Raw genomic sequence first — 286,248 nt, 5'->3', positions numbered from 1 at the left:
TTGTAAGTTGGAAAACCTGCAAAATCGGCAGTGTATCAAATACTTGTTCTCCCCACTGTATATATTTTTTCAACCTATACTACACATTCCTTTGTCGCATGCCCACCTACACACTTCTCACATCTCGGAATCTCCGTCCTACACACTGTTGCAACATGACCATAGGCTTGAAATCTAAAACACCTTAGTGGGTTCGGGCACAAAAGCTTTCGCAGGATAACTGACAAATACTAACATGACTTTGTGGGGTAAAGAATCTGCTTCAAAACTCAAAAGGACTGACAGTGTCTTCTCAGTGTCACCACTCTTGCCACTGGGTCTACATCACAAGCATGCCCATTAGACATTATCAGTGTCATTAAAAGGGAAAGTGATAAATATTTATGTTTATACATTTATAATGGGAAAACAATTGAAAATATAGCTTCGAGCAGCAATGAACATGGTTCACAGGATGATACAAAGAACACAAGATCAGTTTGATAACAAAGAAAGCACTCTATCACTTAGGAACTACCCTAATTCTATTCACTAATGTTTCCCTATTGGACAAAGGAACATTTTTGGAAGTTTAGTGTATTTAGGCCTATTCCTCTGGAGTTAGTTCCACTATTTGTATAAAATATTATTTAACAGCTGGCTATAATTCTGTGTTCATAACAAGTGGGGAACTCTGAAAATACTACTTGTAAACTGGTAGAAACAAGTTGTGTGCATTCACATGATTTTAACTCGTTGAGAAGGACGATTGGCTAATAGAAAACAAGCTGCATTTACCATTAACTAAAAGTACAACTATCATGCTCATAAACACACTATAGTTTTCAAAAACCATATTAATAGATTGTTTATAAATAATATTTTGTTGTTTTATTTACCTGCAGAAAATGTTGTTATCAAGTTAATTTCCTTAGAATGTCACTTCAGTTCAGCTGCAGCATGTAGGAGAAGTCTGAGCTCAGAGATGATAGACAAGTTTCCCACAGGTAATTACCAATTGGCTGGGTGTTCAAGTGGAATTTTCCCACTCTTATGCTTTTTGAAAACAAATATACAAGATGTTATGAACATGTAATGAGGCACAACCCTTTAGGTGTAATCACAGATGATCTATTATATTGACCAGATACTCTAGTGGCCGCTCTAACAATGAAAAAAAATGGTTTAAAACTGGAAGGCAGTCAGGGGGAGGCAAGATCAGGTGGGAACATTCTAGCCAATGAGAGGGCAGATACGCATGCAGACAACAAGCACAACGGTTTCCACTAGTTACCACTGCCACAAAGTCAAAATTGGCAATATTGTAAAAATGTATGGACTTTTTTCGTTGCTTTCTAGTCTTAATTTAAGGTAAGGGTTGGGTATAAGGTTATCTGTGGGGTTAAAGTTGGGATTAAAATCACATTTTAAGAAGAGAAAATGTAGAAATAGGCAGGTTTATGACTTTGTGGCTGTGATAACTAGTGACGACTAGGCACAACTCCGATATAAAGTGTTTTTTCATCAAGTTGCCGGGATGTCACGTATCCTACTTATACCAATACACTCGTAACAACCTAACTATTACGAAACGTTTATTTGATCAAATAATCCACACGTAGCAAATAAGCCATTCCATTTTTGTTAACCAAATTCAACACTCCTTCATTGCTCTCTATACAACAACTCCTCACTTGGTGAATGGAAAAAATGACACCTGCTGGGCCCAGTTTATCCCTCTCGCTTCAACTCTTCCTCTCGGGTGTAATCAGTGTTCCCGATAGATATACAATGTCAAATCAAATCAAATTTATTTGTCACATACACATGGTTAGTAGGTGTTAATGCATGTGTAGCGAAATGCTTGTGCTTCTAGTTCTGACCAGGCAGTAACATCTAACAAGTAATCTAACCATTTCACAACAACTACCTTATACACACAAGTGTAAAGGAAGAATACGAATATATACATAAAAATATATAAATGAGTGATGGCCGAAAGGCATAGGCAAGATGCAGTAGATGATAATAGAGTACAGTATATACATATACATATGAGATGAGTAATATAGGGTATGTAAACATTATATTAAGTGGCATTGTTTAAAGTGGCTAGTGATATATTTTACATCAATTTCCAAAAATTCCCATTATTAAAGTGGCTGGAGTTGAGTCAGTGTGTTGGCAGCAGCCACTCAATGTTAGTGGTGGCTGTTTAACTGTCGGATGGCCTTGAGATAGAAGCTGTTTTTCAGTCTCTCGGTCCTTGCTTTGATGCACCTGTACTAACCTCGCCTTCTGGATGATAGCGGGGTGAACAGGCAGTGGCTCGGGTGGTTGATGTCCTTGATCAGCGCATACATATGAGATGAGTAATGTAGGGTATGAAAACATTATATGAAGTGGCATTGTTTAAAGTCGCTAGTGATACATTACATCAAGATGGCAAGATGCAATAGATGGTATAGCGTACGGTATGTACATATGAGATGAGTAATGTAGGGTAAGTAAACATTATATAATATAAAGTGACTAGTGATAAATTGATTACATACATTTTTCCATTGTTAAAGTGGCTGGAGTTGAGTCAGTATGTTGGCAGCAGCCACTCGATGTTAGTGATGGCTGTTTAACAGTCTGATGGCCTTGAGATAGAAGCTGTTTTTCAGTCTCTTGGTCCTTGCTTTGATGCACCTATACTGACCTCGCCTTCCGGATGATAGCGGGGTGAACAGGCAGTGGCTCGGGTGGTTGTTGTCCTTGATGATCTTTTTGGCCTTCCTGTGACATCGGGTGGTGTAGGTGTCTTGGAGGGCAGGTAGTTTGCACCCGGTGATGCATTATGCAGACCTCACTACCCCCTGGAGAGCCTTCCGGTTATGGGTGGAGCAGCTGCCGTACCAGGCGGTGATATAGCCCGACAGGATGCTCTCGATTGTGCATCTGTAAAAGTTTGTGAGTGTTTTTGGTGACAAGACAAATTTCTTCAGTCTCCTGAGGTTGAAGAGGCTCTGCTGCACCTTCTTCACCACGCTGTCTGTGTAGGTGGACCATTTCAGTTTGTCTGTGATGTGTACGCCGAGGAACTTAAAACTCTCCACCCTCTCCACTACTGTCCCGTCAGTGTAGATAGGGACTGCTGTTTCCTGAAGTCCACGGTTGTCTGCTTTGTTTTGTTGACATTGAGTGTGAAGTTCTTTTCCTGATACCACACTCCGAGTGCCCTCACCTCCTCCCTGTCGGCCGTCTCGTCATTGTTGGTAATCAAGCCTACCACTGTTGTGTCATCTGCAAACTTGATGATTGAGTTGGAGGCGTGCATGGCCACGCAGTCGTGGGTGAACAGGGAGTACAGGAGAGGGCTGAGAACGCACCCTTGTGGGACCCCCGTGTTGAGGATCAGCGGGGTGGAAATGTTGTTATCTACCCTCACCACCTGGGGGCGGCCTGTCAGGAAGTCCAGGATCCAGTTGCACAGGGCGGGGTCGAGACCCAGGGTCTCGAGCTTAATGACGAGTTTGGAGGGTACTATGGTGTTAAATGCTGAGTTGTAATAAATGAACAGCATTCATACATAGGTATTCCTCTTGTCCAGATGGGTTAGGGCAGTGTGCAGTGTGATGGTGATTGCGTCGTCTGTTGACCTATTGGGGCGTTAAGCAAATTGGAGTGGGTCTAGGGTGTCAGGTAGGGTGGAGGTGATATGGTCCTTGACTAGTCTCTCAAAGCACTTCATGATGACGGAATTGAGTGCTACGGGGCGGTAGTCGTTTAGCTCAGTTACCTTAGCTTTCTTGGGAACAGGAACAATGGTGGCCCTCTTGAAGCATGTAGGGAAAGCAGACTGGGATAAGGATTGATTGAATATGTCTGTAAACACACCAGCCAGTTGGTCTGCGCATGCTCTGAGGACGCGGCTGGGGATGCCGTCTGGGCCTGCAGCCTTGCCAGGGTTAACATGTTTAAATGTTTCACTCACGTTGGCAGTGAAGGAGAGCCCACATGTTTTAGTAGCGGGCCGTGTCAGTGGCACTGTATTTCCTCAAAGCGAGCAAAAAAGTTGTTTAGGCTGTCTGGGAGCAAGGCATCGTGATCCGCAATGGGACTGGTTTTTCTTTTGTAGTCCGTGATTGACTGTAGACCCTGCCACATACAGTACCTCTCGTGTCTGAGCTGTTGAACTGCGACTCCACTTTGTCTCTGTACTGACGCTTAGCTTGTTTGATTGCCTTGCGGAGGGAATAGCTACACTGTTTGTATTCCGTCATGTTTCCGGTCACCTTGCCCTGATTAAAAGCAGTGGTTTGTGTGTTCAGTTTTGCGCAAATGCTACCATCAATCCACAGTTTTAATAGACGCTGTGGGTACAACATCACCGATGCCCTTGTTAATAAACTAGCACACCGAATCAGCGTATTCGTCAATGTTGTTGTTCGCCGCAATGCGGAACATATCCCAGTCCACGTGATCAAAGCGTGGAACCCGATTGGTCGGACCAGCGTTGAACAGACCTGAGTGCGGGTGCTTCCTGTTTTAGTTTTTGTCTATAGGCTGGGAGCAACAAAATGGAGTCGTGGTCAGCTTTTACAAAGGGATGGCGGGGGAGGGCCTTATATGCGCCGCGGAAGATAGAATAACAGTGGTCTAGGGTTTTGCCAGCCCTGGTAGCACAATCGATATGCTGATAGAATTTGGGTAGCTTTTTTTTCAGATTAGCCTTGTTAAAATCCCCGGCAATAAATGCAGCCTCAGGATATGTGGTTTCCAGTTTACATAGAGTTCAATGAAGTTCTTTCAGGGCCGTCGATGTGTCTGCTTGGGGGGGAATATATACGACTGTGATAATGATCGAAGAGAATTCTCTTGGTAGATAATGCGTCGGCATTTGATTGTGAGGAATTCTAAGTCAGGTGAACGAAAGGACTTGAGTTCCTGTATGTTGTTATGATCACACCACGTCTCATTAATCATAAGGCATACACCCCCGCCCTTCTTCTTACCAGAGAGATGCTTGTTTCTGTCTGCGCGATGCGTGAAGAAACCAGGTGGCTGTACAGACTCCGATAGCATGTCTCGAGTGAGCCATGTTTCCGTGAAACGAAGAATGTTACAGTCTCGGGTGTCTCTCTGGAATGCTACACTTGCTCGGATTTCGTCTACCTTGTTGTCAAGAGACTGGACATTGGCGAGTAGTATGCTCGGGAGCGGTGCATGATGTGCCCCTCTACGGAGCCTGACCAGAAGACCGCTCCATCTGCCCCTTCCACAGTGTTGTTGTTTTGGTTTGCCGGCTGGGATCCGATCCATTGTCCTGGGTGGTAGGCCAAACAGAGGATCCCCTTCGGGAAAGTCGTATTCCTGGTCGTAATGTTGGTGAGTTGACGTTGCTCTTATATCCAATAGTTTCTCCCGACTGTATGTAATAAATCCTAAGATTACCTGGGGTAACAATGTAAGATAACACATAAAAAACAAAATACTGCATAGTTTCCTAGGATCGCGAAGCGAGGCGGCCATCTCTGTCGGCGCTGGAAGCCCCAATGTATGGAGCTGACAAGATTCTGTAGTCTACCTCAATGTTTCTTAAAGGAAAACTCCACCATTAGTCCATTGTTGACATAGTCCCACAATGTTTTGCTTGTCAGCAATCAAGTTCTCAATATATGTAACTTTCTAAATACAGAAATCACCCCCTTATGATGTAAAATGCAGCATCATATAATGCAAAATACATCATACAGGGATGATTATCAATAATATTCTCATAATGTAGGTAGCCTACCTGCACTGTATCTGTGAGCTGTTGGCTAGAGCACAAGTGCCAAGACCAAAGTGGGCACATTTGCTATATAATGCAAATATTTTTGTGCCAAAACCATCAGCAGAGTCGAAAATGCGATGGAAACACATTTAACTTGTATTTTCATTCGGTACATGGGAATTAAACAGCAAAAGCTTTTATCCCCAAAAAGTCTGTTTGATGGAAACACGTCTCTGGTGGGTAAATGTGCATATTGTTGAATACAGATTTTAGAATATTTGCATTAAAATCTGTTGCAAATTGGATGGAAATTTAGCTTATGAAACAGATTTATGACAAATGGCTTTATTTGACCGGACAGACCAACTACATCACGGATGACATGAGCTCTACAGTGTTTCCTTTATTTTGGCAGTTACATGTTACCACAGTGCAGGTATCGCAACCGTATGCCATTTATGCCTAAACAGACATTGTTAACACTGAGAAGAGACAGACATATCCATATATTTAAAGGATAGTATGATTATTATGCGTTATTTAAATTTTACAATCAAATTGTGCTACTAGTATTAGGCCATGAATTTACCACTTGTTATTCACACCATCACACTTCCATTGAAAAAGCTGATCCAAGAATAATGGGCTCAATTAAAAATATTTTATTTGGCACTGTGATTTCTGATCGTCATGGCAATGAAATTTCATTACAACCAGACCAACCAGCATTTTCTTTTTACCATCAGAATGTCAATATTTTACCATTTACTAATGATGATGATGATGATGATGAAAACTGTATGAAAGTGACTCCATAGACGACAGATGTGGCATAAGCGTCAGTCTTCTATACTGAACACAAATATAAACGCAACATGCAACAATTTCAAAGATTTTACTGAGTTACAGTTCATGTAAGGACATTCATAAAAATGTATTCATTAGGTCCTAATCTATGGAATTCGCATGACTGGGCAGGGGCAACCATAGGTGGGCCTGGGAGGGCATAAGCTCACCCACTTGGGAGCAAGGCCTACCCACTGGGGAGCCAGGCCCAGCCAATTGGTTTTTCCCAATAAAAGGGCTTTATTGCAGACAGAAATACTCCTCAGTTTCATCAGCTGTCCGGGTGGCTGGTCTCAGACGATCCCGCAGGTGAAGAACCTGGATGGGGAGGTCCAGGGCTGGTGTGGTTACACGTGATCTGTGGTTGTGAGGCCGGTTGCACGTACTGTCAAATTCTCTAAAATGGCTTATGGTAGAGAAATGAATATTCAATTTTCTGGCAAAAACTCTGGTGGCATTCACCAATCCAATGTTATTTCTGGTCACAACTTGTAGACTTGTAAACTTGTTTACGTGCTGCTGTGAGTTTTTTTGCTAACCTTACTTTGCTACCTGCCAATTTGGCGTTTTTTACTTTTTAATTACCGTTTATATTTTTTAGTTTTTCCCTCACGCGACTTTTTTCATTCAACTTTTTCACTCCGGATGCTTTATCTGGACGTTGTTGTCAGGACCTCCACCAGCTGAAGCTAAGTAGTAACATTAACATGATGCCTTCTAATTGCAGTCGCTGTACTCATAATATACAGGAGAATGATCGCCTTACGGCGAGGATAGTAGCTGTGCTGCAAGCCCAGTTTCAGACGCAATCGTTAGGCAAGGGTAATTTCAGTGTAGGAAAGGATGAAACAGTGTGCAGCCAGTAAGTACAGATAGTAGTATAAATCCCCTCGCACAGTCCCCGTAGCCGACAACTTTCTCATGGCTTCTGGAAGGAAATGCTGTAGGAATGCTCAACCTGTGTCGCTCATTCACCCAACAGAAACTTTCAACCGGTTCTCCCCATTAAGCATCAAGTTGGAGTCAGAGGCTGAACCATCTCTGGTCTCTACTCCTCCCGTTACACCATTAGCTCTGACAAATTGAAAACCCTAGTCATTGGCGTCTCCATTACCCGCAGTATTAGACTTAAAACGAATCATCCAACGATCATACACTGTTTACGAGGGGGCAGGGCTACCGATGTTTTAAGGCTAATCTGAAGATGGTGCTGACTGAAGCTAAAATTGGCGAGTGTAGAGAGTATAGGGATATTGTTATCCACACCAGCACCAACAATGTTAGGATGAAACAGTCAGAGGTCACCAAGCGCAACATAGCTTCAGCGTGTAAATCAGCTATGTCGAGAAAATTGTCTCTGGCCCCCTCCTAGTTTGGGGGAGTGATGAGCTCTACAGCAGAGTCTCACACCTCATTCTCTGGTTGAAAACTGTTTTCTGCATATCTACAAAGATAGAATTTGTAGATAATTGGCCCTCTTTCTGGGACTCACCCACAAACAGGACCAGCCTGGCCTGTTGAGGAGTGATGGACTGCATCCTAGCTGGAGGGGTGCTCTCATCTTATATACGAACTCTAACTCCCCTAGCTCCAGAATGAGATAGGGTGCAGGCCAGGCAGCAAGCTGTTAGCCAGCCTGCCAGCTTAGTAGCGTCTGCCACGAGCACAGTCAGTGTTGTCAGCTCAGCTATCCCCATTGAGACCATGTCTGTACCTCAACCTAGGTTGGGCAAAACTAAACATGGCGGTGTTCACCTTGGCAATCTCACTGGAATAAAGACCTCCTCCATTCCTGTTAGTATAATTTAATTATGCCAATGTGCTTTCTTCAATTGAAAGCCCTTAATATATTTTATGAGAATTTGTAAGATTTCTTGTTTGCATAAAATAGACGCAGACCAGTCTTTCAATAATAGGTAATAGAATTTATTCTCGGAGCGCGCTACCACTTAAACACATGCATGAGTTTATATACAGATCAGGACGTCATTTCACAGCCTTAACCGAATCCCCTCCTCTCAACCGGGACAAAGTAAGGTGAAAAGTTCATTCTAACTTACTAACACACTCCCAGATAACTTTTGACCCCTCAACATTATCGATCACCACTGAACTGACAGTTTTAATTAACAGAAACCCTAGGAATGCACTCACTGCCTTATCTAAAAACCCCAGAGCTAAGTTTCAGTTGGGTCAACCATAGGCTAACGACCTTATGTGTTTACACAGTCCACAACCCATTTGTTCCTGCCCAGTTGGAATGGTGTTCTTTAACATTTTATTACTCCTTTCTCCTGTCACACAATTTCTTCTTATGAACTCATATTGTCTATTAAACATACAGAGTATAAGTTTACCTAGATACAATTCTATTTAAAATGGGGACATTGTTTATTCATTTATCCATAATAAATCCATAATAAATTCAACAATTCCTGTCATTATTGAAAGAGGTTGTGATACCTCACATTTCAAAATAGGGCTACTTAACCTTAGATCCCTCACTTCCAAGGCAGTTATAGTCAATGAACTAATCACTGATCATAATCTTGATGTGATTGGCCTGACTAAAACTTGGCTTAAGCCTGATGAATTTACTGTGTTAAATGAGGCCTCACCCCCCTACACTAGTGACCATATCCCCGCGCATCCCGCAAAGACGGAGGTATTGCTAACATTTATGACACCAAATTTCAATTTACAAAACAAAATGACGTTTTGTCTTTTGAGTTTCTAGTCATGAAATCTATGCAACCTACTCAATCACTTTTTATAGCTACTGTTTACAGGCCTCCTGGGCCACATACTCAGTGGATTTTGTCCAACATGTCTCCGGACCTACTCACTGCCACAGTCATGCTCTGGACCTAGTTTTGTCCAGAATAAATGCTGTGGATCTGAATGTTTTTCCTCATAATCCTGGACTATCGGACCAGCATTTTATTACATTTGCAATCGCAACAAATAACCTGCTCAGACCGCAGCCGAGGATCATCAAAAGTCATGCTATAAATTCTCGAACAACCCAAAGATTCCTAGATGCCCTTCCAGACTAACTCCGCCTACCCAAGGACGTCGGAGTACAAAAAATCAGTTAACCACCTAACTGAGGAACTCAATTTAACCTTGTGCAATATCGTAGATGAAGTCACGTCCCTAAAAACAAAAAACATTTGTCATATGAAACTTGCTCCCTGGTATACAGAAAATACCCGAGCTTCCAGAAAATTGGAACGGAAATGGCGCTACACCAAACTGGAAGTCTTCCGACTAGCTTGGAAAGACAGTACCGTGCAGTATCGAAGAGCCCTCACTGCTGCTCGATCATCCTATTTTTCCAACTTGTTTGAGGAAAATAAGAACAATCTAAAATTTATTTTTGATACTGTCACAAAGCTAACTAAAAAGCAGCATTCCCGAAGAGAGGATAGCTTTCACTTCAGCAGTGATAAATTCATTAACCTCTTTGAGAAAAAGATCATAATCATTAGAAAGCAAATTACGGTCTCCTCTTTAAATCTGCGTATTCCTCCAAAGCTCAGTTGTGCTGAGTCTGCACAACTCTGCCAGGACCTAGGATCAAGGGAGACACTCAAGATTTTTAGTACTATATCTCTTGACACATTGATGAAAATAATCATGGCCTCTAAACCTTCAAGCTGCATACTGGACCCTATTCCAACTAAACTACTGAAAGAGCTGCTTCCTGTGCTTCGCCCTCCTATGTTGAACATAATAAGCGGCTCTCTATCCACCGGATGTGTACCAAACTCATTAAAACTGGCAGTAATAAAGCCTCTCTTGAAATAGCCGAACCTTGACCCAGAAAATATAAAAAAATAATCGGCCTATTTCAAATCTCCCATTCCTCAAAACATTTTAGAAAGCGCTGTTGCACAGCAGCTCATTGCCTTCCTGAAGACAAACAATGTTTTTGAACGCTTTAGTCTGGATTTAGACCCCATCATAGCACTGAGACTGCACTTGTGAAGGTGGTAAATGACCTTTTAATGGCGTCAGTCCGAGGCTCTGCATAAGTCATCATGCTCCTTGACCTTAGGGCTGCTTTTGATACCATCGATCACCACATTCTTTTGGAGAGATTGGAAACCCAAATTGGTCTACAAGTTCTGGTCTGGTTTAGATCTTATCTGTCGGAAAGATATCAGTTTGTCTCTGTGGATGATTTGTCCTCTGACAAATCAAATGTAATCTTCGGTGTTCCTCAAGGCTTCGTTTTAGGACCACTATTGTTTTCACTATATATTTTACCTCTTGGTGATGTCATTCAGGAACATAATGTTAACTTTCACTGCTATGCGGATGACACACAGCTGTACATTTCGATGAAATGGTGAAGCCCCAAAATTGCCCTCCCTGGAAGCCTGTGTTACAGACATAAGGAAGTGGATGGCTGAAAATGTTCTAATTTTAAACTCGGACAAAACAGAGATGCTTGTTCTAGGTCCCAAGAAACAAAGAGATCTTCTATTGTATCTGACAATTAATATTGATGGTTGTACAGTCGTCTCAAATAAAACAGTGAAGGACCTTGGCGTTACTCTGGACCATGATCTCTCTTTTGACGAATATATCAAGACTGTTTCAATGACAGCTTTTTTCCATCTACGTAACATTTCAAAAATCAGAAACTTTCGGTCCAAAAATGATGCAGAAAAGTTCATCCATGCTTTTGTCACTTCTAGGTTAGACTACTGCAATGCTCTACTTTCCGGCTACCCGGATAAAGCACTAAATAAACTTCAGTTCGTGCTAAACACGGCTGCTAGAATCTTGAATAGAACCAAAAAATATGATCATAATAATCCAGTGCTAGCCTTTCTACATTGACTTCCTGTTATGTTAAGGGCTGATTTCAAGGTTTTACTGCTAACCTACAAAGCATTACATGGGCTTGCTCCTACCTATCTTTCTGATTTGGTCCTGCCGTACATACCTACACGTACGCTACGGTCACAAGACGCAGGCCTCTTTACTGTCCCTAGATTTTCTAAGCAAACAGCTGGAGGCAGGGCTTTCTCCTACAGAGCTCCATTTTTATGGAATGGTCTGACTACCCATGTGAGAGACGCAGACTCGGTCTCAACCTTTAAGTCTTTTCTGAAGACTCATCTCTTCAGTGGGTCCTATTGCTGAGTTTAGTCTGGCCCAGGAGTGTGAAGGTGAACGGAAAGGCTCTGGAGCAACGAACCGCCCTTGCGCTCTCTGCCTGGTCAGTACCCTCTTTCCACTGGGATTCTCTGCCTCTAACCCTATTACATGGGCTGAGTCACTGGCTTACTGGTGCTCTTCCATGCCGTCCCTAGGAGGCGTCACTTGAGTGGGTTGAGTCACTGAGATGATCTTCCTGTCCGGGTTGGCGCCCCCCCTTGGGTTGTGCCGAGGTGGAGATCTTTGTGGGCTATACTCGGCCTTGTCTCAGGATGGTAAGTTGGTGGTTGAAGACATCCCTCTAGTGGTGTGGGGGCTGTGCTTTGGCAAAGTGGGTGGGGTTATATCCTGCCTGTTTGACCCTGTCCTGGGGGTACCGTCTGTTGGGGCCACAGTGTCTCCTGACCCCTCCTGTCTCAGCCTCCAGTATTTATGCTGCAGTAGTTTATGTGTCGGGTCAAATGTAGGGTCAAATGATATTAAACTACAGGAATCTGAGCAACTTAAAAAGGACTTTAAATCACTGATTCATGCTGTGCTTAAATCAGGTAAACAATGTATTATTTCAGGTCCTCTCACATCTCCACGCTCTACGAATAATAATTTCAGTCGTATTTGCCAGCTACACTTCTGGCTTAAAGGTTATTGTTGTTCAATAAGCATACAATATCTAGACAATTTTTATAGCTTTCCTAAATTGACAATGTATTTCTCCAGGATGGATTACATCTGAGTAGGTATGGTACAAGCATTCTCTCCTCAAACCTGGCTCTCACTATAGCCTCATACAGGGCATATGAGAATTGACAATATATAGCCATGGGGGTTGATACTTGGAATTGGTCGATTCCCTGCTCCCCTCCCAGCTTTAAATATCTCTACAGGTGCTGCTAACATGGATTCAACTTTTGATGAACTTTTATTGTACACTGTTGTCAAGGTACTGTGTTGCCACTTCCTTGCACAGGCAGAGGGGTATTGTTAGAAGTAATCTCGCCTCCATCCCACTCAGGCCTGTCAGTAGCTACACGAGGAAGTGTCGCTCATCTAATATTACCTTGAATGCTCTGTCTGATATGAGCTCTCAAAATAGTGGCCTTGGAATTATTCATTTGAATGCTAGAAGCTTGATCAAAAAATGAGATTTTATTGAAATACTGGTCTCACAATCACATGCTGACATATTGATTACATCTGAATCCTGGCTCTGTGTCTCTTTTCCAGACTCAGATGTTCTGTTAGCTGGGTACAATATCTACAGAGCAGACAGAGTGGGTAGAGGAGGAGGTATTGCCATATATGTTAAATGCAACCTAGATGTCACTGTGTCCATTTCAACTTCTGTTCCAAAATAGTATGAATGCTTAGTTCTAAAGTGCACGGTGTTTCCTCTGACACATTGGTGCGGCTGGCTTCCGGGTTGGATGCGCGCTGTGTTAAAGAAGCAGTGCGGTTGTGGACACAGGACTTTCAACCTTCGTCTCTCCCGAGCCCGTACGGGAGTTGTAGCGATGAGACAAGATAGTAGCTACCACAACAATTGGACACCATGAAATTGGGGTGAAAAAGGGCTAAAAAATATATGTTTTTTTGCCCAAAATTATCTGCTGGAAGAGATGGGAGTCGTATTTAAATAAATATATCATAGAAGAGAAAGTCACCTAAAGTTAAATGTAGGGAATAACGGAGAGATACGATACAATTGCGTGCTATGTTATAGCTCTTTATGAATCGACTGACATACGATAAATTTAGCACAGAACATGGTACGCTTAAATGTTAGGGTATAGAAAGTTGAGAAGTTTGGTTGGTTTTACTTTGTTGATTAGAATTTAAAGCTGAACTCAATCTAAATAGGGAATATATATTTTACAGAGGCAGGCAGATTTGCGGCGTCGTTTTACGTTGAACAACATCGTTCCTCAAATTTAAACAGAGAAAATGGGTTGTGGCATTTAGAGGGAAAATGCGTGCATTATAGCTTATAGTTACTTTTCAAAAGTGGCTAAAAGTTCCAAATACATTTTTTTTAAAGGAGAAATATCGTAAGGATAGTCTGAAAAGATGCTACAGCTAGCAACGGAATTGCTAGGCATTCAATGGGGCTATATAGTGCAACGCTTTGGACTATAAAATAGGTAAAAATAGTTTAATCGTAAAAAGTTGTGATTGTTTTCCCGAATATTGATTTTTGGTTAGGTAACGCCAGTGAATTCGAACAAGAAGTTAACGTATTCTAAAAACACTATCAGATTTCATTACGGGGAAAAAGTCAAATGTCTTATCTTAAAGGGACAGTGCACGTTTATCACAGTGGTTTCAAATCAAATCAAATTTTATTTGTCACATACACATGGTTAGCAGATGTTAATGCAAGTGTAGCGAAATGCTTGTGTGGTAGCGAAATGGTTTGAGTGTATGGCAGTGTATAAAATATTTTGGGACGACAATTTGACGATAGACTGAATGAGTTACATGAAACATCGAGGGATTTAAAATGAATGATGTGAAGGGATTATCATAATTATTAGGTTTCGTTGTTGTAGTAAAAGTGTGGGTTAAGGGGATTTCTCTGTTCCCAGAGACAAGATATCTTAAAGGGGTACACTCACATATGGATTATTAGGAGTTTTAATTAGACAAGTGAATAACATATTGGGAATAGAGTCGTAATTAAAATGCTCAGTCAAAGACGAGACAGTTACTTAAATCAAAATGAATTCTAAATAATAACGAAGAGACAATTACGATTTATGCCCATCGAAATGTTTTTATAAAATTAGTGAATTTAGAGATATTGGTTGGTGTTGTAAATTATAATTCAAGATTTGAACTAATGTGATAAATTAGGTTTGGGTTTATCGAACCCGTACTACTGTTGTTGCAGACAAACAACAATTATTTACAATTCATTGAAAGTCGTTACGGATTGGGCCGAGGTTGAGCGCTTGTTGATGACATCACTCGCAAGGCACTTTTGGTCGCAACGGAAATTATGTTGTGACTGGGGGTAACGGAGAAAATTGTTTGTCTTTTAGAAGGAAAATGTGAGCATTATTGTTTTGAGTCACTTTTCAGAAGTTGATAAAAATGACAAAATACATTTTTAAAAGTAATTTGAGAGTCGCCAGGATAGTCAGGAAAGATGCTAAAAACTAGCAGCTGATACGTTAGGTGGGCATCATAGATTTGTGGCGTTTATTTGGACTGTATTAGGCTATGAGAAAGGGAGACTGGATGTCTGAATCGTAAAACATCGTGATAATGGATTCTGATGGTTGTTGATTCCGGGTTTGATTGTTTATGTAACACCAGTGAATTTGAGCACTGTTTCCATTGTGTGGAACCATGTTAGGATATTTATGTTGAAAAGCAACCTCTATAGAAAAACATAATTGCATATGTTTCGGGAAATTAGCTAGGTTGAATTTGGTTATTTGAGCTTTTCCCCTGATACGTAGACATCTGTAACAGGGGCAAGCAGATGATGATTTGTTTTATTGAGATGTAAACGTGAGTCTCTGAGTAATTTTGTCATCTGAAAGCAAAAGCACGCCTAGCTTTTGTATATATATATTTTTTTTGCTGATAAAAGTGGTTTGTTTATTTGGTTACTGGTTATGGTCAATTTTAGGGTTTGATTTAACTTAGTTAAACATTGTATTCTGGTGTGTTTAAGTAGGATTCCTTATTCCGGGACGGATGGAAGTTATCTAAAATATGTAAATTGAAGGAGCCATGGGAGAATGCGATTGCATTTTTATTAAATATCTGGGATTAAATTACGGATTTCTTACACTGAGAAATGTACGACATTTGCGGCAGAGGGAAAAAGTATGAAAAAATGTTATCAGGTTAATTGTATCTAAGGGTAGCATGTTCATTTAAGTAAACATATACATAGACGTTGTTTAAAACTTATGATTAATGATTTGAGTCAAAGGGGAATTATCATTAGGTTTAGTTTATAGTTCACTTTTGAGTTTCTGAATCGAAGTAGCATAGTGATTGCTAGTTAGGCGTGTTGTGTGTTCTTCTGGGACTATTGAGGTTTAGGTGTCTCACTTTTAGATGTTTCCTGGGTTTATAATCTTGGGGAGAGTGGGAGAGATAGCGGCCATAAACGACCAAATTGGAAAAGGCCTGGAAGTTTTGATTATCCATTAAGGTTTGCAAATATATACACATAAAACATTTGTTAGGACTATTTGTTTTAGTGCAAAGGTATTTTAAAGAGGCACGCTCACATATGGAACTTTATGCGTTTTTATTTTATGAGTTTTAATTACACAAGTGAATTTTTTTAATTTTAAGGATAAAGGGTTCTTTAATATGTCTAAGGTAGTATGAAACATGACTATAAAAGGGTGGTATGACCTATTGACCTTATCATGGCTATCTTTTGGGGTCTGATCAGCCCTGGGGGAGAGCCATTTGTATAATGAATTGTGGTCAGTTGGGTTACTAATTTTAAGGTAAATTAATTATAATGGAGTTTTAGTTTGGAGTTTAGAATTATTTTTTGAATCACTGAAGAGAAAGTGTTTCAGGATTCTGTTTTACAATATTAGCTGTGAAGTTTTTGAATGGGCTATTACGGATTTGATATTACAACAGAAAATAATTATATTTATCATTGAGAATAAATAAGGGTGATAAATGACTGTAGATAAGGTATTCCACAATATGCAACATATATTAAATTCATGTTATTGCCAGATAGAATACTGAGGATCCCTGAAGGAAGGAGCTTGTAAGTGTAGGAAGGACTTTGATATGTTTACCATTTGTTTAGGCTCTGTTAAACTATTAGGAGGTTTTTTAAACAGTTTTTTTTTTCTAAAATCAATGATTTTAGATAGTCAAACGGTGAGATGCTTAGTGGCATATTGAGAGATAGGAGAGAAAGGAATTACTGCTTAATTCGGTAAATATATATATTTAAGAACATATATAAATAGCACAGATACTTTTTTAACTAGATAAGACACTTGACAGAGAATTGATACATGATTGAGATGAATGGATGCCCAAGGGAGAATTGGACATACATGATAATGTCAGAAAATAAGGATAATTTACTAATCCTACCTAAGTCATTATTTAGGGTATATAAGTTTGTTACCTGGGCAGAGCCAGGTATCAAAAGGGGGGTGGGTAAGTTAGTGGCCTATTGGATAAGAAACTAATAATTTAAAAAATTAAAAAAAAATTTTAGCTAACAAATAGGCATAGAAGTTAAAGATATAATCAGATAAAACATATGAGAAACTGTTTGTTAACCAAGCCTGTATGTCCAGTATTTTATGCATTACAGGTGAACTACAGGTGAAGTCACTCAATCCAGTCCCAGAGGCTTGTTGGGGGGACCATACCAAGGACTCCTGGTGACAGCTAGCTGAAAGAGCTACCTGGATTCATATCGCACGGCGGGAGGGTAAGACACATTAACACTGTCGAACAATAAACAGTGTCTGGCTCTTGCTAGTGATGTGTTCTCGGAGAGAGGGTGGGGCTTCACATGGAAGCTGTTCGTCTGAGCTGTCTTATCGTGGGTGCCATATTCCTGATACAGCACGTCCTACTTGAGTATGCGGAGAGTGGTAATTTGACCCAAAACAAGCATAAGAGATCCCTAGATCTGGGTAGACAGGAAGTTAGAGTTAGGTTGGGAAGGATCTCTCAATGGGGTTTTATGTAGACCAAATGGGGTCTCTAACTACATGGCAGTCTAGGACTCTGAGCCATTATGGCATATATCGGTGCAGGTTCCCATATTGATCGTGGACACAGGTCATAGCTCATTTGGAGAGAGAGGGCTATATGAATCCACTCACCCAGTATGGAAGGAGGTGGAATATAGTGAAGGTGAGAGTTTTTGATTGTAATCCGGAGAGAGGGATGTATTGCATAAAGATACGCCTAACCCTTTAAACAGTAATGAAGGAGGATCTAGGGTTGTGGTATGATGGATATGACCAGGTCTTGGTTGACACCCTTAGTACGGTTCTGGGTAGAGGAGTTTAGGCCAGTATGGTAAAGCTGTTCACGAAAGCAGGAATACCAGAAAATGACAGTTGCATTGACTTGCACTATTTATATCCACAGCTTCCTCCCTTTACAGTGACCGGAGGAGAATATTACCGTTTGGCCCGGTACAGTACTCTTGGGAAATGATGTCAGGGCGAGGTTTTACCGACAGATTGGACAGGATTATGCTCCCTTGTACATTTGGGAATGCCTTTCACACTCATTCAACACCGAGACATGAAGTTTAGCCAAATGTGAGAAAAGAGCTACCCCATCCGGGTCTCTTGATGACAAAGTATACATTGATAACATTGGGGTTCCACGGGGGGTGCCAGATGAATTCAAAGCAAGAAATCAGATCCTAGCAGGATTAGAGTTAAGCATTTCCGGGTGGTCTACTCTCAATAAGAACGTGGACTGGATTAATTATATTTATTATAATCAACAGCGCTTTAACAATTATACCAGAGACGCTATTAAAGGTTTTGCAGAACAGACTGAAGCAACCAGCCTGATGGCTTGGCAGAATAGAATTGCATTTGATATGTTATTGGCTGAAAAGGGAGAAGTATGCGTGATTATCGGGACCATGTTTGTGCTTACATCCCAAATACCACAGCTCCGGACGAATCAGTGCCCGAAGCCTCAGCTGGTTTGACCACCCTGGCTCACGGTTTGGCAGAAAACTCTGGGGTGGATACTTCTCTGACTAATTGGTTTGATAGTATGTTCGGAAAATGGAAAAAATATTATGATCAATGTATTATGGGCTACATTCACCTGTGTGACTGTTTTAGTTTTATGGGGCTGTTGTCTAATTCCCTGTGTACGAGGCCTTATTTCCAGAACTCTGAAGAAATTGATGACAATAGATGTTGAGGTACCAGTGGATTCCAGGTTCTGACCCGTGGAGTGCTGAATGTATGTCTACAGAACAAGTGGACAAATCTGGATCCTTCATTTGCTGGGAATTTATGTTTGAGGAGACCATTTTTGATGTGTAGGGAGGCTAGGTTGTATCCTGTTTCAATATTAGACTGTTTTTTTTAATGAAGATTGTAACGAAAATCCTGATAAGAAGAGTTATGATTCTGATGTAGGCCTGAGAAACAGTCATGGCGAATGCAAGTAGTGGGTTATGTTTAGGTGATGTTTTGATGTCAAGAAATATCTCTAATAAAAATAGAAATAGGCTTTTTAATATTACAATATAACTACAATGTGTGATTGGATGTATAATATTTAATCAAAGGGTGGATATGTTAAGGGAATTTTTATCTATAATGATTAATTATGTATACATTTCAATCAGGATGTACTAATCAGAATACTATTATGTTACTGTATATGTACTAATCAGAATACTATTATGTTACTGTATATGTATGAATTTTCTATCTTGATCCCAGTACTGAATATAATGTGTGTGAATGTGGTCAAGAGTTAGAACAATGACTGTCTGTTCCTTGGTACAAATGAATCAGACTGGCAAGAATGCTTATCTACACGAGAAAACCTTGACTCGTAAATTATATTAAATTGGTAGGGAGACGGATGTGGGAAGGCTTGAGATACAGCCTTTGTACTGGAACAGAGATGGCACGGGTTGGGGCTGAAACTAAGGATGTCATTTTCAGTTTATAACCTGTGGTAAACTGTATCGTATTCAGTACTCTCGTGAATGAACTCTGCTGTATGACTTTAAGACTGGGCTCTGTCTCTTATTATAGAATAAGGGTCTTACAAATCCTTATGAATTGACAGAGTGTTTAATTTTAATTGGGTATTAAAACATAGAGCAATTTAATTTCTTTAACACTTCAATATTTGGTCAGAGATTCTGTCAGAGGGTTAAATACAGGACAGGTAATGAATGGGATTGAAACCAGGTGTGTAGGAATACAAGACAAAACAAATGGAAAATGAAAAATGTCCCCAGCACAAGGTGCACCTGTGTAATGATCATTCTGTTTAATCCGCTTCTTGATTTGCCACACCTGGCAATTGGATGGATTATCTTGGCAAAGGAGAAATGCTAACTAACAGGGATGTAATCAAAATTCTGCACAAAATTTGAGAGAATAAGGTTTTTGTTCGAATGAAACATCTCTGGGATCTTTTATTTCAGCTTATGGGACTAACACTTAACATGTTGTATTTATATTTTTTGTTCAGTGTATATCTAAGGGAAGGCTTAATTTGAACCTGTCCAGAGGTTAGTGTCCTATCCCTGTTTTTTAAGCATCCTCAGGTCAGCACCAAGAGCACATCGTTAATCTAATTAGGCTACACAATGATTATACATACTGGTTAGTCATTACTTAACTTAGTCCTGGACTTCCTAGTCTAGAACTATTTCATCTGAAGTTAAGCAACATCTAAGAAAGCCATTTTTTAAAATCTGGATTCATTTAAATAGAATTAGCTTAGCCCTGATTTAAATGAAACTCTGCCTGGGAAACCACACCTAAAAGTGTGTCTTGACATTATATGATTGTAGCACACTGGTCCATCATCTTAAAAATGTCTTCACTGAAGTTGTTATACTGCAGACTGAAAGAGAGGAAGGCAAAGGCAATGTCAGAGAAATCATGGACTTTTCACATGACACAGACTGTGACAAATTTCACAACAGCAGTAAGGACTATGAAATATTCATGACAAGACATGTCTTTTGGGGGTGGTATTATCAACATCTTAAGGTGATAATGTATGAATGCTATTGTATAGAACCATCATATACTTCTATAATGTATCAGTGGCATCCACCACTGCATTGATTCACTCACTTTGTTCACTTGCTCCAGGTGCTCCAATTTGCAGCGTTTGTCTCCTAGTTCAACCCAGAGGTGTTTGGCTCCTTTGTCTCCTACTTTGTTAAGGCCCACAGACAGCGTTCTCAGTCCAGAGGTTCCACTGCTGATCAGCAAGACACCCAACTCCTTAAAGAATAGGGGAGTCAACTCCCAGCAGACCGAGCTGGAACAAAATATCGTCATTGGTTCTGATACAAAGGTGTGAATTGTCTCGTTTTCAAGGGGATTCCAAGACTACAACAGATAACACATTACGTAACGCCTGGTCGGTGAGGGTGTTCTGTGTCAGGTTCAGTATTCTCAGCCCTGATTGGCCAGAGCAGTGCAGTTCAGTGCAGTGCAGTTGACAAGGCCTCCATGGACCCTTCTGTCAACTCTCACATCGGTAGCTTGGACAAAACAAAGTGAAGTAATTACAGGCTAATAACGATATTTGAACTGATAATCATAGGTGTATTCTTCTTCCAAAATGGTAACATTACAATATCTGTGCTAGAGTATGTACTGAAGCTCCTGCAGTTAGCAGTGAGGGCTTCCAAGTGTTTGGCTCAGATTCCTGGTCCCAGAGTGTATTCCCCTTAGCTCCATCACGCTGAGATGGGATTTCTCCGAGGTCAGTACTGCCACCAGGTCCCCACAGTAAGCCTCTGTCAACGTGCACACTGGAAGTCTACAGAAACCAATCATCATCCACTGAGATTACAACAGACCAAGATACTTTACTATTACTTAATTCAATAGAATGGACCAAATGCCAATTTGAGTCAGTCATAATAATGTTAGAATAATGTTAGAATTAAGTTTATGGTGTCATAACTTAAACTGAAATGCTTCACCACCACCAATATTGGATGGTGCATTGCATTTGAATGACATGATGCAAACCCTGTCCATTCCATATTCTGTGAAGTAAGATGGAACTCACTTTAATATGTGTATGTTGCAGTGACCAAGTCCTGTGCAGAGAACTTTAAACCCTGTGTCACCCATGCCATTGAAGGACATATCCAGCTATGGTGTCCTTCCCTGGCTGAGGGCTGAGGCAAGGTGAGAGAGAGTCCTAGTACTGAGAGAACTCTGAACCAGGCTGTGGACAAAACAGAAGGAGAGATGTGCCTGAATATGCAGCTCTGGTGATGGTGTAAGAACTGTAAACATTTTACAAAATGTTTACTTTTTGTTAAGTAGAAGTTTTGGAATTAGTTTATTCGACATAGCCTACAAACCATGAAATGTTTTGTTTGTGTGTATCAGATTGTACACAGATCATATCTTTAGCATGAATGCTGCTTTGGTTGGGTTCATGCAAGCGACTGATTGCATGTGCATGGGAGGAATCCTCACTATCACTGTATAAGAAATTTGGCAGTATGCCCAGAACATTGCTCTGGGAGTCAAGAGGAGTATCTCAGTCTAAAAAAAAAACATATCCAAAATCAAATTGGGAAAATAAATTATTTTAATACTAATATAATTTCTCAGAGAAATAAACTCAAAACAATCTCTAAAAGATAGGTGTCAAAATTATTTGTAGCCATTTTCTTCTTTTACCCCCTTTTTCAATCTGGTCTCATCGCTGCAACTCCCCAACGGGCTCAGGAGAGGCAAAGGTTGAGGCATGCGTCCTGCCAACCACGCTTCTTAACACCCACCCACTTAACCCGGAAGCCAGCTGCACCAATGTGTCGAAGGAAACACCGTTCAACTGACAAGTCAGACTGCAGGCACCCGGCCCACCAAATCAAATCAAATCAAATTTTATTTGTCACATACACATGGTTAGCAGATGTTAATGCGAGTGTAGCGAAATGCTTGTGCTTCTAGTTCCGACAATGCAGTAATAACCAACAAGTAATCTAACTAACAATTCCAAAACTACTGTCTTATACACAGTGTAAGGGGATAAAGAATATGTACATAAGGATATATGAATGAGTGATGGTACAGAGGAGCATAGGCAAGATACAGTAGATGGTATCGAGTACAGTATATACATATGAGATGAGTATGTAAACAAAGTGGCATAGTTAAAGTGGCTAGTGATACATGTATTACATAAGGATGCAGTCGATGATATAGAGTACAGTATATACGTATGCATATGAGATGAATAATGTAGGGTAAGTAACATTATATAAGGTAGCATTGTTTAAAGTGGCTAGTGATATATTTACATTTCCCATCAATTCCCATTATTAAAGTGGCTGGAGTTGAGTCAGTGTCAGTGTCAGTGTGTTGGCAGCAGCCACTCAATGTTAGTGGTGGCTGTTTAACAGTCTGATGGCCTTGAGATAGAAGCTGTTTTTCAGTCTCTCGGTCCCAGCTTTGATGCACCTGTACTGACCTCGCCTTCTGGATGATAGCGGGGTGAACAGGCAGTGGCTCGGGTGGTTGATGTCCTTGATGATCTTTATGGCCTTCCTGTAACATCGGGTGGTGTAGGTGTCCTGGAGGGCAGGTAGTTTGCCCCCGGTGATGCGTTGTGCAGACCTCACTACCCTCTGGAGAGCCTTACGGTTGTGGGAGGAGCAGTTGCCGTACCAGGCGGTGATACAGCCCGCCAGGATGCTCTCGATTGTGCATCTGTAGAAGTTTGTGAGTGCTTTTGGTGACAAGCCAAATTTCTTCAGCCTCCTGAGGTTGAAGAGGCGCTGCTGCGCCTTCTTCACGATGCTGTCTGTGTGAGTGGACCAATTCAGTTTGTCTGTGATGTGTATGTCGAGGAACTTAAAACTTGCTACCCTCTCCACTACTGTTCCATCGATGTGGATAGGGGGTGTTCCCTCTGCTGTTTCCTGAAGTCCACAATCATCTCCTTAGTTTTGTTGACGTTGAGTGTGAGGTTATTTTCCTGACACCACACTCCGAGGGCCCTCACCTCCTCCCTGTAGGCCGTCTCGTCGTTGTTGGTAATCAAGCCTACCACTGTTGTGTCGTCCGCAAACTTGATGATTGAGTTGGAGGCGTGCGTGGCCACGCAGTCGTGGGTGAACAGGGAGTACAGGAGAGGTCTCAGAACGCACCCTTGTGGGGCCCCAGTGTTGAGGATCAGCGGTGTGGAGATGTTGTTGCCTACCCTCACCACCTGGGGGCGGCCCGTCAGGAAGTCCAGTACCCAGTTGCACAGGGCGGGGTCGAGACCCAGGGTCTCGAGCTTGATGATGAGCTTGGAGGGTACTATGGTGTTGAATGCCGAGCTGTAGTCGATGAACAGCATTCTCACATAGGTATTCCTCTTGTCCAGATGGGTTAGGGCAGTGTGCAGTGTGGTTGAGATTGCATCGTCTGTGGACCTATTTGGGTGGTAAGCAAATTGGAGTGGGTCTAGGGTGTCAGGTAGGGTGGAGGTGATATGGTTCTTGACTAGTCTCTCAAAGCACTTCATGATGACGGAAGTGAGTGCTACGGGGCGGTAGTCGTTTAGCTCAGTTACCTTAGCTTTCTTGGGAACAGGAACAATGGTGCCCCTCTTGAAGCATGTGGGAACAGCAGACTGGTATAGGGATTGATTGAATATGTCCGTAAACACACCGGCCAGCTGGTCTGCACATGCTCTGAGGGCGCGGCTGGGGATGCCGTCTGGGCCTGCAGCCTTGCAAGGGTTAACACTTTTAAATGTCTTACTCACCTCGGCTGCAGTGAAGGAGAGTCCGCATGTTTTCGATGCAGGCCGTGTCAGTGGCACTGTATTGTCCTCAAAGCGAGCAAAAAAGTTATTTAGTCTGCCTGGGAGCAAGACATCCTGGTCCGTGACTGGGCTGGATTTCTTCTTGTAGTCCGTGATTGACTGTAGACCCTGCCACATGCCTCTTGTGTCTTAGCCGTTGAATTGAGATTCTACTTTGTCTCTGTACTGACGCTTAGCTTGTTTGATAGCCTTGCGGAGGGAATAGCTGCACTGTTTGTATTCGGTCATGTTACCAGTCACCTTGCCCTGATTAAAAGCAGTGGTTCGCGCTTTCAGTTTCACGCGAATGCTGCCATCAATCCACGGTTTCTGGTTAGGGAATGTTTTAATCGTTGCTATGGGAACGACATCTTCAACGCACGTTCTAATGAACTCGCACACCGAATCAGCGTATTCGTCAATATTGTTATCTGACGCAATACGAAACATATCCCAGTCCACGTGATGGAAGCAGTCTTGGAGTGTGGAGTCAGCTTGGTCGGACCAGCGTTGGACAGACCTCAGCGTGGGACCCTCTTGTTTTAGTTTCTGTCTATAGGCAGGGATCAACAAAATGGAGTCGTGGTCAGCTTTTCCGAAAGGAGGGCGGGGCAAGGCCTTATATGCGTCGCGGAAGTTAGAGTAACAATGATTCAAGGTTTTTCCACCCCTGGTTGCGCAATCGATATGCTGATAAAATTTAGGGAGTCTTGTTTTCAGATTAGCCTTGTTAAAATCCCCAGCTACAATGAATGCAGCCTCCGGATAAATGGATTCCAGTTTGCAAAGAGTCAAATAAAGTTCGTTCAGAGCCATCGATGTGTCTGCTTGGGGGGATATATACGGCTGTGATTATAATCGAAGAGAATTCTCTTGGTAGATAATGCGGTCTACATTTGATTGTGAGGAATTCTAAATCAGGTGAACAGAAGGATTTGAGTTCCTGTATGTTTCGTTCGTCACACCATGTCTCGTTAGCCATAAGGCATACGCCCCCGCCCCTCTTCTTACCAGAAAGATGTTTGTTTCTGTCGGCGCGATGCGTGGAGAAACCCGCTGGCTGCACCGCCTCGGATAGCGTCTCTCCAGTGAGCCATGTTTCCGTGAAGCAAAGAACGTTACAGTCTCTGATGTCCCTCTGGAATGCTACCCTTGCTCGGATTTCATCAACCTTGTTGTCAAGAGACTGGACATTGGCGAGAAGAATGCTAGGGAGTGGTGCACGATGTGCCCGTCTCCAGAGTCTGACCAGAAGACCGCCTCGTTTCCCTCTTTTTCGGAGTCGTTTTTTTGGGTCGCCGCATAGGATCCATTCTGCTGTCCCGGTTGAAAGGCAGAACACAGGATCTGCGTCGCGAAAAACATATTCTTGGTCGTACTGATGGTGAGTTGACGCTGATCTTATATTCAGTAGTTCTTCTCTACTGTATGTAATGAAACCTAAGATGACCTGGGGTACTAATGTAAGAAATAACACGTAAAAAAACAAAACACTGCATAGTTTCCTAGGAACGCGAAGCGAGGCGGCCATCTCTGTCGGCGCCGGAAGTCAAGGAGTCACTGCAGGCACCCTACCCTAACCCGGGCGACGCTGTGCCAATTGTGCACTGCCCTATTGGATTCCCGGTCACGGCCGGTTGTGACACAGCCTGGGATTGAACCCAGGACTGTAGGAACGCCTCAAGCACTGAATTGCAGGGCCTCAAACCACTGCTCAACTCGGGAGGACTGCACCCATTGTCAACACCTTTCAATAACTCACCTTATGAGGATAAACGCACTGAGCCTTTTTCCTAAATGTTTTATGAGATTGGAGAACACATTGGGAGGGATCTCAGACCATTGCTCCATACAGAATCTTTCCAGATCCTTGATGTCCTTCGTCTGCCCTTATGGACTGCCCCATTCAATTCAAACCACACATTTTCAATGGGGTTCAAGTCTTGAGACTGTGATGGCCCTTGCAAAAAATATATTTTGTGGTCAATTGACCATTTCTTTGTGGATTTTAATATGCGCTTGGGGTTATTGTCATGCTGGAAGATCCAAGTTTTAACCTCCTAGTAGAGGCAGCCAGATTTTGGGCTAAACTGTCCTGGTACTGAGTGAAGTTCATAACTCCAAGCACATATGAAAACCCAGAAAGAAATGGTTAATTGACAACAAAATATACATTTTGAAATGGCCACCTCAGTCTCTGGACTTTTCGCCTGGTGTCCCTTGGTGTCCAGTATTTTCATTAATACAGAGCAAGAGGGGCCAATAAAAAGTGTGTGTCAGAAGCTTGAAACATAATACGTTTTCGCAAATGAAAGAAAAACAAATCAGAGCAGGTGCTTTATATATATTTATTTTTATTTTTTTGGACTGTACAATATATTCCGGGATGGCAGTTTTATAGAGCAGGGGGGGAACGGAAGTAATGTGCAATATCCTTTATGGCCAAGATTCAACCTCTCCTTTATTGGGAACTAGTTGATGATCCAATGAATGTGCGGAAACCTATACATGTAACGGGCAGCAGGATCTACATAGTTTCAATCAGCGAACTATGGAGTAGGCAACGGTAAGACATAGAAGGTTGGTGGCACCATAATTGGGGAGGATGGGCATGTGGTAATAGCTGGAGTGGAATCAGTGGAATGGCATCAAATACATGGTTTCCATGTGTTTGATGCAATTCCAACTGCTCCGTTCCAGCCATTTATATGAGCCGTCCTTCCCTCAGCAGCCTCCTATACTGTAGGCTGCTCTAGGCTACTCTATGGTAGAGGACAATAAGATAGCCCTTGTTGGGGGTCAATGAAAGTTGTTGTCTTCTATACACAAAGTCACACACACACTGTTTGTTTGAGGGTTTCAATGCAACAAAACAAAATGCTCAGCCTCTGATGAGAACTGAAGTATAACATTCTGTTGTTGGAGCTTTTCTGATTGGCCAGTAGATGTCTGTAATGGTCCACGGGATGTATAGCTAATAATTTATCTTCAGTTTAATGGGCACTTTAACAGTAGAATATGGAGCTGGGTATTCATGGCTCAACTAAAACTTTATTAGAGGGCAATGTAGAGTGAGAATGGCTGTAAAGGAGCACACAAAGGAATATTCCAACTTAACTCAGCATCAAAATGAGCTCTGATCACCACAAAATGTCTGTTTGTCATGATTTAACTGCTGATGTAATATTGAAAGTAGAAAAACAAAACTTATTAAACAAATTGTTCTGATCAATGTGGGCAGAGAAATTTAGACCTTTTTGCCAATGGTGGAAAAAGTATCCAATTGTCATAGTTGAGTAAATATACAGTACCTTAATAGAAAAGTCACTCAGTAAAATACTACTAGAGTAAAGTATTTTTTTTAAATATACTTAAGTATCAAAAGTTAATGTAATTGCTAAAATATACTTAAGTAATAAAAGTAAAAGTGCTTATAAATCATTTCAAATTCCTTACATTAAGCAAACCAGTCGGATAGCCAGGGCCAGCGGCACACTCCAACACTCAAACATAATTTACAAACTAAGCATATGTGTTTAGTGAGTCCGCCAGATCAGAGGCAATAGGGATGACCAGGGATGTTCTCGTGAATTGGACCATTTTCCTGTCCAGCTAAGCATTTAAAATATCAAATGTAAGTATCTTTGGGTGTCAGGGAAAATTAATGGGAGTAAAAATGACATGTTTTCTTTAGGAATGTAGTGGAGTATAAGTAAAAATATCATTATTAAAGTACAGATACGGCAGAAAAATTCCTTAAGTAGTACTTCAAATCACTTTTACTTTGTTAATTCACACCACCATTCATCGCATCAAAGCAAACCCTGAGAAACAAACTATGTCTACTCAAGGTTTGTGTTGGAATGCTCTCTTGCTGTTTCAGATAGAAGGAATCTCATTAATGAAATGTTTATCGACACCGACTGTCTGTCCTTTGCTTTTGTCATCAATCTTACAGATATATTTTCTTTATGTCGACCTGGTATGTTGACCACAATAGGAAATACTTCAGTTCTGCATGTTCTTTCACACTGGGCACAGACATCAGTTCAATGTTTAGTTTGGATTTACATTTGGTTGAGTTGTCAACTAACGTGAATTCAACGTGAAACCAACAAAACATGTCACCATGATTTAGGTTAAAGTTGGGTGAAAAAAATACAAAATACCCTTACGTTTATTACCTGTTCTTTTATAGTCTAGCCCACTAGGCTTTTTGTTCATCAAAACGCCAACCTTCGTTGGGTAGGGTTCAGTGGTCTTGTGTCTAGAACCCTGAGTTTTCTATGAAGAAGACATGACCTGACGAGGAAAAACTCTAGACCCTAGTTGCAGCTCATAATAAAGTTTATCTGGTCTGGTCTGCCTGAAACTGTCATGATTCTCTATGATTCCCCTTTCAACATATGTATGTTTGTCACGCCCTGACCTTAGAGATCCTTTTATGTCTCTATTTTGGTGAGTTGGGGTGGGCATTCTATGTTGTGGGTTCTATGTTTTCTATTTCTGTGTGTTTGGCCAGGTGTGGTTCTCAATCAGAGGCAGCTGTCTATCGTTGTGTCTGATTGAGAACCATACTTAGGTAGCCTTTTCCCACCTGTGTGGTGTGGGTAGTTGTTTTCTGTTTTGTGTTTCTGCACATGGCAGGACTGTTTCATTTTCGTTCATTCTCTTTGTTATTATTTCAGTGTTAAGTTAATAAAGATCATGAACACGTACCACACTGCACCTTGGTCCTCTCCTTCCAACAGCCGTTACAATGTTATACACAAGAGATTAATATCGGAATGTGCTGTTATTTTCACCCAGGTTAATAAGGTAATGATAACCTGACACATTACCACAATTTCCTTATAAACCCAGTTGCTGTCTTCCAGTCATTGTGATTGTGAAAAAATACAAATCTGCGATAGTCTAGCAATCCAAAGGTTGCAAGTTCGCGTCGGGGGACAACTGTAGCATTTTAGCTAACCCTTATTCTAAACTTAACCCAATTCACCTAACCTGCTACATATTGTGGCAGCCGGCAGAGAGAGGTGAGGGGAGTGGTGATTGAGGGGAGATATCTGGCAGTCCGTTGCCTCCACCCCCGGGCCTTATATGGACTTATATGCCCCAACGAGGCAAGACTGAAACCCGTTAAGCCAGGGAGGGTTTGGGGATGAAAGGGGAGAGCAGCCTGCAAAACAGGGGAGAGTAGGAGAGAACCAAGCATGATATGAAGAGTGGGAGAAGAAAGCATATGATCTGTGACACGTTGTGACCTGGACTGTCAGGCTTACCCCCTTGTGTACCGGACTGGATTGGCTGAGAACCCGAGTGTGATGATTACCCCAGAGAAAAGGAACAGACAAAGAGAACGGCTTGTGGACTGTGAGGTGATTGGTGAATTTACATCTTCCAAGATGTATGATAAGTCACATAATTCAATTCACATGCTGTTGTACAACTGGGTAAGATGTATGAAAATATATGTACTCGTGGAAAAAGGAATCTGGTTGATAGCCCATTCACTGCTCAATAGGGATGCATCGGAACGCAGAGCTTTCAAAACATGAGTCACTTCCGGATTGGATTTTTCTCAGGCTTTCGCCTGCGATATCAGTTCTGTTATACTCACAGACAATATTTTTTACAGTTTTGGAAACTTTAGAGTGTTTTCTATCCTAAGCTGTCAATTATATGCATATTCTAATATCTTGTCCCGACAAAATAGCCCGTTTACTTTGGGAACGTTATTTTTCCAAAAATGAAAATACTGCCCCATAGTTACAAGAAGTTTTAAAGACTTTCCCATGCTTGATGAACCAGAAACAGAATGAACATACACCTGTGGAACTGTCTTTAAGACACTAACAGCTTACAGACGGTAGGCAATTAAGGTCACAGTTATGAAAACTTAGGACACTAAAGAGGCCTTTCTACTGACTGAAAAACACCAATAGAAAGATGCCCAGCGTCCCTGCTCATCTGCGTGAACGTGCCTTGTACAAGCTGCAAGGAGGCATGAGGACTGCAGATGTGGCCAGGGCAATAAATTGCAATGTCCGTAATGTGAGACGCCTAAGAAATCGCTACAGGGAGACAGGACGGACAGCTGATCGTCCTCGCAGTGGCAGACCACGTAACACCTGCACAGGATTGATACATCCGAACATCACACCTGCGGGACAGGTACAGGATGGCAACAACTGCCCAACTTACACCAGGAATGCACAATCCCTCCATCAGTGCTCAGACTGTCTGCAATGGGCTGAGAGGCTGGACTGAGGGTTGTAGGCTTGTTGTAAGGTCTACCGTCGCTGGACCAGACAGGACTGGCAAAAAGTGCTCTTCACTGAGTCGCAGTTTTGTCTCACCAGGGGTGATGGTCGGATTCGCGTTTATGGTTTAAGAAATGAGCGTTACACAAAGGCCTGTACTCTGGAGTAGAATTGATTTGGAGGTGGAGGTTCCATCATGGTCTAGAGCGGTGTGTCACAGCATCATCAGACTGAGCTTGTTGTCATTGCATGCAATCTCAATGCTGTGCGTTACAGGGAAGATGACATCCTCCTGTTTATTCTCAGCCAACCACCGACCTTTCAGTGTGCATGTAGTGGGAAACTACAACACTTGATTCGATTTGAAGATTTCACAATGTCTGTTACTGTAGCTGTACTATCAACACTAGCTGAAAATCATCATTTGGATGGACTTTTAGTTATGATGAATCAAAACCATTTATTTAATGATCTGTTAAGTTTGTTATGTAGGCCTAGGTACTGTACTAGTAGGCTAGTGTAAGTAAAACAAAAAATTTAACTTGAATTTAAGAAGTGCATTGAAATTGGTATTAATCCTTGACTTCAGGACTTTTTTCCCCATTTAACCTTTATTTAACTAGGCAAGTCATTTAAGGACAAATTCTTATTTACAATGACGGCCTAGCAAAAGGCCTCCTGTGGTGACGGGGGCTGGGAGACATTTTCTTTTTTTAAATACAAATATATAGGACAAAACACAGCACGACGAGAGAGACACCACAACACTACATAAAGAGAGACCTAAGACAACAATATAGCATGGCAGCAGCACATGAAAACACAGCATGGTAGCAACACAACATGACAACACTATGGTAGCAACACAGCATGGCAGTAGCACAACATTGTAGCAGCACAAAACATGCTACAAACATTATTGGGCACAGACAACAGCGCAAAGGGCCTGGTAGAGGTAGTGACAACAATGCATGTGAAGCAGCCTCAACTGTCAGTAAGAGTGTCCATGATTGAGGCTTTGAATGAAGAAATTGAGATAAAACTGTCCAGTTTGAGTGTATGTTGCAGCTCGTTTTAATCGTTAGCTACAGCGAACTGAAAAGAGGAGCGACCCAGGGATGTGTGGGCTTTGGGGACTGGCAGAACGGGTGTTGTATGTGGAGGATGAGGGCTGCAGTAGTAATCTCAGAGAGGGGGGAGTGAGGCATAAGAGGGCTTCTGACGGGTATACAGAGATGACCAGTTTACAGAGGAGTATAGAGTGCAGTGATGTGTCCTTTAGAGCATTGGTGGCAAATCTGATGGCCAAATTGCAAGGATCATCTAGCCGCTCGAGAGCACCCTTACCTGTCGATCAATAAATTACGTCTCTGTAATCTAGCATGGGTAGGATGGTCATCTGAATCAGGGTTAGTTTGGCAGCTGGAGTGAAAGAAGAGAGATTACGATATAGGAAACCAAGTCTAGATTAAATTTTAGCCTGCAGCTTAGATATGTACTGAGAGAAGGACAGTGTACTGTCTAGCCATACTCCCAATTACTTGTATGAGGTGACTACCTCAAGCTTTAAACCCTCAGAGGTAGTAATCACACCTGTGGGGAGATGGGCGTTCTTCTTACTTGCTTTGGAGGTGTTCAAAACAAGGTTAAGGGCAGAAAATGCTTTGTTGGACACTAAAAAAGCTTTGTTGTAGAACGTTTAACACAAAATCTGGGGAGGGGCCAGGACTGTATCATCTGCATATAAATGGATGAGAGAGCTTCCTACTGCCTGAGCAATGTTGTTCATGTAAATTGAGAAGAGAGTGGGGCCTAGGATCGAGTCTTGGGGCACTCCCTTGGTGACAGACAGTGGCTGAGACAGCAGATGTCTTGACTTCATACACGACATTCTTTGAGAGAGGTAGCTAGCAAACCAGGCCAAAGACCCCTCAGAGACACTAATACTCCTTAGCCTGCCCACAAGAATAGAATGGTCTGCCGTATCAAAAGCGTTTGCCAAGTCAATAGAAATAGCAGCACAACATTGCTTAGAATCAAAGGCAATGGTGACATCATTGAGGACCTGAACAAATATTTGTACATTTATTTTGCAACGCTCGCACAAGTCATAAGAGCCGTGTGGTCAGCATGTAATAACCCTTCAAATTGGTGCCACAAACGAGAGAAGATGATGTGAAGGTTTGCGGGTAAATACGTGTGCATTTTTTGGACATTGATTAGAGATTGTCAAGGATGCAGAGAAATGACAAAATATGTGTGGAGTTTTGTACTGACAAGATGTTCAGATTATTATTTTTGCAACATTTAATCTATAGGGTACAAGAGAGCTTCATAGGCTGTTAATTTGTATGTGGTGTTTGAATAATGTGAGAAGACTGCAACATTTGTTGGTTACTGGTGAGGATCACAATAATAACATAGTGCACACAATCGATGCTAACTCTTAAAGAGAGCTCATTATAATAATAATAATACCCAAATAATAATAATAGTAGCCAAATACGCAAAGTAGGATATTGCAAGGACATAGGATATTTCTACCTTTGTCTGTTTAGGCTATAGAATGAACTTCATATCCTTAATTAGGTATTTCTGTGTAGTACACATCAGAGACCTATGATGAAATTTTGTTACTGTAATTCTGTTAGAGGTGTAAATTCACTTCACTTTCTGTGATAATAACTAAAACTAATAACTAAAAGTGTTATTTTTTTCAAAGTAAATGTGTCATGTCATAGCTGACACCCCATTATTTCTGCAGACATCTTTGAATCTTAATTCAGACCAGATAGTTAACAGAGTTTTAGGAAAATGTGGACATATAAACTGAGGGAGATTTTAACATCAGAAGTACAGTGTAGACATTATTAATGTTGTAAATTACTATTGTAGCTGGAAACGGCAGATTTTTTTAAATGGAATATTTACAGTGGTCCCTCCTTTAATAAAAGTTGTGAGCTTGCACAGCGGGACTTAGAGGGTCCCAGTGTCACGACTTCATTGCTCCAGACCACCACGAGGGGGAGTTAGAGCACTCCTTTTGCATTTGGGTCCCAAGGTTTTTATATGACCAATCATATCGAATGCTTCCAATGATGAATTTGACAAGAGCCACCTGTACCTGGGTGAAGATGGCTGACAAAACATTATGGTGGAAGCAAATGTAAGTAGTTACAACATCATAACGAGTGAAACAAAAAATATACATTCGAGAGGAATATGTTAGTTAAGAGAGACAAGCGTTGGTGCATATTTTTTTGTCATTATGTTAATTTACAAAAATTGCTATTTAGCAAATTAGCTGACTAGCTAACATTAGCCAGGTAGCTAGCTAGTGTTATGACAGGAGAATGAATTTACAATTTGTCTTGTTTAATGTTTTAGGGACTCCTGAGGAATCCAGCAAACCAGGCTGTCGTCTTGTGAAACGGTCGATGTAAAGAATCTAGCTGGCTAAATAATTTACTTCAAATTGAATGTACAATTATGCAAGCTTGCCCTGCAATGCAGCTGAAGTAACATAGCTAGCTAAATATTTGCTTATTATGTATAAAAAGAACTGTATGCCTGTGGAAGTGTAACTAGTTACAGTATGTAGCCAATCTGTGTATGGACCCTAAAAGGTTCTGAACTAATATCATACCAATCTATGAACCTCAGCAATCAAATCTGAATGGCATTAATGAAGCCTATGGATGGAGTAGAATATGATAACTTTATTGTGCCAAGGATGCAAGTCCTGTATACATGTACTGTAGTTATTACCATGCATGAGATGTCCACATTGTAGCCTGTACATTGAATATATTCACTGATCATGTAGTCTTCCTTGGCAAATAAAGGTGTGGTTCAGATATGAATCTCTGAGACATTAAAACTCCATTATTTGAATGATGCTGTGTCTGCATGTATGTATTCCAATTATACACTTCAAAAGTGTTTACCACTCCTGCTCCTGGGACATCAATGATTATACATTGTAACTATGCAATAGACTAGAAACATGATTTAAGTAAAGGCAGATTTGTAATTCATATATACAGAAAAAAAACTGCATATATACATTTGAAGTCGGAAGTTTACATACACCTTAGCCAAATACATTTCAACTCAGTTTTTCACAATTCCTGACATTTAATCCTAGTAAAAATTCCCTGTCTTAGGTCAGTTAGGATCACCACTTTATTTTAAGAATGTGAAATGTCAGAATAATGGTAGAGAGTGATTTATTTAAGCTTTTATTTATTTCATCACATTCCCAGTGGGTCAGAATTTTACATACAGTACATTAGTATTTGGTAGCATTGCCAAATAAATTGTTTAACTTGGGTCAAACGTTTTGGGTAGCCTTCCACAAGCTTCCCACAATAAGTTGGGTGAATTTTGGCCCATTCCTCCTGACCGAGCTGGTGTAACTGAGTCAGGTTTGTAGGCCTCCTTGCTCGCACACGCTTTTTCAGTTCTGCCCAGAAATGTTTTATAGGATTGAGGTCAGGGTTTTGTGATGGCCACTCCAATACCTTGACTTTGTTGTCCTTAAGCTATTTTGCCACAACTTTGGAAGTATGCTTGGGGTCATTGTTAATTTGGAAAACCCATTTGCGACCAAGCTTTACCGGTTTCCCATGTTTACTACAGTATGTATTGTAGACTGCACAAAAGCCTAATAAACACATTTCGTTAATAAAATATTGATAAAATAATACTCTTTCAAATTGCAGAAGTTTATGTAGTTATGGATCCATAATGAATTACTGTGAGAATAAATATCACTAATTTACAGAAATATTGGAACAAAGTTGTCTAATGATGGCAAACAATTTTAGAATCCTACAGTCCTGTAGCCTACTCCCGACCATCACGTTGTACAGCGCCATATTGTCCATTCCATCCTAACGGAATCCCTGAGAGTTTCGTTCTTCGTTTCATTCTTCTTCAATCCCATATACTATGTTATTACAAAAAAGGTTTTAATTCTCTGGTAATGCCAATACGGAATACTATCAAATGCTCCTCAAATATACCTTCTTGTGGTCAAACTAGCAATAACTTACAGTAACAGAAAAAACGGCTGACAATTTAATGTTAGAATTTTGCAGGAGCACGCAAGTTGTGCCGCAGTATGGCGCAACTTTTAAGGTTGCAGTGACACATCCATAACCTGAGCAGAAACCAGATTGCACACCAGGGAGAATACTATAGACATCAAGACCTCAAATCAGTTGATTAGTGACAACCTTTTCCAACACTTTTGATAAATAGGACAAAATAGAAATTGGCCTATAACAAAGGACGCACCGTGGCTGCCTTCCAAGCAATGGTAACCTCCCCAGAGAGGAGAGAGGCTTGGTGATGATAGGGCAGCATCCTTACAGAAGAAAGGGTCTAAACCATCTGTTTTTTGGGGGGTCAAGTTTAAGGAGCTCCTTTAGCACCCCGCACCCCGGACCTAGTGATCGCAAAACTTTGTAGCGGGGCAGGGGATAAAAAGGTAGGAGCATTGGGGCTAGTCGCATAAGAAGGGGTGGGAGATGAGGAAATGTTGGACGGGCAAAGAGGCATGGCTGAGTCAAATAGGAATCCTAACTTAATAAAGTGGTGATTAAAGAGCTCAGCCATGTGCTCCTTGTCAGTAACAACCACGTCATCAACATTAAGGGACATGGGTAGCTGTTAGAAGGAGGGTTTATTCTCCAGGTATTTAACAGTTTTCCAGAACTTCTTGGGGTTAGACTCACAGAGAGAGAACTGCTCCTTAAAGTAACTAACTTTGGCCTTCCGGATAGCCTGAGTGCACTTACTTCTCATTTGCCTGAAAGAGAGCCAATCATCCTGAGCATGCGTGTGCCGAGCCTTTAAGCAAATGGAAATCTCGAGGTGGAGTAACTCTGCAAGATAACGGTCGAACAAGAGGCTGAACCTGTTTTAATTCTCATTTTCTTTATGGGGGTGTTTTTGTTAACAATACCTTTGAAAATATAAAAATATAAGGTTTACGTGTCTTCGACAGAGGGATAAAGCTGATTCATACCAATTTACAGGGACCAGATAATGAAGGAAGGCTTGCTCATTAAAGTTTTTTAGCAAGCTTCTATGACAAATCAGGACAGGACGTTTCACTGAGTAGCAATTACGAACACGGGCTATAAAACAGTGATCACTAAGGTCATTATAGAAAACACCAGACTGATCTATCAGGATTATTTATGAGGATAACATCCTTTTCTGGGTGTTTGGAATCATACCTTGTGGGATTGGTAATAATATGAGAATGATTTAGGGAGTCAATTGCTTTAGGACTTAGCAGGACAAATTCAGGACAAATTCAGACTTAGTGGAGAAATTCAGACTTAGTGTAAGGCTTAGTGTAGCAGGACAAATTCAGACTTAGTGTAAGGATGATAATGTAACAGGTTAAAGGAAATATTCATAGCCTGTTATACATTAAAAAGTATTAGTAAGTTCATAGTATGTGAGGATCTTAAAACATCTAAGGTTAAAAAGATGCATTCAGTATTAGTTGATAGAGATTGATAACATTCATATAATTGTGTTAAAGTTCAAATCTGTCAAAGGGTACGAATTGTGAGAGTAATGTGTAAACGTTATATTGATTACTTTATTTTGTGGTGCCTAAAAGTGTTCATCTGTCATCTACGAAATGCTCTTAATCTATGAGCCGGAGATCGATTGCTCTGGTCTCCACCCATATTCCTGGGAAAAATCGCGGTCTTTTCTCATTGAACTAAACGTTAAATTGAGAATACAACACCGTATCACTCTCGTGATTATTTCTCCCCTGTTTTCAGGTACTTTATTGATGATAAGAATAGTAATTTAAATGTTATAACTCACTAACGTGTCAAGAGTGTTTAAGGTGTGCCTTAGTAACGTCTTGAGGAAGTTAGAGTTATGTTTGAAGAGAGTAATATTAGCCCTGCTCGGTTGAAGTGAAGGATAGCATCGTACTGAGAGTAGCTGCCATTTTATGTCGATTGTGAATGAACATGTACGTTGTTAATAAGATATTTTGCTGTGTTATTTGTATAATGGTTTTTCTGTTGTTTTGTAATGTGTTACTTTTGTGAAATGATTGAACTAAACGTTAAATTGAGAATACAACACCGTATCACTCTCGTGATTATTTCTCCCCTGTTTTCAGGGGCGTAACATTTTTGGAGGCTCCGCTGAGATAGCTGCTCAGATGTCCAGTTTCCACACCCTGGTCGCTGAATTCCGAGCCAGCTAAATCTCCACATAACAACTCAGGCAGGCAGCAGTGAGGAAAGTGTTGCTGTTCGAGGGAAGTTGGAAGTTAGTGGTTAAGTACGTGTCAACTGAGGCCATTGATCGACCATCAGAGACAGTAAGGACCATCTAATTCAGAGTCAACTCCTGCACAGTAAAAGTTCCTCCTGTTCTGTCAACATGACAAGCGTCTTGGAAGAACTACAAGAAGAGGTAGTAGGAGAATTGCACACCCTGACTAAAGACAAATTACTAGAGATATGTGATTTCCTTGAAATATCAGGCGAACAGAGAAGAGATGTTAAAGACAAATCCCGCATAGCATTAATGACTCGCATTATGATGTTCCTTGAAAGAGAGGAAGTCGCAGAGTTAGAAGATGGCGGCATGTCGGAATTGTTGCTACTTAGAGACGAAATGACAGAGATGATCAGTGGCATAGATAACAAAACAGGGCAAATTGACCATGATATTGAACCAGCCGGAACACATCACAGAATACAGGAATTGAGAACTGTAACTCCACAACAAGGGGTGGGAACTGAGCAGATTATTGCAGCCAAAGCCAGTGATTCTCTGCGTCAGCCCCAACAACATGCCAATCTTCAGGGGAGCGTGCCGCTCTCACCCAATGCACAGCCCAGCTCATACTGGCGCAAAGAGTTTAAAATTTCTGGTCAGATAGGTGAACCGGGCCAGAAAGAAAAACTGATTTTTTCAAGCCTTGCACATCAGATTGAAAATGGACTTAACAGAGGCTATCCTGAGGTAGAAATAGTAGACGCAGTAGTCAGGGCTATTTCTCCAGGCTCACAGCTACGCAGCTACTTGGAAGGTAAACCCCAGCTAACTCTTCCCACACTTAGATGTATCCTGCGTTCCCACTTCCAAGAGAAGAGTGCAACAGAGCTTTACAAACAGCTAGCTTCAGAAGCACAGCATAGCAAGGAGACCCCTCAAAGCTTCCTGATGCGCGTTTTAGATTTGAGGCAAAAAGTACTGTTTGCATCCCAGGAGTCAGAATCAGGGCTTAAGTATGACCCTGCTCTAGTCCAGAGCATGTGTTTTCACACAGTCCTTACGGGTCTCCAGAGTGACAGTATCAGGATAGACATGCAGCCTCTCCTGCTAGAGAGCAAAACATCAGATGAGGTTTTGCTAGAGAAGCTTAACATTGCTTGTGCTAATGAGATAGAAAGACGAAACAAAAAGCGGTTTAATGCCCCACAGCCTGCTACAACTGTAAGTGTAGTCCAGTTAGAAGATACGCCATCTGCAAAGTGTCCTGTGCAGGAAGCCAAAGCTAAGATACCCGCAGGACTGTTAACAGAGTTAGCTGAATTTAAGACAGGTGTAGCTTCTCTAAAAGGTCTCAGTGCAGAGATTGCTCAGATTAAGGAGATATTACAGCAGCCTATGTTTCAGTCACCCCCTTGTGCCTATGCCCCACCCCCAGTTAGGAGGCCAGATAGGGACCCCCAGCCACCTGTTTCCCAGCAGCAGTATTACAGCAGCTACAGTCGGTCCCAAGCACCTGACCCTGCACAGCATCAATATGCACCTAACTGGTATACCAACCGCTCTGCTCAAGCTCCAAGGAGGTGTTTTGTCTGCCAGCAGGCCAGAACAGATGCACGCTGCACACACTGCTTCCGATGTGGGAGTGGAGAACATTTACAAGCTGGATGTAAAATCCGGGGAGCCAGACCATTAAGGGAGGCCCCTTTAAACGGAAACGGGTTACCCCTGAGGGACGAGTGTTAACCGTAGCTACCAAAAAGTCCCAGAAATGTGCAAATTGTGCCAGAGAAGATTCATTTGAGAACCTGAAACAATGTTCATCATGTAAAGAGACACTGTACTGTTCCAAAGTATGTCAAAACCAACATTGGACTAAACATAAGGAAAAATGCACTCACCCGAAAATTGACTCTAATAGTGAAAGGTTTTCCCGCACAGAGGAAAATGCCCACTCCTTACCATCCCTAGCTCAAGGTTGCAACCCCCGTAAGGTCACCTCGCTAGTCGGTAGACAGTGCCTTATTGAGTGTCACCTGAATCGCCACCACCTCCAAGCTCTATGGGACACAGGCTCTCAGGTATCGGTCATTGATGAACGATGGAAAGAGGAATCTCTCCCAAACGCAAGGTTGAGAGATGTTTCAGAAATCCTGGACTCACCTGATGATCTAAGGTTGACTGCAGCAAATGGGACTGAAATGCCGTACCTGGGATGGATTGAAACAACTTTTCGGCTAGCCTCTGAAACTGACCAAACAAAGGAACTGATCATCCCGGTGCTGGTAATGAAAGGCTGTCACCTATCACATCCCATCATAGGTTTCAATGTTATCGAGCACATCCTGACAATGACCGAAAAGACTAAACGATACAGTACAGTAAAAACAGCTTTCCCAAGCCTCAAAAGAAACAAGGTGAGAGCTTTTATACAGGCTGTTAGCGCAGAACAGACAGATGAATACGCAGTGAAAACCAAGAAAGAGAAGGTTGCTGTACCAAAACACAGTAGCATTCAGATTGAGTGCCGTGTAGCTTCCCAGCCTTTCAAAGATGACATGACAATGCTTTTCCAGCCAGACCTGAACCCGCAGTGGCCAGACGACCTTGAGTTCTTTGACACACTAGTCAGAGTCAGGAAAGGTGTTTTTCCAGTTATCCTGCTTGATGTCTCTAACCCCACTGACCACGACATTGCCCTGCTAGGACGCACAATAATCGGTACAGTACAAACCATTATGACTGTGTTACCTGCCCAAGTCTTTGAAAAAACTGTCACCCCAGCCACAGTGAATCACACCAGCGTTCGAACCCCATGTACTGCTACTGAACAGTGGGATCCACCAGTAGATTTAACTCACCTAACCGAAGAACAGAGAGAGGTTGTTAGGCAAATGCTTAGAGAAGAGTGTCACTCCTTCTAAATCAAATCAAATCAAATCAAATCAAATTTTATTTGTCACATACACATGGTTAGCAGATGTTAATGCGAGTGTAGCGAAATGCTTGTGCTTCTAGTTCCGACAATGCAGTAATAACGAGCAAGTAATCTAACTAACAATTCCAAAAAAACTACTGTCTTATACACAGTGTAAGGGGATAAAGAATATGTACATAAGGATATATGAATGAGTGATGGTACAGAGCAGCATAGGCAAGATACAGTAGATGATATCGAGTACAGTATATACATATGAGATAAGTATGTAAACCAAGTGGCATAGTTAAAGTGGCTAGTGATACATGTATTACATAAGGATGCAGTCGATGATATAGAGTACAGTATCAACGTATGCATATGAGATGAACAATGTAGGGTAAGTAACATTATATAAGGTAGCATTGTTTAAAGTGGCTAGTGATATATTTACATAATTTCCCATCAATTCCCATGATTAAAGTGGCTGGAGTAGAGTCAGTGTCATTGACAGTGTGTTGGCAGTAGCCACTCAATGTTAGTGGTGGCTGTTTAACAGTCTGATGGCCTTGAGATAGAAGCTGTTTTTCAGTCTCTCGGTCCCAGCTTTGATGCACCTGTACTGACCTCGCCTTCTGGATGACAGCGGGGTGAACAGGCAGTGGCTCGGGTGGTTGATGTCCTTGATGATCTTTATGGCCTTCCTGTAGCATCGGGTGGTGTAGGTGTCCTGGAGGGCAGGTAGTTTGCCCCCGGTGATGCGTTGTGCAGACCTCACTACCCTCTGGAGAGCCTTACGGTTGAGGGCGGTGCAGTTGCCATACCAGGCGGTGATACAGCCCGCCAGGATGCTCTCGATTGTGCATCTGTAGAAGTTTGTGAGTGCTTTTGGTGACAAGCCGAATTTCTTCAGCCTCCTGAGGTTGAAGAGGCGCTGCTGCGCCTTCCTCACGATGCTGTCTGTGTGAGTGGACCAATTCAGTTTGTCTGTGATGTGTATGCCGAGGAACTTAAAACTTGCTACCCTCTCCACTACTGTTCCATCGATGTGGATGGAGGGGTGTTCCCTCTGCTGTTTCCTGAAGTCCACAATCATCTCCTTAGTTTTGTTGACGTTGAGTGTGAGGTTATTTTCCTGACACCACACTCCGAGGGCCCTCACCTCCTCCCTGTAGGCCGTCTCGTCGTTGTTGGAAATCAAGCCTACCACTGTTGTGTCGTCCGCAAACTTGATGATTGAGTTGGAGGCGTGCATGGCCACGCAGTCGTGGGTGAACAGGGAGTACAGGAGAGGGCTCAGAACGCACCCTTGTGGGGCCCCAGTGTTGAGGATCAGCGGGGAGGAGATGTTGTTGCCTACCCTCACCACCTGGGGGCGGCCCGTCAGGAAGTCCAGTACCCAGTTGCACAGGGCGGGGTCGAGACCCAGGGTCTCGAGCTTGATGACGAGCTTGGAGGGTACTATGGTGTTGAATGCCGAGCTGTAGTCGATGAACAGCATTCTCACATAGGTATTCCTCTTGTCCAGATGGGTTAGGGCAGTGTGCAGTGTGGTTGAGATTGCATCGTCTGTGGACCTATTTGGGCGGTAAGCAAATTGGAGTGGGTCAAGGGTGTCAGGTAGGGTGGAGGTGATATGGTCCATGACTAGTCTCTCAAAGCACTTCATGATGACGGATGTGAGTGCTACGGGGCGGTAGTCGTTTAGCTCAGTTACCTTAGCTTTCTTGGGAACAGGAACAATGGTGGCCCTCTTGAAGCATGTGGGAACAGCAGACTGGTATAGGGATTGATTGAATATGTCTGTAAACACACCGGCCAGCTGGTCTGCGCATGCTCTGAGGGCGCGGCTGGGGATGCCGTCTGGGCCTGCAGCCTTGCGAGGGTTAACACGTTTAAATGTCTTACTCACTTCGGCTGCAGTGAAGGAGAGACCGCATGTTTCCGTTGCAGGCCGTGTCAGTGGCACTGTATTGTCCTCAAAGCGGGCAAAAAGTTATTTAGTCTGCCTGGGAGCAAGACATCCTGGTCTGTGACTGGGCTGGGTTTCTTCCTGTAGTCCGTGATTGACTGTAGACCCTGCCACATGCCTCTTGTGTCTGAGCCGTTGAATTGAGATTCTACTTTGTCTCTGTACTGGCGCTTAGCTTGTTTGATAGCCTTGCGGAGGGAATAGCTGCACTGTTTGTATTCAGTCATGTTACCAGACACCTTGCCCTGATTAAAAGCAGTGGTTCGTGCCTTCAGTTTCACACGAATGCTGCCATCAATCCACGGTTTCTGGTTAGGGAATGTTTTAATCGTTGCTATGGGAACGACATCTTCAACGCACGTTCTAATGAACTCGCACACCGTATCAGCGTATTCGTCAATGTTGTTGTCTGACGCAATACGAAACATCTCCCATTTCCGATTTACTTCCGGCGCCGACAGAGATGGCCGCCTCGCTTCGCGTTCCTAGGAAACTATGCAGTTTTTTGTTTTTTTACGTGTTATTTCTTACACTAGTACCCCAGGTCATCTTAGGTTTCATTACATACAGCCGAGAAGAACTACTGAATATAAGATCAGCGTCAACTCACCATCAGTACGACCAAGAATATGTTTTTGCGATGCGGATCCTGTGTTCTGCCTTACAACCAGTGTAACCGAGTGGATCACATGCAGCGACCAAAAAAAAAAAAAACGACTCAGAAAAAGAGGGAAACGAAGCGGTCTTCTGGTCAGACTCCGGAGACGGGCACATCGTGCACCACTCCCTAGCATTCTTCTTGCCAATGTCCAGTCTCTTGACAACAAGGTTGATGAAATCCGAGCAAGGGTAGCATTCCAGAGGGACATCAGAGACTGCAACGTTCTCTGCTTCACGGAAACATGGCTAACTGGAGAGACGCAATCCGAAGCGGTGCAGCCAGCGGGTTTCTCCACGCATCGCGCCGACAGAAACAAACATCTTTCTGGTAAGAAGACGGGCGGGGGCGTATGCCTTATGGCCAACGTGACATGGTGTGATGAAAGAAACATACAGGAACTGGGAACTGGGCACTCTCCAGATCAGACAATGACATTGGCTGCATTGAACGATTGAAAATGACTATTTCTCTAAAGGACTCTGAACCAGTAAAGCGCACATACATGTCAGTGCCCAGGCCACTGTATCAGGAGATGAAGGGTTACATTTATGACCTCATAGTCCAGGGCTGGGTTAGGAAGTCAAACTCTTCATATTCTTCACCTGTCATGTTCGTTCGTAAGAAGGACGGGACCCTCCGGTTGTGTATAGATTACAGAGATCTGAACAGAAAGACACATCCCGACCGCCAGACCATCCCTCGGGTCCAAGACATCATGGACAGTTTAGGTGGTAATTCCTGGTTCTCCCTCTTAGATCAGGGGAAAGCGTATCACCAGGGGTTCATCTCTGAAGAAAGCAGACCACTGACAGCATTTGTGACACCGTGGGGACTCTATGAGTGGATACGTATGCCATTCGGCCTCATGAACGCTCCTGCAGCTTTTCAGCGGTGTATGGAGGAGTGTTTGGAAGGGCTCCGGGATAACATCTGCATTCCTTATCTGGACGACACGCTAGTTTTCAGTAAAACATTCAACAGCCATGTGAATGATGTGCGAAAAGTTTTGCAGCGTCTCAGAGAGTATGGCATTAAACTCAAACCAAGTAAGTGTGATCTCTTTAAACCCCAGGTCCGTTATTTGGGCAGAATAGTGTCTGCAGAGGGCAGCTGAGTTGACCCAGCCGATTTTGAAGCAGTAAGAGCATTGAAAGAAATCAGACCAGAGACTGTGGGCCAGCTCAGAAAAATGCTTGGTTTACTCACTTACTACAGACAGTACATCAAGGACTTTTCTAGGAGTGCCAGCTGCCTGTATGACCTCCTGAAAGCAGATTCAGAGAAATTACCTGACCACCCACGGAAAACAAAAACAAAGAAAGTAAGTCATGTGGTGCCCTCAAACAAGCCAATCCTGTGGACTGACCAGCATCAACAGGCACTTGAACAGCTGATTGAGTGTTTGCTTCACCCACCAGTTTTAGGTTTCCCTGATTTCACTCAGCCATTTGTTGTACACACTGATGCGTCACACCAAGGCTTGGGAGCAGTTCTTTACCAAAAGCAAGAGGGGAAGCTTAGGGTCATTGCTTATGGCTCTCGAACCTTAACAGCAGCTGAGAAGAACTATCACTACCACTCGAGCAAGCTAGAATTTCTAGCTCTAAAATGGGCAATCACTGATAAGTTCCATGACTATTTGTACTATGCTCCGACCTTCACTGTATACAGCGATAACAACCCGCTCTGCTACATTCTGTCTACAGCAAAACTGAACGCAACCACTTCCAGGTGGGTTGCAGACTTGGCTGATTTCCACTTTACAATAAAGTACAGGCCAGGCAGAGAGAACGGTGATGCAGATGCTTTGTCAAGGATGCCACTGGATGTAGAGTCACTGATGAGAGAATGTTCTGAGGAGCTTCCACCAGACACCATCGCCGCCACGATACAAGCAGTTGAGGTACAGAAAGAGGCTGTTGTACCTTGGTCATTTTCAGCTGCATCGATGTCAGTATCAGCTGAAGGTGAGACAACCACTGCAACAACCAGCTCGATCCCAAAAGATGGGATAAGAGAAGCACAAGAATCTGATCTGGTCATCCGTCCTGTGCTCAATTTCAAACTGTCTGGTTCCAAACCGCCAGTTAAAGAGCAAAAGAAATTCAGTCCAAAGACAAAATGCCTATTCAGAGAATGGGACAAATTGACAATAGACAGTGATGGCATTCTGTACAGAATCACTACAGCCCGCAAGCAGTTAGTTCTACCAGAGCAGTACAAAGGTAAAGTGATGGAAGAGTTGCACAATAACATGGGACACCAAGGTACTGACCGCACTGTATCACTAGTACGTGACCGCTTCTTCTGGCCTTTTATGCAATCTGACATTGAGCACTATGTGACTAAAACTTGTAGCTGTGTCAAGCAGAAAAAGCCAGCCCATGCAACAAGAGCTCCTCTGACAAACATTGTGACAACACAGCCATTTGAACTGGTATGTATAGACTTCCTTCATCTCGACAGATGCAAAGGGGGATATGAGTACATCCTCGTGATTGTTGATCATTTTACACGTTACACTCAAGCCTACGCCACCACATCAAAGTCAGGTAAAACTGCTGCAAATCTCATCTTCAATGACTTTGCCTTGAAGTTTGGGTTCCCGTCCCGCATCCACCATGACCAAGGGGGAGAATTTGAAAATCAGTTGTTCCACCAGTTAAAGAAACTCAGTGGCATGGCGGGGTCCAGGACAACACCCTATCACCCGATGGGAAACGGTCAAGCGGAACGCATGAACAGAACATTGTTGCAAATGTTAAAGACACTAACTGAGACACAAAAGTCAAATTGGAAGGAGTCTCTGAACAAACTGGTTTATGCCTATAACTGCACCCGTTGCGAAGTGACTGGCTATTCACCATTTTATCTTCTGTTTGGGAGATCACCCAGGCTTCCAGTTGATATGCTCTTTGGATTGTGCACAGAGGCAGGTTCCAGTAACCAGCGAGAATAAGTGGAGAACTGGAAACGAGGGATGGAAGAAGCATACGCCATTGCAAATGAAAATGCTCAGAAAGCCGCTGAAAGAAGTAAGAAGTACTATGACACTAAAGTTAGGAGTTCAGTGCTACAGCCTGGCGAGCGAGTTCTGATTAAAAACCTGACACCAAGGGGAGGACCAGGAAAACTCTGTAACCATTGGGAAGATACAATTCACACAGTGGTGAGACAAATGGGTTTAGACCTGCCGATTTATGAATTGAGACCAGAAAAGGGTAGGGGATGCTCCAGGGTCCTGCACAGAAATCTGCTTATGTCCTGTGACCACTTACCTTTTGAGACACAACCAGAAATGACCAAAGTGGACAAAAGTCAGAAAACGAGGAGACACCAGCCTGCATCACAGACTTTAGATTCTGATGAAGACAGTGGGGATGAATATGACCTTCATCATGAGCCGCTACAGGTTCCCACATCTCCTACAGTACCTGAGGAGAGGAATGCTGAACCAGCGAGAGAGTGGGAACACAGGCCCCAACAGTGAAACAGACAGTTGCAGTGCCAGTCCCTGATACGCTACCAGCACAGCCTCTTGTTGAAAAGCGGCTGGAGGAGACAACAACAGTTAAAGACTTGCCTGCTGAAAATTTGCCTGATGATCATCCACCAAGTGCCTTTCCTTCATATACTGATGCTGCTGAACCTGAGGAACCAGCCTACCAGCTGCCACAAAGAGAGAGACACCCTCCAAGACGTATCACCTATGATCAGCTTGGTATCCCTTCCTGCTACAGTATACAGCCACAGCCACAGTTGTTCCCTGTCCACTCTGCACCAGGACTGGTTCCATGGCTGCCATCACAACAGCAATGTTACTTTCAGCCACCTTACATGTATGGGCTTCAGCAAACATGAGGCTACAGAGTTGACATGTTTGACCATGGACTACTGTCTGATTTCACAGACTGTCAAAAGAGACAATTTGCAGACTATGCATATAGATCATTAAAATTGATGGACTGTTGATCAATAGTATGAGAAAATACTGCTTATGTTATATAGCTGGTCAACAGATATGGACTGTGAATATAACTTGTTAGTTATATTTGAACTGTGACCCTTGACCTCTGCTCAAGTACTACCTTACAGAAGAGGATTTTCTAGGTCCAGTGCGTACGGACTGTTGAAGAAGACAATGTTGGTAATGTTGGGACAACATTTATTTTGTCGGGGAGAGTGTAACAGGTTAAAGGAAATATTCATAGCCTGTTATACATTAAAAGTATTAGTAAGTTCATAGTATGTGAGGATTTTAAAACATCTAAGGTTAAAAAGATGCATTCAGTATTAGTTGATAGAGATTGATAACATTCATATAATTGTGTTAAAGTTCAAATCTGTCAAAGGGTACGAATTGTGAGAGTAATGTGTAAACGTTATATTGATTACTTTATTTTGTGGTGCCTAAAAGTGTTCATCTGTCATCTACGAAATGCTCTTAATCTATGAGCCGGAGATCGATTGCTCTGGTCTCCACCCATATTCCTGGGAAAAATCGCGGTCTTTTCTCATTGAACTAAACGTTAAATTGAGAATACAACACCGTATCACTCTCGTGATTATTTCTCCCCTGTTTTCAGGTACTTTATTGATGATAAGAATAGTAATTTAAATGTTATAACTCACTAACGTGTCAAGAGTGTTTAAGGTGTGCCTTAGTAACGTCTTGAGGAAGTTAGAGTTATGTTTGAAGAGAGTAATATTAGCCCTGCTCGGTTGAAGTGAAGGATAGCATCGTACTGAGAGTAGCTGCCATTTTATGTCGATTGTGAATGAACATGTACGTTGTTAATAAGATATTTTGCTGTGTTATTTGTATAATGGTTTTTCTGTTGTTTTGTAATGTGTTACTTTTGTGAAATGATTGAACTAAACGTTAAATTGAGAATACAACACCGTATCACTCTCGTGATTATTTCTCCCCTGTTTTCAGGGGCGTAACAATAACACCCAGCAAAAGTCAACAAAGAGCTATTAGAAAGTGTAATGCTTAAAACCAGCAAATCAAATTGTTAGGGGACAGACTTGGTGGAGACAACCAAGCACTGAAGGTGTTCCTTGGTAAGGATTGCCACTCCACTACCTTTGGAAGATCTGTATTCCTAAAAAAGGTTCAAACCAGAGAACTCTTATTTAACCAAACACATCTGGATTGGAACTGTGAACCCACACTTTCAATTGATACATTGTAGGTAGTAAGCTTCCAGTGTCAATGTGCAGAAAAACCCAGAGAGAGAGCAGTAGTCAGTAAAGCAGATATCAGAGCACAAGTCAGAATTGAGGCTAGCAATAGTAGATGGACCAGGGTGTACATGCACATTTCCAAATATCATCAACAGTAATACAATCCAAGGACAGTGAGTGCCCTGCTGTGTTGATTTATGACATTTGAATGTGCATCAGATGGCAACACAATCAATTTGTGCAGCAATTTCATCAAGTAACATGAATACAAAGCCGGCGGAGGTGGTTAGAATAGGATGGGAGGCCAAGAGTCTGTGTAACCAATAGAGTCGAGTCCTGAGTGTGGGAACAAACAGTCTGTCCCATGGTTGGGTAAACAAGCAAGTTCATATTCAACAAAGCATGCAGGAGTCATGAAGCAAATAGCATAAAGCACAAGAAAATAAATATGATGACTTGGGGCTAGCCATTGTAAATTCAGAGTCACTCGCCCCAACAGTGCATGTCTGCTGGAAGCGAGCGAAAGCTCGGGAGAGAGGTTGGAGTGTGGTGGGTTACCTTTACCATACAGGGGGAGACAGGCCACGGCAGACAGTGAACAGATCGCCAGGTGGAATCCAAGCAGCATTGCAACAGGCAACGAGAGTAGGTGTCACACCCACTTGGGAGAAGCATTTTTCTGGAAGCAGATTAATTGTAGAAAATGACAGGGGATGGTCTCTGAACAGTGCCAGGTGGCTTCAAAAGCCACTGGATTTGGGTGGGGTGCGCTGTAAGACTCTCCTGCCGTTGTTGGGCTCAAAGGCCTTGACACCTCTCACTTCACACCTCAGTAATTGAAGTTGTATCTGTTCTGTCCTAGCAAACTTGTAAGCCTTAAGTACGGACTTGTGACTTGTGACTTGACCTGAGACTTGAGACTTGCCTATTATTCATTAGGACTTCACTCGATACTCGAAGGTTAAGACTTGCTTAGGTCTTGCTAAATTGTGACTTGTTCCCATCTCTGCTAAATGGTGTGTTAGCAGATTTACATACAAAATGATACGAATTGCCCTGAGACCACGTTGCATTGCATTGTTCCGAATTATACACAAGAACGACACCATGAACACGAAAACCTGTTTTGTTTCTCTCGTTCTCTGGTTTCAAGTCTGCTGAGTGTGAGAATTGAAGGGTATTGTCATGATAACCATCACACAACATAGGTGTGCTTTGATGAGGGTTGAATGGAGAAAATGTACATGTGTATGTCGTGTAGTCAAAAGTGAAGCATGATCAAACAATTGCATGTGATCCCCATTGTGAGTTTTTATTTGTTTCTGAACATCTTAGTACAGTCACATTGCATTATAAAAACAGTTCAATAGAAGTAAGGAAACAGATTTTAGGCTAATCTTATACAGGGAAGCAAGCTTTTAATGTAATTTACAGTACAGTATCACAAAAAATGGCAGCGGTCCTGTGAGAGGGTTGGGGTCTGGCTGAGCAATAATTTCTTTGATGTACTTTCTCTGATGTAGTCTGATATAGTAGATATAACATTAACAGTTTTACTTGGTGCACATTCTTATGAAGTTGTATTGTCTTATATACATTTATAATATGGTATACACTGATTGTACAAAACATAAACCTCTTGAAGCTAGGGGGCACTATTTTTATGTTTTGAAAAATAATGTTCCCAAAGTAAATGGCCTATTTCTCAGGACCAGATGCTAGAATATGCATATAATTGACATATTAGGATAGAAAACACTCTACAGTTTCCAAAACTGTCAAAATATTGTCTGTGAGTATAACAGAACTGATATTGCAGGCGAAACCCGGAGGAAAATCCAATCAAGGAAGTGCCTCTTATTTTGAAACCCTTCTGTTCCTACGCATGTCTATCTTCCATTTAAAGGGATATCAACCAGATTTCATTTTCTCTGGCTTCCCTAAGGTGTCAACAGTCTTTAGACATAGTTTCAGGCTTTTATTTTGAAAAATGAGCGTGAAAGATCACATTGTGTAAGTGGATAGGTGGGGGCTCTCAGAGTGAGTTTTTGCGCTACAGAGTAAAGCCGCCATTGTTCCTCCCGCTGTTATTGAAAAACCTACACACTCGGTTGAAATATTATAGAATATATATTTTAAAAACAACTTGAGGAATGATTATAAAAAATGTTTGACATGTTTCTGTGGACATTATGAAGACTATTTGGAATTTCCTGTGGATCTTTCCTGTGGATTTCTGAACATAACGTGACAAACAAACAGAGGTATTTTGGGTATAAAAATAAAAGGAACATTTGTTGTGTAACTGGGGGTCTCGCGAGTGAAAACATCCGAAGATCATCAAAGGTAAACGGTTAATTTGATTGCCTTTCTGATACATTATAGCCTCCAAGATTCAACAGATTTAGGGCACAAATAAATATTGGATGCAGCTATGGCGGAACAGGCTAACTCATGGCTGACTACAACAGTGTACTATCTAGCAGCAACAAATTCAAACCAACCCAGGGGCAAAGCAAAACATGTCACAGTTGGTTGCATAGTCAAACGGCGTCAACGGCCTGAATCTAATCTAATCTGGAGCCAGTCGGTCTACATCTGTAAAGCATAGAATTTGTCCCCAAATGAGATTACATTATTCCTCGAACTATGTTTATAATTGAGGGATGATGGCAAGCGTTGACCCAGTTTTTCTGTGAGACAAAGTACACAGTTGGATGCCAGACTGATCCTCTGGTCGTGAACTGATGCAGGGACCTACCAGAAAGACCAAAGATGGGTATCATAACATGTCCAGCAATGTGATGGCAATGGTTTAGCGACCTCCAAAAATAATTCACTGTTCACTTGCTATTTTCACAGCTTGTCAGACAAGATCTCAGAATGAAAGTGTGTCATGTCACACAAGTACCCTTGTGACTTCTCCATTGTTGCCAGAGTCTCCCTCAACTATGAAAAGGACATGTCATCATGAGGCCTATCATAGTGACCCAAATTACTGCCCTGATGACACAGATGGCATCATCAACAATAATAGGTAATGGGTGTTATGTGAAAAGTTGCATTAAAAAATACCCAGCTTGATAAAATGGTAGGCTAATTCCCCAGCCAAGCAGATATTTGTATTTATTTATTTTTATTTCACCTTTATTTAACCAGGTAGGCAAGTTGAGAACAAGTTCTCATTTACAATTGCGACCTGGCCAAGATAAAGTAAAGCCGTTTGTGGGCTATACTCGGCCTTGTCTCAGGATGGTAAGTTGGTGGTTGAAGATATCCCTCTAGTGGTGTGGGGGCTGTGATTTGGCAAAGTGGGTGGGGTTATATCCTTCCTGTTTGGCCCTGGCCGGGGATGTCATCGGATGGAGCCACAGTGTCTCCTGACCCCTCCTGCCTCCAGTATTTATGCTGCAGTAGTTTATGTGTCGTGGGGGCTAGGGTCAGTTTGTTATATCTGGAGTACTTCTCCTGTCCTATCCGGTGTCCTGTGTGAATTTAAGTATGCCCTCTCTAATTCTCTCTTTCTCTCTTTCTTTCTCTCTCTCGGAGGACCTGAGCCCTAGGACCATGCCCCAGGACTACCTGACATGATGACTCCTTGCTGTCCCCAGTCCACCTCCAGTTTCAACTGTTCTGCCTGTGATTATTATTATTTGACCATGCTGGTCATTTATGAACATTTGAATATCTTGGCCATGTTCTGTTGTAATCTCCACCCGGCACAGCCAGAAGAGGACTGGCCACCCCACATAGCCTGGTTCCTCTCTAGGTTTCTTCCTAGGTTTTGGCCTTTCTAGGGAGTTTTTCCTAGCCACCGTGCTTCTACACCTGCATTGCTTGCTGTTTGGGGTTTTAGGCTGGGTTTCTGTACAGCACTTTGAGATATCAGCTGATGTACGAAGGGCTATATTAATAAATTTGATTCGACAACAACACAGAGTTACACATGGAGTAAAACAAACATACAGTCAATAATACAGTAGAAAAATAAGTCTATATACAATGTGAGAAAATTAGGTGAGATAAGGGAGGTAAAGGCAACAAAAAAAGAACAAAAGAAAGAAGGCCGTATATACATACATATAACTATTAGAGTCATTTTGGTTTTGAAGTGCATTATAGCAAAAAGCTTTGTCCATTCTTTAGAACAAAATGCAATTCACCACTGTCTATTATATTATCCTGTCTCAGGCCCTCCCAGTCAACACTACCTCATAAGATTGCTTGCTGCAGTTGTTCAAGAGATGTCATGTTTACAGCCGAACATGTATCATAGAGAAGACCAGCAAGGGGGCCCCTATGGTGGAAATGACAAGATTGTTATAATGCTGTTATTGCATCAAATGGTTGTTTTATGCAACAGAATAAGACGTTGTTAGAATGCTCATCTGTGTTTGTTCTACTGAGGATGGGCCTCTGGAAAATGTAAGATGTCTTTGGGTGACACGGCATTCCAGAGCATGAGTTAATGTTTCTGTACTGGGGTACCAGGGGGAGATGGCTCCAGTATGGAGTTGGGGGGCCAGACACGGGTCTCTACACAATGAGAACTGTTTAACAGCAGATACTATCTGATGTGAATTCTAAGTATCTTTCATACAAATCTTAACCTTGTGACTCATTCCATAGATCTGTTCTGTGTGTCATGTAGACTGAAGGAGGATGGACTTTGCTATAAAATGCTGTGGCTCAAACCAGCTCCATTACCAACCAGCTCCGTTACTGCAGTAATGAAATAATAAAGTTTGATTGTTTTGAAGAAATCTAAAAGTCTCTCCTTTTGATTACAATAATTCCACCACACCCCTCATCAGCATCATGCAGACATTCCTTCCCCGTGAGCATTCCTATGAACGGAACAGTCACAGCCACATGTCAGAACAGCCACATGACGTATCCGGCCAGCAACCTTGATCTGTCAGCAGCAACAGCTTTCACAGGCTCATCATTTGTACAAATACTGAAGGTAACCCACTTCATTACTTTAATACATTTGATAACCCACTTGTCAAACATCCTTTATGCGAACGGACATTATTTGTTGCTTATTTTCTACTTCGTAGATGCATACAATGTCCAGGGCACAACCTAGCCTGGTGGAACCATATAAAGGTGAACGCAGCGATCGGGTTGGTTCCACCAGGCTAATCATAACCACTAGTGAAAATGTAATCAGTGCTGTCTGTGGGTGTGTGTGTGTGTGTGTGTGTGTGTGTGCGTGTGCGTGTGTGCATGCGTATGGGTTTATGTGTGACCGACCAATATCTTTGATGAGGGGCCAGGAGCTGATCTACGCTGCCATGACCATCAATGGGGCTCTGGCAAAGACATCACCTACCGCCTAACCTCTTGCCTGGTCACCAACGGTCATCGGTAGGGAGAACGGACTTAGGTAGATTTAGTCTGATTTGTTCAAGCTTCAACATAGTATATGTTTGTGTGTCAGATAATCCCTATCTTAACTGCCATTGGCAATAGAACAGTGACTATGTGTGACAAACAGGCTTGATAGTGATGTCTCTGAATGGAGAGAGTCCTGGCACTCAGCATTACAATTTTATTTCACACTTTTATTTTTTATTATTGAATTGAATGATATCATTCAATAGGATCACCAGGATCAGCGAACTCCTACTGTATATGGGACACCACCCAGGAAGGTATGACCACTCTGACATGTTTGCCAAGGTAGCCCCATTGCCACCAGACAAATAGTTGATTGGCACAGTATCTGAAAGGTGCATATTGTTATATTATCAGAATACTTTTCTATGGTATTATGTAAAGGGTTGTTAATTCTACATGGACCTTTTAATACATTTGAAAGTTATCAAAACACTTAGTTTATAATATCTACATAAATGCAGCAATTGCATTCTTCTTGTATTTCTCTGCAGGCTATTGACCTATTCAACACTTCCTCTGGTATCGCACCATACATCTGCCTGTAGTTATTGAACTCAACCTGCAGGAGGTTTTGCTGTGGTTGAGTGGGGGGGAAACAGCTGTGGGCAAGGTTCTGAAAGATCAAGATCAAGATCAAGATTTTTCAATTGAAATAAAAATAACAACATAAATACCTTATTTATGTAATAATTCAGACCCTTTGCAATGAGTCTCAAAATTGAGCTCAGGTGCATCCTGTTTCCATTGATCATCCTTGAGATGGTTCTTCAAATAGATTGTAGTCCACCTGTGGTAAATTTAATTGATTGGACATGATCTGGTAAGGCACACACCTGTCTATATAAGGTCCCACAGTTGACAGTGCATGTCAGAGCAAAAACCAAGCCATGAGGTCGAAGGAATTTTCCGTTGAGCTCCGAGACAGGATGGTGTCAAGGCACAGATTTGGGGAAGGGTACCAAAACATTCTTAAATGTGAACCTGATGGTCAGTCTGACAGAGCTCCAGAGTTCCTCTATGGAGATGGGAGAACCTTCCAGAAGGACAACCATCTCTACAGCACTCCACCAATCAGGCCTTCATGGTAGAGTGGCAGGACGGAAGCCACTCCTCAGTAAAAGGCACATGACAGCCCGCTTGGAGTTTGCCAAAAGGCACCTAAAGCACTCTCAGACCATGACAAAACAAGATTCTCTGGTCTGATGAAACCATAATTGAACTCTTTGGCCTGAATGCCAAGGATCACATCTAGTGGAAACCTGGCACCATCCTAACGGTGAAGCGTGTTTGTTGCAGCATCATGCTGTGGGGATGTTTTTCAGTGGCAGGGACTGGGAGACTAGTCAGGATTGAGGGGAAGATGAACGGAGCAAAGTACAGAGAGATCCTTGATGAAAACCTGGTCCAGAGCGCTCAAGTCCTCAGACTTGAGTGGCATCGGGACAATCCTCTGAATATCCTTGAATGTCCCAGCCAGAACCTGGACTTGAACCCGATCGAACATCTCTGGAGAGACCTGAAAATAGCTGTGCAGCGACGCTCCCTATCCAATTTGACAAATCTTGAGAGGATCTGCAGAGAAGAATGGGAGAAACTCCCCAAATACAGCTGTACCAAGCTTGTAGCATCATATCCAAGAAGACTCGAGGCTGTAATCACTGCCAAAGGTGCATCAACAAAGTACTGAGTAAAGGGTCTGAATACTTATGTAAATATAGTATTTCCGTTTTTTTCTTTTAATAAAAAAGCAGATTTCTAAAAACGAGTTTTTGCTTTGTTATTATGGGGTATTGTGTGTAGATTGATGAAAAAACAACAATTTAATACATTTTAGATTAAGGCTGTAACGTAGCAAAATGTGGAAAAACGGGTCTGAATACTGTTCGAATACACTGTATTTTCAATCCTTTGTGCATTTATCCCTTCAACAAACCATGTAATTGATAAACCCATACTGTTCGAATACACTGTATTTTCAATCCTTTGTGCATTTATCCCTTCAACAAACCATGTAATTGATAAACCCAAACATGATTATACGACACTATATAAAATAATATATATATTTCAAACCTGTTTCTTTTACTCTTAAAAGCAGGACATCAAGACAATAATGCCAAAGTAACCTCTGAGCACAACCCTGACCCCGCTCCAAAAACATTGTGTACTTTAAAAACAACAGCATTTTGTTTTCCTCCTCACTGTGGTGATTAATCATTTGTCCAATTAGAGAAGCAACTGAGGCACTGTCCTCGTGCATCTCCTCCATCATCTTAGGCCATTGTTTACAAGCATAATTTCCACTGTTTTTATACCAGAGAAACAGGAAGAAGCAAGGCAAAACAGACAGAGAGGAACCAAGAGGGGAAGAGGATGATTTCTGGGCCTGTAGCGTGCCAGTGAGGTTTTAAAGTTGGATGCAGAAGTAAGTAATGCATTGGGCCCAGACTTCTTGGCTTTGTGGCATGAAGCATAGACAACACTTACCCTTATGCGGTTTTGGTTGCAATAACAGGCTCTTCCCCTTGACAACAGAGCCGGTAGAACGTCCCCTTTTCTCATGTCTGCAGTCCCTCCTCAGAACAGTATATGGGAGAAGAGAGGTGTTGTTTTCAATTAAGGTACATTTCCTTATCTTCACTCTTCAGCAATAGATCCTTTGCAGAGATGTGATTCAATTGCCATGTTTTGTGTTTGGAGGACATGCAGTGCTGTTCCGTACAGTACATAGCCTACCATCTGTCTGCCTTTCATGCCAGGGAACAGCTCTGCTCATTTTAACGTACATAACAGAATTAGTTCAAATGGAAGCTTCAATAGATACCATACAGATGTACAGTGCTGCAGATGGTACTGGGCTTAAATAGGGTATGGTTTGTGAAACAGCATATTTGTTGGACATGAAAAGCAGACTTCAGTGCATTATGAGTAACATTGCTGTCCCGGGATACCACCCCCCTCTTGCGCAAGCGCCACGTCTGTTTCTATGGGGCGGCAGGGTAGGCTAGTGGTTAGAGCGTTGGACAAGTGACCGGAAGGTTGCTGACAAGGTACAAATCTGTCGTTCTGCCCCTGAACAGGCAGTTAACCCACTGTTCCTAGGCTGTCATTGAAAATAAGAATTTGTTCTTAACTGACTTGCCTAGTTAAATAAAGGTTAAAAAATAAAATAATTTAAAGCACTGTTCACACCCTGCTTATTTCCTGCAATTCTACAAATGTTGTCATTGGGTCCAGAGAAAATGTTGCAGTTTAAAAGCACATTTTCTCGAAATTCTATACATTTTGCCTTGTGTAATGTGTGTTCGTGTGATATTTGAGTGACTTGAACATTACGACAAATATACATTACTATATGGGCTAAAAAACCTAGCTAAGGAAAGTTAGATGACATGGGCTAGTTGATCTGGTCATTTCTGACAAGTTATAAATAGCTCTATTGTATGCAATGACTGACATGATGAGGAAAACTGAAGATGCAGTATCCAATTTCAAAATGGCACCTTATGCATTCTACAATTACAACTTTCAAGAGTAAATTGAAAGCCGGACAGAGGTTACATTTTTTTAAATAAATGGTCTCGCCACACAGTTTGGGAACCCCTGGACTAGAGTAAGGGACATAAATAACATCCTGACCTGTGCCCTTGTCTGCGTGTTTATCTGTCCTCCCAGGAGACAGAGGGACCGACAATAGACATCAATCACCGCTGCTGTCAATGTCAATATCCTAATTTTCTATTATTTACGGATTACTACCAGAGAGATAGTGGTAAGCCGCCATACTTAGCCAGAGACTGACCTGGAAAGCTCTCTCTCTTCTTTACTCAGTCCCTCACCATCTCTCCTTTCTCTCTCTCTCTTTACTATGTCCCACTCTCTTTTTTATTTTTTTTGTTTAATTTAACCTTTATTTATCCAGGAGAGTCAATTAAGAAAAATATATTATTTACAACGATGGCCTGTGTCTCCCTCACCTCTCTCTTGCTCCCTCCCTCTTCCGCTCTCTGTATTTCCAATCTGTTCTCATGTCATCTCAATCCCCTCCCAATCCCTAATGTCAATCGTCTCATTGCTCACACACAGAGACACACATGACACCCCTCCTGCGACCTTGACACCACATGAAGGCAGTGGCACTCTCTTTTAGAACATTTAATAGCTATTAACACCCCTTTGCCTTGAGTTTTAATGGCACAGTATCAATCAGACTGATGTCTATGGTTTAGTAATCATGATCAGACCCTCTCTGTGACATCTGAGACCTGACAGGTACATCCTCATCTTCAAACAATGTCTGTTATTTTGTGATTAAATTACGATGCTTAGTGGGCACGGGTCCAGGGATTATTTAATAAAAGGTCATATATGTTGAGCTAAGCTTTTTGTCAAGAGGATCACAAGATTGTGTCCTGAAAGGCAAGGGATATAGGCCCAAGTGTGGGGAGTCCTTTCATATTCTTTCTTTCCCTTTCCTCAATGTCAAACCATGACCAAGGCCACGCTGAAGTTGAAGTAAATACAATTTCAATGACAGTGATTATAGTGTAGGAGGCTTATCTACTAGGAATTCTGTTTATTTCCATGCTCTGCGATGAAGCTCCTCTTAGGCCAAGTATTATGGGATTAAACCTTACATGCTCACTTAAAGCATTAGTCACCAAAACACAGACACCAGGCTCCCTTTGAAGAACATCTGATATTCATGCATACAATGTGTGTTTATATATGTGTGTTTTACATGCATGTCTCTACTTTTTTTTTTTTACATTTCATTTTCAGACAAGTATGAAATTTCACATGTTCATTTTTCAGGTGTTTTTCTTTTTTCACACATTTATTTTTCACCACTTCCAGGTATATCTGGTCTCCCATCCAGGGACCACCAACCAGAACTGACTCTGCTTAGCTTCAGAGGCAAACCAGCAGTTGGATGCAGGGAGATACAGTATGTTGTTGGAATGAATGTGTCAAAACTTGCAACTGGAAAAAAGGCAGCGAAAGCAAAGGCCAGGGCAACAACCAAAGACAAGGAAAATTGCAGGAAAGAGGGAGGAGTTTTATGTCATTGTTTCTTTTTTTTAATCCATTTACAATCATTTGCTCTCGCATTTAAAATGTATTTCTTTGCAATATTTTTGTTTTGCTATCAATACTTTTGGGTTTATGTTTTGCTTTCAATATCATTATTTTTGTTTGCAATACTAATCATTTTGTCCTCGGCTTCAGAAATGTTGCTTGATATTAATGGCACAAAAAATAACTAACTAAGTACCATACCACCACCATGCCTGGCCGTTGGTACAAGGTTCTTACTGTGGAATGCAGTGTTTGGTTTCACCAGGCATAATGGGACCCATGTGGTCCAAGACATTATACTCTGACCATGGAACATTCTTCCAACAGTCTTGATGATCATCCAGGTGCCTCCAGGTGCTTTTGGCAAACTTCAGTCAACTTTTTGGACAAGATGGGTCCCGTTATGTCTGCCAAAAACCAAACACTGCATTCCACATTAAGAACCTCATACCAACGGTCAAGCATAGTGGTGGTACTTTGAAGGTTTGGGAATGCTTTAATGCCTCAGGACCTGGACAACTTACCGTAATAGAAGGAACCATGAATTCTGCTCTGTATCAGAGAATTCTACAGGAGAATGTCAGGCCATCCATCTATGAGCTGAAGCTGAAGTGCAGCTGGGTCATGCAGGAAGACAACGGTCCACATAATAAAGTCTACATGAAAATGGCTAAAAAGTAACAAATTTGAATTTTTGGAACGGCCTTGTCAAAGTCCAGACCTAATCCCAATTGAGATGTTGTGGCAGGACTTGAAACGAGCAGCACATGCATGAAAACCCACAAATGTCGCTGAGTAAAAGCAGTTCGGCTTGCAAGAGTGGGCCAAAATTCCTCTGCAGCGATGTGAGAGACAGATCAACAACTACAGAATGCATTTGGATGCAGCCATTGCAGCTTAAGGTGGCACAACCAGTTATTGAGTGTAAGGTGGCAATTACTTTTTCACACAGGGGAATTGGGTGTTGCACAACTTTGTTAAATAAATAAATAAAATAATTATATATTGGCGTGTAAATTCAGGTTCCCTTTATCTAATAGTAGGTTTTGGTTGAAGATCTGATAACATTCCGTATCAAAAACATGCAAAAATACAGAAAATCAGAAATGGGGCAAATATGGGTCTCCATTTTATGTGTGTACTGTACGAGTTATTAATAATGTTTGTGTGTGCATTTGTACCTGTGTGTGTTTATGTATTTGTGTGTACATGCTCTCTTTGAAGTGAGTCACAAGTTTGATAGTCGGGGAACAAATCAAATCAAATCAAATCAAATTTTATTTGTCACATACACAGGCTGGCCAGCTGTGAAGGGAAGATTCAGACAGCAAGCGTCTGCATGTGAGAGACAAAGAGGATTACATCGTCACCATGTGACTGCCCTCAGACAGACCTCTAACAATAGACAGACCTCTAGGACCAAGCTGGTAAACATAGGCAACAACCCATGCATGGAAAATCACTGGAGAACATCCCTCCCAACACTACCTCCATAGTCAGATAAGGGTTAAGTCACGACAAGAAGTGTTAAGTGCTGTTCATCTTTTTGTTATTCACCAATGTTAGCGGGTCTGATGAACCCACAACATTATCGGGTTTTTAAAACAATACAGCCATAACAATTTACGTAAAAAATACTTAATACTTAGATGTTGACTTATATCAATTACAAACAATTATAGACAGCATACATGGTTAATATTTGCTATTTACCTCTGCTAGATCACATTTATCAATAAAGAGCTATTCATTTTTTGATAAAATATGATTTTTGTAAATAAAAATCAATGATAATCAAGAGAAGGGTGAAATAAATTAAGTTTATCTTGAACAAATATAAATGAAATAAGGTTTTCATCACTATTAATGTTCATTGCTTTGAACTGAACAAATTGGAAAGACAACTTTGACATGGTATTTTATGGAAATTATAAATGAGCCCCATTGAACACAAATTAAGGCCGGACTGCACACCACACGAGGGACAGTGTTTTACTGTATACTGTAAATGTATTTCTTGCACTTGATGCATGTGTACGGTGTTTTCCTGTTCCGCTTGGGTCCACACATTGCAGAACTTCTTCTTGTTGCTACTGGCTGCAATCTAGAATGATGAAAACACTTTGTTCAGAAATTTTACTAACATCTCACTCAAATATATACTGTAGTTATAGCTCCCGAGTAGTGCTGCAGTCTATGGCACTGCATCTCAGTGCTAGAGATGTCACTACAGACACCCTGGTTCAAATCCAGGCTTTATCACAACTGGCTGTGATTGGGAGTTACATAGAGAGTTGCCAAGTGTTGTCTGGTGTAGGCCATTCTGATTCCAGGCACTCTCGGCGGCCAACGTGCGAAAGTTCACCGCGTAGACTGCCACACTGCGGGAGTTTTGACGTAAGTCAAGCAGTTTGCTGGCCGCCTTTCTCCCGGATACCGGAGTCTCAAAAACCTTTCTCACCTCTGCCATGAATTCTTCCAAATGCCATTAAATTTCAGATTGTTGTTCCCAAACTGCCGCAGCCCAGAAGAGCGCCCTTCCCGACATTAGCGTAGTTATATAAGCTATCTTCGATCGGGCTATAGAAAACAAAGATGGCTAAAGCTCAAGAACAAGCGAGCACTGAAAAAGAAAGCCCCGGCAGGTACCAGGATTCCCCGAATATCGCTCTGGAGGAGGTAAGCGGGGTTCACGGGGAGTAGGAATAGGCTGTACAAGCTCTCCACAGGTAGGGAAACAATTACTGGGTGATTGGGGTTTTTCAGAGGTGGCAGACAGTCTCTGAGCTAACTCCCTGACTTGCTCCATAATAGCCTTTAACCCATGGTCGTGGCGTTCCTTCAAGGAACTGAGCCCTTCCAAAAGGCCCTGTAGCAACTCCTGATGTCTCCCAATGGTGGCTCCCTGCTGGGAGAGCTGGTCCAAGTCTGCTGGGTATGTCATGGCCAGTTCTGGCCAGTTCTATCATAGCACACTATCATGACACAAGGCAAGACCCAGATGCAGACACAGGAGGCAGATGGTTGGAGTCATGCAATAGGTCGGGAGACAGACAGGTTATTGGTGCTATGTTGAAACAGCAGGACCAGGGAGGAGGAAGACATAGTGAAGGCACACAGCAAAAAGTTTTGTTTCATTTTTTCTTGTTTTCAAGTGATGCAGTCCAGACGTATAATGGAGTTTTTGTTTGGTTAGAGCACAAGGCTGCAGTACAGAAATCTATGAAACAGTTCAAGATAAGATTCAGACAGGATGAACATTTGCATCTTGGGCTGCACCACTTCCTGTGCCCCTTTCCTCCCTCTTTGTTTCTTTTCTTGTGTTCTTCATTTGAAATAAAATGCAGCTAAGAAGTCATGGAATTGAAGAACTAATGGAATGGAAAATGGAGAAAAAAAAGCCTAAAACAAAATGTATTTAAAGCCTGCTGTCTGTCGTTACTGAATTCACACTGCATGCACATCCCATATTCAAGAACCTGTCATATAAGCACCTTGTTACAGAACCTACAGCATGAAGCTTATTCATAATGACACCCTTGGCAGTTAAGTAAATAGTGGACTTGAACAATGTAGGCTATTACACAGCTACAGTATAAGGCTGATATGAAACAACACATATGATTTCACAAAACAATCTTGTCAGGTGATCCAGATTCCAAATACAGCTTTAGGACTGTTCCCACCATTTTGTTTGTGTTTGTTCCCATTTCATATTCTGCAGCTACTTTAGATGCAAGTTCAGTTGCAGTCGCAGTCACAATCACAAACATTGGTACCAAACACTGCAGATCCTCTTTCTCAGCCATTTCCCTTTCGCTGAAAGAAAACAGTGGGTCCTGCAGACAGAGTGTATTGTTCTCTTATGGGAAAAGGGCGCTGAAACTCGGGACTGGTCGGACCAGCCTGACAACAGTATTTCCTTTGCAAGAGGCTGTTGCATGCTGGCTAAAAGGCTGTGCCAAGGTACCCAGAAGAGGCCACCATGGCTGCTGCCCATCTAAGGAAACAATAAAGAAAGGCTCTTTTGATTCAATTCTGAAGATGAAGAAATGACATGTAGCCTTGAACCGGCTGCTCAATGTTACACAAGAAATGAGTCATTGTTATAGAGGGCCCAAAATCACATAATTTCCCGTGATATTGGCCATATGTAAAGAAAAAACTCTTTGCAACCATGGAATGCTTTCCAAGGCCACATTGTCACGACATGTCATGACATTCTTTGTTTGCAGAATTGAATTTGCAAAGTGTAGGCCCTACACTGTCTCATTTGGTACACCACGTATCAAGGTAGCACTTTACCTCCAAACATAACTCTGCATGGAATATATACATTATGTCACAAACCACATAGCTACACAAAAGGTAAGTGATATGTCACTCCAAATCCAAAGTTTGTCAGATGATTGCAAAAGTGGTTTAATGCTGGGTAGTATTGTTGTGAAGATCCAGGTATATGTCTCAACCGGAAATGCATGGTATAGGCACAGTCTAAAAATGAATTTTTCAATGAATTTGGGACTGAGGCATATAGCTTCACAACAGATGGCATGGGGTTTTGGAGTAAACTATCACTTTGACATCTACCTTCTGTGGTTCACATATAGAAATGTAGAATGCATAGCATTTGGTGTGACTGGTTTACCCCCAGTGACTGCACCATCGCTACCTGAAAAGTGTGTCCCACAAAGCTCCACCATGCCAACACATAGCCTTGCCATCTGTTTGTGTTTGTTGTCTGTCGGCACTGGATAGCTTACTACATGCACTGAGCTGAACAAACACACTAGCCAGGCTACTTCAATATTCTTAGGTTATGCTATGCTGAAGACAGATGTGATGGCACTTGTCCTTGCCTATGTTTTAGGAATTATGGTTTGTGTAGGCTATGTGGGTTATAGCTAATGTAATGTTTCACTGGTTACTATTAGCCTGTGATGAAAACACCACAGCAGTCCATCAAGTCCTTTTCCCTTTCCATCCCATTCTTGGCTGCGTTTGTGAGTCAGCATGCTCATGCGTCCCTTGCTTTGAGACTTGATCGAGCCTACAATGTGATTTTCTGGATTTTTTTTCTCATTTTGTCTGTCATAGTTGAAGTGTACCTATGATGAAAATTACAGGCCTCTCTCATCTTTTTAAGTGGGAGAACTTGCACAATTGGTGGCTGACTAAATACTTTTTTGCCCCACTGTATACCTGTATAACCCTAGCATTTCCATTCTCATTGTTTCCAAAGATTGTAAATTAAAGATAAACATTTTTAATAAAAGTGCTCAAAAAAATAAAGGGAACACTAAAATAACACATCCTAGATCTGAATGAATTAAATAATCTTATTAAACACTTTTTTTCTTTACATAGTTGAATGTGCTGACAACAAAATCACACAAAAATTATCAATGGAAATCAAATTTATCAAATTCATCAACCCATGGAGGTCTGGATTTGGAGTCACATTCAATTAAAGTGGAAAACCACATTACAGGCGGATCCAACTTTGATGTAATGTCCGTAAAACAAGTCAAAATGAGGCTCAGTAGTGTGTGTGGCCTCCACGTGCCTGTATGACCTCCCTACAACGCCTGGGCATGTTCATGATGAGGTGGCGGATGGTCTGCTGAGGGATCTCTTCCCAGACCTGGACTAAAGCATCCGCCAACTCCTGGACAGTCTGTGGTGGATGGAGCGAGACATGATGTCAAAGATGTGCTCAATTTGTTTCAGGTCTGGGGAACGGGCGGGCCAGTCAATATCATCAATGCCTTCCTCTTGCAGGAACTGCTGACACACTCCAGCCACATGAGGTCTAGCATTATGCACATTGTCTTGCATTAGGAGGAACCCAGGGCCAACCGCACCAGCATATGGTCTCACAAGGGGTCTGAGGATCTCATCTCGGTACGTAATGGCAGTCAGGCTACCTCTGGCGAGCACATGGAGGGCTGTGCGCCCCCCCCAAAGAAATAGCACCCCACACCATGACTGACCCACTGCCAAACCGGTCATGCTGGAGGATGTTGCAGGCAGCAGAACGTTCTCCACGGCGTCTCCAGACTCTGTCACGTCTGTCACATGTGCTCAGTATGAACCTGCTTTCATCTGGGAAGAGCACAGGGCGCCAGAGGCGAATTTGCCAATCTTGGTGTTCTCTGGCAAATGCCAAACGTCCTGCACGGTGTTGGGCTGTAAGCACAACCCCCACCTGTGGATGTCGGGCCCTCATACCACCCTCATGGAGTCTGTTTCTGACCGTTTGAGCAGACACATGCACATTTGTGGCCTGCTGGAGGTCATTTTGCAGGGCTCTGGCAGTGCTCCTCCTGCTCCTCCTTGCACAGAGGCGGAGGTAGTGGTCCTGCTGCTGGGTTGTTGCCTTCCTACGGCCTCCTCCACTGAGGAACTGAGAAGTGGTCTGTGGTCACCACCTGCAGAACCACTCCTTTATTGGCTGTGTCTTGCTAATTGCCTGTAATTTCCACCTGTTGTCTATTCCATTTGCACAACAGCATGGGAAATGTATTGTCAATCAGTGTTGCTTCCTAAGTGGACAGTTTGATTTCACAGAAGTGTGATTGACTTGGAGTTACATTGTGTTGTTTAAGTGTTCCCTTTATTTTTTGAGCAGTGCATTATTATATTATTGATCGATTGACTATGACTTTTCAAATAACCCATTATTGCTATCTGCAGCATTAGCTCCAGGTTGCAATTCTTCAGCAATTCCTGGATCTGTCCCAAAATAAACGATCTAATGACTCTGCTTCCTTTGCAGCAAAATCTGCAGAGCGGTGAAGGTTGTATCCCCCATATATACAGGGGGGCAAAAAAGTATTTAGTCAGCCACCAATTGTGCAAGTTCTCCCACTTAAAAAGATGAGAGAGGCCTGTAATTTTCATCATAGGTACACTTCAACTATGACAGACAAAATTAGGAAAAAAAATCCAGAAAATCACATTGTAGGATTTTTATTTTATTTATTTTGAAATTATGGTGGAAAATAAGTATTTATTTATATATATATATATACATACATATACATACACACACACACATATATATATATATATATATGTAATATTCTACTGGTTGCAATAATTTTGTATAATAATTTAAATAGAAAAATTGAACGTTTTGAATCCGTCGTTTTACGTGTCAATTCATTAACCATCTGCCGTGGAATCTTTACATCGAATATCTCTACCAAACTATGTTGCAATCTATATAGCACAGCTGTCAATTTTTCGGTCCTTGAATGAAACGGATATATATTTTTATTCACAATCAAATTCTTTAACCTTTCTAGGGCAGGCGTTCCCGCTAGTGGAACCCCTCGACAAAATTCAGCTGAAAAGGCAGCGCACAAAATTAAAAAATATCTTTTAGAAATATGTAACTTTCACATATTAACAAGTCCAATACAGCAAATGAAAGATAAACATCTTGTTAATCTACCCATCGGGTCCGATTTAAAAAATGCTGTACAGCAAAAGCACAACATATGATTATGTTAGATCACCGCCAAGTAAAAAAACCATCAATTTTTCCAGCCAAAGGTAGGAGTCACAAAAAGCAGAAATATAGATAAAATGAATCACTAACCTTTGATGATCTTCATCAGATGACACTCATAGGACATCATGTTACACAATACATGTATGTTTTGTTTGATAATGTGCATATTTATATCCAAAAATCTCAGTTTACATTGGCGCGTTACGTGCAGTAATGTTGTGATTCCAAAACATTCAGTGATTTTGCAGAAATACTCATAATAAACATTGATAAAAGATACAATTGTTATTCACAGAATTAAAGATAGACTTCTCCTTAATGCAACCGCTGTGTCAGATTTTTTTAAACTTTCGGGAAAAAGGAGCTCAGAGCCCAATCCAGCCAGAGAAATATCCGCCATGTTGGAGTCAACAGAAGTTAGAAATAACACTATAAATATTCACTTACCTTTGATGATTTTCATCAGAAGGCACTCCCAGGAATCCCAGTTCGACAATAAATGACTGATTTGTTCCACAAAGTTTCATAAAGTCCATAATTAATGTCCAAATAGCCACTTGTTGTTAGCATGTTCAGCCCAGTAATCCATCTTCATGAGGAGCGAGCACTTCGTCCAGATAAAAACTCGAAAAGTTCCATTACACGTCGTAGAAACAAGTCAAACGATGCATGGAATCAATCTTTAGGATGTTTTTAACATAAAACATCAATAATGTTCCAACCAGAGAATTCCTATGTCTGAAGAAAAGCAATGGAACGAGAGCTAACTCTGTCGGGAGCGTGCGTCACGAGCATGAGACACTCTGCCAGACCACTGACTCAAACAGGTCTCATGAGCCCCTCCTTTATAGTAGAATCCTCATTCAAGTTTCTAAAGACGGTTGACATCTAGTGGAAGCCGTAGGGAGTGCAACTTGACTCCGTAGGCACTGTGTATTTGGTAGGCCAAGCTTTGAAAAACTACAAATCTCAGATTTCCCACTTCCTGGTTGGATTTTTCTCAGGTTTTCGCCTGCCATATGAGTTTTGTTATACTCACAGACATCATTCAAACAGTTTTAGAAACTTCGGAGTGTTTTCTATCCAATACTAATAATAATATGCATATTTTAGCATCTGGGGCAGAGTAGGAGGCAGTTCACTCTGGGCACGCTATTCATCCAAAAGTGAAAATGTTGCCCCCTATCCCAAGACCAATTTTGGTCTTTAATGCAGGGCCGACAGACAAGTTCCTTACTTTTTCCCCCTTCCACTTGCCTCTTCCAATTTTGCAGTAAAGCTGCAATTAGTTGGTTGAAATTTTGGGTAGAGCAGACATTTCCATATATTTGTGTTAGCTGCATGTGTTAGCTGCATAACTCCATCAGTCCTATTTATAATATAATTTACAAAGATTATACCTTTTTTTTCAACGTTATTGAAAAATAAAGTTTTTTTATCAATCACTATATTTGAGTTTAACCACAATATATGTTGTATTATTTATTATATGTTGTCTTTCTTGGTTGATTAACCTGAAATTGCAACCAACTTCTATGGCTTGTTTAAAAAATAACTATATTTTGGAGATGATTTCATTTTCAAATAATCGAAAGTCAGCAGTTGTAATCTCAATAAAAGGAAAAAGGCCATTCTTGAACATGGGGTGAGACATTCCTACTAATTTGCTAGAGAACCAGTTTGGATTTAAGCATAACTTTTGTATGACTGATGCCTTTAGTGAGCGGTCTAATGCTTTTATATTTGATAATTTCTTCCCCCCAAAATCATATTCATTATATAAATATGCCCTTTTAATTTCGTCTGGAATCAAATTTAATATTTTTTGCTCATTTAATTTAAAAAACAGGTCAGTAGGTGTAGGCAGAACCATAAACACATATGTAATATTTGATATGACTACAGAGTTAATCGGGGTGATATTTCCACAAATAAACAGGTATTTTCCTTTCCATGGTGCCAAGATCTTATCTATTTTTGCAACATTTCTATTAAAATGTATTGGAGAAAGATTATTTCTTTCTTTATGGATATGTATACCGAGTATGCCCACTTCCCCATCAGACCATTTTTTTGGGAAACTACACAGCAATGTAAAAGTTTTATTTTTTTGTGATCTAATGCGTAATGTAGTACACTTATCATAATTAGGTTTTTATCCAGAGAGGTTGGAAAAAGTATCTAGATCCTATTTGAGGCTGTGGAGGGATTATAATTGTGGATTTAAAAGAAAACATGAATCATCAGCATACAATAACACCTTTGTTTTTATGCCCTGGATTTCAAATCCCTTAATATTATTGTTGGATCTGATTGTAACAGCTAACATTTCGATGGCAATAATAAATAAACTCAGCAACAAAAGAAGCATACTCTCACTACCAACTGCGTTTATTTTCAGCAAAATTAACATGCGTAAATATTTGTATGAACATAACAAATTTAAACAACTAACAAGTTCCACAGACGTGACTAACAGATGTGGGGTAAAATCTGTTGAGAGAACGTTTGTCCTAGACTTGGCACTCCGGTACCGCTTGCCATGCAGTAGTAGAGAGAACAGTCTATGACTGGGGTGGCTGGGGTCTTTGACAACTTTTAGGGCCTTCCTCTGAAACAACCTGGAGTAGAGGTCCTGGATGGCAGGCAGCTTAGCCCCAGTGATGTACTGGGCCGTACACACTACCCTCTGTAGTGCCATGCGGTTGGAGGCCGAGCAATTGCCGTACCAGGCAGTGATGTAACCGGTCAGGATGCTCTCGATGTTGCAGCTGTAGAACCTTTTGAGGATCTCAGGACCCATGCCAAATCTTTTAGTTTCCTGAGGGGGAATAGGCTTTGTCGTGCCCTCTTCACGATTGTCTTGGTGTGTTTGGACCATTCCAGTTTGTTGGTTATGAGGACACCAAGGAACTTGAAGCTCTCAACCTGCTCCACTACAGCCCCGAGGATGAGAATGGGTGCATACTCGGTCCTCCTTTTCCTGTAGTCCACAATCATCTCTTTAGTCTTGGTTACTTTGAGGGATAGGTTGTTATTCTGACACCCCACAGCCAGGCCTCTGACCTCCTCCCTATAGGCTGTCTCGTTGTTGTCGGTGATCAGGCCTGCCACTGTTGTGTCTTCAGCAAACTTAATGATGGTGTTGGAGTCTGGTTTGGCCATGCAGTGTTTTGTGAACAGGGAATACAGGAGGGGACTAAGTACACACCAATGAGGCGACCCAGTGTTAAGGATCAGCGTGGCAGATGTGTTGCTGCCTACCCTTACCACCTGGGGATGGCCCGTCAGGAAGTCCAGGATCCAGGTGCAGAGGGAGGTGTTTAGTCCCAGAGTCCTTAGCTTAGTGATGAGCTTCGTGGGCACTATGGTGTTGAACGCTGAGCTGTAGTCAATGAACAGCATTTGCAAATAGGTGTTCCTTATGTCCAGGTGTGAAAGGAAAGTGTGGAGTGCAATAGAGATTGCAGCATCTGTGGATCTGTTGGGGTGGTATGCGAATTGGAGTGGATCTAGGGTGTCTGGGAGGATGCTGTTGATGTGAGGCATGACCAGCCTTTCAAAGCACTTCATGGCTACCGACATGAGTGCCATGGGGCTGTAATCATTTAGGTAGATTACCTTCGCTTCCTTGGGCACAGGGACTATGGTGGTCTGCTTGAAACATGTTGGTATTACAGACTCGGTCAGGGAGAGGTTGAAAATGTCAGTGAAGACACTTGACAGTTGGTAAATGCATTTGTGTATTTGGCTACAGAGAGTGTTATCACACATTCATCCAGAACAGCTGGTGCTCTAGTGCATGCTTCAGTGCTGCTTGCCTGGAAGGCTGGTAGGCTTGTGGTAGGCTGGGCAGCTCACATCTGGGTTTCTAGTTTTCAAGCCCTGCCACATCCGGCGAGTGTTGGAGCTGGTGTAATAGGATTCAATCTTAATCCTGTATTGATGCTTTGCTTGTTTGATGGTTCGTCTGAGGGCATAGCGGGATTTCTTATAAGCATCCGGATCAGTCTCCCGCTACTTGAAAGCGGCAGCTCTTTAGCTCGATGCAGATTTTGTCTGTAATTTTGCCTGTAATCCATGGCTTCTGGTTGGTAAAACTGATTTAAGTTTGCCTGCATTAAACTCCACAGCCTCTAGGAGTGCCACATCTGGTTGAGCATTTGCTTCTTTGCTTAGGGCCTTATAGAGTTGGTTGAGAGTGCCAGCTCCGTTCTGTGTGGTAAATAGACGGCTACGAATAATATAGATGAGAACTCTCTTGGTAGATAGTGTGCTCTACAGCTGGTCATAAGGTACTCTACCTCTGGCGAGCAATACCTTGAGACTCCTTTAAAGTAGACATCGCGCACCAGCTGTTATTGACAAATAGACACCCCCCTCGTCTTACCAGAGGTAGCGTCTCTGTTCTGTCGGTGCATGGAAAATCCTGCTAGCGCTATATTGTCCATTTCGTCGTTTAGCCATGTCTCAGTGAAACATAGGATGTTGCAGTTTTTGATGTCCCATTGGTAGGATAATCTTAATCTTAGGTCATCAACTCTATTTTCCAATGGTTGCACGTTAGCAAGAAGAACGGATGGCAGTGGGAGTTTACTCGCTCGCTTATGCATTCTCAGAAGGCTGCTCAATCTGCGGCCCCTTTTCCTGCATCTTTTCTTCATGCAAAAAGAATGGATCTGGGCCTGTTCCAGTGAAAGCACGATATCCTTTGCGTCGGAATTGAAAAAGAAAAAAGTTTCTTCCAGTCCGCAGTGAGCAATCGCTGTTCTCATGTCCAGAAGTTGTTTTCGGTCATAAGAGACGGTAGCAGCAGCATTATGTACACAATAAGTTTTTTAAAAACAAGTTACACAAAACGCAAAAGAACTAACAAAATAGCACAATTGGTTGATAGAATGTAAATCGTCAGCCATGTTCTTCGGCCCCATATTCATTAGTTTGGACATGGACTCTACAAGGTGTATGCTAGCCTATGTCGACTTCAATGCTTCCCACAGTTGTGTGAGGTTGGTTAGATGTCCTTTGGGTGGTGGACCATTCTTGATACACACGGGAAACTGTTGAGCATGAAAAACTCACACAGCGTTGCAGTTCTTGACACACTCAAATATTTTGTCTTGCCCATTCACCCTCTGAATGGCATACATAAACAATCCACGTTTGAATTGTCTCAAGGCTTAAAAATACTTATTTAACCTGTATCCTCCCCTTCATCTATGGTGATTGAATTTGATTTCACAAGTGACATCAATAAGGGATCATAGATTCACATGTTCAGTCCATGTCATGGAAAGAGCAGGTGTTCCTAATGTTTGTACAATCAGTGTACTGTACATATACCTCACATGTGACCAGTAATGCAATTAGCAAGGGACTAAAGTTGAGTTACAGTAATAGGAAATCAAGAAATGTCTGAGAAAGGAATTGTAAATACAAGTGTATTTAATTACATAGTAAAATATATTAAATCACATACAAGGCATGAAGCTTAAGTTACAAAGCATTAAACTGTATTACAAGGCATTATTCTAGGCATGATCAGAGAGGGAGAGAGAGACAAAGAAACCATAGCTTGAGCCATGGCCTATAGCTCATAGGAGAGGAAGAGAGAGTGTAGGTATACCACCAGTGCAGGTTTAATATTTTATTTTTATTTAACCTTTATTTAACTAGGCAAGTCACCAGTGCAGGTCAGATAGAGACAATGAATCTAAGACCATTTATAACATTTGATTTGAACCATACCCGGCTGAAACATAGAAATACAAAAACCTAGACATACAAACATAGAATGCCCACCCAAATCACACCCTGACCAAACAAAAATAGAAACAGAATGCCCCGTCCTCCCCCCGTCCTCCCCCAAAAGGTGCGGACTCCGGCCGCAAAACCATGGTGGCGGCTCTGGTGAGGGACGTGCATGTAGAGCAGGAACCCTCACCGCCGACCGCCACTGGACTGATGGTCGAGTCTGGAGTGAGTGGCGCCTCTAGATTGAAGGGCGACTCTGGCAGCTCCGGACAGGAGGGCGACTCTGGCAGCTCCGGACAGGAGGGCGACTCTGGCAGCTCCGGACAGGAGGGCGACCCTTGAGAGAGACGGAGAGACAGCCTGGTGCGTGGGGCTGCCACAAGGCCCACCAGCCTGGGGGGACCTGCCAGAGGCCTGGTGCGTGGAGGAGACACCGGATGAACCGGGTTGTGGGGGAGCACTGGAACTCTGGTGCGCAGTCTTGGAACCACTCCTCCAGGCTGGATGACCACTTTAGCCCGGCCCCTCCAGAGTGCAGGCACAGGTCGAACCGGCTGTGGGGGAGCACTGGAGATCTGGTGCATACCAATCGTACCTCTCCCTTAGGCTCAATGCCCACATTCGCCCGGCATGGGCGGAGCCCAGGCATAGGGCGAACTGAACCCTCCCAACACCCCGGAGATACAGTACGCAGAGCCGGCGCAGGATACTCTGGACCGAAACGGCGCACCGGAGACCAAACACACTGGGCTGGCATGCCCACTCTGGATGCCCACTCTCGCATGGCACTTGCGGGGGGCTGGCATATAGCACTCCAGGCTATGAGTGCACACTGGAGACACCGTGCGCTTCATCGCATAACACGGTGCCTGACCAGTACCACGCTGCCTCCGGTAAGCACAGGGAGTTGGCTCAGGTCTCTTGCCTGGCTCCGCCAATCTCCCAGTGTGCACCTCTTGTGCCTGTTGCGCTGCCTTACCTCATATCGTCGCCACTCAGCTTTAGCTGCCTCCAGTTTTTCTTTGGGGCGGCGATATTCCCCAGCCTGTCTCCAGGGTCCCTTGTCGTCCAATATCTCTTCCCATGTCCATAAATCCAACACTCTCTGCTCCCGATTACCCCGCTGCTTGGTCTGTTTGAGGTGGGTAGTTCTGTAATGGCTTTCATCGGAAGAAGAGGAATCGTCAGACCAAAAGGCAGCGGGATACGTGTTCATCTTTAATATAAGGAACTGAACACTGAATACAAAAATAACAAAAAGAAAATCCGAAACTGTTCTGCAAGGTGAAACAAACACTAAACAGAAATACAACTACCCCAAACTAAAAGTGGAAAAACAGGCTACCTAAGTATGATTCCCAATCAGAGACAACGATAGACAGCTGTCCCTGATTTGCGAATTTCCTGAATGTTCCTGAATGTTTGGGGCAAATCCAATACAAGACATTGCTCAGGTGCCACTTTGCATCATGTTATGGGTATGTTACGGGTATGTTAAGGGTATGCTTGTAATCGTTAAAGATTGGGGAGTTTTTCAGGAATAAAAAGAAACGGAAAGGAGCTAAGCACAGGCAAAATCATAGAGAAAAACCTAGTTCAGTCTACATTCCACCAGACACTTTCAGCAGGACAATAACCTTTAACAAGGCCTGATCTACACTGGCGTTGCTTACCATAAGACAGTGAATGCTCCCCAGTGGCCAAGTTACAGTTTTGACTTCAATCTACTTGTAAATCTATGGCAAGACCTGAAAATGGTAGCCTAGAAATTAACAACAACCAATTTGACAGAGCTTGAAGAATTTTGGAAAGCTCTTAGGGACTTACCCAGAAAGACTAAGAGCTGTAATCACTGCCAGGTGCTTCTACTAAAGGTGCTTCTACTAAATATTGACTCAGGGGTATGAATACTTATGTAAATTAGACAATTCTTTATTTCATTTTCAATACATTTGCTAAAATGTCCAAAAACATGTTTTCACTTTGACGTTATGGCATATTGTGTGTAGATGGGTGCGAAAAACAATTCATTGAATCCATTTGGAATTCCGGCTGTACCACAGCAACATGTGAAATAAGTCAAGTTGTATGAGTACTTTCTGAAGTCACTGTACTGCCTGAGCAATTCATGATGCTTTTTAAATCGTTTGATCTTTACACTCTCTGATTCTGTCTTTGATGCTTCTATCTCAGAGAGTCAACAGTCTGAGACCACAATGCAGTTTAATATTAACCTCTGACACTGTGGAGAAAAAAAAATCCATTCTCAGATATGCGATGACGCCCCAACATTTCCTTCATCCTCGAGTGATATCAGGTCAAGTTAGGGGCCTACTGTTTCATATCTAAATTTGGCTTGACTTGACGCTGACTGACTATCAAAGTTCCCTCCCTACTCCTCTGTTGTCTGCCAATTTGTAATGGAACACAAGACAAATCTCAACGCAACTCAATCACATAATGACGTTGATTTCTTTAACATTATTTAACAAAGTTATTATATTTTTCAAAAAGTGGCAAGGATATGCACAGTCAGCAAATATCATGTGACGTGACTACTTCTGTGTGTGCAAAAGCCTGCCAATAGCCAAGCTCTGTCCTCTGTCAAAAGTTTAAGACTGTATTTAATTGCCACTACCATGCCAGCTATTGTACATGTGACATCCTTGACGAGTATATTGTGTCTAAACAGAACCGGGTACAATACAGCACTTATCCCCCTATTAGGCAATGTTATACAGTACACTGTACCTGGTTTAAGTTTCAGAGATAACTCGCCACAAGTTATGTCTGAATGGAGCAGAAGGCTTCCAAATACACCACAGACACACATAGACACTTCCCTGGTTATATCCTGATGCCGATTAACAACACTTTATTTATATTCACAAATAGTTCCCATAGAGATGTTTGGAAATCTTTGCTGTGATGTGAAATGACACATAGTCATAAGGGGTTATAATAGGAAGTGTCGCACATTCCAATGCTGCTATGTGGGTGTGGGACAATAAGACAGTAACAAAATAAACTTAGCATGGTCAGCCAAGCCAGTCGTCAGTCCCTTCAGTCCCTGTCCACCCACCACCTCTCACCCACATAATGATTTAAGAGGGGTCCTTTCTCCTGTCCAGAAGCTGTCCCATGAGGCTTGATTTCCCCTCCATGCTGCTGCTCACGCCCTCACGCCCTACCCCCTCCCTCCCTTGCCACCCTACGCTGTCATCTGTTTCAGTTACATGAATAAGAGGTGCCTGTAACACATGTAGGGCTAAGCATTCAGCCCCAGTTCCTCAGCCCCAGAGGAGTGTATGTGTGTGTGTGTGGGGGGGGGGGTGGAAGTGGGAAGTGGAAATTTACAGTCCCGAGTCAGTATCTGGATAGTTGGTCCACGGCTATGAGGCAGTGCCCAATCTCCACATAGGATTTAATTGTCTTTATCTGAGGGGCGGGCCTCGCTGTCAACTCCACTTCTTGTGAGCTGTGTTGGCATAAAGGCATTCAGTACAGAGGAATGTAGACAGCTGAGAGAGAAGCACACTACACATAGCCACACTATGAAGGAAATGTAAGTCCTTGGAATTACTCAACTGGATTTAGAAAATAGCCTTATCTTAATATTTATGTCAAGTGATTATTAAGGTGTTTTGTTGGATGCTTTTTGTTTCAACTGAATAAGCAATTTCATGTAAGTACTTCAAAACCCTTGAATTAATATAATTGAAATGTCTTTGTTGATGTTTGTGAGTGTGAAAATAGGAAAGACTATGGATTGCATTCTGTTCTTTATGTCTGTTTACCTTTTTACAGGATCTTTCTTTGTGGTTGACTGTCTATCAGAGGCTAAGTTGGACATGTTTCTAATGCTGTGTTTACAGATAATGACAGTGTTGTGTTTTTAGAAGGGCTTGAGAATATCTGGTCATGGGTTTCTGGGTGGGCCACTTGGCCATTCCAAGGACGGTTTGCCTTAAGTCTAACCCAACGGCAGACAGCATCCCAGCACCCAGCAGGTGAAAGCACAGAGAGAGAGAGAGAGAGAGAGAGAGAGAGAGAGAGAGAGAGAGAGAGAGAGAGAGAGAGAGAGAGAGAGAGAGAGAGAGAGAGAGAGAGAGAGAGAGAGAGAGAGAGGCAGGGATAGAGAGAGGAAGATGAATAGAGTGGGCGATAGCTGATCCAGTTATGTAATGAGGTTTGTGAGTGGACGGCGGTTCAAGTTGACTTGTCATGTATAACAGAGACCGAGAGAACCTAGAATATTACAGTGCAGAATGAGTCCTAAGCGATGCAGAGGAAAATAAGAGTAGATGGTTTGAGTAATGAGGGGCTGTGTTGTTGTAGCTCTAGCATCCTTTTAATAATTGAACAAAATAATAAGCAGTTATTTTACACTGCAAGACAAGTTCCATTTTTTGTTAGACTCCAAAACAGAAGCACATAGTGGTCATTGGTCAATGTTTGCAGCTTTGCATTGCATTTTCATAATGTGGTATTTGTCTGTGAATAACTACAATGTGTGTTGAGTAGTTTTCCATCTTAAAAGCATCTCTGTTCTGTTTCTCACTCTGCCTGTACAGTTGCTACATGATGTTTGTGTATGGAGTGTTAGTCATGTGACATGGTGAATGAAGATACCTTTTTGAAGATTTATAGCTGCCTTTCAACTGAGAGTAGTTTGGATAGATTGTTCTTTAAACTGGTAATATGTATTGTCCAACTATAAATCAACTTTGAATAATACTGTCACTTTCAGTGGCTAAAAGAGAAACATTTACTCATTGGAGAATAATTTGTTCTCCAGCTGTTCTTCTGTGAATCTTTTGGAAGCCCAGCACATTGTCGACCGACTCGTAGGCTTTTGTTAGCAACGCAATCCCCGATAACAGATTTCCATTGGAGACAGCAAGAGTAAAGGGGAAGCCTTTGATGTTTCTGTTTCTGCCAACTGCATTTCAGTGTGGGACAGCCTCAAAAGGAGAGGAAACCTTACCCCGGTACACCAGTATATCAGCCTCACGATTAATCATAGCAGCTTTCTTCCTTCTTCCTGTTTATTCATTATATTCCAGCAGTAAGTTGTACTATATTCCATCAATTTGTGTCTTTCTTACCTTCTGCCATGCCATGGGTTGGGTATTTTACAGCCCTTTGGCACAGGCAGGGAAACGGCATATCTAAGACACTAATGACAAATCTTGTCTTTCTTGGAAAGGATGTTTACAATATAAACATTCAGGGAACTTAAGCTGTGGGATCTTCCTGGAACCAAGCCAAGCTTTCGAGAAAACACGGGGATATCTTCTTCTGTAAATGTGGACTACATTAGTCCAACTGCTCTAAACATTAGGCAAATGATTTGAATGTGATTCGGGATATATATCCATCATGAGTTTGTCAGTGTTATTTAAGATGTTTTTTTTATTTGTTATGCTCGGTCTGAAAGGCATACAGTATATCATGTTCAAAACATTCCCTTAAAGTATAAAAAATAATACATAATCAAGATGTTATTAAATATGTTATATTATGTGCATAGAAATTATAGTTGTACAGTATAACTGTGCGCAAGTGAGTAATGCCATCAAGAAAAATGATTTTACCATAAGTTATCTAGTCCAACCCAGAGGGATTTTCAATGCAAGATTGAGCACAATATCCAAAGTAAAGTAATTTAAAGAGGACTGTGCTGAGGAAGTAGCCATACAGTAACTCCTGTTGCAGTTCTTATAGCTGAATAACTGTATCACACCATGGCTGGCTATACAGCACGTGAGACACCCTTATCATGCTAATGCTCCGTCCTATAGCGTTATCCGGCTCAAGTCTCTCTCTCTCTCTCCCCCTTCTTGCCCTCTTCCTGTTCATCTCGCTCTCGCTTTCTCTTTCTCTTGGTGACTCTTTTGCAATTTTTTTTATCTTTCTCCTCTCTTTTTCCTTCTCCTTGTCCCCTCTGCTCTCTACCTCTATAGAATGGCACAGAAAGAGAAGCTACAAAGTCTGAAAGATTTCCACAAGGACACACTGAAGCCTTCGCCAGGGAAGAGCCCAGGCACTCGCCCGGAGGATGAGGCAGAGGGCAAGCCTATCCAGAGGGAGAAGTGGGCCAGCAAGTTAGACTTTATCTTGTCCGTGGCCGGAGGCTTTGTCGGTTTAGGGAACGTGTGGCGCTTCCCGTACCTCTGCTATAAGAATGGTGGAGGTAGGCATTCAAATGAACATGGGCCCTTTCTCCATAGAAACAGGTCTTAAAATGTGGGGGGTCAATCAAGTTAGATACATTTTTTTTCAGTAACCTTCAAAGAACTCAACTCGGGGACTGCAATTACAGGATTTTGATTTGTGAAATGGCTGTGGGTAGGCACATACTGTAGACCCTGTAGATTAACTGTCTCTCTTTCTCCACCCAGGTGCGTTTCTCATCCCCTACACCATCTTCCTGTTTGGTGGAGGCCTGCCGGTGTTCTTCCTGGAGGTGGCTCTGGGCCAGTATACCTCTGAGGGAGGCATCACCTGCTGGGAAAAACTCTGCCCCATCTTCACCGGTGAGTCACCACACTTCCTATTGTCCCAATACCATTCTCCCGTATTGCCCTTAGACCAGTCATCATCGGGGAAAGTAGGCAGGGAAAGGACGCGGTGTAAGCCTTCTTGGGCATGGTGTGATGTACTGTAGGTGGTAACGTCAGAGACGGAGAGAGGAATTAGAGACGAGCCTAAACACTGCAGAGTTTCCATTAGCATTGCTTAGGCTGGGCCTGCTCTGTGCAAAGCCTACTCCGTGCCTGCTTAGTGATGTGTCCCATCGTAGAAAAAAAATCTAAAATGAAAATGATGTTGCCAGCCCTTGATCTAGCCTTGAGGTTCTTCACACCCTGCTTTAAAAAAACTAAATCCAGTGACAATACCCAGCCTGTGGTTGGTATTGTTGTTCTGACTGCTCTTGCATAACTCACTAACAGCATCCAGCAGCACTGATTGTGTTGTCTGTCTATGGGTTGTTAGACTCAGTGTACAGACATTGTGTTCTACTGAGGTGTCCCTCGCTGGGTTCCAATAGGTAATTGGACCACACTTACTTCATTTAAAAAAAAAAATTATTTTACCTTTATTTAACCAGGTAGGCAAGTTGAGAACAAGTTCTCATTTACAAATGCGACCTGGCCAAGATAAAGCAAAGCAGTTCGACAGATACAACGACACAGAGTTACACATGGAGTAAAACAAACATACAGTCAATAATACAGTATAAACAAGTCTATATACAATGTGAGCAAATGAGGTGAGAAGGGAGGTAAAGGCAAAAAAGGCCATGGTGGCAAAGTAAATACAATGTAGCAAGTAAAACACTGGAATGGTAGTTTTGCAATGGAAGAATGTGCAAAGTAGAAATAAAAATAATGGGGTGCAAAGGAGCAAAATAAATAAATAAATTAAATACAGTTGGGAAAGAGGTAGTTGTTTGGGCTAAATTATAGGTGGGTTATGTACAGGTGCAGTAATCTGTGAGCTGCTCTGACAGTTGGTGCTTAAAGCTAGTGAGGGAGATAAGTGTTTCCAGTTTCAGAGATTTTTGTAGTTCGTTCCAGTCATTGGCAGCAGAGAACTGGAAGGAGAGGCGGCCAAAGAAATAATTGGTTTTGGGGGTGACTAGAGAGATATACCTGCTGGAGCGTGTGCTACAGGTGGGAGATGCTATGGTGACCAGCGAGCTGAGATAAGGGGGGACTTTACCTAGCAGGGTCTTGTAGATGACGTGGAGCCAGTGGGTTTGGCGACGAGTATGAAGCGAGGGCCAGCCAACGAGAGCGTACAGGTCGCAATGGTGGGTAGTATATGGGGCTTTGGTGACAAAACGTCACCAAAACATTCATTAGCCGGCTCTGTGATGTGTAAAATACATTATTCAGAATAGCATGAGGAGTAGCCTAGTCCCAAATCTGGATGTCCCTCAGCCAATTTCTCTATGCTTTTGTCTTCTTGAGGATTTGACTGAAGCACATAAACCTACTGATCTGGGACCAGGCTAATTGAGGATTGCCTAATTTACATTAGAGACTGGACACCGTCAAACACAAAACATTGAGACTGGCCTATTTTTGGCAGGTAAATACATACATACGTATTTTCAGCCTTAGGTGTGTAAAGGAATGCTGAGTTCTGTGTTACCATTGAGTGGAGAAGTGTGAGCGTTCCGTAAATGACCTATCGATGGGATCTGTGTAGGTCTGATGAACAGACATTAGCATGATGTTGTTATTGCAGTCCTGGTGTCAAGTTATGGCCCTAAAACGTATCTCCTTATCAGTCAGGGTCCTGCCATAGATTTTCACTGTAATATTCTGTAGGAAGACCAGTTCTATCATGCAGACCAGTAAGTAGTGAGACAGCTGAACATAACAAAGCAGCAATAGACCCCCTTCAGATGTTTTAACACTCTAGTGAAGGCTCTCAGCCATGAGCTGCTATTCCATGAAGCCAGGAGCAACTGGTAGAAAGAGACAGCTGAAGACAAGGGCTGGGAGTGCAGCCGATCTTTAGCAGCTGTTTATGAGCTTGAATAATCAAGGAGTGCTGAGGCAGCTGCCTGTCTGACTGGCAGGTTGTGTGACTGGCACAAACATGCATGTGCACGCACGCACATACACTCACAAGTCCGCACACGCTCACACACAGACTACAGAGAGACAGACGCCCACCGGTGGCCTATAGATGGCTTCCACTCTCCCTCTTAGTAATTTTTTTACACATTCAGAAGGCCTGCCTCACCCACCACACACACAACCATGGATTCATTTGTCTAACAGTTTGTCTGTGGAATGTGGGGGCTGAGAAGGGAGGAAAGGGGGGAGAGGCGGGAGAGAGGGGGTTACCGGAGGTGACACCAGTCTAATAATAGTTCAGAGGAGTGGAAGAGTACAGGAGATTTCTGTATCTAGGTGGGGACCAATGTCATATCTAAAAATAACATACAAACACTAAGGTCATTATAACTGTAGTTAGTACATTCAAGCCAGGGAAACATCCTCTCTTTGAAATAGGAGTGAGCTGAGTTGTGAACCATCTGAGTCAGTAGATTTGTTTCCATTGGTTATATATACATCTCCTCAAAAGGCACTAGGTCAGTGTTCACTGAAGTGCTTCAGCTCCAATGTTGGCTTTACAATTTGTCGTTTACAAGGGGATTCAGTGTCACGTACTGTAGCCCCTATGATATTGTTTTGCTAGGGATTACATGTTTTCTCTTCTCTGTAGGTATTGGCTACGCCTCCATTGTGATCGTCTCTCTCCTGAACATCTACTACATAGTGATTCTAGCCTGGGGACTCTACTACCTATTCCAGTGCTTTCAGCCGGAGCTGCCATGGGCCAAATGCAATCAGCCATGGAACACAGCCCGGTGTGTGGAGGACACATTCCGCAAGAACAAGACCCTGATGCTTGCTGCCAACATCACCAACTTCACCTCCCCCGTCACTGAGTTCTGGGAGTGAGTACTCACTGTCCAACAGTTGGAATAACTCTGTTCTGACACACACACAGACAAACACACACAGAGAAAAGCCTACACACAAGCATACACAAATCAATACACACACATGTAACCACGCACACACGCACACACGCGCATAAACACACACACATTCTGTCCACATATACAAGGTCAAAAACAAACTCAAATAAAACAGACAACATGAACACTACAGATACTGTACCTCTTCCTTGTTTGCTGTAAACATATGTTTGGATTGGCTACATTTCCAGAGCAGAAAGCACACTGAACTTTAATAAACTCCCCGCTTAGTCATGAGGTTCATTCTATCTAAATTGGATCTTTCATTGCACTATATTTGGATCAATGGGTATTATCGTTTTCCTTTCCTTTTAAAAGTACTGGCAAATATGTGTCCTTTTGGGGAGACACAATCACTTAACTTCAAATCCCAGTTCACTGTAAAATAATGCTTACTTACATTTGGTCAATACAAAATCCAACAGCATAGATTGTATCTACTTTCTACCACATCCATGGGCCAGACATTGATGAGGTAGAATATCCCACAGAAATATAACACAAAGAATGAAAATAACACACTGTCATCTCTTAATATTCTCTCAGGGCACATCACATTCAGGCCCAGGAGGAGCTAGAGCAGAGGGGGGTTTGTGAAAACTTAACCTCACCAGATACATTATTTCTCCACCATCATATCGTCTGTCTATTTGCTTTTCACTGCTATGATGTTACCTCTGTTGGCATGAAACCTTCGTCAGGACCCACAGGAATTATGAGATGTCACACTTGCCCTACTTAAAACTTCTTCATGCACCCATCCCGTTAGCGGGATCATTTTCGTCAACATCCTCTAAATTGCAGAGCGCCAAATTCAAATTAAATTACTAAAAATATTTAATTTTCATGAAATCACAAGTACAATATAGCAAAACACAGCTTAGCTTGTTGTTAATCCACCTGGAATGTCAGATTTCAAAAAAGCTTTTCGGCGAAAGCATACCAAGCGTTTATGTAAGGACATCTCTCTCAGCAGACAAAACATTACAAACAGCTAGCAGCCAAGTAGATTGGTCACTAAAGTCAGAAAAGCAATAAAATGAATCTTGATGATCTTCGGATGTTTGCACTCACGAGACTCACAGTTACACAATAAATGTTCCTTTTGTTCCATAAATATTATTTTTATATCCAAAACAGCTCCATTTGGTTGGCGTGTTATGTTCAGCAATTCACAGGCTCGAGCGGTCACGACCGGGCAGACGAAAATTCCAAATAGTATCCGTAAAGTTCGTAGAAACATGTCAAACGTTTTTTATAATCAATCCTCAGGTTGTTTTTACAATAATCAGTGGGGCAAAAAGTATTTAGTCAGCCACCAATTGTGCAAGTTCTCCCACTTAAAAATATGAGAGAGGCCTGTAATTTTCATCATATTTACACTTCAACTATGACAGACAAAATGAGGGGAAAAAAATCCAGAAAATCACATTGTAGGATTTTTAATGAATTTATTTGCAAATTATGGTGGAAAATAAGTATTTGGTCACCTACAAACAAGCAAGATTTCTGGCTCTTACAGACCTGTAACTTCTTCTTTAAGAGGCTCCTTTGTCCTCCACTCATTACCTGTATTAATGGCACATGTTTGAACTTGTTATCAGTATAAAAGACACCTGTCCACAACCTCAAACAATCACACTCCAAACTCCACTATGGCCAAGACCAAAGAGCTGTCAAAGGACACCAGAAACAAAATTGTAGACCTGCACCAGGCTGGGAAGACTGAATCTGCAATAGGTAAGCATCTTGGTTTGAAGAAATCAACTGTGGGAGCAATTATTAGGAAATGGAAGACATACAAGACCACTGATAATCTCCCTCGATCTGGGGCTCCACGCAAGATCTCAACCCGTGGGGTCAAAATGATCACAAGAACGGTGAGCAAAAATCCCAGAACCACACGGGTGGACCTAGTGAATGACCTGCAGAGAGCTGGGACCAAAGTAACAAAGCCTACCATCAGTAACACACTACGCCGCCAGGGACTCAAATCCTGCAGTGCCAGACGTGTCCCCCTGCTTAAGCCAGTACATGTCCAGGCCCATCTGAAGTTTGCTAGAGAGCATTTGGATGATCCAGAAGAAGATTGGGAGAATGTCATATGGTCAGATGAAACCAAAATATAACATTTTGGTAAAAACTCAACTCGTCATTTTTGGAGGACAAAGAATGCTGAGTTGCATCCAAAGAACACCATACCTACTGTGAAACATGGGGGTGGAAACATCATGCTTTGGGGCTGTTTTTCTGCAAAGGGACCAGGACGACTGATCCGTGTAAAGGAAAGAATGAATGGGGCCATGTATCGTGAGATTTTGAGTGAAAACCTCCTTCCATCAGCAAGGGCATTGAAGATGAAACGTGGCTGGGTCTTTCAGCATGACAATGATCCCAAACACACCGCCCGGGCAACGAAGGAGTGGCTTCGTAAGAAGCATTTCAAGGTCCTGGAGTGGCCTAGCCAGTCTCCAGATCTCAACCCCATAGAAAATCTTTGGAGGGAGTTGAAAGTCTGTGTTGCCCAGCAACAGCCCCAAAACATCACTGCTCTAGAGGAGATCTGCATGGACGAATGGGCCAAAATACCAGCAACAGTCGTGTGAAAACCTTGTGAAGACTTACAGAAAATGTTTGACCTCTGTCATTGCCAACAGAGGGTATATAACAAAGTATTGAGATAACTGAGAACTTTTGTTATTTACCAAATACTTATTTTCCACCATCATTTGCAAATAAATTCATTAAAAATCCTACAATGTGATTTTCTGGATTTTTTTTCTCATTTTGTCTGTCATAGTTGTAGTGTACTATGATGAAAATTACAGGCCTCTCTCATCTCTTTAATTGGGAGAACTTGCACAATTGGTGGCTGCCGAAATACTTTTTTGCCCCACTGTATAATCGATAATATTTCAACCGGACGATAGCTTCTTCAATAGGAGAGAGAGAGAAAATGTCTGCTCCACTCTGTTGTGCATGCAAAACGCTGCTGGCACCCAGCCATCCAATGACGCAATGTGATCTTTCTCGCTAATTTTTTAAAATAAAAGCATGAAACTATGTCTAAAGACTGTTCACAACATGTGGAATCCATAGGAAAAGGAATCTGGTTGATATCCCTTTTAATGGAGCGAAGGCAGGCAATGGAACCGAGAGCTTTCAGGAAAAACAGCACTTCCGAGTTGGATTTTCCTCAGGTTTTCGCCTGCAACATCAGTTCTGGTATACTCACAGACAATATTTTGACAGTTTTGGAAACTTTAGAGTGTTTTCTATCCTAATCGGACAATTATATGCATATTCTAGATTCTGGGCCTGAGAAATAGGCAGTTTCATTTGGGTACTCAACAGGTAAAAAAAAAAAATGTAGAACGAGAAACTGTACTATACTGTACTGTACCATGCAGGGGTCTACATAGACTTCCAGTTCCATCAGAGCCTCTCCCCAAAGACCGTAATTGACCTGTATCCTGTCTGTTCCCTCCCTCCTAAGACGCAACGTGCTGAGCATCTCTTCTGGGATCGACGACATTGGCCCCCTAAAGTGGGACCTAGCCCTGTGTCTCCTGGCAGTATGGATTGTCTGTTTTTTCTGCATCTGGAAGGGAGTCAAGTCCACTGGGAAGGTTTGTAAAAGATTGCTGTGGTTGTTATCAGACTTGTTTGCAGTCTCTAAAAAGGTAAGGTAGAGTAATGTTTTCCATGATATCTAATTGGTAGTTACAATCTTGTCTCATTGCTGCAACTCCCTAGCGGACTCAGGAGAGGCAAAGGTCAAGAGCTATGCATCTTCCCGAAACATGACCTGCCAAGCCACACTATAGACACACAGCCAGCTACACCAATGGGTCTGAGGAAACACAGTCCAACTAACATCAGCTTGCAGGCACCTGGCCCACCACAAGGAGTTGCTAGAGCACAATGAGGCAAGGAAATCCCCATGGCCAAACCCTTCCCTAACCCGGACGACAATTGGGCCAATTGTGCACTGCCCCATGGGGCTCCCGGTCACAGCCAGCTGTGACACAGCTTGAGATCAAACCCAAGGCAGTAGTGGCACCTCTGTGCTGCGATGCAGTGCCTTAGACCACTGTGCCACTTGGGAGGCCCAGGTGCTGGCTGTTTTCTGCTGTAGCCAACTTGTCGATGTCACTTTATTGATGATATCAGAAACAGTCTGATACCCAGGCATGCTAGTCTGCTTTATTACCACTGTGATTTGTTGAGAGATCTATTTGACAAATTCTTACAAAAATACCCCATTTGTGGTTTCAGCTCCTTACTTAAACAAAACACAGAATTAGCCCCTTTCATTATGTTAAACCGCTGCATATCCAGCATACACTACTGTACAGGGTATTTCCATGCACTCACTTCAGCCGCCCACCCCAACTGAAAATATCCTCACACAATGCAATCTACAGTCAACTTTCTTTGTGGAGTTGTGTTCTTCTGTATATTCCATGCTCCCCTTTCCTATGTGTTTATCAAAAAAACTATTCAAAGCAAGAAACATTCCATTCTGTAAAATGGCCGACTATGTCACCTATTAAAATTCCATGATGAAACCTTGGCTTCAGCTGATGGGCCATCTCTGGAGCCCCCACAGCAGCCATATTCAATAGGCATCCGGACCCAGAATAGTAGAATGCACAAGCTGCAATTTAGACATTTGGAAGTGCGTCAGCAGTTTCCCTTTTATTATGTCAGTCATTGCAGACCTTAGAGCTATATATGACAGTTCATCAACTGGCCCATGTCAACTAAAGTTTTGTTTTAGCCCATTGATTCTGTTAAGAATGGCAAAATGTGTAGAATTGCAGGAAATGTGTTTCAGAACTGCCAAATTGTTTTTCCACCCCAAGGCAAAGTGTGTGTGTGTGTGTGTGTGTGTGGGGGGGGGGTGAACAGTTTGTGTCAATGACAGTGCTTGTGCCCATAGAAATACATGTGGCACAGCTTGCTGAGGGGGTGGGGGATGTTGCATGGGTTGCGAAATGGGGTTTGTTACTACACTCATAATTACAATATCAATCCGGATTTTGCCACCTAGGACATTTGTGTGACCAGACCTTCTCAAATAGTATTTGAGTACCCCTCCATAATTTATTTTTAAAAACACGTCAAATTTGCATTTTGACATTTCACATATCAGAAAACACCTCGCAAAAAACTCACTTTATAATGTTATTTCCTCACTTGTGAAAAGATTGAAAAGATGTTTCATCAGTAATGTTTCCACTGGTGGAATTAGGGTGACCACAAGCCCAAATGCAGGACAAGGGAACGATTTTGCAGGACTTTTGCGGAGTAGTGGACAGGATCATTTTTGAGTTAATGGATTACGTTCAAATGGCGACATAGTTCTGCTGAATGAAGGTTACTGCCCCCCAATGAGTCCCACCGCGAAGCTGGCGCAATTTGGACTAACCCCTTTCAAACATTGTGTTTTGACATACAGACACCTGAGTTGTACCATTGGATTAGTCTATTTCTTCTGAATCAGTGTGATTAACAGGGGCTGAGATAGAGTGGTGTTTGTGAAACAAGTGTGGAACCTGAAAGGACCCGGGGGCCAGGTCTTGTTACAAACATTTCTGTAGTATCCAAATGGTTTGCGCTACAAATTATTAAAAGCTATCTATGAAAATCGGAGACTGTCACAAACCAGCACATAAAAACACTGTATAGCCTAAAAACATGGTTAAAACTATCATTTTCATATCCTATCATCAGTCCTTGCATATATAGCATAGTTTATGGATTTTGTATTTCTCCAGCCCCATCCCTCAGCTTTTCACTGAAACTGTGGCGGGGGAAACACATTGTTAATGTTTCAATTAAGAATTTGGTGGAGTTCTCTAAGTGAGCGAACTTCTGAAGTGAAGAACAAAATTATTAGTATTGAAATCAAAAATGATTTTGAAAGCAAAACATAAACCCAAAAGTATTGACAGCAAAACAAAATATTGCAAATAAATAATTTGCAAAGAAATTCATTGTAAATGGATGCAACAAAAAAATGTCTTCAGTGATTTAAAAAAATATATAACATAATTAAATAAAACACATCACACTTTTCTGTTACCTTGGCCTTTGCTTTGGCTGCCTTTTTTCCAGTTGCAACTTTTGTGGCCCATTGCAGCAACATAGCACCCTGCATCCCACTGCTGGTTTGCTTTTGAAGCTAAGCAGGGTCAATACTGGTTGGTCCCTGGATGGGAGACCAGATATAGCTGGGAGTGGTGAAAAGAAACATGAGGAAAAAGAAATGTCACAAAAAATGTAATGAGGGGAAACTGTGTGAAAAATGTACATTAGCAACTTCACACATGTCTGAAAACCATGTCTGACTGTGAAAATCCTATAAACCACGTGTATTTTTGTTGTTGTAAAGGCTGCCCTATGGAGTGGGTAGAAGTTACCCCTAAACTAACCACAGACCCACACTGAGGATCTTTCATCACCTGATTGATGGGGGATAGTAGATCTGTAGTTGGGGGCAACGTCTACCTAAAGCATCCTCTCCAAGATCCATTCCATTATGGAACCTTTACATCAGTGGATGGAACTATCTCTGTCCCATTGCATCATGGAACCTTGACATCAGCTAATATGTCTCTACCTGTCTTTATCTGTTTTTTCTAGGTGGTGTATATCACAGCAACTTTCCCTTTCGTCATGCTTATCGTGCTGCTGGTGCGTGGAGTGACTCTGCCAGGGGCATCCGAAGGGATCAAATTCTATCTCTACCCCAACATGACCCGCCTACAGGACCCAGAGGTAGGAGCCAGAACCCAGAATCCTAATCCCCACCCCTCTACCCATCTTTACTGTCTCCGTACAGTCCCCTCCGCCCACCCCTAATGACCTTATCCCACATCAATGCATATCTGTTTACGTACATGTCCATCAAGGGCCTCTTACTGATATCTCTACATCTCAAAGTCATCTAGACTGCGGAAAAGGAACCAGTCCACAGCCTTAGTTAGGTCTTAGGTCTGGTTGAGTTATTAGTGGTGCTATAATTGAGAGAACATGTGTTCACAATGCAAGACCCGCTAGAACTCGCCAATCATCCAGGTTTATGACATAATTCAATTAGCTCCCTCCTCTGGATTGACGTGACTAACTGTGCCTGGCGGACCTGAAAAGTTCAATGACAATCATTTTGCAACATCATGTGCATTTGGGATGTTTTTTATTACATTCTCGGCGCCAAAAGCTAAGAGTTACTTTTGTTGGATAAATTAGATTTGCTGCATGGCATCCCACGTGTTCTTTTTGATTTCCGATGTTATAACAATAGGCTGTTCAGTTTTGATGGGAATGTTCCTTTTTATTCCCCAAAATTGTATTTGCGATTGCAACATGTTTAATCAAGTAGCTATTTGTCTTAGACTCAGAAGCTTAGCTAGTTTTGTATTCAATTAAACAGAGATAGAAAAAGTAATAATAAAATGCTTTATCACATTAAATGTCAAATCTCATCACATTAGGTTAATCTAACCCAATTATGTCCCAGCAAAGATGAAAAGGGTTGCCAACCAAGTGACCAGAAGTGTATGATGAATGGTGAACTGAACAGACTGGCGTCATGTTGTTGCTGTTGCCGCCTCAGGTGTGGATCGACGCGGGAACCCAGATATTCTTCTCTTACGCTATCTGTCTGGGGGCTATGACGTCACTGGGGAGCTACAACAAGTACAAATACAACTGCTACAGGTGAGTTTCGTTGTCATGGGGATGGGGGACGGCTGTAGTAGTAGTGAGATCAACTCGTGCCAAAGGCGGTTGGTTAAGAAAAAAAATGGGAACTTCGGTTCCGTCTGTGTAAATTAACATCCTCCATGACATATGTGTGACATAGGGACTGTTTGCTGCTGGGAGGCCTGAACAGCGGTACCAGTTTTGTGTCTGGCTTCGCAATATTTTCCGTCCTGGGCTTCATGGCACAAGAGCAAGGGGTGGACATTGCCGATGTGGCAGAGTCAGGTACGAGGGTCAAAGGTCAACAGTGAACATAGCAGTGATGGTGGGCACTGCTGAAACGGCAATGAACGACAATGCTGAAATGTAGAGGTATCAGCAATTGCATACTCCTTGAATAAAGGCCTGAAAGAAAGAGACGTGTTGCTTTTTATATGATGTGTTTTCCACAGTGAATTTGGCCCTGGTTGAGTGTTGTGCCGTGTGTCTGAGCTACTGCTGAACCATGTAAAGCTGGGTTAAATAAAGAGCCACTCTAATCAACCATACTTATAATCACAGCTGTACTCTACCATCCACAGCCACCTGGGCTCAAAGGCACCAGGTGGGCAAATGTTCCACTCTAGGGTTTAAAATCTATTTATGATATTAGTGTTAAAAAAAAAAATTTAATCATGCCATTCTATATAATTACATTTTATAAGATGTAATGATATAGAATGTCACGATTAAAAAATAAAAGAAAGATCAATATTATCAATAGATTAAGTGTGGATTTATTGAATTAAGACACTGTCTAGAGGAGTTGCTGTACTGTGCAGTAAGCCAAAATAAGACAATCTTGGGCATTCTGTTCCAATAAAATTGGTAACTGTTATAATTTGTGTTATAACGACCAGTGCTCACCACCAGTGAAATAGTTGTTGAAAACAAATGTGCTAAGTATTGTAACGTAACTGTATGTTAAGTACTTTACTGTAATGAGCTGTGGATCCCTGGACTCTAGCTAGCCCAGCATGATATTATATTCCACGTGGATTTCGAAGGAGATGCATCTTCTTTAAGCATGCTCGCTCTGTTCAGTTCAGTGTTGCTAAACAACAACCTGGTTTAGAGAGAACCTGTTTCCATGTACTGCTCCTTTAATTATTACGGATAGAGAATTCTATTGTACAGTGACTGTTATAGCTATGCTTATGTCAATTGGAATGAAAGAAAATAAATGGTAGATCAATGTTTTTTTAAATGCTATAATTCATGCATATTTATTGGAAAAGAACTTAGAAAATAGGTCATATTTGCAAAAAGGTTACACTAAATGTAAATTGTTGTTGATAACAGTAAATAATCATTTAACGAATCTGTGCAAAAGTTCATTGTTATTCTGCCTGGATGGACTTGGCAAGATTTAATGATAGTTTATTGAGTTGAGTTTTCTGTCATTTTGTATATGTTCAAGTGCCCTTGAAATCCTGTTGAATTAGCTTTTGAGCAAACCTCTACCTGCTTTGACAATATTTGTTTAGCTTGTAAACTAATGCAGGATGCTAGAGTCACACACAGCATATGATCAGTAGCAGATACCTAATGGATAGTTCCTCCACCTACCAATCCAGTCCTTACATAAGACAAACATAAAGCATACAGAAAGGTTTATCACTTAGTTTGTTCCAGTACTGTAAATGTAACATTACCATTTGAATGTGTTTAGTTTAACGTTTTTACCCCCCTCATACCGTCCAAGCTCAAATTAGATGGGTTGGTTCATTCTCTTCTCCGTCTCTCCCCCCTGCCCTCTCTTCACACCTCTAGGTCCTGGCCTGGCCTTCATTGCTTACCCTAAGGCTGTGTCCATGATGCCCATGCCCACGTTCTGGGCCATCCTATTCTTCATCATGCTTCTGCTACTAGGCCTCGACAGTCAGGTCAGTGCTAAAGCAATAACTAGTATACATTTCTATTGGTAACACAGTGCTTACTTGGTACATGTCTCTAGTTTCAATGACCTTGTAACAATATATATCCACACTGTACTTACACTATGTAGTTAGTGTATCTACACTATGCCTATGTAGTTACAATGTAAATATGTAGGTAGTAGGGACACATACAGTAGTGTAAAGTATACTGAACAAAAATATAAAGGCAACAAGCAACAATTTCAAAGATTTTACTGAGTTACAGTTCTTAAAGGGAAAACAGTTGAGAACTCTGGATATTACAGTGAACTTATAATAAGATACAAAATCCAGACAAGAAAAGCAACCCAAGGTGGAAAACAGTTCAACCATGTCAAAACAGTTGTTACATCTTGAAGGCTTGAACATAAATAGTCAATTGTTTTTGTAGAAGTTTGTGAACCAGTAATAAATACATTTCTGGGAATAATTGAATAGATAGAACCAAACAGTTTAGTCTCATAGCTTTCTCTTGGGGTGTCCATTGCAGCCCAGACTCCCGAGGTGTTGACTAAGACGAGCGGAGGCGAGGCCAGGGAGGCATCAGTGGGGTTCTCTCACTATCACATTTCCTGCTTTCAAGTGTAATTTTACTTTCTGCTAACTCGGTCCTCCTCGTGGCCAATGACATCTCAGCCAAACACCAAATACTTATGCTTCAAGTACGGTTATTTCCATTGGCAAGCAGATCAGTGGGAGAGTGAGTGGGCATAATTCTTGACCACACATTTTACGCAGATTAGTGGTGCTGAATACAATATTGTTTCATGGCTCTTATGTGCATGCCATAGTTATGAGGAGAGGGCTTGTTAAAGGATGTGGAGAGAAAAATGCTGGAGAAAAAAATGCTTAACTAAATAACAAGGTTTACTCCAGATACATTTCCACGACAACAACAGCACTGTCCATAAATTATTCAGCCAATGGCATTATAACTGGATAAGCCCGAAATGGAAAGTGTTTCCGTGAAGAATAGATAGAGAGAGAGATAGAGAGAGAGAGAGAGACTGTTGTTTTGCATGAAATAGCCAATTGGCTGGCCCAGCCAGTGTTCCCAAGAGGAGCCTTGTATAAAATGTCTCATTATTGCACAACAGAGACAACAGTGATTCTTGAGTGGAATCAGTGATTTGAAGTCCATGTATGGAGGCAAACTTTGCCTTTTTGTTCAACTTTCAACAGACCACTGAGAAGTGAAATTGGTCCCACATTTCAGGCATTCTTCCATATTTGGAACCTGTGTACATGCTCATACAGTATGTGCTCGATTGACAGTTTATTAGGTACACCCATCTAGTACCGGGTTGGACTCCACTTTGCCTACAGAACAGAGAACAGCCTGAATTCTTCAGGGCATGGAAACGTTACTCAATTGGTGTCAAGGGACCAAACCTGTGCCAGGAAAACATTCCCCACACCATTACACCACCGCCACCAGCCTGTACCATTGACACCAGGCAGGATGGGGCCATGGACTCTGGACTCCTCTGCCATCAGCATGATGCAACAGGAACCAGGATTCGTTGAACCAGGCAATGTTTGTCCACTCCTCAATTGTCCACTGTAGTTGCAGCTTCTTTTTTTTAGCTGATAGGCGTGGAACCCGGTGTGGTCGTCTGCTGCAATTGCCCATCCGTGACAAGGACTGATGAGTTGTGCATTCTTAAAAATAAAAAAATGTTTTACCTTTATTTAACTAGGCAAGTCAGTTAAGAACAAATACTTCTTTTCAATGATGGCCTAGGAACAGTGGGTTAACTGCCTGTTCAGGGGTAGAACAACAGATTTGTATCTTGTCAGCTCAGGGATTTGAACTTGCAACCTTTCGGTTACTAGTCCAACACGCTAACCACTAGGCTACCCTTCCACAGAGATGTTCTGCACACCACTGTTGTACTGCGCTATTATTTGCCTGTTTTTGTCCCGCTTGCACAATTCTAGCAATTCTCATTTGACCTCTCATCAACAAGCTGTTTTCGCCCACAGGACTGCCGCTGACTGGATGTTTTTTGTTTGACGCACCATTGTCAGTAAACCCTAGACACTGTCTTGCGTGAAAAGCCCAGGAGACCGGCCATTTCTGAGATACTGGAACCAGCGTGCCTGGCATCGATGATGATACCATGCTCAAAGTTGCCCATTCTAATGTTCAATCGAACAGTAACTGAATGCCTGTCTGCCTGCTTTATATAGAAAGCCCCGGTCCTGTGACTCACTGTCTGTAGAAGTGATCCATTTTCGTGAACGGGGTGGTGTACCTAATAAACTGGCCAACTGAGTGTAGGCTGTTACTTTATAATGAATTTAGCATTCATGTTTGTGCAATAAGGTCTAAAAGCAATACCAATTATAATGGTAATGGCCATCAGCGCTCTGGTAGGACAGTATGGTTAATGGCTTTCTTTATGTCTCTCCAGTTTGTGGAAGTGGAAGGACAGATCACCTCCCTGGTGGATCTGTATCCATCCGTCCTAAGGATTGGTTACCGCCGTGAGATCTTTATAGCTGTGATGTGTTGCATAAGCTATCTTCTGGGACTCACCATGGTAACAAAAGTAAGTACACTAACAGCACTCCAGAGTAACTTTATGCACTACATGTTGTTCTTACCTTACAATAATTGTATTACAACTTGACAAACTATAATTTCTGGGACCATTGTAATGAAAGTAAGTTCACCTACAGCAACAGGTCCATAATTATTGTCACGCTTGATAAAGATGAACAAAACTACTGTATAAAATAAATAATTCAAATACTGAGTTATATTGTATGCTAAAGAAAATGGGCAAATAATATTATTATACACTAATACAATTGCTCAGAGAAAGAGATTTTGTTTACGTAATAAAGCAATTATATTAGTGTCGTTTTCCTAGCAGGGAAGGGTGCTAGATTATTGAAAACAGGGGTGCCAATCATTTTGAACCCTATCCTTTTTAGATTTTTTTTTGACTCACTTGTTGAACAAAATCTCTTTCTCTGAGCAATTGTATTAGTATAAATTCATATTATTTTCCAATTTTATTGAGCATACTGTACAATTTAGCTCAATATTTGTATTATTTAGTACCATCTATTTTTTTTTGGGGGGGGGGGTTCTACTACCAAGCTCTCATAGCACATCCTGTGTGTTTCGCATCATGAATGGAACAATTTGGAATGTAATTTCCCAGTTAGCAGTTAACTTTACTTCAATGACATCTCATCACCTGTTGAACTCTCCTTTCATTGGCCCAGTATGTATCAACCCCTTTTTCCTATCCACGTCCAACCCCATCTCTCTCTTTGTCTTTCAGGAAACTAACTTTTGCTATCTGCTTTCTTTTCAGGGTGGCATGTATGTGTTTCAGCTCTTTGATTACTATGCAGCCAGTGGTGTGTGCCTTTTGTGGGTTGCATTCTTTGAATGTATTGCCGTAGCCTGGATTTATGGTAAGTTTGTACCTTTTTTTGCCAAATAAAGTGTTTAGCCTACATTTAGGAACGAACGTCAGGAGTCTGTTTTTAAAGGGGAAAACAACAACAACGCATGAGTTATGACCTCGCTTGGAGTACACAATACCCTTGCTGTTCCTTTTCACGCTTATCGTAAAACACTTGAATTGGCTTCCACATATGTCCCATTGTTAAGGTTTTCTTCCGTCGTACGAGAGGAGGACCAAAATGCAGCGTGGTTATCTTGATACACCTTTAATAAAGATAATAACGAACAATACAAAAACACTAAACGTAACGTGAAAAACCGAAACAGCCCTATCTGGTGCAAATAATCACAGAGACAGGAACAATCACCCACGAAACACTCAAAGAATATGGCTGCCTAAATATGGTTCTCAATCAGAGACAACGATAAACACCTGCCTCTGATTGAGAACCACTCCAGGCAACCATAGACTTTCTAGACTACTATACTACACCACAATCCCATTACCTACAAAAAAAACCTAGACAAAACACACCACATAAATACCCATGTCACTCCCTGGCCTGACCAAAATAATAAAGAAAACACAAAATACTAATGCCAGGGCGTGACAGTACCCCCCCCCCCAAGGTGCGGACTCCCGGCCGCACACCTAAACCCATAGGGGAGGGTCCGGGTGGGCGTCTGTCCACGGTGGCGGCTCTGGTGCGGGACGTGGACCCCACTCCAACACAGTCTTAGTCTGCTTACTCCGCGTCCTTAGATTGGCGACACTTGCCGCCGAACTTGGCCTAGTAACCCAAACAAAGGACCCCACTGGACTGAGGGGCAGCTCCGGACTGAGGGACAGCTCGGGACTGAGGGACAGCTCGGGACTGAGGGACAGCTCGGGACTGAGGGACAGCTCGGGACTGAGGGGAGGCTCGGGACTGAAAGGAAGCTCGGGACTGAGAGGAAGCTCAGGCAGGTTGATGGCTCTGGCAGATCCTGGCTGACTGGTGGTTCTGGCAGATCCTGGCTGACTGACGGCTCTGGCAGATCCTGGCTGACTGGCGGATCCTGGCTGAATGGCGGATCCTGGCTGAATGGCGGCTCTGGCGGATCCTGGCAGACTGGCGGCTCTGGCGGATCCTGGCAGACTGGCGCTGGCGGATCCTGGCTGACTGGCGGATCCTGGCAGAATGGCGGATCCTGGAAGATCCTGGCAGACTGGCAGATCCTGGCAGACTGGCTCTGGCGGATCCTGGCTGAATGGCGGATCCTGGCAGACTGGCGGATCCTGGCAGACTGGCGGATCCTGGCATGACTGGCGGCTCTGGCGGCTCCTTGCAGACTGGCAGCTCTGGCGGCTCCTTGCAGACTGGCAGCTCTGGCGGCTCCTTGCAGACTGGCAGCTCTGGCGGCTCCTTGCAGACTGGCAGCTCTGGCGGCTCCTTGCAGACTCGCAGCTCTGGCGGCTCCTTGCAGACTGGCAGCTCTGGCGGCTCCTTGCAGACTGGCAGCTCTGGCGGCTCCTTGCAGACTGGCAGCTCTGGCGGCTCCTTGCAGACTCGCAGCTCTGGCGGCTCCTTGCAGACTGGCAGCTCTGGCGGCTCCTTGCAGACTGGCAGCTCTGGCAGCTCCTTGCAGACTGACAGCTCTGGCAGCGCTGAACAGGCGGGAGACTCCAGCAGCGCCGGACAGGAGAAAAGCTCTTGCAGCGCTGGACAGGCGGGAGACTCCGGCAGCGCTGGAGAGGAGGAAGGCTCTGGCAGCGCTGGACAGGCGGGAGACTCCGGCAGCGCTGGAGAGGAGGAAGGCTCTGGCAGCGCTGGACAGGCGAGGCGCACTGTAGGCCTGGTGCATGGTGCTGGCACTGGTGGTACTGGGCCGAGGACACGCACAGGAAGCCTGGTGCGGGGAGCTGCCACCGGAGGGCTGGTGCGTGGAGGTGGTACTGGATAGACCGGACTGTGCAGGCGCACTGGAGCTCTTGAGCACCGAGCCTGCCCAACCTTACCTGGTTGAATGCTCCCGGTCGCCCTGCCAGTGCGGCGAGGTGGAATAGCCCACACTGGGCTATGCAGGCGAACCGGGGACACCGTGCGCAAGGTTGGTGCCATGTAAGCCGGCCCAAAGAGATGCACTGGAGACCAGATGCGTAGAGCCGGTTTCATGACACTTCGCTCGATGCCCACTCTAGCCCGGCCGATACGAGGAGCTGGTATGTACCGCACCGGGCTATGCACCCGCACTGGAGACACCGTGCACTCCACAGCATAACACGGTGCCTGCCCGGTCTCTCTAGCCCCCCGGTAAGCACAGGAAGTTGGCACAGTTCTCTTACCTGGCTTTGCCATACTCCCTGTCTGGCCCCCCCCAAGACATTTTTGAGGCTGACTCTCGGCTTCCTTGCCAACCGTGTTACCTCGTATCGCCGGCTCCTCTCTCCGGCTGCCTCTGCTCTCCTAAGTGCCTCCACCTGTTCCCATGGGAGGCGATCTTTTCCAGCCAGGATCTCCTCCCAAGTGTAACAACCCTTGCTGTCCAAAACGTCCTCCCATGTCCATTCCTCCTTGCGCTGCTCCTGCTGCCGCTGCCTGTCACCACGCCGCTTGGTCCTGTTGTAGTTGGGTGATTCTGTTAAGGTTTTCTTCCGTCGTAAGAGAGGAGGACCAAAATGCAGCGTGGTTGTCTTGATACATCTTTAATAAAGATAATAACGAACCATACAAAAACACTAAACGTAACGTGAAAAACCGAAACAGCCCTATCTGATGCAAACAAACACAGAGACAGGAAATATCACCCACGAAACACTCAAAGAATATGGCTGCCTAAATATGGTTCCCAATCAGAGACAACGATAAACACCTGCCTCTGATTGAGAACCACTCCAGGCAACCATAGACTTTCCTAGACTACTATACTACACCACAATCCCATAACCTACAAAAAAAACCTAGACAAAACACACCACATAAATACCCATGTCACACCCTGGCCTGACCAAAATAATAAAGAAAACACAAAATACTAAGGCCAGGGCGTGTCACCCATTGGCTTCTATGGACTTCTATTGAAGACAAATTAAGAACTATGCCACCTTTATAATGAGGAGGTGAACAGGAACACAGCAACCCACATGCCTTTTCTAGAGGTGTTGTTAGTAGCTCTGTGATGGACGTTGCTGTTATTAAGAGAGCAAGCATGCTGGTTTTGTAAATAATTGTTTTGTAACGGTTAACAGTAAGCTAAAGAGAGATTGTTCATGCCATATGACTTCATGGAACAACCAACAGGTAGATGACGGTATTTATAGAGGTTATGATGGTGTCACACCCATAGCTCTTCTCATGGTCTAGAGATGGATACTGATTCTGTTTATAGTTGATAGTGAGATGTCACCCTGTTTTACCTTGAGAAAATGCACAGGTCTTATATGATGGTTAACTTTACTGTATAGGAGACTAGGAGTGTGTCTCTAACAACAAGTATGTTCTTCTGTATTGTTGACAGGTGCTGATAATTTCTATGATGCAATTGAAGACATGATTGGCTACCGACCTAACCCGTGGATGAAATGGAGCTGGACATTTATCACTCCGGTCCTCTGTGCGGTGAGTATTCAACAGCCCAACACTGTTACTGTGTGTTCAACAGCCTCCCACTGTTACAAAGTGTGGTTTTGAAAACATGAGGAACCTCTTGGATCAGAGTGAAGATGTACTGTGAAATAAGTGATCATGTCCTAAACCATTTTTCTTGTTGTTCCCAGGGTTGCTTTATCTTCTCTTTGGTGAAGTACAAGCCCCTGACCTATAACAAGGTGTATGAGTACCCAGACTGGTCTATTGGCCTGGGCTGGTCTTTGGCCCTCGCCTCCATGATCTGCATCCCCATGGTAATGGTCATCAAGATCCTCCAGTCCGACGGACCGCTTATAGAGGTACGCAGACACAAAAAAATGATGCTAGATAGCTCCTAGTTGTATGAATACAAAAACTGCCTGAAAGGGAGTGCAGCATTGTGGTAATGACATGCAGTATGCAATTGCATAACTTGTATTATATTGCACACATGATATAAGCTGTCTACATGATGCAGTATACCATGTAATGTGATTTTATGGCATGGTACAAGGACTTCTACAAAGTGGCTTTTTATCGTTGCATTATTTTCATGTCATGTGGGTCATTTGACATTCTCCTCTACATCCCACAGAGGATTAAGGCAGTGGCGGCCCCAGTAAAGGGAGGTGCGAGTTCTCGCCCCAAAGAGTACAGCGTGAAGGGCAGCGAGCTTACCCAGCCTCTGAACCCCAATGGGGACAACATCCTGATCAAGCCCACCCACACCATTGTAGAAACAATGATGTGAGCACTCTCTGTGAGAGGAAATACTGATTGGCGTGCTGTCTACGTTATTATCATTTATTTTTTTAAACTTTGATAGTGGTAGAACCAGGTTTACATTGTTCTATATATCCGCACTAGGAATATTCTGGTTTGGTTTCTATGATGATTAAGAGAGTTATTTATATACATATATACTGTATATATATATTTATATATACTGTATATATATATATATATATATATATATATATATATGTATATATACTGTATATATTGCTGTTGGGTTGTTTTTTATCTTGGTAATTTTTTATCATATTGTTGTTGTTACCGTTTTTGTTGGCGATGTCAGTTTGGGCAGTATTTTGACATAGAACAACATGTTCCATGTTAACTACCTTTCTGTTGATTGTGGAACATTTTCACTCAACAATAAGACAGTAAACTGAATGTGTAACTAATCGTGTAACATGTTAGGTAGCAAACTATTAAGATAATATCCTTACGTTATTGTGGCAGTATCCTTGTCTGAGGTCATTTGCAATCTGCTGTCGACGCCATTTGTTGTGAGATGCAACTGAATGAACCTTCTTTGCGCAAGCGGCGGACGCCAGCCACTCACACCTGCTGGTAGAGTAGCCATCTGTACCACCTAGGCTGAACAAGCGTTGGGCCATTAACCAAAAGGTTGTTGGCTCGAATCCCTGAGCTGACTAAGTGAAAAATCTCTCGGTGTGCCCTCAAGCAAGGCACTTAACTCTAATCGCTCCAGTAGGGCGCTCTGGATAAGACCTAAATGACTCAAATATAAATGTAACATGCTGTGTAGATATAGTAGTTCATAGGTAAGTCCTTATGGCCAAATACTGTACAAAATGTTCCCGGAAGGATAAGGTGTTCCTAGGAGGGAGGTGAGGAAGTGAAGGAGAAAAGGGATGAAGCATTTTAAGAGTATTTGTACATTGCCTAAGACCGTCACAGTCAGTCCCGGTGCATTTATTGAAACCTCTTTTTGCACTTTGCCATGTTGAGTTTCACCGTTATTTTAGTGATCTGTTACGAAAATTGTCACAAGAACCTGCAGTTACATTTGCAACCTTCATTTCAAAAGAAACACAATATAGCTTCACACCTTTGTGATGTTGTTCATATCTATCCGTTCAAACATGAGCATTATACTCTCACTCACTTGCTATAAATATAAAATATAAAATAAAGGTGGAACATTGCCATGCACCATCCTGTCTCTCTATGCCTAAACCTGCAATAGTTGTGAGAACCATCATTTAATTGGAGCCCCAAAAAATTACCTTGACAAAATGATTTCAAGAATGTTTTGAAATAATAGTTCTCCAGTGATCTCATTTTAATAGCAGTAACGGTCAGTAAATAACTGTATCATACAACATTTCCATCAGACTCAATTGTATTTTAGTATTTTACTTGTTTGTGAATCACGTATGCCTTTTTGTATTAACCATTTTATACTGTACAGCATATGAACACTGCCACTGATGACCTATTTCTTCTGAATACAGTCAACAATTCACATTTAATGTTATGTCCCTGAATGAAATTTGTAGTGTGCAATATTCATCAAATAAAATGGCCTTTCCCCCTCAAATTATTTCAGTTTGAAAACAGATGTAAAAATACTAAACATGATATGTGACCAACATACATTTGAACGTCTAAAGTGAAAGTGAGATTCCTTAACCCAAAGCACGTACATGAACATCCACAGTACAGTGCTTGGTCAACCAAATGTAATACCTGTTGGAAAATCAAGTGTATTTTTTTGTCTAACATCCATCCCCCTTTGAGATGCACCTTGCACCATCTCTTCCTGGATTGAAAATAAACATATTTTTAGTTTACATGTCTTGGAGTGAATTATTCATTTGTTCTGTTAGAGCATTTAAGGGCCTACTGGCCTGCTTCTTCCTCATAAAGACAGCTACAGTCCTATTGTACAGTATTATAATTACAGTACTATTGTAATTCATGTGGTGTTTTTGCAGATTGTAGTACACTGTAATATATACTGTAGTGTCTTTGCTGAATACAGTATACTGTAGTATTTACAGGCTTTCTCCTTGAGGCAACTAAAATAGCACATTTTCCATAACCTGTAGGTAGGTAGGACTGGGAAGGATATCGATAGTTAAAGAGCTTCTGCTCTTTCGGATAACATGTACGGGTCTACACTTACCATGTATACCCACTTATGGGTGGCCAAATTTGGATATGGGCGAGGGGAATGGGCAGGGTATATGAAATACTGTAGTATTTACAATAGTTTAAAAAATTTAGTGTTTTTGGACATTACTGCAGTATTTACTATAGTATTCTACAGTATACTACAAAATTATACAGTAAGTACTACACATGATCGAGGGATAGTGTGTAGTATAGTATTCTACAGTGTACCACAATTTGATAGTAATGTAGTATTATATGGTAAACTGTAATATCTTTTCATGTGACTATACACATTCACTTCCAACATGATACAAGGTATTTTCTACATTCATCCTTATTTATAATATACCCAATATTTACATATCGACTGTGACTTAAAACAAGTGCATTAAAATAAGGAGGCTTAAATAACCACACAATAAAAGTGTAGCTTGTGTAATTATCTAAATAATGTTGGTGTGAATAGTAGACTAATACTTAATTTTAGCAATCACAGAGTGAATAAAATACTATTGCCCATAATGCTGACACCCAAATGTGAAAAAACTGTATTCACACACCCAATCAAAATGACAACTCACAGACCACTTACGCCTGGCCACAACAGTAAAATGGACTCATGGGCTATAGGATGTGGCAACTCTGACCATACATTTCTCTCCGAGTTAGTTAAAGCTGCAATATGTAACTTTTGGGGTGACCCAAACAAATTCACATAGAAATGTGTTATAGATATCATTCTCATTGAAAGCAAGTCTAAGAAGCAATAGATCTGTTCTATGTCCACTATTTCTATGCTTCCCGTCCTTAAGTATGGGTTTACCATCTTTTACTTTTAACAGCTTCAAACACAATATCTTTGGTTATGGAAAATATATTTCACAGTGGTTTAGATGGTACAATGACTCAACACTATACTTGCTTGTTTTGTCACAAACTGAAATTTTACTTCCAACAGATTAGAAACAGAGATGCTGTGCCTCCATTAGATTAATCCATGGAGTGTTAGCCAAAATGGACATTAAGCGTCACCTTTAAAAGGTATAAGGTGACACCTTGGAATGGCAGACAGAGACATTGAACAGTTGAGAAGTCCTTCTGGTGTTGGGGAAAACTCAGACCCTGTCACCATCGCAGGAACATGTGCGTTTAGTGGAATTTGTTCAGTGCACTATGCACATGTGATGAGTTACCTTGAGTAATCTAATACCTGATTAATACTGAAAGGAATATAGCATCAATGCTCATCTTCCCGTCACCTACATTATCAATACTGTTTTGTTGAGCAAGTGCTCCCTCAATGAATCACAATACAACGTGCACTCCACCCCCCAAAATAGCCAATTATAATTATTTGAGCTTGAATCTTCCTTTGCCCGCTTGCTTCGGCCTTACATTGACACAGGGGTGTCAAAGATAGTCTTTTCAATCCGTCCCACAGGTAGTTAGTTAAAAAAACATACCTAGTAGAAGTGATAACAGACCTATTGTGTAGTCTCTTTACTCTATCCAGCTTGCTAAAAGTCATCAAAATGAAATCAAGAAAGTCAGGGCGCATCAAAAATGTTGAAATCGATGGATAGAGGACTAAAAGTTAGCGAGGAAATATAATATAATACATTAGTTTGACAAACCTGCATTGACATTTCTGGTAAATGATCTTAGGTGTCCCTTCTAGGCAGGTGAAAACCATGTTGAGACCTCACCCACAAAGGCGTGATGGTCACATCTACAGAGAAGTGAGGGTGGCGGGACTGAGACCATTGTAGATTTATGGCCAGCTTGTTACCTGGGATCAACAGTGTTAGGGGAGGCTGGCCAAATCTGCCTGGAGCAAGGTCTTTCTTGGTAGAAATATGCTTGAAATCATGATTTAACCAAATGTTTCAGGACATGTTCTTTCTGCAAACCTTCCTTTGCTTAATGTCCAAAGGTAGACTGGGCAAAGATAAATGGCTATCATAGAAGAATTCAAGAAAGAAAAAAAGACACCCCATTCCTCAGATCCTTATTTTCATAAAAAGCAGGAAATACATCTCTCACTAAAGAATCCAATAACATCTTACAAACCAATTTCCTTCAGCCCCCCCCACCAGCTGCAGCTGGGGGACAATGTAAACAGAAGAACTGTACAGAAAACAGTGCACTAAGTCACATCTTACATACAAAACCACACATGCAGAACGTCAGTTCAAATAAAAACAGTAGAACCAAAAACAGGTATCTGTATCAAATGTATGACCGTTTGAGAGCAACATAAAAACATTCTTAAAACATGTTTCCTCTCGGAGGATTAAAAAGCAGTGAGTTGAGTCCTGAACGGGACAGCATGATTCTGCAGTCTCACATCTCTTCCCCAGACATTACATGACATGAAACAAATCGTATTTCCACTGAGGCAACTTGGTAAGCAGGCCAGGGCGAGACGTGTTGCGTAAGAGCTTTATAAAAACATCATGTCATGATAAAATAGGAACAGCTCTGGAGAAGGTTCTGTCTGATTGAGCAGGACAGAGATGGCAATTGTTCAGCAGAGAAAAGCTTTAAAATTCCCCCTTGTGAACAACGCAAGCTTTCTATGGGTGGGACATTAAATCCTATAGCTACATGTTTATGCTTACTATGATGGGAGAGACAGCCATGGAAGCTGGGGAAAATACTCTCCAATCAAAGTCCATACCCTATGGAGTGTTGAGGGCTAAAACTCAACAGATACATTAAAATGGGTTTAAAAGGTTCAAATGAAATCATTAATCATCTCAACTGAAAGGTATTTCGTTACACATTTGTCAGGGGATGTGATTCACTTATGAGGGTTTTTGTAGAGAAACCACTGTACACCTGAGAGTTGATACTGTACACCTGAGAGTTGATACTGTACTGTAAGTACCTCTGGTGTAATGCCTTCTGAAACATGTTTGCATAGGACTAGGGCCAAGAGGTTTTACTAGTCAGGAAAAACACCTGGCCTCACAAGATATGCTGATATTGAGGGTAGAATGTTAAAGAGGTGTAGGAGAAAAGTGAGCTCCGGAACATAATCAGAATACTATGTTCTAATGACAAGGAACACTCCTTTAGAGTGTGAAACACAGCTTTTCAAAACAAAGAATGTGGCATTATCACCATTAGTTGTACAATATATTTAAACATTGAGTGATAAAGCCCGTCAATTCCAGTACATGGATCTGATTTAGGTGACCGACTAGTGCATACAAGCAAAAACGGTGAGTGGTTTGGTTTCAGAAATATAGTGAACTTGATTAGGTAAAACCATTGACAAGAACCTTGAAACAAAAACGCTGATGCCAAAAAGTAATGAATGACAAATGCCTGCTCAGTCTACCCAGTAGCTAATAACATGGTGTGAGAAATGTAACAAGAGAAAGAAACCTTCGGCAACAATGAAGGTGTGATAAAAAAAGGCCTTGGTAAATATTTGTCCTCACGTGACGGCCATCAAACTTGGACCCAAATCAATTTTCACAAACACTTTAGACTTTAGGACAGAGTGTGGGGTATCTAAAATAGAAATGTCTGCAATACTTGGCAAGTAACAGTGAACGCCAGCTTAGCATTCTACCTATTTCTGTGGCGCTAACAGTGAGGGGAGCTGGCTGGCCAGGTCGGGCCGGGCTGAAGGGAAGGAAAGGGCAGCCAGCCAAGACATGGCTAAAATAATAGTCCAGCACAGCATGCCTGGACTCCTCCAACACCCACATGTGCGCACGTTCGTGTGTCAAATGTGTGTGTACGTGCAACTCCACCATTCCCCAGCAAGAGGTCACAGAGGGTCACAATTGCACACATTTCACTTTTCTTTTTGTTGAACAAAAACAAAAAACACTGTGCTGGTGCTGTATCCCGAACACACCTTCTCTGAGAGGGAAGTGTGTGTTTGTTTCTCTGGGATTTCTGTAGAGTTGAGCAGGCTGAGTCAGAAGCTGTTACGTAACTACATGTGGTTCTGCCTGAACAGCCCCAGAAGCCTGACTGAGCCTTCTCTGCTCTAGATCACATGAATACACTGACTAACATTGGTCACGGCAAATGTATGTGTGTGGGAGTGTGAATTAGTGACTGAATGTGTGTTTATTCACATACACATGTATTCTCACATCTGAATGTGATTCTGTGTGTATGTACAAGAGATATAACAAAACCAGTGTGTGAGACGTGCAGTGCCTACATGTCACATGGTATAATGTGTAACACCATTTGAACGTGCTATTATCCATTACCTCCCCCTTGGACCTTTGTCACAGGGCGATACTATTGGTCCTATAATGTAGGAAGCTTAACAGGGAGTCAGAAGGGTCCTCGCAGTCCTGAGGTGGCCCCTTATCTGCCTGTGCCAGGGAGTTTCTGCTGATGACCAGGTCCAAGCTGTCTCCTGCTTCAGTGATGAGAGAAACAGTCAGGAAGCAGTCAAAGTCTCTGGTTCTCACTCTGTTCACCTGGGACAGGAGCATTCAGTTCAACATAACAAAGACACACAGTATTAATAGCAAATTAATTAAAAATGTTAGTTGAACAAATATGTGTACCTGCAGAATGCGGTCATAGGGTTTCAACCCGGCCTGGTTGGCAGGACCATCTGGTCGGATCATGTTGACGTAGATGCCTTTCTCTAGGAAACCATCTGACACACTGAAACCAAAGTCTCCACAGTCTGGGTCCTTCCTCAGGGTCACCTATAGAACAGACAGTAAGGCACATTCACTTGATCCGTGTAAGTTGCCAAGCTCTCCGCTGGGTCCGGGAACAGTGCGGGGTGTAAATTGACTTAAACTCTGAGCGTAATGGCGCTGACCCCAAAGGCCTAGCTCTCTGTAACTCTCTTAGTGAGCACAACGCCTCCTCCATTGGAAAATAATGGCTTGCTCGGCGCAATGCCATTCTTGCGGAGGTCATAGGAATTGGGCTTTACAGGTCACATATTGCCACAGGCTAAGTGAGTTATGATATGGTTTAGCAATGTAAATTATGCAGATTAGGTATGGAACTACATCCAATCAAGTTGGCTGTCAGAGGAAATTATACCAATATCAAAAATCATTCAATTACAGGAACTTGGTAGCATCTTAACTGGGGAGGACGGGCTTGGGGTAATGGCTGGAGCGGAATTGATGGAATGGTATCAAATACAGCAAACACATAGTGTCCTTGTGTCTGATGCCATTCCATTCCAGCAATTATCATGAGCCGTCCTCCCCTCAGCAGCCTCCAGTGTTTTCAATCTGCAATTCATGTTTGTTTTTAAGGGCGTGGTTAGATTCAGTTACTAAGTGCTTGTGCCCTTATTCAACCCCACTTCCTAAACCAACAGTACACTGCAGCACAATAGAACAGACTGTACTGTACATGCAGTGGGGTCACGGCATGTGGCGAGGGGACAATACGGCTCACAACACTAGCTAGTGCACTACATTATAATGAGCAGGTTCAGTGTTATGTTGGTTATCTATTATCCCACACACTGCAAGTCCTGACTGGCCTGGCATTCACTGAGTCCAGTTACACTCCAGTTCAGTTCAGGGTGGCTTCAGTTCAGTTAGGCTCAGGGTAAGATATTAATTGAACCCAACAGGCATGTTCTCCCTGTGCCATATTATACAACGGGTGGTTCTAATCCTGAAGGCTGATAGGTTAAAACCGCATTCCAGCTGGTGTCTATTCCACAAGTTACCACTAGCTAAATCTATGATGTTAAAATGCCTATTTACTCTGTTCCATCTGACTGCGCAATCCACCGTCTCATCAGCTCAGCCAGGTAATTTATATCTCCACTATAAAAAGCATCTAGACGTTATCTCGCATTTCTTTTAGACTAACATTTCGTTTTCAGCAGCAGAGATTTGTATAAACCTTGCTGTCTGTCTCTCCGACATCTGCAGCATTGTTTGAATATTCAAATTTGATCTCCAGCTGTCCCATAGTAATGAAAGTGTCGGGAGTCGGGATGAGACAGGCTGCGTTTCTCAGCCAGTTGAAATCATGAATCAGCTGGCATCATATTTATGGATATAAACAAAGAAATATCAATTGAAAAATGAAGTGCAGCTAGTTTGCAGTCTTTCCAGCTTCTGTTTAAAGTGATTGTGTTAGCTGTATTTTTGGCTAGCTCCTCTGAACAACTGTGTCCTGACAAGAGAGCACATTTTCTATGCCAGGCGAAATCACGCCTCATTAGCTCATTGTTATGGACGTATCGAAATAAATGTCACTAGAAAACAGATTAAACAAATGCAGCTACTGTTATAATTCTGGCTGCACTATTTGACGCGATTAAGTTAGCCGTAGTTGGCTAGCTAGAAAGAAAGTGATAAGAATGTTGCCAGCCAGTATGGTAATGGAACATTTAGAACGAACGACTGGGTCGCGCCCATAGATACAGAACAAAAAGCCTGAACGACTGAGTCGCGTCTCTAACAACCGAACTGATAGAAAGAACAACCAGCCGGCTTGGGGAGCAATCCTAGATGTGTGTCGGGACTATATATGGTGAATACATGAATACATTCATCAAAATAACGTTTATGAAAGTATGTCAATCATTATGAGAATATGTTGGTAACCAGTATTAGGATAGAGAGTGATAATGCCCTCGAAGCCGGAGTTTGGAGGATATATGTGCACGGTTTTGACTTTGTTTCAGGCTTAACAACACCTATTCCAAACACCAGCTTCAAGGGCATTATCACTTAAATGTAGAGCAGGGTCAGGCTACAGTTCACTGATCAATAGCTTTACAGGGTTGTCTGCATACTCCGATTATATGGTAGCTATTCATGCTATAAGCATGGATTGGATTGGAAATCAACCACATCATTCCCCACGGACCAGGGTTGATATCAGTTCGCATTTCAAGTCAGTAAATTCATGAAGTGGACTGAAAATCCAATGTTTTGTCAGTCCATGAATAGGAACTGAATTGAGATGCCCCCTCCCACCCTGCTATGCACCTTCAGCAGTTCCAGGGCTGTAGGGGAAGTGGTCTCCTGGGTCTCTCCTCTCCCTCTGGGGGGTGTGTCCCTGGTCCTGTTGGACCTCTGCAGGTTGCCTTTGGTTTTAGGCTCGTCATGGATGGGACCCCTCTTCACAGGACTGATTCTGCTCTTTAGCACTTCCTGGGACGCCAGATACAGGCTAAGAGTGCTGCCTGTCATGGACGCCTGGGAGAAAACAAAATGATGGGCATGTGAAGGAAATAACTTAATATATTGCACGCATGTACCTATGCACACACAGCTTGACTGAATAGAAAAAGTGGCAGCAGGTGTCTGGACTGTCTAGACAATCAGACTTTTGTATTGCTTCATTTAGTAGCAGATTGAAACAGATGGGAGGGAGATGTAGCCTACCTCCAGCTCCCTGAGTATCTCTGATTGGCCGCAGGTCTCTAGGTCCTGCAGGGCCTGGGACCAGAAGGTGTCCTCCTGGTTCAGGGTGCCATGGCAATGAGGGGGGCTGGCGTATCTATGACAACGCAGTAACCAGAACATGAGAGGAGCCTTGCTGTTCTGGGACTGGGGATGCCTGCTTCTGGTTTGAAACGGGTGTGGCCTGCAAAGCAGTGGGGGTAATGCAGGCATTGCACTGCATAGCGGAGAGGTCCTTTAAAAACCTTTCAGGCCTCAGGGAGGGCAAGCGTTAACTCTCTCACTATCACAGTAGAAGGCGCAAAACAGTGTATTCCATTAGAACAGACAGAGCCTTCATGCACATGGTTAATAGTTTTAAAGTTAGGCCACACAAAAATTCTTCAAGAGTTGACCATTTGTGGCAGTGAAGGTCACAAGTTGAGAAAAAAAAAATCTAGTGAAGAGTCAAGAGTGAGGCAACAGACAATGAACAGGTGTGTGTCTATTTGGGCCTTTGGGTGCTTTAGAGGGACAGGTTTGGTGAAGACAGAATCAACACAGAAAAAAAATGTGTTTATGTGAAACACCAGGAACCTCACGGGCAGTTAGTAAAGCAGATTAGAGAGAGAATACCTGAGAAAGAGAGAAAAAGCACAGATAGACGAAGCACGACAACATGGATGAAAGAAACAACTGTGGTGATTGAGAAAAATTGCATATTTCTTGGATTCACTTTACAAATTGATAGCTGGCAGTGAATCAATACATATTGACTTTTAGACTAAACCAAACTTGTTTATGTTGCTCATTGCTTACATTCATCAATGGAGGCATACAGAAGGCATACTTGAAGATGAAAATGAAAAAATAACAGCATTGAAAGCCACAAAATTAAACAATGTTTGATGTAAAAATGTGATAGGTATTACACTTACTTAACACATAGTTTTCTTAAAATGTCTTAAAGCATTGTTGGTTAAGGGCTTGTAAGTAAGCATTTCACTGTAATGTGAATTGTATTCGGCACATGTGACATAAAATTTAAAATGAAAAAATCCATGTGCCATGTCCAGATCTGCATGTGCTTTAACCTCTTGAAACTAGGGGGCACTGTTTTCATTTTTGGAAAAATAACGTTCCCAAAGTAAACGGGCTATTTTGTCAGGACAAGATGCTAGAATATGCATAAAATTGACAGCTTAGGATAGAAAACTCTCTAAAGTTTCCAAAACTGTAAAAATATTGTCTGTGAGTATAACAGAACTGATATTGCAGGCGAAAGCCTGAGGAAAATCTAATCTGGAAGGGACTCTTATTTAGAAAGCTCTGCGTTCCTATGCGTCCCTATTGAGCAGTGAATGAGACATCAACAAGATTCCTTTTTCTATGTCTTCCCAAATGTGTCTAGTGTCACAATACATAGTTTGAGGCTTTTATTTTGAAAAATGAGCCTGAACGACAACATTGCGTCAGTGGTCAGCTGGAGGCTCTCAGAGTGTTTTGTGCATAAAAGACAAATGCGGCCATTGTTTCTCTCTTTCCTACTAAGAAGCCACCTGTCCCGGTTGATATACACTGCTCAAAAAAATAAAGGGAACACTTAAACACAATGTAACTCCAAGTCAATCACACTTCTGTGAAATCAAACTGTCCACTTAGGAAGCAACACTGATTGACAACACATTTCACATGCTGTTGTGCAAATTGAATAGACAGGTGGAAACAGGTGGAAATTATAGGCAATTAGCAAGACACCCCCAATAAAGGAGTGGTTCTGCAGGTGATAACCACAGACCACTTCTCAGTTCCTATGCTTCCTGGCGGATGTTTTTGTCACTTTTGAATGCTGGCGGTGCTTTCACTCTAGTGGTAGCATGAGACGGAGTCTACAACCCACACAAGTGGCTCAGGAAGTGCAGCTCATCCAGGATGGCACATCAATGCGAGCTGTGGCAAGAAGGTTTGCTGTGTCTGTCAGCGTAGTGTCCAGAGCATGGAGGCGCTACCAGGAGACAGGCCATTACATCAGGAGACGTGGAGGAGGCCGTAGGGGGGCAACAACCCAGCAGCAGGACCGCTACCTCCGCCTTTGTGCAAGGAGGAGCACTGCCAGAGCCTTGCAAAATGACCTCCAGCAGGCCACAAATGTGCATGTGTCTGCTCAAACGGTCAGAAACAGACTCTATGAGGGTGGTATGAGGGCCCGATGTCCACGTTGTGCTTACAGCCCAACACCGTGCAGGACGTTTGGCATTTGCCAGAGAACTCCAAGATTGGCAAATTCGTCACTGGCGCCCTGTGCTCTTCACAGAAAGCAGGTTCACACTGAGCACGTGACAGAGTCTGGAGACGCCGTGTAGAACATTCTGCTGCCTGCAACATCCTCCAGCATGACCGGTTGGGCGGTGGGTCAGTCATGGTGTGGGGTGCTATTTCTTTGCTCGCCAGAGGTAGCCTGACTGCCATTAGGTACCGAGATGAGATCCTCAGACCCCTTGTGAGACCATATACTGGTGCGGTTGGCCCTGGGTTCCTCCTAATGCAAGACAATGCTAGACCTCATGTGGCTGGAGTGTGTCAGCAGTTCCTGCAAGAGGAAGGCATTGATGCTATGGACTGGCCCGCCCGTTCCCCAGACCTGAATCCAATTGAGCACATCTGGGACATCATGTCTCGCTCCATCCACCAACGCCACGTTGCACCACAGACTGTCCAGGAGTTGGCGGATGCTTTAGTCCAGGTCTGGGAGGAGATCCCTCAGGAGACCATCCGCCAGCTCATCAGGAGCATGCCCAGGCGTTGTAGGGAGGTTATACAGGCACATGGAGGCCACACACACTACTGAGCCTCATTTTGACTTGTTTTAAGGACATTACATCAAAGTTGGATCAGCCTGTAGTGTGGTTTTCCACTTTAGTTTTGAGTGTGACTCCAAATCCAGACCTCCATGGGTTGATAAATTTGATTTCCATTGATAATTTGTGTGTGATTTTGTTGTCAGCACATGCAACTATGTAAAGAAGAAAGTATTTAATAAGAATATTTCATTCATTCAGATCTAGGTGTTATTTTAGTGTTCCCTTTATTTTTTTGAGCAGTGTATTATCAAATAGATATTTGAAAAACACCTTGAGGATTGATTATAAAAAAACGTTTGCCATGTTTCTGTCGATATTATGGATCTAATTTGGAATATTTTTCGGCGTTGTCGTGACCGCAGTTTCCGGTGGATTTCTCAACCAAACGTGAAGTACAAACGGAGGTGTTTCGGCTATAAAATAATCTTTATGGGACAAAATGAACATTTGCTGTCTAACTGGGAGTCTCGTGAGTGAAAACATCCGAAGCTCATCAAAGGTAAACAATTTAATTTGATTGCTTTTCTGATTTTCGTGACCAAGCTGCCAGCTGCTAGCTAGGCATAATGCTATGCTAGGCTATCGGTAAACTTACACAAATGCTTGTTTTGCTTTGGCTGTAAAGCATAATTTCAAAATCTGAGATGACAGGGTGATTACCAAAGGTTATGCTGTGTTTCAATATATTTCACTTGTAATTTCATGAATATGAATATTTTCTAGTAATATTTTTTGTCCGTTGCGTTATGCTAATTAGTGTCAGTTGATGAAAATTCTCCCGGATCTGGGAGAGGGAGTTCCAAGATTAAGAGCAGGATAAAGCACAAACAGACTAGAAACCAGGCTGCTAATCCTTTGTTCTCGCCTAAAGTAGGCGCTCACCCAGCAGCCTTATCCCAGTCATCCTCATCGTATCTCCCATCGTAGAGGTGGGAGTGGTGGGTAAAGGCGGTAAGGCCAGTGGAGGTGAGGTGAGTCCTGGTCGGTTTGGTGCGTCTCCACTCGTTAGGCTGGAAGGTCAAATCTGCACCTCTGTGGAGATACGTTCCTGAATACAAAGGACAAAAACAAACATAAATAAACATGTCAACATTCTACCCACTCCTAACAACTGATTTCAGGACAGTCAGGTGATAATAGCAATCATCTAAAGTGGCCTAAGCTGGTTGTCTAAACTGGTAATGACTGTGCGGCCGTGTTCTGTCCTCACCTTGGCTGCCGTAGCCAGTGTCGATGCCGGAACCATCCCAGGAGCTCATGGCAGAGTACACGCTGGGCCCGGTGGCAGAGTACACCCCTGAGTGTTTACTGGTCTTCTGGTAGTCAGTCAGCTCATCCTCTGTGTCGCTCGGGAATCCTGCCTGCTCCGACATCTGCTGCCCATCCGACTCTGCATGGGAACAGAGAGAGAATGGAGAGTCAAGAGAGAATCCTAACTCAACGTAATGTATTTATGTCAATGAAACTCTTCTAACAAATACAAGGCTCAGCATGCCCTTCCATGCATACTTTTTTTTTAAAGCAACTTGATTAACAAACTTAACCACAGTAGTACATACCATCTTGGCGTTTCTTGATTTTAAGGGTGACAGTCTCTCCGGCCATTTGGAGTAGATGGATGGCCTCACTCAGGGGTTTCCCCTTCAGACTCACACAGTTGATGGCCAGGACACGGTCCCCTATATGGATGGCACCAGTCCTATAGAAGACAAAATGAAGACAAAAGACAAAATTAATACAAAATGACGGACGACAAATTTCCTTCAAAGGAAGACGCCCTTGTCATTTCCTAGGGTATCATGAGCCAACAGATATACATATCAATCATATTACAAACATGAGATAAGATAAGTGAACAAGAAGGTAATTGGTTGTTCAAACGACCTAAAACCAACTTGGGCATAGAGGACGGGAATATCAGCTCAAATGACATGCTGTAACACCCTTAAACAAGTGTATGAACTTGTATGAACTTTCCCCCCCACTAAGGGTGGGGGAAAAACGCTGCAGCTAAGCAGTCACTACTTCACAGCTCTGTTCTCTTACCTGAAGCACATAACTTACAGGTTTGGAACCAGGCTAGGTCTGTGAGAGGTTTTGCTGAGAAAGCGACTTCCTGCTATCCTGTGGAAACCTTAGCTGTGTTCGAATACTCATACTAACCACACTAACCGTACTATTTGTGACGTGAATTGAGTATATAGAATGCTTATTCATAGTATGGATATAGTTAGTATGCCAAAAGTTCCCGGATGTCGTACTAAATTTGCCAAAATATGAAGTATACACACAAAGGACACTATTTCCGTACTTTAGGGCCCATAATGCAATTCTTCTGGAAATGGCTTCACATTGTTTTCAGATTTGAAGAAAATGGCGGAAAATATGCGCCGCCGAAGTACGAGAGCGGATACAAATTCATTGCTTTGACTAATTACAAGAAATGTTAAGAAAATGTTGAGCAATGTAATAAATTACTTTTCAAATAAATTACCTTACTCGTTATGTTGGCTAACAAATTGTTAGCTACTATGTCCTTAAGAACCACATAGCATATCAATACAGCAGTATGTACCGATATGTTAGCTAGCTACCTAACGTTAGTTGGCTACTTACACGTCAAACTTGCCAGTATATTAACTACAGGTTAACTACCCCACGTTTATTGACTTGATCATTCCCGTCATTCTTAGCTTAGCTAAAGGGTATAGTCATTGTGCGTTCTCAATGGACATTCGGGTGCTTTCGAAAATTCGCTTTCAGAGCACTCTCGTCTGAGTGTCCCAGAGCACAGAATAATTAACTTATGAGCGCTCAACACCCGTTGAATATGGCAGACGTAATTCAATTGTTGCCAACAGCACAGTTACAGTCGCCAACGCTATGGATGACATGTAAACTGCCTAACCAGCTCTGCTAGGGAACGTAAAATGGTGTGTTCTCTCATGTGTCTGGAAGTAGCTAGCAAGCTAGCCAACGTTAGCTTGGGTGCTTGACTGCCGTTGTAAGGTCAGAATGCTCAAATCAACCCTACTCCCGAGCGTCCAGTATGCGCTCCGAGAGAAAAACGCTCTGAATTTACTCTGGCACTCCAGATTGAATTTAAGAACACATCCGAAGTCGTAAAATGTCTAACTAGTCATTTGTTATGCTAACTAGCTCGCAAGAGGTTGCATAGCAACAACATCAACTTCCCGTAGACAGGAGAAGAGCTAGTACGCTCAACCAAAAACATACTGTTTGTTTATAGTATACTAAAATGAACTAAGAGTATATAGTATATACTCATTAAGTACGTAGTATACAGTATGTTTGTATAGGTATTAAAACACAGCTCTAGTGTTTGAGCCTCCTAACCGTAACAATACAGTAGATTGTTATTATTTATTTTTTTACATATTTTCCTTTTTCATCCTGTTTATCGAATATAATCAGCTGATAATATTGGTGAAACGATATATGGTTGGGCTCTAATAAGAAGGCGATAAAGGACAGAGTGTGGTGATAGTTCCTTCTCTGTTTCAGAGGCTTTTCTGTATGGTCGCGGCAATGAAACAGCCCGACTGTCCAGTTTGGCAAGAGAGTAACAAAGAGCTGATTAAGCAAACATCAGACAGATATTGTTTATTGACATATTTTACACTGTGTGGCTTTGAGGGTGTGGCAAAAATCACAATTCGTAGCGTCCTTATTTCAACCATAAATCACAACCATAATAGTAGAGTCGAGGTGCATCTCAATAGTCCAACCTTCGACTATCTATACTGACATTAAAGAATTGTACAGAAAATCCAGACAGAAAAAAGATCCCGGGTAGGCCTCCTCCATATTGCTTTCACCTACAGCCTGTCTATACATACAGTACAGATGAAACAGAGGAGACAAGGAAAGGCTTTTGCACCTATGGAGCCAGTCTATGGGAGAATCTCAATTATATACTCCTCGTGTCCTCTCTCCTCGCCCAATTCTCAAAACCCATTAGAGGAGAAGGTCAGAGGGGAGAGGACGCGAGGAGTATGCAATTGAGATCTTCCCTATAGTCTCATCACCTCTAACCACTCTTATAATAGGAGCGCCAACCTCATGCCCCTGACACCTGAACCCCAACCCTCTCACCTTTCAGCCAGGCCCTTCTTGGTGAGGCCTGAGATGACGATAGGGTCAAAAGGCTCCTCTGTGCCTGAGATGGTAATACCCAGCGGGCCGTTGTAACGCTTCAGCTCCACTGTGTAGATAATGGAACCAGACATCTCCAGCTCATCTGACAGGGACAGAGAGAGCACGCATAACCACACATGCTCAGAACATGTAGAAATATGACAGTTATTACATAAGGGATAAATTAGACCAAAAATAAATGGCACACTAGCTAGCACACATCAGACATGAGTCACAAATGAAACATGTAAAAACAAGCCACTTGACAAATCAAAGCACCATGACACTCTGTTATACTTCATTTTACAGTTATTTTTCAGATGGTATTTTACATAAAAATGTGCGAAAACAGTGGGAACTTACAGCACAATTCAAACATCACATATTAACTTTCTTATGACACATGGTATGTAATGACGTGTGTTTATACTAGGTAAATATACAGCAATGTTTTGACACAGTCTGGAGATGTGTCCATTAGGGAATTCAACCTCATTGGACAGAAATCTGTACTTTAAACCAACCTCTCCACGCAATACTGCATCTTTATTGTTGTAGCATGACTCTGTGTTCATCTTACCAGCGTTATCCTCATCCTTTTGGATCCGGAGCTTGACCATGTCCTCTGCCTGCTGCAGCACATGCATGGCGTCCTCCATGGTGCAGTTCTCCAGACGCACGTTGTCGATAGCCAGCAGCCTGTCCCCTGGCTCCAACGTGCCTGTCCTATTAGCAGGCAGGGGAGAGGAGGGCAGCAAATTAAACCAGATAAAACATCAAGTGATACTTGTCTGTTTGTACCTGACATTTGCTTTGCATCTTAAAGATACTATTACTAGGGCCCTGTTTTTCCTGGTAAGGTCACATGGTGAGGAAAAACTACTGCTCATGACTAGTATCACTGCATTTCAAACTAAACCCAGAACAGAGGCAGTAAAGCAAGTAATTTGTTGGAGTAACCTAAAAACTGGACATTTCTTTGCTGATCTTATCAGCATGACTCCCCATGTGATTGGAATGTGGGACACACCTGTGAGCTATGCTTCCTTTTCTGATGTCAGAGATGATGAGAGCTTTTTCGGGTCTCTTGCTTGCTGTTCAGACAGAGACACCATTACATTAAATGTTAATAACATCCACAATGATAATAGCAGGGAATAGAAATCACATTTATCAGTAGTTACCTGTAGCCCAGATTATTTTAATTTGCTCTGGATACATGCATGCTCCACTTTAATGCACACACCCACAACAGTCCCACATCATTGCATATATAACAAGTTCACTGTTGGCTTGCCCTACTACTACCTTCAGTATATGTGGTATCACTTCCCTAAAATCCTCTGTGCTACAGATAATTGCTGTCCTTTGTTTTTCCAGGCTTGTTAAAGTGTGAAAGAGTTGATGATAAATGCTTGTATTAGACTGCTATTATTCAGACATAATTAGGCAGTAGCTTCCATGACAGTCTAAGAGACCAGTCATGGATCACAGAGCATTGATCCACAGAGAGAGAGACAAAACTCAAATAGCCAACCAAATCATAAGAAAACAAAATTATTATTATTTCCAATGTGTCAAGTAATTAACAAAAAAACTGAGCAAACTAGAATGCTATTTGGCCCTAAGCAGAGAGTACACAGCAGCAGAATACCTGACCACTGTGACTTACCCAAACTTAAGGAAAGCTTTGACTATGTACAGACTCAGTGAGCATAGCCTTGCTTTTGAGAAAGGCCGCCGTAGGCAGACCTGGCTCTCAAGAGAAGACAGGCTATGTGCACACTGCGCCACAAAATGAGGTGGAAACTGAGCTTCACCTCCTAACCAATGTATGACCATATTAGAGACACATATTTCCCTCAGATTACACAGATCCACAAAGAATTCGAAAACAAACCCGATTTTGATAAACTTCCATATCTACTGGGTGAAATACCACATTGTGCCATCACAGCAGCAAGATTGGTGACCTGTTGCCACAAGAAAAGGTCAACCAGTAAAGCACAAACACCATTGTAATTACAACCCATATTTATGCTTATTTATTTCCCATTTTGTACTTTAACCATTTGTACATTGTTACAACACTGTATATATACATAATATGACATTTGTAATGTCTTTATTCTTTTGGAACTTTGAGTATAATGTTTACTGTTCATTTTTATTGTTTATTTCACTTTGGTATATTATCTACTTCACTTGCTTTGGCAACATTAACATATGTTTCCCATGCCAATAAAGCACCTTGAATTGAACTGAGATTGAATTGACTTGATATGAAGGCCAAGGATTCTAATGTTGGGCTACGTCGCCCCCTGCTGTTCGCATCTGGTATTCTCACCACTGATTGTGATGCCAAGATCTACTCCCCTCCTCTTGGGCAGCTTCACATGGAACATGCCACTACTTGGAACCACTGATTCTAATTGGGGACAAAAACATGAAATTAACCGATTGATTAAAGCATAAATAACAAATGCAGACTGTCCTTTTAACTCATATTAAGGAAATATGTACTAACTATGACACAGTATGTGGTTGTCTCACCTTGCTATCTTAAGATGAATGCACTAACTAAAGTCGCTCTGGCTAAAATATGAATGGATAAAAGAGATGCCATTTCCAACTTTGATAAACAAACGTTAAAGAAAATAAAAAGGCTATACCTGCTACATCAAACTCGACCTCCAGAGTGACCTTATTGGCCAGAGAGGCATTTCGCAGTAGTTGATTGGCTTCCTCCAGTGTTCCATCCTCTGTAGTGATTCTGTTGATTAACAGGAGTCTGTCCCCCACCTGCAGAAGTCCACATCTGACAACACAAAGCACAGTTAGAAGATAAAAATAGAGGAAAAAGGGTAATTGTGTGTGGCATTCAGCACATTTTAGATGAAAATATAAAACTCATTTTCATAGTGAATGTGGCCTTTATACAGTTAGACTAGACAGACATTTATCCAAATGACCAGGTGTTACGAACTATTTTCCCCAATACTTCTCTCATTTACGGCCCATTTCCCAGACCCAGATTAAGCCAACTCTGAAACCAAAAAGCATTTTCAGCGGAGACCATGAGACTCCTGCTGTAAAGCGATAAGAAACCTCCTCCATGTTGACTAATACCATGCATCTGTTATATGGAGCATATACACATTTACAGATCCATCTTGTTTTCTTTACTCTCATGACTGCTGTAGATTTCAGATACAAGTATCAGTCAATTTAAATAAATTCATTAGGCCCTAATCTATGGATTTCACAAGGCTGGGAATAAACACCTTAAATCTAACAACAACAAAAAAAGGGTAGGGGCGTGGATCAGAAAACTAGTTAGAATCTGGTGTGACCACCATTTGCCTCATGCAGCGTGACATCTCCTTCGCATAGAGTTGATCAGGCTGCTGATTGTGACATGTGGAATGTTGTCACACTCTTCAATGGCTGTGCGAAGTTGCTGGATATTGGCGGTAACTGGAGCACGCAGCCATCCAGAGCATGCCAAACATGCTCAATGGGTGACATGTCTGGTGAGTATGCAAGCTATGGAAGAACTGGGACACTTTCAGCTTCCAGGAATTGTATACAGATGCGACATGGGGCTGTGCATTATCATGCTGAAACATGAGGTGATGGCAGCGGATGAATGGGACGACAATGGGCCTCAATCTCATCACGGTATCTCTGTCCATTCAAATTCCCATCAATAAAATGCATTGTGTTTGTTGACAGTAGCTTATCCCTGCCCATAACTTAACCCCACCATGGGGCACCAACGTGCCAGTGGGATTTGATGATGAGTATTTGCCCACTGAAGTCGGTTACGACGCCAAACTGCAGTAAGGTCAAGTCCTTGGACGACGAGCACGGAGACAAGCTTCCCTGAGACGGTTTCTGACAGTTTGTGCAAAAATTCTGCAAACCTACAGTTTCATCAGCTGTCTGGGTGGCTGGTCTCAGACAATCCCGCAGAAAAATAAGCCAGATGTGGAGGTCCTGGGCTGGTGTGGTTACAAGTGGTCTGCGGTTTTGAGGCCAGTTGGAAGTACTGCCAAATTCTCTAAAACTACATCGGAGGTGGCTTATGGTAGAGAAATTAACATTCAATTATCTGACAAAAGCACTGGTGGATATTCCTGCAGTCAGCATGCCAATTTCACGCTCCCTCAAAACATGAGACATCTGTGGCATTGTGTTCTATGACAAAACTGCACATTTTAGTGTGGCCTTTTATTGTCCCCAGCACAAGGTGTACCTGTGCAATGATCATGCTGTTTTATCAGCTTCTTGATATTGCACACATGTCAGGTGGATGGATTAACTTGGCAAAGGAGAAATGCTCACTAAAAGGGATGTAAACTAATTTGCGCACAAAATTTGAGAGAACTAAGGTTTTTGTGCATATGAGCCATTTTTATTTCAGCTCATGAAACCAACACTTTACATGTTGCGTTTATAGTTTTGTTTCGTATATTTCAACTCCACTTTGTCCTTTTGATCTCCTCTCACTGACAACAATCCACTGAGTCAGGACCCTGAAGGGCACAATCAATTCATGTTGTTAAATTTTTCATTTGTTTTGAATGGTCCCTCCTGTCTTCTTCTGAGCAATGGAAAACCTTTAAGTAAACTTATTTTCACAGAAAAATGACTAATATTGAATCAATATGTCACCTAAGTTGAACAAATCTCAATCATCTTTCTGATAAATAAATTACGCTTCACCTTGCTTGACCTTGAATAAGGGCACAGACACTTCACCAAACCACTTCCATTACACAAACACACATGCACCCACAAACCCACACTCCTACTGTACAATCAGACATACTTACGTCCATGATCACATAATGTTCAGGACGAACACATAGGAGCACTGTGAACTAGGATTCATTCACTAACCACTGCGATTCATTTACCGTCGCGTCAGGACTGAGACGAACATCACAATACGATGTTCTGCTTGAGTCATTCCCTCCCAACGGCGGGAGCCTTTTAATGGTATTACACCACCCAGGGGACAAGGCCTTCTCTTGTTCATACAGACATTATCATTAATCTTACAAGACAAGGAGAGAGACCACACATTGGCCTAATCGGTGCTCGCTGTTAATTGGCCTGTATCGTTTTATCTTATTCAATAAACAGATATTAAATGCAAGGATCAAAATTAAGAGTGTTGAAGTGTGGTGTGACAAATAAACTACCGGGAAAGTAGACTACAATGCTTCTCACAAATACAGGTTCTAATACCACTGCAGTTATTTAAATTACATCAAAGCAAAGTGGCTAATGGAATTGATAGGACATAGTGTATCGAACACTGACGTCTTTGGATAGTTAGGAGACCCAGATTAATACTCCTCAGAGAAAGCAGTGACTCGCCCCATCACTCCTGATGATGCCCCACCATCCTCTTGAGTGACTAACACACTGTGTGTCTCTGTGTGGAAGGCCGTGTGCGCACATGCATCTCTGTGTGTGGGTGGGTCACCTTTCGGCAGGGCTGTCGGGCTCGATGAAGCGGATGACTGGGGGGGCGGACAGGGTCTCTGTGGCAAAAACACCCCCCTGCAGTTGAACCCCAAACCCTAGGAGTGGATCCCCCCTCAGGACGACCTCGCTGGTCTCCACGTGAACAACCTGACCCCCAGGGCCCACTGAGCTGGATGCTAGGGACACTGGTAGGGGGGTTGGATGGATAGGAGGAAGAGAGAAAGAATAAATGGTCAGAGTGAAAAGAGCGCTAGAGAGAGAAAGGGAAAGTGAGTGTTCGAGAGTGAAAAGAAGAGAGGGAGTCAGCTATCAGTCTTTCCATCAGTCATCTTAGTCGACGTCAGTGATCAGTCATCAGAGCGGTCACCACTTTGACGAGGGGAGGCAGGGTAAATTCTCAAACTATTATAAAACAATGTTATGAATTCACATGGAAAAAACAATCCACATACGTGAGCTCTTGTGCTCCTTACTCCGCTGGCATCTCTTGTGTGTCGTGCTGTGGGGGCTTGTGGGGGCGACGGGGGGGATGGGGCAGGGCAGGGTGCTGCTGTACCCTGAGGTGGCTGTGGAGGAAGGGGAGAAGCCACCACACACCAGAGCTGAAAGGACACATGCTCACAACATCAAACCAATGCAAAGAGAAGTCCCCCTCAAGGTAGAATAATGCAACTCGCCACTTGACCTGTAACTCCACAGGGGCTACATATGATGCTAATGCAAAGTCAATGATATCATATCATTGGGATCATATCTAGGATCATTAACCCCAAAAAATGACTGATGATCAACAGCAACTCAAAATACATACGTGCAACAAGGAAAAAGGTTATATACTGTACTATACCCAGCAGGATATTCACACATTCCAACTTACATTTGCAGTGGTCCTGCTGGTTGAGCTGGTGGCTGGGACTGCTCCATGTCTTGCAGTGCTGGGTGTGGCTGTAGTTGGCAGTGGGCTCCCAGTGTTGAAGGTTGCTTTTCTGTACTTTCACTACGGCCACAAATAAACAAAACGATAAACAAAATAATTGTTTATTAGGAAAAGATTAGGAAAACCTGGGGCAGTAGGTAGCCTAGTGGTTAGAGCGTTGGACTAGTAACAGAAAGGTTGCAAGATCAAATCCCCGAGCTGACAAGGTAAAAATCTGTCGTTCTGCCCCTGAACAAGGCAGTTAATCCACTGTTCCTAGTCCGTCATAGAAAATAAGATTTTTTTCTTCACTGATTTACCTAGTTAAAAAAAGGTAAAATAAAATAATAAAATCGCTCTCAATCTGCTAAATTCTACCCATGAAATCCTGTTTTCCTTTCCATGTCTAAATTTACTCCACACAGAGCCTGCAGGATAACACCATGCAGAGTAATTGATATTTAATGTTTTCTTCATGGTACGCTAGATAATCCTGTGGCATAATGTATTTTTGTCAACACAAGAAAATCTGTGAAACACATTTAATTGAATTAATTGAATGGAGCAAAGAACGGCTGGCTGATCTTCCTTTTTTAAGTTCATTAACAAGCTTCAACAAAGCTGCATGCAGATTGGAGAGCATTTAAACGTTTCACTTTGGAAGAAAGAAAAATAATCTGTTTAAAAAACACTGTCACGTCAGTCAGAACTGACTCTCACTGAGCTAATACTGCCTTGAGTGAAGAGAGGACATGCCATGAGAATCTACCTTCATTGAACACAGCTGAAACCCGAAAAGCTGATTGCAGATAATGTCTCTGTCATGATGATAAGGCATTTCTCCCCTCTCTCCTGATTGGCAGGCCAATACTGACCAATTGAGCGTGAGCTGTCAGTGTCTAACCTGAGGATAAAGAGTCTGCATACAAAGGTTCGGCTTTCTCCCAGCAGAACTCGGCTAGGTAAAGCAATAGTCTGTGCTCGCATATTCCCGAAAGACCTTCGCTTGAAAAAGAAGAAAATATAACTGTTGTTTGTCCCTGCTAATAGAACGAAGCAACAACATTTTAATGATTTTTAAAATTTTACCAGGCAAGTCAGTTAAGAACAAATTCTTATTTACAATGACAGCCTACCCCGGCCAAACTCGGACGATGCTGGGCCAATTGTGCGCCGCCCTATGGGACTCCCAATCATGACCGGATGTGATAGAGCCTGGATTCAAACCAGGGACTGTAGTGACGCCTTAGACCACGGCGCCACTCGGGAGCACTAGCCAGAAACACTTCCTGAAATTAGTCATAATTAAGAAATCTGTCATTAAATTTTGACATGTTTACATCTCACTAAGATGTTTGGTGCAGTATTTCTCAAGTGAAAATCTTTGCATTGAAACTAGTCTCTCGTTAAATGACAACACTTCATGTTTCTGTAACAGATGTGAAACGGCTAGCTTAGTTAGCGGTGGTGCGCGCTAAATAGCATTTCAATTGGTGACGTCACTTGCTCTGAGACCTTGAAGTAGTGGTTCCCCTTGCTCTGCAAGGGCCGCGGCTTTTGTGGAGCGATGGGTAACGATGCTTCGAGGGGTGACTGTTGTTGATGTGTAAAGAGGGTCCCTGGTTCGCGCCCGGGTATGGGCGAGGGGGCGGTCTAAAGTTATCCTGATACATTGATGCTGTTGACCCGGATCACTGGTTGCTGCGGAAAAGGAGGAGGTCAAAAGGGGGGTGAGTGTAATGGATGTGAAACGGCTAGCTTAGTTAGCGGTGGTGCGCGCTAAATAGCGTTTCAATTGGTGACGTCACTTGCTCTGAGACCTTGAAGTAGTAGTTCCCCTTGCTCTGCAAGGGCCGCGGCTTTTGTGGAGCGATGGGTAACGATGCTTCGTGGGTGTCAGTTGTTGATGTGTCCTGGTTCGCGACCGAGGATGGGCGAGGGGACGGTTTAAAGTTATAATGTTACATTTCCACTCCTACTAGAAGTAGTACTGTTGATCAAGTAGTAATTTTCAACAACAACACAAATTGTGAGCACCTACAGCCCCCCCAAAAAACGCCTAACATGCTGACCAGACCGGACACGTCGCGTGCGCCAGCGTCGCAAAATACATTTAGAAATCCATGTTATTCAATTATTGCGCCAACGAGCGTATGCGATGCCAAGGGATAAAATAGAACTCCTTTGTATTTCTGATGCAGATCGCGCTGAAAGTCCTGCCTCTCCCATCTCCTCATTGGTTTATAGAAGCAGGTACCCACTTGCCATTTCCTCATTGGTTATACTCACATGGGTGATTGAAAGACGAAATGTTTTGCTGGTTGTCGTGGTAAAAGTGTAGATGCCAATCACCATATAAATTCAAAGATGAAAAAGCCTGGAAGGCTAGAAACGATTCGGTTGGCCATTTTATGTGTGGATTAATTGTCGAAGACCTTGTGCATTTCAGGTAAAATAACAACTCAATGTTTATATCCCAGGACAAATTAGCTAGCAAGTGCAAGCTAACTAGCTAAATTGCCATACATGTTTAATGCTTTTCGACCTGTCCCCAAATTAATGTAATTGGTTGAGTTTGTTTTGATATTTTAACCTGCATGTCGCGTTTGGTGTAGGGGGACAAAATACATTTATGCACGATAGCGCCCGATGGCACTCGCGCGCAGCCGGTTTGGGTTCCGTGTAAGACCAAAACATCACAAAATGTCAAATATGCAAAAACTGTTTTGACTGGTAAGCTTTATTCGATTGGGTGAAAAGTTAATGCGATTGGAGACAGATGCCACACAATTAAGCAATAAGCCCCAAGAAGGTGTGGTATATGGCCAATATACCACGGCTAAGGGATGTTCTTAAGTATGACACGACGCAGAGTGCCTGGACACAGCCCTTAGCCGTGGTATATTGCCATATATCAAACCCCGAGGTGCCTTATTGCTATTATAAACTGGTTACCAATGTAATTAGAGCAGTAAAAATAAATATATTGACAAACATATGGTATGCGTTCTGATATACCATGGCTGTCAGCCAGTCAGCACTCAGGGCTCGAACCACCCAGTTTATAACAGAGAATAATGACTGTTCTGAAATGTTCCACTTTTTTGATTGCATTTACAGTGTCGATAGACTTGACTCCTTTTACAAATTATTTGTATTCTTAAATGCTATAAAGCACAGGTTATAGCCTAAAGATAAAGTATTGGCTGTTATTTTCAATGTATTAAAAACAAATTGTTTATGAAACAGTCAAAGGAAAAATGTGGAGTTATGCTCCACACTTGAACGCACCCAAACCTTGCAGCTATATTTAACAAGGAGAATTACACACGACAGTAATCCTCAGTGCTCCATTTGTACAGTCTTAATCTGTGACAGCCTCCCCCCTCACATGGAAGGATTTGCAGGAAACATGTTAATACACTACATGACCAAAAGTATGTGGACACCCATTCGTCGAACATCTCATTCCAAATCATGGGCATTAATATGGAGTTGGTCCCCCAGCTATAACAGCCTCCACTCCTCAAGGAAGGCTTTCCACTAGATGTTGGAACATTGCTGCACGTACTTGCTTCCATTCAGCCACAAGAGCATTAGTGAGGTCGGGCACTGATGTTGGGCAATTAGGCCTGGCTAGCAGTCAGCGTTCCAATTCACCCCAAAGGTGTACGATTGGGTTGAGGTCAGGGCTCTGTGCAGGACAGTCAAGTTCTTCCACACCGACCTCGTCAAACCATTTCTGTATGGACCACTCTTTGTGCAATGGGTCATTTTCATGCTGAAACAGGAAATTGCCTTCCCCAAACTGATGACTCAAAGTTGGTAGCACAGGATTGTCTAGAATGTCATTGTATGCTGTAGTGCTAAGATTTCCTTTCACTTGAACTAAGTGGACTAGCCCGAACCATGAAAAACATCCCCAGATTATTATTCCTCCCCCATCAAACTTTGCAGTTGGCACTATGCATTGGAGCAGGTAGCGTTCTCCTGGCATCATCCAAACCCAGATTCAACCGTCGGACTGCCAGATGGTGAAGCGCGATTCATCATTCCATTGAACGCGTTTCCACTGTTCCAGTGTCCACGAGCTTTACACCATTTCAGCAGACGCTTGGCATTGCACATGGTGATCTTAGGCTTGTGTGTGGCTGTTTAGCCATGGAAACTCATTTCATGAAGCTCCCGGCGAATAGTTATTGTGATGACGTTGCTTCCAGAGGCAGTTTGGAACTCGGTAGTGAGCGGCTGAGCCGTTGTTTCTCCTAGACGTTTCCATTTCACAATAACAGCACTTACAGTTGACCGGGGAAACTCTAGTAGGGCAGAAATTTGACGAAGTGACTTGTTGGAAAGGTGGCATCCTATGACAGTGCCATGTTTGAAAGTCACTGAGCTCTTCAGTAAGGCCATTCTACTGCCAATGTTTGTCTATGGATATTGCATGGCAGTGTGCTCGATTCTATAAATCTGTCAGCAATGGGTGTGGCTGAAATAGCCGAATCCACTAATTTCAAGGGTGTGCACATACTTTTGTATCTATAGTGTATGAACCCATGGATGTCTCACAGATTCAGGACACCTGGTTAAGTCCAAGACGTCATAGTATGTCTTCTGAATGCATGTAGGTAAACCCCAAACTCTTTTCAAACGTCCACATTGGTCTCAGGTAGAAGTTGTCATTATAACCCTTTCCTATCCCCTGTGCCTAATCATAAGAAGTGACAAGATGTCTGACCCTGGCTCATTAGTTAGGGGCAACTTCCATCTCACTCTGTGGTCCTGTAAACCTTTGGCTCCTGCAGCTTAGAGATAAAACTCACCTAGAGAAGCGCTTTAAGAACTCTATTTCATATCTTTACTGTGGAAGAGAAGCAGCTAATATATTTGTTGCTACATCTAGTCCAAGTTTGAAGGACATAAAAAAATGACATTTAATAAGCAATAAATAAAAAGTCAGTCAAACACTTCCTGATTTGTTTTCATTATCTTGAGTACATGCATTGGTTAGTGATACAGTCCAACTCCATTAGCTAATGGGGATCTCGCTAATGACTCCACAATATTTATTTTTCAAAACAACCATAAGAACCGTACACTAAAGCTAAGACGCCCACCACAGATAAGACAGCTACTGAAGATAAGAGTAAGCCACAGCATAGTTGTTCTATGCTCCTGAATCCTGCTTACAAGCAAAAATTAAAGCAGGACGCATCAGTGACTAGATCAATAAAAAAAGTGATCAGATGAAGCAGATGCTGAGCTACGGGACTGTTTTGCTAGCACAGACTGGAATATATTCCGGGATTCCTCCGATGGCTTCATCAATAAGTGCATTGATGATGTCATCCACACAGTGACCGTGCGTACCCCAACCAGAAGCCATGGATTACAGGCAACATTTACACTGAGTTAAAGGATAGAGCTGCCGCTTTCAAGGAGCGGGACTAACCTGGAAGCTTATAAGAAATCTATCCGCTATGCCCTCAGACGAACCATTAAACAGGCAAAGCATCAATATAGGACTAAGATCGAATCATACTTCACCGGCTCTGACGCTTGTCAGATGTGGCAGGGCTTGCAAGCCATTACAGACTACAAAGGGAAGCATCTGCAGACGAGCTAAACTACTTCAATGCTCGCTTTGAGGCAAATAACACTGAAACATGCATGGGAGCACCAGCTCTTCGGGAAGACTGTGTGATCATGGTCTCCGCAACCGATGTGAGTAAGACCTTTAAACAAGTCAACATTCACAAGGCCGCAGGGCCAGATGGACTACCAGGATGTGTACTGCGAGCATGCACTGACCAGCTGACAAGAGTCTTCACTGACATTTTTAACCTCTCCCTATCTGAGTCTGTAATACCAACATGCTTTAAGCAGACCGCCTGTGCCCAAGAACACTAAGGTAATCTGCCTGAATGACTACTGACCCGTAGCACTTACGTCTGTAGCCATGAAGTGCTTTGAAAGGCTGGTCATGGCTCACATCAACACAATTATCCCAGAAACCCTAGACCCACTCCAATTTGCTTACCGCCCCAACATATCCACAGATGATGCTATCTCTATTGCACTCCACACTGCCCTTTCCCACCTGGACAAAAGGAACACCTACATGAGAATGGTATTTATTGACTACAGCTCAGCATTCAACACCATAGTGCCCTCAAAGTTCATCAATAAGCTAAGGACCCTTGAACTAAACACCTCCCTCTGCAACTGGATCCTGGACTTCCTGACGGACTGCCCTCAGGTGGCAAGGTTAGGTAACAACACATCTGCCATGCTGATCCTCAACACAGGGGCCCCTTAGGGGTTCGTGCTCCGTCCCATCCTGTACTCCCTGTTCACTCATGACTGCAATGCCAGGCACGACTCCAACACCATCATTAAGTTTGCCGATGACACAACAGTGGTAGTAGGCCCGATCACCAACAACGACGAGACAGCCTATAGGGAGGACGTCAGAGACCTGGCCGTGTGGTGCGAGGACAACCTCTCCCTCAATGTGATCAAGACAAAGGAGATGATTGTGGACTACAGGAAAAAGGAGGACCGAGCACACCCCCATTCTCATCGACGGGGCTGCAGTGGAGCAGGTTGAGAGCTTCAAGTTCCTTGGTGTCCACATCACCAACAAACAAGCATGGTCCAAGCACATCAAGACAGTCGTGAAGAGAGCACAACAAAACCTATTCCCCCTCAAGAGACTGAAAAGATTTGGCAAGGGTCCTCAGATCCTCAAAAGAACTGCACCATCGAGAGCATCTGGTTGCATCACTGCCTGGAATGGCAACTTGGCATTCTCCCTCTGTAGTGCCTCCGAACGCAAGGCACTACAGAGGGTACTGCGTATGGCCCAGTACATCACTGGGGACAAGCTTCCTGCCATTCAGGACCTCTATACCAGGCGGTGTCAGAGGAAGGCCCTAAAAATTGTCAAAGACTCCAGCCACCTTAGTCACAGACTGTTCTCTCTGCAACCGCACGGCAAGCGGTACTGGAGCGCTAAGTCCAAGAGGCTTCTAAACAGCTTCTACCCCAAGCCATAAGACTCCTGAACATTTAATCAAATGGCTACCCAGACTATTTGCATTTCCCCACCTTTTAAACTGCTGGTACTCTCTGTTGTTATCATCTATGCATAGTCACTTTAATAACTCTACCTACATGTACATATTACCTCAACTAACCGGTGCCCCTGCACATTGACTCTGTACCGGTACCCCCCTGTATATGGTCTTGCTATTGTCATTTTACTGCTGATCTTTAATTACTTGTTACTTTTATTTCTTATCCAATGCAACAACCACATTGTTAGTTAGGGGCTCGTAAGTAAGCATTTCACATTAAGGCCTACACCTATTGTATTCGACACATGTGATAGTTCATGTGATAGTTCATGTGATAGTTCTACCACACATCAGTTTCAGTGATCCCTTCCAGCTTCACATGCTACGAAACCACCTCAAACCGTTGGGCCAGATAAAAGCCTGGGAAAAAACACGGCATGAACCATCCCAGAGAGGTGTGTGTTTATGGGTGCATAGCTTGCCACTATGAATAAGAGGCCGGCGGTCTACCCCAGGGCACAAGGCTTGCCTCCCAGCACTTTCCACACTCAGCGTGATTCACAGAATGTGGGAGGAGGCAGAAAACCCTCTGCAGTCCCTTTAAAGCAGCAGCAGTTAACAAAGGTGACCATGTAGGGGTGTGTTTATGCTGAAAACGCAGTTTATCTGGATTGTGTCTGCTGGGTAACAGACAGTACCTTCAGAAAGTATGCACACCCCTAGACTTTTTCCACATTTTGAATTTGTAATTAATTCAATTGAGATATTGTGTCACTGGCCTACACACAATACCCTATCATGTTAATGTAGAATCATGTTTTCAGAATCTTTTTTACAAATGATTTAAAATAATAAGTTGCAGGGACTCACTCTGTGTGCAATAATAGTGTTTAATATTATTTTTGAATGACTACCTCATCTCTGTACCCCAAACATACAATTATCTGTAAAGCACCTCAGTCGAGCAGTGAATTTCAAACGAAGATACAACCCCAAAGACCAGGGAGGTTTTCCAATGTCTAGATAAAGAAGGTCACCTATCGGTAGATATTATTTTTTAACAGCAGACTGAATATCTCAATTACACTTTGGATGATGTATCTATATACCCAGTCACTACAAAGATACAGGTGTCCTCCCTAACTCAGTTGCTGGTGAGGAAGGGATCAGCTCAGGGATTTCACCATGAGGCCAATGGTGACTTTAAAAACAGTTACAGAGTATAATGGCTGTGATAGGAGAAAACTGAGGATGGCTCAACAACATTGTACACTGCTCAAAAAAATAAAGGGAACACTAAAATAACACATCCTAGATCTGAATGAATGAAATATTTTTATTAAATACTTTTTTCTTTTCATAGTTGAATGTGCTGACAACAAAATTTTACAAAAACAACAAAAAATTATCAATGGAAATCAAATGTATCAACCCATGGAGGTCTGGATTTGGAGTGACACTCAAAATTAAAGTGGAAAACCATACTACAGGCTGATCCAACTTTGATGTAATGTCCTTAAAACAAGAGGCTCAGTAGTGTGTGTGGCCTCCACGTGCCTGTATGACCTCCCTACAATGCCTGGGCATGCTCCTGATGAGGTGGCAGATGGTCTCCTATCTCCTCCCAGACCTGGACTAAAGCATCCGCCAAGTCCTGGACAGTCTGTGGTGCAACGTGGCGTTGGTAGATGGAGTGAGACATGCTGTCCCAGATTTGCTCAATTGGATTCAGGTCTGGGGAATGGGCGGGCCAGTCCATAGCATCAATGCCTTCCTCTTGCAGGAACTGCTGACACACTCCAGCCACATGAGCTCTAGCATTGTCTTGCATTAGGAGGAACCCAGGGCCAACCGCACCAGCATATGGTCTCACAAGGGGTCTGAGGATCTCATCTCGGTACCTAATGGCAGTCAGGCTACCTCTGGCCACCCCACACCATGACTGACCCACCGCCAAACCGGTCATGCTGGAGGATGTTGCAGGCAGCAGAACGTTCTCCAGACTGTCACGTCTGTCACATGTGCTCAGTGTGAACCTGCTTTCATCTGTGAAGAGCACAGGGCGCCAGTGGCGAATTTGCCAATCTTGGTGTTCTCTGGCAAATGCCAAATGTCCTGCACGGTGTTGGGCTGTAAGCACAACCCCCACCTGTGGACGTCGGGCCCTCATACCACCCTCATGGAGTCTGTTTCTGACCGTTTGAGCAGACACATGCACATTTGGCCTGCTGGAGGTCATTTTGCAGGGCTCTGGCAGTGCTCCTCCTGCTCCTCCTTGCACAAAGGCGGAGGTAGCGGTCCTGCTGCTGGGTAGTTGCCCTCCTACGGCCTCCTCCACGTCTCCTGATGTACTGGCCTGTCTCCTGGTAGCGCCTCCATGCTCTGGACACTACGCTGACAGACACAGCAAACCTTCTTGCCACAGCTCGCATTGATGTTCCATCCTGGATGAGCTGCACTACCTGAGCCACTTGTGTGGGTTGTAGACTCCGTCTCATGCTACCACTAGAGTGAAAGCACCGCCAGCATTCAAAAGTGACCAAAACATCAGCCAGGAGGCATAGGAACTTAGAAGTGGTCTGTGGTTATCACCTGCAGAACCACTCCTTTATTGGGGGTGTCTTGCTAATTGCCTATAATTTCCACCTGTTGTCTATTCCATTTGCACAACAGCATGTGACATTTATTGTCAATCAGTGATGCTTCCTAAGTGGACAGTTTGATTTCACATAAGTGTGATTGACTTGGAGTTACATTGTGTTGTTTAAGTGTTCCCTTTATTTTTTTGAGCAGTGTAGTTACTCCACAATACTAACCTAAATGACAGTGAAAAGAAGGACGCCTGTACAGAATAAAAATATTCCACAACATCCATCCTGTTTGCAATAAGGCATTAAAGTGAAACTGCTAAAAATTTTGCAAGGCAATGAACTATATGTTCTGAATACAAAGCATTATGTTGGAGGCAAATCCAACAACATGTCACTGAGTACCACTCTTCATACACTACAAAAGTATGTGGACACCCCTTCAAATTAGTGGATTCAGCTATTTCAGCCACATGTATAAAACCAAGCACACAACCATGCAATGTCTAAACACAAACATCAGCAGTAGAATGGCCTGTAGTAAAGAGCTCAGTGATTTTCAATGTGGCACCATCATAGGATGCCACCTTTCCAACAAGTCACTTCGTCAAACTTCTGCCCTAGAGCTGCCCTAGTCAACTGTAAGTGCTGTAATGAAGTGTGAAGTATGATGTGTGAACGTCTAGGAGAAACAACGGCTCAGCCGCAAAGTGGTAGACCACACAAGCTCACAGAACGGGACCACTGAGTGCTGAAACGCGTAGCCTGTAAAAACTGTCTGTCCTCGGTTACAACAATCACTACCGAGTTACAAATTGCCTCATGGAGCAACGTCAGCACAAGAACTGGTCGTTGGGAGCATCTTGAAAAGGGTTTCCATGGCCGAGCAGCCACACACAAGTCTAAGATCACCATTCGCCATGCCAAGCGTCAGCTGGAGTGGTGTAAAGGTCATCACCATTGGACTCTCTGGAGTGATGAATTGCGCTTCACCATCTGGCAGTCCGATGGACGAATCTGGGTTTGGCAGATGCCAGAAAAACTCTACCTGCCCCAATGCATAGTGCCAACTTTAAAGTTTGGTGGAGGGAGGAATAATGGTCTGGGGCTTTTTTTCATGGTTCGGGCTAGGCACCTTAGTTCCAGTGAAGGGAAATCTTAGCACTACAGCATACAATGACATTCTAGACGATTCTATGCTTCCAACATTGTGGCATCAGTTTGGGGAAGGCATTTTCCTGTTTCAGCATGACAATGCCACCATGCACAAAGCGAGGTCCATAGAGAAATAGTTTGTCGAGATCAGTGTGGAAGAACTTGACTGGCCTGCACAGAGCCCTGACCTCAACCCCATCGAAAACCTTTGGGATGAATTGGAACACCGACTGCGAGCCAGGCCTAATCGTCCAACATCAGTGCCAGACTTCGCTAATACGCTTGTGGCTACGGGAAGCAAGTCCCCGTAGAAATGTTCCAACATCTAGTGGAAAACCTTCTTAGACAAATGAAGGCTGTAATAGAAGCAAAGGGGGACCAACTCCCTATTATGATTTTGGAATAAGATGTTTGACGAGTAAGCGTCCACATACCATGTAGTTTATTTTCAAGAATGGTGGCGTCTGCATCATGTTATGGGTATGCTGGTCATCGGCAAGGAATAGGGAATTTTTTAGATAAAAATAAACTGAATAAAGCTAAGCACAGGCAAAATCCTACAGGAAAACAGGGTTCAGTCTGCTTTCCAACAGACACTGGGAGACAAATTCACCTTGCAGCAGGACAATAACCTAAAACACAAGGCCAAATATACACTAATTTACTTACCAAGATGACACTGAATCTTCCCGAGTGGTCTAGTTACAGTTTTGACTTAAATTGGCTTAAGAATCTATGGCAAAAACTTGAAAATGGCTGACTAGCAATGATCAACAACCAACTTGACAGAGATTGAAGAATGAAAAAAATTATCAATGTGCAAATACTGTAAAATCCAGGTGTGCAAGTATTTTAAGAGACTTACCCAGAAAGACTCGCTTCCAAATGTGATTCTTACATGTATTGACTCAGGGGGGTGAATACTAACAGTACCAGTCAAAAGTTTGGACACTCCTCCTCATTCATTTTTCTTTATGTTTTACTATTTTCTACATTGTAAAATAATAGTGAAGACATCAAAACTATGAAATAACACATATGGAATCATGTTGTAACTAAAAAAGTGTTAAACAAATCCAAATATATTTGAGCTTCTTCAAAGTCACCACCCTTTGGCTTGATGACAGCTTTGCACACACTTGGCATTATCTCAACCAGCTTCATGAGGTAGTGACCTGGAATGCTTTTACAACAGTCTTGAAGGAGTACCCACATATGCTGAGCACTTGCTGCTTTTCCTTCACTCTCCGGTCCAACATATCCCAAATATTCTCACTTGGGTTGAGGTCGGGTGATTGTGGAGGGCAGGTCATCTGATGCAACACTTAATGACTCTCCTTCTTTGAAAAACAGCCCTTACAGAGCCGGAATGTATGTTTTGGGTTATTGTTCTGTTGAAAAACAAATTATAGTCCCACTAAGAACAAACCAGACTACGTATTGGGACTACGTATCGCTGCAGAATGCTGTGGTAGCCATACTGGTTAAGTATGCATTGAATTCTAAATGAATCACTGACAGTGTCACCAGCAAAGCACACCACAGCATCACACCTCCACCTCCATGCTTCACAGTGGGAATCACACATGCGGAGATCATTCGACATGGCGGTTGGAACCAAACATCTCAAATTTGAACAGATTTCCACCGGTCTAATGTTCATTGCTTATGTTTCTTGGTCCAAGCAAGTCTCTTCTTCTTATTGGTGTCCTTTAGTAGTGGTTTCTTGGCAGCAATTCGAACATGAAGGCCTGATTCACGCAGTCTCCCCTGAACAGTTTTGATGTTGAGATGTGTCTGTTACTTGAACTCTGGGAAGCATTTATTTGGACTGCAATTTGAAGTGCAGTTAATTGCAGATTTCTGAGGCTGGTAACTAATGAACTTATCCTCTGCAGCAGAGGGAACTCTGGGTCTTTCTTTCCTGTGGCGGTCCTCATGAGAGCCATTTTCATCATGGTGCTGGATGGTTTTTGCAACTGTACTTGAAGAAACTTTCAAAGTTCTTGACATTTTCCGTATTGACTGACCTTCATGTCTTAAAGTAATGAGGAACTGTCGTTTCTCTTTGCTTATTTTAGCTGTTCTTGACATAATATGGACTTGGTATTTTACCAAGTAGGGCTATCTTCTGTATACCAAAGCTACCTTGTCACAACACAACTGATTGGCTCAAACACATTAAGAAGGAAAGAAACTCCATAAATGAACTTTTAACAAGGTACACCTGTTAATTGAAATGCATTCCAGGTGATACCTCATGAAGCTGGTTGAGAAAATGCCAAGAGTGTGCAAAGCTCTAATCAAGGCAAAGGGTGGCTAATTTGAAGATTTAACACTTTTTTGGTTACAAAATTATTCAATATGTGTTATTTCATAGTTTTGATGTCCTCACTATTATTCTACAATGTAGAAAATAGCAAACCATTTTTAAAAACGTTGAAGGAGGAGATGTGTCCAAACTTTTGACTGGTACTGTATGTGACTTAGATATTTCTGTATTTAATTTTCAATACATTTGTAAAAATATCTAAAATCATGTTTTCACTTTGTCATTATGGGGTAAAAAAATATTTTAAAAATATACTCCATTTTGAAGTCATTCTATAACAACAAAATATGGAATAAGTTAAGGGGTACTTTCTGAAGCCATTGTACATAGAAAACTACCTAAACATTACATAAACAAAGTCCTGTGAGGAGCGGAGGAGCGGACGCCTTGAAGTGTGTTGGGATATGGCTCAAGTCCTCTGATAGACTGACCTGTGTCTTGGGGTCTCATGGGAAGTCTGCTCTGATTGGCTGGAAGGATCTCCAATTTGACAATGTCAGAGGTTTGGGCCAATAGCTGCGTGGCCTCCATCAGGGAACAGTGCTCAGTGCTGGTCCCGTCTATAGACAGAATGAGATCACCTATTTGCAATGCCCCACACCTGAGAGAAAGAGGGGGTAAGAAAGGGACAGACAGAGGGATTTGAAAGGAGAAAAGCTTATCACATTTATTCTAAAGCTTCTCAATTGTCGTGCAAAATACAGTATGGTCTCTTTGGTACTGAAGTAAAAAGTGAGACATTGTTTGTGACAGGTGGCTTGCCTCACCTTTCCACCACACTGGCTTGTTTGATCTTGTCGATGATGATGACCTGTTTGTTCCTGTACACAGCAGTAGCTAGGCTAACACCCAGGCTGGCTGCAGGACACTTCACTATCTCCACCAGTAGGGGGCCAGAGGCCTGCTGCACTGACTCTGAGAGACACAGACATACACAACATTAGGGGGGAACATCCATAGTACTGTAACGAATTGACGAGGTTGCTTGGTGTTGGGTTAAGGTTGCGACAGTATAAAGTGATGAAATCCGTGTCTGAGTACTTAGGACATATTGGAAATGTGAGCAAGACAATGGAGCTGATCGTGGATTACAGGAAAAGGCGGGCCGAACAGGCCCTCATTAACATGGACGGGCTGTAGTAGAGTGGGCCGAGAGTTTCAAGTTCCTTGGTGTTCACATCACCAACAAATTATCATGGTCCATGGTCCAAACACCAAGACAGTCGGGAAGAGGGTAGGACAAAACCTTTTCCCCCTCAGGAGACTGAAAAGATTTGGCATGGGTCCCCAGATCTTCAAAATGTTCTACAGCTGCACCATCAAGAGCATCCTGACCGGTTGCATCACTGCCTGGTATGGCAACTGCTCGGCATCGGTAAAGCACTAAAGAGGGTAGTGCGAAATGCCCAGTACATCACTGGGGCCAAGCTTCCTGCCATCCAGGACCTACACAATAGACGGTGTCAGAGGAAAGCCCTTAAAATTGTCAGAGACTCCACTCACCCAAGTTATAGACTGTTCTCTCTGCTACCGCACGGCAAATGGTACCGGAGCTCCAAGTCTAGGACCAAAAGGCTCCTCAACAGAAAGAAAGGAGGACTCTTCATATAATTGATTAAAATGCCTTTATTAGTATGGCATGTTCAATAGGCTCCTCAACAGCTTCTACCCCCAAGTCATAAGACTACTGAACAATTAATAAAATCGCCACCGGCCAATTTACGTTGACACACACCCCTCCCCTCCTTTTTTTTACACTGCTGCCTCCTGCTGTTTATTATCTATGCACCCCCACCAACATGTACAAATTACCTCAACTAACCTGTACCCCTGCACAATGACTCTGTACCGGTGCCCCTTGTATAGAGCCTCGTTATTGTTATTCTTATTGTGTTACCTTTTATTATACATTTTATTTTAGTCTACTTGGTAAATATTTTCTTAACTCTTCTTGAACTGCACTGTTGGTTAAGGGCTTGTAAGTAAGCATTTCATGGCAAAGTCTACACATGTTGTGTTCGGCACATGTGACAAATCAAGTTTGATTTGATACACATTTACTTTCTCTTATGGTGGAAAAATGCAAAATGATGTTATAATAGTTTAATTGCATCAAATGGTTGTTTTACGCAAATGAATAGAGGATTCTTATAACTATTGTGTGTGTGTTCTACTGAGGATGGGCCTCTGGGAAATAACACTGACAGGAGATTTACGATGTCTTTTGGGTGATAAAACCTAAAGAATATTCCAGAGCATGAGTTAATGTTTCTGTTCTATATCGTACCAGGGAGACATGGCTCCAGTATGGAGTTGGGGGCCCAGACACTGGTCTCTACTGTACACAATAAAAATTGTTGATACAGCAGATACTGTCTGCTATGAATTATAGGTGCCTTTCATACAAATCTTAACCTTGTGACCCATTCTATACATCTGTTGTTTGTCATGTAGACTGAAAAGGGTGTGTCTTTGCTATAAAATACCTTTGTATCTTTGTATCTCAGCGCTCTTAATGAATCATCTGAGGGTGATTCATCAACCAGCCATCATTAACGTAGAGCAGTCAATCGATTCACTTTATATGTGTGTGTTGTTTTGACCTGCTCCCTTATTAATAAGTGAATAAATATTTAGTTTAAGCATAACTCTGACTTGTGTGATAAGTTTGTCTCTCCTCATTTGATAGTAAAGAAATTAACCACCACACTCTTCATTATCTCCTCTCTCTAAACTGAAGAACCCATTATTTATTTCTGAGGGCATTTGGTTTGATAATGATGCTCTCCAAATATATTTGAAACAAGGATATTCCCTTTCACCTCAACCCACCTCACTTAACTCTCAACTAGGGCAGTACAGAGGTCAATCTGTCTCAGCTGATGGCATATGAGACAACCTATCCAGTGATACAGAGAATCGACAGAGCTAGGGGCTTGCAGGGCAACGGAAACGTCCGCTTGTCTGAGACCTTGTATGGGACTTGCGTACAACCTTGTCCTGCCTGGGGAGTGTCATCATGCCTGGGAAGTGTCATCGTACCAGAGGAGTGTCCCAGACCCGGGCTGACTAACCCAGGCATGACTGTCACTGACTTATAGCTGTACTGAGGGGCATGTGCTGCTTGCCAGATGAAGGTAGTAAAATCATTTTCATATTGGAGGAGAATAGATTGAAGGGCTATTTGACCTTTGACCTCACCAAACGGATGCAATCTCTGTCCTCAACATTCTGTATCCTTCCGAGGGGCTCGCTCTAAAGCAAGAACGTCTGTCTGTCTGTCTCCGAAAGCACTAGTGTTAATTAGGACTAATTCAGGTATATGAAAGCCCAGAACTCCGTTTGCTTTTTAACTTAATTAAGAAGAATAAAATAATTAGATGCAACCCGCAAAATGTATATATATTTTTTAAATCACCTTAAACCTCCGGATGGTTTGTCTGTATACTTCCATACAATATAGAGTAGACTTCTATATTGGAATTATTAAAGTATATTTATCGATTGTATGTATGTACCTGCTGTACCATTCCTACTCCATGTTTTTGGAGCTGTGTGAATCCTGGGGTTGCGTCTTGCGCAGACAACACTCTAATACATTCTTGTGGAACTGACACGTTATTTACCCTCAGAGTGATGTTGCCCGGCCTGGGCTGCCGTATTCTCACATATCCCCCCTCTGCCAGGCGTGTGTGTGCTCACCCATGAGGGAGACATCATACTCAATCAGGAACAGGGCTTCCTGGCTACACTGCATCAGCATAGTCAGAGCGTCAGCATGCTTCTCTCGGTGTAAGGGCTTCCCGCCTATGCTCAGCACACGGTCACCAGCCTTCAGTGTGCCCTCTCTGGTAAAGAGATGGAGGGGGCATTGAAAAAAGAGAGAAAGGAGAGAGAGGAGAGAGAAAGTGTAAATGTAAAGGAGGGTAGTGAATATAGGCACTCAGTCCACACAGGCACATCAGATGGCCATCTTTCTGTTTGCTGTCTCTGGGGGAAAAAATTACAATTTCAAAAGGAAAGAAAGGGGTGTTTTGTACTCTCTCTGGTAAAAGAGAGATTCTATCTCTGGCCTTTCAGGAAATGAACAAACATAATTAATATCAACATATTCTCTTATGGTGTACACTATACTCACCATGTCACTGCTTGCTATACAAAAGTCATGTTGCCCTCAATATTCTGAGAAATCTTGGAACAGTGCAGTACAGCATTCAGTTAGCTAGCCCCTAGCCTTAGGATGAAGCTTGCCCTTTATACTGTGAATGTGGATTTAACATTAATGCATGACTGCATTTCCATAGGTCTTTGAGGCAATGTGCATCCCTACATCTTTTCAATAGCATTTGCATTGAAACAAATGGCAAAGGAGCAAACCAGGGTCAGCAAGCTATAAAGATTGCATACAGATCCATACACTGACTGAAATCAAGGCACTCCAGAGCATTTTAAATCACTTACTCAGTGTTATTTCTAGGCATAAGTAAGTCAGTCAGGGTCTCAACTCACTGTTAGTTCGGATAGTAGAATATACAATGTGCAATTTCGAAATTTGGTAATAAATCAGCAGTTTTCCTATTGGTATGTCAGTCACTGACAGGCAGTCAATTAGCCCATGTCAGCTAACATTTTATAGATTGCATGACCGAATTACTGACTGGAAGGCAAGGCACTGGCACAGGGGCCCCGACCTCCGGGGGGCCCCATTGATTTTGTTCGTCACGCTCACTCATATCATATGAACATGGCGTAAGTCATGGCAAAATGTGTAGAATTGCAGGAAATTTGCTTTAAAACAAACATTTCCTCTCAATCCCATGGCAAAATGTTTAGAACTGCAGGAACATTTGCTTTAAACTGCAATTTCTTCACTTAACTCCAAATTAAAAGATGGTGCTGCAGTGGATAACGGCCGTTTCATGAGCTCCTGACCAATTCTGCTATTTTGTGTTAATTTATGCTGATCTTAGCTTTTTTACATAATGTCTCCACCATCTTTTCCTATGATCAAAAAAAGCTTTTGGACATCAGAACAGCGATCACTAATCTTGATTTGGATGAAGAGCTCTACTTCAACAAGTCACAGCTTTCCTGCTTATGCCGGACCAGACCCTAATTAATGGGACTGGAAAGAGGAAGCGGCGCCGAAAAAGAGGCAGGCTGCCTCCTAACGAGTTTATGTCTGCGCACAAATAGACCGCCATTGCCCTCTGTTCTGCTGGGGAATGTGAAGTTACTGGAGAACAAACTGGATGAACTCCGTTCGAGACTATCCTATCAACAGGACCTGAAGAACTGTAATATTCTATGCTTCTCAGAGTCTTGGCTGAACAAGGACATGGATAATGTATATCTTGCGTGTTTCTATATGCATCGTCTAGACTGGGTGGCAACCTTGGGTAAAAACTCAAACAGGAGGAAACAGTGTGGTTCAGTATGGAAATGGACCGATAAAGCAGATGCTAAATTACAGGACAGTTTCACTAGCACAGACTGGAATATGTTCCGTGAGTCACCGGCTTCATACAGTAACTGCATCGACAACGTCGTCCCCACAGTGACCATACGTACATAACCCAACCACAAGCCTTGGATTACAGGCAACATCTGCACTGAGCTAAAGGCTAGAGCTGCCTCTTTCAAAGAGCGGGACACTAATCTGGACGCTTATAAGAAATCGCGCTACGACGAGCCATCAAAACAGGCAAAGCGTCAATACAGGACTAAGATTAAATCCTACTACACCGGCTCTGATTCTCGTCGGATGTGGTATGGCTTGCAAACTACCACGGATTACAAAGGGAAACCCAGCTGCGAGCCTACCAGACAAGCTAAATACCTATGCTCACTTCGAGGCAAACACTGAATCATGCATGAGATCACCAGCTGTTCCGACGACTATGTGATCTCGCTCTTCGTAGCTGATATGAGTAAGACCTTTAAATAGGTTAACATTCACAAGGCCGCAAGGCCAGACGGATTACCAGGATGCGTACTCAGAGCATGCGCTGATCAAGGACATCAACCACCCGAGCCACTGCCTGTTCACCCCGCTATTATCCAGAAGGCGAGGTCAGTACAGGTGCATCAAAGCTGGGACCGAGAGACTGAAAAACAGCTTCTATCTCAAGGCCATCAGACTGCTAAATAACCATCTCCAGCACATCAGAGGCTGCTGCCTGTAGACATAGATTAGGAATCACTGGACACTTTATAGAAATGAAACACGAGCCACTTTAATAATGTCTCTGTATCTAGCATTACTCATCTCATATGTATAAACTGTACTCTATACTATTCTACTGTATCTTAGTCACTTTAATTGTTTGTAAATATTGCATCACCCATTCTCATATGTATATACTGTACTCTATACTATGCCACTGTATCTTAGTCCAATGCCGCTCTGACATACATGTATATACATATATTCTTAATCCATTCCTTAATTAGATTTACGTTTATTTTGGGTAGAAGTTGTAAAACTGTTAGATATTACTTGATAGATATTACTGCACTGTCGGAGCAAGAAGCACAAGCATTTCACTACACCCGCAGTAGCATCTGCTAAACACGTGTATGTGATCAATAACATTTCATTTGATCAGCTTCTTCATTGACATTTTCCACCTCTCCCTGATCCCAGTCTGTAATACATACAGTACTTTTTGAACATAATAAAATAATAAATATAAATAAAATAATAAAATATAAAAAAATTAAAATAAAAAACCAAACGTTTCAAGCAGACTACCATAGTCCCTGTGCCCAAGAAGGTAAGGTAACCTGTCTAAATGACTATCGCCCCGTAGCACCCACATATCTAGCCATGAAATGCTTTTAAAGGCTGGTCATGGCTCACATCAACACCATCATTAAGTAAGATCAGAGACCTGGCAGTGTGGTGCCAGGACAACAACCTTTCCCTCAACTTCAGCAAGACAAAGGAGCTGATAGTGGACTACAGGAAACGGCGGGCTGAGCACGCCCCCATCCAGATCGGTGGGTTTGTTGTGGAGCGGGTCGAGAGCTTCAAGTTCCTCATGTCCACATGACTAAGTATTTTTATTTTATTTTATTATGAAACAAATTATTATTATTATTGTATTGAATATCCGAAACATACAATGTTGTTGCAGTGAAGACGCTCAACAACTACACCACACCAGTCATCCAACAGAATCCCATTCAGAGTGACACACAGAAGCATCCAGGGTCAATGCCCTGCTCAAGGACACGTTGACAGATCTCCCACCAGGCCAAAAAACATGAACCAGAACCCTCCAAGATCCCCCACAGTTTCCTAATAGCTGCCTCTCAACCATTCGAGACCCCTCCCACAGTCCACCACCCCCCAAGAAGAAAAAGAAAAATACAATTAATTCCATTCTCCACCCCAAGAACCCCACAAAGCACCAACAACCAAGAGAATGAATTAAAGGGAAAAAAGAAAAAGACAGAAAACAGCAAACAACAAAAGCAAAAAAATAGTTAAAAATCAAAAATCAAATCAAAATAAGGACATCAAGGACGACTAAAATCAGAACAGCAATGTCAAATGTACAGTATATGTTTGTATGCATGTCTGGCACTATTACATGTATGTGTGTGTGTTCTTGTATAAGTTTATTTAAATGAGAGTGTGTGTATATAAATGTGTACAAACACCTGCACGACATCAGCCTCAGGCAAACCGGCATTAGCTGTAAAAACACTGCCCTCAGTGTCATTCAAACATACTTTTTATTTTGCCTTTTTTAAACTTTTACCATTATTTTATCTTCCGTACAGCACCTCCACTCCCACTTGTCTCCAATTCCACATCCCAACCCTCAGCTCATCCCATCTACAGTTGAAGTTGGAAGTTTACAAACACTTAGGTTGGAGACATTAGAACACATTTTTCAACCACTCCACAAATGTCTTTTTAACAAACTATAGTTTTGGCAAGTCGGTTAGGACATCTACTTTGTGCATGACACAATTAATTTTTCCAAAAATTGTTTGCAGACGGATTATTTAACTTATAATTCACTGAATCACAATACCAGTGGGTCAGAAGTTTACATACACTAAGTTGACTGTGCCTTTTAAACAGCTTGGAAAATTCCAGAAATGTATGTCATGGCTTTAGAAGCTTCTGATAGGCTAATTGACATCATTTGAGTCAATTGGAGGTGTACCTGTGGATGTATTTCAAGGCTTACCTTCAAACTCAGTGCCTTTTTGCTTGACATCATGGGAAAATCAATAGAAATCAGCCAAGACCTCAGAAAACAATTTGGAGACCTCCACAAATCTGGTTCATCCTTGGGATCAATTTCCAAACGCCTGAAGGTACAATGTTCATCTGTACAAAGAATAGTACACAAGTATAACCTCTCTTGGTTAGGGGGCAGTATTTTGACATCCGGATGAAAAGCGTGCCCAAAGTAAACTGCCTGTTACTCAGGCCCAGAAGCTAATATATGCATATGTGGATAGAAAACACTCTAAAGTTTCTAAAACTGTTAAAATAATGTATGTGAGTAAAACAGAACTGATTTGGCAGGCAAAACCCAGAGGAAAAACCATCCAGGGAAAAGAAAAATGTAGGTTTTAGGATTTTCCAATGGTTTTCTATGCGATACCCTTATTATTAGGAAACTGGTTGCAGTTACTATGGCTTCCACTAGATGTCAACAGTCTTTAGAAGTTGTTCTATGTTTTTCTTTGAGAAATGAAGAAGTAGTCCTATTCATTGGAAGTGTCACTCCAGATGGACTCTACTGTTTTGGTGCGTGTGAACAGGAACACCCTCCACGTTGTTTTTATCCGGTATTAGAAACAATTTATTCCGTCATAAATTTGATCGATTATTTACCTTTTAGGGTACCGGAGGTTGGATTAGGAACATTGTTCGAAATGTTTGGACCAAGTTTACAGGTAACTTATTAGATACTTTGTAGGCATGTTGGGCGAGTTGAAACCGGTGTATTTCTGAATCAAACGCGCCAAATAAATGGACATGTTTGGGACATAAAGAAGGACATTATTGAACAAACGGACCATTTGTGATGTTTCTGGGACATTTTGGAGTACCAACAGAAGACGATCTTCAAAGGTAAGTCATTAATTATATCGCTATTCTGACTTTTGCGTCGCACTTGCCTGGTTGAAAAATTATTTTCATGTGTTTGTATGCGGGGCGCTGTCCTCAGAAAATCTCATGGTATGCTTTCGCCGTGAAGCCTTTTTGAAATCTGACACAGCGGCTGGATTAACAAGAAGTTAAGCTTTACTTTGATGTTTAACACATATTTTCAAGATTGTTCAATATTTGAATTTAGTATTTTGAATTTTGCACTCTGCAATTTCACGGGATGTTGGCCAGGTGGGACGTTACCATCCCACCCGCCCATAAGAAGATAAACACCATGGAACCATGCAGCTGTCAAACCGCTCAGGAAGGAGACGCATTCTGTCTCCTAGAGATGAACGTACTTTAGTGATGAAAAGTGCAAATCAATCCCAGAACAACAGCAAAGGACCTTGTGAAGATGCTGGAGGAAACAGGTACACAAGTATCTATATCCAGAGTAAAACGAGTCCTATATCGACATAACCTGAAAGGCCACTCAGCAAGGAAGAAGCCACTGCTCCAAAACCGCCATAAAAAAAGCCAGACTACGGTTTACAACTGCACATGGGGACGAAGATCGTACTTTTTGGAGAAATGTCCTCTGGTCTGATGAGACAAAAATAGAACTGTTTGGCCATATCGTTATGTTTGGAGGAAAAAGGGGAGGCTTGCAAGCCGAAGAACACCATCCCAACCGTGAGGCACGGGGGTGGCCGCATCATGTTGAGGGGGTGCTTTGCTGCAGGAGGGACTGGTGTACCATACAAAATAGATGGCGTCATGAGAAAGGGAAATTATGTGGATATATTGAAGAAACATCTCAAGACATCAGAAAAGTTAGGAATCATCATCATCAGGAAGTTAAAGCTTGGTCGCAAATGTGTCTTCCAAATGGACAATGACCCCAAGCATACTTCAAAAGTTGTGGCAAAATGGCTTAAGGACAACAAAGTCAAGATATTGGAGTGGCCATCACAAAACCCTGACCTCAATCCTATAGAAAATCTGTGGGCAGAACTGAAAAAGTGTGTGCGAGCAAGGAGGCCTACAAACCTGACTCAAACCAGCTCTGTCAGGAAGAATGGGCCAAAATTCACCCAACTTATTGTGGGAAGCTTGTGGAACGCTACCCAAAATGTTTGACCCATCTTAAACAATTTAAAGGCAATGCTTCCAAATACTAATTGAGTATATGTAAACTTCTGACCCACTAGGAATGTGATGAAAGGAGGACCATGCCCCAGGACTACCTGACATGATGACTCCTTGCTGTCCCCAGTCCACCTGGCCGTGCTGCTGCTCCAGTTTCAACTGTTCTGCCTTATTATTATTCGACCATGCTGGTCATTTATGAACATTTGAACATCTTGGCCATGTTCTGTTATAATCTCCACCCGGCACAGCCAGAAGAGGACTGGCCTCCCCACATATGCTCTCTCTAATTCTCTCTTTCTTTCTCTCTCTCGGAGGACCTGAGCCCTAGGACCATGCCCCAGGACTACCTGACATGATGACTCCTTGCTGTCCCCAGTCCACCTGACCGTGCTGCTGCTCCAGTTTCAACTGTTCTGCCTTATTATTATACGACCATGCTGGTCATTTATGAACATTTGAACATCTTGGCCATGTTCTGTTATAATCTCCACCCGGCACAGCCAGAAGAGGACTGGCCACCCCACATAGCCTGGTTCCTCTCTAGGTTTCTTCCTAGGTTTTGGCCTTTCTAGGGAGTTTTTCCTAGCCACCGTGCTTCTACACCTGCATTGCTTGCTGTTTGGGGTTTTAGGCTGGGTTTCTGTACAGCACTTTGAGATATCAGCTGATGTACGAAGGGCTATATAAATAAATTTGATTTGATTTGATGAAAGAAATTAAAGCTGAAATAAATCATTATCTCTGCTATTATTCTGACATTTCACATTTTTTAAAGAAAGTGGTGATCCTAACTGACGTAAGACAGTGAATTTTCACAAGGATTAAATGTCAGGAATTGTGAAAAACTGAGTTGAAATATATTTGTCTAAGGTGTATGTAAACGTCCGACTTCAACTGTATCTCTGCTGGCCACCCTCCTCGGGTTTCAACGCAACACATATCTTTCAACTATGCTGTGATGTTTAACTTACAATTTCAATCCATCTAATTAAATAGGATCCACAGATTTCGAGTTGAAGATAAAATCTTTTACGAAGAGCATTAGTATATTAGTAATTTACTGACTCGGTCTCTCCAGATATCCTAACAGTACTATTTCTAGGGTCAGTTTTAGATCAATGCTATGCATTTTCAGCCATTCCTGAACCTGAGACCAGAAACAGGGTACCTGAGGGCAATACCAAAATAAATGGTCTATTGATTCTGTTATCCTCACAACAAAATCTGCAGAGCTTTGATGCTTATATGCCCCAAAACTTCAACATTGTGTTGGTGACAAGAATTCTATATAATCATTTTAGCTGAAAAGCACAAAGTCTTGAATATTGCGTTGCTTTATATATCAACTCATACACCCTGTACCATGGAATCAGTACATAAGAAATCTCTTCCCAACTATTTTGCAATGTGTATGGCACAGTTGTTAGCATCCTGGTCCTCAAATGAAACTGGTATACTTTCCTATTTATGCTATTTTTATTCCTCTGCCAGATTTGATCCTTTATATAGGACAGACAGACCAGTTCCCTTCCTCCTCCCGCTGCCACCTGCCTCCTCCATTTTTGGGGTAGTGCTGTAATCAATTGGTTGCACTCTTGAATTGAGCAGACCTTCCCGTACAATTGTGATAACTGTGCAAAATACCCTTTTCAAACATCTTTCCCATAAATACAAGTATTTTATCAACCAGCGCATTTGAGTTCAGCCATAATTATTTGTGGTAATATTTGTTCTATCTTTTCATGGGGATGAAATTGTAGCCAGCTCTGCAATGCTTGTTTGAAAAGGAGTGATACTTTGAAAAAAGTATAATTTTCAATTAATCGAAAATGAGACATGGCAGTCTGCAAAAAGGCAATTTTTAAACAATGGATGAGCTTTTCTTAGTAATCTACTTGAGAACCATTTTGGGTTCAAGTAAAACATTTGAATAAGTGAAGCTTTTAGAGAGAGGTTTAGTGATTTTATATTTAAGAATCTCAACCCATCCAATTCATATTCATGATATAGATAGGCACGCTTTATTTTGTCTGGTTTAGCATCCCAGATGAAGTGAAATATATTTTGCTCATATGATTTGAAAAACAAATAATCAGGAGTAGGCAGCACCATAAGTAAGTGAGTAGACTGAGATATGACTAAGGAGTTAATCAGGGCAATCTTTCCATAAATAGACAGGTATTTACCTCGCCATGGTTGCAGGATCATGTCTATTTTTACAAGTTTTCTATTGAAATGTATTGTGGAGAGCTTATTTTTATCTTTTGTGATATGAATACCAAGTATGTCTACTTCACCATCAGCCCATTTTATAGGTAAACTGCAAAGTAATGTTAGTTGTATTTTTTAAAGATCCAATACGTAATATTGTACACTTATCATAATTAGGTTTTATTCCAGAGAGCACCAAAAAGTTATCTAGATCTTCAATGAGACATTTCAGGAATCTAGCTTGTGGACTTAATATAAAACTTGAGTCATTGGCACCTGTGTTTTAAGCCTTGGATTTCTAATCCTCTAATGTTGTTGTTGGATCTGATTTAATTGGTAGCATTTCGATGGCCATAACGAATAGATATGGTGACAGTGGATACCCTTGTTAAACTCCTCTTGACAATTCAAAACTCTGAGAAGTAGCCGTTATTTACTATTTTACACCTGGGGCTGCTATACATTATTTTTTACCCATTTTATAAGAGAATCACCGAAATTTTTAAAAATCCAGGCATTTATAAATAAAATCCAATCTTACTTTATCAAATGCCTTTTCAAAATCCGCCATAAATATCAGGCCTGGCTTCTTAGATGTTTCATGATGTTCTATTATTTCTAGTAGTCGTATATTATGTCCAATGTATCGCCCATGTAAAAAAACCTGTCTGATCAGGATGAACAATACCTGGTGAAACCCTTTTAATTCTAGGTGCTATGCATTTTGCATCACAACTTTGAAGAGTAAGGGGCCTCCAATTTTTTGTTGTTGTTACAGACTGGGTCTTTATATTTGCCATCTGGGTCTTGTTTTAATAATAGAGAAATCAGACCTTCCTGCGGAGTACCTGACAAACCATTTATATAGGAGTAGTTAAAACAACTTAGCAATGGCGCTTTTAGTATACAATACTTATTTTCCACCATAATTTGCAAATAAATTCATTAAAAATCCTACAATGTGATTTTCTGGATTTTTGTTCTCATTTTGTCTGTCATAGTTGAAGTGTACCTATGATGAAAATTACAGGCCTATCTCATATTTTTAAGTGGGAGAACTTGCACAATTGGTGTCTGACTAAATACTTTTTTGCCCCACTGTATAAACTTATAGACAAATAAATAAAAAAGATAGACAAACAATAAACATATTAAATTATAAAACTGTTCGACAAGAGAGTGTGACACAGCACAGGCAATGACAAAGATCATTAGCACCATTAGTACCAGCATTAGAAGTCACTACAATAATATACAGCTCTGGGAAAAATTAAGAGACCAGTCCAAATTAAGAGACCAGTCCAAATTAAGAGACCATTCTTAATTTTTTCCAGAGCTGTATTAATGTAGCCTACTGATACACTAATGATGGTGAGTATGATAATAGAGTCTTTTCTTTACAAAGGAAGCAGCAGCAGCACTAGCGAGGTGGAAAAGGAAGCAGCAGCAGCACTAGAGATGTGGAGAAGGAAGCAGCAGCACTAGAGAGGTGGAGAAGGAAGCAGCAGCAGCACTAGAGAGGTGGAGAAGGAAGCAGCAGCAGCACTAGAGAGGTGGAGAAGGAAGCAGCAGCAGCACTAGAGAGGTGGAGAAGGAAGCAGCAGCAGCATTAGAGAGGTGGAAAAGGAATCAGCAGCAGCACTAGAGAGGTGGAGAAGGAAGCAGCAGCAGCACTAGAGAGGTGGAGAAGGAAGCAGCAGCAGCAGTAGAGAGGTGGAGAAGGAAGCAGCAGCAGCACTAGAGAGGTGGCGAAGGAACCAGCAGCAGCACTAAAAAGGTGGAGAAGGAACCAGCAGCAGCACTAGAAAGGTGGAGAAGGAAGCAGCAGCAGCACTAGAAAGGTGGAGAAGGTAGCAGCAGCAGCACTAGAAAGGTGGAGAAGGAAGCAGCAGCAGCACTAGAGAGGTGGAGAAGGAAGCAGCAGCAGCACTAGAAAGGTGGAGAAGGAAGCAGCAGTAGCACTAGAAAGGTGGAGAAGGAAGCAGCAGCAGCACTAGAAAGGTGGAGAAGGAAGCAGTAGCCGCACTAGAAAGGTGGAGAAGGAAGCAGCAGCAGCACTAGAGAGGTGGAGAAGGAAGCAGCAGCAGCACTAGAAAGGTGGAGAAGGAAGCAGCAGCAGCACTAGAAAGGTGGAGAAGGAAGCAGCAGCAGCACTAGAGAGGTGGAGAAGGAAGCAGCAGCAACACTAGAAAGGTGGAGAAGGAAGCAGCAGCAGCACTAGAGAGGTGGAGAAGGAAGCAGCAGCAGCACTAGAGCTTCAGGTGCTCCTGCAGAACTGGAGATGGTGGTCAGATCAGAGTCAGACTCATCAGAGTCAGACTCAGAGCAGGAACCTTCAGGTACAACTTCAGAGCACAAACCTAAACATGTAGGCTATGATTTTAGATTAATATGTGCTTTATTTATGAGATTATCAGTAGGACTGTAATCGGGGACATACAATCAATGACTGCACAAGTAATACAAGTTTAAATTGAGGTTATCTACAATGTTAATCTCATTCTGCAGAGCAACCAGATGTGCAGAGAGAGAGAGAGAGTTTCAGAGCCCAGTACAGGGAAATAGAAAGGGACAGTGAAAGCACTGAAACTACATTTGATTATTTTTCCCGTCCTCAGTCCAAGGACTTTGACTTATTTGTTCAGTACCACCCAAAACAAACTCCTCAAAATAGTTATTCCCAATGTATTCCACTCCAAAGACGTCACAAACAGACTGACATATAAATTAAGTAACTCACACCTTGTTCTGCTCAGTATGTCTTGCATTTGCAAAACCTTCAACCAGTGATAGGGCATTTGTCAAAGGAGGCATGCAGGCCTGGAAACATGCCCATCAGAGAGTACAGGAACATGAGAGAAGCAAGACCCATAGAGAAAGCCAAACAAACAATTTGAACTTCTACTTTTAAAAATCCACCTCTCTAAAAACAAGTCTCTCACCGTTGCCGCCTGCTATAGACCACCCTCTGCCCCCAGCTGTGCTCTGGACACCATATGTGAACTGATTGCTCCCCATATGTCTTCAGAGCTTGTGCTGCTAGGCGACCTAAACTGGAACATGCTTAACACCCCAGCCATCCTACAATCTAAACTTGATGCCCTCAACCTCACACAAATTATCAATGAACCTACCAGGTACCTCCCCAAAGCCTTAAACACGGGCACCCTCATAGATATCATCCTAACCAACTTGCCCTCTAAATACACCTCTGCTGTTTTCAACCAAGATCTCAGCGATCACTGCCTCATTGCCTGCATCCGTAATGGGTCAGCGGTCAAACGACCTCCACTCATCACTGTAAAACGCTCCCTGAAACACTTCAGCGAGCAGGCCTTTCTAATCGACCTGGCCGGGGTATCCTGGAAGGATATTGATCTCATCCCGTCAGTAGAGTATACCTGGATATTTTTTTTAAATGCCTTCCTAACCATCTTAAATAAACATGCCCCATTCAAGAAATTTAGAACCAGAAACAGATATAGCCCTTGGTTCTCCCCAGACCTGACTGCCCTTAACCAACACAAAACATCCTATGGCGTTCTGCATTAGCATCGAACAGACCCCGTGATATGCAGCTGTTCAGGGAAGCTAGAAACCATTATACACAGGCAGTTAGAAAAGCCAAGGCTAGCTTTTTCAAGCTGAAATTTGCTTCCTGCAACACTAACTCAAAAAAGTTCTGGGACACTGTAAAGTCCATGGAGAATAAAAACACCTCCTCCCAGCTGCCCACTGCACTGAAGATAGGAAACACTGTCACCACTGATAAATCCACCATAATTGAGAATTTCAATAAGCATTTTTCTACGGCTGGCTATGCTTTCCACCTGGCTACTCCTACCCCGGTCAACAGCACAGCACCCCCCACAGCAACTCGCCCAAGCCTTCCCCATTTCTCCTTCTCCCAAATCTGTTCAGCTGATGTTCTGAATGAGCTGCAAAATCGGGACCCCTACAAATCAGCCGGGCTAGACAATCTGGACCCTTTCTTTCTAAATTATCTGCCGAAATTGTTGCCACCCCTATTACTAGCCTGTTCAACCTCTCTTTCGTGTCGTCTGAGATTCCCAAAGATTGGAAAGCAGCTGCGGTCATCCCCCTCTTCAAAGGGGGGGACACTCTTGACCCAAACTGCTACAGACCTATATCTATCCTACCATGCCTTTCTAAGGTCTTTCGAAAGCCAAGTAAACAAACAGATTACCGACCATTTCGAATCTCACCATACCTTCTCTGCTATGCAATCTGGTTTCAGAGCTGGTCATGGGTGCACCTCAGCCACGCTCAAGGTCCTAAATGATATCTTAACCGCCATCGATAAGAAACATTACTGTGCAGCCGTATTCATTGATCTGGCCAAGGCTTTCGACTCTGTCAAATCACCACATCCTCATCGGCAGACTCGACAGCCTTGGTTTCTCAAATGATTGCCTCGCCTGGTTCACCAACTACTTCTCTGATAGAGTTCAGTGTGTCAAATCGGAGGGTCTGCTGTCCGGACCTCTGGCAGTCTCTATGGGGGTGCCACAGGGTTCAATTCTTGGACCGACTCTCTTCTCTGTATACATCAATGAGGTCGCTCTTGCTGCTTGTGAGTCTCTGATCCACCTCTACGCAGACGACACCATTCTGTATACTTCCGGCCCTTCTTTTGACACTGTGTTAACAACCCTCCAGGCAAGCTTCAATGCCATACAACTCTCCTTCCGTGGCCTCCAATTGCTCTTAAATACAAGTAAAACTAAATGCATGCTCTTCAACCGATCGCTACCTGCACCTACCCGCCTGTCCAACATCACTACTCTGGACGGCTCTGACTTAGAATACGTGGACAACTACAAATACTTAGGTGTCTGGTTAGACTGTAAACTCTCCTTCCAGACCCATATCAAACATCTCCAATCCAAAGTTAAATCTAGAATTGGCTTCCTATTTCGCAACAAAGCATCCTTCACTCATGCTGCCAAACATACCCTTGTAAAACTGACCATCCTACCAATCCTCGACTTTGGCGATGTCATTTACAAAATAGCCTCCAATACCCTACTCAACAAATTGGATGCAGTCTATCACAGTGCAATCCGTTTTGTCACCAAAGCCCCATATACTACCCACCATTGCGACCTGTACGCTCTCGTTGGCTGGCCCTCGCTTCATACTCGTCGCCAAACCCACTGGCTCCATGTCATCTACAAGACCCTGCTAGGTAAAGTCCCCCTTATCTCAGCTCGCTGGTCACCATAGCATCTCCCACCTGTAGCACACGCTCCAGCAGGTATATCTCTCTAGTCACCCCCAAAACCAATTCTTTCTTTGGCTGCCTCTCCTTCCAGTTCTCTGCTGCCAATGACTGGAACGAACTACAAAAATCTCTGAAACTGGAAACACTTATCTCCCTCACTAGCTTTAAGCACCAACTGTCAGAGCAGCTCACAGATTACTGCACCTGTACATAGCCCACCTATAATTTAGCCCAAACAACTACCTCTTTCCCTACTGTATTTTATTTATTTATTTATTTTGCCCTTTTGCACCCCATTATTTTTATTTCTACTTTGCACATTCTTCCATTGCAAATCTACCATTCCAGTGTTTTACTTGCTATATTGTATTTACTTTGCCACCATGGTCTTTTTTTTGCCTTTACCTCCCTTATCTCACCTCATTTGCTCACATCGTATGTAGACTTGTTTATACTGTATTATTGACTGTATGTTTGTTTTACTCCATGTGTAACTCTGTGTCGTTGTATGTGTCGAACTGCTTTGCTTTATCTTGGCCAGGTCGCAATTGTAAATGAGAACTTGTTCTCAACTTGCCTACCTGGTTAAATAAAAGGTGAAATATATATATTTTTAAATAAAATATCGTAACAGCACCGCACTTGGTGACGGGAACGGAGGATAACCTGAGAAAGTGTGCCCGAGACTTTGAGGGTGTGAAGAGGGCAGCAGACGACTTTGTGGGCCAATGGCATTCTGGAGGAGCAGCAAGACTGTGATGCCGAAGCTCAGACTGCTCTCCCAGAGAAGAGAACAACAACAGGAAAAAGAAGAGAAAACCAGGTGAGTTGGAAGAAGACGAGCCCATTGCTAATGCAGACATGGATTACAAAATCAAGATCCACAATGTGGTACTGGACACTGTTGTTGAAAGTATTCACCGCCGTTATGCAGCGCTGTGTGCAGATGTCTCCTGCATCAATCCAAAGCATTTTCCTGAGATCAGAGAAAAGAGCCTTCCAAAGACAGCCATGAAGGAGCTCAGCAAATGCTTCCTGGAAATTGATGAACGTGCCACTGTTGAGGCATTCAGCCTTGCACAACAGTGGGAAAGACTGAAACAGTCAGCATTGGAGGAGTACAACACCAGGTCCGCCGCCGCCAGTGATGAAAGCTTTGAGGATCCTGATGAAAGTTTGGAGTTGGTGAGCAGAAGTTGTTCCACATGTAAAAACTGCCCGATATGCTGCTACCTTCTCCTGTCTCAGTACAATCTGCTCACAGATGCTTATCAAATGATTGATTTGGGCTACAAGCTCCACCTTACCCTATCCATCACTCAGGTGACCTTCTCCACCCTGAAATTCATGAAGAACCGCCTAAGAATCTCCCTCACTCAAGAGAACCTTGAAGTGTTTTTTTTGATGGCAACAGAGAAGGAGATTCTTATGGGACTTGACAAAGATGACATCATTGACAAGATGGCAGAGAGCAGTGAGTTAGCACGCCGCCTACTGGTTTACTAGTGGTAATTACTTCCTGGTTACTCTGAAGTTGCTATGCTATGACTCTTCCTTGACAGGCTGACAAGGGTGAAAGAACATTTGCTGTGAGTTAAAGCTTTTGTACAGAGGCATGTTTTTTGGACTTTCATATTATACTTGCAGTTATGAAGACAATGTTCAATTTCATTGACTCAGTGTATAGAAGTGTTTATTTTTGTGCTGTTTGCTAATATGGACACAAGTGAGTGAACATTGTAATCTAAACATTTTTGTAGAGGAGTGCTTTTTCGACTTTTGTATTATACTTACATTGTTGTAGCTTATGCTCAAGTTCAGTGGATGTGTTGTGTGAAGTTTTTTGATACTTTTGATATGCTTGAACATAAAGATAATCATTTGAACATTTGAGCTAACTCTGTATATCTCATTCTCTTTTTAAAAAGTGTAGGCTAATTGTTTTGTGTGTCTAGCCTTGTACATTTGTATGTGCTATGATTGGTGTATTCTTAGTGAGTTTTTGAGGGTGCATCCATAGCCATAGCATACCTTGAGAACTCAGTGTTCAGATAGGCTACTTGTTGGTCAGTTCCAAATGTTTGTATTTTGTAACGTGGATAACTTTCATCCCAGATGAACAAAGTGGCCAAATGTAAAACTAGTTTGGTACCTGTTACGCAACAAATAGGGTTAGCCTACAAAATTAGCTTTCTGGAGGTTTGCGTGAACAGGGTGGCCTGGGAAGGAGTCAAATTCTCGGCCTGAAATATTGTTTCCGTCCATCCCTGACCTCCTCACACAACTTTTCCAGTGTTGCATGGATTCCAGCCAGAACACTAGCCTAAACTTTAACGGTGAGTCAATCGTCCGTGTCTGTAGATTAATCTGTTTTTCTTTTTTTTTGTCGGGTTAAAGGTAGTCGAATCTTTCCATGATGGAGTATGTTGCTCCTCCATAGCATAAAGCTGTTGATACTAGTCAATTTCCCTCAGGATCTCCTTAGTATCCAGGTTGGCTCATTATTGCAACCAGTTGTTTTACGAAAACGATAACAATGAGTCTTTCCCACGACGAAAACAGGTGTCTCTAGTACAGCCAGCTAGCACTCGCAGAATCCACACAAAAAAATGGAACACAAACTTGCAGTCCCAGCCGTAAAGGCTAACCACGTCGTGGAATCCTTAGCAACAAAACTCTCATGCTGATTAAAATAGATTTAATAAAAGCATTTTAATATCAACCACAAACCGAGTGTAGACAGTACAATGTTCTTTTGCGCTCTGACAACGTATCTGATGACGTAAACCTGTGACTAATGTCATGACGTGGCCCTCTTTGGGTATAGCGCACCTTCCCTCTCTCTCTCTCTCGCCTACACCCAGGCTGCTGTTATCTCAGGTCGTAAATTCCTGGAGGAGACTCTCTTCCTCATGGCCAGACAGTGTAGAGAGAGAAAAGGTTTCACAGGAGAACAAAGGAATTTCTTCCACATCACAGAACTTGAGAACTGAACAATATTCATGTTCTGGAGAATGTATAAATGGTCGGTGAAGTAGCCAGCTACGAACTGGTCCATTTTGATACATTTTGTGAAACTCATGAGAGACGATACAGCCACATTACCATAACCCTGTTTATACAAGAGTCTCAGTTATGAGTCTTGCATCTAATTGTTGTATAAAATGAATGAGTAAAGATGAAACTATTTGTGAACTTATGTAATTGTTTTTAAACTGTTTTAATGAAAGGGAACCCTTTAAAGTTAACTAAGTCATTGGCCCGCCCCATGAGCACAGACATTGATCTGGCGTCATGGGACAGCCTTTTTCTGCTCTTCCAAATATAACCCCCACCTTGGGAATTTATCTTCAGACCATGCTTCTCTCAATTACGAGAGGGCTAAGGTTTGAGTAGAGACCAGCTTACCTCGATAACCACGAGAGGGCTAAGGTTTCAGACCAGTACGTCATCACAGAGGGAGTTAAGGTTTGAGTAGATTGCTGAATCTCAACCATATCATGTGGTTAAACTCTGAGACTATCGATACAGACAGAAGAAAAAAAATCTTTGATACTGAATTTGATTGCTGAATGTTACTCTGAAATATCCATTCTAACCACGGCAGAGAGAGAGAGGGCGGACAAACTTTCACAAATGAGTGAGCGTTCATGTGCAAAGCATTTCAATTGTAATAATTATCAACTTTGTAGTGTCTTATCTCAGTCGACCCCCACTTCCCTTTTGTCCACCAAGCCGTGATACCGGTTTATCCCACTAGGGAAACTCCGTTATCATTTCCTTTATTTGTTTGTGCATTTCTGTGTTTATTTAGTTAGTTAATAAATAAATAAATAAATGATTGAGAATTGATGTATGGATGACTCATAGTGAAGACTGCGTTCGTGCAGATAACTAACAATTTACGACGTTTGGAATGAGACTAACGTGAGGTAAAGGATAATTCATTAATTAGAAGGAAAATTATAACTTTGTAATCTGAATATTTTCCTTGGTGCCCCGACTTCCTAGTTAATTACATCTACCTGATTAGTTAATCACATAATAATAACAATTACAGAGAATTGATTTGATAAACTAAACAGTCTTCAGTTTAATGATGCCAAAGACATGACACTAAGCAATTAACATGGTCCACACACACCAACTGTGAAAAAGGCACGACAACGCCTATTCCCCCTCAGGAGGCTGAAAATATTTGTTATGGACTTTCATATCCTCAAAAAGTTAAACAGCTGCACCATTGAGAGCATCTTAACTGGATAGCCACCCCTTGGTATGGCAACTGCTTGGCATCCGATCACAAGGCACTACAGAGGGTAGTGCGTACGGCCCAGTACATCACTGGGGTCAAGCTCCCTGCCATCAATGACCTCTATATCAGCCAGTATCAGAGAAAGACCCCAAAGATTGCACCAAGTCTGGAACCAACAGGATCATGAACAGCTTCTACCCCCAAGCCATGAGACAAAATAGTTAACCAAATAGCTACTCAGACTATTTGAATTGATGCTCCCCTTTGCACTAATTATTTTGACTCATCACATACGCTGCTCCTACTGCTTATTATCTATCCTGTTGCCTATTCACTTTACCCCTACCTATATATACACACATATCTACCTCAATTACCTCGTACCCCTGCACATCGACTCGGTACTGGTACACAGTGTACAGGTGAAGTCAGAAGTTTACATACACCTTAGCCAAATACATTTAAACTCAGTTTTTCACAATTCCTGACATTTAATCCTTATAAAATAAAAAAATCCCTGTTTTAGGTCAGTTAGGATCACCACTTTATTTTAAGAATGTGAAAGGTCATCATCTTCACAAGGTCCTTTGCTGTTGTTCGGGGATTGATTTTCACTTTTCACACCAAGGTACGTTCAACTCTAGGAGACAGAACGCGTCTCTTTCCTGAGCGGTGTGACGGCTGCATGGTCCCATGGTGTTATTACTTGCGTACTATTGTTTGTTCAGGCGTTTGGAAATTAATCCCAAGGATGACTTGTGGAGGTCTACAATGTTTGGGCTGATTTCTTTTGATTTTCCCATGATGTCAAGCAAAGGAGCACTGAGTTTGAAGGTAGGCCTTGAAATACATCAACAGGTACACCTCATTTGAATCAAATGATGTCAATTAGCCTATCAGAAGCTTCTAAAGACATGACATTGTTTTCTGGAATTTTCCAAGCTGTTTAAAGGCACAGTAAACTTAGTGTATGTAAACTTCTGACCCACTGGAATTGTGATACAGTGAATTATAAGTGAAATAAACAATTGTTGGAAAAATTACTTGTGTCATGCACAAAGTAGATGTCCTAACCGACTTGCCAAAACTATAGTTTGTTGACAAGAAATTTGTGGAGTGGTTGAAAAATGAGTGTTAATGACTCCAAAATATTATTTATCAAATGCTTGGTAAACAACAGGTGTAAACTCACAGTGAAACGTTTACTTACGGGCCCTTTCCAACAGCGCAGAGAAAACAATTATACAAACAATAACACAAGGAATAAATGCACGAGTAACAATAACTTGGCTATATACAGTTGAAGTCAGAAGTTTACATACACTTCTGACTTAAACTGTATATAGCCAAGTTATTGTTACTCGTGCATTTATTCCTTGTGTTATTGTTTGTATAATGCTTTTCTCTGCACTGTTGGGAAGGGCTCGTAAGTAAACATTTCACTGTGAGTTTACACCTGTTGTTTACCAAGCATTTGAGAAATAATATTTTATTTATTTGAAATGTGAATCACATGAAATGTGTTTTAAAACTGCTAAAATGGCTAAATGTGTAGAATTGCAGAAAATGCCCTTTAAAGCTTCACCTTTTTCTCTGCGCCACCAAGAGGGGAACCCCTAAATTGTTTGCCAGTGAGTTGTGAGAGGCCCCCAACAAAATCTTGCTTAGAGCCCCCAAAATGATAGAAACATCCTTGCGCTTACTAATGTGAAATACTCATGAGGGTATAAGCATGTGTGCACGCACACAGTCTTATCTCTTCTGCATGTCTTTACCGATCAGCTGGACCCCCATGCCGTACGTAGGTCACTACCAGAGGACGAGACCTGTGCCAGTCTTCATGGAACCCTCCTAGAACAACAGAACACAAACCAGCTCTAGCGCAATCTTTCATCCTTTCCCACCCTTTAATACACATTCTAACAGACTGATGATGCCCACCTCTCATGACGAATCCAAAGCTGTTGCCCTCCTTGTATAGGCACACCTCTATAGTCTTAGCTATAACACTTGTGGGAGTGTTCTGGACTGAAAACAGAGAGGGAAAGAAGTTCAGAGTTTAGACACAATAACAGAATCAGACCAACACCATCTTAGGACACAAAAACACAGTGGCATGAAGGTTTTATCCACCTTTAAAATAATGGAACATTGTAAGATAGTGTTAACTGCAACCCACTCACTGTCAAAGGTACAACCTATTGCTGGGTAGCTGTTTTGGAGGTTGAATCCTTATAAATCACCACTGGATCATCCGGTGGAGGTTGGTGAAGGGAGGACGGCTCATAGCTAGAATAATTTGAAATTTATCGAAGACATAAAACCCATCCCACGTTCCATTTTGGCCATTATAATGAGCACGTCCTCCAATTGAAAATGACACCAGCCTCCAATGGGATAATCAATTATTTGTTATTATTATTATTTTTGGGTCACAGTCCAGAAATAGATGAGCTAGTACTGTACTGGAATAACGTCCGATGGTAAGAATACAACAACAGAGAGAACTGGAGGCTTTTCAGCCAAGAACAAAAGCAAGATATGTTGACCTGATCTGCAATATCGTATATGTAATTTGAAATGCAAAGACATGGACATAACATAACTACTAACAGCAGCCCAGAGGCAGGCCTACACACTAGAAGTGCTTGTACCAAAAGGAGGTAGTTCGTAATCCACTTCCAGAACCACACGCTCTCCTATGTTCTTCAGCAGGCTGATGATCTCCTCGTGGCGGAGCTTGGACAGGTTGATGCCGTTCACTGACTTGATGTAGTCTCCCACATTCAGCTGGTCACTCCTGTGCAGACAGGAGGATGGATTAACAATTGAAAATGTTGGTTGATGAGTAGGGCCAGGAGTTTGCCTGACCATGCCACTTAGCCAGGAATAACTCTGGGTTGGGTCACATACTTTGAAAAAACTCCTGGCCCTACTCATAACGATACTCTCAAAACAACATCTCATGTCCTGATGGCTTGAGAACATTGTTGTGTATTTTCATCTTTGCCCTGTCATGAACACTGTTTGGCACCTTTGTAGCATATTTGTAACACAAGCTATATTCATGTAAATCGTTGCTATTGCGATGGACAAGAAGAACGGGTGCTAAGAAGTAGTGCTAAACATACTTCAGTAAGACAGAGACAAGGAGAGAGATGTTGCACATGGTGTCTCTCATGTGACATTGTGTGTCAACATGAAGCTCATTTAGATGCTATTTAAATAGATGTACTGCTCTGCTACACCTCTGGGCTACTGACAATTGCTACAGTGATGCAGGACACACACATCCGCATCAGTTAACCAAACACGGTCATACGTTCTCATCTCAATATAGATATACGCTGAGTGTAAAAAAACATTAGGAAGACCTTCCTAATATTTAGTTGGACCCTCTTTTGCCATCAGAACAGCGTCAATTCGTCGGGGCATGGACTCTACAAGGTGTCAAAAGCGTTCCACAGGGATGCTAGCCCATGTTGACTCCAATACTTCTCACAGTTGTGTAAGGTAGGCTGGATGTGCTTTGGGTGGTGGACCATTCTTGATATACCCGGGAAACTGATGAGCGTGAAAAACCCAGCAGTGTTGTAGTTCTTGATACACTCAAACCAGTGTGCCTGGCACCTACTACCATACCCTGTTCAAAGGACACTTACAGTGCATTCGGAAAGTATTCAGACCCTTGGACTTTTTACACATTTTGTTACATTACAGCCTTATTCTAAAATGGATAACAAACAAAAAAATCCCCAATCTACACACATTACCTCATAATGACAAAGCAAAAATTGATTTTCAGAAAATTAAATTAAAAACTGATATCACATTTACATAAATATTCAGACCCTTCAATCAGTACATTGCTAAAGCGCCTTTGGGAGTGATTAAAGCCTTGAGTCTTCTTGAGTATGACGCTACAAGCTTGGCACACCTGTATTTCGGTAGTTTCTCCCATTCTTCTTTGCAGATCCTCTCAAGCTCTGTCAGGCTGGATGGAGAGCGTCGCTGCGCAGCTATTTTCAGTTCTCTCCAGAGATGTTCGATCGGGTTCAAGTCCGGGCCACTCGAGGACATTGAGACTTGTCCCGAAGCCACTCCTGCATTGTCTTGGCTGTGTGCTTAGGGTCGTTGTCATGTTGAAAGGTGAACCTTCGCCCCAGTCTGAATTCCTGAGTGCTCTGTAGAAGGTTTTCATCAAGGATCTCTCTGTACTTTGCTTCGTTAATCTTTCCCTCGGTCCTGACTATTCTCCAAGTCCCTGCTGCTGAAAAACATCCCCACAGCAGAGATGCCGCCACCACCATGCTTCACCGTAGGGTTTCCTCCAGACGTGACTCTTGGCATTCAGACCAAAGAGTTCAATCTTGGTTTCATCAGACCAGAGAATCTTGTTTCACATAGTCTGATTGTCCTTTAGGTGCCTTTTGGCATACTCCAAGCGGGCTGTCATGTGTCTTTTGCTAAGGACTGGCTTCTGTCTGGCCACTCTACCATAAAGGCCTGATTGGTGGAGTGCTGCAGAGATGGTTGTCCTTCTGGAAGGTTCTCCCATCTCCACAGAGGAACTCTGGAGCTCTGTCAGAGTGACCATCGGGTTCTTGGTAACCTCCCTGACCAAGGCCTTGTCCCCGATTGCTCAGTTTGGCCAGGCGGCCAGCTCTAGGTACATACTTGGTGGTTCCAAACTTCTTCCATTTAAGAATGATGGAGGCCACTGTGTTCTTGGGGACCTTCAATGCTGCAGACATGTTTTGATACCCTTCCCAAGATCTTTGCCTCGACACAATCCTGTCTCTGACCTCAACGGACAATTTCTTTGACCTCGTGGTTTTTGCTCTGAGATGCACTGTCAACTGTGGTACCTTTATATAGACTGGTGTGTGCCTTTCCAAATCATGACCAATCAATAGAATTGACCACAGGTGCAGTCCAACCAAGATGTGGAAACATCTCAAGGATGATCAATGGAATCAGGATGCACCTGAGTTCAATTTCGAGTCTCATAGCAAAGCATCTGAATACTTATGTAAATAAGTTATTTCTGTTTTTATTTTTAAGAAATTAGCAAAAATGTCTAAAAACCTGTTTTTGTCATTACGGGGTATTGTGTGTAGATTGATGAGCAAAAACAATTTGTATCAATTTTAGAAAAAGTCTAACATAGCAATATGTGGAAAAAGTCCAGGGGTCTGAATACTCCCGAATGAACTGTAAATATTTTGTCTTGCCCGTTCACTTTATGAATGGCACACATACACAAACCATGTCTCAATTAAAAATCCTCCTCCGACCCTACATCTACACTGATTGAAGTGGATTTAAGTGACAACAATAAGGGAACATAGATTTCAAGCTGATTCACTTGGTCAGTCTTTGTCATGGAAAGAGCAGGTGTTCCTAATGTATTGTACACTCAGGGTTTACTGTATACGAGACCTACAGACCAGCAAAGAGGCCAATGTTGTAAAGGTTATAATGGTGAGAAGCTGTTCATCAATATTATGATTGTCATGTCTAGTCCTCCGATCACATTCTACACTGAGACACCTCGGTGGTGGCAGAAAGAATATTATTTTCCAAGTATTTAATGTGTGTGTGTCAGTAGAGGCTAGCAGTCACATGATGCTTAGTCACTGAAGCGTGAGTGCTTTCCACTGGGTTTTGCTCTCGTGGCTGACATGGGAACAAATTAAATGAGCTGAATGTTAATTAGACTATCTGTACTAAAATAACATCGCTCCACTGTTACGGCTGTTGAAAGGAGCGGACCAAGGTGCGGCGTGGTGAGCGTACATGTTCTTTAATAAAGAAAAAGACGCCGGACAAAACAATACACACTACAAAACAAAACCGTGAAGCTTAAGGCTAAGTGCCATAAAGAATGTCAACTTCCCACCAAGACAGGTGGGAACAAAGGCACCTAAGTATGGTTCCCAATCAGAGACAATGATAGACAGCTGTCCCTGATTGAGAACCATACCCGGCCAAAACATAGAGATAGAAAATCATAGAAACACAACACATAGAAATGCCCACCCCAACTCACGCCCTGACCAAACCAAAATAGAGACATAAAAAGGATCTCCAAGGTCAGGGTGTGACATCCACACTCCAAAATAGAAACATTACATCAAATCAAAGTTTATTTGTCACGTGCGCCAAATACAACAGGTGTAGTAGACCTTACAGTGAAATGCTTACCAACAGTGTAAAAAAGGTATTATGTGAACAATAGGTACGTTAAGAAATAAAACAACAGTAAAAAGACAATGAAAATTAACAGTAGAGGCTGTATACAGTGGCGAGGCTGCATACAGACACCGGTTAGTCAGGCTGATTCAGGTAGTATGTACACGTAGATATGGTTACTATGCATATATGATGAACAGAGAGTTGCAGTAGCGTAAAAGAGGGGGTGGTGGGTGGCAGGACACAATGCAGGTAGCCTGGTTAGCCAATGTGCGGGAGCACTGATGGTTGGTCGGGCCAATTGAGGTAGTATGTACATGAATGTATAGTTAAAGTGACTATGCATATATGATAAACAGAGAGTAGAAGCAGCGTAAAAGATTATGAATGCCAAGCGAATAGAGGCAATTAAATAAAGCAGGTAGTTGCTGAAAATGTTCTCTACATAAACTTAATACAAAATAATTCACTGTAGTAAAAGGTCATTTAATTTAGTTTGTGTGATTCGTGAGTAGGTGGGAACATCCATATTTATCTTGTTAATTAACAGAGGAGACTCTCTCATAGACTGTGTCCTGGTGTAATATCAGTTCCAGGCTAAACATCACCCAGTAAAAAGCTGATCTACTGCAGTGTCTATAATCCCTAAGTTAGGACGACATGTGTGGGTGGCGGGTAACACACACAGACACCTCGCTGCGGTTGCCTGGTTACAGATGTGTCATCCTAGCCAAGATCTCACCTGGCAGCTAGCCCACCTGGCCGCAGGTTTGACACTCTGGGCTTGCCGTCCTTATCGGACCCCCCGGAGATGGTGAGGCCCAGGCTGCTGCCTTCCCTTTTAATCAGGTCCAACGTGGTCATGCCCCAGTAGTCCTCTATAGACACACAGAAACAGACAGGAGGAACAGTGTCACAGAGTCAGCATCCTTCTGGTACACTGAGACGGTTTGTCTGAGCTGCTACAAACATGGATTGATGATCTCTGCCTCTATCATTCTGCTTCTATCATTCTGCCTCTTTCTCGCTCATTCTGACTAACTCTTTCGCTGCCTTTTCTATCTCTCCATCTCTGTCTCTTTCCCTCCCTCTCCTCTTTGGTAATGATGACATGGATGGGGTTAGCTCCATATTAACGCAGTACATTCAACATAATTTGGTGGAATTCAGTGGATGAATTGAAAATGTAAATCTTGACACAAAATGGCAATTTTCTAGATTCCTAAATTATAATTTATTCATTTCCTGAACAGAATTGAGTTCAAATTGGGGTTGACCCTAACTGATGGCTAGCTAGCCGTAGTGCGTTTAGACGTTGTAGCTTACACTACATGAAAAAAGGTATGTGGACACCCGCTCGTCGAGCATCTCATTCCAAAAGCATGGACATTAATATGGAGTTGTTCCCCTTTGCCAGCCTCTTCTGGGAAGGCTTTCCACTAGATGTTGGAACATTGCTGTGGGGACTTGCTTCCATTCAGCCACAAGAGCATTAGTGAAGTTAGGCACTAATGTTTGGCGATTAGGCCTGGCTCACAGTCGGCGTTCCAATTCATCCTAAAGGTGTTCGATGGGGTTGAGGTCAGGGCTCTGTGCAGACCAGTCAAGTTTTCCCACACTGATCTCAACATACAATTTCTGTATGGACCACACTTTGTGCACAGGGGATCTTCATGCTGAAACAGGAAAGGGCCTGTCCCAAACTGTTGCCACAAAGTTGGAAGCACAGAATTGTCTAAAATGTAATTGTATGATGTATCGTTAAGATTTCCCTTATCTGTAACTAAGGTGCCTAGCCCGAACCATTAAAAACAGCCCCAGACCATTACTCCTCCTCCACCAAACTTTCAAGTTGGCACTATGCATTGTGACAGGTAGCGTTCTCAGATGGTGAAGCGTTATTCATCACTCCAGAGAATACGTTTCCACTGCTCCACTGAGTCCAATGGAGGCAAGCTTTCACCACTCCAGCTGACACTTGGCATTGCATGGAGATCTAAGGCTTGTGTGCGGCTGCTCGGCCACGGAAACACATTTCATGAAGCTCCCGATGAACAGTTCTAGTGTTGATGTTGTTTCCAGAGGCAGATTGGAACTCGGTAGTGAGTGTTCCAACCGAGGACAGACAATTTACCACGGTACGCGCCTCAGCACCCAGTGGTCCCATTCTGTGAGCTTGTGTGTCCTACCACTTCGCGGCTGAGCCGTTGTTCCACTTCACGATAACAGCACTTTGAACGGGGCAGCTTTAGCAGGGGAGAAATTTGACAAACTGACTTGTTGGAAAGGTGGCATCCTATGACGGTGCCACGTTGAAAGTCACTGAGCTCTTCAGTAAGGCCTTTCCACAGCCAATGTTTGTGTGCGGAGAATGCATGGCTGTGTGCTCGATTTTATACCTGTTAGCAATGGGTGTGGCTGAAATGGCTGAATCCACTAATTTGAAGGGGTGTCAACATACTTTTGTATATATAGTGTATGTGCTTGGTTCCATTCTGTCTGGCTGCAGACACATTGTGCTGTTAAATGAAATCCACGGAGGGAGAGGATTCCTTTAGTCTCCAGCGACAGGCTACATAGGCATTTTCTCAACCTTATCTAAGCACTACAGTACCACATCTATCAGCCAATGTAGCGCAGACGTGATGGAACATGTACAATCAAACAATCCCAGTGAAAAGCACGACTCTTGTGGATAGCTTTCCATCATGGAAAAAGGCTGAAGATAGTGGATATGGTACCACAGAAGATACTGTAGAATGTAGAACGACTGAAAGTTACAGTAAGGTGTAATCACACTGTACCTTTAATACTGCGTCTCCTGGAGGTAAGGGCATGCTCGGTCCCTCCAGAGTCCTTGCTGCCCTTAGAGTATGGCCCATCATCTGGAATAATGAAAGGGACATTTGGTGAATAATCTGGACGTTTGGAAAATTACTACAGTATGTGAGGAATGTGTGCATGCTGTTCCTTAGAGGAGAGGGGAATCTGACACCATCACATCCCCTGTCCACACACTGACAGCTGCCTGGGCCTTGTTTAACCCTTTGATCCCTATTAGAGGGAGTGTGAACATTAGAAAGAGGCACAACAGGAAGGAACTCCTCTAACAGGCACTTAGCCTACTAACTCAAAGAACACTGGCGGGTCAATCTCAGAGACCCGGAAGGTCTTCCTGCTGTTTCCATGGTAACAGTGGGAGGGGTAAAGAGATCAAGAAAGCTAATAGACGCTTATCTAAAGATAATGTTGCCTTGTTCACCCTAATGGTTAAGATTTAGACTTGGAGGAGCTGATTGTGTGATGTGTCCACAGGCATCTTCTACCTGCGGTGAAACATGATGTCTGCACCAAGATGATGCATACAGTATACATTAGAGCTGGGAAATGCTCTTGAGGGAACATGCTGTGGTTAAAGGACTGTTCAGGCATGTGAAGAATACAAACATTTTCAGTCAACGACAACAGCTGCTACAGAGGAAACCAGGAAATGTTCTCTGTTCCTCTGGGATCCTCTTTTTTACAGTGGGAGCCATTTCTGACACAGCACCGGCCCCAGATTTGCAGTGACCCTGCCCTGCCATTTGAATCTGGATACAGCATGGGCATGTCAGCATTTCTGTCCACCGAGGACAAACTTTTCAACCAAATGACTTAAACATCATATTACACACTTAAGGAAAAGCTAAGCCAAAGTTGTTTAAAAAAAACATTTGCGGAAAGCTAGGGCCTATGAGAGGTCCATCTATTTCAGCTGCTGCACTAACAGGTCGACTTCATACACCGTATGCTCCAAATATTCTGACATAAGCACTATTCTTACTATTGATTGAACGCAGCTCCGCCTTTCCACTCCCTTGCTGAGCTACACTGTACAATGCTACATGTAACACTCTTGGTAACGAAAAACAAAATGCAAATTTAGCCTAGTGATGTCCTGTTCATCAGCTTTAGGCAGGATTGTCATGATGACGTGTGTAGGTGATATTTCTGTCCTGTGTTGTCTACACTCAATTAACCATTCATCAACTTTTGTATCGCAACTAATCATCCCTCGTGCATAATATCACATGACCCTTAACTAAATTCACATCATCAATATTCAAATGGGGCCAGCCTTTGGATCTAAAAGGGAAAAATTCTCAATTTTCACTTGTCATGCACAGGACTAATTGGCCCAAAGACAAAATAACATGGAGTGTATCTCAATAGCTTAAAATAGCTTAGTCACCTTTCTTTCATTTGCACAGATGTAAAAGAACGGGTGTAAACAGTTAGCTGGTACTGGTCGTTCACCTTTCCTACATTTTCAGATCAGTGCATTTGAAGGAAAGAGACGAGGAGAAGGAATGTCTCCATATCATAGAATCATGGAGGTTGATAAGCCACGTCTTAACTGTGGAAAATACGCAGACATAATATAAAAATGAAACATAATGAGAGTTTACAAAAAGAAAACTCAAGGGCTTGCAGGAATATGCATACAACGATAATGTACACTTCCTTGCACAAATATCCTGTTCAACAACCTTAGGGCATAAGTGCACGGCAGGCACGCACATACACACACACACAGTGTGAATCACCAAAGACACACTGTGACAGGCAGCAGCGTGCGTGGTCCCATAGCCTCATGAGGGGCTTGACAGTCCAAGCAGCCATCATTGTAGTCAAAAGGCAACGTTTGCTCTGGGTTACAAAGACCCCATACGCCCCACGTGACTGAACGCAACTATACCATACATACAGCTGTACCAGTTAAGAAAAACATCATTAGGGATCCTGACGGGCCAATCATGGGCCAAATACATTACTTCTTGAATTGGCTTAATCAATTCAGCAGGCAAAACAAAAAGCACCCTTGAACTGAACAACATCATAACTGGGTACGGCAGGGCACGAACCTCCTAGTAGGAGCATGTTGTTTTGGCAGAGGGAATACTGATCTACTGTGGTAGCTAAAGAATCAGGTACGGAACTGCAAAAACGATACACTTAAGATCTGCAAACAGGACAGTACATACAACATTACTTAGAGTGGTGTGCAAAGTAATGTGCCAGAAAAATAGTCACCCCTATTAATTTCTGGCGTGTCAATTAAATTAATCTAATTCAGGGCACCGTATGCTATCCCCTTTAGAACCAATCAGAATGTAGGTTAAATGTGGGGGCCTCTGACAATAGCTATGAAATCAGTGCTATTTTCAGAGGTAAGACAGTATTTATAAACTGGGCTTCACTAGACCCAGTTTGCATTGCCATGTCTGCTCCAATTTCAGACGGCAGCCTTGTATTCAGTACTGTCTGGCCCTAATTCAATGGCATTTGGTCTACTGTCTGTGCCTTAATAGCGGATTAATAGATATACTGCGAGTAAAATGGTGCTTGACAAAGCTGTCATTCAACAAATCTCAATTAATCTGAATGTGTACAAATATAGGGAAAAAGTGTAACATTTCCAGCTGACTAAATAACCTCTAATGACAGAAAGTCTAGCTATGTGACAAGCTACCTCACTGGGCATAGATGCCAATTCAACATCTATTCCAGGTTGGTTCAACGTCATTTCATTGAATGTTGATTCAACCAGTGTGCCCAGTGGGATGTGTGTTACCACCATGCTGAAGACATTGAATCACAGGTATAAATACTTCACTCTTCACATTCAGAACTAAATACTGTTACAGGTGCTATTGATAGTCCTAAGCCCCTTACTATTGCAACAGTAGGGTGTAGCACTACAAACCATATGACATACGGTGCACACTAGATAGCCTATGACGGCTGTGATATTCATTCATTCATCATCACAATCAGTGAGTGTCAGGCATATTTACCGATGCTGCTGTTCTTCGCCTCTCTCCTCAGACCACAAAGCATGGCTGCAGTCCTGTCAAGACATCCACCCTGAGAGGAAAGTCACTGTTCTGTTGTAGTGGCCAGCAGACCCAGCGAGGTGCCCCTGGGAATACGGTGTCCTCTGTGACCCAGTCTCACTCGCTAACAAGCAGGACAAAAAACTATTTTCTTCTCTTCATTTCTCTGTTCTACTTGAAGCATATCTTGACTTCACTTATTGCATGAAAAATCCTGTTCCATAGATGTCTATTTCTATGTCCTTTAACTGTTTAAACTTGGTAAAAAAAAAATATATATATATATTGCTAAAATAAGTAATTCCCACAACAAACCGAAAGCAGGGAAACCAAATGATCAAAGCGTCAAAGGAATAGTCATCTCTCCTTTTCTTCCCACCATTCTGAGGTTCCTTTTAAGGTATTCATGGTTGCTCTTTCTATTCCATAGGAATAATCATACCCCTCGTTCACACTCAGCAGCAACCATTACACACAGCCTCAGTGAGTGTGTCGGAGAAGGTCGCTCTCCCTCCCTCTTTATGCCAGAGGGGTGTGATGAAGCAGTCAAACACTCTCCCCACACATGACACGGTCACACCCCCTGCATCACACACACTTTCTCTCACACACGCGCACACTCAGTGCAGTCAAGCACACAATTAACGTTACCCACACATCCATTGTCACTGAGCTCATACAAGAGCAGCCATAAGCAGTTACACATTTTCCACACTAGTCGACACATAAGCAGTGCCCACCATAGTCATCCTACCCACACACATACACTGGCTAACTAATGCTCGCAGCTTTTCCCCTCGCGTGCCTTAAATTCCACCTCCCATTCCGTAGGCTCATCACAATGATTATTATCTGCTTATACAAGAGCATCCCCAGTGGTGGAAAAGGTACTCAATTGTCATACTTGATTCAAAGTAAACATGTCTTAATGGAAAATGACTCAAGTGAAAGTGAAAATCACCCAGTAAAATACTACTTGAGTAAAAGTCTAAAGGTATCTGGTTTTAAATGTACTTAAGTACAGTGGTGGAAAAAAGTACTCAATTGTCATACTTGAGTAAAAGTAAATAGTGTACATCAAAAGTCCTTATATTAAGAAACCAGATGGCACAATTTCCTTTTTTGTTCATTGTTTTTTTTTTTCTCAGACAATTTACAAAAGCAGTATGTGTGCTTTGTGAGTCCGCAAGATCAGAGGCAGTAGGGATGACAACGCGCTACATTGATAGGTGCATGAATTTGACCATAATTCTGTCATGCCTGAGTATTCTAAATGTAACGTGTACTTTTTGGTGTCAGCGGAAATGTATGGGAGTAAAAAGTCAATATTTTCTTTAGGAAGGTAGAGGTAAAAGATGTCAAAGTACAGATAACCCAAAAAATGGCTTAAGTAGTACTTTAAATTACTTTTACTTCAGTACTTTACACCACTGAGCACCCCTACCAATAACTGTACATGCATGTCGCTACAAAGCCAAAAGAGACTTATTCACTCAACTTCTGACCAGAGAATCCTGTCCTTTATATGAGACAATGGCTGCAATGGATATAAATCAAAACAACAATATGGTTTCTCGCTTTCAATCTGTGCTGAACATCTCATGTTCCCTTCTCTGGGTGAGAGGGCTCTTTCCCCCACTGCCACTGCGCTGTCTGTCTTCTACCCAGACACACACTTACAGAGGAGTTAAAACGACCGCTGGCTGACTGAGAGCCCCACCTGTCTGTCCATTTTTTACCCTCACATGCTCGCCACTTCCTGATTCACCCTCCCTCCATTCTTTCCCCCTATAAGGCCTGACAATCCCACCGAAAGGAACTTCTGTCATAGTCAGGTCTGAGAGTAGGGAAATGACATCAAAGGATACACTAAAGCTCTAAACAGACACAAATATGAACTAGAGCCCACACAATAGCTTCAAAGTCCACACAGATGTGAGGATGAGCTCAAGTACAAATAAAAGCTAGTAAACTATATGTGCAGTACAAATACATCCTTGATCCCAATGCATAGATTTATTGAGTCTATGTAGCATTTCCCTGACCAGAGACACCTCAAACAACTACAAACAAAACGTTCTCTCCACTGTAGAAGTATTTCTCGCCAATGTAGCATGTCTCCTAATTAGTAGTCTCTTTCCAGTGGACCCAATACTCTTTGGCATAGACAATTTCCTCCGAGTTTCGTCCTTAATACCCCCTTTACTCAGGTGTTTCAGAGCGAAACAAATTCATTTCTTACAGAATAAAGAGGAACAGAAGACACAGTTTGTTGGTCTTATAAAAACCCAGGGAAACAGAACATACTAGGCCACACAATTAGGGTAATTATTTATATATTTTACCTTTATTTAACTAGGCAAGTCAGTTAAGAACAAATTCTTATTTTCAATGACAGCCTAGGAACAGTGTCTGCCTTGTTCAGGGGCAGAATGACAGACTTGTACCTTGTCAGCTCAGGGATTCGATCTTGCAACCTTTCAGTTACTAGTCCAACGCTCTAACCACTAGGCTACCTACCACCCAATTATGTAGAGTAGTAGAAGCACACCCACTCAGTGTAGTTCTGTGAAGTAGAATAAATGCTGCGTTTAGACTAGAGAATCAATTACACACAAAAATTACACACATTCTGCTAGAAAGCAATATGCAATCGATTCCAGATTCAACAGATGACTGTTTAAATGTATATAAAACAGTGCTATTGTCTTACACTTCCAATTAGTGATCATTCTAAAAGACCATTGTAATATATGTTAAATAAGACCATTGTAATATATGTTAAATAAGACCATTGTAATATATGTTAAATAAGACCATTGTAATATATGTTAAATAAGACCATTGTAATATATGTTAAATAAGACATGACATGTTCACTTACCTCTAAAAGAATAAGCTCTCACATACGTTGAAAGTACAGTAAAAGCTATGAGCTACTCTCCAACCAAAAGGTAGCTGGGCACACTTTCTAACATGCAGCTGATCATACTGCCAATGTATGGCTATCAGCTCTAGTTGCGAATAACTCTACCAAATGAATGCAGCGGGGATGACAGAAACTTGAGTCAACACACCGATCACGAAATGACTTAGGCTACAAGACAGGCTCAGAGGTGGTGAACATGACACAGTCATAATTCATAATCATAGTACGATGTTCACCTGCAAGGTAGCTCAGACGTAAACTAAAGGTAAAATATGACTCCATTAAATGACTCATCCCACGTTTAAGCTAAGTTATCATATTGATTTTGACAAGACAAAATAGACAAGATAAATTCTAGGTATAGTTTCTTATTTAAAACGGTCTCAACTAAGAAATAAGGCACTTCAGCTCCCACACAACTCAGGCTGGAGCCTGCAACAGTATATACAATACAGTAGCAGTTTAAAAACGCAATCAACTCGTCCGTTTGGCTTTAATGAAAAAAAAAAATAATGTGGGCTCTGCCATCGTAAGTATTCATAAACATTGTTGCGTAAGCAGTACCTTTGGTCCTCCCTCTGATGATCCCGAACCGACAACGGAGTGAAAAGGAGAACATCCTCCTCTTTCCTCCTCCTTTCCTCATGGACTCGGTCTGAGAGAAGGCCAGGGTGATGAGCTTTGGGTTGCCCATACGTCCCTTTCCACATATTACTCTGCCTGCCATATTCACTCTCTAGTCACCGAAAGTAAAAACATTCTCACTTTCTCCTTGTCGATCGCTTTCCTCCAAACGGTTTCCTCTAGCTCCGTCCTGCGGTCTCTTCACAACCCTAACTGGAGGAGTCCCAACATCCTCAGGTGTGTCTGAATAAGCCTACAAATGAGATGGAGAATAGAAAAAAAAAAACTAAACCTACGAAAGATCAGATATACATATTCGTAAATCTATGCATATTTATAAACCCATCAGTGTCTGCTTCTCTCGTAACACACACACACAAAATGTGAAATTAAAACTGCATGCAAACAAAAACATGAAGATGCTGTCCATTGTTATTCATTTCAGGTAAGGTTATGTAAATGTAATGCATGTTATATTGTTTGTGATTTTCATCACTGACACAGTATTTTACATGAACAGATGGATAGGAGCTAAATGCTGCAGAGATGGCACAGCCTGCCAGAACACAATGGAAACTTTCACCCCAGGTGGCTTGCAATAGACACTGGCTATTTATTCATGCCAAAACATAGCATTTCAGAATTGCAGCATGAATGTGCATGATTGAAAAGGGCATCTAAACATGTTCATTTCTGTAATTCCAACAAAACACTGTATGCGGTTGTCTACATTAAATTACTTTAATTTATGAGGCCCAACTGTCATAAGCAGAGAAGAAATTAAAGTCGTGTGGAAGAAAGCAAACCGCTTTGGTTTCATCAATATTTCTGAATAATCCTCAAAACTAAGTAGTGTTAAATTACAACATATTTGCAAATTAAATCAAGATATATCTTGATTTGAAAGCATCTGGTTATCAGACTCGTATTGCACTCATGATAATCGTGTAGTAGTCGGATTAATGTCCCAGACATATCTTTTTATTATTTTTATGAAGTTCCTTCAAGATCTTCAAAGATCCCAAAGGGGATTCAACTACTTCAAGCCTCATAAATCCCTGTTGAGAGCATATCAATAGGAAGTTGAAAACATCTTTCATACAAGTTTCCATTGCTTTACTAAATCCTAAATTGTCAGAATGGGGCTAAGGATCACTACAGGGTGTTGGCAAGGATGACTGCACATCCGGCTGAAGTGCCACAAGGCTGTTAGCACAACAAACACTGATGCACTTGGGAATAGTAGTCAGTGCTATCCCATAGTTTCAGTCAAGACATGTCACACAGGTCTAAAACTTCCCTTGTGTTGCACACAGATCACAGGTCTCCAGTAACCAGGTTTCCATCTAATCTTAATGCGCGTAAAATACATGACGGATAAAAATAGTGATTGAAAAAGCTAATTTGTCATGAACTTGCCAAATGTCAATAAACTGTGAGACATGGCAGTGGAAATACTGATATAACAACTGTCACACTGTACCAAACTTGACATGTGGTCCCCCCACAATGACTTGCGAAAGCATGCATTTTATTAGGCTACAGATTAAATAGATCAGGAACTTCATCGGTTTGGTGAAAGTGCAAGGTGATGAACTTAATGCTCCTTCCCAATAATGCGTGGCTACTGTTTTGTCCATAATGTCATCTCGTAGGCAGGCTATACCTGCACCATAGCTGCGAGCGCATGTGGCAAGATCAGAGAAGAAACATGCTCTATATAACGCAACATTTCTGACAAAACCACCGGAGTTGAAAACACAATTTATGTGCACTATGGCATCACGCAGACTTTCATCCTCAACAAGTCAATTTGATGGAAACACAATCAGCATATTGTATTTACGCTGATTGTAGAATATTCACATGAAAATCTGTCACAAATGAGATAGAAGCCTAGCTTGTGGTATTGAAATATTCTAAATAACATGGGTCTTTTTTTCTCTCTTCCAGATACAACCCTCTCTGCTCTATAGGACTGTCTAACAGGTAGGAGTATATACAGGATTTGGTCTGAAAAGAAGTTAACTTGATGTATTTCATAACCCTTCTCAAAAAGGTGCACTCGGAACTTGACACTTTCAATGGTTCTCAAAGAAATCTCAGAACCATCTAGACCAGTCATGCTGAACCAGACCAATTCTCAACCCTTCGCCCACGTGTCTACTCTCCACTTTAAAGGGAGGATTGGTGTCAGGAATATAGGGAAACGGGTAGAGAATTTGAACAGTCTAGCTATAGCAAAGTGTTAGACCAGAAAAAATAATTTGCCAGGAGACATACACATTTAAACATGTGTTTTATTGGGAAATAATGGCTGGATCACTCGTTCTCCTCGCTGCGGAGTCTGGCATTGGGGTTGGTGATCTTGATGGCCAGCTGGGCTGCTCTCTCCACAATCAGCTTCCTGTTCTTGGAAGACACGTTGTGGGCAATCTCAGCAGCATGGGTCCTACGGAGAAGGTAAGAGCAGGATAAATTATTTGTCAAACGCCTATTTTTCAGTGGCAATTAACCAGACTATAACTGACCAAATAGGCAAATTCTTTTTCATTTCAGTTGACTAAAACAATACGAAATGCTCTCTGAGGCCAAAATCTGACTACTAAATGGAGTAGACATGAGTTTTTGGAAAGATTGAGAGCTATAAGCACAAATAATATTAACAGCACTGATGCACAGTTCTGTTCAGCAGTGGGAAAGACGCGCCACACCTGGCACACAGCCTACATGATCTGTTGAGCAGTGGGAAAGACACGCAACACCTGGCACAAAGCCTACATGAGCTGTTGAGCAGTGGTGGAGCAAGTGATGATTGTGGGCACAGGCAGACCAGCTCTGCTCTGATTATACACATCTCGCAGGCCACTCTCTTGCTTTCCCTGTAACTAACCAGTCACCACCAGCCATCTAGTTAGCTACCATTTGCCTGGTTAAGTAACACAAGCTGCTTTACGAAATGTAAAATAGCAGCACTGCATTTAATAGTAAAACAGTGTAGGTATGTTTCTCTCCTTCGAGTATAGAACAGTCTTTAAATTTGTAGTCTTTAAATTTCACATGCAATTTCTTTTTTTAAATACCAAGCTTGCTAGCTTAGTTTTTCTCTGCATTATTTCAGACATTTGTCAAGCCGTCTCCAATCAATGTCTGGTTGTGTGTGAATGCGTGGTGGGGGGACAGGCGTAACGGTTAAGGCTTGACAGTTGATGGACCAGGGTTCAACTGCCGGTTGGGGGAACACTCAGAGTTCGATACAGCACACTTCCATGATTGGATTTATTGACTCTCCCCTTAAACTGCCCCTAATTGACCCATTTTCCGACCTTCCAACCTTGACATTTTCTGGGGAGTATCACTTCAGTGCGGCGGCAGCGCCCCTGACCCATGCAGGTCTCTACGCTGACAATATTTTACATGGAGCATGTGTGCCCCCAAGTTGAAAGATGAAGGCGCACAGAAAGAAATTGAGCACAATGAACATTTTATAAAGCTAGAATCCTTAAAGTTGCAATATCTATTTTTGGGCGACCGGATAAAATTTACATGGACAGATCTTAAACTCACATTTCTTTCTCATTGAAAGCAAGCCTAAGAAGCAGTTCTATGTGCGCTATATTTATGCTTCCCGCGAGTAAGTTTTGTTTTTGCGGCTTTTACTTTTGCACACCAGCTCCAAACAGCACTTTAGATGGTTAAATGATTCTCTACACTATACTTGCATGTTTTGTCACAAACTGAAATTAGGCGAACTATTCGAATTTTAGTACCCAGGAAATGGCGGAGCGATTATTGCATAGCGGATCTTTCATCTTTCTAGGCACACTGGTGCTCCTAAATGAACATTCCAGGCCGCACAGCAAAGTCTAACCGCATACACAAGTAGAATGGTCGCACTGTAAAGCCCTGAAGTGGACCCCACGATGTGCGTGTGCGACACCCACATTGCTCATATCATACGCAAATTGACCTTTTAAAGCCTATTACATAAGTTGGCAGAAGACTGCCTCAGTAGAAATGGTAGACTATAGATTGTTCATGGGTATATGGTAATTGGCTGCTCTTCAGTAGCTAACTAGAAAAAAGTTTAAAATTTACCAAATTAGGGCACGCCCTAGGATTTTCAAACAATTTGTTGCTGATCAAGGCCTAAAGTTGGGGAGGGGGAGGTCCGGAGAGTGTCAGTCAACTTCCCCCTCAGGAAGTTGGAGAAATGTTGCCCTAGCACTGCACAGCGGATTCAAATAACCAACTAATAATCAAGTTTTGGTTATTTGAATCAGCTTTGTAGTGCTGGGGCAAAAAATGCTCCAACTTCCTGAGGGGGAAGTTGACTTGACACCCTCCTGGCCTACCCCCTACCCAACCTGGGGGGCTCCAGTAGTTGGGGAAACCCTGGTCTACCTTACTGTAGGCTATTTGGAATATGAAACAACTGAACTAGGCCTATATGAGCTTTTTCAGATCTCCATCCACAACCTAATCTATCAGGTTAGTCTTGTCTACTGGGCTACCATTGATTGTTTTGGTAAACTGACTATTATCACATACTTAGAAGCCTACTGTTGGCATAGATCTATATCAAGAGAAAAGATGAAGACATTTTTAACATAGCCTTACTAATCTTTAACAGTCTACCAGAACTTTCTGTGAAGGACAGTATCATCGGGACATCAAGTCTGTTTCCATCCACGCAGTGACTACGCAGTTTCATTGCTTGTCAATGCATGCGCGCATACTACTGTTGAGATAAACGCATGTGCAGACAAGTGTTCTCACTTAGTTGACTAAACGCTGTAGCAAACTACCATCGTTGTAAGGAAGCCTTAGTTGACTACAAAATAGTGATTACAATTTTGTAAAAATATATTCGGCAAACAGTTTGCTCTTCTCGATTTTTCCCTACCCTTTTTCCTCACATCAGTGGCATCAACTGACAAAGTGGAGCTGCCATCCAGCTCAAGGGAGGAAAATTGTACCAGAGACAGAAAAGGAAGCAAGACAACCCACTAGCTGTTTTTTCTGGTTCAATTAAAGTAAATTAACTAAGTAGACCAGACTCAGTTGCTATCGCATTGATGTCTATGGGGGAGAAAACCCCTTAAGACAGGTACTGACAATATTTTCCCAATAGTCATCAGCCAGACAACTCTTCATTTATCAACCATCTTTGATAGTACTACGACTACAGGGAGAGAGCTAGAGATGTGGTCCTCCTCGACCAAGTCCTCTGACTGCCTCAGCTACCACGTAATACGGTTGAGTCAAAAACCACAATGTGCCAACTAGAAGCCTATTTTGTTTTGCATTTTTGGGGTAGTTTTTCATACTAGGGTACTCAAGCATGGTACGCAAAATACGTGCAGGTTGACAGGTCTGCATTTTTAGATACAACTTCTGAGTCCACTGGATATCTACAAATAGTATTCCCTGTCAAATAGGCTTTGCGCTATTAAGATTTGTAGAGCTACGCCTCCCCTGGCTTAGGTGTGACCCCCCCCAAACACACACAACTACAGATTGATTGGAGAAAGCTTGTGTCAAAACATTTTCTCGGATGTTCTACCTGTAGCAAGCCTAGTGGATAATGCTGGAAATTCCGGTCAAAGAAGAAACCCCTCCCCCCTCAATTTAAAAAAAACAACAACTTGTCCAATCCATTTTGTATTTAGTACCTTTAGAAAGAACACCAGGATAACTGTTTTAAAGCATATATTATTGCATCTCTAATGATACTTGTTTGAGTAAACAAGCCAAATGGACCCACGGGGAAGAATACAGTGCACCCAACAAAACGTACTTGTTGCTCATCATGAGGACCTCCAGCTCCTTGATGTTGTGCACCAGGAACTTCCTGAAGCCAGAGGGCAGCATGTGCTTGGTCTTCTTGTTGCTACCATAACCGATGTTGGGCATCAGCATCTGGCCCTTAAACCGCCTGCGGACTCTGTTGTCAATACCCCTGGGCTTACGCCAGCTTTTCTGGAGGGGGCATAGAAAAAGATGTTACTTACTAAAAGCAGTTATAATCAATGTTCCTTCCAACTACTTTGCTCGAGGGAGATCAATGTCCTTTGCCTCTCTGCATGTGTAATGTCTGAAAAGCATCGCTCGCTCCACAAATTACAGAACTGTACATTCCTAAAGGCAGATCTATCATCTTTAAAGTTATGCGTGTAGCAAATGCTCTTACCGTGACCTTGACATATCTGTCAGACTGATGGCGAATGAACTTCTTAACCCTCTTCTTGACGATCTTCGGCTTGGTAAGAGGTCGGAGGGCTGCCATGGTGACCTGTAATGGGGTAAACTGTTATTTGTTAACTTAATTTTGGGCAGTGTTTCACAACTGGCAAAAAACAACCATTGCATATCTAATCACCCACAATCAGTGGTTGTGAAACGTTAGTCACAGTTACATGACTAGTAACTAAAAGCCAACAACTCTCATTAGAAAACAAGCCAGCTAACACGGTGCATGTCATTAAGATTATCCCTTTATCGCAATAGCAAACTACAGGTAGCTGACGGTTAACTTTAGTCAACAGACACCTCGACTCTACCTTTACAAATGGGAACAGTCAATCGCATTGAAGTAGCAAGTGTGTTCTAGCTACAGCAACGAACATTGTTTGAGGGTTGGCTGCGTTGTTAGTCTGGTCAAAGTAGTTAACAGGCATATCCAGGGTGATCCTAAAAACCATGCTAAATTAAAGCGTGGTTTATAGAACGAACACGTCTCGGCCACACTGTAGACATCGCTAGTCACTAGCCAGTTCTAATATTAGGAAGGCTAGCTAGCCACATGGAATGCAAGCCGATCGAAACCATGGCATTTAAAAATGTGCAGTGTCTAATACTATTCGATGGCTTCTGAATGTTGAATTTGCGCCGGTGATTATTTATGTCAACATTATTTATTTTGTCTACTAAACCAGTAGATGGACATAGATTTTGATAAACTCACCCGCCTGTGTAATTTTAGGAAGGGAGTCAGCAACGGCCGAAAGGAAAGGACTTCCGTTAAGGACCGCAAGGTGATATGGGTAATGTATTAAATGAGAGAACTGGAAGTAGTAGCTCGTCTTGGCACTACTTATACCAAATTGAGGACATCTCCCTCAAAATGACTCATTGTGAGCTCATGGCAACAAAAGTTTTTTTGTGAGATCACGAGATAAACTCTATAAATAGGAGTGGACGTATTGATGAAATATTGACAGCTTCGAACACACCGATAGTGTTTTTGCGCAAAATAGTAAGCATCATCATCTGGATATGTATGCAACAAAAGTTCAATGCATACAGTTTGACACATACATTTGATAAATCCAACGTATGCACCACACCGAACGCAAAGCAACTGCCTCTGCAACGCAATGCTGCAAGGCAAACGCAGCTTTCATTGGAAATGAATGATGGGCTGGAGAAGATGGCTGACGCTTGACATGCTTCTTCTTCTATGAGGTTTAACTGCGGTTGGCATCCAATTTGTTGCATTACTGCCACCTACTAGACTGGAGTACAACTCCCTTACACTTAGCTTGAAAAACAAACAAATATGCACTAAATAAATAGCCTACCATCTAACACTACTCTCACTAATTTCAAAGTTATATACAATAAAATGAACACCTCCCTATTCCACTAATTAAATGTATTTATTCCTACCTCATGCCATCATCAAAGAATGAGACATCACCACTTAACACACCCTGTAACTCTTCAGATGTCAAGTCTCGCACACCCAAATACCTCTCTGCCGCTGCCACCACAACCTTCATTTTCTGAGACTTCTGATCCATCCCTGCAGTACAATTGATAACCATTGCTATAAATGCTAGAACTTATTTTACTTTTGGCCTATCCCTCTGTACTGGTATATCTCTACTCTATCTCTCACCACTCCTCCCCCTTAACCCATCTTCCACTACTTTCTTCACTGCCTCAGCATATGACAACTTCTCCACTACTCTAACCCTGGAAACCTTAACCTGCCTCTCTCGCACGGGACATTTCTGATCCCCAGCTCTATGAGCACCCCTACAATTAACACATTCCACTACTTTCCCCAATACCACACATTCCTTTGCCTAATGCCCTTCTGTACATTTCTCACACCTTGGACCCTCCCTCCTACACACTGCTGCCACATGCCCATAAGCTGGACACCTATAACATCATAATGTATTTGGCACATAAGCTCGTACAGGATAACTTATATAACCTAACTTCACTTTGTTAGGCAAAGACTCAACTTCAAAACTCAAAAGAACAGACAACGGCTCTTCTGTTTCCCCGCTCTCGCCACCCTATCTGCGTCACATCAAATGACGAGCATCACATACACCGGGAAACTTGCCCTCAGCTAGTCAACTGTAATATCTACTGCTACCCCAGTTATCACTCCTTTCATTGGTGCCTTTTTCTTGAGAATGAAACAACTCAATTTTCTTGACCCCATTTGTTTTACTCTGAGAGCATTCTTCCTATGCCCAACAGAAACACAAACAATTATCACAAGACCACTTCTGGTTACCCTCACCGATTCCACATGACCCAACTCTTTTTTTCACCCACCGTGAAACCACAAATGGATCAGCCAAAAGGCAAGAGTCCACTTTTCCCATAAACTAAAAGTTTTACGTGCTCCAAACCCATTGTGTTTTTATGTAGTCGCTTTTTGGCATTGTTTGTAACTTATTTTGTGCATAATGTTGCTGCTACTGTCTCTTATGACCGAAAATAACTTCTGGACATCAGAACAGCGATTACACACCACAAACTGGCAGAAGCTTTTTTTTCCCTTTAACGAGACTGACGTGAACGTCATACTGCTTTCCCGGGAACAGACCCAAATCCCAGTCATTTGTGTGAAGAGACGACGGAGAAAAAGAGGACGGAGGTTGGGCTGGTTTCTGAGAATTCGTAGGTGATCGAATAACCCCCCCTGACTTCCGTTCTTCTAGCTAATGTGCAATCATTGGCAAATAAAATCAACGACCTACGAGGAAGATTAAACTACCAACGGGACATTAAAAAGTCGTGGCTGAACGACGACATAATCAATATACAGCTGGCGGGTTATACGCTGTATCGGCAGGATAAAACAGCGGCATCTGGTAAGACAAGGGGTGGCGGACTATGCATATATGTAAGTGATGTCTAAGTAAGTCTCAAGGTTTTGCTCGCCTGAGGTAGAATATCTCATGATAAGCTGTAGACCACCCTATCTACCTAGAGAGTTTTCATCTCTATTTTTCATAGCTGTCTACATACCACCACAGACTGATGCTGGCATTAAGACAGCACTCAATGAGCTGTATTCCGTCATAAGCAAACAGGAAAACGCACATCCATAGGCGACGCTCCTAGTGGCCAGGGAATTTAATGCAGGGAAACTTAAATCTGTTTTACCAAATTTCCACCAGCATGTTAAATGTGCAACCAGAGAGAAAAACTCTAGACCACCTTTGCTTCACACACAGCGATGGGTACAAAGCTATCCCTCGCCCGCCATTTGGCAAATCTGACCATAATTATATCCCCCTGATTCCTGCTTACAAGCAAAAATTTAAGCAGTAAGCACCAGTGACTTGGTCAATAAAATAGTGGTCAGATGAACAGATGCTAAGCTACAGGACTGTTTTGCTCGCACAGACTGGAAACACGAGTCACTGAGCCACTTTGTAACCTGGACCATTACAGTAGTGAGTTCTTGTGCAGCTTGTTGTTTACTCTTTGCATGCACATATATCACTGTATCATCTGCATACATTTGAACTTCAGACCCAGTACAGACAGAAGGCAGATCATTAATGTACAGGCTGAACAGGAGGGTCCCCAGTATTGACCCTTGGGGCACGCCCAAATCATAGCTAAGAGTGGGCGACAGCTCATTGCTCACTCTGACACACTGAGTTCTGCCTTCAAGGTATGATTTCATCCATCTCAAGGCATCAGGGGAAAAGTTGAACTTGGACAATTTTGTGATGAGAATCTCATGGTTAACAGTATCAACGGCCTTCCTTAGGTCCAGAAACACAGCCCCAACAACGCCCCCTTTGTCCATCTTGGACAAAGTTGGCCGTTTCTGTGGAGTGGTTCGCTCTGAAGCCAAATTACATGGAGTGTAATGTGAAGGGGCTGCTGTTGAGGTGGGCAGTCAGTTGTTCTGCTACACACTTTTCAACAACCTTTGACACCACAGGTAGTATACTAATGGGCCTGTAGTTACTCACGTCAGCAGGGTCGCCTGATTTAAAGATGGCCGTTATTATGGCTGACTTCCATACCCTTGGAAACACCCTGAGACCAATAGATGTGTTGGTGACCTTGTAATGGGGCCAATGAGTGACTCTTTGTAGATTTTAAGAAAGGTAGAGTCCAGCCCAAACACATCTTTGGCTTTAGAGTTCTTTAGTGAGCTAATCACCTTGTTCACCTTCAGAAAACTCCCTTAGGTTGAGCATCATTCACTAGCACTGAGCCCAAGAAACCAGTGGAGGGGTTCTGTGTCAGTACCCTTACAGAGTCAATAATGAAGGAATTGAAGGCTATTGCTATTTCGACTGCATCCTGTGTTAGATTGTTATTCACCATGATTTCTAGTCTTTTTGCAGTGTTACCATGGTCTTTCCCTGTTAACTTTTTTAGATTCTCTAGATTCCCTTTGCTTCACCAATTATGTTAATAAAAAAGTTTGCCTTGGCCTGTCTGATTTCTTTCATCACCTTATTTCTCAACATGGTAAACCTACGTCTGTCATGCTCCAATTTGGATCTTAGGGCTATTTTTAGAGCATAATCTCGTTCTTTCATCAATTTCCAGATTTCTCCATTTAGCCAAGGAAGAGTACTCTTTTGGCCAGGTTTGGATTTGATTTTCTTTCAGAAATAATTTATTGTAGTCTGGATTGTGGATAGAAAAAAACATCTATCAACTATCAGCTTCCACGTCTGTATAGGACAAGAGGTCATTCCAGTTAATTCCCTTAATTGCGTTTTCAAAATAGTTTAATTCACTCTTAGGTATTCTTAGTTGATCCGGCTTTCTAACAGTAGAGAGGTTAAACCTGCTTTTAGACAGCTTTCTGGCTATAAGTGTCAGATTATGATAGCCCAGTAACCATATTGAATGGGACTTCTCAAAAAATACTTCTCAAAACTATACATTTTGCAGATAGAACCTTATAGTCCCATGTCCTTGATTATTCATATCGTAGGTTCTGGTCCTCTTTTTCAATAATTAAATTTATTTTCACTAGAAAGGCCATGTCGTGACTTTGATTAATGTGATGACTTATTTAACGAATCAAATAAATAATGTTTATTGTTACTCAATTAAATGAATCATGTAACAATTAACTCATTGGGAATTTGGGGCACCACGGAAGAAGTAGTTTAACGAGTTACCATCTCCCAAATTAAACTCAAGATGATCTAGATAGATAAGTCTTTTATTAATCATTACCTCATATGTCTCATTCTGAACGTCACAGACTTCTTGAATCCGCAAGAACCCCAGCCTTTTCTGATTATTCAGTTCTACACAAATTGATTTCATTATTTATTTACTAACTGACTAAATAATAACACAGAATACACAGACACTTGCATGAGACAAAAGTCCCTAGTGGACTGACAAGATATTACGGCTTGTTACACAATGGAGAGGTTTGTGGGGAAAGAGAGAGACAGAGATAGGGACATTTATCGCAGATACATTCTATAACTATTCTCACATTAATCATATACCTTGCACATGAACCACCGCCCGCTTGGGTAAGAAAGTAACAAATGTATTTATGTGGTGAATGCCTTCGTTCGTCGTCTATTTCGGTCAGAACCAAGCCCTGTCGGAAGGTTGTTTCAGCCGTGTAGCCACAACTACACGTTTTCTGGTCTTAGAGTTTAAACCATTTGTAATGTTTAGCTTACGCTTCACGTCTGCTGGCCTTGTGTTAATTTTTAGCAAGTCCTTTTAAGCACTCTATCACACTGACATGCTCTTCTGACCTCATTCGCATGTGGTTTAGGTTAATGTGCAAGGGACATGAAAACTATGATCCGTTATCAATCTAAATTCACATTCCTAGCTTAACAAAGATAATTTCAACAATCTTCATATCGTATTAAAATCATATTGGATGGAAACTTAACATCGAAAGGGGATTTCCTCCCTAAGTTACAGTATTCGGTTCATACAGTTTTTAACAACATCACCAAATGAAAAGCAATAAGACATGATTTTTCTTTAGATCCCCACTGACCATTCTAAACATTCTTATCTTAGAAATATTTTTCCAAAGTTCCCTCTCTGGAGAGTTTTTGGGCAGCAGAATGTCTTTGTAACAAAGACATTCCAATCATGATACTAAAAAACAAGAGAGGGTTCTCTGCTGCATAAGATTTGCAATTGGCCTGAGGTGTCATAAAACCGGCCCAGGTCTGGCTAGCTGTCAGCCATTTGCCAAGCTGATCTGAGGCCTTGGATCCTCCACCAGGATAGTCATGACAGCCATCTAAACTATTTGTGGGAAAAAATTTATAAATGCAGGTACCTTAGAGCATGTTTTAGACCCTTAGGCGGGGCATTGCTGTTTTTGGCTTGTTCACTATCAATCCGAAAGCGTCCATGGAAGGAGTATTTCACAAAAATTACAAACTTACCACATTTGATTGATTAATAGAAAGTAGTCTAGTTTACTGACTTTGGGTATCAGAGACCAGAAAAACATCAGTTTACTCATCTAGAGCTATGCCATAGATAGAACAATGAGACAGATATTTCACCGGATGTATAAATGTGAAGCATCTGGCTGGCATTTTCACTCACTATCAAATGGTGGTGAGAGGCAGTGGGAGAAGATAGCGCGTATATATATTTAGAAAATACATCTCGCTCTACCGGTCAAAAGTTTTAGAACACCTACTCTTTCAAGGGATTTTCTTTATTTTAACAATTTAATTACATTGTAGAATAATAGCAAAGACATCAAAACTATGATAGTATTATTCAAGTATTTATGCTGCAGTAGTTTTGTCGGGGGGCTAGGGTCAGTTTGTTAAATCTGGAGTACTTCTCCGGTCTTATGCGGTGTCCTGTGTGAATTTAAGTATGCTCTCTCTAATTCTCTCTTTCTTTCTCTCTCTCAGAGGACCTGAGCCCTAGGACCATGCCTCAGGACTACCTGGCATGATGACTCCTTGCTGTTCCCAGTCCACCTGGCCGTGCTGCTGCTCCAGTTTCAACTGTTCTGCCTGCGGCTATGGAATCCTGACCTGTTCACCGGACGTGCTACCTGTCCCAGACCTGCTTTTTTAAACTCTCTAGAGACAGCAGGAGTGGTAGAGATACTCTTAATGATCGGCTATGAAAAGCCAACGGACATTTACTCCTGAGGTGCTGACTTGCTGCACCCTCGACAACTTCTGTGATTATTATTATTTGACCATGCTGGTCATTTATGAACATTTGAACATCTTGGCCATGTTCTGTTATAATGTTCTTTTATAATCTCCACCCGGCACAGCCAGAAGAGGACTGGCCACCCCTCATAGCCTGGTTCCTCTCTAGGTTTCTTCCTAGGTTTTGGCCTTTCTAGGGAGTTTTTCCTAGCCACCGTGCTTCTACACCTGCATTGCTTGCTGTTTGGAGTTTTAGGCTGGGTTTCTGTACAGCACTTTGAGATATCAGCTGATGTACGAAGGGCTATATAAATACATTTGATTTGATATAACCCATATGGATCCAAAAATCTCAAATTTGGACTCATCAGAATTTCCACTGATCTAATGTCCATTGTTTGGGTTTATTGGCCCAAGCAAGTTGCTTCTTCTTATTGGTGTCCTTTAGCAGTGGTTTTGTTGCAGCAATTCGACCTTGGAGGCCTGATTCACGCAGTCTCCCCTGAACAGTTGATGTTGAGATGTGTCTGTTACTTGAACTCTGTGAAGCATTTATTTGGGCTGTAATTTCTGAGGCTGGTAACTCTAATTAACTTATCCTCTGCAGAAGAGGTAACTCCGGCTTCCATTCATGTGGCGGTCCTCATGAGAGCCAGTTTCATCATAGTGCTTGATGGTTTTTGCGACTGCATTTGAAGATACTTTCAAAGTTCTTGAAATGTTCCGTATTGACTGACCTCCATGTCTTAAAGTAATGATGGACTGTCGTTTCTCTTTGCTTATTTGAGCTGTTCTTGGTCTTTTACCAAATAGGGTTATCTTGTCACACAACTGATTTGCTCAAATGCATTAAGAATGAAATAAATTCCACAAATTAACTTTTAACAAGGCACAGCTGTTAATTGAAATGCATTCCACCTCATGAAGCTGGTTGAGAGAATGTCAAGAGTGTGCAAAGCTCTCATCAAGGCAAAGGGTGGCTATTTGAAGAATCTCAAATATGAAATATATTTGGATTTAACACTTCTTTGATTACTACATGATTCCATATGTGTTATTTCATAGTTTTGATATCTTCACTATTATTCTACAATGTAGAAAATAGTAAAAATAAAGAAAAACCCTTGAATGACTAGGTGTTCTAAAACTTTTGACCGGTAGTGTATACTGAACAAAAAGTGTTGGTCCCATGTTTCATGAGCTGAAATAAAAGATCCCAGAAATGTTCCATATGCACAAAAAGCGTATCTCTCTCAAATGTTGAGCACAAATTTGGTTACATCTCTGTTAGTGAGCGCTTATCATTTTCCAAGATAATCCATCCAACTGACAGGTGTGGCATATCGAGAAGGTGATTAAATAGCATGATCATTACACCTTGTGCTGGGGACAATAAAATGTCACTCTAAAAATATGCAGTTGTGTCATACAACACAATGCCACAAGTTTTGAAGGAGTGTGCATTTGGCTTACTGACTGCAGGAATGTCCACCCGAGCTGTTGCCAGAGATTTTAATGTTAATTTCTCTACCATAAGCCACCTCCAACGTTGCTTTAGAGAATGTGGCAGTACGTCCAACCAGCCTCACAACCGCAGACCATGTGTAATCACGCCAGCCCAGGACCTCTACATTCGGAAAAACAAATTCTGATTGGCTGGGCCTGGCTCCCAAGTGGGTCGGCCTATGCCCTCCCAGGCCCACCCATAGCTGTGCTCCTGCCCAGTTAGGTGAAATCCATAGATTAGGGCCTAATGAAATTGTCAATTGACTGATTATCTTATAAGAACTGTAACTCAGTAAACTCGTTGTAAATTGTTGATGTTGAGTTTATATTTTTGTTCAGTTTACATTTGAACAGGGCTGAAAAGCGACTGGTAGCAGGAATATATAAATACTTGGTAACATACTAATGGTAATATATACATATGTATATATTTAAATGGGAATAATAGTGACCAGTAGCAGGATAAATACTAATGGTAATGGCAATCAAAGTTGTTGAAATGCAGTAACAGTGCTGTGGATAAAATCACTGTGGAAGCAAAAAAAAAAAAAAGCCATATTACAACCCGTGCTGTGATAATTGCGCAGTTTGCTCTATAAATCCAGCTAATTCATATGACTTGTGACCGTGATGTATCGGCCCAAAGACCGAGACACTAAGAAGTAAGACGATAGTGGCAGAATAAATTCAACCACACCTTTGTTTTCTCACAAAACCGGATAGTGACCTCTGTCCAGTGACGTCCACAAAGCATATTGCATGTAACAGACAGTTACATGACCTACAGCATGGTAAAGCAAGTTGATGTTTCAGACATTTTCATCCCACTAAAGTACTATTGATTTAGAACCACAGATGGATACCGCAAGTGGCAAAGAAGGCAGGTGCTGCCTCCACTATTCTAGCACCATGTCAACATCATCAAATCACCTCTGCTTTGTCTAATACAGTGACAACTAAAAGATACTAAACCATTTTTTGTCCAATCAACGAAAACTAAATATGATGTAGCTGTCCATGGTTCTGATTTGTTTGTGTGCGTGTGTGTTCGTTCGTGCAAGTAGAAAAACATATTGACTCACTACTTGTGGAAAAACGCCAATGCCATCCTCCTCTTTCATGCTGACCAAACAGTCTATCACGTTGTCATACAGTACATGCTTTTATTTTTTGTTTTTATAGGCTATCGGGCTAAAGTGCTTGCTCGCAAGCTTAACTTCCATTTTGATATTTTACTTAAGTCAATAAAGAACAAATTCATATTTACAATGACGGCCTACCCCGGGCAAACTCTAACCTGGACGACGCTGGGCCAATTGTGCGCTGCCCTACGGGACTCCCAATCGCGGCCGGTTGTGATACAGCCTGGAATCGAACCAGGGTCTGTAGTGACACCTCAAGCACTGAGACCGCTGTGCCACTTGGGAGCCCCATTCATGGGCAACATTAGCTAGTTAACATTAGCCTTCTACATCTAGCTACCCGTTGAACTTTCATCCTCTCAGGCCAGGTGCACAACAATGTATTAATTAATGGTTGGATCAGAATTACCGTTATCATTATTGGCCAGTACGGAGAATTAAGTAAAACCACAAGTCCTAATCCTGATCTCCATCCATGGCTAATTGGTCAATTTTATGGGGATGCCTGGCTTCCTTTGTATTTTGTAAAATATTTTTGTATTTATTATGGATCCCCATTAGCTGCTGTCAAAGCAGCAGCTACTCTTCCTGGGGTCCAGCAAAATGAAGGCAGTTTATACAATTTTAAAACATTACAATACATTCACAGATTTCACAACACACTGTGTGCCCTCAGGACCTTACTCCACCACATACAGTGGGGCAAAAAAGTATTTAGTCAGCCACCAATTGTGCAAGTTCTCCCACTTAAAAAGATGAGAGGCCTGTAATTTTCATCATAGGTACACTTCAACTATGACAGACGAATGAGAAAAAAAATCCAGAAAATCACATTGTAGGATTTTTAATGAATTTATTTGCAAATTATGGTAGAAAATAAGTATTTGGTCAAGAACAAAAGTTTATCTCAATACTTTGTTTATATACCCTTTGTTGGCAATGACAGAGGTCAAACGTTTTCTGTAAGTCTTCACAAGGTTTTCACACACTGTTGCTGGTATTTTGGCCCATTCCTCCATGCAGATCTCCTCTAGAGCAGTGATGTTTTGGGGCTGTTGCTGGGCAACACAGACTTTCAACTCCCTCCAAAGATTTTCTATGGGGTTGAGATCTGGAGACCGGCTAGGTCACTCCAGGACCTTGAAATGCTTCTTACAAAGCCACTCCTTCGTTGGCTACACATGTTAATATGGGCTATTTTTAGCACTTTTCTGGGTTGCTTGATTGTTTTTAATGCTTTAACTGGGAAGCTTGTCAGAGGTAGGCTTACTCATGTTATTTACATTGGAGCTGATCATGCAGCTCACCCTGCACTAAGTGGTCTTCCTACTATTGCACACCGCCTCAGTGCTAACAGTGTAACTCTGATTTATAGGCTCATGATTACTGCTTACAATAGCTGTAGGATATACAGATGTATTCGGTGCAATTAGGGGTACATAAATTAAATTACTTACATTGTGTTTGCCAATGCCCCTAAGATCATGTACATTTGATGCAGCATTATGACGACTTATTGTCACAATGGTAGGGATTAACTGAGCTGGTCTTGGATCATTTACCAGTCATTGATTCAACGCAGCCTTGAAATGCATGAACAGAGTCCAGGAGCCAAGACGATTTGGATGGGCTTAGTCAATCCTGTAGAGTATCTTGTTTCCAGAAGGTGACAAAGTTATCAATAAAAGTGACTCCAGCAGAGCTACAGTCTTTTAGCCAGATGTGTAATGCAAGCAGTTTGCTGAATCTTTCACACCCGTGGCCCAACGATGGTACTGGACCTGAAATTATTGGCCGTTTTATGTAGTCTTTTAATGATAAAATCAGTTCTTTAAAATAAATTTTCAAATGTTCCGAGTTAGCCCTCCTTATGTCGTCAGCTCCCGGCATCTGTGGTAGAACAGTCAGAAGCAGCCTTGTTATGTCCTGTACTCGTGCTCCTTCGTAGCACAGGGGTTTTTGCCTTGGGGACCGAGATGTTTCTCACCACAGAGCTGCCTATGATGACAGCTGGTGGTGTTGAATGGACCGGTCTCTCAGGCAGCCTCACGGTCTGGTGAGGCTTGGAGCTCCAAGAATCTGAACCCGAGGTAGAACCGACCGCAGAGGGAGACAGATCCGAGGTTGCAACGTGCATCCATGAATACACGCCACTGCAGAAATGCAATGTGCGCCCAGCTCGAATGCACCGAGTGTGTGTGTCCATTTGCATTGAACTAAGTGGAATTACACTCCTGCTGAACTCCGCCCATGTTGAGCTTGCTCCTTTTTGCGTCATCAAAAGTCGACGCTGAACTTTTGACGTATAGAACGTGTTCGCCATAATAAATGTTGTGCTAAAACAAGTGACAACAAGGTGGCGTTTGTATTCTTATCAACACATATTGGTGTAGTTAGCAAGTGGTTTGTCGGCATTGTAAAAAAAAAAAAAAAAGGAAGACGGAAAGAGCGAAGGAAAATTGAGCAGAAAAGGGTACGTATTCGCTAGCCAGCCAACAACACTGTTTGGCACACAAACTGTCTTCCTAGACGGTATTGTAGCTAGCTCGAGTGCACACAACACATACAGCTGTTTCTGGTGCGGAACACCAACACTGAACTGATTGTAGCTCTTACACAGCGTACGTTCCAACGTTGTACTAGTTAGCTAACCTTTATATAGGGCATATTCATAGCTAGTTGGTAGCGCAGCTAAAAGACTGCAGATGTGAAATATCTCTATCGATGATAGTTAGCTAACTAATGTACAATATGTAGCAAAGTACGGATGACTAACCAGTTCAGTAGTTGGCTAACTAAATCACTACACAACACGTGTGTACGTTAGTTTGTCATCATGATGAAGCTAACTTATTAGCTATATATTCCAGATAGTGTAAGTTAAGTAGCTAGTTGGGGAACGCAACTCCGTTCTCTTATGTCGAGCCGGAGTTGAGTTTTGATGACTGGTCGCGGGACTTGCTAGCAACGTCATTGAGTCGCCATCCGTTGATTATTGTAAAAATTTCAATTCTGAAAACGCTTACCTATAGCTATGTTTGTCCTGTACAACTGCGATCCTTCCGCGGGGTACTGAAATTCATTATTCTAATAAAAATCGTAGCGAATACAAGCGAGGTTTTTTTGCTTGTACGACGTAAACTGAGATATAATTGGGTCAGTGCTATCACTGTGATTTGGACATCGCAAAGATCCCGGAAGTTTACATTTTAAATGGTACGGTTAGGGACGTCCCAATGATTCCTGATAGTACGGACCCAATTTAATCGCAGTTTAGGTAATACGAGCATGAAGGAAAAGTCGTTTGTGTTATTTTAAAAAAAATTAGAATTATTAATTTTAGCACCTCGCGGATGGACCGGAGTTGTACAGGACCAAAATTGAATTGACATTTTTACAATAATCGATTGATGGTGGTGACTCAATGTTGTTGCAAGCAAATCCCGCGACCAGTCACCAAAACTATACTCCGTCTCGATAAAGAGAACTATTAACTAGCTAACATTAGTTATACAGGGCAGGCTAGCTAGTAGCTACTGCACAATAGCGAGTGTTATTGGATGTTTTCTAGCAGAGCCATAAACATGGCTATGGTTTCTAGCGTCATGCTCAAGGCCATGACCAAATCACCTGTTGACTGTCCCAAGAACCTGTATAGTTGGATCGGTTCTGAACTGGAGGCAAAATAAAGGTCAATTTTGTGTCACTGTTTGCAACTGGAGAGGAAGTCATGGTTTGTGAGCATAGATGGATCATGCATTAATTATATTTTATTTGAGGAGTAGGCCAAATCCGTAAGCTAGTGTTAGTGATTATATGCTAAAAATGCTGTGTTGGTGCATGCAAGAGGAGGGAGTAGGGAATCAATCTAGCTCATATCAACATTTACAATGACAGGCGACTCTCTCCTTTTGCATGCACCAATGCAGTGTTTATTTTTTTGCACGTTCTCTCTAGACCCCAAGTAAAGTTTAGTTGATGACATGAATTGTTCTGTGTGTCAGGCCAGACCATGGCGTCGGCATCTGCTAGTGTGGATTCCAAGGCAGAGCTGACCTCTCTGCTGGAGCAGTGGGAGAGGGAGCAGCAGGCCAGCACACCGGACCTGGTCAACATCCTGACTAAGTGAGTGTGAGTAATACAGGAGGATAATGGTTGGTAACACCAGTGGATATTCTGGGAAGTAACATCACTGAATGTTTTTTTTATTTATTTGCGTTCACCTTATTTATTTATGCCACATATTACTTGATTCATAAAAATAAAAAAATAAGTCTCTGAACATTAAGGAATATGTGGTTGTCTGTTTTTGAGTATATCATGGGTTTTCTTTTCCCCTCAGGATTTCAGAGCTGGTGGAGAGGGAGACTGAGGAATATCACAAAGCTGATCCGGATCCTTTTGATGACAGGCACCCTGGTAAGATGATGTATTTATGTTGTATGTAGTCATAACTATAGTATTAGCTATAGCAACAGTGATAGTTGTTGACATTCTGTAGGTTTTTCTAATTCTCCCAACCCCTTGCCACTTAGGGAGAGCGGATCCGGAATGCGTCTTGGGTCAGCTGCTAAAGATCCTGTTCAAAAATGATGACTTCATGAATGCTGTAAGACCTGAACTTTTTTTAGATGTCTTTTTTTCCCCCACACATTTACAGATTTGTATTTGTTCAAATTTGAATTATTTTAACTCCTGTCTTTTTCTAGCTTGTTAATAGCTATGTGATGACCAGTAGAGAGCTCACCCTCAACACTGCAGCTTGTCGCCTGCTGCAGAATATCATGCCTGGGTTGGAGACTGCTGTGGTCTTTCAGGAGAAGGTAGGCTGTAACCTAAATCTGTGGAGATGCACTTGAACATGTTTGTATATTTAGTCAGCTATAATATGCAACTGATTCAAATATTCAATAATCATGATGTCTTTGTTTGTGTGTACATGACAGGAGGGCATAGTGGAGAGGCTTTTTAAATGGGCCCAGGAGGCGGAGCAGCCCCTGAGAATCTATGCTACAGGCCTGTTGGCTGGAGCTATGGAGAACCAGGACATCGCTGCCAACTACAGGGAGGAGAACTCTGTCGTGGTCAGTGGCAACATCCTACTACTACCTGAGAAGGTTTATCAACATCAACATAAGATCTTGTGTAAATACGGTAATGTGGGTTCAATTGAATTTAGCCCTGTCACCACAAGTGGGTGTCCATCACCAGTATCTGTGAATGATGCTAGATGTCAGTATCTGTGAATGATGCTAGATGCATCCTTCTCTCTTTAGGTGCCTCTGATGCTGCAGCGGCTACGCGAGCTGCAGGCCAAGGACACTGAAAACCGGAAGGGGTTTAAACGGCCCAGTCCCAGGAAGAGTCTGGGGGAACCGCTCCTTCCTCTGGATGAGGAGACGGTCGACGGGGGCTTCAAGGACAACTCTTTCCCCCCGGGGAATGAAGGCATTGAGAGGAATGAGAAGGGATCAGATGAGGACCGAGTGGAGATCCACAGCCACGAGTCTTACAGCGAGATCTCCTTCCACCTCAACTACCTTAACCACACCCACAAGACCAGTAGCTGCGCTAACTCCGCTGTCAAAGGACTGATGAAGCCTGTGTCTGCCCCGCCGCCTCTGTCCCACCGGGACTTCCCCGACGGCAGGGAGGAGGGCAGCACTCACCTCAAGAGGAGAACAGAGAGGGAGACTGGACGGAAGGTGAAACAGAAACTGAACTTCTCCCTGCCAGACCCGGAGAGGAACTTCAGCGAGCTGTCCAACAGCAGCTGGTCTGAGATGAGCCCCTGGGTGATTGGGAACAACTATCACCTTTACCCTCTTACCCCAGAGATGGAGCAGAGACTCATCCTACAGTACCTCACCCCTCTGGGAGAGTACCAGGAGGTTAGTGTCTGCTACATAAACCTACCAGCAGATGTCAGTCAAACTCCTTTATAAGAGCTAGTGCTGTAGTCGTTGAAGACAATATGCCATAAATGACTGGTAGACAGACGAGTAGTTCTCTGTATACATTTTTATTTCTCTGTATTCATTTTCCTTTCAGCTTCTGGCTGTCTTCATGCAGATGGGAGCCTGTGAGCTGCTCATCCATTACATGGACCTGAAGCAGACCAACGATGTACAGCTCACCTTTGAGGCTCTCAAGGTAACATTTCTACAACTGACCTATAATGCATCTCAATTGTTTAAAGAGGAGCATCCCAGCCTTATCCTTAGATTCTCATTCGCTACCTATAGTACCTAGCCTCCCTGCTCCTGCATAAGAAGTTTGCCGCCCAGTTTGTGGTCCATGGAGGGGTTCAGAAGCTGCTGGAGATCCCCAAGCCTTCCATGGCCGCCACAGGGGTGTCTCTGTGCCTCTACTACCTGGCCTACAACCAGGATGCCATGGAGAGGGTAGGACAAACACACACTGCATAAAGGTCAACTGTTGATAAAAGTTGTGACCTGTGGTACATGGGTGTAACATTATTTACTTTCATGTAAATGTGTAAGTCAATACAAACATGCGTTCATGTGTCCCCATTAAATGTGTCTTTGTTACCCCTAGGTGTGTATGCTGCCCCACTCTATCCTGTCTGACGTGGTAAGCTACAGTCTGTGGCTGTTGGAGTGTTCCCATGCCTCGGGCTGCTGCCACGCCACCATGTTCTTCTCCATCTCTTTCTCCTTCCGAGCAGTGCTGGAACTCTTTGACAGGCAGGACGGCCTCCGGCGCATGGTTAACCTGGTAGGAGGACCTGTGTGGTTTAGTCATGCTTCTGTTACATCCAGTTGTATCCTAGTGAAATACCAAGTGCTTTTCACTGTCTCCAGAGCAGTTCTCTGAACATCCTCTGTGTTGGAGTGTGTATTAGACTGCTGTTTATTTTGTATTCTACGGTCTCCAGATCAGCACATTGGAAATCCTGAACCCTGAGGACCAGGGTGCCCTGCTGAGTGATGACCAGATCTTCTCCAGTAGGCAGACGGCCAAGCACACCTGCATGGCCCTGCGCAGGTACTCCGAGGCCCATCTGGCCATCAAGGTGGAGCAGGTCAAGCAGTCCCTGCAGCGGACTGAAGGGGGCGCTCCCATTCACCCACAGCCTTACTACAAGGTGGGAGGAACATGCTGTTCCATGTGTGTTGGGATATGGTGATTGAAATTATCTTGGGTCCTCTTTCAATTAATGAAATTGAATTTCAATTAACTTCCTCAATTGAAATGGATTTTACCGCCATCCCCCTGGAACCCATCATCACAGATTAACTTTGGTGATGGTTTTCCTTCAGTGATGCCTCATTCTCTTTATGTTCCCCAGGCATGTAGTTACACCCACGAGCAGGTGGTGGAGATGATGGAGTTCCTGATTGAGTATGGCCCAGTCAGGCTGTACTGGGAGCCTGCAGAAGTTTTCCATAAGCTCTCCTGTGTGCAGCTTCTCCTGCAGCTCATCTCCATTGCCTGTGACTGGAGGACCTACTACGGCAGGTGAGGACAGAAAATAAACACATCCTTCCTTCTCATGAGAAGGATGGACTTATTTATCAACTCCATCTGCTCTATATTAAAATTACACCTCTGTTTGTTATGGAGAACATTTCTCACAAATTCAAGTGAACACAAAGTTGTACCCTGTGACTATTTCACCCTGTGTTGGCTTGTCCCCTAGGAGTGACACAGTGCGTTATGCCCTGGACATACTGAGCATCCTGACGGTGGTCCCTAAGACCCAGCTGCTGATGTCGGAGTCTGTGGCCGTGCTGGATGGGGAGGGGGGCAACGCCATCTCCACCGTGGGTATGTTACACTGCCCTGCCTTGTCATTAAAGTTGCACGATATGGGTAAAAGGTCATTGGGACATCTGTGTGTGGGAAGGAGCCACAAGAGGAGAGGGACAACAACCGAATAAACTGTAAAAACACGTCACATGCGGCTAATTATCATTTCAAAATATTTCATGCGATATGGATCTCTTGCGATATGAATATTGCACAAGTCAATGTACACTGTACAAAACATTAGGAACACCTTATATTTAGTTGCACCCCCTATTGCCTTCAGAACAGCCTCAATTCGTCTACAAGGTGTCAAGCCTTCCGCAGGGATGCTGGCCCATGTTGACCCCAATGCTTCCCACAGTTGTCAAGTTGGCTGGATGTCCATTGGGTGGTACACTTGATACACATGGGAAACTGAGTGTGAAAAACCCAGCAGCGTTGCAGTTCTTGACACAGTTGCCTGGCACCTACTACCATAACCTGTTCAGACACTTAAATCTTTTGTCTTGCCCATTCACCCTCTGATGGTCACACATACACAATCCATGTCTCAATTGTCTGAAGGCATAAATCCTTCTTGAACCTGTCTCCTCCCCTTCATCTACACCAGTGGTTCCCAAACTTTTTATAGTCCCGTACCCTTTCAAACATTCAACCTCCAGCTGTGTACCCCCTCTAGCACCAGGGTTAGCGCACTCTCAAATGTTATTTTTTGCCATCATTGTAAGCCTGCCACACACACGTGGGAAGTGACAGAGCTCTTATAGCACCAGGGCACAGAATAATAGTAATTCATAATTTTGCTCTTTATTTAGCCATCTTACATATAAAAACTTATTTGTTCTTCAAAAATGGTGAATAACTCACCACAAGTTAACGACAAGGGTGTGCTTGAAAGGATGCACATAACTCTGCAATGTTGGGTTGTATTGGAGAGAGTGTCTTAAATAATTTTCCTCACAGTCCGTGCCTGTATTTAGTTTTCATGCTAGTGAGGGCTGAGAATCCACTCTTACATAGTTGCAAAGGGCATCATTGTCTTAACAGCGAGATTTGCCAAGGGAGTGTGCTCCTGAGCGCAGCCCTATCCAGACATCTGTCAGTGGAATCTGATTTAAATTCATTTTCAAAGAAACGCTTGTTGCAATTTCGATGAGGCTCTCTTGTTCAGATATTGGTGAGTGGACTGGAGGCAGGGCATGAAAGGGATAACGAATCCAGTTGTTTGTGTTGTCCGTTTCGGGAAATTACCTGCGTAATTGAGCACCCAGCTCACTCAGGTGCTTTGGTATATCACATTTGACATTGTCCGTAAGCTTGAGTTCATTTACACACAAAAATCATACAATGATGGGAAGACCTGTGTGTTGTCATTGTTAATGCAGACAATGAAGAGCTCCAACTTCTTCTTAATTATAGCCTCAATTTTGTCCCGCACATTGAATATAGTTGCGGAGAGTCCCTGTAATCCTAGCTTCAGGTCATTCAGGCGAGAATAAACATCACCTAGATAGGCCAGTCGTGTCATGCAAGTGGTCAGACAAGTGTTAATTATGGTCAGTAAAGAGAACTTTAAGCTCGTCTCTCAATTTAAAAAAACATGTCAACACTTTGCCCCTTGATAACCAGCACACTTCTGTATGTTGTAAAAGCTTTACATGGTCGCTGCCCATATTGCACAATGCAGAAAATACAAGAGAGTTCAGGGGCCTTGCTTTTATAAAGTTAAACATTTTCACTGAAGTGTCCAAAAAAAAATATCCTCTCCTGGTTTGTGGAATTTTATTTTATTTTTGTCAGTGAAATGAGGCTACTCAGGCCGTGGGGGGAAACTCACCCAAATGTATAGCTCTGTTGGAAAATCTAAATGGACTGTGTGAAAATGTGATTTGCATTTTTATTTGGTGTTCCCCACGACGGCATTGTGCGTACCACTTGTTTGGGAATAGCCGATCTACACTGATTTTGAAGGGGATTTAACAAGTGACATTAATAAGGGATCATAGTGTTTACCTGATCAGTCTGTCATGAAAGGAGTAGGTGTTCCTCATTTGTTTTTGTACACTCGGTGTATAGCCCACCTGCCATGGCTTTCTATTTACACAACCCCATATATCCAGTAGACCAGTACTCTTGGCTTTGCGTTCTAATCTTAATGTTATGTTGTTCCTCAGGTATGGGTGTAGTCCTGGTGGTGGCAGAGGGAGAGGTGTTTGTGAACGATGCCGAGATTCAGAAGTCTGCTCTGCAGGTGGTCATCAACTGTGTGTGCGCTCCAGATAAACGCATGTCCGGCATCGGCAAGTTCATCTCTGGCACGCCCCTCAGACGTCTACCCCAGACCACCAAGAACAGCGAGAGCGTGCTCACCAAGATGTGGAATGTGGTGCAGTCCAACAACGGCATCAAGGTGAAAATATTTATTTCAGAAATAATCAGAGCTCTTACACTTGAATGTTTTTGGGCTCTACTGGTCTCATAGTTCTGCCATCTCCCTGTAGGTACTGCTGTCCCTGCTGACGGTGAAGATGCCCATCACAGATGCGGATCAGATTCGGACCCTGGCCTGTAAGGCCCTGGTGGGTCTGTCCCGCTCCAGCTCAGTCAGACAGATTATTAGCAAGCTGCCTCTCTTCAGCAGTGGACACATCCAGCAGTTCATGAAGGAGCCCGTGCTCCAGGACAAACGCAGCGAACACGTCAAGTTCTGCAAGTTTGCGGCAGAGCTAATCAAGCGGGTGTCTGGTAAACCCCTCATGATCGGGACGGATGTCTCCCTGGCCTGGCTGCAGAGGGCAAACGTGGTGGCCCAGTCCAGAATATCCTTTCCTGAGAAGGAGCTACTGCTGTTGATCCGGAACCACCTGGTAGTCAAGGGTCTGCATGACACTGCCACCACACTCACCAAGGAGGCCGACCTCCCCATGGCCATCCTCCCCCACCCATCTTCCTCAGCTTTGCTTCCTGTCGTTGTTCCCCCTGCTTCTCCTGCCCCTGCCCTCCCCCGGACCCCTCGGCTGGCCAATGGGGTCACAGCACGGTTGGTGAGCCACAGCTCTCATCCGTCTGTGCCGTTGTCAGTTCACCCCCAGCCTCGTCCCTCAACGTCGCAACTCCTCATGGTACCTCCGGCCGCCTCTCCCCTGTTGACCCCTCACCAAAGCAACGGCTCTCCCCTTATTGGGCGGATCGTGTTCATGCGAGAGCGCCCGTCGCCGTGCCCCGTGCCTGCCATCTGTAAGAAGCCGCGGGTGCTGAGGCAGAAGTCAGACTACGGTGCCTTCAGCCAGAGTCCAGCCATGAAGAAACAGCTGGACAGACACCTGCCCTCTCCCCCCGCCCTGGACAGCATCATCACAGAGTACCTGAGGGAGCAGCACGCGCTGCAAGAACCCCGTTACCACCTGCCCCCCCTTCTCCCTCTTCACCCCCCACCAGTGCCCTGAGCCCAAGCAGAGGCGCCAGGCCCCAACCAACTTCACCTCCCGACACACACGCAGGGTTGTCTACCCAAAATACGGAGGGGTGGATGGCGGCTGCTTCGACCGACACCTCATCTTTAGCAGGTATGATTTCTTCCTACTAAACTGGGGACTCAGCACAAAGTCCTTGAGTAACCGATGTGAAATGGCTAGCTAGCTGGCGGGGTGCACGCTAATAGCGTTTCAATCGGTGATGTCACTTGATCTGAGACCTTGAAGTAGTTGTTCCCCTTGCTCTGCAAGGGCTGCGGCTTTTGTGGCGTGATGGGTAACGATGCTTTGAGGGTGGCTGTTGTCGACGTGTGCAGAGGGTTCCTGGTTCGAGCCCAGGTAGGGACAGAAGCTACACTGTTACACTTGCCTTTCAGGCTGAGGTGGACCTTGGGTTTTTATATATCAACTCAGCAACAAACCAAAAACTTCTCACTGTCAACTGTGTTTATTTTCAGAAAACTTAACCTGTGTAAATATTTGTATGAACATAACAAGATTCAACAACTGAGACATAAACTGAACAAGTTCCACAGACATGTGACGAACAGAAATGGAATAATGTGTCCCTGAACAAAGGGGGGAGAGGGGAGTGGTGGGGGGGGTCAAAATCAAAAGTAACAGTCAGTATCTGGTATGGCCAGCAGCTGCAATAAGTACTGCAGTGCATCTCCTCCTCATGGACTGCACCAGATTTGCCCGTTCTTGCTGTGAGATGTTACCCCACTCTTCCACCAAGGCACCTGCAAGTTCCCGGACATGAGGGAGGAGGATTTCTTCCCTGTAACGCAGAGTGTTGCGATTGCCTGCAATGACAACAAGCTCAGTCCAATGATGTTGTGACACACCACCCAAGACCATGACAGACCCTCCACCTCCAAATTGATCCCGCTCCAGAGTACAGGCCTCGGTGTAACGCTCATTCCTTCGACGATAAACACGGATCCGACCATCACCTCTGGTGAGACAAAACCGCGACTCGTCAGTGAAAAGCACTTTTTGCTAGTCCTGTCTGGTCCATCGACGGTGCGTTTGTACCCATAGGCAACATTGTTGTCGGTGATGTCTGGTGAGGACCTGCCTTGCAACAGGCTGGATTGAGGGCTTGAAGGCCTCTCTCAGCCTATTGCGGACAGTCTGAGCACTGATGGAGGGATTGTGCGTTCCTGGTGTTACTCGGGCAGTTGTTGTTGCCATCCTGTACCTGTTCGGCAGGTGTGATGTTCGGATGTACCGATCCTGTGCAGGTGTTACAAGTGGTCTGCCACTGCGAGGGCGATCAGCTGTCCTTCCTGTCTCCCTGTAGCGTTGTCTTAGGCGTCTCACAATACGGACATTGCAATTTATTGCCCTGGCCACATCTGCGGTCTTCATGGATCCTTGCAGAATGCCTGAGGCACATTCACCCAGATGAGCAGGGACCATGGGCATCTTTTTAAAAATGTTTTTCATTCAGTGGAAAGGCCTCTTAGGACACTAAGTTTTTATAACTGTGACCTTAATTGCCTACTGTTGATAAGCTGCACCCTGTAGCTGTTCCACAGGTGCATGTTCATTAATGGTTTATGGTTCATTGAACAAGCATGGGAGACGGTGTTTAAACCCTACAATGAAGATCTTTGAAAGACAGGGTCCTGATAAAGGGGCGTGTCTTTTTTTTCTGAGTTTTTTTTTTTCTTCTTTCCCCCCCCAGGTTCCGACCCATCTCTGTGTTCAGGGAAGCAGACGAAGATGAGAGTGGGTTCATGTGCTGTGCCTTCTCTGCCCGTGAGCGGTTCCTGATGCTGGGGACGTGTACGGGCCAGCTCAAACTCTACAATGTGTTCACAGGCCAGGAGGAGGCCAGCTATAGCTGCCACAGCTCTGCCATCACACACCTAGAGCCATCACGGGTCAGTGAGGCACATTTACAAATCGACCTATCTTGTGGGTATCTAAAACATAGTATTTAATTAAACCTTTATTCTTGTCTTTTGTCATCAGGATGGCTCTTTGTTGTTGACGTCAGCATCATGGAGTTATCCTCTGTCTGCACTGTGGGGCATGAAGTCAGTGTTCATCATGAAGTAAGTGTGACTCACATAAGACTAACCTTGGCCCAGTCAATACAGTTGGTTATTGCTTTCCATGGGGATGACTGCTCTACCGTTCCATTTCTATGGTTCATTCTACTGGTTCTGTGTCCTCAGAGCAGGGAGCTGCAGAAAGGGGCTGACAGGTTCTTTAATTATGCACACTAACTGAACTGCCTTAGGGCTGGAATCTTCACTTCATAGAACACAGACAGTGTAGTGGGGCCACAGTTTAACAAAAGCAACATTGGGGCTTTTGTGATTTTAGCTAGAACATCGGTCCCTCATTGCTTAACCAAAATGGCTTTTTAAATATGAACTGAAGTCAGAGGTTGTAAGGATTGCCTTGGGAATTTTTTTAAATGTATTTTCCATTTATCTTTTATTTTTTAGATGTTTGATTTGAAATATATATATTTGCCTTTTTCTTTCCAGGCATTCCTTCTTAGATGACCATTATGTGGAGTTCAGTAAACTTTCACAAGACCGAGTCATTGGCACAAAGGAACACATAGCTCACGTAAGTTTTCTTTCTCAACATCTAAAGGTGAAACTGAACAACCATGTGTATATACACTGAATATACCAAACATTAGGAACACCTTCCTAATATTGAGTTGCACCTCCCCTGGTTGACTGCAATGCTTCCCAGTTGTCAAGTAGCCAATTTGTCTGTGCTTTGGGTGGGGGACCATTCTTGATACACACGGGAAATGGTTCAGTGTGGAAAAACCTAGCAGCGTTGCAGTTCTTGACACAAACCGATGCGCCTGGCATCTACTACCATACACCGTTCAAAGGCACTTAAACCATGTCTTGCCCATTCACCCTCTGAATGGCATACACATAATTAATGTCTCAAGGCTTAAAAGTCCTTCTTGAACCCATCTCGTCCCCTTCGTTGAAGTGGATTTAACAAGTGACATCAACAAGGGATCATAGCTTTCACCTGGTCAGTCTGTCATGGAAAGAGCATGTGTTCTTAATGTTTTCTATACTCGGTGTATAATCTGAAATCATGTCATCGTCTTTGGGTCTCAGATCTACGACATCCAGACAGGGCAGAAGACCCTCACCCTCCACTACCCGGACCTGTCCAACAACTACAAGAGGAACTGTGCAACCTTTAACCCCACCGACGACCTGGTGCTGAACGACGGCGTGCTGTGGGATGTGCGCTCAGCTCAGGCCATCCACAAGTTCGACAAGTTCAACATGAACATCAGCGGAGTGTTCCACCCCAACGGCCTGGAGCTCATTGTCAACACTGAGATTGTATCCTTTACTCACTTACTGTACAATAGTAATACTAAATTTTTAAAGAGTATTCCCAATGCTCAGTTGTCGGTACTTCGCCTACATCAGTTGGTCAGATGTTATCAAGCCTCGTTTCAAGATTAGTTTGTCATCTGTTGTGTAGATCCAGTAAAATACCCCAACACCAAATGAATTGGAAAAAATAGTCATTACATTATAGTGAAAGTGATGTGACATTGTGATTTCTTAATGAGTGTGTCAGTGGGACCTGCGGACCTTCCACCTGCTCCACACAGTGCCAGCTCTGGACCAGTGCAGGATCGTCTTCAACAACAACGGCACGGTCATCTACGGAGGTGAGGACTGAACTCACTGCATGATGGGAAATACAGTCCTGTATCCTGATTAATCCAATTTCACCTGCTGAACAGCTAGCACTTTATAGATGTGTGTAAAAAGGTGAGTGCTTGGGGGTTGTGTATTTCTGAAGTGTTGGAGGCGCATGTAGAGGTGTGTGTTTGATGCCACACTGCCCCACTGAACCATATGGCCAGGAGGCTGTGCCCTGAGCTGGCAGAGGAGAGCACCAGCTGGTTCACACCACCTCACAGCCAGAGCCACAGGGAGGCCATGATGGATCCACCCACATCACTCAAATGTTTCCGTAGCCTGAGCCATGTGGAGGCCAAGATGTAGCCAACCACAGCAGTGGCACTCGAGCAGCAGTATCACTCTTCTCATACAATCTCTTTATCCACCCATACGTACATCCATGCAGTTTGTACGTATGCAACTTGTGTTATTTTGTGATCATGGATCCTCGCATTGCCAAAATTCATTACATTTTCCCCAAATTTAGTATATATCTGTCTCTTTTTTTGTAATCTTTTCACATCTCACTTTTTTATAGAACATTAAAAAATATATATTGTAATTGGGGGGGGGATATACCTGTTTTAATCGAAGTGTTAGCAGTTGATGTTAACTCTTCAATAACACAGATTCCAACGCAAATCAGGTGGAGAAAAATGGGTTTATTCAAAGAGGACAAATCATAGATGTTATGCTGAGAGGTAGATGTTCATTCTCCCCTGTCCTCAGTGACTCTCTCCTCAGTGATTCTCAACACAGAGCAAATGGAGAGGATGTAGTTTTTTTTACCTAGCCTGTGGTTGACCAATTGGAATTCCTTGCAATTAAACTGGGACAATGGCCAAATAAGTATCCTATTTCAGGCTTAATATATAGACAAATTCCTCCCATGTCTCTGACCCATTGCTCATTAATTCCCTATTACAGAAAAAATTGATCGTTAGTACTCTATTGACCTTCAGTCCTCTTGACCTTTAGTCCTCTGCATTGTGTATTTATCTTTTAAAATATTCTTACAGAAGTGAGCATCAGATGGAGACCATGTGATTCTTGAGTTTGCTAAACGAATGGCCTCGATTGATGCAAATGAGCATGATATCATTCTGCTAGGTAGGCGTAGGCTTTTTTGTCTAACATTTCATGGAGTGTTTTTGGGGGGAAATCCTTCACATCTTCAAAGTGTAGACTAGATATGCGAACGCACTGCACACAACACGCACAGATGGGCATTCCTGTGCCGTTTCCAAAAGTTGCTGAAAAATACAAATCACGGATGCATTTTATTATGATGAACTTGGGCAAATTAATGTATTTTCTAATTGGTTCACTACATTTAGTTGCTTTCCTACTACGTTTAATAAATTCTGGAACATTGTTGAATTCCGTTCTGTCCAGATTCTGTGAGACCCTCTGCGTTTTCCTCAATGTGGCCCTATGGTACCAGAATTGAGCAATGCCTATTTTCAAGCAGCATTTTTCAATTCTTTCATTGGAATTCCCATTCACTTTTTTTGCTTTGACTGAATATAAATGGAATTGACCCCAACCCTGTTACCTAGGGCCATGTGGATGCCATGAAGGCTCTGCCCACACACGCACCCACACCACTCTGTTTAGTAGCCAGAACCATGGGTCCATGTCCATCGGTCTGGCCAGATTTGCTCTAGTTGTGGCGTGTACAGGAAACGTAACCCTAATGTTGTTTTTCCAGCGATGCTACAGGCAGATAATGAGGACGATCTATTGGAAATGCAGATGAAGACTCCCTTTGGCTCCTCCTTCAGGACGTTCAACGCCACTGACTACAAACCCATTGGTAAGACTGCTCTAAGACACACTGTCACAACAGTCCCTAGGCCTTGCATTTATCAGAAGTAGACTTACGTATTTTAAATTGCAACCCAGGCATGACTCAATAGTGGCTCCTGTCCTGACCCACCATCTGGGAAACACTAGTTTTGTAAAACTACGGCTTCATGCGTTGGAAATGGAGTCGGATTAGCTTTTTTCAAATTGACTCTTTACAAAATAGTTTATTCTTCCTGTATCAACTCCTTTCAATATTGTGAAGTCATATGAGAGGTTTATTATTTCCCCCCCCCAGCCACCATCGACGTGAAGAGGAATATATTTGACCTCTGCACGGATACTAAGGACTGCTACCTGGCTGTGATCGAGGTCCATCTTCTGTCATCTGTTAGATTACTCGATAAAGCTGAATCACATACCCCACTTTGTTCAGTCAGATATTGAGTTTAGTGGTGGTGGGGCTTAGTACTATTGAGACATACAACTGTTGTCAGACCTTCTGTGTGTTTCCCCTCCAGAACCAAGACTCGGTCAACACAGACACGGTGTGCAGACTGTACGAGGTGGGACGCCAGAGACTGGCTGAGGAGGAGGAGGATGAGGAAGATCAGGTAAAGGACCCAACGTACCCCTTCACAAAGCGCCCCCTCTTGTGTTATGTTGGTTGATAATCCATCAAATAACCAATTGCTAACATTGGCATTGATTATTGGTTGGTTGTGCCAGATTTTTTATTTATTGCAAGTAATCCAGTCTAAATATCGAAATATAAGATCTGGCTGTTCTGGAACACTTGTCCCCTATCAGGAGGATGATGATCAAGAGGATGACGATGATGATGAAGATGACTCTGACGACGACATCGACACAGACCCACTGGTTGCCGAGTTGGAAAATGAAAATGGAGGAGAGGACGAGGAAGATGGGAACAATGAATTCTCTCCCTCTGACGATGAAGAGGTAGCTCGTCTGCTTGAGGGGGATGATGATGATGACTCGGATGAGGAAGATGGGGACCTTGCCCTGGATAACAGTGAGTAACAGTTGTGTCAGTGTATCCCTCAGCCACGCACTCATCTAGGTACAGCATTGGATGAAGGACCGGGCAGGGTTGAAGTTTGTGGTAACATTGAACTTTAACCTTCTGTCACATAATGTTTTTTTAATAATGACATAAAACAGGGGCATTCCACTCTTACCCTATGAACCAGGCGAGGCAATCATTTGAGAAACCAAGGCTGTTGAGTCTGCCAATAAGAATGTGGGGATTGACAGAGTCGAAAGCCTTAGCCAGGTCGATGAATACGGCTGCACAGTAATGTCTCTTATCGATGGCGGTTATGATATTGTTTAGGACCTTGTGCGTGGCTGAGGTGCATCCATGACCAGCTCTGAAACCAGATTGCATAGCGGAGAAGGTACAATGGGATTCAAAATGGTCGGTAATCTGTTTAACTTGGCTTTCGAAGACCTTAGAAAGGCAGGGTAGGATAGATGTATGTAGCAATTTGGGTCTATTGTCGCCCCCTTTGAATAGGGGGATGACCGCGGCAGCTTTCCAATCTATGGGAATCTCAGACGATACGAAAGAGAGGTTGAGCAGGCTAGTAATAGGGGTTGCAACAATTTCGGCAGATAATTTTAAAAAGAGAGGGTACAGATTGTCTATCCCAGCTGATTTTGTAGGGGTCCAGATTTTTCAGTTCTTTAAGAACATCAGCTATCTGGATTTGGGTGAAGGAGAAATTGGGGAGGCTTGGGTGAATTGCTGTGGGGAGTTCAGTGCTGTTGACCGGGGTAGGGGTAGCCAGGTGGAAAGCATGGCCAGCTGTAGAAAAATGCTTTGTAGAAATTCTCAATTATAGTGGATTTATCGGTGGTGACAGTGTTTCTTAGCCTCAGTTTAGTTGGCAGCTGGGAGGAGGTACTCTTATTCTCCATTGACTTTACAGTGTCCCAGAACTTTTTTGAGTTTGTGCTAAAGGATGTAAATTTGTTCTTGAAAAGGCTAGCCTTAGCTTTCCTAACTGCCTGTGTTTATTTGTTCCTGACTTCCCTGAAAAGTTGCATATCACGGGGGCTATTCGATGCTAATGCAGAACGCCACAGGATGTCTTTGTGCTGGTCAAGGGCAGTCGGGTCTGGAGAGAACCAAGGGCTATATCTGTTCCTGGGTCTACATTTTTTGAAAGGGGCATGCTTATTTAAGATGGTGAGGAAGGCACTTTAAAAGAACCACAAGGCATCCTCTACTGATGGGAAGAGGTCAGTATCCTCCCAGGATACCCGGGCCAGGTCGATTAGGAAGGCCTGCTCACTGAAGTGTTTTAGGGAGCGTTTGATAGTGATGAGCGGTGGTCATTTGACCGCTGACCTGTTACGGATGCAGGGAATTAGGCAGTGATTGCTGAGATCTTGATTGAAAACAGAAACTTGGAAGGCAAGTTGGTTAGGATGATATCTATGAGGGTGTCTGTGTTTATGGATTTGGGGTTGTACCTGTTGGGTTCATTGATAATTTGTGAGAGATTGAGGGCATCAAACTTAGATTGTAGGATGGCCGGGGTGTTAAGCATGTCCCAGTTCAGGCCACCTAGCAGCACTAGCTCTGAAGACATATGGGGGGCAATCAGTTCACATATGGTGTCCAGGGCACAGCTGGGGGCAGAGGGTGGTCTATACAAGTGGCTACAGTGAGAGACTTATTTTTGGAAAGGTGAATTTTTAGAAGTAGAAGCTCGAATTGTTTGGGTATCTTTGCAGTAGATTGCAACACCTTCCCCTTTGGCAGTTCTATCTTGTTGGAAAAATGTTATAGTTAGGGATGGAAATTTCAGGGTTTTGGGGGGTCTTCCTGAGCCAGGATTCAGACACGGCTAGCACATCCAGGTTGGCAGAGTGTGCTAGGGCATTGAATAAAACAAACTTGGGAGAGGCTTCGAATGTTAACATGCATGAAACCAAGGATTTTATGGTTACAGAAGTCAGCAAATGATGGTGCCTGGGGAATGGGAGTGGAGCTAGGTACTGCAGTGCCTGGATTAACCTCCACATCACCAGAGGAGGAGTAGGATAAGGGTACGGCTAAAGGCTAAAATAACTGGTTGTCTAGTACGTTCAGAACAGACAGTAAAAGGAGCAGTTTTCTGGGCACGGTAGAATAGATTCAAGGCATAATGTACAGACAAAGGTATGGTAGGATGTGAATACAGTGGGGGTAAACCTGTGCATAGAGTGACGATGAAAGAGCTATTGTCCCGACAAATATCATTTAAACCAGGTGAAATCACCGCATGTGTGGGAGGTGGAACTAAAGTGTTAAATAAGTCATATTGAGCAGGGCTAGAGGCTCTACCGTGAAATAAGGCAATAAATACTAACCAAAACAGCAATGGACAAGGCATATTGATGTTAGCGAGAGGCATGTGAAGCAGAGAGATCATAGGAGTCCAGTGAGTGGCTTCAGGCAGCTTGCGGGCCGGGGCTAGCAAGCTAACAGAAGGGCCTTGGAGGGACGTCGCGACGGAAGAATGTCTGTGGCCCCCTCGTGCTATTATACATCAGCATGCCAACTGGCAGAATAGGTATAGTGGCCAAAGAATTTGTTCGGTGGGCCTCTTAAGCGAACAGTCCGATGTGCTCTGGACAGCTAGCAGGCCGCGGCTAGCATGCTAGTGGATGGAATTTCAGGGGACGAAGCGACGGCGGAGCCAGTTGAGAAAAACCCCACAGGGCGAATCACGTTGGAGATCCAGTCGTGATGAGTCGGCGGGGGTCCAAGCCAGTTATCAAAAAGAGGTATTGTAGTGGCTGATGGACCTCTTTAGCTAGCCGGGAGATGGGCCAGGCAAGGCTAGCTCCAGGCTAATTGGTTCTTGCTTTGGGACAGTGACGTTAGCCAGGAGTGGCCACTCGAATAGCAGCTAGTTAGCTGTGATAATCCAGGTGAAGAAGAAAAAAGGTTCAGAGCTTGCAGTAGGAATTCGGAGATATGGAGAAAAGTTAGTCCGATTTGCTCTGGTTTGAGTCGCACTGTGCAGATTGGCGAGAGTTGTCCGTGCTAGAGGTGGCTGATGACAGCTAGCAATGGCTAGCTGACTACTATCTAGTAGTTAGTTAGCTGGCTAGCTTCTGTTGGGGTTCCGGTTCAGGCAACGGATCAGCTGGGCTCCGTATGGTGGGTATCATGGCCAAAGAATTTGTCCGATGGGCCTCTTAAGTTAACAGTCTGATGTACTTGATACAGCTAGCAGGCCGTGGCTAACGAGTAGCCAGTTAGCTGGTAGCTTTTGACGAGTTCTTAAGTATAAAAATAGCAGATCTGTACCACATTGGGTGAGGCGGGTTGCAGGACAAAAATATTCAGTCCGTAGATAGAAGGTGATATTAAAATATTAAATATAAATGAAAAAAAAGGAAAAATTATGTTTACAAGGGACAGGAAGGGACAAGACAAAAACACACGTCCGACTGCTACGCCATCTTGGAATATTCTTGAACTATTCAAACCCTTTACTCAGTACTTTTTTGAAGAACCTTTGGCAGCGATTACAGAATTGAGTCGTCTTCGGAATGACGTAACAAGCTTGGCACACCTGTATTTGGGGAGTTTCTCCTATGCTTCTCTGCAGATCCTCAAGGTTTGTCAGGTTGGATGGGGAGTGTTGCTGCACAGCTATTTGCAGGTCTCTCCAAAGATGTTCGAAAGGGTTCAAGTCCAGGCTCTGGCCACTCTAGAACATTCAGAGACTTGTCCCGAAGCCACTCCTGCATTGTCTTGGCTGTGTGCTTAGGGTTTTTGTCCTGTTGGAAGGTGAACCTTCACCCCAGTCTGAGGTCCTGAGCACTCTAGAGCAAGATTTCATCAAGGATCTCTTTTTACTTTGCTCCATTTTTGACTGCCAGCTCCAGGAAGAGTCTTGGTGTTTCTGAACTTCTTCCATTTAAGAATGATGGAGGCCACTGTGTTCTTGGGTACCTTCAATGCTGCAGAAATGTTTTGGTACCCTTCCTCAGATCTGTGCCTTGACACAATCCTGTCTCGGAGCTCTACGGATAATTCCTCCGACCTCATGGCTTGGTTTTTGCTCTGAAATGCACTGTCCACTGTGGGACATTTTTATATTGAATTTACCACAGGTGTACTTCAATCAAGTTGTAGAAACATTCCATGCTCAGTGGAAACAGGCTGTACCTGAGCTCAATTTTGAGTCTCGTAGCAAAGGGTCTGAATACTTATGTAAATAAGGTGTTCCTGTTTTTTATTTTTAAATCTGCAAAAATGTCTGAACCTGTCTTCGTTTTGTCATTATGGGGTATTGTGTGTAGATTGCTGAAGATTTTATTGAATACCTTTTTAGAATAAGGCTGTAACATAACATAACAAAGTGTAAAAAGTCAAAGGGTCTGAATACTTTCTGAAGGCACTGTATGCACAAACTTAAGGATATTTTCCCATTACTATTTTATTCAGTTAAGTTCAATTATATTCTTCTAACTATAATGGCACGGGACTTATAGGCATATCTTGTCTGCTAAATGTCTGCTAACTAACATACAGTAGGCCAACTCATATTCTGTTCTTCTGAAATACATTTTCTTACCATAATGTTAATTTAGATCTGACTAAAATAAATAATGGATTTATTGATGGTGTTCATAGACTTATTATACTTTTTTTTAACGGTGCGCATCAGTGTTTTGTATGCCGGCTATTACTTGCCTTTTTTTAAATAGTCCTCGTTCTCTGTGAAGCTTGTTATCAAAATTATTGCTTCAAAAAAGTGTTACTATACTGCTGTGTGGACATTTCATCTTTAAAGAGTGAGTAAGGAAAAACAGAGAGATGAACCCTCACACATTCTGTTGCAGGAGACCGGTTTCTACTTTGTGGCATTTTTACTCCAGCACCGTGACTTGTACAGTATTCTGTCCCGTTATTCCCCAGACCTCTAAATCTGTTTTTACTTTCTTTCTGTCAACCCAGCAGACAGCTCAGACCTTGAGGATGACATAATCCTGTCCCTGAATGAGTGAGGAGTTGTCTGGGACCGAGAAACTAGGACAACATGTCCGGACATCTAGTGAGAGCTCTCCCGTGGGTGAACACTCATTAACAACTGAGACAAGACGGTAAGGTACAGTTGGATAGAGTTGGGGAGAAAGAAGGATGGGATTTGGGAAATGAACTGCGAGAGCCGACAGCACTGCGAGTTTGGAATATTGTCCCAATTGCCCACCTACCGCCCAGGAGCAATATTGGGAGAAGCTGATTGGAGAGTCCGAAGTAGAGGTTCAGAAGAAAGTTTCGCCTTTCAAAAGTTTCCACGGAAATGGTATTCCTGAAAAAAAACTGAAGATTTGTTTATGATATAATTTTATATTACACAGTTTGCTTGATGAGTGGGGAAAAAAACTGGTACAACACAACAGACTGATTCTTTTAAAATGTTGATTTCATTAAAGCTCTTTTCAAAGTTTGTCCCCCTTATGGACTATTGGTCATTTTCTAGAATGCTGAATGACCACTGTCATGTGTAGACTGTTTTAGATGGGGAAACTGAAGTATACCACATCTCTCTGTGGATTGATAAGGCAGAGTGTTCGCTGACTCAAGCTTTCTGTACTGCATCAGCTCCCATGTGGTCTGCTAAAGACTAAGGTGCTGCTTGAGGCCGCCACTGTAAAAACAAACACCCACACAGAGAGCTGATAATCTGTGGAGCTCAACCAGCCATATCCTCAGGTTCATCTCCACTGCACCACCTACAATACAAACGTAACTAACGACCAAGACACCACACACAATAGTGCCATCAATGACCAACACCACTGGGTTTCACTGTGTAATCATAACGGATTAAACATGGTGCTCTTTAAAAATGCTGAATGCTGGCAATTTAGGAATTGTACTCACATTAGTGAGTGTAAAACCGTGGACTCCACAAATATTGTCAGCACGTGATTGATGTAGGTGTATGTCTACATAACGAGGCCTTAAATGATGCCTGACATTTTATTTTTTACACCGTGTATGAATTTGGCTTAGATTTACATTTTGAGTGCTTGATATCAACATTGGGTTTATGCTGTCTACACACAGGAAATGTTATATTGTAAGACAGAAAGCAAACTTTACCTTACATTTTGGGTTAACATCTTTTGGGGGTTCATTAGTGGACATTGCTTGGTATTCAGTTGTTATTTTGCTACAACCTATTTTATTTTATTTATTTATTTTTATATATATATATATTATAACAACACTTAGGATTTGTTTGGTCCTCTCATGGAACACCCCTGACAGAAGTGCATTGGATGATGTTTTAGTTGTTGACTGTCAATAATGCAGAGACACTGGGTGCACATGTTTTGCATTAAGGGATGTCCGGGTGGGTGAATTTGGCACTTGATTGGCGATTTAGGAGCCTGGTGGAAAACACAGAATCCCACCCTCAAAACTGCCGGTTATAGGGATAGCATTGAAAACAAAACCATGAAAATTGTTCCCCCGGCTATGCAAAACAAGCGCACTGTATTTTGGCTGAGGTGTGTTTTGTTTGGATTATGGTTTTGACCTTGAACTTTGTTGGGTGGAAGGGAGGGTGGTTTTAGAAGCTATTCCTGGTAAGTATTAAATTGTGCACAGCTGTATTATTCAGTTGGCTGTTACTTTTTAACGTGACAGTCAAGATTCAAATGTAGGATGGTCTCGCATGTATTGCCAACATGATTTTTCTTCCCGAATCATGATCTTTTCCTAGTTTTGATTTCATTATTTTCCTTCTGCCTCTCTTCATTTCTTTGTTAGAGGCGCTCTTGTTAACGAGCCATAAGAAACATGTTCTGTACAGTATGTATCTAAAAGTATTTTTGCTCCCATTTAATTTAAAGATTGAGCGCTGTCATCTTTAGAGCTAAATTGGAATACCCTGACCCATTGACATTAAGAGATTAACGGCCCTGGTGTGAACATATATGACCTGCATCATGCACCCAAAAGCTATAATTCAGTTGCTGTGACGGAAGAGTTCACTCATCTCTAACCTACGTAGGAGCCAGGGGTTCACAACCAGAACATAAACGTATAGAATATACCTCAGAAATGTACTAAAGATTTAGTCATTTGTCGTACCCAATTTAAGCCAATTTTATGGATATTATGATACACACATTTGTTTCATACTTCACTTACTATTTATTGTAGACTATATGCTCTGTCTACAGACATGGGCTATTTGCTATATAATCAGCTAATTCAGTAGTGTGCTGTTGCATCACCATTGGTTACCATATGTTAAATTGGATTATGTAATGTTCTTAGATAATTATAGAATGGAATCATAACATTCTAAAAACAACCTTGTTTTGATTAAAAGTGATTTAAAAATGTGTGCGTGTATGAGGTATTGGTCTGTATGAGCATGCTAGAGTAGTGCATGGGAGATGTCTGTGTTGTGCTGAAAACAGGCAGGATCTTGTCTCAGATAGAAAAATAAATGTATTCCTGTCTGTGGGTGATGTTGCAAGCAGAGGCTATCATGTCTGTGTGAATATAGTATTTGGGATGGAGGACTGATTCTGTGTCTGCCCATAATAGAGTAGCTTATAGTGTGTCTGTTATGTTTGAGCAGATAATGTTGTGTGTGTGTGTGTGTGTGTAAGAGAGAGGGAGACCGAAGAGATTTTATCTGCGTATGTCTTGTTTGCACATGTGTATGACAGGGGGATAAACACTCCCTCAGCCAATCTTATTAGGGCAAACGGTACTAAACTACTGTGTACAATAACATCTGTAAAACGTCTTTCAATCAAGGCGTTCATTAGATATGTCTTATGTATCAACTTCAATGAAAGTAGAGCCAGAAAATCACACTGTATAGTTTGGTTAATGTTTTAAAGTTAATTTTAATTTTAAAATGTTCTTGTGCCCCTGTTACAAGTTCTAAAATACAAGGTTTGCTTTTCCCAGATGGTGCAGAATGTACTTCGCAACTCTACCATACTATTTTCTCTCACTGGCTGTCACTAACCAATTATGTTAAACATAATTATATTGTGTTGACATCAGTTATTATTTTTGCCAGTAGGAATAGGAATCAAATGTCAAGCTAGATCTGAGATCATCAACTAGATTCAGCCACGGGCTGGTTTTATTTTCTTTAGCTGAGTGTTGGGGGGCCAGAACATAATTACAAATCATTTGCAAACTGACCGCAAGAATCTGTGAGTACAGTCGTGGCCAAATGTTTAGAGAATGACACAAGTATTACTTTTCACAGATTGCTGCTTCAGTGTCTTAAGATATTTCTGTCAGATGTTACTATGGAATACTGAAGTTTAATTACAAGCGTTTCATAAGTGTCAAAGGCTTTTATTGACAATTACATGAAGTTGATGCAAAGAGTCAATATATGCGGTGTTGACCCTTCTTTTTCAAGACCTCTGCAATCCACCCTGGCATGCTTTCAATTAACTTCTGGGCCACATCCTGACTGATGGCAGCCCATTCTTGCATAATCAATGCTTGGAGTTTGTCAGAATTTGTGGGTTTTTGTTTGTCCACCCGCCTCTTGAGGATTGACCACAAGTTCTCAATGGGATTAAGGTCTGGGGAGTTTCCTGGCCATGGACCCAAAATATCAATGTTTTGTTCCCCGAGCCACTTAGCTATCACTTTTGCCTTATGGCAAGGTGCTCCATCATGCTGGAAAAGGCATTGTTCGTCACCAAACTGTTCCTGGATGGTTGGGAGAAGTTGCTCTCGGAGGATGTGTTGGTACCATTCTTTACTCATGGCTGTGTTCTTAGGCAAAATTGTGAATGAGCCCACTCCTTTGGCTGAGAAGCAAGCAAAATTGTGAGTGAGCCCACTCCTTTGGCTGAGAAGCAACCCCACACATGAATGGTCTCAGGATGCTTTACTGTTGGCATGACACAGGACTGATGGTAGCGCTCACCTTGTCTTCTCCAGACAAGCTTTTTTCTGGATGCCCCAAACAATCAGAAAGGGGATTCATCAAAGAAAATGACTTTAACCCAGTCCTCAGCAGTCCAATCTGTACCTTTTGCAGAATATCAGTCTGTCCCTGATGTTTTTCCTGGAGAGAAGTGGCTTCTTTGCTGCCCTTCTTGACACCAGGCCATCCTCCAAAAGTCTTCACCTCACTGTGCGTGCAGATGCACTCACACCTGCCTGCTGCCATTCCTGAGCAAGCTCTGTCCTGGTGGTGCCCCGATCCCGCAGCTGAATCAACTTTAGGAGACGGTCCTGGCGCTTGCTGGACTTTCTTGGGCGCCCTGAAGCTGCCTTCACAACAATTGAACCGCTCTCCGTGAAGTTCTTGATGATCCGATAAATGCTTGATATAGGTGCAATCTTACTGGCAACAATATCCTTGCCTGTGAAGCCCTTTTTGTGCAAAGCAATGATGACGGCACGTGTTTCCTTGCAGGTAAGCATGGTTGACAGAGGAAGAACAATGATTCCAAGCACCACCCTCCTTTTGAAGCTTCCAGTCTGTTATTCGAACTCAATCAGCATGCCTGTGATCTCCAGCCTTGTCCTCGTCAACACTCACAGCTGTGTTAATGAGAGAATCGGCTTGTCACCAAAAGCACTCACAAACTTCTACAGATGCACAATCGAGAGCATCCTGGCGGGCTGTATCACCGCCTGGTATGGCAACTGCACCGCCCTCAACCGTAAGGCTCTCCAGAGGGTAGTGAGGTCTGCACCACCCGATGCTACAGGAAGGCCATAAAGATCATCAAGGACATCAACCACCCGAGCCACTGCCTGTTCACCCTGCTGTCATCCAGAAGGCGAGGTCAGTACAGGTGCATCAAAGCTGGGACCGAGAGACTGAAAAACAGCTTCTATCTCAAGGCCATCAGACTGTTAAACAGCCACCACTAACATTGAGTGGCTACTGCCAACACACTGTCAATGACACTGACTCTACTCCAGCCACTTTAATAATGGGAATTGATGGGAAATGATGTAAATATATCACTAGCCACTTTAAACAATGCTACCTTATATAATGTTACTTACCCTACATTATTCATCTCATATGCATACGTAGATACTGTACTCTATATCATCGACTGCATCCTTAGGTAATACATGTATCACTAGCCACTTTAACTATGCCACTTGGTTTACATACTTATCTCATATGTATATACTGTACTCGATATCATCTACTGTATCTTGCCTATGCTGCTCTGTACCATCACTCATTCATATATCCTTATGTACATATTCTTTATCCCCTTACACTGTGTATAAGACAGTAGTTTTTTTGGAATTGTTAGTTAGATTACTTGTTCGTTATTACTGCATTGTCGGAACTAGAAGCACAAGCATTTCGCTACACTCGCATTAACATCTGCTAACCATGTGTATGTGACAAATAAAATTTGATTTGATTTGAGAATCACTGACATGTCTGCTGGTCCTTTTGTGGCGGGGCTGAAATACAGTGGAAATGTTTTTTGGGGGATTCAGTTAATTTGCATGGCAAAGAGGGACTTTGCAATTATTTGCAATTCATCTGATCACTCTTCATAACATTCTGGGGTATATGCATATTGCCATCATACAAACTGAGGAAGCAGACTTGGTGAAAATTTATATTTGTGTCATTCTCAACTTTTGGCCAGGACTGTACACATCAAACATTCTGAGACTCAATCATCGGATCATTGTATTTTTATAAATCTTTATGTACAGTAAAGTTATTTCACCCGGAATATATTTGTTCTCACTGTACAGCATGACATTCTGCATATCATGCTCTGACCCAGGGCGGCAGGAGGATGATGTTATACTCCAGGTAGCTGTGCTGGTTTTCAAGGCAAAAATATTAGGTTGTGTTTCCCAAAATATATTTTCACGAGGACTTTAATGGGTTTCAGTACTGGCAGGAAGACCGCATTCTTTTGAGACCTCTGCCGTTCTGAATGCAGTAAGCTGACTGGATTCAAGAACCCACTGATATGTTTGAGGCAATCTAGGGCAACAATGATTACATTGTACAGTAATTGTAGAAGACAGAACTAGTTAGGTACAATATTTAAATTCATATAATTTCATATTCATATATTTTCCATTCATTATTACACACATACAGTGCATTTTGTAAAGTATTCAGACCTTTTTGACTTTCCACATTTTGTTAGGTTACAGCCTTATTCTAAAATGGATTAAATCGTTTTTTCCCTTATCGATCTGCACACAATACCCCTTAGTAACAAATATATATTTTTTACATAAGTTTTCAGACCCTACAACCGCAAGTCGTCTTGGGTATGACGCTACAAGCGTGGCACACCTGTATTTGGGGAGTTTCTCCCATTCTTCGCTGCAGATCCTCTCAAGCTCTGTCAGGTTGGTGGGGGAGCGTTGCTGCTCAGCTATTTTCAGCTCTCCAGAGATGTTCGATCGGATTCAAGTTCGGGCTCTCAAGGACATTGAGACTTGTTCTGAAGCCACTCCTGCTTTGTCTTGGCTGTGTGCTTAGGGTTGTTGTCCTATTGGAAGGTAAACCTTTGCCCCAGTCTGAGGCTCTTGAGAGCTTTGGAGCAGGTTGACATCAAGGATCTCTCTGTACTTTGCTCCGTTCATCTTTGCCTCAATGCAGACTAGTCTCCCTGTCGCGGAAAAACATCCACACAGCATGATGCTGCCACCACCATGCTTCACCATCGGGATGGTGCCAGGTTTCCTCCAGACGTGACGCTTGACATTCAGGCCAAATAGTTCAATCTTGGTGTCCTAAGACAAGAGAATCTCTTGTTTCTCATGGTCAGTCATTTAGTTGCCTTATGGCAAACCAAGCGGACTGTGCCTTTTTTACTGAGGAGTGGCTTCAGTCTGGCCACTGCTATAAAAGCCTGATTTCGTGGAGTGCTGCAGAGACTGTTGTTCTTCTGGAAGGTTATTCCATCTCCAGAGGAACTCTGGAGCTCTGTCAGTGACCATTGGGTTCTTGGTCACTTCCCTGACCAAGGCGCTTCTCCACCAATTGCACAGTTTGGCCGGGCAGCCAGCTCTAGGAAGAGTCTTTTGGGACCTTCAATGCTGCAGAATTGCTTTGGTACCCTTCCCCAGATCTGTGCCTCGACACAATTTGCCACAGGTGGACTCATCAAGTTGTAGAAACATCTCAAGGATGATCAATGGAAACAGGATGCACCGTAGCTCAATTTTGAGTCTCATAGCAAAGGGCCTGAATACTAATGTAAATAAATAAGGTATTTCAGATTTTTTTTATTTGTTGAATTTTCTAAACCTGTGTTCGCTTTGTCATTATGGGTTATTCAATTTTAGAACAAGGCTGGAACGTATAAAAATGTAGAAAAAGGGAAGGGGTCTTTTATACTTTCTGAAGGCACTGTATATATTGGGAAATGGTTTATTTGGAAAAACAGACATGTTGCGGACACCAACGTCTTGCTTCCAGACAAGCTAAATACCTTCTTCGCCTGCTACCAAGGACTGTGGGCTCTCCTTCTCCGTGGCCGATGTGAGTAAGACATTTAAGCGTGTTAACCCTCGCAAGGCTGCCAGCCCAGATGGCATCCCTAGCCACGTGCTCAGAGCATGCGCAGACCAGCTGGCTGGTGTGTTTACGGACATATTCAATCTCTCCCTAACCCAGTCTACCCAGTCTACCCTAGACCTCCTTCAATTTGAATACCGCCCCAATAGATCCACAGACTATGCCATCACACTGCCCTGTCCCATCTGGACAAGAGGTATACCCATGTAAGAATGCTGTTCATTGACTAAAGCTCTGCTTTCAACACCATGGTACTCTCCAAGCTCATCATTAAGCTTGAGGCCCTGGGTCTGACCCTCGGCCTGTGAAACTGGGTCCTGGACTTGCTGATAGGCTGCCCCAGGTGGTGAAGGTAGGGAAAAACACCTCTGTTTTTAATGGCTCCAAATGAGCTTTTCCAAAGTTGTTAATATATTATAGCCGTCCATTTGGGAGCCCAGAATTTATTTATAAATCTCATCATTGGATGGTTAGGCAGTTGGGTTTCCCAAGGGACTCCATAGGCCAGCATAGCTGACCGAAATGGTAAATCTAGAAAAAGGAATGGTCTGTCTTCATGGAATGTTCTCAAACCACTGCTGTCCATGATATCGTCAAGGGTATATGGATTCCACATTTGGACCATTGGGGGGGATACAAAAGGCCACCCTTCAGATCACAAGGCATTATTGTGACATTTTGGAGTCTGGCCATGTCATTTTAATTCCCAGTTACATTGTTTTTCAAGTGTTTTTTGTTGTTGTTGAGCACAGCCTACCAGTTTGTCATGACTTATGTCCTCCATAAGCCAGGGGAACAATAGTGACAATGTGATGGGAGGAATAGCCTACTACTCACTGACTATAAGATTAAGTTAACCTTTTTCCATTTCTGATTGATTAATATGCATTAAACATAGGCCCCCTCTTGTACTCCCTGTTCACATATGACTGCGTGACCATGCACACCTCCAACTCAATCAAGTTTGCAGACGACACAACAGTAGTGGACTTGATTACCAACAACGACAAGACGGCCTACAGGGAGGAGATGAGGGCACTTGAAGTGTGGTGTCAGCAAAATAACCTCTCACTCAACGTCAACAAAACAAAGGAGATGAGAGTGGACTTCAGGAAACAGCTGAGGGAGCACCCCCCTATCCACATCAACGGGACAGCAGTGGAGAAGGTGGAATGCGCAACAGCGCCTCTTCAAACTCAGGAGGCTAAAGAAATTTGCCTTGTCACCTAAAACCCTCAACTTTGACATATGCCCAATTGAGAACATCCTGTCGGGCTGCATCACTGCCTGATACGGCACTCCAGAGGGTGGTGCGGTCTGCTCAACGCATCACAGGGTTCAAACTACCTACCCTCCAGGACAGCTACAGCTCCTGATGTCACAGGAAGGCCAAAAAGATCATCAAAGATGACAACCACCCAAGCCACTGCTTGTTCACCCCGCTACAACCGCAAAAGGTGTGATCAGTACAGGTGCATCAAAGCTGGGACCTAAAGACTGAAAAACAGCTTTGACCTCAAGGCCATCTGACTGTTAAACAGCCATCACTAGCACAGGGAGGCTGCTGCCTACATAGACTTGAAATCATTGGCCACTTTTAATAAATGGATCACTAGTCACTTTAATAACGCCACTAATATTGTTTACATATCTGGCATTACTCATCTATGTATATACTGAACTTCTGGCGCTGACAGAGATGGCCGCCTCGCTTCGCATTCCTAGGAAACAATGCAGCTCTGTCAATGCTCATGCATGTATTTGTGTGTATATATTCTTATTCCATTCCTTTGATTTGTGTATATTAGGTAATTGTTAGATATTAATGCACTGTGTTTGCTACACTTGCAATAACATCGGCTAGCCATGTGACCAATACAATTTGATTTGAAATAACATTCTCCTGGCAGATCCCTTTTTAAGTGTGTATATAGACCAATAAAGAGGTTCTGTAACCATTTTTTGACAGACCCTGTAAGGAAAGCCTACCACATCTCAGTCTTGGTTCCAGTAACTGATGTAATAGCATGGACAGCTTGGTTTAGCCCAGGAGATGAAGATTCAATTTTAAGGCACAGTGAAAGCTATGCTGCCCATGACAGTGAAAGTGCAATTAGTGATGGATGCAATTGCCATGCAGTTGCGCTCCGACAGTCAAATTTACATTTGTAAATGCTTAACACATCCGTATTGACAAAACGAGTCATGTGACGACCACGAAGATGGCGCATCTTACAGTATATAGCAGTTTTCTGAAAATGTCTTGCCCCTCAATACCAGTTTGGACCGGCGGACAATATCACGAGTGTTAATTATCGGCTGACTCAATCCAATCGCGGGGACCCGATATCATGGCGTTGTTGATCATTGGGAATCCGACTTGGTAATGAACCACAGGCTAATGACTAACCTGGAAATACATAAATAAACCGTAAAAAAAAAAAAATCCGTTCCTATCGAGATGCTGCTGCAACAATAGCGTTTGGAGATTTAGATGACCGTGTGTATTGGGTAGGTGGACACCGAAACTGCATCTTGTGTGACTAGGAGACACAGCGAGCAGGACAGACCGGGAGATAAAGGAACCGCGGGCGAAGACATTGGTGGTCCATTTTATGTTGTTGCTTATAATAGCCTATATTTCTAACGAGTTGTAGCCTAGTCCCGTTCGATACATAAAGAGCCGGGGATATTCCTATAGCTTTCATTTAGCCACATCCTCCCACGATATCGACAGAATGAGGCTTGGTCTCCAGGTGGGAAAATAACAAAAATCCCAAGATGTGGATACCGACAGAAGAGGAAAAAATCGGAGTTGGTGAGTCGATTCAGTATTTATCTGGCTATTTGTCTTTTTTTTATGAATTCTTTTCAATGTGATTTACTTTTCTCATTCAAAACGGATTATTTTCTAATGAAGAAGCGCTGTGACGATCACAGCTTCAGATTTGATATCCTGTTTGGTCATACAGGTTATTATATGTAACTGTAAGGTATTCGCATCAAACAGTCACAATGTCTAGTGTTTTAAATTCCTGTAATGAGGCTATAGCTTACAAAACACAAGTCTATCAGCTGTGCTTAATGGCTAAGGATAACCTGACAATAAGAAAAGGTAAAATATCGGTTATTGCGTGGGATGATATCGCCTAGTATAGGCATGCTACCTCTCTATGCCTGTATCACCAGTGGCCATCCATAACCCAGTCCTACAGTATGCTTATCATTCATTCATACTAGGCTACATTGTATGTTTTGAAAATGCGTCAATAATTATGTTCAGATAGGCATTGAAGAGCGTCAGAGCTTATCTGAAAAGGCATTCGACTGGAAACCACGAGGGGGCAATGGGATAGCGTTATGCCAACAGGTGTAGCCTAGAGTCTGAGTATGCGCATGCTTACCTGTCGGCATTTGTAACATAGCGCCACGACTACTTAGCTACTACTACTACGACCATCTGTGATCTCCAACCACTATGTCATAATGCTCAAGCCGAATCATTGTGAAAAATGCTAGTAGCCCCAGAGGTAATGGGTCATTTATATCAGGAGTATTGGAACTATCTGCAAAATGTTCCTGGCGATTTGAATGAGTCATGTTGAATCAGTTCGCTCAGAACACACACTGCACTGCTTGTTGTAGTATAGGTTCGATAAATACCCAGACTCCAGAACTATTGATTTGTGTTCAACAAAGAGAAGTCATTGGTGGAGAACGGGAGAAAAGCAACAGTTTGAGAGCACACAGTGTACTGTACCTTTTGATTTAACCAGCCATCCTTTTCGTTTCGCTGTCCGTGGTGCTGAAAATTATGCTTCAACTAACCGCGTGTCGCTGTCCAGGGTGCTGAAACGCAGAAAGCAGCGAATATGACCAGCGTTTGTCAATTCCGGTGGCACAATTTTGTAAGCGCAACATTGCAGTGCACACACCTGATTCAGCTAATCAACTAATAGTCACGCGTGTTAGTGGTGGTTAGAACAAAATGTGAAACCCTGTACGTAGGCCCACGATTTGAAAAACACCGGCGTAGGCTACAGCCAGAGGCATAGGACTGCACACTGTTAGAAGACCCGCGGTGTCCATTTTGCTCTACTACTCAGAATTTTGCCAGAGTAAACAAAAGCCACATCATATTCATCAGATTTGTGGGCTGCTGCTAAGGTTTGATGCTTGATATTTGAAGCTGTCCTTGTGAAAACCATGTCCCATGTTGAAAGCTACAAACTGACATTGAGTTTTCAGTTTTGATTGGAAGTATCTACTTGGAGTCTGACTTGCATTTGGGACACATTTCTTCATCCACCCAATGGTCAGGATTGGGGCAATTGTATCTGTTCCTAGATCTGCGTTTGGGGCAACTTCTACTATACAGTTTAAAACGAAGGGCGGTATCTGATCCTAGATATTTTTTAGAGGTAACTTCTACCATACTGTCTAAAAGCTGCTGTACTCTTCTCTGTGGGCCTCATTCCTCCCATCTTATCTTAATGGGCACAGGCTAACAAAGAGAACATGTAGAACCCAAATAATGAAAAATGGAATATCTCCTTTTAGACAACCTCATTATTTGTTTGCTTGTTTTTTTTATTGGACATAATACGTCTCTGTGAATGTCTTCGTCACTATACAGTATCTCACCCCTGTGTCCTCTTCCCAAACTTAGCAGGTGATTTGCAGGTAGTTCCAACAGTTGTATCTGGTGGTAGTGAGGTGATATGGTAGTTGGCAATAGCTGTACACATGACTGTATTCACTTCTCACTCTGGTTCAGAAACATCTGCCCCTCATGTGGCTCTGACATTGGCATGCCCTTGCACCTCCACATGCATCGGCTCAAGTGCAACTCAATATAGAAATAAGTTGAAGTCGGAAATTTACATACACCTTAGCCAAATGCATATAAACTCAGTTTTTCACAATTCCTGACATTAAACCTAGTAAAAATTCCCTGTCTTAGGTCAGTTAGGATCACCACTTTATTTTAAGAATGTGAAAGGTCAGAATAATAGTCTAGTGATTTTATTTCAGCTTTTATTTCAGCTTTCACATTCCCAGTGGGTCAGAAGTTTACATTCACTCAATTAGTATTTGGTTTAACTTGGGTCAAACGTTTCGGGTAGCCTTCCACATGCTTCCCACAATAAGTTTGGTGAATTTTGGCCCCTTCCTCCTGACAGAGCTGTAACTGAGTCATGTTTGTATGCCCCCTTGCTCGCACACACTTTTTCAGCTCTGCCCACACATTTTCTGTAGGATTGAGGTCAGGGCTTTGTGATGGCCACTCCAATACCTTGACTTTGTTGACCTTAAGCCATTTTTCCACAACTTTGGATGTATGCTTGGGGTCATTGTCCATTTGGAAGACTCATTTGCAACCAAGCTTAACTTCTTGACTGATGTCTTGATGTTGCTTCAATATATCCACATAATTTTTCTTCCTCATGATACAATCGATTTTGTGAAGTGCACCAATCCCTCCTTCAGCAAATCACCCCCACAACATGATGCTGCCTCCCCCGTGCTTCACCGCTGGGATGGTGTTCTTCGGCTTGCAAGCCTCCCCCTTTTTCCTCCAAACATAACGATGGTCATTATGGCCAAACAGTTCTATTTTTTTTTCATCAGACCAGAGGACATTTCTCCAAAAAGTATGATCTTTGTCGCCATGTGCAGTTGCAAACCGTAGTCTGGCTTTTTTATGGCGGTTTTGGAGCAGTGGCTTCTTCCATGCTGAGCGACCTTTCAGGTTATGTCGATATAGGACTTGTTTTACTGTGGGTATAGATACTTGTGTACCCGTTTCCTCCAGCATCTCCACAAGGTCCTTTGCTGTTGTTCTGGGATTGATTTGCACTTTTTTGCACCAAATTACGTTCATCTCTAGGAGACAGAAGGCGTCTCCTTCCTGAGTGGTATGATGGCTGCATGATCCCATGGCGTTTATACTTGCAAACTATTGTTTGTACAGTTGAACGTGGTACCTTCAGGCGTTTGGAAATTGCTACCAAGGATGAACCAGACTTGTGGAGGTCAATTTTGTTTTCTGATGTATTTGCTAATTTTCCTTTGATTTTCACATGATGTCAAGCAGAGGCACTGAATTTGACAGTAAACCTTGAAATACATCCACAGGTACACCTCCAATAGGCTAATTGACATCATTTCAGTCAATCAGAAGCTTCTAAAGCCATGACATTTTCTGGAATTTTCCAAGCTGTTTTAAGGCACGGTCAATTTAGTTTATGTAAACTTCTGACCCACTGTAATTGTGATACAGTGAAATAATCTGTCTGTAAATAATTGTTGGGAAAATTACTTGTCATGCACAACATAGATGTCCTTAACCGACTGTATGTAGGTGGGCGGCATGTGTGTCTGGTGGCATCTGTGTATGTGTTCGTGAGTGTTTTCTCTTTTGAAATGTAATAAAAGGTAACGTGGTCATCAAGTAGTCATGTGATCTCCACTGCAGATGGGTGCCATGCTCACTCAGACAGATCTGGTTGCTGTTCTGAAATCAGATCTGACAAAAGCACTCGGGCACTCGCGTGGCAGAAGTCCTTAGGTTAGCAGGACCTGAGAACAGCCCAGTGATGCGGTGTGTGTCTGAGTGAGCGTGCATTCAGGTCATGCTGAACAGCATGACTCATTGGGCCAAACAGAAAAGGCTCTTGTGTCATTTTTTTACTTTGCCATTTGAGTATCTGGGACAGGGTTACTGAAATCTAGGAGAGAAGCATGACCTCCGGGGTCTGCATGCTTAGTCACAATGCATTACTGGAATGGCTAAAGGAACTAATCTGTGATGCGCTTCACTGTGATCACCAGCCCTACCAGTAATGTTTTGGTTTGGCTCTGAAAGCATCCAGGAAGTTTCTATTCAATACAGCACTTAAATAATAGTAAACAATCACAGATTTAAGAATGAACTGCATACAGTGGTCAGAAAGGGTAAGACGCATTGTACATCAGTAATGTGATGTCCTTCAAGACATGTATTTCTCTGTAGTTTTAGATGATCTTGCAAGTAAAGATGCCGCAGTTTAAAGGGATAATTGCTTGATGGAAAAGTGTTTTCTCATATGATCCTTATTTAGTATTTGTCAAGAGCTACAGTTTTTTTCCCCCTATTGTAAATGTCTTTCAAATTATTTCGTTCACCCACGTTACAAAATGACACATTGGTTTCATTACCCGGCAAGCTTTCAATGGACAAGGTATGACAGCACTCTGTGCTTTGTTTAAGTGTCCCTGGCACTGTTTCCAGTCATGGGACCAATATTAGCATTTTTTTGCACATCATCTGAAAACATCTAGAATTGATTGTGAAGCTCAACAAAGTTGCTTATATATGATTTAATTCGATGTGTGAAAGTTTCTGATATCGTCCCGTGACTTGAATGGGATATGTCATTTTTTAACATTTGTGTGAACTGTCCCTTTATCAGCCATCTGCTAGTGTACTCCTTTCTGTACATTCTTTATGGTACCATAAAGCCTCCTCAGAAACAATGCTCACCCTCTGTGTACTGTTGTTATGCTGTCCCTGTCAACAATTTACTATGTAAATACATTGCTTTTGCTTCAGTTCATGTGAAGTTGCCCCAAAAAGAGATGTAGGGTTGCATTTACTCTTGTTGGTGGGGTTTGATGCTCGCTGCCCTTTAAACTGCCCTTCAGGGCATAGTACAGTACAATCTAGTACAGTATGTCTGTCTCTCTCAGCTTTGTTTTCCTGACCATGTGTGCTGTCTGTCTGCTAAATGTTTCCATCAACACAGAATCAAAGCTGAACTGAGAGAGCAGTAACCTACTTACCTCCATGTTCCATTAAGCGATATTTACAATGAGTGATGTGTATGTCTGTGGTGAAAGAATAGATAGATCATTCTTGGATGACTGTGACTTCAGTCTGGAGTTCATTATCTTATCGCCAGAGAAACTACTTTGATTTTCATTTTGATGAATAGTTCTATAAAACATGTTTTTTTCCCACATTGTGTCATTTTGATGACCACACAAATTGGTGCATAGTAATGATAATTTTGTGTGCTGTGCATATTTGAATGAGGCTATTTGCATGGTTGATTTAGCCTGGGGACTGAGAGAGTGACACACACTGTAAAGACCTGGGTTGAATAGATAGACAACTATACAAAAGGCTTTGTAGACATCCATGTGATATAAAAGTGAACAATGTAAACACTGTTTTAAAAAGCAAGGATCAATTCAACTGAGCTTTTTTTTTTCTCTTGTTCACTTTACAAACCTAACAAAGGATGACTGATAGGAGCATGTAACTCCACAACATTGGCTTACTAATTTACAAAGCAATACTGACTTAACCTGGATCTCTGTCATCTGTGTAGGCAAGTCTCTTTCTCTGTGTGTGTAAGTAAGTATCTTTCTCTCTGTTGGTGTGGGTGGTTGGGTGGGTTTGTGTGTGTGTGGCCCTTCTCTGTTTTCACACTGCAGGGAGCACAAAACTGCAGCATCTGCCTACCATCATTGTACATTGTGGGCCCACATAAACTGCTGTTGCTTTTAAAAAAATGGCTTCAGCTGAATCTCTGCAAAAATAAGATTAATCTGAATTCCAAAGTTGAGGAATTAAGGAACAACTTCCTAACCCAGTTATGCCATATTCAGACTTAATAGCTATCATAAGCAGGCTCCTCAACTAACATCAGTTTGTTGCAAATCATCAACAGTGGCACTTCATGCAACCTAATACTCTAACATAGTTCATACATTTTTCCTTTTGCCCATTTAGATATTACTCTCTCACTTCACTACATGGGGAATAGTGATGTAATTGAATATACTATATAATGCATTACTTTTGAGGCACAACATGGGGAATAGTGATGTAATTGAAGATACTATATAGTGCGTTACTTTTCAGGCACCACATGGGGAATAGTGATGTAATTGAATATACTATATAATGCATTACTTTTGAGGCACAACATGGGGAATAGTGATGTAATTGAATATACTATATAGTGCATTACTTTTCAGGCACCACATGGGGAATAGTGATGTAATTGAATATACTATATAATGCATTACTTTTGAGGCACAATATGGGGAATAGTGATAAAACATGGATCCACATTTCAGCAAGGGAATATTTCAAATCCAAGTAAAGAGCAGTGTCAACAGAGCCTGTGAAATAGAACCACAATCTCCAGTGAAACAGTCCCATCTTGTTCTGACATGGGCACTCTGCTGAGGGTCTCATAATGGTTCCAGTGTAATTAAGCAACTTACACAAACTAGGGGACATTAAAAGTCAAGGACTTTGAAGTAGAGAATGTTTAGGCCAGGTTGGTAATAGACCTGAAGCAGAGTTAGAGAAGGTGACAAGAAGATCCCTCTTCAAGTCTTTCTCTCTTGTCACTTAGATGGTTATATGTTCAGATTATCTCGCTCCATCTCTCTCTCTCCATCTGATCTATGCCCTGTGCTTGTGATTTGGACCCTGTGCGCAGCAGCAGCACATCTATATTCCTGCCTTTTTAAAATGCCCAGATCCCTGCAGCAGTTATACAGTGAAGAAAGCCCTACAGTTTTATAGATGATCTGTTGCCATAGCTACCGTAGCAGAGGAACTAAGTGCTCGTTTCCTACAAACCGAACAAGTGCTCTGGCCTCTCCCTTCTCCCCTCCCCCCACTCATTGGGTCCCCTGACTGGGTCATTAGCATAATGACTCACACAGAACTCTCCTCCAAGGGCCACAATTTGTGGGTTTTGGAATCGTGAATGGAGCCCTGTCGTCGCCAAACAAGTTTGCCTTGTACTGATGCCTGTAGACATTACATCTCTGTTCTGCTGTTAAGTTACTCTGCTCCTCGACTGATGCACCATTTAAGAGGTATTAAAGGTAGTACTCTATAGTACGGGGTCCCCTGAAGATGGCGCTAATGCATTCTTAATCATGTTCTCTGAGTCACAGTATTTGATTCAGCCAGCAGTACTCTGCATACTTTAAAGGGCATTGGTTGAATTTATGCTGCAGTGAGAACACACAGACAGCACACAGTTCAGTTCAGCATTGAAGATTTATGCACAGATATGATGGAGGAGCGTTTACCCCTACTGTTTAGCAGCAGAATGTGTGCTATGTGTAGGGTCCATATTTGGAGACATAACTTTACATTGTATTAAAATCAGGACTGCTTAAGCATCAATTTCCTTTTTAAAATGCCTACACACTTCAGGGAGGGGGGCCTGTTTCCAGTTGGTTGAGCTGGGGCTCTTTTGCGAGGACTGTTTGCAGGAAACGGCTTATTTAAAATAAAATAAAAATCTGTTAACAGCTCGGCGACAAACCAAAACACATGCTGTTTGAAAACATGACTGATGGGGAGGGATGCACCTCGTGGAAAGTAACACAAGGATAAAGCCAAGGACAGAGTATCTCATCCTTAGGCTGGGCACTTGACTGTTTCTGTTTACAGGAAAGGGATGTAATGATGAGCAGAGCTTTGAGTCTTTGAGTAATCTCTATTCACTGAATAAACAATATCATAAAAAACAAACACGTTGGCTAAAACAGAAACAGACATAACTTAATGAAGTTTATAATGTTTACCCTTTTTATTTTTTTCTCAGTTATTTGTAACTTCCGGGGCTCAGTATGTCAGGCCCTGGTTCTGGAGATAGGAGAGACGGTGCAGATCCTGGAGAAGAGTGAAGGTAAGAGCTGCTGGATAACAGTTTATAGAGAATAACATTGTATAGTATACTCACTTTACCTTCATCTAAAAAAAGCACTTTGTGGTGTGTGTGTGGACATATCAACCAGCTGAACAGAGACTATGAATCTTTGGTTTCTCTTTAGGTTGGTACAGAGGGTTTTCCACCAAGAAGCCTTCAATCAAGGTAAACACATCAGCCTTTTTTCTTTTGGAATCACACTTTACATTCACTGCTTGTATTGCCGCTATTATTGAGAGTGGTCCTGTTTGACCAGGCAGCTATCAGCCACTGTTTGTTTGAAGCTATTTATTCACAGCAAAGTGATTCCTCATGCAAACCTCAACTTCAGCATGCTTACTTTTCTTAGTGTTGTCATGTTTGGGCACCGCAATTAGTATGTGTTAGGTGCAATCTACCATTTTCTCTCCTCTCTGTGTGGCAGAGAATACGATGCATACTTTGGATTTCTGGAGGTGTTGTATTGGATGAGTAGCAGTACATATACAATAAGAGTTACACCATTTATTTTATCAGTTCACCTTCCACACCCACACATACATACTGATGGATCATCTGTGTTAAAAAGTGTTTCTACCACTCACACAGAGGCCTACAATGTGGCACTGTGTTTACTGTACACTTCATCTTGCTTCCAATGAGATGAGTGCAATGGGAGAAAACGTTGGTACTTGCATCTAAGATAAAAAGCATGAAGCCATTTGTGTTGAGAGTGAGAGACACCGACCCATCCATCCACCCACCCACTATCAGGCGTCTCCTGCTAGTACATTCCCCTCCAGAGAGCCTGCTCAGGCTGCTGTTTTGACATGCAGTTCCATGTAAACTGGCAAACCTAACCTCCAGGTAGAGCTCCATTAACACACTGTCTCCAAAAGGTACAGTAAGATGCACAGAAATGCAACAATACATCACGAAATGACAAACAGGGTTTCCTTTCGATTTGGATTCGATTACAAAGTGTGCAGGCATTCATCTTAATTTTTTCTATGGTATTATTAGTACCTGCCTGCACCTGTGGAAGTTTGTTGGATGTGTACGTACACTATGTTTGAACTAAATAGGTCCAGCACCTCCAGGCAATGTTCCACTATAGCTGCTGCCATCGATCTGTTCTGCACTGCAGTTCATGGTTAATATATATTACTGACGCATCCACTTCCGATCCAATCAATTGTTCAGTAAACCATGTTTATAACTGTACCTGTTTTTTCGGCTTCATGTTCCAAATCAAAATGTCTGACACATGATACCAATCACTGAGCAGCTTTTTATAAAAAACATTTAAAACCCCCTTTTTCTTCACAATTTCGATTTTGTCTCTTCGTTGCAACTCCCAAACGGGTGAAGGTCGAGTTATGCGTCCTCTGAAACATGACACGCCAAACTGCGCTTCTTAACACCCGCCTGTTTAACCCGGAAGCCAGCCGCACTGTGTCGGAGGAAACACCGTTCACCTGACGACCGAGGTCAGCCTGCAGGTGCCCGGCACACAACAAGGATTCACTAGAGCACAATGAGCCAAGTAAAGCCCCCCTCCGGGGCAACCCTCCCATATTCTGGACGACGCTGGGCCGATTGTGCGCCACCCTATGGGACTCCCGATCACGGCCGGTTGTGATACAGCCCCAGTGCCTGAGACCACTGTGTTACTCGGGAGGCCTCATTCGGTCAGTATCTTAATAAGCTGTGAAACCAGTGAAGAACCTGTGATACCTTAGTCTGGCCCTGGTCCCAGATCTGTATGTGGTTTTACTCCTCTTCAATGTCATGACAGTGATAGACAATACCTCTGCTGTCTCATCATTCTTCTGAGTCAAGCTGAAATAAAAGGTCAGTCAGATTGAGTTGTCAGGTAACATACTGTTCCAGAAAGACACACTAAAACTCCTCACAATCCTGCCAGATAGCTAGAGGTCTTATGGGATGCCAATGCCCGTTCTGCTCTCACTACTCTCATCAGCTAGTTACAGTCCCCCACCAATACGCCTCCATTTTTATGTACTCTTCCTCCCACGCTCCCTCACTTGCCCTCATACTCTCCCTGAGCTGCCACAATTAACTGTGCTCACTGTGCCCAATTCATCACATCTGGCAGAATAGAGCCAGAGAGAGGAACTGCAAAGGTGGCAGTTGGCACTGTTCTGTCTCTCATGCCCTTCCCAGCTAAGCGACAATTGGGGCTGAGCTGCTGCATATTCAGTTTGTGTGTGTCAGAGAGTTAGAGCAGTATTAAAATAGCCACAATCTAAGCGTAGCTTGTTGCTACAGTAGTTTTTCGTCTGTCAAGAACTCCGCTCCTCTAACTACTGCTCCACATTACAGTTGACCAATGCATATCATGTACAACATAGGGACACACACATGCAACATGTGGGACATACTGTTTACATGCATGCAGAGCACAGGACTACGGTCTTCAGTTGCAGCACCTTGCTACATTTTTCTCTTCTACTTCTGCCCTTTCCATCCATCAGGGTATATTCCCAACCAACTATGTCCACCTGAAGAAATCCACAGTCACCAACAGAGGGTGAGTCTCTTCCTGTTAAATCATATGAGCCCAGTTTGTCAGAGATACATTCAGGTTTGAAAATTATTGGCACCCTTGATAATGATGAGCAAAAACTACTATATCAAGTGAATAATACAAATACTGAGCTATATTGTCTGCAAAAACAATGGGGAAATTATATTATTTTACGACAATTGCTCAGAGAAAGAGATTTTGTTGAAACTAAAAAAGATGAGGGTCAAAGTTATTGGCACCCCTCTGTTCAATACTCCAGCACCCTCCCCTTGCAAGGATAAAAGCACTGAGCCTTTTTCCTAAATGTTTTATGAGATTGGAGAACACATTGGGAGGGATCTTAGACCATTGCTCCATACAGAATCTTTCCAGATCCTTGATGTCCTTCGTTCTGTACTTATGGACTGCCCCGTTCAATTCAAACCACAGGTTTTCACTGGGGTTTAAGTCCAGAGACTGTGATGACCCTTGCAAAATGTACAGACGAAGGACATCAAGGATCTGGAAAGATTCTGTATGGAGGAATTGTCTAAGATCCCTCCCAATGTGTTCTCCAATCTCAGAAATGTTTCTTTCTTTCTCTGAGAAATTGTATAATTTCCCTTTTTGTTTTTGTTGTCGTTGCATACAACAGCTCAATATTTGTATTTATTTTATACAGTCTTTTTTTGCTCAGCTTTATCAAGGGTGCCAATAATTTCAGATATAAGGTGGAGAATCACTGGTTAATGGAAGCCAAAGGAAGCTCTATCTTTTCCACAACATATTGTAGAGCTGCCATTGGGTAAGATGTATTAATCAACAATGGGGTGGTGTGTGCATGTCCCACCCATTTCTGTTGCCTCGTTTCCCTCATCACTGATCTGTGAGGATCTGTAGTTAAACGGCATTAGGTCTGCTCTGCCAGTGAAGCATGCACACACACACACACACACACACACACACACACACACACACACACACACACACACACACACACACACACACACACACACACACACACACACACACACACACACACACACACACACACACACGACACCAGTGGTCATCTGAGTTGTGCTGCTGTTTAAGGCACACAAGCTGTTCATGGCAGTGGAAGCAGAAAGAGGGCAGTGCAAAGACAAAGGGAGGCAGGCAAGCTCTTATACCAGCCAGTGTTGATGGAGATTAGATCTGCAGGCAGGGATCAGTGACAGTGTGGACTGGGAGGATCGTTCATAGTGTTATATCACCACCCTCCTGTGCACTTATAACACACATTCAGAGAGCTCTCGTTTGCTTCTAAAACAGGTGCAGACTTGGAAATTGTCATTATTACACTTCCCTGCTCAAAGGGTTGAATTTGGGAAATGTGCATTGCAGTTTAGTCTAGTTAATGATATGAAAACACTTACAGGTTCTCCCAGTGCATCAGAGCTATAGAGTATCATTCTGGCTTGTTATGTAATGGATGGACTGTCTTGTGTTTTTAACTAGACATGTTTTCTATAGAACAAATGTATGCAATACATTATAGAATCCAAAGCCAGAGTGCAGAGAACCACATTTCACAACATAACCTGGCTATCTTCTCCTTTTCTCCTGCTTAAGGTCTTTCTCTTGTCTTTCATTTAGTCTCATGGTTGGCACTCTGAAATATAAATTGTCCGTTGTGGTTTTGCTCTAGTGATCCTTTATAATCCTAATTTCACAATTGAGTGAAATATAGTTTTTTCCATCATGAAAGAGTTATGTCATGACAGTGCCAGCACAGGGCAGTGATCGAAGTGTGTGTGTGTTGGTTCGTTCAATTGTGTTTTTGTTTTTCTCTATTTGTACTGTCGGCAGATATGTCTGTGTCAGTTTTAGGTTTTCGAGTGTCTGACTCTGTTTCTATAACTGTGTGTGTCTCACCCTAGGCTGTGTGAGACGGTGGTGCCTCTGGAAGATCCCATTATCACTGAGACCACCTCCACCCTGCAGGAATGGGGCGTGCTGTGGAAGCAACTCTACGTGGTCAGTATCGCCTCACACGGACTCCATTTAAATGCAACGTACAGGGTTAGAAGAGTGGTTGATCAGAAAGGGAAAGAGGACAGGAGCTGCACCCACCCCTGCGTTACATACTTAGCTCAAAAGATTTGATGAGATGCATTTTTACCTGCAGTATGCAGTGTTCACCTCATTCAATAGCTGAAAAAGCCATGTCTATTTGCAAAAGACTGGGGGATAGCAAAAACCATTGGGGTTGAACATATTGTATATACATCCCCTTCCCATGATTCCCCATAGCGTGTCAGATAGGCTGTAATTCCACTCTTCGTCTTATCCTGCCTATGTATCTCCCAAAATAGTAATTGTCTATAAATAATGTCGTAGTAGATAGCTATCATAGGCAATTTCACAGAATGTAACTCTGCCATTACTATACTTCTTTGCCTAACCTGGTCCCAGATCTCTCTGTGCCGTAGCCAACTCTTCTATCGTTGGCATGCCATTCATGACAATGACAGTCAGAGGAGATGGCTAAGGAACACCGATCTGTCCCTGGATAATGTTTATGTTATGGGCTATTATACAGTCATCTTAAAACTCAATGCAGTATTGTACATTCAGCCAGCATCATCATCACCCTCCCACTGTGTAAATGTTTATGGAGACCTAAATAAACCCTAATCCTGCTAAGTGTGGAAGGGGCAGGGGGATATACGTAGCTGAGGTTTGACCTGAGCAGAGGGAGGGAGATTTTGTCGAGCTTGGCTGGCAGCGACTTTTTACATAACCTATCACTGAGGACTGCTCATGCTCAGAGCAGCCAAGGAGCCTAGGGCAGGACTGTGGTGATGTAACTTCCTGTCAAGCACAACAAATTCGAACCACTGATTTAACACTACTCATTTCGGGCACTCACTCTGCCCCCCTGTGTGGTAGCCAGTGTAGCCAGTCACCACGGTTACCATCCATAAAAACAGGATGTATCATTGGCTAAATCAGGGGTGTCAAACTCATTTTCCCCGGGGGCCGCATTCCTTCTTCGAGGTCCGTAGGGCTGCACTGAAAATTGGTTATATTTCCGCGAGATATATAAATGGTCCTCTATCCATCGTTCTTGGAATTTTTATGCTCCTTGACTTTCTAGCTTTCATTTCGGTGATTATTAGTGAGCTGGACACAGTGAAGAAACTAATAATGTAGGTCCATTGTCATTTCTACACAGTTTGGATTTGATTTCAGTCATTTGCAAGTATATATATATATATGTTCTTGGAATAATATTTATAACTCGCGGGCCGGATTAGACCTCCTCGCGGGTCAGATCTGGCCCCCACGCCATATGTTTGACACCCCTGGGCTAGATGTTTACACATTTTTATTTGTTTTCATTTAATGTTTTGCGCTCAAGGCATATTGCAATTAGAATGCATCGTGGTACCTCAGGGAGCGATGGCCTTTGAATTAGTGTGTATCTGTTGTAATGTACATAATTAGGCCTCACAGAACAGCCGACCGAGAGGCCTAATCGGCTCTGACTAAAATCGTTGTTTTCCTACAGCCACCAGCAGGTTGAGAACATGGAATGTTTACCCTAATTAAATGTCCATGAACGTTGTATATGCGGTTAAACTTTGCACTTATCTAAACAAAACTGGGAGGTAGTGTGGGCTTGTCAGGCCAATGGGAGGAATATAAAATGCTTCAATTAAAAGTGCTATCCATGATCATGGAGAAAAACTACATTTGCTGTAAGGACTGAGTTGGACATATATTTTTATTTGTATAATTAATTGTGCTGGTACTTTAGCTCTATCAGTGGAACTCATGTGGTAACTATGTAGCCTCCAGTAGAAAAGAAAGAACCTTGTTGGTTGTTTGTTAACAGAGAAACAGGTTTCACCGAACACCCATTTTCCTTTATAGCTGTATAATTCCTGCATAATTATTTAATGACACAGCCATGCTAGTGTGTTTCATTAACACTCATTACAGTCTCATAACCCTGACCTTCTACTACTGTCAGGAGGAACACTTGCAATCTAACAGCAGCTAGTTGCTTAGTTGTGTGTTTCATAATGGAAGTCTATTTAAAACCATGGATTGAATCATGAGGGTGCCTGGAGCTGGAGTTGCTGTTACTTCCATAGCAGACCAGGGAACTCTCATAAGAATAGAGATACTGACATAGAAACGTCAGAGTCCAGATCAATATAGACATACTGTATTGTGGGAATGTCCAAGAGCCAATTTGTTATGTTATATGTCTGTTTTGATCATATTGTTGTGTGTGTGTGTGTGTGATCCCCACAGAAGCACAAGGTGGACCTGTTCCACAAGCTGCGTCATGTGATGAATGAGCTCATTGACCTGCGCCGGCAGCTCATCCAGGGTCACCTGGCCCAGGACCAGACCAGAGAGATCAAACGCCACATAACCGTGCGCCTGGACTGGGGCAACGAGTGAGTTGATGTAGTGTAGCGCATGGGCCAGGGCCCATATCATGTTTGTGTGTGCATTTGTAATACTGTATCCTGCTACAGAACATAATGTAGATGTAATGTATTGACATGGTCATTTAGCAGATTTGTTTATACAAAGCGATTCCCAGATAATCTATACAGTGGGTATCATAAGTATTCACCCCCCCCCCTTGGATTTGTTTAATAAAAATATTACTAATATACCTTGATTACAAGGCCCTCCCTCGCTCTCCCTTTTTCAAATCAGATCCCGCCTCCGTTCTGCTCCTCCTCACCTATAGCCAGAATACACCTCCCGTGGTAAGGATTGTTCATCGATAATCTGATCAATCGGAATCTATGCTTCAAGATTGTTTTGATCACACGGACTGGGAAATATTCCGGGTCGCCTCTGAGAATAGTATCGATGTATACACTGACTCGGGAAGGGCATAGAGGATGTTGTTCCCACTGTGACGATTCGATACTTATCCAAACCAAAAAACTTTAATAGATGGTAGCATTCAAGCAAAAATGAAAGCCCAAATGACCACATTTAACCATGGCAATGTGACTGGGAACATGGACGTGTACAAACAGACCAGCTATGACCTCTGTAAGGCAATCCGAGGCAACACGTGACTTGCGCTGAGTGTACAAAACATTAAGGACACCTTCCTAATATTGAGTCATACACCCCCCTTTTACCCTCAACAGCCTAAATTCGGCTGTGCATGGACTCTACAAGGTGTCGAAAGCATTTCACAGGGATGCTGGCCCATGTTGACTCCAATGCTTCTGAAAGTTGTGTCAAGTTGGCTGGATTTCCAAATTGGCTGGATTTTTGAGTGGTAGACCATTCTTGACACACATGGGAAACTGTTGAGCTTGAAAAACCCAGCAGTGTTGCAGTTCTTGACACAAACCGGTGTGCCTGGCAACCTACTACCATACCCCATTCAAAGGCACTTAAATATTTTGTCTTGCCCATTCACCCTCTGAATGGCACACAAACACAATCAATGTCTCAATTGTCACAAGGCTTAAAAATCCTTATTTAACCTGTCTCCTCTCCTCTCCTTCATCTACACTGATTGGAGTGTATTTAACTCCAAGTGACATCAATAAGAGATCATAGCTTTCACCAGGATCCACCTGGTCAGTTTGTTATGGAAAGAGCAGGTATCTTTAATGTTTTGTACACAGTGTATGTGGCAGAGACTCCAGACAATCATGGATTATAAAGGGAAAGCCAGCCACGTTGCGGACACCGACACCTCGCTCCCGGACGAGTTACACACCTTCGCCTGCTTCCAGGACTGTGCTCTCATTCTCCATGTTCGACGTGAGTAAGGTATTTAAGGGCGTTAAACCTCGCAAGGCCACCGGCCCAGATGTCTTATTCAATCTCTCCATATCACCATCTGTTGTCCCCACTTGCTTCAAGATGTCAACCATTGTTCCTGTACCCAATAAATTGAAGGTAACTGAACTAAATTACTATTGTCCCGTAGCACTCACTTCTGTCATTTTTATTATTTTTATTTTACCTTTAGTTAACTAGGCAAGTCAGTTAGGAACACATTCTTATTTACAATGATGGCCTAGGAAAAGTGGGTTAACTGCCTTGTTCAGGGGCAGAACAACGGTCATGAAGTGCTTTGAGGCTAGTTAAGGACTATATCACCTCCACCTTACCCGACACCCTAGACCCACTACAATTTGCATATCGCCCCAACAGATCCACTGATTGAACAATTGCCATTGCACTGCCCTATCCAACCTGGAGGAGAGAGATACTTATGTAAGAATGCTGTTAATAGACTACAGCTCAGCCTTCAGCACCATAGTGCCCTCCCAAGCTCATCACTGAGCTCAGGGCCCTGGGACTGAACCCCTCTGTGTGCAACTGGGTCCTGGACTTCCTGATGGGATGACCCCAAGTGATGAAGGTAGGCAACAACCACTCTGCCATGCTGAACCTCAACACGGGGGCGCCATAGGGGTGCGTGCTCAGCCCCCTCCTGTACTTCCTGTTCACCCATGACTGCATGGTCACCCATGTCTCCAACTCAATCATCAAGGTTGCTGTCAACAACCGTGGTAGGCATGATTACCAACAATGATCAGACCGCCTACAAGGAGGAGGTGAGAGCCCCGGTGGAGTGGTGCTAGGAAAATAACCACTTCCTCAACAAAATGAAGGAGCTGATCGTGGACTACAGGAGAGGGCAGAAAACACGCCCCAATCCACATTGATGGGGCCACAGTGGAGAGAGCCAAAGCTTCAAGTTCATCTACGTGGATATCACTGACAACCTGAATTGGTCCCTTCACACAGACGGCATGGTGATGAAGGTGCACTCTTCAACCTCAGGAGGCTGGAGAAATTTGGCTTGGCCCCTAAGACCCTTACAAACTTCTACAGATGCATCCTGTCGGGCTGCACCGTCTGCAAATGCAGGGCTCTCCAGAGTGCATAGTCTAACACATCACCGGGGGGCACACTGCCTCCCCTACAGCACATCTACAGCACCCAGTGTCACAGGAAGTCCAAGAACATCATCAAGGACCTGAGCCACGGCCTGTTCATCCCGCTATCATCTTGAACTGGCTCTCTTGAGGACCGCCACAGGAAAGGAAGACCCAGAGTTACCTCTACTGCAGAGGATACTTTCATTAGACATAACTGCACCTCAGATTGCAGCCCAAATAAATGCTTCACAGAGTTCAAGTAACAGACACATCTCAACATCAACTGTTCAGAGGAGACTGTGTGTATCAGGCCTTCATGGTTGAATTGCTGCAAAGAAACCACTACGAAAGGACACCAATAGTAAGAAAAAAACTTGCTTGGGCCAAGAAACAAGAGCGGTGGACATTAGACCGGTGGAAATCTGTCCTTTGGATAATGACCCAACACACCTCCAGGCTGTGTAAGGACTATTTGACCAAGAAGGAGAGTGATGGAGTGCTTCATCAGATTACCTGGCCTCCACAATCACACGACCTCAACCCAATTGAGATGTTTTGGGATGAGTTGTACCGCGGAGTGAAGGAAAAGCAGCCAACGAGTGCTCAGTATATGTAGGGACTCCTTCAAGACTGTTGGAAAAGCATTCGAGGTGAAGCTGATTGAGAGAATGCCAAGAGTGTGCAAAGCTGTCATCCGGGCAACAGGTGGCTACTTTAAAGAATCTAAAATATATTTTGATTTAAAACTTTTTTGATGTCTTTACTATTATTCTACAATGTAGAAAATAGTAAAAATAAATAAAAACCCTTGGATGAGTGGGTGTGTCCAAACTTTTGACTTACTGTGTGGCTGCAGTATTCATACCCCTTATTCAACTTTTTGTTGTGTTACAGCCTTAACAAAACATGTATTAAATTGTTGTTTTTCCTCACCCATTTACACACAATATCCCATAATAACAAAGTGAAAGCATATTTTTATTTTAGCACGTGTATTGAATTGAAAATGAAATACAGAGATATCTCATTTCAATTAGTATTCACACCCTTGAATCAATACATGTTAGAACAGCTGTGAGTCTTTCTGGGTATGCCTCTAAGAGCTTTGCACACCTGGATTGTACAATATTTGCATATTACTTGTTAAAGATTCATCCAGCTCTGCCAAGTTGACATCCATTTTTAAGTCTTGCCATAGATTTTCAAACCAATTTCAGTCAAAACCGTAACTAGGCCACTCCAGGACATTCAATGTCGTCTTGGTAAGCCACTCCAGTGTATATTTGGCCTTGTGTTTTAGGTTCTTGTCCTGCTAAACGGTGAATTTGCCTTCCAGTGTCTATTGGAAAGCAGACTGAACCAGGTTTTCCTGTAGGATTTTGCCTGTGCTTAGCTCTCTTTACATTCTTTTTTTATCCTAAAAAAACTCACTAGCCCTTGACGATCACAAACATACCCATAAAATGATGTGGCTACCGCATTGTGTGTTGGATTTGCCCCAAACGTAATGCTTTGAATTCAGGACATAAATTGAATTTCTCTGCCACATTTTTTGCAGTTTTACTTTAGTGCCTTATTGCAAACAGGATGCTTGTTTTGGAATATTTTAAATCTATACCGGCATCCTTCTTTTCACTGTCATTTATGTTAGTATTGTGGACTAACTGCAATGTTGTTGGTCCATCCTCAGTTTTCTATCACAGCCGTTAAACTCTGTAACTGTTTTAGTCATGATTGGCCTCATGGAGAAATCTCTGATTTGTTTCCTTCTTCGTCTCAGACAACGGATTTAGGAAGGACACTTGTATCTTTGCAGTGACTGGGTTGTACCACAACAAAATGTGGAAAATGTCAAGGGGTGTGAATACTTACTGAAAGCCCTGTATATTTATGTACAATATAGTGTGTATTTATTTATTTATATATAACACACTACCTTTCAAAAGTTTGGGGTCACATAGACATTTCCTTGTTTTTGAAAGAAAAGCACATTTTCTGTCCATTTAAGATAACATCAAATTGATCAGAAATACAGTGTAGACATTGTTAATGTTGTAAATGACTATTGTAGCTGGAAACGGCTGATTTTTAATGGATTGTCTATATAGGCGTACAGAGGCACATTATCAGCAACCATCACTCCTGTGTTCCAATGGCACGTTGTGTTAGCTAATCCAAGCAAAAATCCCAGAACCACACGGGGGGACCTAGTGAATGACCTGCAGAGAGCTGGGACCAAAGTAACAAAGCCTACCATCAGTAACACACTACGCCGCCAGGACTCAAATCCTGCAGTGCCAGACGTGTCCCCCTGCTTAAGCCAGTACATGTCCAGGCCCATCTGAAGTTTGCTAGAGAGCATTTGGATGATCCAGAAGAAGATTGGGAGAATGTCATATGGTCAGATGAAACCAAAATATAACTTTTTGGTATAAACTCAACTCGTCGTGTTTGGAGGACAAAGAATGCTGAGTTGCATCCAAAGAACACCATACCTACTGTGAAGCATGGGGGTGGAAACATCATGCTTTGGGGCTGTTTTTCTGCAAAGGGACCAGGATGACTGATCCGTGTAAAGGAAAGAATGAATGGGGCCATGTATCGTGAGATTTTGAGTGAAAACCTCCTTCCATCAGCAAGGGCATTGAAGATGAAACGTGGCTGGGTCTTTCAGTATGACAATGATCCCAAACACACCGCCCGGGCAACGAAGGAGTGGCTTCGTAAGAAGCCAGTCTCCAGATCTCAACCCCATAGAAAGTCTTTGGAGGGAGTTAAAAGTCCGTGTTGCCCAGCAACAGCCCCAAAACATCACTCCTCTAGAGGAGATCTGCATGGAGGAATGGGTCAAAATACCAGCAACAGTGTGTGAAAACCTTGTGAAGACTTACAGAAAATGTTTGACCTCTGTCATTGCCAACAAAGGGTATATAACAAAGTATTGAGAAACTTTTGTTATTGACCAAATACTTATTTTCCACCATAATTTGCAAATAAATTAATTAAAAATCCTACAATGTGATTTTCTGGATTGTCTTTTCTCATTTTGTCTGTCATAGTTGAAGTGTACCTATGGTTAAAATTACAGGCCTCTCTCATCTTTTTAAGTGGGAGAAATTGCACAATTGGTGGTTGACAATAATTTTTTGCCCCACTGTATGTTAGCACAGCTGAAAACTGTTGTGCTGATTTAAAGAAGCAATAAAACTGGCCTTCTTTAGACTAGTTGAGTATCTGGAGCTTCAGCATTTGTGGGTTCGATTACAGACTCAAAATGGCCAGAAACAAAAACCTTAATTCTGTAACTCGTTTTTCAACCACTACACAAATTTCTTATTAACAATCTATAGTTTTGGCAAGTCGGTTAGGACATCTACTTTGTGAATGACACAAGTAATTTTTCCAACAATCGTTTACAGACAGATTATTTCACTTATAACTCACAGTATCACAATTCCAGTGGGTCAGAAGTTTACATACACTAAGTTGACTGTGCCTTTAAACAGCTTGGAAAATTCCAGAAAATTATGTCATGGCTTTAGAAGCTTCTGGTAGGCTAACTGACATAATTTGAGTCAATTGGAGGTGTACCTGTTGATGTATTTCAAGGCCTACCTTCAAACTCGGTGCCTCTTTGCTTGACATCATAGGAAAATCAAAAGAAATCAGCTAAGACCTCAGAATAGAAATTGTAGACCTCCACAAGTCTGGCTCATCTTTGGGAGCAATTTCCATACGCCTGAAGGTACCACGTTCATCTGTACAAACAATAGTACGCAAGTATAAACCCCATGGGACCACGCAGCCGTCATACCACTCAGGAAGGAGACGAGTTCTGCTTCCTAGAGATGAACGTACTTTGGAGCGAAAAGTGCAAATCAATCCCAGAACAACAGCAAAGGACCATGTGAAGATGCTGGAGGAAACAGGTACACAAGTATCTATATCCACAGTAAAACAAGTCCTATATCGTCATAACCTGAAAGGTCGCTCAGCATGGAAGAAGCCACTGCTCCAAAACCGCCATAAAAAAGCCAGACTACAGTTTGCAACTGCACATGGGGACAAAGATTGTACTTTTTGGAGAAATGTCCTCTTGTCTGATGAAACAAAAATAGAACTCTTTGGCCATAATGACCATCGTTATGTTTGGAGGATAAAGGGGGAGGCTTGCCAAGCTGAAGAACACCATCCCAACCATGAAGCACGGAGGTGGCAGCAGCATGTTGTGGGGGTGCTTTGCTGAAGGAGGGGCTGGTGCACTTCACAAATAGATGGCATCATGAGAAAGAAAAATTGTGGATATATTGAAGCAACATCTCAAGACATCAGTCAGGAAGTTAAAGCTTGGTCTTCCAAATGGACAATGACCCCGAGCATACAAAGTCAAGGAATTGGAGTGGCCATCACAAAGCTCCGACCTCAATCCTATAGAAAATGTGTGGGCATAACTGAAAAAGCGTGTGGGAGCAAGGAGGCCGACAGACCTGACTTAGTTACACCAGCTCTGTGAGGAGGAATGGGCCAAAATCCACCCAATTTATTGTGGTAAGCCTGTGGAAGGCTCTCCGAGGTGTTTGACCCATCTTAAACAATTAAAGGCAATGCTTCCAAATACTAATTGAGTGTATGTAAACTTCTGACCCACTGGGAATGTGATGAAAGAAATAAAAGCTGAACTAAATTATTCTCTCTATTATTATTCTGACATTTCACATTCTTAAAATAAAGTGGTGATCCTAACTCACCTAAAACATGGACGTTTTTACTTAGATTAAATGTCAGGAATTGTGAAAACTGAGTTGAAATGTATTTGGCTAAGGTGTATGTAAACTTCCGACTTTAACTGGATTCCTTTTGTCCAGGTGGGTGAGGGCAGTGTGGAGTGCAACAGAGATTGCATCATCTGTGGGTCTGTTGGGGCGGTATGCAAATTGGAGTGGGTCTCGGGTTTCTGGGATAAGGGTGTTGGTATGAGCCAGAATGATAAGCATTTCAGGACTATAGATGTGAGTGCTACAGGCTTGAAACAAGTTGATATTACAGACCGGGTCAGGCATAGGAGAATACATGTGCCAGCTGTTCAGTGCATGCTCTCAATCCACGTCATAGTATTCCGTCTGGCCTTGCGAATGTTAACCTGTTAAAAGGTTTTACTCACGTCGACTACAGAGAGCGAGGTCATAGTTGGGCTCTCAGGCACCTGAGCAATGGAGAAAATGGAGCAGCTGCATCCCCGCATTTTTACCAGAAAAGTGTCACGATCCATTGGAAAATTTGTCATTTTCAATAATTAGTCATGTTTTTAGCTAGTCTGTACTAAGATGGATATGTCAACTTTATTTATTATATAATTAACAGATTGCATTTTGCACCCCCTCAAGATGAATGGTTTGTCCCACTTGAAAGTTTTTTTGCCTCCCTCCTGCATGCCACTTTTTTGGTTCAGTTAGAAAGCACTAGTTGCACCACTGGTGTTTTAAAATCCAAAGGCACCTGCAGGCATTTAACACCACTGTGCATTGTTGCCATATATTTTCCCAACATCAATCGGTTAATCCTTAAGTCTATTGACGCCCCCTTGCATCAATCTAATTAACATAATATTCGAATCCCCATGAAAATCCTTCAGTTTTTAAGCTTGAGATGTTTTTTTTTTGTTGCATGGGCTGCATCTCAATCCACCACATACCCCTATGTCAGCCTGTCGTGTCTGCAGTGGAAAGTGGCAGAGTTACAGCGCTGTTTGTCAGACCAGGAAACAGCCCGCAAATCGGGTTGTAGAGCAAAACGGAGTCTCCCCTTTCCAGAGTGGGGTTAAAGTAGTTTGTAGCCCAAACAGTTCAGATGCTACAGACAGAAGTTGGCAGACGAGTCCCGAGGGGCTTGTGGGGGTTGTAGAGCAAAACGGAGAACACCATCGTGCTCCTGATAGTCTCGTCTCTCAATAGTGGCCATATTAGTCAGTAGGCCAAACCATTCAGATACTACAGATGTTTTCTTGAGAAGACAGATTTCAGGATGTCTCTTCCTCTTACAAACAGCGCTGTAGCTCTGTCACTTTCCACCGCTGATGTAATGGATTGAGATGCGGGCCCATGCAAAAAATATATATATACATGATCTCTAGCTTAAACTGACAGATTTTGATGGGGATATTTGTATTATGTTAATTAGATTATGGACTCTTAAGGATTAATTATTGGGGGTGGGACTTTCAGGGAAGGGAGTAGATTAGTAATCTAGTCATTAAACACATTTTCAATGTAATTTGTTGTGGCAAATCCTATGTCAATCAAATTTCAATGTAATGTATTTATAAAGCCCTTTTTTCATCAGCAGGTGTCACAAAGTGCAATACAGAAACCCAGCCTAAAACCCCAAACAGCAAGCAATGCAGATGTAGAAGCACTTTGAAAGGCAGGAACCTAGGATGAAACCTAGAGAGGAACCAGGCTCTGAGTGGTGGCCAGTCTTCTTCTGGCTGTGCCGGGTGGATATTATACACATGCCCATTAAGGCCAGATTTTTCTTCAAGATGTTCAAGTAGTTGTTCTGTTCATAAATATGGATTCCCCTGTGAAGAAACAGTGTAAAATTGCAGGAAATTGTTTTTCTGCAATTCCAAAAAATATGAACAAATTATTTTATCAACAAAAATATGCACCACCACTTTCAGACAAAGCCAGGTGCTCATGCTCTTGCAAGTATAAAAGGCAATTAGCTATCAAACCCTGTTTACAAATGGGATATTTCGGAATTTTGGCAATGACGCACGAGAACCAGTTGAACGAGGAGCCAGATGAACTCAAGGATACCGTGAAGTCTCTGCATCCAGTATGAAGGAAGTTAGATGTGGTTTCGCCAGCCAATGCTAACTAGAGTTGATGCAATGACTGGAGGTGCGCTAACGCAAATTAGCGACTGCACTAACGCTAGTTAGCAACTTTCTTCAAACTGCACGCAGACATCAAAATAATATCAATGAGTTCATCTCATAGATTGTAGATAAAGGGCTTTCGCAAAATTCCTGAAGTATCCCTTTAATAATAGCTTTCTGAACAATACCTAAATGCCTTCTATGCTTGCTTATAAGAGTATTTAAGATGTATAAGGGGCATTTTTTTTAGATAAGAGGAAATGCTTTTTCTGTGTTCTATGATGGTTAATGTTATGATTTGTTGCCTCCCACCTCTCGCTGGCTCTTCTTTCTCTCTCTCCTCATCTCTCTCTCAACAGGCACCTTGGCCTGGACCTTGTTCCAAGAAAGGAGTTTGAAATGGTGGATCCGGATCATATCAGTGCATCTGAACTCTACAAAATGGTATGTTCAACATAGGGAGGTATTAATGTTGCATTCTATACATGGCCATTCTATATGGGTGTTATGTGTGAATGCAAATGTATACACATCATTTCCCCTATCAAACCCCTGGGAAATAAGAGAACAGTGATGTGCATTATTATAATGTATTTATGAATTGAATATTATTTTACAGGCACAGGGTACTTCCATATATTTGACTAAAACTGTTCTTCCTTTGTGTGGTAATATTTTAATGTACGTGTGTGGGTTGTGAATTACTGTATTTTTTGTATTTACTGACAAGTGTGTTTTATGCAAATGTATGTTGGAATCTGTGTGTGCTGTATGATTTGTGTTTGTCTGCCTTGTACACTTGTGAATGTATGTGTCTTGTAATGCATTTTCTTAGTAAGGGTGTTTGAGCGCGTGACCAAAACTTGAATGTTCACTAGATGCACTGTGACAACCCTGTGAGAGGATTTGAAAAAACAATAGTTTTGGTTATTGTAATTGCAATACTACAGTCTGGGTTATGTAAACTAACCACATCTATAGTTGAGACACAATTCTATAAATAAGATATATCCCAAATGCGCTCTTGGAATTTGGAATAAGCTGTAGTAACGTATTAGGGAGTTGTAAGCTAAGTGTACACCCCCAGTAAAAGGCGATTTTTGAATTTCTCAGCCTGATCCAGAATTAGGAAAGTGTAATCACTGCTCAGACGCAGATGTCATGTTTTGGGGGAGGCCGTCTTGGAAACAGGAGACCCAGTCTTGACCAATAGTGGAGGGTCAATATGCTGGTCTAATACCGTCTCCTACTTTTTATTTTATTTTACCTTTATTTAACTAGGCAAGTCAGTGAAGAACAAATTCTTATTTTCAATGACGGCCTAGGAACAGTGGGTTAACTGCCTGTTCAGGAGCAGAACGACAGATTTGTACCTTGTCAGCTCGGGGATTTGTACTTGCATTCTTTCGGTTACTAGTCCAACACTCTAACCACTAGGCTACCCTGCCGCCCCAATAAAAGGCGACTGCCTTGCAGTCGCCTTTTATTCCTGTGCTATTTTTATCGGCTTTGCAGGCAGATTGTTAGTGCATTAAGTGTTCTGTCCAGAAACAACAGTGTGGTTCATCCCTGCCAAAAGCCTCCTCACTAGGTCGATGAAAGTGAGCTTGTTTTTGGCAGGTTACACAGGCCTTGGCACCTCTTCAGGTGGGAGTAAAAGAGATCTCTTAGTTTGTGGAGCAGAGAGGTTTGTGCGTGTGTGTGTGGGAGATATGTGCTTTGTCCTCTCCTCTCCCATGGGCTCATGCTTTGCCTCATGTGGACTTATTTTGGGGATACTGCTCACTGAAGCAACCTCTAGGCAAAATTGGTGGGCGCCTTTTTATCAGAATTCATGCCTCTATTGCACAGTACTATACAACAGGTGTGGGCTTTTTGTGAGGAACTAGTGTCTTGATCATGAATAGAATGTTTGACTAAACTAAAATCACTCTTCTCTATGTACCCCACAGCATGCATCCAGCAGACACTGTGGCCAGCCAAGCACAAACCAGGTATGAACTCAATAGAATCCGCTATGCGGTAGCTAGATAATGGATGGAGATACACTATATGCATGAGAACTAATTTGACATCACTTTACTGACAAAACCCATGCCACCATTTTGAATGATCACTAACCATCAACACTATCACAAATCCATTCAATGTGAACCATCACCAAGGTGACAAAACGCATCCACGAACATGTCTACCACACAGTGACAACCTTCGAAGGGTAGATAGACGTAGCATGTGTGCAGTGTAGTCAGAGCTTTGCCCCTCAGTAAGGACCTGTCTTGTTAGTGTTCGTCGTCCGATCGTTCTCAGGGCGACAGCGTGCGTCAGCGCCATGGAGACAGTTGCCGTGTTCCGGTGCAACACCACCTCTTCATCAACCTGAAGAGTTTCACCTACAACACCATCAGCGAGGAGGCAGATGTCTTCTTCTCCCTCTACGACACCCGTGACAACAAACAGATCAGGTATATGCACGGTCAACACTAAATAAACACACACCGGACACACGAACACAACCTCTACAGGCACTTGTGCAAAAGCAAGCAGGTCAGTTACTTGAGAGGGAGCCACAGGACATCTTATTTTACTTCTATGATACATGTGACAATGAGCAGACCCGGTACTGGAGGGAGGGCTCCAGTACACACACAGCAAACATACAGGACGGACACACACACAACTCATACACACACAGGGCATGCACATGCAGAACACACACACTCAAACAACCCAAGTCGAGCAAGTGCTAGAGGGCATAGTAGACACACACCACACCCACAACATGTCACCCTTACTCAGCGCAAGGCCTTTCCCTCATGTGACCCATTTACACCCAGACAGCACCACATTGTGAAGTTCCAGGTTTCTTACACTCGCAAAGTAGAATGATCTCAATGGGACTACTTGGTTGAATGAGTAAATGAAAAACAGTGTGCCTTGATTCATGTACTGTAACATATGTCTTCCTCCTCAGTGAGAAGTTTATGGTGAGACTGAACAAAAGTGGAGGACCAAAGAACCCAGAGAAGGTGGACCGTCTCTGTGCTCTCTTCACGGTAACTCTCAGCTTTACACCCTTAGATGATGGCTCATAGGATTTTAGCTTAGATGAGCTATTCTTAGATATGTTTTTCAACAGCAACCACGGTAAAACAGCAACAAATGTAAGTAAATAATGTGTTGTGTACGTAAACGCATGCCTCACATCCATGTGCTTTGAGTAAAGCTCCAGTATTTTCTTATTAATAGTGGGTTTATGTTTTATTTTTAGGATCTGAGCAGTAAAGACCTGAAGAGAGACCTGTACATTGTTGCACATGTCATACGAACTGGTAAGCCTATGTGAGATGGAGTAACAGAATTATCACAATGTTCATTCCAGGAAACCTTGGAAAGTAGCATTCCTCATATCGAGCTAATGCGTTGTTGTTGATGTTGCCTCCAGGTCGTATGTTGTTGAATGACTCAAAGAAGGGTCCGCCCCACGTGCAGTACAGGAGACCGTACGGCTGTGCTGCTCTGGCCATGAGTGACGTGTTCCACACCATCACAGACCTCCAAGAGGAGAAGGACTTTGTGCTCAAAGTTTACACGTGAGTCACTGTCTGATCCTGACTCGCATTCTACTTTTCAGTCATTTAGCAGATGATCTTATCCACAGCGACTTACAATGTATTTATTTATTTGACGGGGACAATGCACATGAACTAACATTTAAACTAATGTTTTTTTTAAATACTAAACTGCTCTTTTGCTGATACCTCATACTATACCGTATGTAGCTGGAGTCTTTGTAAATACCAAGAGCTTGACTGTTTTGATGTGTTGTGCACTTGGACCAGAATGATAATGAAGTGTCCTCTGGAAAATCAATATCTGCTCAACCAGGGCCTAAGATTGTGCTCCTGGTGTGATGTGAATCTGGCTCCCTCTGTTAGGCACCACTCAAGAGACACTCCTGTACCCCCGCCAAGTGATGAAGAGATTAGAGAGGCAGAGAGAAAGGAAGACTGAAAGAGAGAATGTGTGTGTGTGTGTGTGTGTGTATGAGACCATGATGGAGATGACACTTAGACAAATGAACAAAGTTAGAGGACAAAGCTTGATGAGGAGTAGAAGGGGAAAATAACACCGAATGAAGCATTCTGACTCAGTGACTCAACAGATAGCTATAGCACATCCCTTACTGTCTGTTCTCCTGTATCCTCCTCCTTTCTTCCTCCACCTCTGTCATCCTCAGGGGTCTGTATCATGTGTTTTGGATGTGGCCTAGCCCGACACTACTGATTTCTACTGTGGCACTGATGCTCTTTTAAATGCTCTTTCCCCACATACACTACAGGGCCAAATGTATGTGGACACCCGCTAGTCGAATATCTCCTTCCAAAATCATGGCCATTAATATGGAGTTGGACCCCCTTTGCTCCAATAACAGCCTACACTCTTCTGGGAAGGCTTTCTATTAGATGGAAAGCCTTCTATTCAGCTACAAGAGCATTAGTGAGGTCGGGCACTGATGTTGAGCGATTAGACCTGGCTTGCAGTCGGCGTTCCAAATTCATCCCAAAGGTGTTCGATGGGTTGTCAGGGCTCTGTGCAGGCCAGTCAAGTTCTTCCACACCAATCACTGGTCCTCGCTTTGTGCACGGGGGCATTGTCATGCTGAAACAGGAAAGGGCCTTCCCCAAACTGTTGCCACAAAGTTGGAAACACGGAATCATCTACAATGTAATTGTAGCGTTAAGATATCCCTTCACTGGAACTAAGGGGTCTAGCCTGAACCATGAAAAACAGCCCCAGACCATTATTCCTCCTTCATCAAACTTTACAGTTGGCACTATGCATTGGGGCAGGTAGTGTTCTCCTGGCATCCGCCAAACCCAGATTCGTCCGTCGGACTGCCAGATGGTGAAGCGTGATTCGTCACTCCAGAGAATGCGTTTCCACTGCTCCAGAGTCCAATGGTGGCTAGCTTTACACCACTCCAGCAAACGCTTGGCATTGCACATGGTGATCTTAGGCTTGTGTGCAGCTGCTCGGCCACGGAAACCCATTTCATGAAGCTCCCGACAAACAGTTCTTGTTCTGATGTTGCTTCCAGAGGCAGTTTGAATCTCGGTAGTGTATGTTGCAACCAAGGAGAGATCATTTTTACGCAATGCGCGCTTCAGCACTAGGTGGTCCTGTTCTGTGAGCTTGTGTGGTCTATCACTTCGCGGTAGCGCCATTATTGCGCCTAGACATTTCCACTTCACATAACAGCACTTACAGTTGACCGGGGAAGCTCTAGCTTGGCAGAAATTTGACAATATTGACTTGTTGGGAAGATGGTATCCTATGACGGTGCCATGTTGAAAGTCACTGAGCTCTTCAGTAAGGCCCATTCTACTGCCAATGTTTGTCTATGAAGATTGCATGGCCGTGTGCTCAATTGTATACACCTGTCAGCACCGGGTGTAGCTGCATTAGCCGAATCCACTAATTTTGAGGGGGTGTCCACATACTTCTGTATATATATAATGTATCTTGCCTTGAAACGGCTTGATACCGTACACTAAAGAAATTGTGCATTATAAAATGAACTATTTTTATGATGATGATTATAATTAGCCCTTTGCACATGTCTCAGAAAAAGCAAGCAGCGTTGTGAGCACAGAGCTGCCTCCTAAACTGTCCCCTCCGATAAGGCTTCAGCATGTGCGTTTCCCCCCATGCCTCTCCCAGGGGCCCTTGGGCCTCCTCTCCTAGTGGAGAGGAGAGAACTTGCTGTCAGCTCAGCTTAGTGGCCTGTGAGTTTGGGGTAATATGCTGCTTGATAGCGTCCCCCCCAGCTGGTACCTTTTGTCCCGGAGGAAAACGCTTCTGGGACATGCTGTTCAGTTAGTCCCCCGGCAACCGTCCAAATCTATCCATCTGTCCCCCTCTAATGTGTGTGTCGTTAATGCTTTTCTCCATCTTCTCTTTTTCTCCAGATGTAATAATGAGAACGACTGGTTTCAGATCCACGAGAACATCATCCGCAAGTCTAGTACCAAGTACTCAGCTCCAAGCACCAACTATGGTACATATGATGGCATCATTCAGGACTGTACATCTGTGGGGTCAGTTCCATTTCAATTCAGTCAATTCAGGAAGTAAAAATTGGAAATGAGTCATCCGCATCGAAGATAAATGGCAGTTTTCAATTCTTGAATTGAAATGACAATCTCCTAAATTGACTACATTTAAATGGAATTCTAGGACATTGTATGTTGTTAAAGGGTGTGAATTACCAACTAAGAAAGAAGGTAAGGTGAAAAGAACGTTTTAGACGTGTTATGAGATGTATACATTACTGGCTCTGTCTGTCCTCGAAGATTGAGTATTGATCACCATGACCATGACAATCCGCATTGAGGTTAAGCTGAAGGAAAGGGCTGTTATTATTGATGTTTAACTGCATATGTCCAGGAGATAGAGGATATACTGTATTATCTGTGGTTAGGTATGTCAGTTCGTTTTAGTTGGACTGATAGAATGTCTGTACTACAAACATCTTTATGTCCCTCAGTGTTTTTTTTCTCAGAATCTCACTGGTATATTTCTACAGCATAATGTGAGTCACTGAATTCAGTCATCTTGTCTTGCTACAAAACCCTTCTCCTCTGTTTTTCTATTCCTAACACCAACCACTTTTTCTCTCTCCTATTCCGTGCTCTGACTCCCATCTCTCCATCCATGCTCCTGTCTCTACCTCCCCCGCACTCTTAACGTCCCTTAAATACCCCTCTTCCCTCACCCTCTTTCTCTCTTCTATCTCTCCCTTTTCCTTCTCCTCCCTCTCATCCTCTTCCTCTATTCCCCCCTTTTGCTTGCGTGCTCCCTCCTTCCCTCCCTCCACCTCCCCAGGCCTCATCATCTCTCTACAGCTGCTGCGGGGGGAGCTGGATCAGATCAGGAGGGAGAATCATGCTGTGTTCAGCAGGTCCCTGGCCATCATGCGCAAACTCGGCTTCTCTGATGTCATCATGCCAGGTGAAGGGTAGGGGGTAGGATGATAGAACCGGGCCATGTTCAGCAGGGCCCTGGCCATTACACACAAACTGGGCTTCCCTGACATCATTGTGCCAGGTCAGGGGTAGGGGGCAGGGATCATTAACTAGATTCAGTCATGGTGCGATTTGTTCAGTCATGGTGCGATCTTGAGTGGATGATCAGGGGGCCGGAAAATATTAACAAATAATTTGAAGACTGCAAAATGACCGCAAAAAGCCCAAACAGATATAATATTGAACTAAAACATAATCAATTCAAAATTTGTACACGATTCAATTTTATTTTGTTACTTATCTTTAAACTCTGCATTGTTGGAAAATGACCCGTAAGCATTTTGCTCTTAGTCTACACCTGTTGTCTACAAAGCATGTGACAAAATAACTTTGATTTGATCACATACAGTTGAAGTTGGAAGTTTACAAACACTTAGGTTGGAGTCTTTAAAACTTGTTTTTCAACCACTCCACACATTTCTTGTAAACAAACTATAGTTTTGGCAAGTCGGTTAGGACATTTACTTTGTGTATGACACAAGTAATTTTTCTAACAATTCTAACAGACGGATTATTTCACTTATAATTCATTGTATCACAATTCCAGTGGGTCAGAAGCAAACCAGATGTTCAGGAGGACACCAGTTGGACAGACCCAGTTGGACACCAGACACCAAAATGCTCACAACCAGATGTTTCACTTGAAATAAACACATTTCAGTTAGGTCTGTACTGGGGAGAATGTAGGCGGCAGTTCTATACTTCTGACAACATTTTGGTCAGAGGCTAAAACCATGACCATTTGTAAACAAATAACTGAGGTCTTCAAAGAATAAAGGAGTAAAGGACCATAAAGTAAGTTGTGTGTGTGCGCTTCTGTGAGATGTGTGCATTTCTCTCACATGTTTATTTCAACTTGTTTCATCATGCAGCATTCCTCTTCTAGGCCTCAATTGAGATTTAATACTACAGTGTACACACACACACACACACACACACATACATACATACATACATACATACATACATACATACATACATACATACATACATACATACATACATACATACATACATACATACATACATACATACATACATACATACATACAGTACCAGTCAAAAGTTTGGACACACCTACTCATTCAAGGGCTTTTCTTTATATTTACTATTTTCTATGTTGTAGAATAATAGTAGTGAAGAAATAGTAATAACCCAAAAAGTGTTAAACAAATCAAAATAGATTTTATAACTATATTTTTTAACTGGTTGAGAGAATGCCAAGAGTGTACAAAGCTGTCATCAACTCAAAGGGTGGCTGCTGAAGATTCTAAAATCTCAAATATATTTTGATTTGTTTAACACTTTTTTGGTTACTGCATGATTCCACGTGTTATTTCATAGTTTTGATGTCGTCACTATTATTCTACCGTGTAGAAAATAGTTAAAATAAAGATAAAACCCTTGAATGAGTACGTGTCCAAACCTTTGACTGGTACTGTTAATAACAGTAATCTGATTTTATAAATAAGTGCAATATCTTCTTTCACTGTAGTCATTTCTATATTTTCCATTAAGCACGGACCTCATAAGGGGTGCTGAGACAGTTATAAGCTAGTGTGTACATTACAGCTCAGGAGGGCAATTTTTTGTTGTTGACAAGAACAATAATGTTTGGTGTCATCGCTGCATCCTTATTCATCATGTTCACACTCATCTGTGCTACCCCAGGATCACTTGGGGCTCAGTTAAATTATAGAAGACAAAAACAGAGTATAATTAAAGGTAAACGAACAATTCCGTGCTCATGAAACTTTTATTCACAGCATATGGCACAGGTTTTGTACTAGGCTTGGAAGGCCTGTTCCTCTGAACAGTAGTGACATTGTATCTGGGAAGGCCTGAGAGAATAGTTTAAAACTGACCACTGTGTTAGTGCCTAACGTCATGGTTTGACTGTGCCCGTATCCTAGGTGACACTCGTAATGACCTGTACCTGACCCTGGAGCGTGGGGACTTTGAGAGGGGGGGCAAGAGTGTCCAGAAAAACATTGAGGTCACTGTCTATGTGCTTTACGCTGATGGGGACACACTCAAGGTAAGAGAGAATATTTCTGTTGGTTTGTCGTAGTTGTTTGGGATTTTTTATTTCGATAATTTGATAGACTATAACACCATTATACATCCATCCATTCATTTATCCATCCAGCTACAGATGTTGAATCTTTATTTGACCCATTTCGTCGCAGGAGGAAAATAATCCTACAGCATGAGGAATTGATCACCTGAAGAAATATGTAGAATCGCCGCCAGGGGGCAGCTGTAAGCAGTGTTTATATACAATGCACTACCGTACCAACATTGTACCTTAGGGCTCAGACACACCAATAGTGTTTGCTGGTCAAGAGTACTTAGCACCTCTGAATGTAATTTGCAAACAGAGTGCACACTGATTTTACATGTGGAACCGCAAGACAAATGGAGGTAGTCAGGCACCTACAGCAGGTGGTACCTAAAACACAGCGCCCTGAACGACTGACAGACAAAAGCTATATCCAAATTCTGTGCATGTGTGCGAGCCTTAACTGCAGGTCCACTGGGCGCCAGTTAACACACTTTGGTTGTGTTTCAGATTGCTTTGTGCCCAATATAAATAATGTATTGTCATTTTGGAGTCACTTTTATTATAAATAAGAATAGAGTATGTTTCTAAACACTTCTTCTACATTAGTGTTGATGCTATTATGATTACAGATAGTCCTGAATGAACCGTGAATAATAATGAATGAGAAAGTTAGACGCACAAATATCATACCCCCAAGACATTTTTTTTTTTTGGGGGGGGTGTATGATATTCGTGTGCCTGTAACTTTCTCACTCATTGTAAACTCAGGAAAAAAAGAAACGTCCTCTCACTGTCAACTGCGTTTATTTTCAGCAGACTTAACATGTGTAAATATTTGTATGAACATGACAAGATTCAACAACTGAGACATAAACTGAACAAGTTCCACAGACATGTGACTAACAGATATTGAATAGTGTATCCCTGAACAAAGGGGGGTCAAAATCAAAAGTAACAGTCAGTATCTGGTGTGGCCACCAGCTGCATTAAGTACTGCAGTGCATCTCCCCTCCTCATGGACTGCACCAGATTAGTCTGTTCTTGCTGTGAGATGTTATCCCACTCTTCCACCAAGGCACCTGCAAGTTCCCTGACATTTCTGGGGGGAATGGCCCTAGCCCTCACCCTCCTATCCAACAGGTCCCAGACGTGCTCAATGGGATTGAGATCCGGGCTCTTCGCTGGCGATGGCAGAACACTGACGTTCCTGTCTTGCAGGATATCACACACAGAACGAGCAGTAAGGCTGGTGGCATTGTCATGCTGGAGGGTGGTGTCAAGATGAGCCTGCAGGAAGGGTGCCACATAAGGGAGGATGATGTCTTCCCTGTAACGCACAGCGTTGAGATTGCCTGCAACGACAACAAGCTCAGTCTGATGATGCTGTGACACACTGCCCTAGACCATGACGGACCCTCCACCTCCAAATCCATCCCACTCCAGAGTACAGGCCTCGGTGTAACACTCATTCCTTCAACGATAAACAAGGGTCCGACCATCACCCCTGTTGAGACAAAACCGCGACTTGTCAGTGAAGAGCACTTTTTGCCAGTCCTGTCTGGTCCAGCGACGGTGGGTTTGTGTCCATAGGCGATGTTGTTGCTGGTGATGTCTGGTGAGGACCTGCCTTACAACAGGCCTACAAGCCCTCAGTCCAGCCTCTCTCAGCCTATTGCCGACAGTCTGATCACTGATGGAGGGATTATGCGTTCTTGGTATAACTCGGGCAGTTGTTGCCATCCTGTACCTGTCACGCAGGTGTGATGTTCAGATATACCGATCCTGTGCAGGTGTTACACGTAGTCTGTCACTGCGAGGATGATCAGCTGTCCTTCCTGTCTCTCTGTAGCGATTTCTTAGGCGTCTCACAGTACAGACATTGCAATTTATTGCCCTGGCCACATCTGCAGTCCTCATGCCTCCTTGCAGCATGCCTAAGGCACGTTCACGCAGATGAGCAGGGACCCTGGGCATCTTTGTTTTTGGTGTTTTTCAGAGTCAGTAGAAAGGCCTCCTTAGTGTCCTATGTTTTCATAACTGTGCCTTAACAACCGTTCCACAGGTGCATGTTCATTTGTTGTTTATGGTTCATTGAACAAGCACGAGAAACAGTGTTAACACCCTTTACAATGAAGATCTGTAAAGTTAATTCGTAAAAATCCAAATATCTTTGAAAGACCGTGTCCTTTTGTTTGCTGAGTTTATAATCATTGGAGTCAACATGGGCCAGCATCCCTGTGGAAATCTTTCAACACCTTATAGAGTCCATGCCCCAAAGAATTGAGAATGTTCTGAGGGCAAAAGGGGGTGCACCTCAATATTAGGAAGGTGTTCATAATGTTTTGTACACTCAGGGTATAACTGTAGATCTAAAATATCTTGGGCTTTTTTTTCCCATTTTCTTTTTCAGTCAGTCGCACTCCATTCCATAGGCTGCCTCACTATTCTCAATTTCATATTTTCTTTACATCTGATATTAGGCCTGTGTGTGAGTAGTTTTGATAGGCTACAGTTTAGGTGTAGTCTACTGTATGGCTGCATTTTGACTACACTTGACAGCTGGCACTGGTCTGAATTACTTGACTGCCCCTGCATGGTGAGAAAGAGACCGTATCTAAATCAGTGAACATACGGCATCTAAATCACAGGGCTCATTTAAATTTGCTGATACGCAGGAACATTTGCCGCCGCAAAACAGTGATCAAATTAAGAGTACCTGTCCTCTCTCTGTTCCCACCATCAGGACTGTATCAGTCTGGGTAGTGGGGAGCCAAACACAAGTGAGCACCGGTCCTTTGTCCTCTACCACAACAACAGCCCTCGCTGGAGTGAGATGATCAAACTACCCATCCCCATTGACCGCTTCAGAGGATCACACCTGCGCTTCGAGTTCAGACACTGCTCCAGTAGGTCAACATGACTTAAAATATTATTGTTATGAACAGAATTGTGTATGGTGTTGTCTATGCTGTGTAGATGGTATAAACTATTCGGTAATGCCTTTGTCTCTCCTCAGCTAAAGACAAAGGGGAGAAGAAGCTGTTTGGTTTTTCCTTCACTCCTTTGATGAGGGAGGATGGGACCACGCTATCAGATGAGAGCCATGAGCTCTATGTCTATAAGGTGGGGTCACACAGACCTGCACCAATGCTTGCATATAGCAGCTATTCTACATTATTCTCTGTCATTTCTATCTAACATGTGTCTATGTTGTGCCTCTGTTCCCCAGTGTGATGAGAATACAACGTTCAGTAACCAGGGCCTGTACCTGAGCATGCCCTGCTGTAAGGAGGACTTCAACAGCTGCCCCAACCTGCCCTCCACCCTGCCCTTCCAGAGGAACCCCAAGGAGACCTTCTGGGTCTCCACACAGCTTTGCTCCACCAAGCTCACTCAGAATGGTATGGCCAACTCACTACACTGTGCATCTCACCACACTCACACAGCACTATAACAGAGCTTTGACTGTCCTAGCCTCAGCCATTAGCCAGAGCTTTACATGTATTTATGTTTATTCTACTCTGTTTCCAGTGGACCTCCTGGCCCTACTGAACTGGAAAGCCCACACTGACCGGGTGTTGGACATCCTGGGCAGACTACGCCACATCAATGGAGAGGAGATTGTCAAGGCAACACTCTTTTAGTCAATCAATACATGCATCTAGGAAAACCCCCTCTTGACTGTTTGGCCAAACACTAACAGATCTGTGACTAGACATATTTATGGGGAACTATGATGACGAAATGATTGAGCTGGCTCCTCTCTCCTGCAGTTCCTACGAGATGTCCTGGATACACTGTTTTGTCTCCTGGATGACAACACCGATAAATACGGACCACTGGTTTTCCAGTCATTGGTAGGTCAAGATGGAGAGATCAACCTCATTCAATGTAATGGAATATTGTGTATGTGTCACTACATGTGTGAATGCCTGCATGTGTGTGACTACATCATAATCTAATTTTCTCCATTATGGCTAAAACCTATCTTTTGTTTTCCTCTCTGTCTGTCTTTTTGCCCTCAGGTGTTTATCATCAACCTTCTCAGGGACAGTCGTTTCTACCACTTCCGGCCTGTTATGGAGGCCTACATACAGAACCACTTTGCAGGAGCTCTGGCCTACAAGTAATGTGCCACGTATACCATTTAAACTGCTTCTATTGTTTGAGAGGTCTTGATGTCAGTATCATGTAGCTGAGTGGAAGCCATAGCAGTTATTGTTTTGCTCATAACGTATTATACAAGATTTGTCTTGCTCTCTGCAATAATACAGAAATATAGTATGACGCTATTGTGCATTTTGTTTGTCTTATATGGCCATGGGATCCCCCATGTTTTACACACTTTACTCTGTCTTCTTGTAGAGAGCTAATCCGCTGCCTGAAGTGGTACATGGACCGCTCTGCTGAGGTTGTCAGACAGGACCACATCCAAGAGGCCATGAAGGTAAAGCTCACATCGGGACATGAGAGGAGGTCTGGACAAACTTTCAAATGGTTACACTCCCAACATGCTTTTCTTTACCAAACATGCAACATATAGATGAAAGGAAATATGACTTGACACAACAGAACACATCATATAAATGAATGGTATTTTACAGGTAATTGTAACTTTTTCCGTCCTCTGTCCACCCTGCAGGCTTTGGAGTACCTGTTTAAGTTCATTGTCCAGTCTCGGATCCTGTACTCGCGGGCGACCTGTGGTATGGAGGAGGACCAGTTCAGAGCCAGCATCCAGGAACTCTTCCAGTCCATCCGCTTTGTGTTGAGTCTGGACAGCCGCAGCTCTGAGACCCTCGTCTTCACACAGGTCAGAACATCAAGACGTCATGTCTGTCTGTATATAACTTAGCTTTTCTTTATGCCAGAAGGCTGAAATGTTATAGTTCTTGACCCTGGGTATTGTCCTCCTCTTCTACATAGAAGACCGGTCAAAATGCACTGATTTGTCTATCTGTTGCTTGCATGTAATGCATTTGTCATTTGTATAATTGTATTTTTGCTCTGATCCCTCCTTTTACTGTTGGCCCATCCTTGGCTTGCCCTTGGACAGTTTAGGGGTGTGATCAACTGCATGCCTTTCTATGGTAGTCATGCTCCAGGGGTCTCTCCTGTCTCAGTAAGTCACAGTGCCACCTTGTGTTGGTGACCCAGTGCAGCAGTTGCTCTCTGTTATCTTGTGAACCTCCTGCAATCAGATATGCGTCACACTGCCAGGTCCATACTTGAGAACTCTTGCTGAAACCGGAGCCTTAGACCTTTTGTATAAAACGGCTACCTCCGGTTTATACATATACAAAACCTCCGGTTTAAGCAAGAGTTTGCGAGTATGGACCCGCCCTGTTTTTGTTTGTCCTCTTTTTATAGGACATTTTACGATTTGTCTCTTTACGCACCCTGTATGGATGTTACTATAACTACCTTACCGATGGCATAGTGTCATTTATAGAATGGAGGAATACGAATGATCTAAAGACCTGCTCCTCTCTCTCTGCCCTTCTCTCTTTGTCGCTCTGTCTCCCTCTGTCTGTCGGTTCCTCTATCTCCCTCTCACTCCCTTCTTCTCTCTTCGACTTGACCCTGTCAGGCGGCGTTGTTGAACAGTTTCCCAGACATTTTTGACGAGCTGCTGCAGATGTTCACAGTGCAGGAGGTGGCTGAGTACGTCCGGGGCACGCTGGGGAGCATGCCCAGTACGGTGGACATCGGCCAGTCTATGGACGTGGTCAAACTGCAGTCCATCGCCCGCACCGTTGAGAGCAGGCTCTTCTTCTTCCCTGGTAAGACTACCGGACAACTTAACTTACACTAAATGTGTCTGTGAACACTTTGTTGCTCCCAAAGTGGGAATTTAATAGATGGTGTAACTGGGTCAAAAAAATCTAAAGGTCAAGCTGGTTAAATATCTTTCTACATTTGATCCTTCACTTTCTCCCCATCTCACTCGCTCTCCATACTCCCTCCCACTCTCTCCCCCTCTCCTTCCTTCTCTCTCCCCCTCTCAGAGTCTCGTAGTATCTTGCTGCCGGTGGTCCTGCATCACATCCACCTGCACCTACGCCAGCAGAGGGAGCTGCTGATCTGCTCAGGAATCCTCACCAGCATCTTCTCCATCATCAAGACCAGCTCTATGGTATATCACCACTGAATCTACTGTAGCTGTAAGGGTTGGAAGAATATGCCCTTAACTACAGATCAAGGATCAGATTACACTACCCCCAGGCCTAATCATTAGGGGGATTCAAGTCATTAGGGGGATTCAATTATATCTGACCTTGTATCAGTGGTTAGCGGCTACTTTTCTGTACCATAACTGGTTACTAGTACATCTGCTGTACCTAGTAATCCTAGCTAAACATTTTTTCACATTTCCTGTTTCAAATGGAATTAAATATGAGACGACTGAGTAGTTGGTAAAACGTTATACAATGCCAAGGCTTGTTAAGGCAAGCATAACACCATGTCATTGTTTAGACATTATTGTCAAGGCGTTATTATGTAGGGCACTTCATGTTGAGGGATGCATTTATCTTTTAAATGGTCTGTCAAGCAGCTTATGCAAATACATTAATTATTCATTAAATTCCCTGTCTCTCTCTTCTTCTCTACCTCTGCCACTGCTCATCGCTCCCACCATTTTGTCTCCCCTTCTATCTCTGTCTTCACCTGTCTCCATGACTTCTCTCTGTTTCTCTCTCCCTCTCTTCCTAGGAGTCTTCTGTGCAGGAGGAGGTAGAGATGATGGTGGAGAGCCTGTTGGATGTTCTGCTCCAGACTCTGTTGTCCATCATGTCCAAGTCTCAGTCTCTGGAGACAGCTAGGGGGCAGCGCTGTCCCCAGTGCACCGCTGAGATCACGGTCAGCGATTCTCCTCTCCTACCCTGTCTGGCTGGATCTTTATTCACTACATGGAACAGACACTGTATATATTTCGTAATGCATGTAACCTCTCTAATATGGGTGGGTTTCTGCCTGTCCAGGGGGAGTATGTGTCCACTCTGCTGTCTCTACTCAGACAGATGTCAGAGATCCACTTCCACCACCTGCTCAACAACTTCCACAGCAAAGAGGAACTCAAGGTGAGTGCTGCTGTGTCACTCTTAGTCTGACAGAGGAACTTGGGGTTGAGCTATAGTATGTAGATCATGTACCCAACACCAGCTAATTCATTGTCTTCCAGGAGTTCCTGTTGAAGATCTTCTGCGTGTTCCGGAACCTGATGAAGCTCACCATCTTCCCCCGAGACTGGAGTGTCATGAGGCTACTGACCAGTCAGTAAGTCTGACTCAGAGGACCTATAACACTGCCTCCTATATGAGATAAGGGAACATATCCAACCATGAGATGACACTCTCCTGACTCTGATCGCATGTGACATTAGTGTAGCTGTTGCGTCATCTATTTTTATCATAACGTTTGGCTGTTTCCTTCTGCAGTGTCATTGTGGCGACAACACAGTACCTGTCTCCAGCGTTACACAAGAACTTCTCAGAGGCGGATTTTGACTTCAAGGTGTGCCTCTGTAGAGAAATGAGGAGTGTCATGTTGAACAAGAGCAGTAAGCAAGTAAACAAGAGAACCTTCAATATCCCGGAGAAGTCAACCCCGAACCTGCTGCTCTTTCCATGTCTTTCTCTGTTTTACGAAGGGCTGTCTTTATTTCTGTACATGGTTTCCTAACTACAGTATGCTGTTCTTCTCTGATCTGTCTCCAATCCAATGTGGCTGATTTTTATTTTTTTTTGTTGTCCAACCTGGATTTATGCCTAGAGGGAAACTACGGAAATGCAAAACCTGATGGTGAACTAAGGGGCCAATAAAAAGGTGTATACAGTAGTTAGAACTTTATTGGAATCAAAATACGAGTTGATGTTTGTATGTGTTGTGTATGTGTGTTCTCTGTACCAGGTGTGGAATTCCTTCTTCAGCCTGACGGTCCTGTACATCAACCAGCCCAGTCTGCAGTTGGAGCCCTTGACCCAGGCCAAGAGGAAGAAAGTCCTGGACAAGTAAGGACCTCTGTTCAATGTCCATCAATTATATCCTGAAACACTCAGGAAATATATAGTTTAAAGACATATTTCCCACATCTACATATGTGTGGTCACTCAGTAGCTAGTATTCTCCCCATGTACTTTCTCTGTAGATATGGAGATATGAGGGTGATGATGGCCTATGAGCTCTTCAGCATGTGGCAGAAGCTTGGTAAGATAACACTACATTCATAATCAACTGTCTTGTCGTTCTAGCCTTCAAGGATAATGTTGTGTGTGTTTCTAACATCTCTGTGTGCGCTAGGTGAGAATAAGCCTCACTTTATCCCTGGAATGATGGGTCCGTTCCTGGGAGTGACGCTGGTGCCTCAGAGCGAAGTCCGGAATATCATGATCCCCATCTTCCATGACATGATGGACTGGGAGCAGAGGAAGAACGGCAACTTTAAGCTGGTCAGTACTGTCCCCTGCTGCGTGACACCACTCATCCTTTGTAGGCCTTGTATTACTACAGGTTATCACCCAATATCAGAACTATGTTATGGATCTATGATTTTACTGCTATAAGTGTCTAGGAAAATGTTGTGGTGATTGATTGCTTATACACCAACATCTATGTTGTGTAGGTGGAAGCAGAGTTGATGGACAAGCTGGAGAGTATGGTGGCTGATGGGAAAGGGGACGGCAATCACAGAGAGCTCTTTGGCCTGCTGTAAGCACCAACAACCTCCGTCTTCTATTCATACTCAGTGCCAAATTGTTACTTGAGTGTGCTGCACTACTGTTATTTTCTATGCTTCTGACTTCTCTTGGGTCTTTCTGCTGTGCCATTCAGGACCCAGTTGTTTGGGCCTTACCCCAGGTAAGTTATAGCTCTACCACTATCATGGTCCTTTCAAACATACCAGTGCTTACAGTTCCATGTCCAATGTTACTGTGCACCAGTAACATAGAGCTTGTCTGTCTCTGTCTTTTAGCCTACTGGAAAAAATTGAGCAGGAAACATGGAGAGAGACAGGCATTTCGTTTGTCACCTCCGTCACGAGACTGATGGAGCGCTTGCTAGACTACAGGTGTTATTACTACTGATCGACTGGATTATAGATTACAAACAACATGTTAATATCCTAACATTGACTATTGATACAGGGATGTACTGTAGAGATGGGACTTTACAAACCTGCTCTGCTTTTAGGGACTGTATGAAAGGAGATGAGATGGAGAACAAGAAAATGGGTGGTTCTTCCAACCTCATGGTGAGGCATTTGATGTGTTTGAACCTTGACAGTACCTCAGTTATGGCCAGATAATAATACCCGTGTGTGCTACAGTATGTCCATGTAGTGATGTGTTGCTTCCATTTGTCTGTCCTCCCCAGAACTTCTACAAGTCAGAGATCAACAAGGAGGACATGTACATCCGCTACATCCACAAGCTGTGTGACCTGCACCTGCATGCAGAGGACTACACGGGTAACTGGTTGGGATGTATATAACACGTTCAACGTGCTCACACTGCATAGAACCCTGTGATCGTCAGGACTACCATGTGAAGTCAATGATGGTTAATCGTGGTGACCTTTGACCTCTGTGTCCTCCCCACCACCAGAGGCAGCATTTACCTTGCTGCTGTACTGGGAGCTGCTGCACTGGGAGGACCGACCCCTCAGAGAGTTCCTCCACTACCCCACACAGAGCGAGTGGCAACGCAAAGAGGGCCTCAGCCGCAAAGTCCTCCACTACTTTAACAAGGGAAAGGCAAGCCAAGCTAAATCAAGTCAAGCTAAGTTAAACAACAAGGGGAATGCAAGTCAGGCTATGTCCAGTCACTTTGGGTAGTGTTTCATGTGAGACAAATCAAACATATTATTTTACATAAGTCCCACATGGGTCTACTTAGAAACATCTCAAGTCAGAATCTCAAGTCGAAACACTTCTCGATGTTCATGATGTTGTTGATGGCTGTTCAATTCTGGAAATCCAACATTTTCCCCTTCAAATCCTCCTGAGAATGATGTTCAATAGACAGGATATTGTAAACATGTATTGAGAGATTCCATATGTGTGAGATCTCGGTCTGTTTATCTCTTTCCAGTGTTGGGAATATGGAATATCACTCTGCCGGGAACTGGCTTTCCAGTATGAAACCTTATATGACTACCAGAGCCTGAGCTGGATACGGGTGAGTCTGTCTGACAACCCAGCACTGTATGCCTGTATGCCTTCTCTCTCTCTCTCTCGCTCGCGCTCTCTCTCTCTCTACTTTATCCCCCAGTGACTACTCATCATCACGAAGATGGAAAGTAAGTAGAATGGAATTGAATATAAATTCCTCACAATGTGGAAATGTATTCATATTGCAATAGACTGACGAATTACCAAAAACCTTATGAGCCCTATGATCAAGGGAACCTCATTGATGTGGGTTGCTGATAAAAGCTCAAGATGCTCTCTTAGAGTTGAATCAAGTATTTTTGTATTTTATAGAAAATGGAGGCTGCGTACTATGACAACATCATAGAACAGCAGAGGATTGAACCAGAGTTCTTTAGGATGGGCTTCTATGGCAGGAAGTTTCCTTTTTTCCTCAGGGTGAGATGAACACACACACACAATCTTTTATCTAAATGATGAATTGGTTTTACGTATCAGTTGGATGACAACCCTTCTCTCTCCAGAATAAGGAGTTTGTTTGCCGGGGATATAACTATGAACGACTGGAGGACTTTCAGCAAAGGATGCTGGGAGAATTCCCACATGCCATTGCCATGCAGCACCCCAACCAACCAGATGACGCCCTCCTACAAAGTGATGTTCAGTGTATCCTAACCATGGTCAATGTGTTGTGTCTGTCAACTCAACTGTCAGTATATTTGGGTGTGTTTTCCTTAACGCCTGGCCTCAGACCTGCAGATCTATGCGGTTACCCCAGTGTCAGACATCACTGACGTGCCTCAACTGGAGCGCGTACCCGAGAGGATCAAGAGCTTCTACCGCATTAACAATGTCACTCGCTTTCACTATGACAGACCCTTCCACAAGGGACCCAAGGACAGGGAGAATGAGTTCAGGGTATGTGTGTGTGTGGAAGGAATTAGAATAAAATGTAACTAAAATTGTCTGTTGATACAAGCTGTGTATAATTACTATACAGAAGTGTTTTGTGTGTGTCTTCAGAGCCTGTGGATCGAGAGAACCACCCTGATTCTGTCTCGTCCTCTCCCTGGCATCTCCCGCTGGGCTGAGGTGGAGAGGAGAGAACTGGTGAGGAGCACTCGCGTCATCTCACACTGTGACATCAGACGCCTCAGGGAAATGATGCAAGCGAGTGCATGATTTGTGTCGAATCAAAATCTAAGTTTATTGGTCGCGTACACCAGTGGAGGCTGGTGACTTAAAAAAGGCGGATGGGAGACCCACGGTATAGGAGCCGACAAAGTGTGTTTCTAAAATCGTTGAAGACTAATTATTTTTAACTAAAGCATTTAATAAAGACATTTTATAGTACAATATTATGGGGAATGGGAATGAGAGGGCTACTTGCAGTGTTGGGAAGGGATCAGAGCAGTGATTGAATGAGGGTATGAGGCATGAGTTGAGGTGTTCAGAGGCTCGACTTCAGTGCAGAACAGGGGTTGAGATGTTCATAGGCTTCATGGCAGGACAGGCTCATCATGGATGGATGGTGTTGAAGAGGTCAACTCTTCCACTGAGGACAGGACTTGACTGGGAAGACAAAAAACAATAACACGACACACTACACAGTTAGACAATAGAGCTAAGAATGATTTAGTCCAAGCAAGGAGTAAAATCATTTACGTGTGTAATAATGTGATAGTTTTTGTGTACAGTAATGAGAGACAATTGATAACTGACAACTGCGAGCAGACTGTGGTGGGGATTTTTTTTCCCCACTGGGGCCTGGAGTTTGTCCTTGTCTGGTAATACATATGTGCCACATGGGTCTACTTAGAAACATCTCAAGTCAAAATCAACATATACTTAGCATTACTTTCTTTGCTTTCTCCCTGGCATATTACATCATTTACTTTCTCACTGGCATATTACATCATTTACTTTCTGCCTGGCATATTACATCATTTACTTTCTGCCTGGCATATTACATCATTTACTTTCTGCCTGGCATATTACATCATTTACTTTCTGCCTGGCATATTACATCATTTACTTTCTGCCTGGCATATTACATCATTTACTTTCTTCCTGGCATATTACATCATTTACTTTCTGCCTGGCATATTACATCATTTACTTTCTGCCTGGCATATTACATCATTTACTTTCTGCCTGGCATATTACATCATTTACTTTCTGCCTGGCATATTACATCATTTACTTTCTGCCTGGCATATTACATCATTTACTTTCTTCCTGGCATATTACATCATTTACTTTCTGCCTGGCATATTACATCATTTACTTTCTGCCTGGCATATTACATCATTTACTTTCTGCCTGGCATATTACATCATTTACTTTCTGCCTGGCATATTACATTTACTTTCTGCCTGGCATATTACATCATTTACTTTCTTCCTGGCATATTACATCATTTACTTTCTGCCTGGCATATTACATCATTTACTTTCTGCCTGGCATATTACATCATTTACTTTCTGCCTGGCATATTACATCATTTACTTTCTCCCTGGCATATTACGTTATTTATGCAGCAGCATACAATACATTTTTGGACTCACTGTTGTGCTGTGCTCATTTGAACAGGAAGGTGGCGCTGTGGTCCTTGTGGGCAAATTTTGTCAGGAAACTTTGTCATCAAAGTCGGGCATTTTCTGGATTTATGGTTCTTTCAAGACAACTAGGAGCTCAAAAAAAAAGGCTGAATCATAACGTCAGTGATCTTCAGGTCAGCGCTATAGAAAGAGGCCCAAGTTCCCAACTTGGAATTCCGAGTTGGATGTATTTTCTCAGTCCGAGTTTTTTTCAGAGACCCAGTTGTGGCAGAAGTCATGCTGGATTGACAGCATGGCCTATGTATTCAACCTTTTCTGGCACATGGTATTGCGTGTGAATGTTTATCCTTTTAAGCTTGGAAAAGAGACCCTTAAACCCAGACTTGGACCACACACCCTCTTCACCAAATAGCAGGCAGGGGAAGCAAGATAGTGATTGCTTTGCAACGCCTGCAGCTGATTCCTTCCAATCCACTCATTGTGTAATTTGTGGTTTCCAACTTGTTGTGTAATGTTTATGTGCAATGGCAGATGAGCACCGATATGTTTTATCTATAATTTGGTTGAAAAGATTGAAAAGGATTTGCCAGTACATTGTAGACGTGATTCATGATTATGACTGCTTGTCTAGCTTGCTAGCTAAGATTTTGAAAGTATGATGTTGACATGATCTGTCCAATCAAAGCTATGGTTGATATAATATGATTTGACATATTTTTTTCTGTGGCTAATGACCTTTCTTGGATGGGCACTTCTAATTGAACTCTATGGCAACACCCAAGGGGGCTTGAACTTTCTAGCTCTCCCTGTAGATTTTGCGGTGACGTAGTGTCACCATGAGTGACAGAACGCTGAGCCAATCACGCCGCAACTAGAGAAGATTGCCAGCCCCTATGCTCTGTATTTTACGCTGGCTGCCCCTCCACCACAGAGAGCACTGAGCTAAGCTGAAACACCAACATTTTGGAGCTGCCTTACTCAAGAAAGCAAAAAAGAGACCATGTTTGTATGCAGATTTATTAACTCAACCAATTTTGTTTGCAATCCGATATGTAACATGTATTAATGCCGAAATAACATGCAAAAAAGTATTATTAGAATATTTGTTTAGCTCAACAGGTGGAGCTCAAAACATTTGGGTCTCTGCCCCACCTGCGAGTAAAGCACTGAGATGCAGTGCCTTACTATTCATGGATGATGCAATGGAAGCAATCAAATCATTCTGAATTGATTTTTGACATCCCGGAGAAGACAGTAGAAACTTCTATATGCTCAGAAAGTAAAGCATCATAACTTGGGCCTCCCGAGTGGCAAGCGGTCTAAGGCACTTCTTCTCAGTGCTAGAGGTGTCACTATAGATCTGGGTTCGATCCCAGGCTGTATCACAACCGGCCATGATTGGGAGCCCCATAGGACTGCGCACAATTGGCCCAGCTTCGTCCGGGTTAGGCGAGGGTTTGGCCGGGGGGGCTTTACAAGTAGGCCGTCATTGTAAATCAGAATTAGTTCTTAACTGACTTGACTAGTTAAATAAAGGTAAAAGCCAACTCTTAAACTGCTTGTGATCCTGTTCTTCTTAACTTCTCATTGTGTCGCATAGTTTGAATACACAGACGTTTGTCCATTTACATGATCGATGCAGCTTTTTCCAAGAAGCTTGAATCTGATTTGGGCAATGAAACAAAAATCGACTATATTGTTGTTTGCATTATCTAGCCATTCTGGTGCAGAAAACTGTACTCTGGTAGCTAGCTAACATTAGCACTGGCTACTAAAGTTATCATGGAAAATTGAAATAAATTGCACTAACTCTACACAAAAATAAAGTTAAACTGAGAACACTACATAAAATCTACCTCCTCCTAGAAACTCATTTGAATTGAATAATATTCTAAAAATGCTCAACTATCACTCTTCACTCTAAATCTCTATCCAAATGTTCCAAGCTTCTCAACACATAGAACCCCCATTTTTTTATTTAACCTTTATTTAACTAGGCTAACTAGGCTTAACTAAGTCAGTTAAGAACAAATTCTTATTTACAGCCTTATTCTAAAATGTATTAAATTGTTTTTAACCCTCATCAATCTACACAAAATACCCCATAATAACAAAGCAAAAACAGGTTTTTAAATTATTATTTTTTATTTTTTTAAATAAATAAAACATATCACATTTACATAAGTATTCAGACCCTTTACTTTGTTGAAGCACCTTTGGCAGCGATTACAGCCTCGAGTCTTCTTGGGTATGTTGCCACAAGCTTGACTCACCTGTATTTGGGTAGTTTCTCCCATTCTTCTCTGCAGATCCTCTCAAACTCTTGTCAGGTTGGATGTGGTGAATGTTGCTCCACAGCTATTTTCAGGTCTCTCCAGAGACGTTTGAAGAGTTTCAAGTCCGGGCTCTGGCTGGGCCACTCAAGGACATTTAGAGACTTGTCCCAAAGCAACTCCTGCATTGTCTTGGCTGTGTGCTTAGGGTTGTTGTCCTATTGGAAGATAAACCTTCGCCCCAGTCTGAGGTCCTGAGCGCTCTGGAGCAGGTTTTCATCAAGGATCTCTCTGTACTTTGCTCCGTTCATCTTTCCCTTGATCCTGACTAATCTTGCAGTCCCTGCCGCTGAAAAACATCCCCACAGCATGATGCTGCCACCACCATGCTTCACCTTAGAGATAGTGCAAGGTTTCCTCCAGGCGTGGTGTTCAGGCCAACCAGAGAATGTTGTTTTTCATTGTCTGAGTCCTTTAGGTGCCTTTTTGGAAAACTCCTAGCAGGCTGTCGTGCGTTTTACTGAGGAGTGGCTCCCGTCTAGCCACTCTACCATGAAGGCCTGATTGGTGGAGTGCTGCAGAGATGGTTGTCATTCTGGAACATTCTCCCATCTCCACAGAGGAGCTCTGTCATAGTGACCATCAGGTTCTGGGTCACCTCCCTGACCAAGGCCCTTCTCTCCTGATTGCTCAGTTTGGCTGGGCGGACAGCTCTAGGAAGAGTGTGGGCGCTTCCAAACTTCTTCCATTTAAGAATGATGGAGGCCACTGTGTTGGGCACCTTCAATGCTGCAGACATTTTTTGTTACCCTTCCCCAGATCTGTGCCTCGACACAATCCCGTCTCGGAGCTCTACAGACAATTCCTCAAGGGTTATCAATGGAAACAGGATGCACCTGAGCTCAATTTCAAGTCTCATTGCGAAGGGTCTGAATAATTATGTAAATAAGGTATTTCTGTTTTTTATTTTTAATACATTTGCAAATACATTGTTTTGGCTTCGTCATTATGCGGTATTGTGCGTAGATTGATTTTTTTATTTAATACATTTTAGAAAAAGGCTGTAACGTAACAATGTGGAAAAAGTGAAGGTGTCTGAATACTTTCCGACAGTACTGTGTGTGTGTGTGTGCAGTTGGAGGTGAGCCCCCTGGAGAATGCCATCTACGTGGTGGAGAATAAGACCCAGGAGCTGCGGACCCTGATTAGCCAGTACCAGAACAGACAGCACCATGGCAACATTAACCCCCTCAGCATGCTGCTCAACGGGGTCATAGACGCTGCCGTCAATGGGGGCATTGCCAGATACCAGGAGGTACTAAGGGAAGGGAGGGAGATGGGGTTGGGTTGGTTGGTCGGTGGATTTGAATGGATACTTTGGTAATTTTCTTCCAGAACATATATTGTTATCTGCCATGCCTTGTAATGCATTCATATCCTATATTCCTCCTCCACAGGCATTCTTTGAAAAGGACTACATGAACAGCCACACAGAGGACACAGAGAAGATCACTCAGCTCAAAGATTTGATGCAGGAACAGGTCAGACAAAGCTCTTAACTCGTCACTGGCCAGTGGTCCACACAGTGTATATGGGTATAGAAGACAGAAACCATATCTTTCCTACGTGTCGTTTCATTGTCACAGGTTCACATTCTTGGAGTGGGGCTGGCCGTCCATGAGAAGTTGGTGCACCCAGAAATGCGTCCCCTGCACAAAAAGCTGATAGATCAGTTCCACATGATGAGGACTGGTTTACATCAGGTGAGTGGTTCTACATACTCTTTTGTTTGTGTGTCCTAATGAGTTGGTGTGTGTGTGTGTGTGTGTGCACAGGTAGAGTGATTATTCAGAGCAGTGTTTATATGTGGCCCAGCAGGGGTTGCCAGCAGCCTGCACTGGAGTCAACAATCCCAGAGGCATCCTGACCACTCACAGCCACATGAGCCCAGAAAGTGTCCGTCTGATTCACAGACAAAGGTCAGTTACATATTGTATAAGATTTAACTTGCAAAAAAGAGATGCTACAGTAATCTTTGAGATTAGAATATGATTCTCTCTCTGCAGCCCTATGAACCTGCAGGGTTCTATCCGTCAGTCCTCCTCCTCCCTCTCTTCTCACACCTCCAGCGAGGCGGGAGGAAACCTGGTCATCCTGACAGACGGCCTATTGGGAGAGAACCCTGAGGACACGGCTCACATGGAGGTGGGTGGAATGAATACACACACATGCAGGTTTGGTATGTTTTGAAGATATGTGAATGAACAGATGTATTATTTTACAGCCAAGCCCCTCCTCCTCCAGTCTGAGCTCCATTCGGTCCACCTCCTCCCAGGTTATTAACTCTGCCCCATCTAGTGCCAGAGGTGAGTGTCACCTACACCAGGCAGTAAATACTTCCAACTCATCATTATCATGTTCTCGGCCAGTTGTACATTTAACATTCTCAACAATGAACAGTACCAGTCAAAAGTTTTTCTTTATTTTTTACTATTTTCTACATTGTAGAATAAAAGTAAAGACATTACAGCTATGAAATAGCAAACATGGAATCATGTAGTAAACAAAAAAGTGTTAAACAAATCAAAATATATTTTTGATTTTAGGTTCTTCAAAGTAGCCACCCTTTGAAAAATCCTGTTGAAAAACAAATGAGCGCAAACCTGATTGGATGGTATATCACTGCAGAATACCATTGTAGCCATACTGGTTAAGTGTGCCTTGAATTCTAAATAAATCACAGTGCCACCAGCAAAAGCACCATCACACCACCTCCTCCATGCTTCATGGTGGGAACCACACATGCAGAGATCATCAGTTCACCTACTTTGCTTCTCATAAAGACAAAAATCTCAAATTTGTACTCAAACCAAAGGACAGATTTCAACCAGTTGCTCATATTTCTTTGCCCAAGCAAGTCTCTTCTTCTTATTGGTATCCTTTAGTAGTGGTTTCTTTGCAGCAATTCGAACATGAAGGCATGATTCACGCAGTCTCCTCTGAACAGTTGATGATGAGATGTGTCTGTTACTTGAACTCTGTGAAGCATTTATTTGGGCTGCAATCTGAACTGCAGTTACAGTGCCTTGCGAAAGTATTCGGCCCCCTTGAACTTTGCGACCTTTTGCCACATTTCAGGCTTCAAACATAAAGATATAAAACTGTATTTTTTTGTGAAGAATCAACAACAAGTGGGACACAATCATGAAGTGGAACGACATTTATTGGATATTTCAAACTTTTTTAACAAATCAAAAACTGAAAAATTGGGCGTGCAAAATTATTCAGCGACTTTACTTTCAGTGCAGCAAACTCTCTCCAGCAGTTCAGTGAGGATCTCTGAATGATCCAATGTTGACCTAAATGACTAATGATGATAAATACAATCGACCTGTGTGTAATCAAGTCTACGTATAAATGCACCTGCACTGTGATAGTCTCAGAGGTCCGTTTAAAGCGCAGAGAGCATCATGAAGAACAAGAAACACACCAGGCAGGTCCGAGATACTGTTGTGAAGAAGTTTAAAGCCGGATTTGGATACAAAACGATTTCCCAAGCTTTAAACATCCCAAGGAGCACTGTGCAAGCGATAATATTCAAATGGAAGGAGTATCAGACCACTGCAAATCTACCAAGACCTGGCCGTCCCTCTAAACTTTCAGCTCATACAAGGAGAAGACTGATCAGAGATGCAGCCAAGAGGCCCATGATCACTCTGGATGAACTGCAGAGATCTACAGCTGAGGTGGGAGACTCTGTCCATAGGACAACAATCAGTTGTATATTGCACAAATCTGGCCTTTATGGAAGAGTGGCAAGAAGAAAGCCATTTCTTAAAAAACATGTGGAAGAAGGTGCTCTGGTCAGATGAAACCAAAATTGAACTTTTTGGCAACAATGCAAAACGTTATGTTTGGCGTAAAAGCAACACAGCTCATCACCCTGAACACACCATACCCACTGTCAAACATGGTGGTGGCAGCATCATGGTTTGGGCCTGCTTTTCTTCAGCAGGGACAGGGAAGATGGTTAAAATTGATGGGAAGATGGATGGAGCCAAATACAGGACCATTCTGGAAGAAAACCTGATGGAGTCTGCAAAAGACCTGAGACTGGGACGGAGATTTGTCTTCCAACAAGACAATGATCCAAAACATAAAGCAAAATCTACAATGGAATGGTTCAAAAATAAACATATCCAGGTGTTAGAATGGCCAAGTCAAAGTCCAGACCTGAATCCAATCGAGAATCTGTGGAAAGAGCTGAAAACTGCTGTTCACAAATGCTCTCCATCCAACCTCACTGAGCTCGAGCTGTTTTGCAAGGAGGAATGGGAAAAATTTCAGTCTCTCGATGTGCAAAACTGATAGAGACATACCCCAAGCGACTTACAGCTGTAATCGCAGCAAAAGGTGGCGCTACAAAGTATTAACTTAAGGGGGCTGAATAATTTTGCACGCCCAATTTTTCAGTTTTTGATTTGTTAAAAAAGTTTGAAATATCCAATAAATGTCGTTCCACTTCATGATTGTGTCCCACTTGTTGTTGATTCTTCACAAAAAAATACAGTTTTATATCTTTATGTTTGAAGCCTGAAATGTGGCAAAAGGTCGCAAAGTTCAAGGGGGGCGAATACTTTCGCAAGGCACTGTATCTTTAATGAACGTATCCTCTGTAGCAGAGGTAACTCTGTCTTCCTTTCCTCTGGTGGTTCTCATGAGAGCCAGTTTCATCATAGAGCTTGATGGTTTTTGCGATTGCACTTGAAAAAAACTTTCGAAGTTCATGTCTTAAAGTAATGGACTGTCATTTCTCTTTGCTTATTTGAGCTGTTTTTTCCATAATATGGACTTGATCTTTTACCAAATAGGGCTATCTTCTGTATACCACCCCTACCTTGTCACAACACAACTGATTGGCTCAAACACATTAAGAAGGATATGTTAATTGAACTGCATTCCAGGTGACTACCTTATGAAGCTGGTTGAGAGAATGCCAAGCGTGTGCAAAGCTGTCATCAAGGCAAAGGGTGGCTACTTTGAAGAATCTCAAATATAACATATATTTTGTTTTGTTTAACACTTTTTTGGTAAATACCATGTGTGTTATTTCATAGTTTTGATGTCTTCACTAAAAAATAAAGAAAACCCTGCAATGAGGTGTGTCCAATCTTTTGACTGGTCCTGTATATTTTACCTGGCATGTTGTGCTGAGAAACAACAGTATTAGCAAGCTTAGATACTGTAGAACATCAGATCAAATATCTCTGATAATGGTTTTCATGCTTTGCTTTAATTATTTCTGGCAAACAGGGATCCCTAACAGATCTGTAAGCATCCATTTTAAACTTGTTCATGGTTGTGATATGAGCCTATTTTACTGTTAGTCAGTGTACTTCCAATGTATCAATGGGGGAAAAGTCTGTCCTCTCCTCGACTCCTCCGTGAGCTGGGAACCGATAAATGGTCACCATATGTAGGAGAGTCAATTTGTTAATTGGCGAACCGAGGAGTTTGCTCCTCTCCTCGAAAGCCTCCTTTGGCCTTGGATACGCAAATGTATCCTATTCGAAAGAGATGTGAAATCTGCCAAACCCCCTTTTGAATCATCTGTTGTTTTGTCGGAGGAGAAAAGCATTCGCACGTTAACAAAATGCTACTTATATTTTTATCTACTATAAAATGTCTGGCACAACTAGCAACATTTATTTTTACCACTTTACACATGTTTCGCGATTCCTCATCTGTAAACCTAATTTGCCTGATGACCTGTTAGTGGAGAAGGAGAATCTCATTTCATACAAGAGCATTTGTTTCCTCTCCTTTCCTCCTCACATCAATTATCTTTGACCTTTTTTTAAAAGGAGGGAAGGAGAGGATGAAGAAGAGAACCTGAAGAATTTAGCAAATCCAATTGAGATTCCCCCAATGGGTCTCTGATGTCTGTCTGACCTGTCCTCTCCCCCTTCCTCCCCCAGGCTCTCCGTCCCTGCCGGATAAAACCAAACACAACCGGGAGGTGATGATGCTGCTGCCGCCTCACCAGAGAGTCAACAACACCATGTACTACACCATGACTGAGAACGGACAGGTGTTGACATTACAGACCAAACTATGTTAAAATAGCACTGAAGTGAACTGATGACATTGCTGCGTTAGTTAATTAAGGAGAAGACGACAGCTAGTTCACTGAGCGTGAGAACGATAGGCTGGCCAAAGCAGAAATAGACTGGTACTGAGCCCCCAGAACACACTGTTTGTTCTTGTCCTTTTCAGTTATCTTTAGATTCTGGTGTCTCTCTGTTTGCAGAGCAACCATCAGCAACGTGCCTTACTCCAGCAAGTGAACCCCTGTAAGCCGTGTGTTGACCCTCCCATGAGCTTGCCAGAGAAAGGTGAGTATACTGTATGCCTGTCTTAAAATTGGTAAATGCTGGTGTTCTCTAGTGTTCATGAGAAATGACCTAAGTAGGACAGAACTTAGTCCTAACTCTGTAGTGAGCCTGTGGTTTGCTGGTGTTCCCCCAGTGTTCCCTAGTGGCCCGAGCAGCTGGAGTCTAGATGGCGAGGGCAGGGAGACAGTGCCCTACATCCAGGGGCCTACAGGGGGCATCATCATGCCCCCTGTCCCACCCAGGTCCTTCCCACCAGGTACCACCAATTTATATACACCTTATCTATGGGTAAGAGTCCCTTGGCTGTCATGTCCACTAGACAGGAGGTTTTGGAAGTTTATTCTGATATGACTGTTTTCACCTCCGCTTTAGGTCACTTCCTGATGCACTTTGATGCGTTCCACCACCAGAACAGTGACCCACCCCCGGCACTGCCTGTTCGCTCTCTCAGAAAGGTAACAGACCGTTCAACATACTGTACCGGTACATCTTCTTTACTTGGTCAACAGATGCCAACCCATTTCTTATCTTCCTCTTTCTCTCTCTCCATCCCTCCAGTCTCCTCTCCACCCCATACCTGGCTCCCCCACTAGTCCTCAGTCAGCCCTGGGGGGCAGTAATTCCACCCTCTCGGGCAGTGCCAGCAGCGGGGTCTCCTCTCTGAGTGAGAGTAACTTTGGGGCCCAGTACCCCGATGCCCAAACTGTGCGGAATGACGCCATGGAGCCCTTACCCAGCCACCTGTGGACCCCTGATGAGTACCTGGCCTCTCCCTATCTGCACATCCACTACAGTGGGCCAGAACCAGAGTCCCTCGACCATGTCCGACCCTTTCACTACCGTAACCCTGTCTCACACCTCCCCCAATCCCAAACTCACTTCCACCCCCACTCTCACCATCAACCGGCCATCCTTGACGGCCACCCTCATCCCCACGGGCCCACCCACCACCAGGTACCCCTCCACGGCCCACACCACATTCCTTACCGGCGCCCTCAGCCCCCAGCTGTGCCCCCCAAGCCCTACCTGAGGGAAGGGTGCATCCCTGAGGAGGACCTGAGCTCCCTGGTGCCCCAGCCTATCCCCCTTCCTCGGAGGATCTTCCACTCCCCCCATAGCCACAGAGAGGAGCTAGCCAAGGCTGCCTGGGAGCAGTGCATCAGCGAGGAGCACGAGGAGACACCATGAGGAGACTACAGGGCTGGGCCTCTTGGTACATCTTACTAGTCTAAAGTGGCTCCCTTCCTGTTGTCTCCTTGCCATCATCTGTATTGATGTGAAAGAACATGGGCTGGTGAATCATGCAAATACATTGTAGGCATTAACAATATTGCTGTCATCCATCCCATGTTTTTATATCAGAGCTGATGAAGGGGAGAGGAAGCCACTTTAGACTATTGAGTTACACCTTCACACTCCCCAGTGTATTCAGTCTGATTCTGAATGGATGAAGCAGCATCATAGGAATTAATAAGGGAATAGTATCTGTTGGACAATATGACCGATAATAATCACTTTGTTTAAATAGATGTTGACTGTACACTGTTGTACAACTAGTCTGTGAGCATGTTTATTTTCATTTGAGAACATTATACAGCCGTTTTGTGAAACATGACGATCCTCATCAACATGATCAACCCATACGATCCCCAAATAGAATCTCCTCTCCCTTTTCCACAACGAAAGGCAACTGCACAAAGTTATACTCTTAGTAAAGTCATGATGACTTTTCTGCTTTTAAAACTCCATATATCTATCCTATTATTTTGATACACTTGCTACAGTATGTATGGGGTTTTCAAATGGACTTTCCATCCTCTGATTTACAAAACGCTGTATAGTGCTTCACCATATGACATTCTCCAATCTTCTGTTCTATTCTGCTACCTGCTTCTCATTGAAAGCAGGTCTGTTATTTGGACCTGGGTCACTCTTCTTGACCAAAGCCTCTAGGGACATATAAACCTCAGTTTAGGATTATCCCTCCATACAGTACGTATGGAAAACAATGTGAATGTATTCAAACAAGATGTGCTGTTTTGTATGACACAAGTGGCAGGTCTTCTTTTCTGTTCATGTGAAGTTGTCTTTATTACAGTCTTCTTGCCTTTTGTGTAAAGACCGAAATATCTCATGAGAGGAGCGTGAATGTGACCCAGACTGAAAGAGCTGATAAATCCTTGGGAGGACTACGAGGGAGGGGTGGGATTGTCCGGTGCCACAGAGAGCTCTGGAACAACAGCGAGTTCCCAATGTCAGTTGCACAGGTTGAGTTGGACTCCATAAGACTGGATTGTTCCTTGAAAGGAGATAGTGATGGAGAAAATGAACCATGGTGAAAACATCCTTAACCCTCAACTAGGAGTAAGATGAGAAGTAGCGAAGAATAATGGCTCAACAGTACCTCAACCACCTACTGGACTAACTATACTCGTAAAAACAATTATCACACCCTCTCTCTGCCTCTCTATGTTTCAAGACCATGTCAATTAACAAGTAATACATATGGACTGTGTGTAAAAGAACTAAAGGCAATGACATTGCTCCTGTCAGTTACCTGTTCTACTCACTGTCACCCCCCCTCTGTCCACCGAATGGCAAATCCAAACTCCCTCAAACAGTGTTCTAAAACAACTACCTGCCTTAAGTGCACTGAAATGCAGTATCAGTCTCTCATTCTGACACCTCGCTTGACTGTTTCTGTGAAGCTCATGAAATGACAGCTCTCATTTTTTCATCACGTTCTCTACGCTTTCCGAACCAACCTCATGATATCTATGTGTGACATCTGTTTTGTCCTGCCTTGGTTTGTAGAGCTACAGTATACTTAGTTTTGCCTGCAGTTTCTCTTCACTCTGATCTGCAATAGAGAGATGTTTGTGTGTACAGAGGAGGAGTAAGTGAAGCTCAGACAGGACCATGAGGTTGACCTCCTTGGGCAATGAAAGTACAACAGACAGTGTTTGCTGAGATGTAATGTATAACCAACCAGTGGGTTGGAAGGTGGAGGTTACTGTTAAAAAATACAGGTCTTTGTTTCCCCGTGTAGTTTTTTGCAGGTGAATGCTTTGCTTTGTGTTCTTGCACATTTAGGTTGTCCACTGATCAGACAACATCTATTTTTGTATGCAGGTACATTCAGTTGTGAGGACATAGTTCACCGATGTCTCATGGAAGGATGCAGGGTATGTTTTGCAGACTGTGGAATTAGTATGGAAGAACAGAACTATGGATCAAATATAAGATGAAAGTCAGATGTATGGGGAGGCTGATGTTTGTGTGAAGAGGAGCGATACTCAGATCAAATATAGGTACAATAGAATTTTTCAATGTAAATTCTGTTACTGTACATACAGCGGTATTGTGAAATATTTTTGAAAATTATTGCAGACCCCCTTAAAATAATTTTATTGTTGTTTTGTGTAAATACATGTACTCCAGAAATCGATGTAATTGATGAATATCTATAATCAATGTTTAAAGAAGACAAATACATTAGACTGTGGTTGTCTGCATTGTTCTCGACTTCAAGTCTTCAAATATAAATACTTTATACACTTTTCAATGTGCTTTCTTGTACAGATGGTGTTAGCATGATCAAACAGTGTTTGGTTGTAAAGGTGGTTTTCCTACTCTCATAACTGCTGTGGTATGGATTCATTAACAATGCCAAACATTAAAGACAATCTTTTATCAGCTCTATCTCTGTCATTTCCATCACTTGCTGCTCTGTGGAAAATAGAACCAATGATTGGCAGTATGTTTGACTGGGAATGGAAATTGACAGTAGGTGACACCGTTACTTCCACATCCACAAATCACTGTCAGTCAATCTTTATAAGAAGGACATTTAGTTGCACACAGATGTGACAGTTCAATACACATATTTAGCTATTAAGAAAGACATTTGGTTGTGAAAAGTTTTTTCCCTTGTAAGGTTCAAAGGAGTAAAAGGCATGACCTCTTGTAGGAACTTTGTATAGAAAGTTTTTAAAAGAAAATGAAGTGAAGATAAATCACCAAAAGCAAAGATAAATTGACAGCTGCTTTAAATATATTTAAGTATCAAAAGTAAAAGTATCCTTATATTAAGCAAACCAGACTGCACCATTTTAATTTATTTTATACAGATAGCCAGGGGCACACTTCAACAATCAGAATCATCATAATTGATAAAGTAAGCAATTGTTTAGTGAGTCCTCCAGATCAGAGGCAGTAGGGATGACCAGGGATGTTCTCTGTTCAGTGAGTCCTCCAGATCAGAGGCAGTAGGGATGTTCTATTGATAAGAATTAAAGTGTAACAAGTACTTTCGGGTGTCAGGGACAATTTATGGAGTAAAAAGTACTTTATTTTCTTTAGGAATGTGGCAGTAAAAGTTGTAAAAAATATAAATCGTAAAGTACAGATACCCCAAAAAACGACTTAGGTACAGTGAGGGAAAAAATTATTTGATCCCCTGCTGATTTTGTATGTTTGCCCACTGACAGAAATGATCACGTCTATAATTTTAATGGTAGGTTTATTTGAACAGTGAGAGACAGAATAACAACAACAAAAATCCAGAAAAACGCATGCCAAATGTTATAAATTGATTTGCATTTTAATAAGGGAAATAAGTATTTGACCCCCTCTCAATCAGAACGATTTCTGGCTCCCAGGTGTCTTCTATACAGGCAACAAACTGAGATTAGGAGCACACTCTATGATATGATATGGTACTGACAGGTTGAATGCACCGAGCTGTCTGTTTTAACTGCTGGCACACAGCTCGGACACCCATGCATAACCCACAAGGCATTCCACAAGAGGTCCAGAACAGACTATGGGAGGCTCACAGTACTAAATAGAGCCATGACTACATGGAACTCTATTCCACATCAAGTAACTGCTGCAAGCAGTAATATTAGATTTTAAAAAACAGCTTAAAAATACACCTTATGGAACAGCGGGGACTGTGAAGCAACATAGGCACAGACACATGCACACACACACACACACACACACACACACACTATAAAACATGCGCACTATACACACACGTACACACGGATTTTGGACTGTAGATATGTGGTGGAGTAAGGTCCTGAGGGCACACAGTGTGTTGTGAAATCTGTGAATGTATTGTTATGTTTTTAAAATTGTGTGAACTACCTTAATTTTGCTAGACCCCAGGAAGAGTAGCTGCTGCCTTGGCCAGAGGTCAGCATGTGGGTAAGTCAGAGCTCAGGCACGATAGACGAGTTTCCCACTAGTAATTACCAGTTGGAGGGACGTTCAAGTGGATTTTTCCCAGTGGTACTTGGTTAGGATCGTAGCATTACCTGCCACATATCTGGAAGACAGCAAGGGCAGGTGTGTAATGCTGCATTCGTAACTAAGTGGGAAGTGGACATTTACCACATACGACTGTGAATAATCGATTTGAACGGCGCTCCAACTGGTATTTACTAGTGGAAACTCGCCTATTATCCAGAGCTCCCACTCTCCTAAGGAAATTACCTTGATAAATGCATTTTCTGCACTTAAATGCATCAAAACATGATTTATAAAAAGCTCTCCATTAATATGGTTTTTGAACACTATCATTTGTTTACAAACATGATAGCTGTAATCCTAATTTTAGTTGATGGTTTATGTAGCTTTTTGGCCATTAGCCAATCAGCGTTTCTCAACAAGTTCAAAGCACATGAATCATAGGAGGATGGTGGGAACTTAATTGGGGAGGATGGGCTTGTAGTAATGGCTAGGAGCGGGAAATATGGAATGGTATCACTACTGGTAAATTCCCACTTCTCTCCTGGTTACAAAAGGAGCATAAGTCAAATGATTACATATTTTAAACATATTTTAAACATAAACATTCCATGCATAGAATTGTTTTTTAAAATTCTCTTTATATACATTTTAGATTAGTTTTTCAATATATAAATGCTGAGCATACACATTTTATTACTGGCAAAATAATTAATGAACCAAAATGATTACCACACCTTTTTCAAGAACAGAGTAGCGCCTGCGCAGTGTAAAGGTGCTCTAGCAAGTATGTGCATTGTTTCAGGAGCACACTTTGACCCCTAGTGCATGATACTTGCTTGTTCCTGCTCCACCAAACTCAGCCAAAGACAGTGGTGCAAGTTAATGGTAATGTTAGACAATAAAAACAAATGTATTTGAAACAGTAATAAATATTCAGAGTTGAGCTGTGCAGTATGTCATAACTTACTGCAAACAAACAAAATGTCTGCATGGGGTTAACCGGCCTGTACCACGGCTACCACTTATTAGAACAGAGGAGTGGAGGAGCACTAATGTGGTTCTCCACAATCTCCACCAAAACATTTTTGAACTTTCTTTTTTATTAGCATGTAGTAAATGCTTTTGTATTAGTTAAGGTACACATTTCACAATACATTCTTGACAAAAAATGTGACAATACATACATAGGCTACTAAATATCCCATCAGAATATAGGAGATTAACTGTAGATCAGATGATATTTCACAAAGTTATAATTCTCTTTTTCCCTTCATTTTTCTCTTCCCCCTTTTCTTCTCACATCTCTCCAGCTCCTTCTCCTCCTTGAAGTCTTCTCCGCCTGGCTGCCTTTTCCAACTCAGTTTGTCAGCTTGAGACATCTCCTTCTCCTCCTTAAAGTCTTCTCCGCCTGGCTGCCTTTTCCAACTCCGTTTGGCAGCTTGAGACATCTCCTCTTCCTCCTTGAAGTCTTCTCCGTCTGGCTGCCTTTTCAACTCGGTTTGGCAGCTTGAGACATCTCCTTCTCCTCCTTGAAGTCTTCTCTGCCTGGCTGCCTTTTCCAACTCAGTTTGGCAGCTTGAGACATCTCCTTTTCCTCCTTGAATTCTTCTCCGCCTGGCTGCCTTTTCCAACTCAGTTTGTCAGCTTGAGACATCTCCTTCTCCTCCTTGAAGTCTTCTCCGCCTGGCTGCCTTTTCCAACTCGGTTTGTCAGCTTGAGACATCTCCTTCTCCTCCTTGAAGTCTTCTCCGCCTGGCTGCCTATTCCAATTCGGTTTGGCAGCTTGAAACAGCTCCTTCTCCATCCTTTTATACCTGTACCTTTAAGGTGGCCTCCAGCACAGCCGGATCAGTCATGGTCACGAGGAGTCTGGCATCAGCTTCACTCTGACTGCTTATCTTTTCATACATGGAGGGCACCATGGCTACGTCATTTCCTATCTCTCAACTTCACATTCCCATTTGTGTGTAGAAGACACCAGACATTTGTGGGTCACATTGTATTGAGGTTGTCCTTGCTCCCAGTTTTTGAATGAGTCGGCACTCTGGTCTGACCACTTGAAGGAGTCTCTGTACAGGCCGATCCACATATGATACCCCCACTTTGTAGTTGTCTGGATCCTCTGGTTTTCATTCTGGTTCAGGGCACTGGCTAGGTCTGTGTGGTGCTGTCGACGGTACTTCTGATAATCTTCCCAGATAAATGCTAAGTCCACAGCAACATCAATGGAATTTATCTCAGAAATGAGAGAAATAGGCAGATTTCATAACCCCAATAGTTACTGTAAATACAAGGACTACTGTCAAGGGATATGTGGGTTAGTGTTTAAGTGGTTGGGGAAGTAAAGACATGTATTGATAAAAACAAAAATATGTTATGGCCGAGATTAAATCCGTATCGTGGAAGATTTGAATGCTGAGAATGCATTCACGGTAACCTCTGCATATGTCGGTTCAATCGGATAATACCTTAAAATGTTAATCGCACTATTATGCAGTTTTTAAATCTGTACCATATCTGTACCGTACCATTTCCAGTCGTCCAGTGCGTTTGTGCACAATAGTGTTGGGTTGTCATCACCCAAGTTCCCGTCTAGACATTCCCTTGAATGTAACCAATACCACCTGACAGAATCCTCCTTCTGCAGCCCTATCCAGACTGATCCTCTATAACCACTGCCTACAGAGTCCTCCATGCTGTCTATGGTGGCCAGGTCAGTGTACCTCCCTCTTGCAGTAATTCTGGGCTTCACAACTACGCACACACAAATGTACTGACAGACGGGCGGATGAACAGACAGACAGACAAAAAAATTGTGCCACTGACCTGAGAGGGGCAAGACGAGAAATGTCCTCCACTCCATAGCTGTAATGGAGTTAGTTGTAAAAACAAGGAATAATAGTAACGATGGTCAAACTCCTTTGTCCATTACGTAACACATTTTATAATTCCTCCCTTTTCAACATTGAACGTTCAAATTTCGGTGATTACATTCTAAGATAGTGACAATGGCATGATATTTATTTTTACAGTATTTGTCATTATGATTATTTTTATTTGATTCATTAATATGTCAGGTTTCCTTGGAATAACTTTAAACAACCAAGTCAAGATGGTATACCAGTCTTTTTAATAAAAGTGAATACTTCTTACCTACAAAGTGAATGGTTCCTGTCTCTGGTGCAAAACACAGAGACAGGAACAATCACCCACGAAATACCCAAAGAATATGGCTGCCTAAATATGGTTCCCAATCAGAGATAACGATAAACACCTGCCTCTGATTGAGAACCACTCTAGGCAACCATAGACTTTCCTAGACTACTTAACTAAACACAATCCCATAAACTACAAAACCCCTAGACAAAACAAACCACATATATCACCCATGTCACACCCTGGTCTAACCACAATAATAAAGAAAACACAAAATACACCCCTCCCCCCAAAGGTGCGGACTCCCGGCCACACACCTAAACCCATAGGGGAGGGTCTGGGTGGGCGTCTGTCCACGGTGGCGGCTCTGGCGCTGGACCCACTGGACTGAGGTAGCTCGGGACTGAGGGGTAGCTCGGGACTGAGGGGTAGCTCAAAACTGAGAGGAAGCTCAGGACTGAGAGGAAGCCTAGGTAGGTTGACGGCTCTGGCAGATCCTGGCTAAATGGCGGTTCTGGCAGATCCTGGCTGAATGGCGGATCCTGGCCAACTGGCGGATCTGGCAGATCTTGGCTGACTGGCAAATCCTGGCTGACTGGCGGATCCTGGCCGACTGGCGGATCCTGGCCGACTGGCGGATCTGGCAGATCTTGGCTGACTGGCAAATCCTGGCTGACTGGTGGATCCTGGCTGACTGGCGGATCTGGCTGATCCAGGCTGACTGGCGGCTCTGGCGGATCCTGGCTGACTGGCGGCTCTGGCGGATCCATGCTGACAGACGGGAGACCCTGGTGGCTCATGACAGA

At 42.7% G+C, this 286,248-nt stretch overlaps 5 protein-coding genes across 12 annotated transcripts; 3 read left to right on the top strand and 2 right to left on the bottom strand.

The window, feature by feature from the left end:
• The first annotated feature begins 75,687 nt into the window (after positions 1 to 75,687).
• On the top strand, positions 75,688 to 101,178 carry LOC112215719 (sodium- and chloride-dependent taurine transporter). Of its 2 annotated transcripts, none has more exons than XM_024375042.2 (14): positions 75,688 to 75,866; positions 78,268 to 78,497; positions 78,706 to 78,840; positions 81,551 to 81,785; positions 85,366 to 85,498; positions 88,521 to 88,655; positions 89,494 to 89,597; positions 89,743 to 89,867; positions 91,395 to 91,507; positions 93,958 to 94,095; positions 94,873 to 94,975; positions 98,466 to 98,566; positions 98,725 to 98,895; positions 99,171 to 101,178. In XM_024375042.2, exons 1-14 carry the CDS (start codon positions 75,856 to 75,858, stop codon positions 99,324 to 99,326), a joined length of 1,890 nt encoding a protein of 629 aa, XP_024230810.1. In that variant the 5' UTR covers positions 75,688 to 75,855; the 3' UTR covers positions 99,327 to 101,178. The 2 variants fall into 2 exon arrangements, with proteins under 2 accessions (XP_024230810.1, XP_024230811.1); XM_024375043.2 differs by having other exon boundaries at positions 75,688 to 75,986.
• Positions 101,179 to 103,606: 2,428 nt separating this feature from the next.
• On the bottom strand, positions 103,607 to 173,133 carry LOC112215162 (glutamate receptor-interacting protein 2-like). The gene is made up of 24 exons (XM_024374107.2): positions 173,004 to 173,133; positions 166,439 to 166,519; positions 164,377 to 164,512; positions 160,094 to 160,239; positions 159,381 to 159,467; positions 159,215 to 159,290; positions 139,155 to 139,300; positions 136,220 to 136,367; positions 135,884 to 136,053; positions 122,260 to 122,379; positions 121,835 to 121,984; positions 121,381 to 121,567; positions 118,556 to 118,701; positions 118,231 to 118,311; positions 116,914 to 116,977; positions 116,464 to 116,609; positions 115,842 to 115,986; positions 113,285 to 113,424; positions 112,936 to 113,115; positions 112,608 to 112,773; positions 108,868 to 109,120; positions 108,469 to 108,678; positions 106,051 to 106,197; positions 103,607 to 105,960 (listed from the first exon to the last, which is right to left on the bottom strand). Exons 1-24 carry the CDS (start codon positions 173,131 to 173,133, stop codon positions 105,763 to 105,765), a joined length of 3,453 nt encoding a protein of 1,150 aa, XP_024229875.1. The 3' UTR covers positions 103,607 to 105,762.
• A 2,213-nt stretch (positions 173,134 to 175,346) lies between these two features.
• LOC112215718 (60S ribosomal protein L32) lies at positions 175,347 to 180,172 on the bottom strand. Of its 2 annotated transcripts, none has more exons than XM_024375039.2 (4): positions 180,031 to 180,172; positions 179,257 to 179,358; positions 178,864 to 179,045; positions 175,347 to 175,515 (listed from the first exon to the last, which is right to left on the bottom strand). In XM_024375039.2, the coding sequence occupies exons 2-4, from the start codon at positions 179,350 to 179,352 to the stop codon at positions 175,386 to 175,388; spliced, it is 408 nt and encodes a 135-aa protein (XP_024230807.1). In that variant the 5' UTR covers positions 179,353 to 179,358; positions 180,031 to 180,172; the 3' UTR covers positions 175,347 to 175,385. The 2 variants fall into 2 exon arrangements, with proteins under 2 accessions (XP_024230807.1, XP_024230809.1); XM_024375041.2 differs by having other exon boundaries at positions 180,035 to 180,104.
• An 11,232-nt stretch (positions 180,173 to 191,404) lies between these two features.
• On the top strand, positions 191,405 to 214,267 carry LOC112215717 (DDB1- and CUL4-associated factor 1). Its single transcript, XM_024375033.2, is given in 26 exon segments — positions 191,405 to 191,593; positions 193,125 to 193,245; positions 193,463 to 193,539; positions 193,656 to 193,729; positions 193,830 to 193,943; positions 194,067 to 194,204; positions 194,397 to 195,011; positions 195,172 to 195,273; positions 195,366 to 195,524; positions 195,679 to 195,858; positions 196,019 to 196,228; positions 196,433 to 196,602; positions 196,784 to 196,911; positions 199,068 to 199,303; positions 199,395 to 200,272; positions 200,274 to 200,459; positions 202,060 to 202,258; positions 202,350 to 202,432; positions 202,874 to 202,958; positions 203,480 to 203,713; positions 203,958 to 204,051; positions 205,779 to 205,883; positions 206,172 to 206,245; positions 206,395 to 206,487; positions 206,684 to 206,909; positions 211,863 to 214,267. Coding segments are annotated over 25 exon segments (4,623 nt in total). The 5' UTR covers positions 191,405 to 191,593; positions 193,125 to 193,132; the 3' UTR covers positions 211,913 to 214,267.
• A 7,240-nt stretch (positions 214,268 to 221,507) lies between these two features.
• Positions 221,508 to 280,721, top strand: LOC112215716 (dedicator of cytokinesis protein 3). Of its 6 annotated transcripts, none has more exons than XM_042299194.1 (55): positions 221,508 to 222,262; positions 230,070 to 230,153; positions 230,299 to 230,339; positions 232,652 to 232,707; positions 234,606 to 234,702; positions 236,992 to 237,140; positions 246,855 to 246,939; positions 248,448 to 248,489; positions 248,806 to 248,960; positions 249,470 to 249,551; positions 249,767 to 249,827; positions 249,941 to 250,088; positions 252,468 to 252,556; positions 253,384 to 253,509; positions 255,497 to 255,621; positions 258,392 to 258,554; positions 258,665 to 258,771; positions 258,878 to 259,049; positions 259,180 to 259,277; positions 259,422 to 259,505; positions 259,674 to 259,774; positions 260,014 to 260,095; positions 260,291 to 260,461; positions 260,705 to 260,770; positions 261,239 to 261,431; positions 261,657 to 261,784; positions 262,363 to 262,509; positions 262,632 to 262,730; positions 262,832 to 262,926; positions 263,088 to 263,163; positions 263,560 to 263,660; positions 263,798 to 263,856; positions 263,950 to 264,098; positions 264,272 to 264,357; positions 264,481 to 264,507; positions 264,623 to 264,718; positions 264,841 to 264,901; positions 265,024 to 265,117; positions 265,254 to 265,402; positions 265,740 to 265,826; positions 266,132 to 266,236; positions 266,323 to 266,464; positions 266,550 to 266,716; positions 266,822 to 266,908; positions 271,768 to 271,947; positions 272,090 to 272,173; positions 272,279 to 272,395; positions 272,490 to 272,611; positions 272,699 to 272,837; positions 272,917 to 272,998; positions 276,611 to 276,723; positions 276,943 to 277,027; positions 277,161 to 277,283; positions 277,400 to 277,482; positions 277,586 to 280,721. In XM_042299194.1, exons 1-55 carry the CDS (start codon positions 222,226 to 222,228, stop codon positions 278,213 to 278,215), a joined length of 6,327 nt encoding a protein of 2,108 aa, XP_042155128.1. In that variant the 5' UTR covers positions 221,508 to 222,225; the 3' UTR covers positions 278,216 to 280,721. The 6 variants fall into 6 exon arrangements, with proteins under 6 accessions (XP_042155128.1, XP_042155126.1, XP_042155125.1 ...); XM_042299192.1 differs by having other exon boundaries at positions 248,782 to 248,960; positions 272,508 to 272,611; XM_042299191.1 differs by having other exon boundaries at positions 248,782 to 248,960.
• The last annotated feature ends 5,527 nt before the right edge of the window (positions 280,722 to 286,248 follow it).

This window comes from Oncorhynchus tshawytscha, linkage group LG16 (assembly GCF_018296145.1).
Source record: "Oncorhynchus tshawytscha isolate Ot180627B linkage group LG16, Otsh_v2.0, whole genome shotgun sequence".
Lineage (NCBI taxonomy): Eukaryota > Metazoa > Chordata > Actinopteri > Salmoniformes > Salmonidae > Oncorhynchus > Oncorhynchus tshawytscha.
The sequence above is the reverse complement of the archived record's forward strand: the minus strand, read 5'-3'. Positions and strand labels throughout refer to the sequence as shown.

Coding starts and splice junctions, on each gene's coding strand:
- LOC112215719 (XM_024375042.2), top strand. Junction 85,499..88,520: donor GAGTCAAGTCCACTGGGAAG/GTTTGTAAAAGA, acceptor TGTTTTTTCTAG/GTGGTGTATATCACAGCAAC. Junction 98,567..98,724: donor TCACTCCGGTCCTCTGTGCG/GTGAGTATTCAA, acceptor TGTTGTTCCCAG/GGTTGCTTTATCTTCTCTTT.
- LOC112215162 (XM_024374107.2), bottom strand. CDS start 173,133: ATGGGCAACCCAAAGCTCATCACCCTGGCCTTCTCTCAGACCGAGTCC. Junction 136,368..139,154: donor GTATGATGTCTCCCTCATGG/GTGAGCACACAC, acceptor TGTGTCTCTCAG/AGTCAGTGCAGCAGGCCTCT. Junction 116,978..118,230: donor TCTTGGCATCACAATCAGTG/GTGAGAATACCA, acceptor CTGTCTGAACAG/CAAGCAAGAGACCCGAAAAA.
- LOC112215718 (XM_024375039.2), bottom strand. CDS start 179,352: ATGGCAGCCCTCCGACCTCTTACCAAGCCGAAGATCGTCAAGAAGAGG. Junction 179,046..179,256: donor ACAGATATGTCAAGGTCACG/GTAAGAGCATTT, acceptor TGCCCCCTCCAG/AAAAGCTGGCGTAAGCCCAG. Junction 175,516..178,863: donor GTCCTCATGATGAGCAACAA/GTACGTTTTGTT, acceptor CCTTCTCCGTAG/GACCCATGCTGCTGAGATTG.
- LOC112215716 (XM_042299191.1), top strand. CDS start 222,226: ATGTGGATACCGACAGAAGAGGAAAAAATCGGAGTTG. Junction 258,555..258,664: donor CGAGTTCAGACACTGCTCCA/GTAGGTCAACAT, acceptor GTCTCTCCTCAG/CTAAAGACAAAGGGGAGAAG. Junction 262,510..262,631: donor AGTGCACCGCTGAGATCACG/GTCAGCGATTCT, acceptor CTGCCTGTCCAG/GGGGAGTATGTGTCCACTCT.